This window comes from Dipodomys merriami, unplaced genomic scaffold, assembly GCF_024711535.1.
Source record: "Dipodomys merriami isolate MVZ:Mamm:240054 unplaced genomic scaffold, mDipMer1.0.p SCAF_33, whole genome shotgun sequence".
NCBI lineage: Eukaryota > Metazoa > Chordata > Mammalia > Rodentia > Heteromyidae > Dipodomys > Dipodomys merriami.
The window spans coordinates 3505137-3778231 of NW_027204826.1; the positions used below are offsets into that span (position 1 = coordinate 3505137).

A 273095-nucleotide genomic window follows, 5' to 3' on the forward strand; every position below is an offset into this window, starting at 1 on the left:
CCGGCTTGTCCTTGTTCTTTATCTGAGAAAGAAAGAAAGAGAAAAAAAGGAAGCAGAGAATTTACGTAACAAAATTCACCTCGCTAAAAGGTTTAATCCCCGCGGGTTTTCTCCGATTCACAATACCGTGGGCCACCCTAACCACCCACCCCCCTCAACCCCGATCTAATTCTAGAACATTCCTTCACCCAAGAGGAACCCCTCCCTTTCCCTTGTCCCCTCCACACACACCCCCACCCCGTCATTTTTATTTGTCTTTGTATGGTTTTGTTTGTTCTGGACACTTCAGATAAATGGAGTTGGGCAATAGATGACCTTTATTTATGTATTTTCCCCCCTCTCCCTTTGGTGCCGGTCCTGGGGCTTGAACTCACGGCCTGGGCGCTGTCTATGATCAGGCAGCCTGTCATTCCAGCTACTCGGGAGGCTGAGATCTGAGGATCGCAGTGCGAAGCCAACCCCAGGCAGGAACGTCCCTAAGACTTGACTCTCCAATCACCAGCAAAAAGCTAGACGGAGCCATGACTCAAGTGACAGAGCGCCAGCCTTGAGCATAGAGGCTCAGGGACAGTACCCAGGCCCTGAGTTCAAGCCCCAGGACTGGCCCCCCCAAAAAAAGGCTCAGAAAGTAGCTCTGATCCTGGCTTTCCAGACACCCTCTCAGTTCTGTTGATTGGAAGGGTGGAGCTTGGAGGCTGCTCCCCTCTTCTCTCCCTTTCTCCCCCCTCCTCCTCCTCCTCTTCCCGGGTGGGTGAAAGCCAAGCTTTGAAGACTTTCCCAGGCCTAGGTCAGGTGTGTGGGTTTAGGGGTGAGAGTCTAAGCACCCCCCCACCAGACCTGCCCAGACTGGTTTCTCCATGGCCTGGTTTCAGTAGTTTGTCATTTGTTCTTTGTCTCCTGGCCTCCCTGCAACCCCAACCCTGGGGGGGGGGTGTCTTCTGGGTAATGAGTGAACTTAGTAGGAAAGCAGCCAATGGGGAAACTGAGGCCCACGCAACCTGCAGATGGCAGCCAGAGAGGACAGAGGGGGGTGCATACTAGGCCATCTGGTCCCCACCACCGCCATTTTAATGCTTTTGTTAACCCAGAAGCTTCTACTCTCAAGGCCTAGCATGCTCTTTCCCAAGGCAACAGTAGGCCTCTTTTGGGGCAGCCATAACCCCATAAAGCAGCAAGAGTCCCCCCATCTTGGGAGGTTATAAAAGTCACCAGAAACTTCTTCTTACTCCTCTCTTGTGAGAAGAGGTCTTGCTCCTCCCCTGTACGGGCAAGAAACTTTTTTCAGTGTTCTTTGTCCCTGGATGTCTGCGTGGTTTTCTGGCACAGTCTAATACACGCTCACAGCCTTCCTAGGAAACGGGGGCACTTGACTCGATTTCCACGAACCCTTGCTGAGGTGTGGGTCATTCCCAGGGCTGGGAACAGGGATAGTGAATCTCCAGGAAATCCCTACCCCTGATGGTTGTATTCCAGTAAATCTCTACCCCTAGTTAACGATTAAGGAACCCTTATTGCTCCTAGCTTCTTTTGCTTCTAAAAGCAACAGGCTTCGCAAATCCCCCCCCGCAGCCCACGCGGTACCCGCCTTTATGATGTCCTTCTTTATGCCTTTATAAGCTTTATGCTAACATCAGTGGCACCCGCCTGCTGACTTCGATCACCTCCCCATTGCCTGCTTCCTAGAAGAGACTCCCAGTTCTACCTGTCCCAGTGTGGCTTTTCTCTGCCTCCCTGATCTGATCGAGTTCCCGGTATAACAAAGTCAGGAGAGCCGGGCATGGCTGCCCAGGCCTCCTTCTAGGGAACAGAAAATCAGGCCCAGAGATCAGAACCCCCCCCCCCAGCCCCAGCTTTTTTCTTTTTTTTTTTCCTCTCAAGGCAAGCGCTCTGCCACTGGAGCCACTTCCGCTTTTCTGATGGTTCATTGGAGATAAAAATCTCACCGACTTTCCTGCCTGGGCTGGCTTTGAACTGTGATCCATCCTCAGATCTCAGCCTCCTGAGTAGCTGGGATGGCAGGTGTGAGCCGCAGGCTCCCGGCCTGATTTTTATTTTTCCTCTAGCCAAGGTACAAGGAAAGGCCTGAGGGCTGGCCGTGGTGGTGGACGAGCTGAGGGTGGAATGGAGCTGGTTGGGGTCCATGGGGGGGCTGTGGGTCACAGCCCTGCTGGCCCATGAGGCCTGTGGCCTCTTCCTGTATCTCAGAACTCTCACTGCCCAGTGGATCCGTGCTGACCCCTAAGCCAAGCTTGAAAACCAGGCACCAGTGGCTCACGCCTGTCATCCCAGCTCCTCAGGAGGCTGAGAGCTGAGGATCGCAGTTCGAAGCCAGTCCAGGCAGGAAAGTCTAAGAGACCCTCATTTCCAGTTAACCACCACAACACCAGAAGTGGCGCTGTGGCTCAAAGTGGTAGAGCGCTCGCCTTGAACAAGGGGCTCTGAGACAGCACCCAGGCCCTGAGTCCAAGCCCCAGGACTGACTTAATTAATTAACTAACCAATTAATGGAAAAGTAAGGTCTCTCGAGGATTGGCGGGGGGGGGGGGGCGGTCTGGGTAGTGGAAGAGGAAGCTGGAGGGTGGGGACAGGAGTTCCCTTTCCTCTGCCCTCCCCTCCTTACCCCCTCCACCCGTGGCTGGGTGAGTCTCAAGCCACCCGGGCCCTCTTGCCCATTGACGGTGGTTCTGATTTTCCTCATCTCAAGAGCACAGCCCACTGGAGCTGATGCCTTCTGCAGTCTCTTCCCGGCCCACCCTTCCACCAAGCAGAGCCCTGAGTGCTGGGGAAAGTCCTGAGTAGACGGGTACCTTTGAAGCAAGCTGTTCCCCCCTCCCCGTTGAGAAGGCCATTTCCCCATCATGGAGTTGGGGAGGGGACGGGGGGGCCCTCTGAGGCCTGGCTTTTCCCAGGGGCTGCCCTGGTGCTGATGCCCCACAGTGCGGGGGGTGGGGGGGGAGATTTCGGTACTCCCAGGGGATCCTCAGGGCTGAAACTCCCTCACCACCACCCCCCTCCCCGGACAGCTCAGCGACCACAAACATCAGCTCCCCACTGCCCGGACATCAGGGCCCACCTGCTCTGGATTTTGGGGATTTGCTCTAGAGAAAGTTGGGGTGAGGGCGTACTCGGCGCTCTGACAGTCTGGAGGGGGAGGCCATTGAGGTGGAGCCGGGCACCAACGGCTCCTGTCTATAATCTATGTTTCTTGGGAGGCTAAGAATGGAAGGATCACAGTTAGAGGCCAAGCCAGGCAGAACATTTCTCAAGAAGGATCAAGGAGGGAATCAAGACCCCAGCTCAAAAACTACCCACGGCAAAACAAGACCGGAGGCCGGGCGCCGGTGGCTCACGCCTGTCATCCTAGCTACTCAGGAGGCTGAGATCTGAGGATCGTGGTTCAAAGCCAGCCCGGGTAGGAAAGTCCGTGAGCCCCAGATCTCAGCCTCCTGAGTAGCTGGGATGACAGGTGTGAGCCACTGGCGCCCGGAAGACCAACCTCCAGTTCTGAAGGAGGCCATGAGCTCTGAGTCCATGGGGTCCTGGCCTAAATGGTGGCCCTGTTGGGTGAGGAGAGCATCTCATCCCAACTTGCCAGTTTCTTTGGGGGCCCACATCCCCACTTCTGGGAGTGGGTCTCCCACAAGCTGCCCCGCAAGGCGCAGGGGTGTGGTACTGGATGGCAGCCCCGCCCTGCTGGTGGGAGATGGGCAACCCCCTCCGTACTGGGCCACGCAGGATTGGCAGGAACTAAGGGATGTCCCTGTGGGGGGTGTCCCTGTGAGGGAATACCACGCTGCCGTGAAGAAGGATGGGGTGCTGTCTAGGTATGAATGTGCGAAACAGCACTGGGATTTTTGTGAAGAAAAAAAGCAAAGTGAGTGCGAGTCAGGCTGGGATGGACAAAATCAGATTCTCTTCTGCGTGTGTGTGTGTGTGTGTGTGTGTGTGTGTGTGTGTGTGTGTGTGTGTGTGTGTGTGTTGGTGCTGGGGCTTCAACTCAGGGCCTTGGTCTCTTACTTGGCTTTTTATTTTTGGCTCAAGGCTAGCGCTGTTACCACTTGAGCCACAGCGCCACTTCTGGTGGTTCACTGGAGATAAGAGTCTCATGGACTTTCCTGCCTGGGCTGGCTTTGAACCATGATCCTCAGATCTCAGCCTCCTGCGTAGCTAGGATGACCAGGGTGAACCACCAGCACCCAGCTTCTCAATTGCTTTTGTTGAGAGGTCTTAGTCAAAGTATAGCCATTCTGGACCTAGACTCCATTGTGAAGGCCTGTACCCAGAGTGTCCATTGTGAAGACTTTTACCGAAAGTAAGAACTCAGGTTCCTGGAAAAACTGCAAAATGTCCCAATAGCGTTCTGCCCGTAACTCCCCTAGCAATAGCTATCAGCGGAAGACAGGAAGGTACATAAAGCTCCAGATGTTTCTCCAGATAGCATAGTTAACATAGTTTGCTGCTTACTGACTAGCCTGTGCACACTGGCCAATACGATTGTTACAAGATTCACTCACTACATGTCACCCAATCATGTAGCTGCCAAGCTAGGAACCCCCTTACCTCAACTCTATACCCTATAAAAACCCTGTTCACTGAAGGGCTTGGCCTCTCAACTCTGACCCGCTGCGTCGGTGACGGCTGTAAGTCCAGGCTCTCATGGTGATCTTTGGGAATCCTTTTCTCAGCACAAGATTGTCTGGGAGTGAGTTCTACGCCAGCTGCAAACAAGGAAGCAGATTTATAACCTGGTGCCCCGTTGTGACATTCTGGGGGAGGGACACACCCCACCTCACTATTGGGGTGGATACCCCCATATTGGAGTCCATGATCAAAGGAACGAGACTGAAACAAAGCGAAAGTCAGACAAAGCTATACTTCGTGCCAAGTATCTAGAAACAGCCTGACCGGTCACGGCCGCCTGGGCAGAGGCGAACCCCGCCCAGGCTCACTTTTTTAGGGAACAGGCCATGCAGTGTAGGCTGGGCACACGCAGGTGGCCAATAGCAACACTTGCACGAAATCGCACAGTTACGTCGGGCCACACGCAGGTGGCCAATGAGGTGACGTGACACCTTTTCCTTACGCAGTTGTTTAAACTAGCCTACCACTTTGGTCAGTTTTGGGGCGCAGGTTTGGCGGTTAAGGGGGGGATGTGGGGTGGGGTTTTGCATTGGTACTGACCTCTAGGCTCTGTTACCAGAGACTTGCAATCCACATTTTTTTCCTAAACTTGTAAACACAAGATGGATGTTTAACCCGGGTGGAGTCCTGTAGGTTTACGGGGTCCTAACATTAAGATTGGGTCCCAACACTCATCAACTCGGGAGTGGAGAACAGAGAGGTTAAGATGGAGCATAACAGTCACCCAGCAGGAAAACAGCAGAGCCACAGAAAGAATGTAGCCAGGCTGGCCCCAGTGCCATACCCAGGAGACCTTTATCTCCTGTAGCTTGCCTTGCTGAGGGGTGGGTGGTGGAGGATGGGGGTGGTGGGGGCTATTCTGAGATATCAGGGAGGGGCTGCAGGTGAGCTCACTGGTGGACTTCCCATCTGGCCTGCTCACATCTCCCAAGCTGTCATCATGTGCTTTGTCCACTGTGAGGCTTGAACTCAGGGCCTGGGCGCTGTCCCTCAGCTCTTCAGCTCAAGGCTAGCGCTCTACTACTTGAGCCACAGCACCACTTCCGGTTTTCTGGTGGTTCATTGGAGATAAGAGTCTCAAGGACTTTCCTGCCCAGGCTGGCTTTGAGCCATGATCCTCAGATCTCAGCCTCCTGAGTAGCTGGGATGACAGGCGTGAGCCATGGTATCTGGACTCCCAGTGAAGTCCTGGTCTTGATTTTGTGGAGGAAACTTAGAAGGTGTTAGTTACCTCGAGCTGGGATGAGCTGGGGAGGGGAGTGAGGAAGAGGAAGGAAGGGCCGGTTGCGTGGGAGAACTTGCTAGAAGGGCCTGGAGGACTTCCTGGAGGCGGCCCCTGCTCTGCAGGTGGCAGACCGAGACTTTGCGAATGCTGGATGGGAAAGGAGAGGATTTGTTTCTGTTGCAGGGAGAAGAAGACCAAGAGAAGCGAGATTGAGGGCTGAGGATCGCGGTTCACAGCCAGCCTGGGCAGGAAACTCTTATTTCCAAGTAACCATCAAAAAGCCAGAAGTGGGCTGGGAAGGTGGCTCCGTGGTAGAGCGCTTGCCTTGCATGCCTGAGGCCCTGGGTTCGAGTCCTCAGCACCACATAAGCAAAAAGAAAAAAGCCGGAAGTGGCTCTGTGGCTCAAGTGGTAGAGCGCTAGCCTTGAGCTGAAGAGCTGAGGGACAGCGCCCAGGCCCAGAGTTCAGGCCTTGTGTTCAAGGCCTGCTATTGACCATAAAGGAAAGGAGGAAGATTGGGAGGGGACGAGGGGGAGTGTGGAGCTGGGGGAGGTGATCAGAGCACAGGGGAGGGAGGCAGACGTTGGCTGGAGGATGGGGAAGGAAGGCTGGCTGGGAGGAGAGGCTGGGACATTTGGGTGTGACTAGCATGGTTCTCGATCCCCTGCTCTGGCCAGCCAGAGCCCCCCACTGTGGTCCCTGCCCCCTTCAGGGCCTGTCTATCTGTCCTGTCTGTCCTGTCTGTCTGCCTGGGTCTCCTCTCCGCCAGGTGTGGAGCGGATTTCCTCTGTGCACACCCAAAACCCCTCTGGTGATTTCAGAGAACTGACCTGTCCGTGTGTGTGTGTGTGTGTGTGTGTGTGTGTGTGTGTGTGTGTGTGTGTGTGTGTGTTTGCTCCCTGGGGCTGTGTGTGGAGGGGGGGGGCGGGGTGGATGTAGGGCTGGTATGGTAAGAGGCTGGGCCGTGGTGGTGACCACTCTGGTCACCAGGGGCTGGCCAGGCGCCGCCCCCCCCCCCAGCTTCCTCATGCTCAGTCTGAGCCTCTTCTTCTGGGGACAAAAACTCCAGTGCCCTGCGGGCAGTGGTCACATCCCCAGTTCTCTCCAGTCCCGATTCCTGAGGCTAAAAAATGGAAGTTATTCCAGGAAGTCACTTGGAACAGAGGAGGAAGGAGGAAGCAAATGATCTAGGAAATTGTCCTGGTCCAGGTGCTGCTGGTGGCTCACATCTGTCCTCCTGGCTACTCAGGAGGCTGAGGTTGGAGGATCGAGGTTTGAAGCCAGCCGGGGCAGAAAAGTCCATGAGACGCTGATCTCCAATGAACGAGCAAAAAACTGGCAATACAGCTGTGGCTCAAGTAGTACCGTGCTCGCCTTGAGTGAAAGAGCTAAGGGAGAACTCGAAGCCCTGAGTTCAAGCCCCAGGTCGTTAGAGGCGAGGTAAGTACTGGCCCGGGATGTTGGTACCAGGAATACAGCAGGACTTAGCTCTGCTCCCTCCAGCACCCACACACTCCTGAGTGCCAGCCACCGAGCCACAGACACCAAAGCCTGGAGCCAGGGGCGACACAGCCCGGGGCAGAAGAGAGGCCAGGAAACCAAGGATCTTGGTGACAAGGGTTTCTTGGAGGCCTAAGGAGACACAGGAGAGGGCTGTTTTGGAGGAAGAACCTTTTTTTTGTCAGTTGTGGGGCTTGAACTCTGGGCCTGGGCGCTGTCCCTCAGCTCTTCTGCTCAAGACGAGCGTTCTACCACTTGAGCCACAGCACCACTTCCGGTTTTCTGGTGGTTTATGGACAATAAGAGCCTCATGGACTTTCCTGCCTGGGCTGGCTTTGAACCTCAATCCTCAGATCGCAGCCTCCTGAGTAGCTAGGAGGTGTGACCACGGGTGCCCAGCTTCAGGCCTCTGTTTTTTGGGGGTCCCCGGAGCCCCCAGGGCTCTCTCCAGCATTGGCCCTGTCTTCCTGCCCAGCGTGACTCCTGCCCTCCTAGAGATGAGGTATTCTGGACAGGCCTGTGTGGATCCGCTTAGGGCCCGGCCCTCAACCCTGGCTTGGGTCTGTGGGCAGCAGACACTGACCCCCCCCACTCCCTGACCACATGCACCCGAAAGTGGGGCAGTACCTCAACCTGAGCCCGTGTTTCCTGCTCACTCAGCTGCCAGGCGGCTGCTGCCCGGGGCTCTGGGCCTCCCCAGCCTGGCACCGCTTCCTGATGGCTTGTGACAGGCGGGCACCAGCCCCCGCACCTGCCGCCCTGCGTCCCCGGGGGCTTCTCAGGCCTCTCGCCCTCTGCCTTGGCGACCAGCCCCGTGCATACCTCCTGCTGCCCACCCGGTGGGCACTGGGCGGGGGGGGAGTGGGCAGAGAGTCGACCCCTGATGCCAGGCGTAGGGAGGCCCCTGGCACCGCGGGGTGGTGACGGCTCTGCCCCCCGAATCTGGTCAGGAACACGCAGGGGACAGACCGCATGCCAGCCGCTGCCTGGGCTCCACTTGCTTTTTTTTGAGGGGGGGAGGGCCTTGAACTCTGGGCCTGGGCGCTGTCCCTCAGCTCTTCAGCTCAAGGCGAGCGCTCTACCACTTGAGCCACAGCGCCACTTCCGGTTTTCTGGTAGTTCATTGGAGATAAGAGTCTCATGGTCTTTCCTGCCCAGGCTGTCTGGCTTTGAACCTCGATCCCCAGATCTCAGCCTCCTGAGTAGCTAGGAGGTAAGCCACCAAGTGCCCAGCTCCTGCTTGCTTTTTTAAATCTTTTATGCCAGTCCTGGGTCTTGAACTCAGGGCCTGGAGCTTTTCTGCTCAAGGCTGGCTCTCTACCCTTTGAGCCACAGTTCCATTTCCAGCTTCTTTTTGGTAGTTTAGTAGAAAGTCTCACAGACTTTTCTGCCTGGGCTGGCCTCAAACCACGATCCTCAGCTCTCAGCCTCCTGAGTGGCTGGGATGACAGGCGTGAGCCACTGCCACCAACTCCAGGGTTCCTCTTGATTTTACCCCCGGGGCTGCCGTGCCCACCTCGGCCCAACCTCAGTCCCCACCAGAGACGTGGGCCTCAGTCACATCCTGTGCCCTGTCTGTCCCCCGGGAGCGGCCGGAGGATGTTGCCCCTCCTCTGGGAAGAGGTCAGGAAGCAGTGGAAGATCTGACCTCACACCTGCGTCCGGCTGGCGCCAGCTGGGACCCCAGATGTCCAGGGGGATGGGGACCCAGCAGGGAAGGGGCTGACAGAGGAGGGGCTGATCCTGACCCAGCCCCTCTCACAGGATGAAGCTTTTCTGGATTTAGGGTGTGTGTGTCTGTGTGCGTGTGTGTGTGTGTGTGTGTGTGTGTGTGTGTGTGTGTGTGTGTGTGTGTGTGTGCCAGTCCTGGGGCTTGAACTCAGGGCCTGGGCACTGTCCCTTAGCATTTTCACTCAAGGCTGGTGCTTAAGCCATAGCTCCACTTCGGGCTTTTTGCTAGTTATTGGAGTTAGAGTCTCACAAACTTTCCTGTCCAGGATTGGCTTTGAACCAAGATCCTTAGATCTCAGCTTCCAGAGTAGCTGGGATGATGGGCAGGAGCCACTGACCGGGAGCCACAGATACTTTGTATTTTGATGGAGGAACCTCAGGACTGGGCCTCAGTCCGCACAGCTGGTCTTCCCTGACCTGAGAAGGGTTGGGGTGGGGGGAGAAATAGGGGGTCCCAGGCCTGGAGGCTGTGGGAGGCCTTGGGATTTAGGAAGCAGGAAGGGTGGGCTCTGTGTCTGAGGCTCCGCCCCCTCTGCCTGAGATCCCTCTCCCCACCTGCCCGGCAGCCCCACCCACGGCCATGCTGCTGGAGCAAACGAGGTGATGTCGCCACACGGCTGAGAAGCAGAAAGGTGCGGTTATTATTAGCAGAAGTCATATTTGACTTGCTAATGGGTTCCCTAAAAATAGCCCCATTTATGAGAGCAAAACGGGGAGAACCCTAAGCGGGATCGTGGGAAGCGGGATCGTGGGCACAGGCCGGTGGTGGCAAGCCACGCTGTGTGACCTTGGGCTGGGTGCCAGGCCTCTCTGGGTGTCTGGTTTCTCTAGGAAGTTGACAGGGCTCCGAGTCACCAAGTCGGAGGGGCTGATGTCACTAAGCATCATCGTTTGATCTCGTCTTGATCTTGGGTGGTGGCCTGTCCCCCCCCACACACACACTGCCCCCACAAAGCCCAGCCTGCCATTAATTAGCAGGCTCTGAGGGCTGCAGGGGGCAGGGGTCTGAGGGCAGAGGGGGGGTGTAGGATGGGCCTAGACTGGGCAGGAGGAGAAGGCCCACTCTGGGGCACGGGCTCATCCGGTGATATTTATTGAACACCTACTGTGTGCCTGGCCCTCTGTGGCCTGGGACAGATGAGACAGGAGTCCCCTTCGCTGCCTTCTCTAAGCATGTGAGGTTTCAGAGGGGCGATGTGTCAATAAAGACCAACTGGGCAAAGTAGGGGAGTGGCAGGGAAATCCCAGGTGGGAAGGGGAAGAGCATAGGTGCAAAGGTCCTGTGGTGAGTCAGGTGACCGCAGGGGCTGCCGGCAGAGGGGTTGGCATGCAGTGTCCCGGAACTGACAAGATGGCGCCCGATCCCGAAGGGGTGGGAGTTTCTGGTGGTCCAGGACCTACCTGTGGCAGTTCAACCTGGGTGCTGGTGGGTGAGGGGTGGGGCGGGGAGATTCCGTGGTCAGGGTGAGCTGGCAGCAGGGGTGAGGCCCATCCTGTGAATCACCTGACCGGCCTCCCCCCCCCCTCCCCGTGTGCGTCTGGTTTCTGCTGGTTCTGGGAAGGAAATGCCCCCTTCTTTGAGTCATGGGAGTGACCCGAGGTTCTGTCAGGACGCTGTCTGCCCCCCTGCCACACGGGGCCAGCTCCATTTCCTTGTCCCTGTTGTCCCCAGGGATTCTGCTGTGATTTCCCGGCCCCGGGCTCTCCATCTGCTCCCTGGGCCATAGAACTGGAACTCAGGGCCCAGGAGCTATTGCTGAGCATTATTGCTCAGAAGCTCGGCGTCTAGTTTTGTTTTGTTGGTTCCTTGGAGATAAGAGTTTCACGGACTTTCCTGCCCAGGCCTGGCTTGCAACCGCAATGCTCAGGTCTCAGCCTCCTGAGTGGCTGGGATTACAGGCGTGAGCCACAGGCCTCTGGCTGAGTTCCTTGTGTTTGATAGTGAAGCCACAGGTGGCCAACCAGCCCTTCCTCCACTCGGGTATACACGCCAGTATACACATCACCGCCATACGCCACCCTCAGCCTCTGAGCTCCTTGAATCTCGGGGGGAAGGTGGGCTGTGGGGCGGGAGTCTTCAGGGCCTGGGGTTTTCAATGTCCTCATCTGCTTTGATCCTGCATGGCTGCGGTCCAAGGGCTGGCTCTCCAGAATCTGGTTTAGGTAAGGGGACCGTCTTAAAACCCCTAGAGAAGCCTGGCACCGGTGGCTCACACCTGCCATCCCAGCTACTCAGGAGGCTGAGATCCTAGTTCGAAGCCAGCCGGGGAGCAGGAAAGTCTGGGAGATTCTTCTCTCTAATTAATCACCGAAAAAGCAGGAAGTGGCGCTGTGGCTCCAAGTGGTGGAGCGCTAGCTTGGAGCACAAAGAAGCTCAGGGACAGCGCCCAGGCCCTGAGTTCAAGCCCCAGGCCCTGAAATCAATCCATCACTCACTCAATCAATCAAAATCATCTTGAGATCTCATTGAATTCCTCCTTTAGGAGAGCCTGGGAACTGACGTCCATTTCTGGGCAGCAGCGCCCCCTGCTGGCCACTCAAGAGAATGGGGGAGCAAAACCTTTTCATGGTTTCTGCTGGGGACAGAAAACCTGGTTCCTTGGTTTTCTCCAGGGCCTGACAGCTCCCCTGCCCGATCCTCCCACTGGCTGAGTGGCTTTGGGAATTTTTTGTTGTTCTTGTGCCTGTACTGGGACTTGAACTCAGGGCCTGGGCCCCTTCCCTGAGGATTTATCATTCGCCTTTTACCACTTGAGCCACAGTTCCACTTCTGGCTTTTTGGTGATTAACTGGACATCAGAGTCTCAAGGACTTTTCCTGCCCCGGCTGGCCTCGAACCCGCGATCCTCAGATCTCAAGCCTCCTGAGTGGCCGGGATGACAGGTGTGAGCCGCAGGTGGCCAGCTAGGCTCGTTGTTTGTTTATTTGTTTCTTCTCTGACCTCAATTTTTCCATCTGTCTGATGATCAGCCGGCTGACTCAAAGTTCCTCCCAGAGATGAAATATGGAGCCTGCCCGGCCTGCCTGGTGCCGGCCATTCCTGCCTCCGCCCTCCTGCCTCACAGCCCCTCCCTACACCTGCAATGGGACCAATCACGCCAGCACCCAGGCCTTGCTATCATGAAATAAATGGCCAGGGCTGGTGGCTCACGCCTGTCATCCCAGCGACTCAGGAGGCTGAGATCTGAGAATGGCTGTGCCAAACCAGCCCAGGCGGAAAAGTCTATGAGGCTCTTATCTCCAATGAAGCAGCAAAAAGCAGGAAGTAGAGCCGTGGCTCAAGTGGTAGAGGACCAGCTTTGAATGAAATCGTGAGGGGAGAGCCCCCAGGCCCTGAAGAGTAAGGGCCCTGGGACCCCCCCTCTTCTCAGTCTCCCCCACATACAAGTGCACTCACGGGGCCAGGCCCGCTCTCTCCCCCGGAAGCCAGGGGAGGCTGCCCAGGTCTCCCTTGCCGAGGTCTGGCTGTGGGGCGGAGGAGGCTTGGGGTGTCAGAAGACCTCTCTCCTGGCTCTGCCTGGTTGGCAGCAGTGTCGGTGGGAGTTAGGTGCCCCAGTGCACCCTGGGAGGGGTCAGTTCTCAGCCGCTGGGGGTCCCCTGCCACCATGGGGACCAGAAACCTCAGACTTGATGCTAAAAGGACTTCCCTCACATCAGGGGAAAGTTCTAGGTCTTAGTGGAGTGTGGGAGGTTTTGGTTTTTTTTTGTCAGTTGTGGGACTTGAACTCAGGGCCTGGATGCCACCTCTGAGCTCTTTTGCTCAAGGCTAAAGCTCTACCACTTTGCGCTCCAGCTCTACTTCTGGTGTTTTGAGTAGTTAATTGGAGATAAAAAGTCTCACAGGGACTTGTTTTTTTCTGCCCGGGCTGGCTTCAAACTGAGATCCTCAGATCTCAGCCTCCTGAATAACTAGGTAGGATTATAGGCGTGAGCCACCAGAGCCCGGCTTTTGTGTGGAAGGAGTGTTGAGAGCTGCTACTTATTATTCTTTCTAAAGCTTTTCCAGGAAGACCCAGAAAACAACTGCTGTATTATTATTATTAGTAGTAGAGCCAGTCCTGGGGCTTGGTCTCAGGGCCTGGGCACTGTCCCTGAGCTTTTTGCTCAAAGTTAGCGCTCTACCACTTGAGCCACAGCTCCACTTCCAGCCTTTGGGTGATTCACTGGAGGTAAGAGTCTCAAGGACTTTCCTGCCCGAGCTAGCTTCGAATTGGGATCCTCAGATCTCAGCCTCCTGAGGAGCTGGGGTGACAGGCGGGAGCCACTGGTGCCTGGCTTTCCAATAATGGTCACAACAGGATGCAGCTTAACTCAATGACATCTCCTAAGATGGCGGCTTGCGCTTACAGTGACAGTGCTCATGCTAAGCCAGCACCCCTGCTGGGATGGTTCTGTCTCCTACAGTGACTGGGGAGGGGGGGCCCGGGGCACCCCAGCGCTCTGAGACCACCGGCTGCCTGCGTGGACCAGGGCCCCAACTCGCTCCCCAGGCCTCAAGCCCAGTTCTAGGGTAGGGGCTTCACTGGCTTCCTCCTCAGCCCACGCCCATCCAAGGCAGATCTTGAACCCAGGATTTCCAAAGGGAACAGAAAGAAGATGGAGGCCCCCCCCCCCCCCCCCCCGTTGGCCGGGGCGGGGGTGGAGGGTGGGGCAGGGAGCTGGGGTTGGCAGGCTGGATCAGGAGCTGCTTCCCTTACTGGTGTAATTGGCATAACACTGGTAATTAGGAGGAGCAGCAACGTGTTATAGAAATGATGGTAATTACAGTCACACACCAGAGTTTTGGGGTTCACCCGGGAGAACAGGCTGGGGGGAGGGGAGGCTTTGTGGCAGAAAGTCTGTGGTGAGCCAAACGCCCAGGAGAAACATGAGCGCCACAAGGAGGCCTCTCTGACGTGTGTGTGTGTGTGTGTGTGTGTGTGTGTGTGTGTGTGTGTGTGTCTTGTGCACGTGTGCGCATGTGCCAGTTCTGGATCTTGAACTCAGGGCCTGGATGCTGTTTCTTGTTTGCTCAGGGCTGCTGCTCCACCTCTTGAATCACAGCTCTTCTAGCTTTTTGCTAACCCATGAAGAGAGGAGTCTTATGGCTTTTCTGGCCTGGGGGGCGGTGGGGGGCTGGCTTTCCACAGTGATCCTCAGATCTCAGCCTCCTGAGTTGCTGGGATGGCGGGCGGGAGCCACCAGTGCCTGGGCTCGACTTTTCAGTGTTGCCAGCTGGTTGTTCAACACAGCCATTGTTAATAAGCTAAATTGCATCCACTTGTAATTAAAAGCGTTTGTTTAAATACACACTGGGAACTCCTTCTGATTTGCATCTCTCTGGCAGGTTGTTTGTGTCTGGTGGTGGGGAGAAGCGGGAGGACGGTAAAACAGTAAGGTGTTGGGTGACGTGACATCAGAGCACCTATCCCACATGGCAGAAATATCCAATCCCAGGCCCTCCCTCACCCGAGAACCACAGGAACGTTCTTTTTTTAGCTTCTGTAGGTTTTTTTTTTTTTTTTTTGGTCCGGTCGTGGGGCCTGAACTCTGGGCCTGGGCGCTGTCCCTCAGCTCTTCAGCTCAAGGCTAGCGCTCTACCACTTGAGCCACAGCACCACTTCTGGCTTTTTCTGTGTATGTGGTACTGAGGAATCGAACCCAGGGCTTCATGCATGCTAGGCAAACGCTCTACCACTGAGCCACCTTCCCAGCCCCCCTCTCCCTCCTCCTCCCTCCCTTTCCCTCTCTCCCCCTCTCTGCTAACCTGTCCTCATCTGGGGTTCTCCTGATGACCCAGGTAAGGCCTAAAGCAGGAACCCACCCTGTGTGGTCTTTGGCCCCGGGGGGCCCCCAGAGAGCCAGGCAGGTGTGGGCGGCCTTGGCTAGGCTGCTGGAGAAAAGTGGGGGCCCACTGGAACCCTACGTCTTCCTCTCCCAAACGGTCTGGGCAGTGTGCCACCTTCCTTCCTGCAGCCGTCCCTGCTCGGACACAGTAGGAGGGGTGTGTGGAAAGGCCGCAGGGCTGGGCCAGCTTCAGAGAGGCCCCTGGAGGGTAAAGGTGGGGGACAGGCCCCCACAAGCATTACGGGGCCAAGATTGAGAAGCAGGGCCCAGCGGGAGGCCGCCCTGGGCCCTCAGTGCATGCGCAGCCCACCCTGCAGGGAAGGACCCCAGCCGCTCACCCTCTTACCGTATTCCAGGACCCACCTGGTTCAAGGCCCTCCAGCAGCAGGTCCCCTGTGCCTGAGCCTTGCAGCAAGCTCAGGAAAGGTTTATCAAATGAGATGGAATCCTCATTCCAGGGGGCTGGGCACCAGTGGCTCACGCCTGTCGTCCCAGCTCCTCAGGAGGCTGAGATCTGAGGATCCCAGTTCAAAGCCAGCCCTGGGGCAGGAAAGTCCTTGAGACTCCTCTCTTCAAGGGTTAGCAAAAAGCTGGAAGTAGAGCTGTGATTCAAGAGGTAGAGCACCAGCCCTGAGCAAACAAGAAACAGCATCCAGGGCAGGAAAGTCTTTGAGACTTTGGTTTTCAATGAATCAGCAAAAAAGCTAAAAGTGGAGCTGTGGCTCAAGGGGTAGAGTACCAGCCTTGAGGGGAAAAACACTAAGGGACATGGGCCAGGCCCTAAGTTCAAGCCCTTGTACAGGAACAAACAAAAACAAAACAAAAGCAGGAAGGGGGCTCAGGCCTGAACTCTCTCCAAGAGGTTTCTCTGAACAAATTCCACTACATCCTGCTACAGCTTGAACTCAAGGCCTGGGTGTTGTCCTTGAGGTTTTATTTTTTATTTTATTTTTTGGGGGGTAGTCCTGGGACTTGAACTCAGAGGCTGGGCACTGTCCCTGAGCTGCTTTTTTGTTTTTATTTTATTTTGTCGGTTGTGGGGCTTGAACTCTGGGCCTGGGTGCTGTCCCTTGGCTCTTCAGCTCTTCCACTTGAGCCACAGCACCACTTTCAGTTTTCTGAGTGGTTTAATGGAGATAGGAGTCTCACAGACTTTCCTGCCTGGGCTGGCTTTGAACCTCAATCCTCAGATCTCAGCCTCCTGAGTAGCTAGGATTACAGGCGTGAGCCACCAGCGCCCGGCTCCCTGAAATTCTTTTGCTCAAGTCTGGCACTCTACCACTTGAGCCACAGCACCACTTCTGGCTTTTTCTGTTTCTGTGGTGCTGAGGAATCGAACCCAGGGCTTCATGCAGGCAAGGCAAGCACTCTACCACTGAGCCACCTTCCCAGCCCTGTCGCTAAGATTTTCCACTCAAGGCTGGTGCTCTTATCACTTGAGCCATAGCTCCACTTCTGGCTCTTTTTTTTTTTTGCTGGTTACAAGTGCCTCCAACTTTCCTGCTTACACTGGCTTCAAACCATGATCCTCTGATCTCAACCCGCTAGGGAATTAGGATGTTAATTTTTTAAAAAATAAAATCACTTAGAAGGATCTAGAGAAATCAGCACCCATGAGCTATTCCCAGCACGTTCTGGCTCAGGTTTCTACTGCCCTCTAGTGGATCCCAGTGGTCATGTCCTGAAAAGATAGGGTGAAGTCATTTGTTCCTCAGGTTTCAATGAAAGTTGGTATTTAAGGAAAGCTTGGGGTGGGTTCTAATATAGGCTCAGACAACTAGATTCTTCTCTTTCTGTCTAAACAGAACTCATCTGTGGATGTCTTCTTGTTCTTGTTGTTTTGAAGACAGGGTCTCCCTGTGTAGCCCAGGCTGGCCTCCAACTTGGGATCTTCCTGCCTCAGCCTCCCGAGAGCTGGGGTTATAAGGTATAAATCACCACACCTGGTTTTATTCCTTGGTTTGTTTGAAGCACGTTCCACCATAGGGACAGGTAAGGAGGAGGCAAATTTTCTTCTTGACATTGTTTCTGTCTGTCTCTTTCCCCTCTTGTCCTATAATTTGATGTGAAAACTCGATGATGATGATAATGATTATGCCAATATCTTGTTTGTGTTGCTACCTGCATGCTTTAGACGTCTCTTTGTTGCTGTAACAATGTATTTGTGGTGTGTGTGTGTGCGCGTGTGCGTGCGCACTCCAGTCCTAGGGTTCGAACTGATCAGGACCTGGATACTGTCCCTGAACTTCTTTTGCTCAAGGTTGGCACTCTACCACTTGAACCACAGCTCCACTTCTAGCTTTTTGGTGGTTCACTGGAGATAAGAGTCTCGCGGAGCGGGCGCCGGTGGCTCACACCTGTCGTCCCAGCTACTCAGGAGGCTGAGATCTGAAGATCACAGTTCGAAGCCAGGCCTGGTAGGAAAGTCTGTGAGACTCTGATCTCCAATGAACCACCAGAAAACGGGAAGTGGCTCAGGAACAGCACCCAGGCCCGGAGTTCAAGCTCCACAACTGACCAAAAACAAGACAAACAAACAACTCTCACAGTCTTGAGTAGCTAGGATGACAGGGGTGAGCCACTGACGCCTGGTTTGATGTTCGCTTAAAGTGCCAGATAAACTCTGAAGCTCGACTCCGGCCTCAGGGTCCCCGGCCTCGGGGTGTCTGGCCTCGGGGTGCCCCGTCTCAGGGTCTCAGGGTCTCCCGCCCGGGTCTCCGCCACACCTGCCCGGGATCTCTGTCTTTTCATTCATTCTCTGCAACCTCTGGACTCTCAGCCCCGCCCCCAGGAGCCAGCCAATCAGAGAACCCTAGTAACCCTCACGTCCAATGAGGAAGCCTCCGAGCCCGGGCCCCGCCCCTCCAGCCCCGCCCACCCCGCCCGAGACCCCCGCGCCACGGCCCTGCGGCCCTCGGGGACCAGCAGGTGCGGGGTTGATCCCCGGCCCTCTGCTTCTGTGCCCCACCAGCGGGAGATGCGGCTGCGGGCCGGGCCCACGCGGGAGTCCACCCAGGGGTCCCGAGCCCCCCACCTCCTCCCAGGGCCTCGGGCTGGGGCCCACCCAGGGGTCCCGAGCCCCCCATCTGGCAAACAGGGCCTTGAGCACACAAGGATCGTGCTGCCATTCAGCCCCGACTGCGAGTTCAGCCCTGATCGGACAGATGAGTGTAACTCGGGCGGCGCTTCCGTCCTGTGTCCTTTCCGGGGCCCTCGCGTTGGGGCTCAGACTGCGCCCCGGGTTCGGAGCCCCCCAGCAAGCCGCAGCCGCCAGCCGAGCGGCGAGCGCGAAGGCGCGGGCTCTGGCGCCACCGCGTGGCCGGACGTTGAATGTCCGCGGCGCCCGGCACGGGAGGGGCGGCGGGGCGGGCCCGGGGAGGGCGGGGCGGGCCCGGGGAGGGCGGGCCTGGAGGGGACGGAGACCAGAGGGGGGGGGCGGAGGCCCTGGCAGGAGGGGTGCAGCCTTGGGGCACCCTGGAGAGGGGAATGCAACCACGGGACACAAAGGTCCCCGCCCCGGACCTGGCGGAAGACCGCCCGAGTCCTGGCCGGCCGCGTCCTCCCGGACTGTCCTCGTGCCCGGTCCAGAGTAAAGCAGAAGGCGGCGCCGCGGTCCCGCAGCTGCGCAGCTTCCCTGGGCCCCGCCCTCCCAGGGCTTCCGCGCACCATGGCCCCCCTTCCCCGAGGCCCCTCCCCGAGGCCCCGCCCTCCAAGGTTCCCGCCCACTCCGACCCCGCCCCTCCAGAGGCCCCGCCTCCCTAGGGTTTCCGCCTACCATGGCCCCGCCCTCCCCGAGGCCCTTCCCACTCTAGCCCCTCCCCTCCCAGAGGCCCCGCCCCATAGTGAGGCCCCGCCCACCCCAGGGTCCCGCCCACCATGGCCCCGCCCTCTCGCCAGCGAGAAGGCCATGCAGGCCGATGCGGTGTCCTCTCTGGACACTTGCGGCTCACATGGCCTGTTGTGGCTGGTCACTCCATAAGGAGGGACCTATGTGTGTGCTCGTGCGTGTGTGTGCACGTGTGTGTGCACGTATGCTCAATATGATCCAGTGAGCGGCCCACTGCAGACACCCTGGGTGAAAGGGATGGCTGGAGAAAAAATGGCCCGAAAATAAGAACAAGTACTGCACACAGGGGACTCGCACCTGTCATCCTAGCCAGCCCCGAGGATTGCTATGCAAAACCAGCCCAGGCTGGGAAGTGTGAGGCCTGCCTGCCTGCCTGCCTTCCTTCTTTCTTTCTTTCTTCTCTCTCTCTCTCTCTCTCTCTCTCTCTCTCTCTCTCTCTCTCCCCTTCCTCCTTCCTTCCTTCCTCCTCCTCCTCCTCCCCCCCTCCTCTTTCTTCTTTTGCAAGTCCTGTTGCTTAGCCTCTGGGCCAGGCTGCTGTCCTTGAGCTTCTTTTATTCAAGGCTACTGCTCTATTACTTGAGTCACAGCACCACTTCTGGCTTTTTTTTTTTTCTCTTCTTCTGAGTAGTTCATTGGAGATAAGAGTCTCACAGACTTTCCTGCCTGGATTGGCTTAGAACTGTGATCCTCGGATCTCAGCCACCTGAGTAACTAGGATAACAGGTGTGAGTCATCTGCACTTGGCTGGGAGACTATTATCTTCAATGAATCACTAAAATGTTAGAAGTGGAGCTGTGTGGCTCAGGTGTACTCAACCTTGAATAAAAAGACTGAGTGCAGCTCCCAGGTCCTGAGAGTTCAAGCCCCAGGACTAGCACAAAAATAAATTAATTCAATAAAATAAGAACACTGTCAAGTGGAAATCTAAATTCTTAATTCCAATGGTAGCACTAAACCAGCATGATTAATTGTTAAATTCATAAAACATTCACTACATTTGAAAGAACACGAGTACATTTTTCTCAATTTTTTTCCTTTCAATTTGTTCTTGTACTAGAGCTTGAAATCAGGGCCTCAAGTTCTCCCTTGTCTTTTTGACTCAAGGCTGGTGCTCTACCACTTGAGCCACAGCTTCACTTTTTTTTTGGCTGGTTAATTGGAGATTAGTGTCTCATGGACTTTCCTGCCTGGGTAGGTTTTGAACCTTGATCCTTAGATCTCAGCCTCCCAAGTAGCTAAGATTACAGGTGTGAGCCACCAGCACCCAGCACCCCCTCTTCCCCCCCAACTCCTTTCTCTTTGCTACCTGCAACCTGGAATAACATGATAGAATAAGGGAATTGAAGGAATGAGAACACAGAGTGAAGCAATCTGGGACCGGGATGGGGGGGAGGGTGTCAAGGCTCACAGGCTCTTGAACTCCAAGCCCCGAAAGCAAGCCTATTTATTTAGTTCACTACAGGGGAGAGTAATATGGGTAGGTGCAGAAAACAAGATATCCATCTATTTGTGTTTACAATATTTGCCATGAGATATAGTTTGTGTACACAGTCCCAGTGTCTCAGGTTTTATAGGGTCCACACAATTCTAACTCAAACATCATAAGGTCCAGTTAATAGTAACTTAGACATTTGTTTTGTCTGCTCTGTTCCCACCTTTCCAGGGTCCAGTTCTCAGCCTTGAGGGCGAATTCCAACCTCTTAACCCTTTCCTCACAGCTATGTTGTCTGTCTCCGTCTCCAGCTCTGTCTTTCTCTGTCTCTGTGCCTGTGTGTGCCTCTCTCATACCCGATTGCAAGTTTCAGGAGTTCTTCCCGGGTGAGTGATTTCAGGAGAAAGCTGCTGACTATCTTTTCAGAAGTGTTAGAGCAATCTTTTTGTATTTGGATGTTTGCATGGGTGGACAGGGTGGAGGGGAGATCTTCTAGGAGTCTAGGTGTCTGTGAAAGAAGGTGGCTGGGCAGGTGGGCTGCTGGGGTGGGGTGGGCCTGGGCGGCCAGGTGAGGGAGCAGTGATGGGGGAGGGAGGGGTGCTGTGCCCTCCCTGTGTGTGGGGAGGGAGAGGGAGGGTTTTGTGGGTCTCATTCACCTTTCAAGTTGGGCCACAGGTCTGGTGCTGGGTGGCTGTCCGGCTCAGGACAGCCTGGTCTATCTATGTAAGGGACAGTGCCCCAATACCAACACACCACACACACACACACACACACACACACACACACACACACAATGGGAGGCTGAGATGGTGAGGATTGGGTTTTAAGGCCAACTTGGACAGAGACCACCGTTCTGCATAGAGAGCTGGATGTAGAAGTGCATGCCTGTCATCCCAGCTTGGACAGAAAACTTCCAATAGGCAGCAGGTGAACCAGGCGTCCTCTGGGTAGGGGGGAGAGACAGCATCACCTCTTGTCGGGCTCTGGAGGCCCCATCAACGACAAGGTGACTAAGGCCCAGCCTATCAGGTGCATCGTCTGCTGTGACTGGATGAAGGAATTCGACATGTGACCCAAACTGACCAATCGGAGTCCCTCTTTGAGACCTCTCCTCCCTTCTCCTCCCCCCCCCCCACAACTGGAGAAGGTGGAGTTCAGCCAGGACTGGGGGGGGGGGGGCTTCCAGGCCCCTGGGCTTCCTTCCTGCTGTGGCCGTGGATCCTGAGCTGGCCCTCAGGAAAATGGGAGCAGAGAGAGGCGGGGAGCAGGCAGCCCCGGCTGGGCCCTCAGCTCCTGCCCTTGAACTTTCCAAGTGGATGCCAATGCCTGTGTGTTTACTTATCTTCATCTCCATCCACTTCAGCTGGATTTCTGCTACTCGTGACCTAAAGAATGCTGACTAACACGATTCTGTCATTAAACGTGTCCTAGACACGCAAGCTCTTTCTTCTTGGAAAGGAGGAAGGTTGTTGGACTGGTGGTGGTGGTGTGTGTGTATGTGTGTGTGTGTGTATCTTGGGACTTGAACTCCAGGCCCGGGCTTTTGTCATTCAAGGCTGGTGCTCTATTACTGGAGCCATAGCTCCACATCCAGCTTTTTGGTGGTTCATTGGAGATAAGAGTCTCACGGACTTTCCTGCCTGGGCTGGCTTTGAACTGTGATCCTCAGATCTCAGCCTCCTGAGTAGCTGGGATGATAGGTGTGAGCCACGGGGTGTGTGTGGGGGTGTCTGGCTGGGAAGGTGGTATGGGGAGGGTGTGGGGGGGGGTGGCCTGGGCCAGGAGGATGGGTCTGGTGGGGTTGGGTAAGAAGAGCTGGCACGCTGCATGTTGCGTGAGCAGGTTTGCCAAGGCCTTGGAGCGAGGCCAGCCTCGCCTGACCGCAGCCTCCACTCTGCTGGGAGGAATTTTGACCTTTCCTAGGACCAGAGCGGGGCAGGGAAAGTAGTGTCTCATCTGTCTAAGACTAAGGGGGAATACATATAATCTTCCTCCTTCTCCTCCTCCTCTTCCCCCTCCTTTTCCTCCTCCTTTCTCCTCTTCCTTCTTCCTCCTCCTCCCTCCTCCTCCTCCTCCCTACTCCTTTGTCTTCTTCCTTCTTCCTCCCTCCTCCTCCTCCTTCTTTTTCTTCATTTTCTCTTCCTTTCTCTCCTGACCTTGAGCCCCCTTTCTGGCACCAGAAGCTGATTTAGGAAGCCCTCAGGAATTTGGGGCTGGCCTTGCCCGGAGCAGGTCAGGGAAAAGGCCACCCCTGAGTCAGGCCCGCGTGGCTCTGGGAGGAAGGCGGGGCCTGGCCCCTATGGTCCCCCTGGGGGACTCAGGTAGGCCTGGGGCCTCCCAGCCTCAGTCTTCTCGTGTGTGTAATGGGCCCAATGGAACAGATGCTGCGCTCTCTTAGCCTGTGCTCATCAGAGACCACGGGAAAGATGCGAAAGCTGGGTGCTGTGCATTGGTGTCCCCCAACTTTGAATCTGTGCCCCCTTGATCCGGAGCCCTACTCTGCCAGAGTCCACTTATCGATCCACTTAGTGTTTGCCAGAAGAAAAACTTTCAGATAAGCATCTTGTATGTAAGGCAAACAGGCCCTCTAACACGCAATGCCTGTTATTTTTGTTTTGTTTTGGGTGATGCACTGGGGCTTGAACTCAGGGCCTGGGTTCTGTCCCTATTTTTCACTGCTCTACCACTGGAGCCACAGTGCCACTTCTAGCTTTTTGGTGGTTAGCTGGAGATAAGAGTCTCACAGACTTTGCTGCTTGGGCTGGCTTCGAACCATGATCCTCAGATGTCAGCCTTCTGAGTGGCTTAGATTACAGGTGTGAGCCACTAGGGCCTGGCCAGTTGTCTCCTCCCCCCCCTTCCCCTCCCCCCCCCCCCCCCCCCGGTTTTCTTCTCCTTCTAGCAAACAGCTGAGAACACAAATCACCTCATTCTCATTCTTTTCCAGTAATAAGGTGAAACCTTCTAGAATTCTTCCTGGGACAAAGACGGAGCTCATGGTCCCCCAGGCCTCACCTGGGACCTGGGACTGTGTTAGCTGTGTGGATCTTTCTAGCCCCGGCCCCCCATTTCTCATTATTTACCCCGAGGTCGACGCCTGCTCCCCAGAGGACGCTAAAGATGTCCTTGGATGTTTCTCCCCCGGCTGCTGAGCTTTCCATCTCCTTCCTCTGCCCTTCACGTCTTGTGGGGAGCGATGGCCAGACCTCACTGGGGGTCCCTGGCCTTCAGCCGGGGGTGTAAAGCCCCTGGTTTCATCCTGACCGTTGGCCAGGCTGCTCTGTGCTCTTCGGTTCTTGCTCATGGCCGCCCATCCTCATTCCTGTCCCCAGATCTCTGCTCAGCAGCCCGGCCGGGGGCCTGACAGCTCAGTACCACCTGGCCAGGCACCCAGGTGGTGGGTTCAAATCCCAGCTATGCTGCTATTCCCAAGTGGCAACCTTGAGGGTAAGAAGTCATCCATTGGGGCAGATCCTCAGCGTCCTCAGGTGGAGATCAGGGAAAGTTCTAGAACCCAGCTGGTGATACGGTGAGGAGGGGGGTGGGGGGAGACAGGGACTGCATGGAAAGCATCCTGCACAGGAGAACTATCTAGTACATTCCTTCGAGGAAGGCCAGGCCCTGCCTCCCCTCAGGGGAAGATTTCCTGAGCCCAGGCCCCCTGGGTGGGCTTTGCTTGCCGCGACTGCCATGTTGAACACAGGATAAAGGTCAGGGCTTCAGCTGTGGAGGTCAAGGGTCAGACAGGAATGCAGGGAGCCTGGAGGGACAAACTTCCGCAGGAAGGGCCGGGCTCCATCCTGCGCCCCAGGGTCTCAGGGTTCACTTTGTAGAGGCCGAGGTTGGGCCTGGGGGTCACGTGAGGGCGCGTCCTTCCTCTTCCTCTTCCTCACCCCAGCGTGTGGCTGCCAGGCAGGCCTGGTAGCATCCCTGAGCTTTTCTGCTCAAGATAGGTGCTCTACTCCTTGAGCCCCAGCTCAGAATCTTACAGATTTTTTTCCTCTTTCCCCTCCCCACCTCCGGGGCTGGCTTTAAACCTCGATCCTCAGATCTCAGCCTCTGGAGTCACCGGGATGACAGGCGTGAGCCACAGAGCCCGGCAGTCTGTCCCTTTGACATTATCTGCTCAAGCCTGAGCCCTGGCCCACACAGGGGTCAGCGGGTCATTCCCAGCCCAGGCAAACACCCAGGACAGGTGTGTTGGTGGTGGTGATGTGGGAGAGACGTAGTGTCTGGGTGTGGGAGGGGCCTGCGGGGGACGAGGCGGAGGGAGCGGCCTTGAGCTAGCCTTTATAAGCACAGCCCTGAGGCCCGAGGCCCGCTGCAGCCCACGTCATGTTTCCCAAAGGCTTTCCTGGGCGCTGGGTCCTGGGGAAAAGCTGCCAGCCCGCCCGGGGCACGCGCCGCCAGAGCCCCGGGCATCCCGGCCAGCCGGGCCGAGGCACGGCCACCCTGTCCACGCCCGGGCCGCGTCCCTTCCACGAGATCCCGTCCCCGGGGGACAATGGCTGGCTGAACCTATTCCACTTCTGGAGGGAGGGAGGCGCCCAGCGCATCCACCACCACCACGTGCGAAGCTTCCAGAAGTATGGCACCATCTACAGGTGAGCAGGGCCGCGGGGCTAGCGCTGTGCTCCTCTCCCCACAAGGATCTGCCCTGGGGTCCCCCCCCCCACTGCCTTCTGGTCTACAGAAGGAAAAGGCCTCTGGGTTTCAGACACTGAAGACCCAGACTCACCCTGCACCCCATGCTAGAGATGGGGTGCCCTCCCTCCCTCCCTCCCTCCCTCGTTCCCTCCCTCCTCCCCTCCCTCCTTCCCTCCTTCCCTCCCTCCCTTCCTTCCTTCCTTCCTTCCTTCCTTCCTTCCTTCCTTCCTTCCTTCCTTCCTTCCTTCCTTCCTTCCATCTGTCCTATACTGGGGCTGCAATTCAGGGTCTGGGCACTGTCCCTTAACTTTTTTACTCAAGGCTGGCCACTCTACCCCTTGAGCCACACCTCCACTCTGGCTTTTTGTTGGTAAACTGAGAGATAAGAGTCTCGTGGACTTTCCTTCCCTGAGCTGGTTTTTAAAAAAAATTTTTTTTTTTTCTGAGCTGGTTTTGATCCTCAGATCTCAGCCTCCTGAGTTTCTAGGATTCCAGGCGTGTGCCACCAGACCCGGCCAAGGACAATCTCTCTCTGTTTTTTTTTTTTTTTTTTTGTGGGTCATAGGGCTTGAACTCTGGGCCTGGGTGCTGTCCCTGAGCTCTTTTGCTCAAGGCTAGCGCTCTACCACTTTGAACCGCAGCACCACTTCCGGTTTTCTGGTGGTTCATTGGAGATAAGAATCTCATAGGACTTTCCTGCCTGGGCTAGCTTTGAACCGTGATCCTCAGATCTCAGCCTCCTGAGTTACTAGGATTGCAGGCATGAGTCACGAATCCTGGCTGAGGACACACTCTCTTAATACTTCTTCTGCACCATGGTCTTCAGAACAGCTGTAAATGAAGTTTGTGACATCCCACAGTCAGGGAGAAGACCCTGGCTCTGCTGCCTCTTCCCTTCTGCTGCCAGTTAGACTCCTCGGCCTGTGTGGTGGGGTGCTGGCTCCCCTTCCTTGCCCTAGTAGCTGCTTCTGCTCCTGTCTTTGCAGGGTCTGGAGCCTCTGCTGTGCAGCCTTAGGCTGTGAAGCCTCAGGGTCTATGGCTTGTTTCTGGTGTAGCAGGGTCTAAGGTCGGCCATCTTCAAGCTCTGTGTGTGTGTGTGTGTGTGTGCGCCAGTCCTGGGGCTAGAACTCAGGGCCTGGGCACTGTCCCTGAGCTTCTTTTGCTCAAGGCTGGGCACTCTACCTTTTGAGCCAGAGCACCACATCTGGCCTTTTCTGTGTATATGTCACTGAGGAATCGAACCCAGGGCTTCGTGCATGCTAGGCAAGCACTCTACCACTGAGCCTCCTTCCCAGGCCAGGGCGCCATGTTTGGAGTCTGTGCGTTCACAGAACAGTGTGGAGGTTCTGTTCGCAGGCCGGCAGGTTGCCTCCTCTCCACCATGAGGCCCGCTGGTCCCCAGAGCCTTGGGCTGTGGCCCAGATGCTGTGGCCCAGGGACTGGGGAGCTAGTTCTAATCTACTTGGTAGCTGGAAAAGCATGGAGAGAATTTTCTGGAAGGTTGTAGGCAAGCCGAGGACAAGACTAGGGGAGGCAGGTCCCGGGCTGCTGGGTGACACAGCGCAGTGACCGTGGAGAAAGAGCCGGGCGCCCGAGCTCACCCCTGTCATCCCGGCTCCTCAGAAGGCTGAGATCTGAGGATGGTGGTTCACATCCAGCGTGGGCAGGCCCCTTCCCTGGAGATGACACTCTCTCCTGCCCCTCCAGGGAGAAGCTTGGGAACATAGAGTCTGTTTATATCATGGACCCCGAGGATGTGGCGGTGCTGTTTAAGGGGGAAGGGCGTCACCCGGAGCGCTACCTCATCCCGCCCTGGGTGGCCTATCACCAGTGCTACCAGAGACCCACCGGCGTACTGCTCAAGTGAGTGCGGGGGGTCAGGGGGCCGAGAGCGGGGCTGAGACTCACTCTAGAGGAGGGGGGGACAGACGGGGTGCCTTGACTCCCTGGGTGAGCTGACGAGAAACTGTTCATGAATAATGTGTGCGTGGAAGACTCTATTTCCAAACCAACCAGGAAGAAGCTGGACTGGAGGCGTGGCTCAAGTGGCAGAGCCTCAGCTGAGCAAGGAAGCTGAGCGCGCACGGGGCCCTGAGTTCGAGCCTCAGTACAGCACACGTGCACACAGGCACACGCGTGCACGCGCACATGCACACACACTGCATTTCCCGCTTGCAGTGCGCACAGCACAGTCGGGAGGCAGTGTACTTGGGTTATTATTATTATTATTATTATTATTTTATTCTGTCTTTTTGGCCAGTCCTGGGGTTGAACTCAGGGCCTGGATGCTGAGCTCTTCAGCTCAAGACGAGCGCTCTACCACTCCAGCCACAGCTCCACGTCCAGTTTCCTAGTGGTTGATTGGAGATAAAGACTTGTCCCATGGACTTTCCTGCCCAGGCTGGCCTCGCACCGAGATCCTCAGATCTCAGCCTCCCCAGGAGCTGGGATGACAGGCGTGAGCCGCAGCATTCGGCTGTCTCCTCCCCCAGGCCTGGTGGAGCCCTTGCTCTCAGGAGGCCTGGCCCAGGCTGGGGTGAGGGGTGGGGGTCAGGCCCGGAGTCTCTGATTCTGGGGCCCTGGGGGTTGGGCTGTCCTGCTTCTTCAGGAAGTCGGAGGCCTGGAAGACAGACCGCATGGTCCTGAACCAGGAGGTGATGTCTCCGGAGGCCATCAAGAACTTCGTGCCCATGATGGAGGCCGTGTCTCAGGACTTTGTCAGACTCCTGAACAGACGCGTGAAGCAGCAGCGCTCCGGAACCTTCTCAGGGGACCTCAGTCATGACTTGTTCCGCTTTGCCTTCGAGTGTAAGGGGCTGGGGTGGGGAGGGGTGGGGTCCCCTCTCTCCTGGACCTCGCTCATCTTACCCTGAGTCCCAACTTGGTATAATTCAAATTCATTTCCTAGGTGAGAAAACCCCCAGGTGGTTTGTGCCTCATAGGTCCAGTCAGACTGAGTCTTGGATAATGGATCACCCAAGGATTTGGGTGGTTAGTCTCCCCTCTGACTTATGGCAGGAAGTGTGTAGCTAATGTAGTCAATCAAAAAGCACTCTCTAAGCTGGGTGCTGGTAGCTCATGCCTGAGATCTGAGGATTGCAGTTCTCAGCTGGCCCAGGCAGGAAAATCTGTGAGACACTTTTTTGTTTTGTTTTTTTTGTCTGTCGTGGGGCTTGAACTCTGGGCCTGGGTGCTGTCCCTCAGCTCTTCAGCTCAAGGCGAGTGCTCTACCACTTGAGCCTCAGCACCACTTCTGGTTTTCTGAGTGGTTTATTGGAGGTAAGAATCTTAAGGACTTTTCCCGCCCAGGCTGGCTTTGAACCAGGATCCTCAGATCTCAGTCTCCTGAGTAGCTAGGATGCAGGTGTGAGCCACTGTTGCCCAGAATCTGTGAGACTCTTTTTTTTTTTTGGGTCCAGTCGTGGGGCCTGAACTCTGGGCCTGGGCGCTGTCCCTCAGCTCTTCAGCTCAAGGCTAGCGCTCTACCACTTGAGCTACACCGCCACTTCTGGCTTTTTTCTTAATGATTACATGGTGCTGAGGAATGGAACCCAGGGCCTCAGGCATGCAAGGCAAGCGCTCTACCACTGAGCCACCTTCCCAGCCCTCTTTTTTTTTTGTTCTGTCGTGGGGCTTGAACAGGCCTGGGCGCTGTCCCTCAGCTCTTCAGCTGAAGGCAAGTGCTCTACCACTTGAGCCACAGCACCACTTCTGCTGTTCTGAGTGGTTTATTGGAGATAAGAATCACACCAACTTTTCTGGTTCAGGCTGGCTTTGAACTTTGAACCCCGATCTTTAGATCTCAGCCTCCTGAGTAGCTAGGATGACAGGCGTGAGCCACCGGCGCCCAGCATCTGTGAAGCTCTTACCTCCGATAAACTACCAAAAAGCCAGACGTGGAGCTGTGGCTCAAGTGGTAGAGCCTGAGCCTTGAATGAAAAATCTCCAGGGACAGCGCCCAGGCCCTGAGTTCGAGCGCCAGGCGCCGTGGGAGGGCTGCCGTGGAGGCTGGGGTAGAGGAGGCCAGGGGCTCCCCTCACCTCGGCCTCCGCCGTCCCTTCCCCGCAGCGATCACCTCCGTCATATTCGGGGAGCGGCTGGGCATGCTGGAGGAGATGGTCGACCCGGACAACCAGAGGTTCATCGACGCCATTGAGCACATGTTCCACAGCAGCGTGCCCATGCTGCACCTGCCGCCCGGCCTCTTCCGCCTCCTCCGCACCAAGATCTGGAAGGATCACAAGGATGCCTGGGACACGATTTTCAACAAAGGTGGGGGCTCGGCCTGCCCCCCTCCCTGGGACACACAGCGAGGCTGCGGGGAGGGGCCGGCCGGGGCCTGGAGGAATCTAAGGTCACTTGGGTCCCTCCTGCCCACGTGACCACGGCACCCATGTCCCCCTCCCCAAGATGCCATCAAGGCTGAAAAGAAGGGGTGATGGGGAGCCAGGTGCTCTTGGCCTCATGCCTGTCATCCGGGCTCCTCAGGAGGTTGAGATCTGAGGATTGAGGTGCAAAGCCAGCCCAGGTAGGAAAGTCCATGAGACTCTATCTTCAATGACCCATGAGAAAACCGAAAGTGGCGCTGTGGCTCAGAGTAGGAGAGTACTGGTCTTGAGCTGCAGAGCTCAGGGACAGCGCCTAGGCCCTGAGTTCAAGCCCCACAATGGGCAAAACATAAAGCAGGAGGGAACTCTCCTAGAAAGATCAAAGGACTGGCTCAGGTGGTAGAGCGCCTGCAAGGGGGAACGCAAGGAAGAGAATTAAACGATACCTACGAAGGCTCAGCACAAAGCAGCAGCTCAGTAAAACCGCCACCCCCGCCCCGGCCCTCCCCTGTCATCCGGCAGCCAGCAACTACACTCAGAACTTCTACCTGGACCTGAGACGGAGAAGGAAGGTGGACAGGTACCCAGGCGTGCTCTACAGCCTCCTGGACCAGAACAAGCTCCCGCAGGAGAACATCGAGGCCAATGTCACGGAGATGCTGGCGGGGGGCGTGGACACGGTGAGTCAGGCCCGGGAGCCACCGGGGCCTCCTGAGCCCAGGCGCCTCCCCTCCAGCCGTGGGCCCTGAATCTTCCACCAGATCCCCTCCAGCTGCCTCCCTCTCCTGGCTCCAATCTCCCTGAAGAGTGAGGCCCGAGGGTCTCAGGCTCATCAGCCATGTTATTTCCTGTATTGGGACCCCAGAGTGGACAGGGAGGTGCAGGCTCTGTGTGTGTGTGTGTGTGTGTGTGTGTGTGTGTGTGTGTGTGTGTGTGTCAGGGAGGTGCAGGCTCTGTGTGTGTATGTGTGTGTGTGTGTGTTTGTGTGTGTGTGTGTGTGTGCGTGTGTTTGTCCCTGTACTGAGACTTGAACTCAGGACCTGGACACTGTCCCTGAGCTTTTTCACTCAAGGCTGGCGCTCTACCACTTGAGCCACATCTTCATTTCCAGGTTTTTGCTTTTCCTCTGGAGTGAAGAGTCTCATGGGCTTTGCTGCCCCGGCTGGCTCTGAACTGGGATCCTCAGATCTCAGCCTCTTGAGGCATGTATACTAGGTGTGCATGGGAGTTCAGAAGGAGGGCCTAAGTTTCCCTCCAGAACATTCCAGCCTTTGGAAGATTTTTGGTTTTTGGTTTTGAAAGTCATGGGACTTGAACTTTGGGCCCACAGCTCTTCAGCTCAAGGCGAGTTGTCTACCGCTTGAGCCACAACACCACTTCCGGTTTTCCAGTGGTTTATTGGAGATAAGAGTCTCTCGGACTTTCCTGGCTGGGCTGGCTTTGAACCAGGATCCTCAGATCTCAGCCTCCTGAGTAGCTAGGATGACAGGCGTGAGCCACCGTGCCAGGCCTGGGAAGATTTTCTTTTTCCTTTTGCACATTTGCCTCTTGCACTGTAGGCTCTGCCGTTGCAGATGGTGGGAAGAAGTGAAAACGTGAGCCGGGGGCCGTGGCTCACGCCTGCCATCCCAGCTCCTTGGGAGGCTGAGATGGGAGGATCTGAATTTGAAGCCAGCCTGGGCAGGAAAGCTGTGAGACTCTGATCTGCAGCAGAACCCGCAGAAAGCCCCGAGTTCAAGCCCCAGGCTGGGCGTGTGTGTGCACACGCACACGCACACAGGCATGCGCACACCCCCCGTGTCTCCTGGCAGACCTCCATGACGCTGCAGTGGCATCTGTACGAGATGGGGCGCCACCCGAAGGTGCAGGAGCAGCTGCGGAGAGAGGTGCTGGCCGCGCGGCGCCAGGCCCGGGGCAACATGGCCGCCATGCTCCACCGGGTCCCGCTCCTCAAAGCCAGCATCAAGGAGACGCTGAGGTGAGCCCAGGGGCCCCCTCAGGCCCGGCCCTGGGCCTGGAAGGCATTTCCAAGCCCCAAGTTCAACACCAGCGCCAGCAGAGTCTGGGAAGGGGGAGGGAGACGCAGTCCTGCCTCTGTTTACCCAGGGGTCCTCCCCGGGGACGGAGGGCAGGAGCAGTCTGCGTCCAGGCTCTGTGTGTGTGTGGGGGTCTGTCAGTGTCTGGTGTCCTCTTCCTGCAGGCTGCACCCCATCTCGGTGACCGTGCAGAGATACCCGGAGAACGACTTAGTGCTCCAGAACTACAAGATCCCTGCCAAGGTCGGGGTGCTGGGAACTGGGGCACTGGGGGTCGGGGGTGGCTGGTGTGATTGGGGACAGATGGGGTGAGGGGGTGGTGGGTGACCCCAAACGTCATGGAAATCCAAGGAAAGGCCACACAGGCGGGGTGGGGAGGGAAGTCCTTCCTGTGATCTGCCCAGCTGCTTTGGGCCTTCCCCAAGGGCTGAGAAGGACAGGGCCTCGTGCAAGGTCACAGGGCCCCCTTCAAGGTCACGCAGTGGCCAGCGTGTCCTCCCTGGGTCTCGGGGGTGCCATCAGGGGAGGCCAGCCCCCCTGTGACCTGTGACCTCTGACCCTCTGGGTCCCCAGACGCTGGTGCAGGTGGCCAACTACGCCATGGGCCGGGATGCCAGCGTCTTCTCCAACCCCAGCAACTTCCAGCCCGCGCGCTGGCTGGAGAAAGACAAGGCGGCCACGCACTTCCGCTTCCTCAGCTTCGGCTGGGGCGTGCGCCAGTGCCTGGGCCGCAGGATCGCAGAGCTGGAGATGGCGGTGCTGCTCATGCACGTGAGTGTGCGCCAGGCCTGCGCTCCTCCTGCTCCTCCCGCTCCTCCTCCTCCTCCTCCTCCTACTCCTGCTCCTCCTCCTCCTGCTCCTCCTCCTCCTGCTCCTCCTCCTCCGGCTCCTCCCCCTCTTTCAGCTCCTCCCCCTTCAGCTCCTCCTCCCTCTCCTGTTCCAGCTCTTCCCTCTGGATCTCCTCCTCCATCTCCTCTTTCTCCATCTCCTCCTCCATCTTCCCCTCCTCCAGCTTCTCCTGTATCTCTTCTGCCTCCTCCCCCTCTATCTCCTCCTCCTCCATCTCTGCCTCCTCCATCTCCCCACCCCCTCCCCCTTCTCCAGCTACTCTTCCATCTCTTCCTCCTTCTTCTCCATCTCCTCCTCCTCATCTCACCTTCCTCCTCCTCCTCCATCTCCCCCTCCTTCTCCATCTCCTCCCCCTCTATCTCACCTTCCTCCTCCTCCTCCATCTCCTCTACCTCCATCTCTCTTCCTCCTCCTCCTCCATCTCCCCCTTCTCCAGTTCCTCCTCCATGTCCCCTCCTCCAGCGCTGCAGATGACGGTGCTCATTACTGTGTGGCCGGGCTGGGTCTGGCCCTGAGGACTCATCCAGCCATCTCCTACTTCATCCTCTCCTCTCTTCTATCTCCTCCCCCTCCCCTCCCCCTCCTGCTCCTCCTCCTCCTCCTCCGCCCCAGGAGAACAGGGCCAAGGGCATCTTATTTTTATTTTATTGTCTGGGTTGGTCATGGAGCTTGGACCGAGGGCCTGGGCAAAGTCCCTGAGCTCTTTCCCTCAAGGCCAGCGCTCCACTACTTGTGCCACAGCTCCACGTGTTTTCTGTGGTTCACTGCAGATAAGAGTCTCACAGACTTCACTGCCCAGGCTGGCTTTGAAGTGCTGTCCTCAGATCTTTGCCTCCTGAATAGCTTGGCATTCCAGGCATGAGCTCCTGGTGCTGTGTATGTGTGTGCATGTGTGTGTATCTGTGTATGTGTGTGGGGGCTGTCCACCCCTTCTGTGGGGATGGGCAGGGTTGAGGGTCGGGCAGGGTTGAGGGATGGGGGTCCAGGCTTAGGTTCAGCCGACCCAGCAGCCAGCAGCAATCCTCTGGGAGCCCGGGTGGGGGGCTGGTTTTGGGGTGGTGACCCGCTCTTTGGAGCTGGCCGCTGTCCGTGGCTGAGTGGGTGACTGGATCCCAGGAGAGACGCCCCTTCCCACTCAGCCCACGCTGCTCCCCCTCCGCCCCGCCCCTCGCCCCCAGGTGCTGGAGAACTTCCGCATCGAACTGCAGCAGCTCAGCGAGGTGGGGACCAAATTCAGCCTCATCCTGGTGCCTGACAAGCCCATCCTCCTCACCTTCCTGCCCCTCGCCCCGGACCCCGCCCCATCGGCACTGCCGATGGCCCAGGGGGACCCCTGAATCTCCAACCCCCCACCCCAAGCTCAGCGCCGCCTTCTGCCCTGCCCTCTGCCCTGACCCCAGGAAGCCATTAAACAGTAGACCTCCACTTGGGATGTTCATTTCCAGCACATTCTATCCTGGGACCCACAGAGGCTCAGCAAGCTGCAGGGCTGGCCCCCAGGCTCCCCCAGGGCTGGGGGTGAGGCTGGCCTCCATGTCACTGGCCAGGGCCGGCGCTGCCTCTTGGGTAGGACACCCCCCGTTCCGTGGAGTGAGGCCAGCTCTGGGCTCTGCTCCATCCTGGGGGTGCAGCCAGGACTGCGGTCCCTGGGGGTGAGGGGCTGGTGTGGAGTGATCTGCTCAGAAGAGCTGCAGGCTTCTCCGACCTGCCTGGCCTCCAGCCGGCCTGGCCTGGCCCCCCAGCCCCTCCCCCCCCCACGCCACCCTCTGTCTGTCTCTGTCTCTCTGTCCTCTCTCTCTCTGACAATACTGGGGCAGGAACTCAGAGCGTTGCACTCTTCCTTGGCGTTCTCACTCAAGGCTGGTGCTCTACCACTTGAGCCAGCCCTTCACTTCTAGCTTTTTGCTGGCTAATTGGAGAGAAGGGTTGGATTTTCCTCCCTAGGCTGGCTTTAAGTGTGATCCTCAGATCTCAGCTCCTGAGTAGCTAGGATGCCAGGCCAGAGCCCTCAGTGCCTGGCAGATGCTCTTTCCTCTCTCTCTCCTCTGGACCTGTTAGTTTTGATTCAGAAATGCCAGTTCTGGCAGGGCGCTGGTGGCTCACGCCTGTAATCCCAGCTACCCGGGAGGCTGAGATCTGGAGGATTTTAGTTGAAAGTCAGCCCAGTCAGGAAAGTCTGTGAGACTCTTATCTCCCATGAACCACCCAAAAACCAGACCTGGAGTTATGGCTCAAATGGTAGAATGCTAGCCTTGAGTGAAAGAACTCAGGGACAGTTCCCAGGCCCCAAGTTCAACACAGACACGCAGACAGACAGACAGACAGACAGACGCACAGACACACACACAGAGGCACACACGACCGTCCTGGGAAGAGCTCCTATCTAAGGCGTCCAGCTTTTCATGGAACAGACAAAAATCCTGACCTTGGGAAGAAGGCTTGACCTTGTCCCCAGGGTTGGCCAGCATTGGCCTTACAGGGCCCCGGCCTGACACCACGCCTGCATCTGCACACCTCGTTGTCCCTGATCAATGGAGTCCTGAGTGACGGCCACTGGACAATGTCAAGCCTGTCCCTTCCAGAGACACAGACAAACCAGGTCTGACAGACACGATCCAGTTAGGGCAGGTATTTAGCAGGTGGAAAATTCCAGACTCCCCCCTTTTGGTGGTTGTTCGTTTCTTGAGACAGGGTCTTGTTATAAAGCCAAGCCTGGTGTGGAACGCAATGAGTCCTCTTGTGTCCATGCCCTACGCCTGTTTGGCTCACAGCTGGCGCTCTACCACTTGAGCCACAATTCCATTCCTGGCTTTTTTTGGCGGTTGTGGGCCTTAACTCTGGGCCTGGGCACTGTCCCTCAGCTCTTCAGCTCAAGACTAGCGCTCACCCACTTGAGCCACAGCACCACTTCTGGCTTTTTCTGCTTATGTGGTGCTGAGGAATTGAACCCAGGGCCTCATGCATGCAAGGCAAGCACTCTACCACTGAGCCAACTTGCCAGCCCTGATTTCTGGCTTTTTGCTGGTTCACTGGAGATCAATATCTCACGGACTTTCCTACCTGGGCTGGTTTTGAACCGTGATCCTCCAGATCTCAGCCTCCTGAGTAGCTAGGATGTGAGGCCCTGGCACCGCCCCCTGTACCTCCATCCCCCCATCCCCTCCCTCCTATTTGCCATGCCCTGGGCCCCCTGCGGCCTCAGGCTTTTCAGAGCTGCCAGGACCACGCAGGAGGCGTTGGTGATGCGGTATGGTATTTAATAGAGTCATCCTGGGCCGACTCAGGCATGAGGCTCGCTCAGGTGTGGGGGGAGTCGGCCGCTTCCTTCGGGGAGGCAGCCGGCTTGCCCGGCTGCTGGGGTTCCAGCTTTGGGGGCTGCTGGGGGTCCGTGGAGGAGATGAAGACATTCTGCGGAATGCAAGGTGACTCAGGTGAGGATGGTGCCCCATGTCCAGGGACCCAACGATCCACAGCCCGAGGCCTCCTGACTTCTGACAGATTCCCAGGCTTGTGATGCCACAAGGCTGAGCAGGGTCCCCGGTGAGGCGTCTGGGGTGTGGAGGCGCCCAGGGTTGGGGTCAGACAGAGGAAGGGTTTGGGGTGGAAGTGGAGGACACACTGGGAGGGTGCTGAGCGCCGGCGCTCACGCCTGTCATCCCAGCCACTCAGGAGGCTGAGAGCTGAGGATCGCGGTTCCATGGCCGCCCGGGAAGGAAAGTCTATGAGACTCCTATGTCCAGGGAACCAGCCAAAAGCCTGACAAAGCAGAAGAGCTCAGGGACAGCATCCAGGCCCTGTGTTCAAGACCCAGCACCGGTACAGAAAATAATTAAAAAGAGTCCACAGTACTTTCTGGAACCCTCTATCATGAGCGAAGGATGGAAGGCCCTGGAGCAGGAGAATCCAGGACCGAGGCTGAGCGTGGCGGGGAGTGTGTGTGGCTTCCTGACGTGGTAGCTCAGCCCTGGGCTGCCTGGGCAACGTAGCCATGCTGTCACTGGGAACTGGCTCGAACTCAGAGCCTTGCGTGTTCATATGGCTGGTGCTCGACCATTTGAACCACAGCTCCACTTCTAGCCTTTTTGCTGGTTTATTGAAGAATCTCATGGATCTGTCTGCCTGGGCTGGCTTTGAACTTTGGTCCTCAGATCTCCACATGTGCGGAACTGGGATTACAGGTGTGAGCCCCAGGACCTGGCCACAGTCATCTTAAAGCAATACTTGGGGGAACGGGGAGGGGGGTACAGGGACAGAGCTCCCCCTCCAGGAGCTGCCCCCCCATGGTCCTCCAGGCCCCAGTTTCCTGAACCCCTGGCCTTCTCCTCTGGGCCTGACTCACAGCCGGGTCTGTGAGGACGAGGCTGGAGGCATGCCGGAAGCCGTGCTCCTGCTCCTGCAGCCGCGTGGCCAGGTCCTGCTTCTCCCGTCCCCAGCGCCGCGCCCAGTCCTCCAGCTGCACACAGCAGACAGGCGCTGCAGAGGCCCCGGCAGTGCGGCCCATGCACACAGGGCCGGGCCTGCGCCACCCCTGCGCCACCCCAGCACACCCAGGGAAGCCGGACAAGGGCCATTCAGCCAGGGCTCCAACACACAGACAGACCGACTCTACAGCCCACAGCATACTGAGCCCTCAGCCCAACTCTGATGACAGACTGAGCCTGGACAGGGCTCACACACTAAACCCTGATCCTGGTCACACACTGAGCCCTGATCCTGGTCACACACTGAGCCCTGATCCTGGTCACACACTGAGCCCTGATCCTGGTCACACACTGAGCTCTGATCCTGGTCACACACTAAGCCCTGATCCTGGTCACACACTAAGCCCTGATCCTCGTAACACAATGAGCCTTGATCCTGGTCACACACTGAACCCTGATCCTGGTCACACACTGAACCCTGATCCTGGTCACACACTGAGCCCTGATCCTGGTCACACACTAAGCCCTGATCCGGCTTACACACTGAGCTCTGATCCTGGTCACACACTGAGCTCTGATCCTGGTCACACACAGAGCCCTAATCCTGGTCGCACACTGAGCTCTGATCATGGTCACATACTGAGCCCTGATCCTGGTCACACACTGAGCTCTGATCCTGGTCACACACTGAGCCCTGATCCTGGTCACACACTGAGCTATGATCATGGTTACACACTGAGCCTTGATCCTGGTCACACACTGAGCCCTGATCCTGGTCACACACTGAGCCCTGATCCTGGTCACACACTGAGCTCTGATCATGGTCACACACTGAGCCCTGATCCTGGTCACACACTGAGCTCTGATCCTGGTCACACACTGAGCCCTGATCATGGTCACACACTGAGCTCTGATCCTGGTCACACACTGAGCTCTGATTCTGGTCACACACTGAGCTCTGATCCTGGTCACACACTGAGCCCTGATCCTGGTCACACACTGAGCTCTGATCATGGTCACACACTGAGCCCTGATCCTGGTCACACACTGAGCCCTGATCATGGTCACACACTGAGCCTTTATCCCGGTCACACACTGAGCTCTGATTGTGGTCACATACTGAGCCTTGATCAAGGTCATTCACTGACCCTGATCTTGGTCATTCACAGAGTTCTGATCCTGACTACATACTAAGCCTTGACCCTGGTCATACACAAAGCCTTGATAGTGCTCACACACTAAGCTTTGATCCGTGTCACACACTGTACCTTGATCCTGGTCACGCAGTGAGCCATGGTCCTGGGACACACAGAGTCCTGATCCTGACCACATACTGAGCCTTGATCCTGGTCACACACTGAGCCTTGACCCTGGTCACTGACAAGCCTGGATCCTAGTCACATACTAAGCCCTGGTCCTGGTCACCTACTCAGCCCTGACCCTACTTGTGTACTGAGCCTCCATCTTGGTGGCAGGCTGAGCAGTGAGCCAAGGCTCACCTCACCCACCAGGTTTTCCAGGGCCAAGATCCGGTTCTGAGCGCGCTCCAGCTTGGCCAGAAGGTTAAACTTGTCTGAAGAGCTGCTGCCCAGGAGATCCTGTGGACAACGCAGAAAGTCAGCTGTGCGGCCGCGGGGGGCGGCCAGGCCAGCTCCTGTGAGCTTGGCGGTGCTGAGACAGCCGGGTCTGAGTTCTAAACTCAGCCTTCCTCCACACAAGCACAGGTTCTGGCCCGCACCGAGATCCTCTCACAGATCAGAACCTTCCCAAGGTGTCGGCTGTTTTTGATGTGGTGCCAGTCCTCAGGGCCTGAGCATTCTCCCTTGGCTCTTTTCTGCTCCAGGCTGCGGCTCTACCCCTTGACCCACACTCCCGCCTCTGGCTTTTGGCTGCTTCTTGGAGAGAAGCGTCTCTTAGACCTTCCTGACTGGGCTCAGCTCTCAGCCCCGTGAGCAGCCTGGATGGCACGCGTGAGCCACGGGTGTCTGGCTGGCCTCTGACGTTGCACCCATGCATGTTTGCATGTAAACAACAGGTGTGAGGGAGCTTTCTTTCATGCACACAAGGGACTATGTGGAGAACGTTCTGGAAGATCCTGTGCAGAAGCCAAAACGCCGGTCCCTATGGGGCAGCTGGCTACGCATGTGGAAGTGTTTTCCAGGCAGTGAGCCCAGAGTGTCCCAGCGCTGGCTGTCATCCCGGGACCCGCCCTGAGCTTGCACGGAGCTCAGGCCTGGCCCTGGACCCACCTGTGTGCACAGCGTCTCTGGGCCATCCATCTCCCGCAGCCTGTCTGCGGCGTCTCCACCTGCTCCCAACTCCCCAGGGTCCACCTGGCATGGTGAGGAGGGGAAAGGGCTCTCCAAGGCTGTACAAATCCCAGGGAAGGTTCTAGAAGGGAGTTCTGGAGGCCTGGGTGGGGTCCAGGTAGAAGTTGGAGGAGGGTCAGGGGTCATGTGGGGCTGGCTTGGAACCTGGATGTTCCAGGCGAGTGGAGGAGGAGAGTTCGGATGCACACGGGTACCCCCTGGACCCTGGGAACAAAAGCAAGGTGTGCAGTTCACATCCCAGGGGACACCTAGAACCCCCTGATCCCAGGAGCCTAGCATGGATGTATTTCCCTCTGGTCCTGGGGCTTGAACTCAGGGCCCAGGTGCAATTCCTGAGTTTCTTTAGCTGAAGGCCAGCGCTCTACCACTTGAGCCACAGTGCCCCGGCAGCTTTTCTGAGTAGTTCATGGGAGATAAGACTCTCACGGACTTTTCTGCCCATGCTGGCTTCAAACCATGATCCTCAGATCTAAGCCTCCAGAGTAGCTAGGATGACAGGCTTGAGCTACAACCTCCTGGCTGCATTTTTCTTTTTGTCAGTCATGGGACTTGAACTCTAGGCCTGGGCACAGTTCCTCAGCTCTTCAACTCAAAGCAAGTGCTCTACCACTTGGGCCACAGCACTACTTCTGGTTTTCTGGTGGTTTACTGGAGATAGGAGTTTCACGGACTTTTCTGCCCAGGCTGGCTTTGAACTGTGATCCTCAGATTTCATCTTATTGAGTAGTAGGATGACAGCCATGAGCCACCTGTGCCCAGCTTTCGTTATTATTATTATTATTATTATTATTATTATTATTATTATTATTATTATTATTGTTGGTTGTGCGGTCTGGGCGCTGTCCCTCAGCTCTTCAGCTCAAGGTTAGCGCTCTACCACTTGAGCCACAGCGCCACTTCCTGCCACGCCCCCTCCAGCGGAGTCTGCTTGAGGGATCGCATTAGAGAAAGAGCTTCAAGGAAGCATGCCTGCAGGAAGGGGGTGTTGGTTCAAGACTTGCCACACACTTGGCTGCACCTTTATAGCCTCTACCTTTATTCTTACTATCTTCTTCTTGGCTGTACATTCATTGCCTTTATTCTCCTTTTGGCTATTTTTCTATTGATCAGAACAGAGCACCTTGTATCTTTCCAGTCCAATAGAGACGGCTTCTCTAAGTGATAAAGACTAAGACCAAAGATTAAATGTGGGCAATGCCACATTCCATCTATCATCTGATGTGACGCTGCCTCCAGAAACTCCTACAACTTCACAAGTGGTTTTGTGGCTCATGCATAGTAAATATAGAGACTTAAAATTTCCAGGTATGTCCATCAGACAAAATCAATGAATTAAACTAAGTTAGAAAGAGTTATCCCAGTAGTTCAGAGAGTTTTTTAAAAAAAAAAAGGGACCTCAGATTATAAAAGAAAAAGCAAGATTCTCCCAACAGTTATGATTCAGTTTAGTCCAACTTACGTTATAGGGAAGAGATGGTGGTTTCACACAAAATATAAAGTTAGTAACATCATATTTCCTGAAGCAACCGATGAACCATTTCCTTATACAGGAGCTTATAAAGATAAAAATCGTTGGATAAAAATAAAAATAAAAAGAGTACAATATAAGTACAGCCCTGTCTTAGGTGTGTTAATTATTAAACATGAAAAGGCTGAATAGATGACGCACTCTATTAAACAATGAGCTAGACTTGTTTCGCACCACTTAGCTTAAACCGTTGGTGGGATAATCATCAATTTTTATGGAATTCATCAATGCTTTGCCTTCTTAAGAAATTGATGACGTGCTTAAATAAACAAAGACTCTATGTCACAATCACACACTGTATAAAAATGTTAATTCTCCTCAATGAAGACACACTCAGACGCAACTCTGTGAAGTCTGTGTCCGTGTGTCACTTGGCCGACTCCTTGCCCACCTATCCCGAGATCCCTGTCCCGTCGGTCCCAGTGCTCCGGCCGAGCTGGTCCTTCGCAACTTCCAGCTCTTTCTACTGTCCGTGGTGCTGAGGAATCCAACCCAGGGCCTCATGCATGTGAGGCAAGCGCTTTACCGCTGAGCCATCTTCCCAGCCCTTATTATTAGTTTTAACGCCAGTACTGAAGATAGAACTCAGGGCCTAGATGCTGTTCCTTGGCTTTTCCACTCAGGCCTGGAGCTCTACCACTTGAGCCACAAGTGCCACTTGTGGCTTTTTGGTAGCTCTTTGGAGATAAGAAGTCTCCCCGCCACTCTGGACTGGCCTCCAACCATGATCCTCAGGTCTCAGCCTCCTGAGTGGCCGGGATGAAAGGTCCAAGCTGCGGATGCTCAGCTTGCACGTTAAGTTTGGCTGGTGCTCCTGGCCGTGGCTGGTACCTACGTAGGCCGGTCCAGGGCAGCCTTGCGGGAGGCTCTTACCGGCAGGGCCTGTTGCTGCAGGATCATGGGGGCCGACTGGTGGTGGTTCTTCTCCAGCTCTGCCCGCAGCCTGGTGTTTTCAGCCAGCAGCGGGGAGGAGAGGTGGGCAGGCAGGTTCTCGCCTGTGGGCAGCAGGTGATCACAGACGCGGGCTATGGAGGAGGCTGCCCACGTGGCCAGGGGTGTGTGGGCCTGGGCCTTCCTGCCTCCATGTCTCTGCCCTGCTCTGCCTTGAATGCGCTTCCATGGTGCTCCTCCTCGGCTCCACACCCTAGGCAAACACCCAGGACAGGTGTGTTGGTGGTGGTGATGTGGGAGAGACGTCGTGTCTGGGTGTGGGAGGGGCCTGCGGGGGACGAGGCGGAGGGAGCGGCCTTGAGCTAGCCTTTATAAGCACAGCCCTGAGGCCCGAGGCCCGCTGCAGCCCACGTCATGTTTCCCAAAGGCTTTCCTGGGCGCTGTTTCCTGGGGAAAAGCTGCCAGCCCGCCCGGGGCACGCGCCGCCAGAGCCCCGGGCATCCCGGCGAGCCGGGCCGAGGCACGGCCACCCTGTCCACGCCCGGGCCGCGTCCCTTCCACGAGATCCCGTCCCCGGGGGACAATGGCTGGCTGAACCTATTCCACTTCTGGAGGGAGGGAGGCGCCCAGCGCATCCACCACCACCACGTGCGAAGCTTCCAGAAGTATGGCACCATCTACAGGTGAGCAGGGCCGCGGGGCTAGCGCTGTGCTCTCTCCCCACAAGGATCTGCCCTGGGGTCCCCCCCCCCACTGCCTTCTGGTCTACAGAAGGAAAAGGCCTCTGGGTTTCAGATACTGAAGACCCAGCCTCACCCTGCACCCCATGCTAGAGATGGTGTGCCCTCCCTCCCTCCCTCCCTCCCTCCCTCTCTTCTTTCCATCCTCTCTGGGTGCGACGCCGCACCATGTACACCATCACCAAGGGCCCAGCAAGCTGGTGGCGCAGCGGTGCACGGGTCCCCGCAGCAGCAGGTGGGGAGCAGGCTGGGCGAGCTCCTGAAATGCCGACCGCAGGAGACGCAGGCCACGCCGCCCCCGCCGCCGCCCGGGCCCCGGCCGCCTGCGAGTCCAGGGCCAAGGTTGGTGTTCAAGCGTGTCATGGCCGGCGGCCCCTTGCCACTCCTCCATCCTTGGAGGTACGCCAGGAGACTTACACCTCAGCAGGCGAGGGGAATGTCCGCTTGGTGTCAGAAGCATGGCAGCAGGTGCAGCAACAGCTGGATGGCGGCCGGGCCGGTAAGGCTGGGCCAAGGCCTGTGCAGCATGCGGAAAGGACCCCTGACCCCCGGCGGCAGAACTCTGCGCCCTTTGACCTGGATGAATGTTGGGCGCAGCAGTTGCTGGCTAGAATCACCCGCTGTCCGTAGCCGCTGCCCTGGGCGGAATGCTGCCACCGCAGACCTTTGCCAGAAGAGGCCTACGGTGTCTGCCAGCCTGCGTCCTGACGCCACGCCAGCCACACCTGAAGTGCCAGCGTTGGGACTTTTGCACCTGTTGCTCCCTTGGCTCAGCTGTCTCTGTTGCCAAGGTCGGGGCTGACCCTGTTTGACCTCAATCCTCTCTGTGCTAGGGACCGGCCCTGGGCTAGCAGGGCGTACGCCAGACCAATAAAGTTGAGAAAGTGTCAAAAACAAAGAACAAAAACCAAAAATTAACCTATAGGCCTCACACATCACATATTATACACATCACCCTTATAATACACACAATACACACAATCCATATGACACACATGACGCATAACTTATAGGACTCATACAGCACACATATACATGTAGCAGATGTCACCTATAGAACACACAAAATACACACAACACACCTAATCCATATACAGCACACAGACTACACATAACCCATATAACCTTTATAGCACATAAACGATCTACCTCATACAACATATATACAGACAACAACACACATGAGACACAGAATACATTTAATACACATAGCCTGTAAAACATACAACAAAAGGACCCACAGAACAGGACGCGTATCACACCCATAATACAACACCCATATCATACACCACGAATAGTGCATGTAACACACGTCACACACACGATGCACAATAAACACAACCCATGGAACACACAACACATCAGTACAATACACACAACGCACCTGACACACAAGAAACATAACCTAGATAACGTGTGTCACACAGATAACCACACAACGCACACGCACACCTATCACATGTGTCACACGCACAATAGATGTAGTATGGCTTACACATGGAATACGCACAGTCCTCATTGCACACGTACCCCACACAACACATGCAGCGGGTGGAACCCCACAGGGCGCACAGCACGCAGCCGCCCCATACTCCTGCGCAGATTCGGCCTGAGGTGCGTGTACACGGGTGTCATGGAGTTCATCGAGGTAGAGGTTGGACTCTGTGTTCGCGGCGGAGGGCCTGGCTGGTTTAGAACCCAGGTCGTGGCCTGCTGTGACTCTAGGCATCCACTCTCAGCCGGGGGATTGGGGGCTGCTGGGTGACACAGCGCAGTGACCGTGGAGAAAGAGCTGGGCGCCCGAGCTCACCCCTGTCATCCCGGCTCCTCAGCAGGCTGAGATCTGAGGATGGTGGTTCACATCCAGCGTGGGCAGGCCCCTTCCCTGGAGATGACACTCTCTCCTGCCCCTCCAGGGAGAAGCTTGGGAACACAGAGTCTGTGTATATCATGGACCCCGAGGATGTGGCGGTGCTGTTTAAGGGGGAAGGGCGTCACCCGGAGCGCTACCTCATCCCGCCCTGGGTGGAATATCACCAGTGCTACCAGAGACCCACCGGCGTGCTGTTCAAGTGAGTGCGGGGGGTCAGGGGGCCGAGAGCGGGGCTGAGACTCACTCTAGAGGAGGGGGGGACAGACGGGGTGCCTTGACTCCCTGGGTGAGCTGACGAGAGACTGTTCATGAATAATGTGTGCGTGGAAGACTCTATTTCCAAACCAACCAGGAAGAAGCTGGACTGGAGGCGTGGCTCAAGTGGCAGAGCCTCAGCTGAGCAAGGAAGCTGAGCGCGCATGGGCCCTGAGTTCGAGCCTCAGTACAGCACACGTGCACACAGGCACACGCGTGCACGCGCACATGCACACACACTGCATTTCCCGCTTGCAGTGCGCACAGCACAGTCGGGAGGCAGTGAGCTTGGGTTATTATTATTATTATTATTATTTATTTTATTCTGTCTTTTTGGCCAGTCCTGGGGCTTGAACTCAGGGCCTGGATGCTGAGCTCTTCAGCTCAAGGCGAGCGCTCTACCACTCGAGCCACAGCTCCACGTCCACTTTCCTAGTGGTTGATTGGAGATAAAGACTTGTCCCATGGACTTTCCTGCCCAGGCTGGCCTCGCACCGCGATCCTCAGATCTCAGCCTCCCCAGGAGCTGGGATGACAGGCGTGAGCCACAGCGGTCGGCTGTCTCCTCCCCCAGGCCTGGTGGAGCCCTTGCTCTCAGGAGGCCTGGCCCAGGCTGGGGGTGAGGGGTGGGGGTCAGGCCCGGAGTCTCTGATTCTGGGGCCCTGGGGGTGGGGCTGTCCTGCTTCTTCAGGAAGTCGGAGGCCTGGAAGACAGACCGCATGGTCCTGAACCAGGAGGTGATGTCTCCGGAGGCCATCAAGAACTTCGTGCCCATGATGGAGGCCGTGTCTCAGGACTTTGTCAGACTCCTGAACAGACGCGTGAAGCAGCAGTGCTCCGGAACCTTCTCAGGGGACCTCAGTCACGACTTGTTCCGCTTTGCCTTCGAGTGTAAGGGGCTGGGGTGGGGAGGGGTGGGGTCCCCTCTCTCCCGGACCTCGCTCATCTTACCCTGAGTCCCTACTTGGTATAATTCAAATTCATTTCCTAGGTGAGAAAACCCCCAGGTGGTTTGGGCCTCATAGGTCCAGTCAGACTGAGTCTTGGATAATGGATCACCCAAGGATTTGGGTGGTTAGTCTCCCCTCTGACTTATGGCAGGAAGTGTGTAGCTAATGTAGTCAATCAAAAAGTACTCTCGAAGCTGGGTGCTGGTAGCTCATGCCTGAGATCTGAGGATTGCAGTTCTCAGCTGGCCCAGGCAGGAAAATCTGTGAGACACTTTTTTGTTTTGTTTTTTTTGTCTGTCGTGGGGCTTGAACTCTGGGCCTGGGTGCTGTCCCTCAGCTCTTCAGCTCAAGGCGAGTGCTCTACCACTTGAGCCTCAGCACCACTTCTGGTTTTCTGAGTGGTTTATTGGAGGTAAGAATCTTAAGGACTTTTCCCGCCCAGGCTGGCTTTGAACCAGGATCCTCAGATCTCAGTCTCCTGAGTAGCTAGGATGCAGGTGTGAGCCACTGTTGCCCAGCATCTGTGAGACTCTTTTTTTTTTTTTGGGTCCAGTCATGGGGCCTGAACTCTGGGCCTGGGCGCTGTCCCTCAGCTCTTCAGCTGAAGGCTAGCGCTCTACCACTTGAGCTACACCGCCACTTCTGGCTTTTTTCTTAATGATTACATGGTGCTGAGGAATGGAACCCAGGGCCTCAGGCATGCAAGGCAAGCGCTCTACCACTGAGCCACCTTCCCAGCCCTCTTTTTTTTTTGTTCTGTCGTGGGGCTTGAACAGGCCTGGGCGCTGTCCCTCAGCTCTTCAGCTGAAGGCAAGTGCTCTACCACTTGAGCCACAGCACCACTTCTGCTGTTGTGAGTGGTTTATTGGAGATAAGAATCACACCAACTTTTCTGGTTCAGGCTGGCTTTGAACTTTGAACCCCGATCTTTAGATCTCAGCCTCCTGAGTAGCTAGGATGACAGGCGTGAGCCACCGGCGCCCAGCATCTGTGAAGCTCTTACCTCCGATAAACTACCAAAAAGCCAGACGTGGAGCTGTGGCTCAAGTGGTAGAGCCTGAGCCTTGAATGAAAAATCTCCAGGGACAGCGCCCAGGCCCTGAGTTCGAGCGCCAGGCGCTGTGGGAGGGCTGCCGTGGAGGCTGGGGTAGAGGAGGCCAGGGGCTCCCCTCACCTCGGCCTCCGCCGTCCCTTCCACGCAGCGATCACCTCCGTCATATTCGGGGAGCGGCTGGGCATGCTGGAGGAGATGGTCGACCCGGACAACCAGAGGTTCATCGACGCCATTGAGCACATGTTCCACAGCAGCGTGCCCATGCTGCACCTGCCGCCCGGCCTCTTCCGCCTCCTCCGCACCAAGATCTGGAAGGATCACAAGGATGCCTGGGACACGATTTTCAACAAAGGTGGGGGCTCGGCCTGCCCCCCTCCCTGGGACACACAGCGAGGCTGCGGGGAGGGGCCGGCCGGGGCCTGGAGGAATCTAAGGTCACTTGGGTCCCTCCTGCCCACGTGACCACGGCACCCCTGTCCCCCCCTCCCAAGATGCCATCAAGGCTGAAAAGAAGGGGTGATGGGGAGCCAGGTGCTCTTGGCCTCATGCCTGTCATCCGGGCTCCTCAGGAGGTTGAGATCTGAGGATTGAGGTGCAAAGCCAGCCCAGGTAGGAAAGTCCATGAGACTCTATCTTCAATGACCCATGAGAAAACCGAAAGTGGCGCTGTGGCTCAGAGTAGGAGAGTACTGGTCTTGAGCTGCAGAGCTCAGGGACAGCGCCTAGGCCCTGAGTTCAAGCCCCACAATGGGCAAAACATAAAGCAGGAGGGAACTCTCCTAGAAAGATCAAAGGACTGGCTCAGCTGGTAGAGCGCCTGCAAGGGGGAACGCAAGGAAGAGAATTAAACGATACCTACCAAGGCTCAGCACAAAGCAGCAGCTCAGTAAAACCGCCACCCCCGCCCCGGCCCTCCCCTGTCATCCGGCAGCCAGCAACTACACTCAGAACTTCTACCTGGACCTGAGACGGAGAAGGAAGGTGGACAGGTACCCAGGCGTGCTCTACAGCCTCCTGGACCAGAACAAGCTCCCGCAGGAGAACATCGAGGCCAACGTCACGGAGATGCTGGCGGGGGGCGTGGACACGGTGAGTCAGGCCCGGGAGCCACCGGGGCCTCCTGAGCCCAGGCGCCTCCCCTCCAGCCATGGGCCCTGAATCTTCCACCAGATCCCCTCCAGCTGCCTCCCTCTCCTGGCTCCAATCTCCCTGATGAGTGAGGCCCGAGGGCCTGAGGCTCATCAGCCATCTTATTTCCGGTGTTGGGACCCCAGAGTGGACAGGGAGGAGCAGGCTCTGTGTGTGTGTGTGTGTGTGTGCGCGCGTGTGTGTGTGTTTGTGTGTGTGTGCGTGTGCGTGTGTGTGTGTGCGCGCGCGTGTGTGTGTTTGTGTGTGTGTGTGTGTGTGTGTGTGTGTGTGTGTGTGTGCGTGTGTTTGTCCCTGTACTGAGACTTGAACTCAGGACCTGGACACTGTCCCTGAGCTTTTTCACTGAAGGCTGGCGCTCTACCACTTGAGCCACATCTTCATTTCCAGCTTTTTGCTTTTCCTCTGTAGTGAAGAGTCTCATGGGCTTTGCTGCCCCGGCTGGCTCTGAACTGGGATCCTTATATCTCAGCCTCTTGAGGCATGTATACTAGGTGTGAATGGGAGTACAGAAGGAGGATCTAGGTTTCCCTCCAGAACATTCCAGCCTTTGGAAGATTTTTGGTTTTTGGTTTTGAAAGTCATGGGACTTGAACTTTGGGCCCACAGCTCTTCAGCTCAAGGCGAGTTCTCTACTGGTTGAGCCACAACACCACTTCCGGTTTTCCAGTGGTTTATTGGAGATAAGAGTCTCTCGGACTTTCCTGGCTGGGCTGGCTTTGAACCAGGATCCTCAGATCTCAGCCTCCTGAGTAGCTAGGATGACAGGCGTGAGCCACCATGCCCGGCCTGGGAAGATTTTCTTTTTCCTTTTGCACATTTGCCTCTGGCGCTGTAGGCTTTGCCGTTGCAGATGGTGGGAAGAAGTGAAAACGTGAGCCGGGGGCCGTGGCTCACGCCTGCCAGCCCAGCTCCTCGGGAGGCTGAGATGGGAGGATCTGAATTTGAAGCCAGCCTGGGCAGGAAAGCTGTGAGACTCTGATCTGCAGCAGAACCAGCAGAAAGCCCCGAGTTCAAGCCCCAGGCTGGGCGTGTGTGTGCACACGCACACGCACACACACGCATGCGCACACCCCCCGTGTCTCCTGGCAGACCTCCATGACGCTGCAGTGGCACCTGTACGAGATGGGGCGCCACCCGAAGGTGCAGGAGCAGCTGCGGAGAGAGGTGCTGGCCGCGCGGCGCCAGGCCCGGGGCAGCATGGCCGCCATGCTCCACCGGGTCCCGCTCCTCAAAGCCAGCATCAAGGAGACGCTGAGGTGAGCCCAGGGGCCCCCTCAGGCCCGGCCCTGGGCCTGGAAGGCATTTCCAAGCCCCAAGTTCAACACCAGCGCCAGCAGAGTCTGGGAAGGGGGAGGGAGACGCAGTCCTGCCTCTGTTTACCCAGGGGTCCTCCCCGGGGACGGAGGGCAGGAGCAGTCTGCGTCCAGGCTCTGTGTGTGTGTGGGGGTCTGTCAGTGTCTGGTGTCCTCTTCCTGCAGGCTGCACCCCATCTCTGTAACCGTGCAGAGATACCCGGAGAACGACTTAGTGCTCCAGAACTACAAGATCCCTGCCAAGGTCGGGGTGCTGGGAACTGGGGCACTGGGGGTCGGGGGTGGCTGGTGTGATTGGGGACAGATGGGGTGAGGGGGTGGTGGGTGACCCCAAACGTCATGGAAATCCAAGGAAAGGCCACACAGGCGGGGTAGGGTGGGAAGTCCTTCCTGTGATCTGCCCAGCTGCTTTGGGCCTTCCCCAAGGGCTGAGAAGGACAGGGCCTCGTGCAAGGTCACAGGGCCCCCTTCAAGGTCACGCAGTGGCCAGCGTGTCCTCCCTGGGTCTCGGGGGTGCCATCAGGGGAGGCCAGCCCCCCTGTGACCTGTGACCTCTGACCCTCTGGTTCCCCAGACGCTGGTGCAGGTGGCCAACTACGCCATGGGCCGGGATGCCAGCGTCTTCTCCAACCCCAGCAACTTCCAGCCCGCGCGCTGGCTGGAGAAAGACAAGGCGGCCACGCACTTCCGCTTCCTCAGCTTCGGCTGGGGCGTGCGCCAGTGCCTGGGCCGCAGGATCGCAGAGCTGGAGATGGCGGTGCTGCTCATGCACGTGAGTGTGCGCCAGGCCTGCGCTCCTCCTGCTCCTCCCGCTCCTCCTCCTCCTGCTCCTCCTCCTCCTGCTCCTCCTCCTCCCACTCCTCCTCCTGCTCCTCCTCCTCCGGCTCCTCCCCCTCTTTCAGCTCCTCCCTCTTCAGCTCCTCCTCCCTCTCCTGTTCCAGCTCTTCCCTCTGGATCTCCTCCTCCTCCATCTCCTCTTTCTCCATCTCCTCCTCCATCTTCCCCTCCTCCAGCTTCTCCTGTATCTCTTCTGCCTCCTCCCCCTCTATCTCCTCCTCCTCCATCTCTGCCTCCTCCATCTCCCCACCCCCTCCCCCTTCTCCAGCTACTCTTCCATCTCTTCCTCCTTCTTCTCCATCTCCTCCTCCTCATCTCACCTTCCTCCTCCTCCTCCATCTCCCCCTCCTTCTCCATCTCCTCCCCCTCTATCTCACCTTCCTCCTCCTCCTCCATCTCCTCTACCTCCATCTCTCTTCCTCCTCCTCCTCCATCTCCCCCTTCTCCAGTTCCTCCTCCATCTCCTCCTCCATCTCCCCTCCTCCAGCGCTGCAGATGACGGTGCTCATTACTGTGTGGCCGGGCTGGGCCTGGCCCTGAGGACTCATCCAGCCATCTCCTACTTCATCCTCTCCTCTCTTCTATCTCCTCCCCCTCCCCTCCCCCTCCTGCTCCTCCTCCTCCTCCTCCGCCCCAGGAGAACAGGGCCAAGGGCATCTTATTTTTATTTTATTGTCTGGGTTGGTCATGGAGCTTGGACCGAGGGCCTGGGCAAAGTCCCTGAGCTCTTTCCCTCAAGGCCAGCGCTCCACTACTTGTGCCACAGCTCCACGTGTTTTCTGTGGTTCACTGCAGATAAGAGTCTCACAGACTTCACTGCCCAGGCTGGCTTTGAAGTGCTGTCCTCAGATCTTTGCCTCCTGAATAGCTTGGCATTCCAGGCATGAGCTACTGGTGCTGTGTATGTGTGTGCATGTGTGTGTATCTGTGTATGTGTGTGGGGGCTGTCCACCCCTTCTGTGGGGATGTGCAGGGTTGAGGGTCGGGCAGGGTTGAGAGATGGGGGTCCAGGCTTAGGTTCAGCCGACCCAGCAGCCAGCAGCAATCCTCTGGGAGCCCGGGTGGGGGGCTGGTTTTGGGGTGGTGACCCGCTCTTTGGAGCTGGCCGCTGTCCGTGGCTGAGTGGGTGACTGGATCCCAGGAGAGACGCCCCTTCCCACCCAGCCCACGCTGCTCCCCCTCCGCCCCGCCCCTCGCCCCCAGGTGCTGGAGAACTTCCGCATCGAACTGCAGCAGCTCAGCGAGGTGGGGACCAAATTCAGCCTCATCCTGGTGCCTGACAAGCCCATCCTCCTCACCTTCCTGCCCCTCGCCCCGGACCCCGCCCCATCGGCACTGCCGATGGCCCAGGGGGACCCCTGAATCTCCAACCCCCCACCCCAAGCTCAGCGCCGCCTTCTGCCCTGCCCTCTGCCCTGACCCCAGGAAGCCATTAAACAGTAGACCTCCACTTGGGATGTTCATTTCCAGCACATTCTATCCTGGGACCCACAGTGGCTCAGGAAGCTGCAGGGCTGGCCCCCAGGCTCCCCCAGGGCTGGGGGTGAGGCTGGCCTCCATGTCACTGGCCAGGGCCGGCGCTGCCTCTTGGGTAGGACACCCCCCGTTCCGTGGATGAGGCCAGCTCTGGGCTCTGCTCCATCCTGGGGGTGCAGCCAGGACTGTGGTCCCTGGGGGCGAGGGGCTGGTGTGGGGTGATCTGCTCAGAAGAGCTGCAGGCTTCTCCGACCTGCCTGGCCTCCAGCCTGCCTGGCCTGGCCCCCCAGCCCCCCCCCCCCCACGCCACCCTCTGTCTGTCTCTGTCTCTCTGTCCTCTCTCTCTCTGATAGTACTGGGGCTGGAACTCAGAGCTTTGCACTCTTCCTTGGCGTTCTCTCTCAAGGCTGGTGCTCTACCACCTGAGCCACAGCGCCACTTCTGGCTTTTTCTGCTTATGTGGTGCTGAGGAATTGAACCCAGGGCCTCATGCATGCAAGGCAAGCGGCTCTACCACTGAGCCAACTTTGCAGCCCCGATTTCTGGCTTTTTGCTGGTTCACTGGAGATCAATATCTCACTGACTTTCCTACCTGGGCGGGTTTTGAACCGTGACCCTCCAGATCTCAGCCTCCTCAGTAGCTAGGATGTGAGCCCCTGGCACCCCGCCCTGTACCCCCATCTCCTCTTCCCCTCCCTCCCATTTGCCATGCCCTGGGCCCCCTGCGGCCTCAGGCTTTTCAGAGCTGCCAGGACCACGCAGGAGGCGTTGGTGATGTGCTATGGTATTTAATAGAGTCATCCTGGGCCTACTGAGGCATGAGGCTCGCTCAGGTGTGGGGGGAGTCGGCCGCTTCCTTCGGGGAGGCAGCCGGCTTGCCCGGCTGCTGGGGTTCCAGCTTTGGGGGCTGCTGGGGGTCCGTGGAGGAGATGAAGACATTCTGCGGAATGCAAGGTGACTCAGGTGAGGATGGTGCCCCGTGTCCAGGGACCCAACAACCCACAGCCGAGGCCTCCCGACTTCTGACAGATTCCCAGGCTTGTGATGCCACAAGGCTGAGCAGGGGCCCTGGTGAGGCGTCTGGGGTGTGGAGGCGCCCAGGGTTGGGGTCAGACAGAGGAAGGGTTTGGGGTGGAAGTGGAGGACACACTGGGAGGGTGCTGAGCGCCGGCGCTCACACCTGTCATCCCAGCCACTCAGGAGGCTGAGAGCTGAGGATCGCGGTTCCATGGCCGCCTGGGAAGGAAAGTCTATGAGACTCCTATGTCCAGGGAACCAGCCAAAAGCCAGACAAAGCAGAAGAGCTCAGGGACAGCATCCGGGCTCTGTGTTCAAGACCCAGCACCGGTACAGAAAATAATTAAAAAGAGTCCACAGTACTTTCTGGAACCCTCTATCATGAGCGAAGGATGGAAGGCCCTGGAGCAGGAGAATCCAGGACCGAGGCTGAGCGTGGGGGGGAGTGTGTGTGGCTCCTGACGTGGTAGCTCAGCCCTGGGCTGCCTGGGCAACGTAGCCATGCTGTCACTGGGAACTGGCTCGAACTCAGAGCCTTGCGTGTTCATATGGCTGGTGCTCAACCATTTGAACCACAGCTCCACTTCTAGCCTTTTTGCTGGTTCATTGAAGAATCTCATGGATCTGTCTGCCTGGGCTGGCTTTGAACTTTGGTCCTCAGATCTCCACCTGTGCGGAACTGGGATTACAGGTGTGAGCCCCAGGACCTGGCCACAGTCATCTTGAAGCAATACTTGGAGGAACGGGGAGGGGGGGGAACAGGGACAGAGCTCCCCCTGCAGGAGCTGCCCCCCCATGTTCCTCCAGGCCCCGGTCTCCTGAACCCCTGGCCTTCTCCTCTGGGCCTGACTCACAGCCGGGTCTGTGAGGACGAGGCTGGAGGCATGCCGGAAGCCGTGCTCCTGCTCCTGCAGCCGCGTGGCCAGGTCCTGCTTCTCCCGTCCCCAGCGCCGCGCCGAGTCCTCCAGCTGCACACACCAGACAGGCGCTGCAGAGGCCCCGGCAGTGCGGCCCATGCACACAGGGCCGGGCCTGCGCCACCCCTGCGCCACCCCAGCATACCCAGGGAAGCCGGACAAGGGCCATTCAGCCAGGGCTCCAACACACAGACAGACCGACTCTACAGCCCACAGCATACTGAGCCCTCAGCCCAACTCTGATCACAGACTGAGCCGGGACAGGGCTCACACACTGAGCTCTGATCCTGGTCACACACTGAGCCCTGATCCTGGTCACACACTGAGCCCTGATCCTGGTCACACACTGAGCCTTGATCCTGGTCACACACTAAGCCTTGATCCTGGTCACACACTGGGCCTTGATCCTGGTCACACACTGAGCTCTGATCATGGTCACACACTGAGCTCTGATCCTGGTCACACACTGAGCCGTGATCCTGGTCACACACTGAGCTCTGATCATGGTCACAAAGTGAGCCTTGATCAGGGTCATTCACTGAGCCTGATCTTAGTCATTCACAGAGTCCTGATCCTGACTACATACTAAGCCTTGACCCTGGTCATACACAAAGCCTTGAGAGTGCTCACACACTAAGCTTTGATCCGTGTCACACACTGTACCTTGATCCTGGTCACGCAGTGAGCCATGATCCTGGGACACACAGAGTCCTGATCCTGACCACGTACTGAGCCTTGATCCTGGTCACACACTGAGCCTTGACCCTGGTCACTGACAAGCCTGGATCCTAGTCACATACTAAGCCCTGGTCCTGGTCACCTACTCAGCCCTGACCCTACTTGTGTACTGAGCCTCCATCTTGGTGGCAGGCTGAGCAGTGAGCCAAGGCTCACCTCACCCACCAGGTTTTCCAGGGCCAAGATCCGGTTCTGAGCGCGCTCCAGCTTGGCCAGAAGGTTAAACTTGTCTGAAGAGCTGCTGCCCAGGAGATCCTGTGGACAACGCAGAAAGTCAGCTGTGCGGCCGCGGGGGGCGGCCAGGCCAGCTCCTGTGAGCTTGGCGGTGCTGAGACAGCCGGGTCTGAGTTCTAAACTCAGCTTCCTCCACACAAGCACAGGCTCTGGCCCGCACCGAGATCCTCTCACAGACTGGAACCTTCCCAAGGTGTCGGCTGTTTTTGATGTGGTGCCAGTCCTCAGGGCCTGAGCATTCTCCCTTGGCTCTTTTCTGCTCCAGGCTGCGGCTCTACCCCTTGACCCACACTCCCGCCTCTGGCTTTTGGCTGCTTCTTGGAGAGAATCGTCTCTTAGACCTTCTCGACTGGGCTCAGCTCTCAGCCCCGAGAGCAGCCTGGATGGCAGGCCTGAGCCACGGGTGTCTGGCTGGCCTCTGAAGTTGCACCCATGCATGTTTGCATGTAAACAACAGGGGTGAGGGAGCTTTCTTTCATGCACACAAGGGACTATGTGGAGAACGTTCTGGAAGATCCTGTGCAGAAGCCAAAACGCCGGTCCCTATGGGGCAGCTGGCTACGCATGTGGAAGTGTTTTCCAGGCATTGAGCCCAGAGTGTCCCAGCGCTGGCTGTCATCCCGGGACCCGCCCTGAGCTTGCCTGGAGCTGAGGCCTGGCCCTGGACCCACCTGTGTGCACAGCGTCTCTGGGCCATCCATCTCCCGCAGCCTGTCTGCGGCGTCTCCACCTGCTCCCAACTCCCCAGGGTCCACCTGGCATGGTGAGGAGGGGAAAGGGCTCTCCAAGGCTGTACCAATCCCAGGGAAGGTTCTAGAAGGGAGTTCTGGAGGCCTGGATGGGGTCCAGGTAGAAGTTGGAGGAGGGTCAGGGGTCATGTGGGGCTGGCTCTGAACCTGGATGTTCCAGGCGAGTGGAGGAGGAGAGTTCGGATGCACATGGGTACCCCCTGGACCCCGGGAACAAAAGCAAGGTGTGCAGTTCACATCCCAGGGGGCACCTAGAATCCCCTGATCCCAGGACCCTAGCATGGATGTTTTTCCCTCTGGTTCTGGGGCTTGAACTCAGGGCCCGGGTGCTATTCCTGAGTTTCTTTAGCTGAAGTCTAGCATTCTACCACTTGAGCCACAGTGCCATCGGCAGGTTTTCTGAGTAGTTCATGGGAGATAAGACTCTCATGGACTTTTCTGCCCATGCTGGCCTCAAACCATGATCCTCAGATCTAAGCCTCCGGAGTAGCTAGGATGAGAGGTGTGAGCCATGGGCACCTAGCCTTTGTTATTATTATTATTATTTTTGTTGGTCGTGGGGTCTGGGCGCTATCCCTCAGCTCCTCAGCTCAAGGCTCTGCCACTTGAACCACAGCACCACTTCCAGCTCTTTCTACTTTACGTGGTGTTGAGGAATCCAACCTAGGGCCTCATGCATGTGAGGCAAGCACTTTACCACTGAGCCATCTTCCCAGCCCTTATTATTAGTTTTAACGCCAATACTGAAGATAGAATCAGGGCCTAGACGCTGTTCCTTGGCTTTTCCTCTCAGGCCTGGAGCTCTACCACTTGAGCCACAAGTGGCACTTGTGGCTTTTTGGTGGCTCGTTGGAGAGAAGAAGTCTCCCCGCCACTCTGGACTGGCCTCCAATCATGATCCTCAGGTCTCAGCCTCCTGAGTGGCCGGGATGAAAGGTCCAAGCTGCGGATGCTCAGCTTGCATGTTAAGCTTGGCTGGTGCTCCTGGCCGTGGCTGGTACCTACGTAGGCCGGTCCAGGGCAGCCTTGCAGGAGGCTCTTACCGGCAGGGCCTGTTGCTGCAGGATAATGGGGGCTGACTGGTGGTGGTTCTTCTCCAGCTCTGCCCGCAGCCTGGTGTTTTCAGCCAGCAGCACGGAGTAGAGGTTGGCAGGCAGGTTCTCGCCTGTGGGCAGGCGGGGGATATGGAGGAGGCTGCCCACGTGGCCAGGGGTATGTGGGCCTGGGCCTTCCTGCCTCCATGTCTCTGCCCTGCTCTGCCTTGAATGCGCTTCCATTGTGCTCCTCCTCTGCTCCACAGCCACCAATGGGTGTGTGTGTGTGTGTGTGTGTGTGTGTGTGTGTGTGTGTGTGTGTCCTGAGTCTTGAACTCAGGACTGGAGCACTCTCCCTGAGCTTTGTCACTTAAGGCTGGTGCTCTACCAATTGAACCACACCTCCATTTCTGGATTTTTTTTTGCTGTTTCATTGGACAGAAAAGTCATATAGCCTTTCCTACCCTGGCTGGCTTGAAAACACAATCCTCAGCCCTCAGTCTCCTGAGTGTCTGGGATTTCAGGTATGAGCCCCTGGCCCCCGGCCGTGGCTTTCCATTGCTGGTGGCAATCTGTCTGTCCTGCTGGGCTATTTAGAATCTGACTCTGTTGTTTCTCTTGTATGGTCCACCCCATCTTTCCTATGTGTCACAGACAACTGAGCTCCTCTTCCTGGGTTCCTGTATAGCTGGGGTGTTGGGGCATCCAGAAGGCAGGGCAAAAGCTAGGGAGGGGCTGGACACCCGTCATCCTAGCTACTCGGGAGGCTGAGATCTGAGGATCACAGTTCAAACCCAGCTGGGGGAAGGAAAGTCCATGAGACTCTTATCTCCAAGAAACCACCAGAAAACCGGAAGTGGCGCTGTGGCTCAAGTGCTAGAGCGCTCACCTTAAGCTGAAGCGCTCAGGATCAGTGCCCAGGCCCAGAGTTCAAGCTGGGGCGGGGACAGGGGGGTCCATTCGTTCCTCTCTGCCTCAGGGGGTGGACCCACCTGCAGTGGGCTTTCCTGGTGGCCAGCTTGAAGGAGGCGGCTCGCTCCTCTCGCGGAGCCTGTCCTCCAGCACCCGCTCCATCTTCTCGATCACCTGGCAGCGGAGCACCAAGGCAGGCGGGAGCTGGCCTGGGGCCCCCCACGCCCTCACTCCCCAGCCCCCCCATTCCCCTGGCCTCCTCCCCCCAGCACCTGCCTTCTCCTGGTGTCGCACGGTGTCCTCCAGGCCCTTCACCTTCTGCATCTTGTCCTGGTAGTGTCTCAGCAGGGCGGCCTGCGGCAGCTGGGCCTGGCATAAGTGCAGCAGCTCCTTCTCCCGGTCGTTCTTCTGCAGGGGGGTGGGGGTGGGATAGAGGGGTCACCTTGGGCCTCCAGGGTGTCTGCTGCTTCCTGCAGGGCGGCTCCCCCTCCCCTCTCCACGTTCTGCCCCCAGCACCCCTCTCCTTGGGCCTTGCTCACCCGGATCAGCTCATTCTGTAAGTGCTGCACCTTATCCCTCAGTTTCCTCAGGTCCTGCTCGCTCAGGAGCAATTTCTGCTTCATGGAGGCTGCTGGGGTGGGTGAGGAGACTGAGGGGGGGAGGGCGCAGCTCCTGGGGCTGCAGGCGGGAGCCGCCCTGGCCCTGCGTCTCGGGTGCGCCTCGGCTCTGGGGAATGACGGCTGGGCGGGGACTGCGCATGCGTGCCTGTGCCCACACACGAGCGCGCGCATGCGTGCGTGCCTGTGTAGGCCCGTGCGCGCATGCGTGCGTGCCTGTGTAGGCCCGTGCGACGCGCGCGCATGCGTGCGTGCCTGTGTAGGCCCGTGCGCGCATGCGTGCGTGCCTGTGCCCGCACGTGCGCGCATGCGTGTGTGCCTGTGCAGGCACGTGCGACGCGCGCGCATGCGTGCGTGCCTGTGCCCTTGCGCGTGCATGCGCACGCGTGAGCTCCCGCCAGGCCCCGCCCCCGCCCCGCCGGGGCCGCGTCCTCACCCAGGGCCTCCTCGGCCTCCTCCGGGCTGGACTCCTCTTCGGCCTCCGGCGGGGCCACCTGACCCCTGAGCATGCGGTTCTCGCTCTGCAGGATGCCGACCTGCCTCCGCAGCGACAGGATGTCCTCCGCCATCTTCTGCATGGCCCGCCGGTAGTTGTTCATCTCCTGAGGGTCCAGAGCCCGGGGTTTGCTCCCCTCACCCCTGGGCAGCTCACCCCCCATCACCCCCCCGGTCAGCGGGTCACCCCCCCATCACCCCCCAGGTCAGCGGGTCACCCCCTCCCAGCTCACCCCCTAGATCAGCGGGTCACCCCCTCCCAGCTCACCCCCTAGATCAGCGGGTCACCCCCAGGGCCCAGGTGCCCCAGGAGCCCCAGCTGTGGCCCCTAAAATCCAGACCGGCGCCAGTGGCTCATGCCTGTCATCCTAGCTACTCAGGAGGCTGAGATCTGAGGATCGGGGGTTCGAGGCCAGCCCGGGCAGGAAAGTCCATGAGACTCTCATCTCCAATAAACCACTCAGAAAACCGGAAGTGGCGCTGTGGCTCAAGTGGTAGAGCACTCGCCTTGAGCTGAAGGACAGCGCCCAGGCCCAGAGTTCAAGCCCCACAACCGACCAAAACTAAGTAAAAAATAAATTTAAAAAAGCCAGCAAGAGCGTGAGACCCCGAGTTTAAGCTCCAGTACTGGCCATGTGCACACGGGCACACACACACACACACACACACACACACACACACACACACACACACACACACACACACACACACACACACACAGCCCAGACCCCATCTGTCCAGGCTGCGTTTGGCTTATCTAGACATATTCCCAGCATTCCTGTGAGCACCAGGGCTGTCCTTGCAGTATGATCCTCCGGATCCCTGCCTCCTGTGTGGCTGGGATTACAGGTATATGCCACCATGTCAGGCCTGAGACTTTTCTTAAGCCGTGTGATCCTGCCATGACTCTCCTCCCTCCCCCCCCCCATACAAAATGCAAACAGGACACAAAGAATGATTAATACCTGTGTGACCCAAGTTTGGCAAACATAATAGGTCTGCTTGTAAATGCACAGGGCGATGAATAAACTGTGTTCACAGGCTTTCTTTGGTGTGTGCGTACAGATCTCAGATGGGGTCCCAAGAAGAAGAGCTCAGTCCTCAGCATCCCCCTGGGCCCCTCCCGCTGGGTGGTTCAGCCTCTATGAGGAATTGACCTCTACAAGGGGCCACTGGCTTCTGAGGGAGGGAGTCCCACACACCAGGCTTGAATTCCCCAGCACCCACCCCAGCTTCACCAGACCTCAGATTTCAGCCTCCTGAGTAGCTGGGATTACAGGCATGTGCACCAGCACCCAGCTTCTCTGGGGGCCTTGATCTCAGCACTGACCCTGATGCCCATCTAGTATCCTCAGATCGCTAGTCCTGGGGCTTGAAGTCAGGGTCTGGGTGCTGTCTCTGGGCTTTTTGCTCCAAGCTAGTGCTCTGCCACTTGAGACACAGCTCCACTTCCGACCTTGTAGTTCACTGGAGATGAGACTCTCATACCCCTCATCCCCGGGGCAGGTAAAGAAAGCGAAGGCCCCACTGGAGGGTCTCTTTGGAGGGAGGGGACGGACAGCCTTTATCCCAGCCCCAATGTGGTTACCCTCTCTGAGGCTTTACGGGGGAGGGGGGAGGGGGTCCTTGGCCTCCATGTACCCCGCCCCCGCCCCCCTCCTGACCACCATCACCACAGAGCTGTGGCCTTGGCTGCACAGCTGGGCTGAGAGTGCTCAGACTACAGGCGGCAGCGGCTTCATGTTCAGGGTCGCGGTCTGCGTCACAGCTGAACCTTGAGGGCCAGGGGTGTGTGTGTGTACATGTGGTACAGCACACCATTCTCCTGGGGTCCCGCCCCCTCTACTGCCTGCCCCAGGGCCAGGAGGGACTGGCTGCTCTCAGAGATTTTTTTCCCCCCTCCATTCTGTCTTTCCTCTGCTCCAGAGCTAGCAATGGCTACCCCCCCCTTTTTTTTTCATTTTAAATTTAAACCAGTATGGTGGCTCCAACTCAGGGCCTGGACGCGGTCCCTGAGCTTATTTATTTATTGCTCCAGGCTGGTGCTCTACCACTTGAGCCACTGCTCCTACTTCTGGGTTTTTGCTGGCGATCAGGGTGGCTTGGAACCGTGATCCTCCAATCTCAGCCTCCTGAGTGGCTGGGATGACAGGTGTGAGCCACCAGGCACAGCCTTTCTGGAGACATTGGTCTCAGTGCGCAGGGCAGGGCCCGGGCAGCCTCCTCGCCCCATCGATACCCCTTCCCCCAGCGCCGTGGGGAGGGAGGGATCTGAGGTAGGGCCGGGCCTCAGGCACTGGCAGGAGCAATGTCCTTCTCTGCACGCCTGGCAGTGGGCATGTGGGCAGTGGGTATGGGGGGGGTGTGGAATCCTCTATGGTTCTCCAGTGTTAAGGGGGTAGACGCCCATTTCCATAAAGAAGTTGGGAGGAGGGGTCTCCCAAGAGCCTGGGATGAGTGTCCCACAGTGGAGTCTGGGCCAACATCTAAGTGGGGGCTTCTTGGTCCACTTGTGGCTACCCCCACTACAACACCCCTGCCTTTGTGTGCTGTGCCACTGGGGCGGGCACACTGCCACTCTGGGCCATAGGCATGGTTGAAGTCCCCCTCCCCCACACACACACCGTGGTCTCCTCTTGCCACTGGGGAGACAGGAGGAACAAACTGGGACAGGAGGGGGTGTGGCAGGAGGCAAAGGGCCCTGGAGATGGTGATTGCCCGATATGGTGGCTCACACCTGTCATCCTAGCTACTCAGGAGGCTGAGATCTGAGGATTGTGGTTCAAAGCCAGCCGGGGCAGGAAAGTCCGTGAGACTTTTTTTTTTTTTTGGTCGGTCGTGAGGCTTGAGCTCTGGGCCTGGGCACTGTCCCTCAGCTCTTTAGCTCAAGGCGAGCGCTCTATCACTTGAGCCACAGCGCCACTTCTGGTTTTCTGGTGGTTTATTGGAGATCAGAGTCTCCTGGACTTTCCTGCCCGGGCTGGCTTTGAACCATGATCCTCAGATCTCAGCCTCCTGAGTAGCTAGGATGAGAAGGTTGCCCAGCTTAATTCTGAGACTCTTCTCTTCAATTAACCAGCAGATTAAAACAAAACAAAACAGAAGTGGTGCTGTGGCTCAAGTGGTAGAGCGCTTTCCTTGAACTGAGGAGCTCAAGGGCAGCGTTCAGGCCCAGAGTTCAAGCCCTGCACCAGACCAAAAAAAAAAAGCTTTGGGACAACACTCAGGCCCTGAGTCCAAATCCCAGTACACAGACACACACACAGACACACACAGACACACACAGACACACACACACACACACACACACACACGGTGCCAATTGCCAGAAAGTGGGGAGGGAGGGAAGGGGGGTGAGGGGGGTAGGGGGTGAGATCAGAGCCTCTGTCCTCTCCTGCTCTACCCCCTCTGCCCCCTGTTGCTGCTAAACCTCCAGTTCCAGCCCCCAAAGTCCCTGGCTCCCAGGCCCAGGCCACTTGCATGTGATTTGTCATTACAGTCACCAGGGGGCAGCCTCGTCCCACAGACGCTTGGCTCCAGCCTGAGTCAGTGAGGACAGGAGGGAGGTGTGTTGGGGGGGGATGGGGTGAGGCAGTGTGTATGTATGTGTGTGTGTGTGCGTGCCTGTGTGTCCAGCCCTCAGCGCACACGTGTCACAGGCCTTCCCGCACCCCCTGGCCTGGAACTTCCATCTCAAAGGTTCTGATGGGCCCCCTGTGCCCGGAAGGTGTCACAGGGCAAGTCCTCAGTTGGCTCCCCGCTTCCTGGGCCTGTCCAGGGGAGGATGCAAGGCTGGGGAGGTGGGACTTGAGGGGACCCCCAACCCTTTCCACCTGTGCAGCTGTAGACACCTCAGGCTGAACCTCATGTAGACAGACAGTTGCAAGACAGACACACACACACACACACACGTGCACACTTCTCCGTTGCAGAAGGGAGAGGAAAAGGAGGAAGAGGAGGAAGAGGAGGAGGCGGCCGTGGCGGTGACTGCGTCAAATCAATGGTGGCTTTTCTAGTCTTAGATGACGTGCCAAGCCTCTTCCTGGTTGCCGTAGCTCACAGGACAGGACCAAGAGGCCATTTTACTCCCTCTTTCCTGGAAGGGGGCATCTCAGGGAGACCCCCAAGAGAAGCAGCTCTCTACCCACAATTCCTAACTATCTAGTTCCATGGATCGGTGCAGCCTCCTCCTTCAGACAGTCTTCCTAGCTTGCCATCTATCTCCCGTCTGGGCAGCTTTCCTCTTGGGAGCCAAGGTGAGTAGGAACCATAGAGAGGGTTCTAGAACCAGGGTCCGGCTCACCGCAGATTCTGTTTCCTGAAAAATTCCAGCTCTAGGCCAGGTGCCAGTGCCTTATACCTGTCATCCTAGCTACTCAGGAGGCTGAGATCTGAGGATCACAGTTCAAAGCCAGCCCAGGCAGGAAAGTCCAGGAGACTCTGATCTCCAATAAACCACCAAAAAAAAAACCCCAAAAGTGGCGCTGTGATTCCAAGTGGCAGAGCACTAGCCTTGAGGGAAAGAGCTCAGGGACAGCGCCCAGGGCCTGAGTTCAAGCCCCACGGCCGACAAAAGAAAGAAAAAGAAATTCCAGCTGCCGCTTCTCCTTTCACCATCTCGTTGGAGAATGATCGGCCGGGCTTCACAATCAGCACAAATCAGCACAAACCACCGACGGCCCACCGCTCTAACCAGGGTCCCGGCTTTATGGAGGCGGGCTTCATTGTTCAGCCCAAGGTTGCCAATGAAGAAACAAAAGGCGTGCATTTTCCCTTTCTCCGGCTCTTTCTTTCCCTCCCACCAGCAGCAGTGGAGAGAAACCTGGGTCTGGGAGCTTTTGTATTTGACTTTCCCAACCTCAGAGGGGCAGCGGCAGGGCCTTGGCCAGCTCCTGACCTCGCTCCTGTCTAATTGGCCCCTGCAGGAAGCCAGGCTGGCTAATTGGGCCTGGTGCGCACAATGGACAGGGGGCAGGGCCCCGGGCAGGCTTGGGGGCAGGGTTTCCAGGAGGATGTTGGCTTTTCTTCCTCATCCTCGGCTCCAAGGCCTCCCTGGGCCTTGTCCCCCACCTGGTCCCTTCTTCCTTCCTCCAGGAAGACCCCTGGGGTCACTCCCAAACCTTAGATATCCAATCACATGGCTCAGGGTCCTGCCCCTGCTGATAGCAACTTGGGGCTGGCACTTAAGAGGGCTGTGGAGGGGACAGAACCAGGGGCCAATGGCTCACTCCTGTAATCCCAGCTATGCAGGAGGCTGAGGTTGGAGGATCATGGTTTCCAGGCATTCTGTGAAGACTCAGCTTCAATTAAACATGCGCGCGCGCGCACACACACACACACACACACACAGAATCATCTTCCCTGTGAGCTGTCCCCACCCCAAGCTCAGATTGAGGGGGGAGGGTGATGCTGGGGGTCTAGAACCAAGCTGCCTGGGCCACAGCTGTCCCGGGGTGCGGGGTCCCTACCCCATCTGGAACCCCTCAACCAGCCCAATGTGCAGGACCCAAGCCTTCCCAGGCTAGCCCAGGCTGGAGTCTGGGGCTGCGTTTCTATGGGGAGGTATTTTCCAAGAGGCCCCGGCCAGCTCCCTCGTGGGTTGGGGTGGCGTGGGCCTGGGCTCGGCCTGTGGCCCTCCCCCACTCACCTCCCACTCAGTACCAACGCTGCAAGTGAGGCTGCCGTTGCCTAGCAACACAGCCCTAACACACCTGCCCAGCAGGTGAGCGCCACCAACCCATCCTCCAGAGCCAGCGAGCCAGCGGGCTGGGTCAGGAGACTTACAGAGGGGGACTTACAGTTCCACCCAGGGCAGCCTGGGGGGGCCTAGAGGGCGGGGCCCCAGGCTCCCCCATCCGTGCGTGGCCAGAGGTCCCTGTCCCCAAGCTGGGTCCCTGGAGACAGTTGCTACCACAACAAGTACCTGCCAGGCAACAGGCCCGGCCCCGTGTGGGGAGCAGGCAGGGGCTGTGGGCTGAGGCTTTTATGTTCCAGGGTGGGATGGTAAATCAGGGCCGGGGGAGGGGGTCCTGGATTTCTGGCAGACCCTCCCCCTTCCCTATGTCAGACACCCCCATCCCTCCGTCCCTCGCCAGACATCTCAGCCCACCCCCACTTATTTTGTGTATGTGTACCAGCACTGGGGTTTGAACTCAGGGCCTGGGGGCTGTCCCTGAGCTTTTTCACTCAAGGTTGACGCTTTACCCCCTTGAGCCACAACTCCACTTCTGGCCTTTTGCTGGTTCATTGGAGATAGGAGTCTCATAGACTTTCCTGCCCGGGCTGGCTTGGAACCGAGATCCTCAGGTCTCAGCCTCCTGAGTCGCTGGGATGACAGGCGTGAGCACCGGCGCTCAGCACCCCTCCTAATTTGTCCTCCACTTCCACCCCTCACCTCCTTCCTAGGTCTGAGACTCTCCCCGTGTGTGCTCCTCCAACCCCGCTCTCTGGGCTCCCCTGAGCCCCAGCTGCCCAATCTGGGACCCTGTAGCTTCACAGGGTGGGGTGTGCTCAGTGCACCCCGCCTGGCCCCCTGGGACCCAGCCCTGCTTTCCTAACATCTGGAATCATGCTTTCCTAACATCTGGAAAGATCTGGAAACAGCAGAGGTACTCGAGGTTTTCTAAAAACAAATCCAAACACACAACCCACAGCCTAGAGATGTCCTGGTTGGGGAGGCAGAGCCCGTGGCTCCTCTGCGTGGATTGGATGAGGGGGCCCAGAGGTGAGGGAGGGGTCTGTCCAGGGCTTGCCTGGCCCAGAGTCTTCCAGAAAGTCTACATTCAGGACCGGCATGATGTCTGCCCAGAGGCGGGGTGTCATACATATTTGGTCACTTGTCCCCGCTCCCCCCACCATTTTAAATTTATTTTTTGCCCATCTTAGGGCTTGAACTCAGGCCTGGGCTCTGGTCCCTGAGCTTCTTTTGCTCAAGGCGAGCGCTCTACCACTTTGAGCCACAGCGCCACTTCCGGTGTTCTGGTGGCTAATTGGAGATAAGAGTCTCACGGACTTTCCTGTCCGGGCTGGCTTTGAACTGCGATCCTCAGAGCTCAGCCTCCTAAGTAGCTAGGATGACAGGCGTGAGCCACCGGTGCCTCTTCTTTGAGCATTCTCCCCACGAGGAAGAGGGTTGGGGGGGCTGGGCAGGGCCCCCCTCACCCAGCTCTGGAGCTCACATTCAAGCTGGCCTGGTGCAGTCAACCGGGTGGGCTTTGCTGCTCAGTAACCTGTGCACCTTGGACCACTTGCTTCCAGTCTCTGAGCCTGGGCCTCCCACTCTGTAACCTGGGGCACATCCTTGTGCTCATCTTGTGGAGATGACATGGGGGAGTGGGAGTGTGAATCTGTTCCCCACCCCCCAACCCCAGAGATGGGCCCTCAGCCACCCCATCCTTCAGATTCTCCACTGGGGATGGGAGCTGCTGCCCCCTGCTATAGGATCCTCCCCTCCCCCAGACCCTGTCTGAGCCCCAGAAGGAGGCTCCCCCACCTGCCCAGCCTTCAGCCAGCCCTCTCTGCAAACCATCCAGACCTCCCTCGCCTACTCGGCCTCCAATCGATTGAATACGCTCCGGTCCTCGGGCAGGCCATGAATTTTTCATCAAAGGTCTGTAGACTTTGGGAAACGTACAATTAGAGGCAGCATCAATAATGCACCACGTGTTAGCATCTGAGGAGCACAGCAGGGGGGAGGCAGGCTGGGCACGCCACCAGCCTGTGTGCCCAGAGGCAGGGGGCACCCCAGTACCCTGCCCCAGTGCCCCCCCCGAGAGGTTCATCCTTGGACATCGGGTGAGTATGGAAGGCCAAGCAGGGTACGGGGCACCCTCCAGCTGCCTGAGCCTGTCTGTGGGCCCAGCCAGGTCTTGGGCAGTTCATCTGTGAAATGGGTGCTAAAGAGCCCTCTCCCAGCCTGGTGCTGGTGGCTCACGCCTGACACCCCAGCTACTCGGGAGGCTGAGATCTGAGGATCACGGTTTGAAGCCAGCGTGCACAGGAAAGTCCGTAAGACTCTTATCTCTAATTAACTAAGCAAAATGCTAGAAGTGGAGCTGTGGCTCAAGTGGTTGAGTGCCAGCCTGGAGGGATAAAGCTCAGGAACAGCGCCCAGGCCCTGAGTTCAAGTCCCAAGACAGACACCAAAAAAAAAAAAATCCCCAAAACCAAAGCACGGTGGATTTACAACACCAGAAAGCCGGGGTTCTGAGAAGAGGGCCGGGCGCCAGGCTGGGATGAGGGAGAGGAAAGGCACAGGGAGCCCAGGGACCGTCCATGCTGCTCAGGGTCTTCAACTGGCCTGGCTGGAGACTTCCCACCCTCGCAAGCCACGCCCCCACGCAGCCTCGCAGGGAGCCACGCCCCCAGTATCACAGGAAGCCACGCCCCTGCCTAATTAGTAGGCCACGCCTCCACTCAGCCTCGCAGGGAGCCACGCCCCTCCACCGCAGGGGAGCCACGCCCCCAGTATCACAGGGAGCCACGCCCCTGCCGAATTAGAAAGCCACGCCCCCACTCAGCCTTACTGGGAAGCCCCACCCCTACCTTATCAGTAAGCCCCACCCCTGCCTCATAGGGAAGTCCTGCCCTGACTCAGCCACCTCCAGTTCCTGGGAACTTCCGGTGCCCTCCCAGGCCCTACCTCTCCACCCAACACTGGGACAGCTCTTTCTCTTCCTTGCCATCTCTTCTGTAGCCTGAGCCAGCAGGTGACGCTGCCTCACGGTGGCCTGGGCATCATTCCCAATGGCTTTTGTCTGATTATTATTATTCTTATTATTATCAGGGCTTGAATTCCAGGCCTTGTGCTCTCAACGTAGCCTTTTCTGCTCATGGCTGCCACTCTACCACTTAAACCACTCCTCCAGGCCAGCAGTTTTGGGTGTTTTTTCTTTTTTCTTTTTGCTGATAATTGGAGATGAGTCTCTGAGAATCGGGGCACTGTGGGTCACACCTGCCATCCTAGCTACTCAGGGGGCTGGGATCTCAGGATCACTGTCCAAAGCCAGCCAGGGCAGGAAAATCCATGAGCTGCCTCTCCAATGAACCACCAGAAAACTGGAAGTGGTGCTGTGACTCAAAGTGGCAGAGCACCAGCCTTGAACAACAGAGCTCAGGGACAGTGCCCAGGCCCTGAATTCAAGCCCCACGACCACCACCAACAACAAAAGTCTCTGAGGTTTGTCTGCCCTGCCTGGCTTGGCACCAGGATCCTCAGATCTCAGCCTCCTAAGTAGCTGGGCGGAGGGGGTAGGGCAGAGGTTATGAGAGCCTTAGCCCATGTGTGGCTCACCAGGGTGAGGGGCTGCAGTGGGAAAGGAGATGAGCAAGACTGTCTTCAGAAGTCCTGGATGGAGGGAGGAGGCAGTGTCTGGCCTCCAGGAGGCCCAATCTGAGGTGAGGGGCAGTATGACCTTGTGGAAGGAGTAATATGACCTTGCCCTGGCATCTTTAATGGATACCCTGAGAGCGAGAGGACCCGTTCGCTCCTGTGAGGACACATGAAAAGAACAGATGGTAACAAGTGGGAATTAATTGAGCACGGCCTGTGTACACAGGCTGTGCGAGCAGGCGGGCTGACAGGCTGGGGGGGGGGGGACGGGAGGGGCGAAGCCATAACGAGCACTTATTGATGTCTCCTCGTCTGCAACCCCAAGCAGTTATCGACAGCGCCTGTCTATAAATCTCCTGCATTAGAAGGCCTCATTACCCTCTGCACCTCTAGTTGTGGGGGCCACCTTCCTGAGCCCCGGCTTATAGGGACACAGGGACATAATTTGGGGCAGGCAAAGACTCAACCTCCAGACTCAGCTTCTAGGCCAAGAGATCTCTGGCTTTTTGCCTTAGTTGTGCAAGTTACTGTGTGTGTGTGTGTGTGTGTAAAAGGAGGCTTGATCTCAGGGCCTTTAGGTTCAGGCCTCTGTTATAAGGGCCTGGGTCTGGGGAGCTGCAGAGGAAATTCTGGGGTCTTTCTTGAGGGAGGCTGGCATGCTGGCTTGTTTGGGGGTACTGTGCCCTTTTTAGATTGTCTCTTAGGAGTCATCATTGGCCCTGTACCCTTGCTGTCACCAGCCCCGATCACAGCTGCCCCACCCCCACCACCCCCAGTGTTGCTGGAAACTTCCATATCTGCCAAGTTCCACCTCACCCCATAGCTTCACAGAATACTTTTAGCTTTTGGCATCAAGAACTAAGCCAGCCCAGAAAGAAAAGTCTGTCTGAGATTCTTCTCTCTAATGAACCAGCCAAAACAACCCCCCCCAAACCAATAAAACCCAATAACCCACACACACACCAAAAGTGGAGGTGTGGCTCAAATGGTAGAGCACCAACGCTGAGTAAAAAAGGCAAAGGAAGAACTCAGGCTCTGAGTTCAAGCCCCAATACCGCCACACAAAAGAAAGAACAATGAAAAGATGGATGTGGTGAACTGCGATCTTTGAACCGTGAGCCGCTCTGGTGGGCTGGGTGTGAGTGGAAGGTTCTGGATTCTAGTGAGGGCTCTGGGTGAAGAATTCACAGGTCCCCAGAGGTTCAGCCACAGGTGGAAGAGCCACGGAAAGATACAGGGCAGGGCTGTCCATCTGTCCGTGTCAGTCTGGGCTCTGGCCATCCTGCACTCCCCCACCCCTCCACCCAGTCCCCGTGTCCTGGCGGGAAGCCAGTGCTGGTGGCTTACATCTGTCATCCTGGCTACTCAGGAGGTTGAGATCTAAAGATCGCAGTTTGAAGCCAGCTGGGGCAGAAAGGTCTGCCTCTTCTCTCCAATAAACTAGGCACAAAAAGCCGGAAGTGGCGCTGTGGCTCAAGTGGTAGAGCGCTAGCCTTGAGCACAAAGAGGCTCAGGGACAGTGCCCAGGCCTTGAGTTCAAGCCCCAGGACTGGTGTACACACACACACACACACACACACACACACACACACACACACACACACACACACACACGAGGTGGGGGGGGGTTCCTCACCCTCATTACCAGCAGAGCTGGGCTCAGAGCTGGGAAGGGGCTTCTCCACTCAGCCTGCGGAGGAAGTGTGAGATGGCTCCAGTCACCAGCCCCCCCCCCAACCCCTCCAAATGGGCCCTATGCCAAGTGTGGCCCACAGAACCCTCAGCCAGGATTCAGCCATCCTGTGCATTTGCATATCTGAAAAAAGAATTGTGCTCCAAGGCTGAGCATCCAGGCTGGGGACCCCTTTTGTCTGTTTGAGCAGGAGCTGGCTGAGGGCGAAGGATAATGAGTCCCCTGTGGACAGTGCGGAGCCCCCCTCCCCTCCTGGAAGATTTAAAGGCACAGCTCCCACACCCAGGATGGCCCAGACACCAGAGCCAGCAGCCGCCGCTCTGCGCAAAGGAGCCGCTCATCTGATTAAACGGGGGAGCGAGCGGGCAATTCTCTATTATCAGTGGCTTGATTGGATGTTTAGCACGTGTGTGTGTGTGTGTGTGTGTGTGTGTGTGTGTGTGTGTGTGTGTGTGTGTGTGTCTGCAGCCTGGGATCTTCTAATGTATGTCAGGAGGAAATTGGGTTGTCTTAAAAAGCATTTAATCTGAGTTGGGGGGTGGGGAGCACCCTCATAGACTCAGCAGAGCTGGGGGGGGAGGCTGGGCCGCCGGGCAATATGGTCTGTGACTCCCTCCCTCCTCCCTCCTCCCTCCTCCCCCGCACTCCAGGGCCCCTGCTCCGGGCTTCTTTTGTTAGTAGGTCTTCTTGTGCTGGTCTCCCAGGGATTGAGTCCTCTTTACTCATGGGGTGAAGAGAGGGGAGACCATGAGAAGGGGCTGGGGGTGGGGGACAGAGGCTCCCCAGAGCCTGTGCCCCTTCTAGAGAGATCCAGAGCGCCCCTCCTTCGCTGCTCTCGTGGGCTTGGACGTGCCCGTGCGAACCAACACCAGCCGCTCACGCTTGTCATCCCAAGCTGCTCAGAGGCTGAGATCGGAGGGTTCAAAGCCAGCCCGGGCAGGAAATTCCATGAACCAGCAAAAAAATAGTCATAAATGGAGCTGTGGCTCAAATGGTAGAGCCTTGGGTAAAAGCAGCTCAGGGACAGCACCCAAGCCTTAAGTTCAAGCCTCAGGACTAGCACAACAAACCAAGTCTCAGGGTGGGACTGAACTGAAGCCCAGGTGACTAGGAGAAGGGGGGGGGGTAGGGGAAGGAGAGGAAGGGGAGGGGGAAGGAGTGACCGGGAGGAGGGGTGGGGGAGAAGGATGCAGGAGGGGGGGGGGAGGAGGTCTGGGGAAGGAGGGGCAGGGTACAAAGCTACTTTCATATAACCAGGCTTAAATGTCCAACTGGAACCCCAGATCTGGGGTGGTCGAATTTGGGGGTTGGCTCCAAGGCCAGTGGAGCCCGTGGGTTCCCTCCCTAAGCTGGACAGTCCTGTTTTCCTTCCTAGGTTGATTGAAAAACTAAATGAGGCTGGCACAGTTGCTCACACCTGTAAGCCTGGCTTCTCTGGAGGCTGAGATCTGAGGATCACAGTTCAAAGCCAGCAGGGCTATAAGAATCCACGAGACTCCTCCTTCTCACGAACCAGCAAAAAGCTGGAAGTGGAGCTGAGGCTCAAGTGGTAGAGCGCTAGCCATGGACAGCACCCAGGCCCCGAATTTAGGCCCCAGGACTGGTGCACCCACCAGTACACATACACCTGTACATGCACATGTGCGTGCACGCACGCGCACACACACACGCGAGCTTCCTGGGTAGGGGAGCCAGCCCCCCCCTTCCCCCTCAGCTCCAGGGCTGTGGATGTGTGGGGTAGGGGAAGAGCTAGTTCAGCCCTGCGCCCCCTGCAGAGAAACAATAAATCGACAAACACTTAATCTCTCTGCAAATTGAAACCGAAGCCGTAAATATCCACCGCACCCCGCCGCTGAGTTATGAGTCTGGTTTATTAATCTCTTTAGTCTCAGGTGATGGATGGAGGAGGAGAATGGCCGCCTGGGAGGTGGGGGGGGGGTGAGGAGGAAGGGAGAGGAGGGGTCAGGGGTCAGAGGGAGGGGTCTCCTCCAAGGGCAGCAGCGAAGTGGATGGGATTGGCCACCCATCTCCCCAGGGGTCTTCCCTGTCACCTCAGGAGGGGGGTAGAGGACAGTATTCAGAGATGTGGAGTGATTTCTCCTGGGTCACACAGCTCCATGGTGTGTGTGTGTGTGTGTGTGTGTGTGTGTGTGTGTGAGAGAGAGAGAGAGAGAGAGAGAGAGAGAGAGAGAGAGAGAGAGAGAGAGAGAAGTTGGGGGGAGCCTTGAATTCAGGGCCTAGGCATTGTCCTTGAGCTTTTTCAATTAAGGCTAGCAAGCGCTCAACCATTTGAGCCACACCTCCACTCCTGTCTTTTTGCTGGTTCATTGGAGATCAGAGTCTCTGAGTTTTGTTTTCTCCCCCTGGGCTGGCTTTGAACCACCATCCTCAGCTCTCAGCCTCCTGAGGAGCTAGGATTACAGATGTGAGCACCGGTGGGTGGCCGGCCTCTCCCTGTCTCTTAATCTTGAGGGCATTAGCAACCATTCATTCTCTGGGGTTACTGATGGGAAAATGAAGGGACAGGGACATGGGTGAGTACAGGGAGGCACTTGGGTGGGGAGGCTGGCCTTCTGAGGCCTCATCTTCTACTTCCAAGTCTGTGTCTCCCAGAAGCCACAGCTCCTGGGTCTTTGTGCACACTCACAGGACTTAATGGGGTCAACACAGCACCCCGCCCCCCCCGCCAAGTTCCATGGCGCAGGGGAAGTTGGGGAACCTTAGAAGATCCACAGGGTCATGAAAGGAAAAGAAACAAAAGCGGCTGTAGGTGGGGTGGGGGATGTGAGGGGAAGGGGAGGGGGTGGGGGAGCTTTCAAAGAAAGAAGGAAAGAAATGAGTTATTTCAGCCACGCGGGCAGGGCAGGAAAACTCTGCTGAATCTTTAAACAACCCTTGTCAATTATTCATCTTCTGGTATGAGGGCCTGCTGGTCTGCCACACATCTCTGAACAAGACAGTGGGAGAGAGGGAAAAGGAGAGAGGGAGGAAGGAAGGGAGAGAGGGGGAGAGAGGAGAGGGGAAGAGAGAAGACTCACAAACTTCCCTGCCCTGGGCTGGCTTTGAATTAGGATCTTTCCAATTTCAGCCCCCTTGAGCAGCTAGGATTGCAGAAGTGAGACATCGGTGCCCGATATACATTGGTATTATTATTATTATTATTATTAGGGACTGGGGATTGAACCCCAATGTGGCACTTGCCAGACAATTGCCCCTGAGCTACATCCCGGCCCAACATTGTTTCCCTTCTGAAGAGAAAGTCAAGGCGAACTGACCCACACCCCACAGATCAGAACCTTATTTGAGAAACGTCTTAAAGAACTTTCCACCAGAGCTGCCCCATAAATAAAGCCCTTTACCCCCTCCCAGCCCCATTTCACCAGACAGGATGATCACACCAAATTCTCTCTGTGGTCCAGACCCTTAGACCCTGACCCTGGGTCCTTTGCCCAGCAGACTCTAAGCTAAGATACGTGACTGCCGTGCCCAGCTCCTGCAGCGGGGTGGCCCTTTCTCCCTCCTAAACACAGGGTCTGGGGTCCAGGTGGGCAGATGTGCAGCCCATCTGCTCCCAGAGCTCGGGTGGGGTACAAAGGAGTCCTCAGACCTCCTTGCCTTCCCCCCCCCAACCTTTTTTTTTTCTTTTGTCAGTCATGGTGTTTGAATTCAGGGCCTAGGCGCTGTCCCTGAGCTCTTTTTGCTCATAGTGCTCTACCACTTCAAGCCACAGCACCACTTCTGGTTTTCTGGTGGTTCATTGGAATAAGAGTCTCATGAAATGGGATCCTTAGATCTCAGCCTCCTGAGTAGCTAGGATGACAGTTGTGAGCCCCCGGCCCCCAGCTTCCTTGGCATTTTGAATAACCTCCTCCCTTTTCTCCTACACTATTCTGCTTCTAGGCACAAGAAGAGTTCCCAGGCCAGGCTGCAGAGGGCTGAGCAATCAATGGATTACTGCTATCAATTCCCAAAGTTCTCAGGATGTGTGTGTGTGTGTGTGTGTGTGTGTGTGTTGGTACTGGGACTCAAACTCAGGACCCGGGTGCTGGTATTCATGTCTGTACTCCTAGCTAGTCAGGAAGCTGAGATCTGAAAAATCATGGTTCAAAACCAGCCTGGGCAGGAAAATTCTTACAACCCTTACCTCCAATTAACCCTAAAGTGGGGGTGTGGCTCGAGTGGCAGAGCACCAGCCGTGAGTGGAAGAAGTTAAGGGACAGCACCCAAGCTCTGAGTTCAAGCCTTAGTACCAGCGCTCTACACACACACACACACACACACACACACACACACACACACACACACACATGCAAGTTGCCAAAGGGGTATGTTTCAAAAAGAAATCATGCAGGGTTCCATTCCAAAGATGAAGAAGCAGAGAAGAAAGAATCCAGACCAGCCATTGGTGGGTGGCCTTGGTGCCCCACCCCCTCAGGCATCTACTCACCGTGTCCTGGGGCAGCTCCAGCACCTGGGGCTCCTCTTCCAACTCCTGGATCGCGGATGGACTCGCTGCGTTGACTGACAGCTTGGACCAGGACTCACGGATGGAGCCCAGTTTCTCGTCGAGGATCTTCAGGTCTAGGATGGGTAGATTCTTGACGATGCCAGGTGTCAAGAAGTGTTCTGGCCTCTAGGAGAAGACACAGAGAGTCTCAAGACAAGGACTTTCTCTACCAGCCTCCGGTCCTCCTGGCTGTGGACCTTGGCCTTCCCTCCTGGGTCCTGGGCCTTAGCCATGCTGTTCTGCTGCTCCGATCATCCCAGCTCCTCCCTTGCTTCAAGGCCTTGACATCTTTCTCTGAGCCTCTGATGATGCCTTTCTCCTTCTCTGTCTCCTCCTCCTGCTCCTCCTCCTCTTCTTTCTCCTCCTGTGCCTCTTCAGTCCCTCGCTTCCATTCTCATCTCTGTGTGTCTAAATCCTCACTCCACTCCAGCCCCTCCCCCAGGAAACCCAGCCACCTAAGTCCACACTTGGTGACAATTTTTGTCAGCAAACCAATTTCTTTGTTTCCCCCCAGCCCAGCAGTTTGGCTGTCTGTCTGTGCTTTCTGATAAAACCTTAAGTTCCTTTGGCCTAGACATATGTCTGGGCTCCTGCTGAGGAGGAATCACTATAAAACTTTTTCTTTTAGCTGAGTGCTGGTGGCTCACGCCTGACATCCTAGCTACTCGGGAGGCTGAGATCTGAGGATCCTGGTTCAAAGCCAGCCTGGACAGGAAAGTCCGTGAGACTCTTGTCTCCAATAAACCACCAGAAAATTGGAAGTGGTGCTGTGGCTCAAGTGGTAGAGCACTCACCTTGAGTTGAAATGCTCAGGGACAGTGCCTAGGCCCAGAGTTCAAGCCCCTTGAAGGACAAAAAAAAAAAAACAAAAAAACAAAAACCAAACAACAAAACCTTTTTCTTTTATCCTGTGGTATTGGGTACTAGGGTCTTGAACTCAGGGCTCAGGGACCACAAACATCTGACTAAACTCTCTGTCTCTGGTTAGCTGCAGAAGGACTGATACTAAGTGCTATATTGGATGAATGGATGGATGGACTGATGGATGGATAGAAAGATGTATGGACCAATGGACAGACAATTGGACAGATGGATGAATGGATGGATGGACCAGTGGACAGATGGATGGAAAGATGGATAGAGGAGTGGATGGATAGGTGGAAGATGGATGGACAGACAGGCAGACCAACCAACAGATGGACAGATGGGTGGACCAATGGCTGGATAAATGGACAAATGGATTGAAGGATGGACAGATGGCAGATGGATGGAAGACTGGATGGACAGACAGATCAACAAAGAGCTTGGATAGATGGGTAAATGGACAAACAGATGGAAGGATGGATGAATGGACAGAGAGCCAACAGACAGATGGACAGGTGGACAGAGGAAAGCATGAAGGCAAAGGCCACCTTCCCCGTGTCCAGGTGTCTCCCGGGGCTTGGATGAGATGGTAATTCAAGGCACGTAATGACATTTCTCCTCATTTCCAGGCGGAAGGCCAGTCTTGATGCTCTGGATTTCATAGACTGCCGTCTAATCCAGTTAGGTGAGGAAGCACAGATAATGCAATCAGGGGAAGTGGCTGCCGCCAAGACCGCACGGCAAACTGTTACTGAGAACAACCCTCAGAGCAGGCCTCTGGTGGGCAGAGGTCTGCGTGGAGGAGGAGGGGAGGGGGAGGAAGAAGAAGGGGAGGGAGCAGGTGGCTGGGGTGGGGTGGGGCACGGACCCACCCCACGGGCCTGTTTGCTTTTCTAGTTGACTGCCAAATGGCCTTGTCCGTGGCTACAGCCCACCCTGCTTCATTAAGACCATCACTGGAGATGGATTTTGAACGCTCAAAGCTATGCACAGCCATGAACATGTTTAGACCGGGCAGGGCCTTTGTGCGGTGGCTGCTGTCCACGTGGATGCCCTCCCTTCCCCTCCCCTCCCTTCCCCTTCCCACCTTTTCCCTCTTTCTCCCCTGCTGACCCTCTGAGCTCCCAGCCCAGAGCTGGGGGTCTCTTTGGAGACTGATCAGGACCAATAGCGTTCCAAGCTTGTGGCTTTTCAGATCATCTGTTTCTTCCCTACCCACCCCCCACCTCTCCACATGCTCAGCCCCCCCCATCCCGCTGTAGCCTCTCATCATGTAAAATGCAACACCTCCCTCCAAAGCAAGCCTGCCCCAGCAATTACAGGCCAGCCAGGCCACTGCTGCCGCTGTCCTTGGTGCTGAAAAAGAAGTCCTGCCCGCCCTTCCCATCCCTCCCCAGCCTTCCAGCCCGGGTTCTTAATTCAATTAGCCGGCCCAGAGCCCTCCCCAGGGAGCCGAGAGCGGAAGCTGACAAATTCTGTTTAACAAAGACATTTGTCCCCCCCACACACACACCCCCTCCTCACCCCATCAGCTTTGGGCTCTGTTCCGTATCTCTCACTCATTAGGTATCTAACAAAGTGAGTCCCTGGATCTGCTTCCAATCGCTAGTAATTCAGGAGGCCTGACACAATTTTCTCCCTGATAAAGGGAGGTAATGAGGCCCTGGACAGCGGCTTCCTCGATTAGTCTCGGCTTTGTCATTTCCTGGGGCCTCCACCACCGCCCTTGTGGGTTCTTCTTATCGTTTTCTGCGGTAGGCGAGGCTCAGACAAACCCCCTCCCCTGCCCGCCCACCGCCCCAAGCCGCCTGGCTGGTGCTCTGCAGGCTGCTTTTTATAGCAGAAGCTAGGGAGGATTGGAGCCCTGTCTCCCAGCCCAAGGTCCCAGGGTCATTACTTGGTGAGGCCATACTTTCATTTCCTGGAATAGGGTGTCAAAAGCTTAATCCAAAAGCAACCTGTGGGGTCAGGGGAGGGGGAAAGGTGAAGTGTTGTTTTTGTCAGCCATGGGGCTGGAACTCAGGACCTGGGCGCTGTTCCTGAGTTCTTTTTACTCAAGGCTAGCGCTCTACCACTTTGAGCCAATACAACTCCATTTCTAGTTTTCTGGTGGTTCATTGGAGATCAGAGTCTCTCAGAATGTCCTGCTCCGGCTGGCTTTGAACCGTGATCCTCAGATCTCAGCCCTCTGAGTAGCTAGGATGACAGGCGTGAGCCACTGGCATCTTTATTTTTGTATTTCCTCCCCGACCCGGCCAGCTCTGGTCAAGACACAGTGGGCCTTTTCAACAGATCTGGCCTCCTGAGAGATTAATCACCTGTCTCCTTATTTCTCCATTGTCTGAAAAATCGCTGAGAGATCAAATGGGCTGCGGGTGACTTGGTTTCTCCGTGGCCCATGATGAGGTCTGGGGGCCTCCCTGGGGCGGATATGAAGCGTCAGAGCAGCTGTCGGGAGCAGAGAGCTCTGAGTGATGGATTAGGGGGCTCCACAGGAGCCCCAGAGCCTGTGCAGGGCCCTGGGGGGCACAGCATGCTTTGTCAGCAGCTAAGGTGAACCATATGAAGAACCTCCTGACTGACAGACCGCCGGTCCCCGCCACCTTCCTGGCTGGTGGGGATGTGAACCCCTTTTGTGGATGAAGAAATTGAGGGAAGGTCCAGGATGCAAACCCAAGTCTAGGGTCTCCTCAGAGGGGCCTCAGGGGCTGCTCGGCCCCTCCCTCCAGGAGGGTGGCATGGACTGAAAGTGGTCACTACTCCACCCTTAATCTCAGCCCCTCAATTTCACCTCCCTGGAGCAAACCCCAGGAGGGTGCTCGGTTTCTGGTTTTCCTGGGGGACTGGGGGTGTCAACCAGATCCAGGTGGAGCAGACTTTGGAGATGCTGGAGATGAAGCCGCTCTTGGGTGTTTATCCAATAGCTAACAAGTCAGCAGAGCTCATGGATGCATTGTTCATCGTGTCCAAGTCATGGCATCAGCCAGAGGCCTCTCAATGGACTAGTGGATCAAGAAAATGTGGAAGAAGCTGGGGCCAATGGCTCACGCCTGTCATCCTCGCTACTCAGGAGGCTGAGATATGAGGATCGCGGTTCAAAGCCAGCCTGGGCAGGAAAGCCTGTGAGACTCATCTCCAGTGAACCACCAGAAAACTAGATGTGGAGCTATGGCTCAAGTAGTAGAGCATCAACCTTGAGTAAAGAAAAGCTCAGAGACAGCACCCAGACCCTAAGTTTAGGCTCCAGGACCTGCTTCAAATAGAAAGAAAGAAAGAAAGAAAGAAAAGAAAGAAAGAAAGAAAGAAAGAAAGAAAGAAAGAAAGAAAGAAAGAAAGAAAGAAAGAAAGAAAGAAAGAAAGAAAGAGAGAAGGAAGGAAGGAAGGAAGGAAGGAAGGAAGGAAGGAAGGAAGGAAAGGAAGGAAGAAGGAAAGGAAGGAAGGAAAGGAAGGAAGGAAAGGAAGGAAGGAAAGGAAGGAAGGAAGGAAGGAAAGGAAGGAAAGGAAGGAAGGAAGGAAAGGAAGGAAGGAAGGAAAGGAAGGAAGGAAATGTGGAGTAGATACACAATGGAATTTTACTCCTCCATCAGGAAGAATAATCTTATGTCACTTTCAGGGAAATGGATGGACTGGGAAGAAATTCTATTAGGTGAAGTGAGTCAGGCTCTGAGAACAAAAGCACATGTGTCCTTTCCTAGGTGGAAATTAGATCTAATTTATACATGCATAGGTAAGCATGCAGAAAGTGACATGCACGCAGACTCCAACATATTGACTCCAGTATGTGTTCCAGGGCGGAGGAATTCAAAGGTGTAAGTCCTTTGAATGACTAACTTAGAGTCGAACAAAATGAACCCCAGGAAGCAGGAAACTGAGGTGTGTGTGTGTGTTTGTGTGTGTGTGTTGGGGGGGAGTTAAACAAATGGAGAGAGGAAGCGTGGTGAGCGCAGTTGTAATTTTCAGTGCACGTCTGTGTAAGTGGAGCCAGGAAAATTGCAGGGAGGGGCGGGGCTGGGGGAGACTCCAGGAGTCTGCTGGGAAGGGTGGCATTGATCAGAATGCGCTGCCCTGGTAAACTGACGTGTTGAATTGAAACCCCTTTGTACAACTAAAGATAATAAAATAAAAAATTAAAAATAAATATATACGATACACAGCAGAAGCTGGAGGGCACCCAGAATGCCAGATCATTAAGAGACAGGCTGCTGAGCCCCCCAGAGGACCAGACTCCTCCCTTCAAAGGGAAGAGGCTGAGATCAGAGGCACAAAGGAGACCGGAGGCCGGCCAGCCTTGCGCTCGGGTGGGCTACACGTGGCCTCAGGCTCCTGGATTCTCAGTGTGTAAAGATCTGTGAAGGCCAAACCTCCACTGGCTGCCAGGGAGAGAGATCTTTCTGTACCTGTGTAATTCTAGCTATTCATGAGGCTGAAATCTGAGGATCCTGGTTCAAAACCAACCCCGTGCAAGAAAGTCAGTGAGACTCTTTATCTTCAAATAAACCAGCAAAAGCAGAAAAGAAAAAGAAAGCCAGCTCTATTCAGGAGGCTGAGATCTGAGGACTGTGGTTCAAAGCCAGCCTGGGCAGGAAAGTCCATGAGACTCTTATCTCCCATGAACCACCAGAAAACTGGAAGTGGCGCTGTGGCTCAAGTGGTAGAGCGCTAGCCTTGAACTAAAGAGCTCAGCAACAGTGCCCAGGCCCAGAATTCAAGCCCCATGACTGACCAAACTAAAAAAAAAGCCAGAAGTAGAGCTGCGACTCAAGTGGTAGAGCGCCAACTTTGAGAGACATAGAAGCCCAGGCTCTGAGTTCAAACTCCTGCAGGAGCCGCATAAAACAAGACAAACAAACCAAAAAATCAGAATATCAACATAAGTCAACTCTCAGGCAGAATTCCCAAGCAACAGCTGAGTCACAAAGAGATCTGCATGTGCCAAGCGAAGTGTGAAGCCACCTGTCACTTTACAGGCTTTACATGCTTGGATGGCATGTACAGATGTGTGTGTGTGTGTGTGTGTGTGTGTGTGTGTGTGTGTGTGTGTGTGTGCCCGTGCGTGGATGATCAGCTAGTCCTCGTGTGGAATCTGCGTGTACAATGAATTCTTGGCTGTTGGTTTTGAATTTCCCCTAGTGCCATTTTCCTGGCACCCCCCCTCCCATGCCCTGCCCCCCAATCTTCATCTCTTGTTCTCTTTCTTGGAAATCCATGTTCTAAACGCCCTTCCCTGCCACTAGGGGAGGAGGCTGAGGAGAAGGAGGAGGCTCCAATCACCAGCCCCAGATCAAACCCCTCACTGGGGGAAATGAATTCAGGGGAGCGCTCCCGCATGACTCCCACAGATAATTTATTGCAGCCGCCAGCTGCAAAGGGAAAGAATTAATCCTGCACTTAGCACAGATCCGTGAATAATTCATCACAAGGCCCAGCGCCAAGCCCTGGGTGTGGGGAAGGGGTCTGCCTGCCCGCCTGTTGCCGGCCCGGCTCTCAGTCGGACCATCATTCGAGCCTTATGGAGGCCCAGGGAGGTAAGGAAGGGCCCGGAGAGGCCAGGGAGGCTGAGTCCTGATCTGGGAGATGTGGGGGAGATTCTTCTCGAAGGACCCACTTTTTTGGGAGCCTGTCTGCTTCTCTGGTGACTTTTTCCCAGGCAGGGAGTTCCTGTGTGGCTCCTGTTTTGGGCCTGTGGTAAAGAACCAACCAAGGCCCGGCACTCGGAGCTACTCAGGTGATCTGAGGATCATGGTTCAAAGCCAGCCGGGGCAGGAAAACCTATGACTCTTATCTCCAATGAACCACCAAAAAGCTGCAAGTGTCACATGGTTATACCTCCTCCAGCCCTTTTTTGGGGGGTTATATTTTCAGCGTCTTGGGCTTTTTGTTTTTGTTATGCCGTGCTCGTCTTCCCGAGTAGCTGAGATTACAGGCTTGCACCACCACACCTGGCTTGTTTGTTGAGATGGGGTAACCCCGCCTCACCTGAACAGAACCCAGGACAGTGGCCCAGGATGGAAGGCCCTAGTCTAGAAGATTCTCTGCCCTCAGCTCTCTCTCTCTCTCTCTCTCTCTCCCTAATCTCAGTGTCCTCTCTGCTGCCTGGAGCCTTCAATCACCTTCAGACATTTCCACCCAACGCAGCAGACTCCCCCCCACCCCCCGCCCACCCCCATCCCAACCCCTTTCTGGAGTCCTCTTGCCCCGACTCTGAAGGTGAAGGGCTGCGGTTGGCCTTGACCAAGCCCAGCCTGAAGCCTTACCTCGGAGGAGATCAGCTGCAGGGATAAATCCACCGTGGGGGCTTGGCCTGTGATGGTTTTCAAGCTGGTGTCCTGGGGGAGGAGGGGCTGTCAAGGCTCCACCCCTGCTCTGGGCCCTCCCCTCCCCCCCAAGGTGGAGAGGGAGGGAGGGAGGAGGGAGGAGCTCAACTTCCTCCCCTACTCCCCCCCTTCTCAACCCCACTCTACACCTGACCTCCAAGCTCATCAGCTGATGGCGCGGGAACTCTCCCGCTTTCCCCCCCCCCCCCCCCGCCATCTCTGTGTGAGTCCTGGGGTTTGAACTCAGGGCCTGCTCATCCCCAGACCATGACTCTAATGACACATCCTAGCCATGTTCTTCTCTTCTCTTCTCCTTCAGCCTCTTGACAGCCGGGACTACAGGTGTTTGTTGCCACACCCGGCCCATCTTAAAAATGACTGAACTCAGAGATATGCTGCGACGGGACCCCCTGGGAATTCTTTTTCCCTGTGCTTTGTTGTCATTATCTCCAGGGGCCATGGGAGCAGGGGTCTCTGGGTCTTTAACCCCAGGGGGCCAGACTGGTGTTTGGTATTGTGGCATTCCCTGACATATACAAGGGTCAGGACCAAGCCAGGGTCAGGACCATCTCCAATGGCCTCCAGGGGACAAGCACACGGGCAGCCCCCCCCCCCCCCGGGGACAAATCACTCCATCTCTGTGACCTGAGTCCTGACTTTGAAGACAGAAGTGCAGTGTCAGGGCCGGGCGTGGTTGGATCCACCTGTAGTCCTGGCCTTCAAGGATGAAGCAGTTAACCATGCTGTGTTCTCTGGGGTGTGTTGAGGTGGAGTGGGGGGGCAGGGCTGGGGGGGGGCTGACCCGTTGGGAAGTGGGGGGGACTCACACTGATGGGAAGCCGTTCCACATGCAGCCCACTCAGGCCTCTCCCCGTCAGCATCTTGCGGTACAGACGGTTGTTCAGCGGCAGCACCGAGACGCCCAGAGGGGGGCCCATGGCCCAGGGCTCGCCGCTTTTTGCTGAGGGAGAAGAGCCAGCTTGGGGGAGGGTCCCCACTTGATATGCCACCCACCCTGCTTCTCAACGCCAACCTCGGACTCCCTACCCTCCACCCCGGACCTACATCTTTGCATCTGGTTCTGGTCCCCACCAACTTACATCAAGCCCTGCCCCCCCACACCCCTCCCCGTCTTCAGGGCTTTGGGAACTCAAAGCCAACTCTGATTCTGGCCCAGTGTGGTAGCGCACGCCTTTCATCCCAGCGACTCAGCAGGCTGAGATCTGAGGATTGAGGTTCAAAGTCAGCCTGGGCAAGAAAATCTATGAGAGACTCTCTCTCCCATGATCCACTGGAAAAGGCAGAAGGGGTGCTGTGGCTCAAGTGGTCAAGCGCCAGCCTTGAGCAGAAAAGCTCAGGGACAGTGCCCAGGCCTTGAGACCAAGCCCCAGGACTGGACACAACAGATTATGTATCTGTGGGTGTTCCTGGACGGCCCTGTCTGTGTGGATTGGCTGGATTGTCCCCCGCCATCACTGCAGTTCACTCTGGGAGCTGTGAGGTCCCGCCCCCACCGCACTGTACCCTGGGAGGCCCTGACCCCACTGCAGTGCATCCTGGGAGCTGGGTGAATGAAGACCCCTGTGTTGGGCATGGGCCCACGGACAAGGAAGCCAGCCGGTTCTTCTTAACTCCTCTGCCTTCTGCCTGGCACCAGGGAGCCAATGAACCCAGCCCTGCAGGCAGGAGGCAGGGCGGGGCCCGCAGCCCCAGACACGTACTGGAGATGGCGCTGTAGAACTCCAGGACCAATGCCTTGTCCTCCGAGAAGCTGGTGGCTCCATCACGGCCTTGGAAGAGGAAGGACTGATTCCATTCGGGCTGCTCCAGAGAACTCCCAGGCCTGGACAGCTGCAAGGAGAGGGTGGAGGCCCGGCTATGGAGGCCCGGCTATGGAGGCCTGAATCAAGCCAGGAACAATCTCTCTCTAGCCAGGCGCTGGTGGCTGAGCCCTGTCTTCCTGGCTCCACAGCAGGCTGAAATCTGAGGACTGCGGCTCAAAGCCAGCCTGGACCGGAAAGCCCGTGAGACTCTTATCTCCAATGAACCAGCAAAAAGCTGGGAATGGAGGCATGGCTCAAAGTGGTAGGGGGCGTGGGGCGGGGAGGGGGTGTGTGACACTGCTAGAAATTCAGGGGTGGCCCCTGCCTAGGTTCTGTGGAGCTTGAGGGGGGAGCCCCCCAAGCCACACCCCTTCTCAGAGCCACCTCCTTCCCCTGGGTGCCAGAGGCCAGCTGTCTAGGCACCGGGGTGCTGGGGGAAGGCATGTGCCGGTCCTTCAGCAGGTCTAGCCTCCATCCTGGAAGATGGAGCTGGTGTAATGTGTGTTCCCCGCGTGTGCTCTGCGGGTGAGGGGCTGGGCCTGGGGAGGACAGGGGGGTCCCTGAGGGGCTTCTCAGAGCAGGTGTCCCCTCCCCCTCCCCCTGACAATGGAGGAATGGGCGGGGTCCCTGCCCTGGTGTGTGTGAGCTCACACTTGGAGGACCGAAGGTTAAACAGCCTGCAGCCCCCCTCCAGACGCCTGGTGGAAGGTTCTAGAAGCTGAAGTGGAGGCCAGGGGTGGGGTTGGGGTGCAGATGCTAAGGTTAGGAACTGTGGCAGGCCGCGGGATTAAGGAATCCGATTAACCTTTAACTGTGATCTTCAGAAAAGCCATTACCCTTGAGGGTCACTGAGGCACGGCGGCTTTCCCTGGGGACAGCCCCCCTCCCCCCCTCTCTTCTGGACTCCACACCCACCCCTACCATGCTGGGAGGAGTCAAGCCCTGCCTTGGGCTTGGCCCCCCCCCCCCACTTCTCATGGCTCAGTAGGGAAACTGTCTTATGCTCCACACCCTGAAAGCCCTCCCTGTCATGAGGCTGAAGGAAGGAGAATGGGCACGTTGCCATGTAAAGGGGGAGGGCTGGGCACTGGTGCTCACGCCTATAATCCCAGCTAGACTCCCTGAACCACCAGAAACACCAGAAGTGGTGCTATACGGTTCAACGTGGTAGAGCGCTCACCTTGAACTCAGGGACTGAGTCCAGGCCCTGAGTTCAAGCCCTACGACCGACCAAAACAAAAGAAAACAACAACAAAAACACAAGTGAAAGCATGGAGGCCCCAAGTTCAAGTCCTAGTTACCAGCAGCACCGAAAAGTGAAGTAAAGCCCCAGGCTGACGCACAGGGGGACAGGGCGTGTGTGTGTGTGTGTGTGTGTGTGTGTGTGTGTGTGTGTGTGTGTGTGTGCTCTGAGCCCAGTGCTAGGGGCGGGGGGGGGGGGAAGAAGGAGGGGGAGAAGGATTCCACCCCTCACACCCCACTCCTGCACTTCAGCCTCTACTTTTCCTGCTGGTTCTGGGCGCCAGCCAGCTCCCCTCCTCCCCACCCCTGCCCAGATGCCACAGTGTCCAGTGACACTGCCACACCTCCGGCCTGGAGTGTCCCGCATGGGGGAGGGGTGGGGGGCTGGGGTAGGGAGGGGCTGACAGGCAGGGAGCAGCCGCAAGGGAAGAAGAGGGAGGGGGAAGGGCTCCCTCATTAATACAGGCCATTTCCCCCCCCTCCCTAGGGACAGCCACTGATTGGTTTATAATTTCCTGGGCAAATGCAGAGCGGTGTGTGAGATGGCTCTGGGGAAATCAAGGCTGGGATTGGTTTGGGTTGGAAGCTTCTGTCCCAGGACGCCTTCACTCCTGTCTGTGTCTGAGCTTTCTTCAAGTGTCTTTGCCCTGAAATGAGAGGCTGGGGCTCCACAGGGGTGTCTTGTCCTAGTTTTTCCTTGTCAGACGTGCACCTTGGTGGACAGGCAACAAGAGGGACTTCCAAGATCAGCCTTGCGCAGGACAAGCTCACACCAAAGTGGGGGCCCTCCCCGGAGTGGGGGTGGGGACCAACCTCACCATACCTCTGGACCCTGGTCAGGATCTGTATACCCCTCCCCAACCCTTCTCCCCCCCCAGGCTCCCCAGCCCACCCTCCCAACTGGCTCTTCCCCAACTCACCCAGCCACAACCCCTCTGACTTAAAATGGTACCAGTGGCTCACACCTGTAATCCTAGCTACTTGGGAGGCTGAGATGTGAGGGCGTGGACGCTGTCCCTGAGTTTTATTTTGTTTTGTTTTCCCACTCATGGCTGGTGTTCTACCACTTAAAACACAGCGCCACTTCCAGATTTTTTTGGGGGGGGGGCAGGTTGGTTCATTGGAGATGAGAGTCTCATGGATTTTCCTGCCCAGGCTGGCTTTGAACCTGGATGCTCAGATCTCTGCCTCCTGAGTGGCTGGGATGTCGGGCATGAGCAGCAGCACTTGGTTGTGACTCAGTGATGTATGATCTGGGTGGGTGCTTGGTATTTCCATGCGTGGGGACCCCATCTTTACTGGGAGCTCCCCGTAAGCAGGTGAGCTGGGCCCGGCTGGGCCTCTGTGGTGGAGGGAGCTGCTGAGGGGTCGATGGGAGAGGGAAAGGGGGAGATGGGGGGCAGTTGTACCTGGGGGCACCCATTCGGGCTGGCCCGAGGGACGTCAAGATTCATCACGGAGGAGATGGGGAAGGAGAGGGAGGTGATGGGGAGACCTATGGAGCTGTGATCCTGGTTGGCCCGGCTGTTCCTGGAGGGGTGAAGAGACAGGGGTCGGCACAGGGGCCCCCATGAACCACCTGGAGCAGAGGGGAGAGGCTCAGGGGCCGCCTGGGCCAGGCCTGGGCTGGGGCGCGGCCGCTGTCCATGGTCCTGGCTGCCACAGCGACACAGCCCCCACACCTGGGGTCCTGGAGACCGCCCGGGCGCGTGCGTGTACACGCATGCACACATGTCGGTGTGTGCGCACACGTGTGCATGCACACATGCACATTCGACACACGTACAAGCATTGTGCAGTGCTGTGCATGCACGTGCACACCTGTGTGTGTGTGTGTCCATGTATGGGGGCATTGTGCGTGGGGCAAGCCCATGTGCACACACACGCGTGTACACACATGCATCAGATGGAGGACATGGGGGTGCAGGGTGCGGGAGGATGTGGGGGTTGGAGTCCCTGCTGCATCTTTTGGGGGCCCACACCCACTGGGGTCCCACATGGAGCGGGGGAGGGGGAGGGTTGAGGAGGCCCGGGGAGGGAAGGTTCCAGATCACCTGAAATCACAGCCCACTCACTTAAACTCATTGTAGTCAGGCACCACGCGTGCGACCACCATGATCGGGCTGGTGTTGTTGGCCAGGGGCTCGTTGATGCCCCGGAGAAAGACCTGGAAAAGAAACGATCTCATTGGTCACCTCCTGAGTCCTCCCTGATCTCCCCCTGCCCCCCGCCACGGCCGCCCCTTCTCCGCGGGACTCTGGGTGGCTTTGCTCCCATTCTCCATAGCCGCTCAGAAGGCAAGGCGCAGCGAGACACCCCCCACCCCAAAACACACACTTCCCCAAAGAACAAAGGCAAAAAAAAGGGACTCCAATTCCACCGCTACACACGGACTCGGCTGAGATCCACATTTACCATCTCCCTCGTTTGGCTCCAGTCTCTTTTCTCCCCTCAGTCTCTCATGCCTCAGGGCCTTTGCACATGCTGATCCCTCGATCTGGATTCTCCATCTTCCCCAACCCATCATGGAATCATGGCTGGTGCTTTGCCTCCAAGCCACCTTCTGTCTTTGTCACTATCTCAGCCCACCACTGTCTCTTCTCAGCACTTCTGCGTCTTCTACTTTCCTTCTTTTTCTTTTTGGTAGGTAATAGGGCTTGAACTCGGGGCCTGGGTGCTGTCCCTGAGTTTTGTGCTTGCTCAAGGCTAGTGCTCTACCACTTTGAGCCACTTCCTTCACTTATTTCTTGTTTCTTTTTAGTTTGGCTAGAAACCAAGCTCTGCTTTTTGTTCTGGTACTGGGGCTGGAACTCAGGGCTTGTGCACTACCTCTTAGCTTTTTGTTGTTGTTGTTCTAAGGTTGAAGCTTTATTTGAACCACACACAGCTCCATCTTGCAGCATTTATTTATTTATTTATTTATTCATTCATTCATTCATTTATTGCCGGTTAACTGGAGACGAGAGTCTTACAAATTTTCCTGCCTGGGCTGGATTTGAACCTCCATCCTCAGATCTCAGCCTTCCTGAGTAGCTGGGATTACAGGCATGAGCCACAGCACCCCACCTGATTTTTCCACTCTTGATCCTTTTCCCCCACACCCCACTGGCTCATGTTCACAGGTCAGCCAGAGGTGTATAAGGGTGTGTGTGTGGAGGAATCTGGGGTTTGTTCAAAGTTAGGCCCCTTCCCAGTCCATCTGTCCATCCCAGAGGTCCCCGGGGGTGGGGCAGCTACCTCCAGGGCGGTATGGTCACAGCCGATGTAGCGCGGAAGAAAGCTGCTTTTCCGAATGATGGTGGCGTAGAGTCGCGTCTTGTCAGCATCTTCATTGGGTTTCCCGGGCTGAGTGGGCTGCAGGTCAGGCCGGCGAAGAAGATACACAAGAAAGACAAGAGTCTCAGGGCCGAGCTTGGCCATAAATCCACTGATCATTGGGCATTGCTCCACCGGGGCTCACAGCTGATAATTAAGGCTCATGGTCCCCTCGAGCCCTTCCGAGATCAATAGAATAAATCTTTGCTTTTCCATTTGAATGTTTCATCGCCCTTAGAAGGACCCTGGCCGGGCGGAAGGAAACAGGGCCTTGGCTGATGCTGCCCATCTCCAGTGCCAGGGGGCAAGGCCGGAGTCAGGAACCCAGACAACCTCATCTCCTTGGTGTGTGTGTGTGTGTGTGTGTGTGTGTGTGTGTGTGTGTGTGTGTGTGTGTGTGTGTGCCAGTCCTGGACACTGTCCCTGGGCTTTTGTGCTCAAAGTCTGGAGCTCTACCACTTGAGCCACAGCTCCACTTTTGGGCTTTTCTGCTGGTTCATTGGAGATAAGAGTAAGTGTGTCATGGACTTTCCTGCCCAGGGTTGGCTTCGAGCCTCTCAGCCTCCTGAGTGGCTGGATGACAGGTGTGAGCCACCAGGGCCCGGCTGGCCTCATTGTCCCTTCTCCCAACCACTCTAGGGGAGAGGGAAGAGCAGACAATGGTGCTCATACGTGGCCCGATGCCTAACACTTAGCAGGTGCTTAATTAAAAACCTGAACAATGCCAGACGGGCCTAATGTCCAGCCATTAGCACCAGCGGGGGACAGGGAGCTGACCTGGTTGTTCAGGCCAGTGGCAGAGAGGCCCCAAAGCGTTTGTACATCAGGCCAGCGGTCAGCTGCATTCTGGGAAGGGTGTGTTCCCACAATGCCTTGCAGGTACATCTCCACAATGTTCCCCAAATGTCTTGCCTGCCACACCCCAACTCCCCTGGGCCTCCCTCCACCCATAAGCCATGCAGAGACAGCACAGAAAGATCCAGCCTGCAGACAGGCGTGACTGGATGCCCATTGGAGGATATTCATGTTTCCCATCAGATCTGCACACCTCACCAGAGGTTGGGGGCTGGGGCCTGCGGTCTGACTCACCTTCACCAGCTCAAAGTGGTAGGGGTGGAAGATGCATAAGTACTTGATGGGGATCTGGTAGGACACCAGCTCCTTCTTCTTCTTCGTGTCTATCACCTTGATGACCAGATCTAGAGGCAGCCAAGGAAGAGTACAAGGCCTGGCACTGGTGCTCACGCCTGTGATCCCAGCGACTCAAGAGGCTGAGGTCTGAGGGTCGCAGTTTGAGGACAGTCCTGGGCAGAGAAGTCCCTGATACTCTTATCTCCAATTAGCCAACAAAAGAAAGCCAGAAGTGGAGGTGTGGCTCAAATGGTAGAGCACCAGCTTTGAGTAGAAAAAACTCAGGGACGGCAGCCCAGGCCCCAAGATCAAGCCCCAAGACCTGCGCGCACACACACACACACACACACACACACACACACACACAACTTAATAAGCCTTCACCTTCCTTCTTCACCCCCCCCATCCAAATGACCCATCTGTATTCAAGTCACCAGGGAAGGGGGGCGCTGTCCACGGTGCTGAAATGTTCTTCCTCCCATTCAGCCCCATTATCTGTCATTCATTTCTCCTTGCCTCCATCTCCCTCAGCCCTTGTCCGCCCCTCCTTCACTTCCTCTCCTCCCTCCCTCTCCTCCAATCACAGACTTCCAAGAACAAGGGGGGAGGGGAGGTGGCCTCTCCTGACTGCTTCCCAGCTGTGCCGCGTTGACCTACTTAGGACTCTACCCTGCCCCCCAGTTCCCAGGCCCACCATCTAACCCCAGAACAAGGATTTGTTGCCATCAGAGATGAGTGGTTCCCATCCCTAGGCCTGGCAAGGAGCCGGTGGTCACTAAGTACATGCAGCACCGTTGCTTCCAGGATTATTCCCCCCTGCACGTGCATGCCAGTAGTGGGGAATCTTGAACTCAGGGCCTGGGTTTTGTTTAGTCAAGGCTGGTACTCTACCCCTTGCACCACAGCCCCACTTCTGGCTTTTTTTTTTCTGATTCATTGGAGACAAGAGTCTCACAGACGTTCCCGACCTGAAGAGATCTGAAGTCGGTGCATTTGGGGTTCCAGCAAAGACATGAACTCTGCTCTGTGTCCTTTGTGAGTCACTTAGCCTCTCTGAGCCTCACCTACCTCTGCAGAAGTGTTACTGCTTTAAACAAACAAATACCAGGTGCAGCTAAAAAGCCCTGCCTTACCCCTAGGATTGATCGGGCAAGAAGCCTGGGCTTCCAGCTAGAAAATTCTGTGCCAGGGGACTTGGCTGGACCTATGTTTCCCCTTGCTGACCACGAGACCCCTCCACTGGAGGAGCCCAGCCCTCTCAGCTTAGACTCCGGCCACTATGGAGGCTGCAGCTGCTCCCGCCCTCTCCCCATAGACCCAGAGTGCTCACATCCCAAGAGGATCTGAGGCCCTGTATCTCCTCCAGTTCCCTGCCTGGGGCAGGCAGCAGGGAGCTGTAATGAGGGGCCCCAGGAGTTCTGTGTGTATGTGTGTGTGTGGGGGTGTCCCTCCCTGCTGCTGTCGGCAGGCCACAAGCACGCTTCATCAGCTCCCAGTCTGGGCATTGTGCCCTTCCGGCCTCCCAGGGCTCCCTTTGTGTGTGGCCAACAAGCCATTTCTGCCGCCTGCCCTGCTCTGGCCCTGACCCAAGGCTGAAACACCCCTTTGCTTTTCATTAACACGTCCCCTTCCCACCTCCTGTCCCAGCCTTGCCTCCCCGCCCCCGTCCCCTCCCACACTGCACATCACCACAGCAACCGGTTCCAACTGGGTTCAACACCAGCCCTTCAATCCGGGCTTGCTCAGGCTGTCTCCTCAGCTGCCTGTCCCTCCCACGGTCAAGACCTACTTCCTGCCTGGCCTGCTGCCCGCCTGACCTGCTGCCCGCCTGCTGCATGGGGCCACCGACCCTGGAGCATCCTCTCTCTCGATCTAGGTGTGCCCAGCCCGCATGAGCCAGTGTGTAGGCATGCACAAGCGCACAAACACACATACACACACATGCCTGCATCCATTTTCCCTTTTCTTCGGCATCTTCTCAAGCCATTTTCATAATTTCATCTATTTAACCTCGATCTGGCCTCCGCCCTCTCCACCCCGTGTCCTCTCTCCCAACAAGGCTAATGCTCCTCATGGAAGTTCCAGAAGAGAAATAAGAGCTGGGCACCCGTGGTTCAGGCCTGTCATCCTAGCTACTCAGGAGGCTGAAATCTGAGGATCACAGTTCAAAGCCAGCTGAGGCAGGAAAGTCTGTGAGACTCTTATCTCCAACGAAACACAAAAAGCCCAAAGTGAGGGTGTGGCTCAAATGGTAGAGCACTAGCTTTGAGCAAAAAAAAAAAGCTAAAGGACAGAACCAAGGCCTCGGGTTCAGTATGGGCACCCCCCCCCCAACAAACAAACAACAGCAACAAAAACTCAGTGCTGGAGGCATGGCTCAGGGATAGAGCTCCTACCAAGCCAAGTTTGAGAGGCACTGAGTTCAAACTCTACTATTACAAATCAATCAAATCCCCAATACTCAAATGGAAGCAGCTAGAACCCTAGATTTCCAGTGAGCAGACGAATGGCGGAGTCCTGGACTATCTGATAGGTGATCAGAGCTTGGACTGAGCCTCAGTACTGGAGCCTGGACTGAGCCTCAGTACTGGAGCCTGGACTGAGCCTCAGTACCGGAGCTTGGACTGAGCCTCAGTACCGGAGCTTGGACTGAGCCTCAGTACCGGAGCCTGGACTGAGCCTCAGTACCGGAGCTTGGACTGAGCCTCAGTACCGGAGCTTGGACTGAGCCTCAGTACCGGAGCTTGGACTGAGCCTCAGTACTGGAGCTTGGACTGAGCCTCAGTACCAGAGCTAGGACTGAGCCTCAGTCTTCTCTCCCAAGCAGTGGGCAAGGCCTGGTTCCTCCCAGAAGGAGATTGTCTCAGCCATCAAATCAAATCAAGCTTCGCTATTTCGGTGAGAGACAGCGGTAATAACCCCCATGAAAATAGCAAGCACGGTCGTAAAAAAACATAAGCTAGCATTATGTGGAAGGTCCATTTATGTGGAACGATTCATTTTTCCAGCAGGCTGGGGACATGAGGCGTGAAGGTATTATGATTTTTTTTTGTTAAGTGCTTTTAGCGGAGTCTGGGGAGGCGATCAGGTGGCTTCCAGCTGTGCTGAAAGGGGGGGGTCGCCCCAGCCCTCACCCCATCTGCCTTGCCTGGCTGTCAGGGTCTGTGCCCACGGCTGCTCCCCCTCCCCCATTCGTCTCAGCCCCCTCCCCCCTCCTCCCTCCCGCCGCCCCCCCCCAGCCTCACCCTTCTGCCCTGCATCCTCTTCTGGGATTTCCACCTCCACAGTCTCCTCCCACATGGGGGTTCTGGTGGGTTCCGAGGCCACAGAGCTCATGACTTGGGGGCTCTGGCTGTCTGCTTCCTCTGGGGTGGTTTTTCTGGGAAGGGAGAGAGGGGTGGGGTGAGTGGCAGGGAAGTAGGGGGAAGGGACCCCATAAATCCCACCCCAGACTCCTCTGGGGAGGAAAGATGGACACAGCACCCCTGTTGTACCAGCCCTGATTCCCCCCCACCGCTCCTGTCTGGTCACCACTAGTCAGAAACAAAAAAATATATACAAAGAAGCCGGGGGTCCATGGCTAGTGGGTCACACTTGTCATCTTAGCTACTCAGGAGGCTGAGAGCTGAGGATCAGGGGTTGAGACCACACCTGGGCAGGAACGGCCGAAAGTCTGTAGACTCTTATCTCCCATGAACCATCAGAAAACCAGAAGCGGAGCTGCAGAGCTCACAGTGGTAGAGTGCTAGCCTTGAGCAAAAGAACTCAGGAATAGTGTCTAGGCTCTGAGTTCAAGTCCCATGACTGACAATAATAATAACAATAACAATAACAATATAGAGGGCAGGCTGACAGGACAAGGCCAAAGATTGACTAGCTCCAGGCCCAGAAAGAGTTAATCTCTGATCTCTGCAAGTCCTGCACCCCCACCCAGAGGTCAGGGCCAGGTGTGTGAAATGGGGGGGGAGGCCCTGGGGGAGGTGGAGGCTTTTAGCAGGTGGAGGGCGCCAGAGGGGGGTGGGGGCGGGTAATGGCTTTTCCTGGCACCGCTTGCCCCTCTGGGCCTTGATGTGATGTGGATCTAGAAACTGGAGAGGGAGGTTCAGATTCCGCACGGAACACCAGCCGGAGCTGGGGGTGGCGGCCAGGTCTCACTTCCTGTCCCCCCCCGCCCCCCCCCCCCGCCAGCCACAGGGAAGACACTTCACTTCCTGTCCCCCACCCCAGCCACAGGGAAGACAGTGCTGGAGTTGTCTTCACAGGTGGAAGTGAGCCACAGAAACGCACCCATGCATGCTCACACACACGCACACAGGTGTGCACATGCACACCTGCACACGCACAGACAGCCTCAGGGTCTTCTAGTCACAGCCGGGCCCACATCCCCTATGACCCCTGCTAGTTCTCCGGCCTCCTCTCCCTCCAGCAGCTAAGGGGCCCGGCCAGGACACCCGGAGGCCAATCCCAGGACAGCCACTGGCAGAGACAAGAGAAGAACCCCAAGTTCTGGTCTGTTCTGACTGCTGTGGTCCCAGCAGGCTCCCCTCAAGGCTGAGGAGGACCCTAGGGAGTTTCCCAGAAGCCCCTGGGAGGATGCAGACAGGTGGGTCTGAGGAGAACAGATAAAGGTGGACCTTCAGGTGGACGGGTTGAGGACTGTGACCTTTTGTCCTGGTCCCTCAGGGCCATCTGCTGGCCCTGGAAGCTGGGCAGAGAACAAGGTCACATGGCCGGGGGGGGGGGTCTGAATCAGTCTCCGTGGGTCTGTCCTGAAAAACCAAACAGTTTTCCTTGGTTTCTATCCACTATGCCAGCGTCCGAGCCTGAGGGAGAGCCAGACCCTCAAGCCATAGGCCCTCCTCTTTTCTGGAAGGTACTATGTCCAGTCTCATGTCCTGTCCCCGGTCCCCCCAGCAACAGGCAGCAGGAATGGGGGGGTGGTCTTTGTAGAGAGAGCTATTTGAATAGTGTGGACATGGACTTCATTGTTCTTTTGCTTCTGAGCCTTGCTGGTTCTGGAAGGTTCTGGAAGAGGTTGGGATCAGAGAGAAGAAGAAGGCCACTGTTCTTCCTGGGGAACTGGGAGAGGTGGTTGGGGAAGGGATGGGCTGGCAGATACAAGGTCAGCTTGTTGGGGTGCCTTGAATGAGTTCCCCTCTGGGCTCTGTTTTGTTTTCCAGTTCTATCTGAAGCCAGATGGGTGGGGAGCAGGTGGGAAGGGGGTTCCACGTCCCTGGCTTTGGCCAAGCCCCTCACCCACATTGGGAATGTGGGCAAGAACTTGTGCCCAGCGCCCTTCAAAGTGGAGGAGAACTCTTCTTGTCCCTCTCCTACTTTACCAGCTGCAGCCCTTGGGCCATGGCCCAGGCTGCCTCCTCCAGCCTAGAAAGCAGACAGACAGCCATTTCTGGGTTCCAAACTCTCCTCCTGCCACCCGGACCACGGCTTGAGCCGGCCGTTAGTCCTCACAAAGACACCGGCCCTCATCCTGGCTTTTATTTATTAATTGGAGTCTAATGAACCATGGCTAATTGCTGATGGTTTACCACACTCCAGGCGGTCTTCCAACCACACCATGGCTGCTGTCTGAAAAAGATGGTTGTGTGTGTGTGTGTGCATATGTGTGTGTGTGTGTGTGTGTGTGTGTGTGTGTGTGTGTGTGTGTGTGTGATCATGCGGGCCAATCCTGGGGCTGTATCTCAGGACCTTGAGCTTTTGTGCTGAAGGCTAATGCTCTACCACATCAACCATGGCTCCACTTCTGGTTTTCTAGTGGTTCACTGAAGTGATAAGAGTTTCATGGACTTTCCTGCCCAGGCTGGCCTTGAACCTCAATCCTCAAATCTCAGCCTCCTGAGTAGCAAGGATGACAGACCTGAGCCAGTGGTACCCAGCATCAGGAGTTTTTCTTTTTTCTCCCTCTCTCTTTTTTTCTTTCTCTTTCTCTCTTTCTTCTTTCTTTTCTTTCTTCCTTTCTTTCTGCCAGTCCTGGGGCTTGAACTCAGGGCCTGGCCACTGTTCCTGAGCTGCTTTTGCTCAAGGCTAGCACTCTACCACTGGAGCCACAGTACCACTTCTGACTTTTTCTGTGTAGTGGTACTGAGGAATCGAACCCAGGGCTTCATGCATGCTAGGCAAGCACTCTACCACTAGGCCACATTCCCAGCCTCCCTCTTTGCCAGGACCTTCAACAACTGTCCACTCAATACCTTCAACGAGCCAGCAGGCTCGGTGCATGGTCTGTGGCATAGAATCAAAACCTGAAGGGCTCTTGAGTCTGACTCTGATGGGTGCCTGGCCTGGGCCTCACTCTACCCATGAACCCGCAGGGCAGGGCCGGTGCCCTCCTCACCCCCACCCCACTGGCTCTCCCGCCTTGGGGCAGCAGGCAGCCAAAGAAGCAACTGCCAACACTGGCAGCCCTTCACCAGCCTTTGGCCAGGGATCAGAAGCACTGGGCCATCTCCTGGAGTGCCCCGCCCCACCCGTCCCGCCCACGGGGCCGGCCTCCACCTGTCATGACCACTGCCTTCCTGGGTCCCTGCTGGGTACTGACTGACAGATCTCTCCATGCCAGGCTGGGGGACAGGTGCTGGGTACTGGTCAAGCCCTAGGGCTTTAAGCCATGCCCAGAGCAATCAGGGGGAAAATGGAGAGCTGGGCACTGCCAGGGGACCTGGATATAGAATCCATTTCAGGCAGCAAGAGCGGACAATGTTTGCCAGGCCTCAGCCAATCCGCCAGGCCTGCACCAGCATGGAGGCTGAAGAGCACCATCAGAGAAAAATGGGCTCAGAGAGGGACAGGGATTGGGCTGTGGTCACACAGGCAATCGGGAACCGTGGGCTGGACTCTGAGTCTTCTGATTTCCATCCAGCTTCATTCTGCTGCCCTGGAAGTTCTTCCATTGGCTCTCACGTGCCCATGGGGCGTGGCTGAAGACTCCTCCACCTGTACTACCCACCAAGACCCACCAGCGTGGCCCACACTGGCTCTGAGCCCTCTGCCAGGTGCAACATGCAGTCACCAAGAGGTGAAGTGACATCGGGCTGGGTTCACTCGATCATTCAGTCATGCATGTATTCCTCCACAAATGCATGCCTCCATCCATTCACAAATGCATGCATGTATGTATCCACAAATTCATTCATTCATGCTTATATGCATACATCCACAAACCATTCACAAACTCATTCATGCATTCATCCACGAATTCATTCATTCATTTATAAACTCCATCATTCATTCATGCATGCATACCTCCACAAACCATTCATTCATTCTTCATTCACAAACACATGCATGTATGCATCCACAAATTCATTCATTCATTTACTAACTCCATCATTCATTCATGCATGATCCATAAATTCACTTTTCTTTTTCCTTCCTTCCTTCTCCCCCCACTCCTTTTCTGCGTGTTTTTGCTCACAGCTGATACTCTACCAGCCAACACCCCTACTTCTGGCTTTTAGCTGGTTCACTGGAGCTAAGGGTCTCACAGATTTCCTGTCAGAGCTGGCTTCAAACCCTGAACCTCAGATCTCAGCCTCAGATGACAGGTGTGAGCCATGCCACCCAGCTTGAAGACACACTTTAAGCCACGTGTGTGTTTTGTCCCTGTGTTTTCTACTTAGAAGTTGCAAGACCTCAGACATTGTTTCCCCACGGTCCTGAGGGTTCCCTCTGGGGAGGGGGGGGTCCTGTGTGGGGCTCCTGACCATCCCTGACAAGCACTTTTAGGCCCCGCTGGCTGGGCCTTGCTTCTCAGCAGCGCCGCCTCCTCCGTTGTTCATGGGCATCTCATTAACACCGCTCTGGGATCCGGGCCCTGCTCTGCTCTCAGACTGGCAAGGAGCGAAGACGCATGCGCTCTGGGATCCAGCGCCCCTCACACCTCCCTCCCCCCCCCCCCCCAGCCTGGACAGGAGTGAAGACGCCCGCGCATGCGCCCTCCCTTCCCTGTCCCCGCCAGCCGGTCGCCGGCAGGACGCAGGGGGACCGGGTGCTGGCCCAGCTCGGGTCTCTAAGGCCCACACCCAGCGTTTCCATGGCAACGGGGGGGGGAGCTCTCCCACCCCCGCCCTGCCACCTCCCAGGCTGGATTGGTGACAGGCGGGGCCTCCATCTCCCGAGATGATCGGCGATAATGGGTTTATGGAAATGGCTGGGGCCGGGGCTGCGCGGCCACCTGTGCCCCCGACCCCGGGCCTGGGCCTGGCGGCTCCAAGAGAGCTTCCTGGCGAGCCAGGCAAGCACTCCAGTGTGTGTGTGCGTGTGTGCATGTGTGTGTGCATGTGTGTGTGCATGTGTGTGTGCGCATGTGTGCATGTGTGCATGTGTATGCATGTATGCATTGTGTGTGCACGCATGTATGCACATGTGCCAGTCCTGGGGGCTTGAACTCAAGGCCAGGGTGGTGACTTTTTGGTGCTCTACTACTTGAGCCACAGCTCCCCTTTCTGGCTTTTTTTGGTGGGTCATTGGAGATCAGAGTCTCACAGACTTCCCTGCTCCTGGGCTGGCTTTGAACCTAGATCCTCAGATCTCAGCCTCTGGAGAAGCTGGGATGACAGGTGTGCACCGCTGGCGCTCTGGTCCCAAGTCACTTTCTAAGCCTCACTCCCACCGGAGTCCAGACTCTACAGACCAGGGTCCTGCCTGTGGGTTCATTGCCTCCCGCCCCCCCCCCCACCCCCGGATGGTTCCCACACCACAGAGCCCACAGCCCTTGGCAGGACTTCTCCGGGTATCACAGTTCTAGTCTTGAACCTTTAAGGGCTCATTTCCTAGATACCTACCCCGATCTGGGTGTCTGCTCAAAGCTCAGACCCCACACCAGCCCTCCCCTTCCCCCCCCCCCCAGCCTGCTCACCCCTGGCTACTTACACAATCACGAAAGGCCACGGCTCCGAGCCGTCTCTGCAGAGAGGAAGGTCAGCAGCTCCATGGAGAGTGACCGCCACAGTCTCCTTATTAGAAGGGGCCAGATGGAAGGGGTTCCAAGGTTCCTTAGGGCCCTCGGTGCCCTGTGGGAAGAGCCAAGGCTGAGTGACTCCTCTTCCTCCTCCTCTTCCTCCCCACCACCCCCACTTGCCACCCTATAACCCCTAGACCCCTCTACAGCTTCCCTGCACATGGCTGCCAACTTTGGGCTCCCCTACAACTTCCCTTCTGTGGCCTGTCACCAGTGAACGGCTCACACCTGTCATCCCAGCTACTAGGAGGCTGAGATCTGAGGATCGAGGGTGAAAGCCAGCCGGGGGAAGGGAAGTCGGTGAGACTCTTATCTCCAATGAATCGCCAGAAAATGGGAAGTGACGCTGTGGCTCAAACTGGTAGAGGGCTAGCCTTGAGCAAAAAGAGCTGAGGGTCAGCACCCAGGCTCTGAGTTCAAGCCCCGTGTGTACTCATTACATGATTTATGAAATGGTAACCCCTCTGTACAATACCTTAACGATAATAAAACTTTATATATATGTATATATTTAAAAGCTGGGTGTTTTCAGTTCTGCGTCTCCCTGGGTACTTGTGGAAAACAGAATAGTAGTCACACTGTTCCCTTTGGTTGACAACAGCTGCTCTGTCAACTGCCTGAGGCCGATCCTTGAGTCTTCCTCTCTAAACGGGGTCCAGTGATATTCCAGTGCTTCTATTTTTCCTGGAGCCCCATGCCTTGTGTGTGTGTGGGGGGTACTCTCGCTCCACATCCGGTCAGTTTGGCCGCACATATTTCTAGAACCCGACCCTTTCTTCACGTTTCTTCTGCTTCACCTCCAGATTTCTCTACAGGTCTCCCAATGGCTTAGGAACCTCCATGATGGCCTTCTAGCTGCTCCCTGCCACCCCCTCCCCCCGCCCCTGCACCCCGTCCTCGAACCTGGATTGCATCTCCAGGATAGTCTTGTCCCTCGGGCTAGCTCACTTGCTCAAAGCCAAACAAGATGTGTTATTAGCAGGTGACAATTTCAGCTACGGAGGGACCCTCTCCTTCTCCCCCTTCTTCCACTGAGACTCCCCCTCCCCTCCCCCAGGCCTCAGGGGGGCCCTTGTCACCATCTGCAGAGGTGTTGATGAATATCTCCAGGCCGAGGTGTGAAGAAGGGAGGGGAACCTCAGCCAGATGGAGGGGCGTGGCCAGCCGCTGGCCACGCCTTCCCACAAGCCCCGTCCCCAGCAGGTTTGCTGTTTTGGTTTAGAGGCTTAAGAGCAAAACCAGCAGCCTGGAAGTCAAGAGGCCTAGGTTATGGTGGGATACTGATGGCTCACACCTGTCACAACACAAGAGGCTGAGATCTGCAGATTGCAAGTTTGAAGCCAGCCCCCTGGCAGGAAAGACGGTGAGACTCTAATCTCCTATTAACCAGCAACATGCTGGAAGTGGAACGGTGGCGCAGAGTGGCAGAGAGCTGCCAGCCTGAAGCACAAAAGCTCAGAGACAGGGACTAGGCCCTGAGTTCAAACCCCAGGAAACACACACACACACACACACACACACACACACACACACAGGACTGTAGGCCTGTGCCCCTTGTGCAGGCTGGGCCCAGGGCCAGGACCTGGGACCAAGGGCAAAGGTTGCATAGGGCACTGGCAGGCCAGGACTGCCAACCTCTGCCTTCTCTTCTTTCCTTCCTACCTGGATGGAAATCCATTGACAGGTAGAACCTGCCTCAGGACTGGTGTCCCTGCCTGTGCTCTACCCCCAGCAGCCCCGCAGAGCTTATCAGGGAATTCAGAATACATGTGTTGGGCCCAAGTGTCATCCTAGCTACTCAGGAGGCTGAGAGCTGAGGACCGCTGTTCGAAGCCAGGCAGGACAGGAAAATCCCTAAGACTCTTATCTTCAATTAACCAGCAAGAAAGCTGGAAGTAGAGCTGTGGCTCAAATAATAAGAATGCTAGCCTTAAGAGAGAGAGAAAAAAAAGCTAAGGGACAATGTCTAAGCCCTGAGTTCAAGTCCCAGGAGCAGAAAAATACAAATAAAAATCTGTAACTGCCCTGAATCCATCAGAATTTTAAACAGTTGTCATTTACTGTAAGTTTTTTTTGTAAAAAAAGATTAATATCTTTAATATCCAAAGAACACTGAAATCTATCATTAATTTGAAAAGGGATCCAGGAAAGAAGACATATGGATACATAATGCTATACACACAGCATGGCCAGAAGTGGAGATGTGGCTCCAGTGGTAGAGTGCCAGTCTTAAGAAGAAAGAAGCTAGCCGGGCGCTGGTGGCTCACGCCTGTAATCCTAGTTACTCAGGAGGCTGAGATCTGAGGATTGAGGTTCAAAGCCAGCCTGGGCAGGAGAGACTGTGAGACTCCTATCTCCAATAAACCACCAGAAAACGGGAAGTGGTACTGTAGCTCAAGTGGTAGAGCACTAGCCTTGAGCTGAAGAGCTGAGGGACAGCACCCAGGCCCAGAGTTCAACCCCCACGACTGACCAAAAAAAAAAAAAAAAAAAGAGGAAAGAAGCTAAGCCAGGAGCATGAGGCCCTAAGTTCAAGTCCGAGTACTGGCATTACACACACACACACACACACACACACACACACACACACACACAACTAAGGCTGACCATCCCTTACAGAGGGTATTTCCCAGCTATGAAAATGTTCACATAAACCATCTTGGCTCCTCCCCAGCTTGGACCACCCAGCTTGGGAGAGCAGGTGGGAGCCAGCTGGCTGTTTTAGGTTCCTGGTTAGGCCAGCCTGTGCCTGGACCTGTTGTGTGACAGTCTACCAGCAAGCTTGAAGAGGAAGCTGGCACCCGGGCAAAGGCCAGGGCATAGGCACAAAATAGATTAAAAAAAAAAAAAAAAAAAGGCCAGGCGCCCGTGGCTTCTGCCTGTAATCCCAGCTACTCAGGAGGCTGAGATCTGAGGATCACAGTTCAAAGCCAGCCCAGGCAGGAAAGGCCATGAGACTCATCTCCACTGAACCACCAAAAAACTGGAAGTAGCGCTGTGGCTCAAAGTGGTGGAGCGCTAGCTCTGAGCAGAAAGAGCTCAGGGACAGCGTCCAGGCCCTGAGTTCAAGTCCCACAACTAACACTAAAGAAAAAAATACAACCCTCTCCTGGGGTTCAAACGCTTGTGTCCCTGCTGTCGGCCTGAGCAGGGAAGGTGGGAGGTGGGGAGGGTTGGGGATTGTGGGGTATCAGGGTTCTTGAAGGGAGGGAGGAATATTTTTGGGGGGGGGACAATCTGAGCTTGTGCCCCAGCAGCCAGAGGACAGAAGCAAACACTTAGCACTACCCTAGAGCAAGCACACTGTCTCCTTTTATTTGTGCCAGTCCTGGGACTCGAACTCATGACCTCATACTCTTGCTTGACTTTTTCACTCAAGGCTGGCGCTCCACTACTCTGGCCACACCTCCACTTCCAACCTTTTGCTGGTTAACTGGAGAGTTCAAACCCAAGCGCCCCTTGGCTTTATCTGCCTGGGCTGGCTTTGAACCGTGATCTCAGCCTCCTGAGTGGTTCAGATTCTATCCACGAGCCCCGGCCCCGGCCTACAGTGCCTTTCAACTCCCCAAAGAACAGAATATCTCACCCCGCAGATCCACGGTGAGCAATTCATCTTCCCATTTCACAGCTGGGAAAACTGAGACCCCCGAGAAGACTTAGGAACAAATCACACACAGAACCTTGGGCCTCAGCCCCAGGCTGCTCACCTTTGTCTGTTTCTGCCCCATCCTTAGGCACAGGCGGCAGGGCCTTGCTTAGCAGTCTCCGGCCGGGCCCCTGTACCTGGTCTGGGTAAGCGATCGCACATGGGAGGAGGTCGGGCTCCCCCTGCTTCTGAGACTTGGACTGGGGGAAGGGGGCGGTGGGCGGGAGGGACCCGGGTCTGGATCTTTCTCAGCGGTTTCTGATGGCACGGGTGCCAGCGGGGAGGTGGACCATGTCTAGTGGAGGGGAGGCTGGGAGGGGAGAATGGAGGATGCTTCCCCATGGGTCTGGGTCACCCGGGCAACGCTGTGTGACATCACAGGTCAGGGTGGAAGTCACCCAGGGGCTGGCAGTGGCATGGAAGCCGAAGCCCTCCCTTCTTCCTGGCATCTCTATCTCCAGCTCTGGCTGCCCAGTCAGGATCCCTCCATGCCTCTCGCTGGCTGACCCCCTTCCTGGAGCAAGGAACCCTGGGATCAGGGCTCCTGGGTTCCCCATCCTCTCCCCAGCTTTGATTCTGAGAGCCTTGGGATGACTGGGACTGACTCTTTTTTATTTTGGCCAATATTGGGGCTTGAACTCACGACCTGAGCGCTGCCCCTTAGCTTTTTCCACTCAAGGCTGGCGCTCTACCACTTGAGCCACCGCTCCACTCCTAGGGTGTGGTTCATGGCAGATGAATCTCTCAGACCTTCCTGCCTGGGTTGGCTCCAAACCCGGGATCCTCAGACCTCAGCTTCCGGAGTTGCCGGGATTACAGGCGTGAGCCACAGCACCTGAAGGCAGGCAGGGTCTGCATGGGCTGGGCAGGTGTGTGGCTTGATTGCTCTTGCTGAGCTGAGCTGTTGCTGGCTGTGTTTGGGAAGCTGAGCTCAGGGGGGAGGCAGCCGGGGTTCCACGGTCAATTCATAAATCACTTTGCTAAAGAAGTGGCCCGGCCGGGGGATTTACCTTTGCTTTTCAAAAATCAATAACTCGTTAACCAGGGGCTGAGGACAGAGCCGGGCATGATGCCTGCCAGCCCTGCCCCCCAGGAGGGAGCAGATGCAGCTGGAGAGGGCTGCACTGGCAGGGCAGAAAATGAGGCTCGGGTAGGGGGAGTTGCCTTCAACCCAACTGCCCACTCCATCCTAGCCTTCCCCCACAAGTCAAACCATCCTTCCTCTAGCTCTTGTATTTCTTTGGTCGGTTGTGAGACTTGAACTCAGGGCCTAGACTCTAGAACTGTCCCCTGAGCTCTTTCGTTAGTGCTCTACCACTTGAGCCACAGCACCACTTCCTGTTTTCTGGTGGTTCATTGGAGATAAAAGAGTCTCACAGACTTTCCTGCCAGGGCTGGATTTGAACCGTGATCCTCAGATCTCAGCCTCCTGAGTAGCTTAGATGACAGATGCTAGCCACAGACATCCAGCTTGCTTTCTCTGTTTTAACAAGCCATTTAGCAGGGCCTGCATCCTCAAGAGACACCCCCTATCCCCGACCAGGCCTCCAGATCTGTTTTCTCTAGGATCTGCATCTCATGTCTCTGACCCCTGCCTCACAGGAAACGGGTAGCTCCCCCTCAGTGAGCAGCAGATTCTCGGCTTTGGGGCTTTTATGTCTGCCATTCTGTATGCCTAGACTGCTTTCCAGCCAGCCAAGATAACCCATAATGCATCTTCAAGATTCAAATAAGGGGTGGGTTTGGTAGCACACGCCTGGAATCCTAGCTGGAGATCGAGAGGATCATAGTTCAAGACCAGACAGGACAAAAAGTCAACAAGATCCTTATCTCAACAAGCAAGCAATTGCCCAGCTGAGAGGCGTTTAAGTAGCCATGCTACTGTCATTTCCATTGTGTGTGTATGCACATGCATGTGCATGTGTGTGTGTGCATGTGTGTGTGTGTGCCAGAGTGCAGATCCTGGGGCTTGAACACAGGGCCGCATGCTCTTCCTTAGCTTTTCCACTCAAGGCTTGGCACTCTACCCCTTGAGCCACACACCTCTACTTCTGGCTTTTTGTTAGTCCAATGGAAATAAGAGCCTCAGACTCCCCCACCCCCACCCCCTCTGCCCCCAGGCTGGCTTTGAACCGCAATCCTCAGATGTCCACCTCTGAGTTGCTGGGATTACAGGTGTGAGCCATAGGTGGCCTGGCTCATTCAAAGATGAGAGGACCCAAGTAGAATCAGGAGCAGAAGAAGCCAGCTTTCAATGTAGAATGCTGAGCTGCTCTTTTTGTTGTTGGTGGTGGTGGTCGTGGGGCTTGAACTCTGGGCTTGGGCGCTGTCCCTGAGCTCTTCAGCTCAAGGTGAGCGCTTTACTGCTTGAGCCACAGCACCACTTCCGGTTTTCTGGTGGTTTATTGGAGGTAAAAGTCTCAGGGACTTTTCCTGCCCCAGGCTGGCATTGAACTTTGATCCTCAGATCTCTGCCTCCTGAGTAGCTAGGATGACAGGGGTGAGCCACCAGTGCCCAGCTTGGAATGCTCTTTTAAAGTAACACCCTTCCTCTCTGGAGTGTTGGGGTGCGGGGGCGGGTGCTAAGGTACGAGGTGGGTAGCCCTGAACCTTCCCTCATGCCAGAGCCTCTGGATGGGCTCTGTGGCCAGGATGAAGGAGCCAATCTAAGGGGCTCTGGTTACAGGAACCTGCTTACTCAGCCCCCCTGGGTCTGGGGGCCTCTGTCTCCCGGCCTCCGTACCCAGCGCCGGCCAGCCTGGACCCCGCCACCCGAGCAGAGAGCAGAGCCTCTGGCCCTAATCTTGTTTGAGGCCATGAAATCGCATTTGCAGAGTATTAATGCAGCCCCGTCGCCCCGCCTGTCTCCTGGAAGAGAGGAGAGAGCCTGGAAAGCAATCTCGCAGGAACACCAGCCGACAAAAAGCAATTATGCTTTTAGAGGGAGATTAAAATAATATCCAAACCCCGATAAAAATCCACTGCCGCTGGAGGGAAAGACTCAGCTCTGATTCATACACACACAAAAAAGAGACAGAGAGACTTGGGGGGCAAATTTCCTGCTGTGGGATGGAGGTGGGGGGTCTGCACGGCTGGGTCCTCACCGGGCCTAGGTTTACCATGTCCACTCGCTTACCAAAGAAGCCACATTTGCCAGGCCTCAGTGCTCACGCCTGTAATCCCAGCTACTCAGGACGCTGCGATCGATCTGAGGATCGCGATTCAAAGCCAGCCCCGGGGAAGGAAAGTCTGTGAGATTCTTACCTCCAATGAACCAGCAGAGAGACCGAAGTGGAGGTGTGGCTCAAGTGGTAGAGCACCAGCTTTGGCTCAGGGCAACTTCACCCCCCTATAGGGGGCAGCAGAGAGCTCAGAACGCCCAAGTACCAAAAATAGCACCTACCAGCCATTCCCTACAATGCTCTCACGTCCTGCTAGTCCCTAACACACCCACATCCCATCTCTTGACCTCGCTCCTCTGTCCATTCTCTGTCATCCTGGTGGATCCCACCTAACCTGAGGCAGGCTCGTCGGCCTCTCTGGCATTGGTGAAGTACTCTGGAACCTCCCACCCTCTTCCTCACCTGAGCCTGTCCCGTCAGTAGGCCCCACTCTGCCCACTGTACAGATAAAGCGGTGTGAGGCCCAGGGAGGTAAGGTACACCCACCCCCATGCAACTGGGGAACCAGGTCCTAAGCCAACGTTTCCCGATTCCTAGTCAGAGATGTTTTCCTACCCAGCTTGCCTACAGTCAGCTTAGAAAGCCATTGCACACAGCTTCTCCTATTTTCTTCCTCTGTCCACCTGGACAGCACCCCAAGGCCAGGTGCACAGCCACCTAGTTTACTGTTTGGGAGAATGAATGGATGGATGGATGAGAGCGTGAGTGGATGGATGCATGCATGAATGCATGGATGGCAGGTGGATGCATAGATCAATGGATGCATGCATGGATGCATGGATGGCAGGTGGATGCATAGATCAATGGATGCATGCATGGATGCATGGATGGATGGATGCATGGATGGCAGATGGATGCATAGATCAATGGATGCATGCATGGATGGATAGGCAGATACATGTACAGATGGGTGGGTGCAGGAATAGATAGGTAAATAGATAGATGGACAAATGGATGGGGTGGATGGATGAATGTATGTATGTATGTATGGATGGATGGATGGATGGTTGGATGGATGGATGGATGGATAGATACATGTACAGATGGATGGGTGCAGGAATAGATAAGTAAATGGATAGATGGACAAATGGATAGATGGATGGATGGATGGGTGGATGGATGGATGGGTGGATGGATGGATGGGTAGATGGATGAATGGATGGATGGATGGATGGGTGGGTGGGTGGGTGGATGGATAGATGGGTGGATGGGTGGATGGATGGATTCATGGATGGACAGATGGATGCATAGATAAATGGATGCATGCATGGATGAATGGGTAGATACATGGATGGATGGATGGGTGCAAGAATGGACAAGTAAATGGATGGATGGACAAATGGATGAATGGTTGGATGGATGGATGGATGAGTAGATGGATGAATGTATGTATGTATGGATGGGTAGATGGATGGGTGGATGAATGAATGGATGGATGGATGGAGTGTGGATGGATGGATGTGTGGATGGATGAATGGGTGAGTGGATGGATGGGTGGATGGTAGGTAGATGGGTGGATGGATGAATGGATAAAGGTCACGCTTTGCCAAGGGGGGTTGGACCATGGTAGCCCAGAGCTTGCTGCGGGGTGCAGATGGGAACGTGGCCTTTTCAGCAGGAAGCTGTTCCCAGCAGGTTTGGCCCAAACCCCGGGACCCTGTAGACCCAGCCCAGGCTGGGGGTGACTGGCTGACTCAGGGGACAGAACTGGGGCAGGTGACTGAGATTGTCACCCTGCCTGCCGAGCCCTGCCTGGTATTAAAGATGGTTTCACACGGTCTGCGCTGTCCCTGAGTGGAGATTTCACATTTCCACTCCTGGCTGGAGGTGGGGATGGGGGGGGGCACACCTCTCTGTCTGTGTCTGTGCCGTGCACACTCACGCTCCCGCACACACAGGCGGGATGAGTCAGTCGGGCCCGGCTGGGGTGGGGGAGGGGGGAGCTGGCCATCTGCTGTGTTCCCTTGTGACAATCTGCTAATGGAGCCACTTCGCATCCTCACACCCCACGGGCCCAGCGTGTAGCCCCGAGACAGTGGACTCTCAGTGTTCCCAGGGGACGCTCGGCAACGCGATTTTCTAAGGTGCAGGGCCTGAGCCCCAGGCCTTTTGTGCCACCCAGACTTTCTGAATAGAACAGCACCTGCGTTCATCACGCACTGGGTGGATGTCTTAATGTAACCTTCCCAGCTGGAGGAGGAGGAGGGCGCCAGCCCGGCACGGGGGGATCACGCCTGTCATCCCAGCCACCCAGGAGGCTGCGCTCTGAGGATCGTAGCTTGAGGCCAGCCCAGGTTGAAAAAGTCCATGAGACTCTTATCTCCAATGAACCAGCAAAAAAAAAAAAAAAAAAAAAAAAAAGCTAAATGTGGTGATGTGGCTCAAGTGGTAGAGCACCAGCTTCAAGCAAATAAAACCATCAAGGACAATGTCCAGGCCCTGAGTTCAAGTCCCAGGGCTGGCACATAGAAAGAGCCTCATCTGTTCTGGGATCCCTCATCCCTGTGCATTTGTGGAGCTCTCCCCTAAGCCGTCTGCACCCCCCAAGTCCCTTCCTGACACCGGCCTGAGAGAGTCCAAGGTAGGGGCACATCCAGGGCCCCTGGGCTGTCCTGGGGTGGGCAGGGGGCAGGAAGTACCCTCCCCACTCCACCTTCCCTGGGGCGGGTGAGTGCTGAGGCCCCACCCCTCTCCTGGAGAGCTTGGGGTGTGTGTGTGTGTGTGTGTGACAGCTTCTGAGAATACCCTGACAGCGCCTTTGTTCCCTAGAAATGAAAGAAAATGGAGCTACAAAGAGAGACCCAGGCGGGCGGTTAGTGGGGGCCCAGCTGCCTGGGGCAGAGTATGTTTAAACTAGAGGTACTTGTCACCAGAGCAGCACCCCCCCTCCGTGTCCCGCCCCCCTCTTCTCCGGGGGCGGGGGGGGCCCCTGTGTGATTGCTGTTACTCAGGGAAAGAAAAAAAGCTCTTTGAAATAGTGGGGGGGAAAATCAATGGGAATGGATAGAGAAACGTAGGGAAGCAATCTGCGGCCGTGTGTGCGCAGAGGTGCATGTGCATGCGCGTAATTGTGTGTGTGTGTGTGTGTGTGTGTGTGTGTGTGTGTAACAGAAGCCACCCCGTGTGCGGACCAAGCAGGCCAGCCCGGGCTCCTGGCTGTGAAGGTTGGGGGCTGGGCACTGTGGGCACGTGCCTGTGGAGGGGGCTGGGGCTGGGGGAGGGGGGGCGGCGGGGGGGGGGGATACAGACCTCCAGTTAAGAGAGAGATTAATATATTCAATCTGCTCGGGGTAATTGAGGGAACAATTGGAGTGTTTTTTTTCTAAAGCCCATAAAAGCTCCCCATTTAAGCAGGAGAAAGCCCTGCCTTGGGGGTCCTCTGGGTGTCCCATGGGGGGGGGGAACATGCCCTCATCTTCCTCCCCGGGCCTCTGAGGCCCGCCCCCAGCCTCCCCCCACCCCCTCCCTCAGCCTCCTCCACCCTTAGGCCGGGAGCCATCCAGGCTGGAGGGTTTGGTACGGAGGGGAAGGGGCAACGGCCAGTCAGGTGCCCAGCTCCCCCCGCCAGGCCAGTTGGGGTCCCCCCCCCTTGAGAATCCAAAGGGCAGTGGAGAGCGGGAGTTGATGAAGTCAGCCCTGTTGCGTGGCCCAGTCTCCTGGGCCATGGTGGGCCATGAACGTGCCTTCAATGTAAAAGCTTCACAGAGAAAGAGGGGGGAGCGGCTGGCCACCAAGCTGGGGGCGAGCCCCAGCTGGGATCCAGGACCCCGGGACAGACAGGAGGCTGGGGGGGGGGGACAGGGAGGAACAAAGGGACAGGAATCCAGCCACAGAAGCCCAAGGGACAGAGGGCAGAGGGGACATCAGGCCGGTGAGAAGCGCGCCATGGCGGCTCTCCATCCATTTCTCCTTCTGCAGCCTGTGGCTGCCAAAGCCACAAGCCACGGGCCGCCCGCCAGCTGCCAAGGCTTTGGTGATTGCTTTAATGCCTCTCTCTCTCTCTCTCTCTCTCTCTCTCTCTCTCTCTCTCTCTCTCTCTCTCTCTCTGCCTTTCTTCCTCCACCCCCCCCAGGGGCCAAAAAAATAAAAAGAGTATGTTTTAAATGGAAAAAATTAAAAAAAAAAATTGAAAGCGCCATTTAAAAGGCTCCTGGGACACAGAAACCATTTTCATGAAACAAAACTGTGATTGTCTGGAAAGAGGTAACTGGGGAGGATCCAGCCCTCTCCTCCTCCTGACTGTACCCCCCAAAAGCTGTGGGTGTTTGGGGGGAAGAAGCCAGGTGGGGAGCCCTCTTGTGGTGACTGTACCCCTACAGTGACCCCGAGACCTCCCAGCATGGCATTGCCAAGCCCAGGCTTCCGGAAACCAGCGACCCTCTCATGGTGGATCCCTCATGGCCCTCGAGGCTGCAGCGGCTCCAGGTGTCCCAACCCCCATCCCATTTGTCCTCATAGCGGCTCAGGCATCACCTAAACCTCAGGGACCACCACTGCCTTCACCTTGCATAAGGAAAAACAGAGCTGCCAGAGGGGGGATGGTGGACATCAGCAGGTGTGGGCTGAGGGCAGGGGAGTCTCCACAGTCTCTCCACAAGGGGCTCAGGGTCTGGGGGAACCGGAGCCCCAAGGTTAAGGGTCCTGCTGCTGTCTGAGCTGTGGGACCCTTTGTCTCCCTTTGTGGGGCAGGGACTTGGGGCTGACAGATGTGGGTGGCCAAGATCACCCATGCTGGAAGTGTTTGGGGGGTCAGTCTCCCCTTTACCCCTCCTCCCCAGCTCCCCCCATAAGAAGAACTCAAGAGTTGGAGCACTGGCGATAACCATTCAGAGTCACATTAGGGCTCAGCCATCCAGACCGGAAGTTCAAGTTCACACTGAGTCTTGGCTCCCAACAGTTCTTTCTTTACTTTGCTTTTTCTGCCAGTACTGGGGTTTGAACTTAAGGTTTCACACTTGCTCGGCAGGTGCTGTACCACTCGAGCCACACCTTCAGTCCTCCCTGTTCTGTGTGTGTGTGTGTGTGTGTGTGTGTGTGTGCGCGCGCGCGCGTGAGCGCGCATACCCATACTGGGACTTGAACTCGGCCTGGGCGCTTGTCCCTGAGCTTTTTCACTCACATCTATGGCACTCTACCACTTTGAGCCGCAGCTCCACTTCCAGCCTTTTGGTGATGAACTGGAGTCTCACAGATCTGCCCGCCCAGGCTGGCTTTGAACCAGCAATCCTCAGATCTCAGCCTACTGAGTAGCCAGGACGACAGGCGTGAGCCCTGACGGCCGGCTCCCTGCTCAATCTTGAGCATCCTGGCCATTGCGTCTCCAGTCTCCTGCCCCCCCACATCTGCCCCAGAAACCCCCATCTGGACCTGCATCAGTTCTGGTTATAAATAAGACCGCACAGTACCCAGATGGCAGAGAACAAGGCGTCCGCCTGCAGCGGGAGTCATCAATCACAGAGATAGAATTGATTCCACACCTGGGGTTGCCCGGCCTGAGCGATCTCTTGGAAAGGGTGAACCCCGTGCTTGGAAGGCTTCCTGGAGGAGGGGATCCTGAGCTGTCTGCATCCGGGGAACCCAGACATCCATTCCTGGACGTGAACCCCATAAAGCTGAAGTTGGAGTTCAGCTCAGGCAGATGGAGTTTCTGGTCTCCACCTCCCCTCCCCCACCCCTTCCAGATCTTTCTCCTCATCTGCAACCAAGACCCAAAGAGGGGAGGGGGGGATGGGTCCACAGGGGGAGGGCACTTTCGAGGGGAGGGGGGTCCCTGTATTCTCTAGGGAGCCCAAACACAGGCCACGGGGCCATGGGGCAGTGGGGTCGGCAGGGACTGATTCATTCTTTGCTCCTGCATTTCTGATGGGGCTGTGATTACAGGCACACACACACACACACACACACACACACACGTGCACACACATGCACACACACGCACACCCCCCTGGAGGGAACCGATTTTCCTCTCCCTCGAAAACCATTTTCTTGTCGCGGTGGAAGCAGACACCTGACACTTTCAGAGAGAGAGCGGCGCAGAGATGATGATTCTAAATAACAGAAATTAGAGCGGCCCGGGTCGCTGTGGCCACGATGCCCGCCCCTTCCCCCCCTCCCTTCCTTCCCACCCCCTCTTTCTCTCTCTCTCTTTCTGTCCTCTTTCTCTCCCAGACATTCCAGATTGCAGCTCAACGCATGTTGAAGAACGGGAGCGCTGGGAGAGCTGCCCCTCAGCTCTGTCCCTCTGCTGTCCTAGGAGCGGGTGGGTGGCGCTCCACAGCTGGCAGTCCCCAGACACCGACTGTCACCTAGGAGCCCAGGGACCAGTGATCTCACTCACTAGCTCAGGACAGGGAGGGGTGTTGGAAATGTGCGTGGGAGCCAGCCAGCTGCTCAGGAGGCTGAGCTGTTTGATGGATTCCAGTTCAAGTCAGTTCCAGGGCAAGAAAGTCTGTGAGATTCTTATCTCCAATGAGCCAGCAAAAAGCTAGAAGTAGAGGAGGTGTGGCTCAAGTGGTAGAGCGCCAACTTTGAATGGAAAAGCTCTAGGACAGCGCCCAGGCCCTGAGTTCAAATCCCAGTACAGGGACATACACACACACCACACATTCACACCCCGCTTCCTGCCATCTTGGAACCAGGCTTGTGTCTTGCATTTAATACTGACCTGGGTCAAGGGAGGTCCCCAGGAAATGTTCATGTTAAATAGAACTTAACATCCCCGAGCCTCAGTTTCTCCATCAATGAAATGGGTTGTTGCCCATGGCTGGGAGATGGACTGGATGCCCAGAGGAGGGAAATCATCTTTCAGCGTGGGTCAGGACTGGGTGCCTTCCTTACCTGGGCCTGGGGTGGCCAGGATCCTGGCTCAGGGCTGAGCCTCTGCTGGTCATGATGGGAGCTGGGCGGGGCCTGAGCTGGGCCCCGGCAGAAAGCCTCTACCTCGTGATCTGTTGGAGCTTTCCTCGAAACCTGGAGAGAATGGTGGTTCGATGGAGATCAGAGTCTCACAGCCTTTTACTTGCCCCTGGCTGGCTTAGAACTGCGATCCTCAGCTCTCAGCCTCCTGAGTAGCTGGGATGACAGGCGTGAGCGCCGGCGCTCGGCTCTTCTGCCCTCTACACTGGGGCTCCCAGGCTCCCCCTCACCCCTTCCACGCATGCCGTGGCTGTACCACTTAGCGAAGTGAGATGCAAGGGGCGAGCAGGGCCCCACCTGAGCCCTGGGGCTCCGGGGCTGGGCCTGAGGTGCCCTCTGCGCCCGGTGCTCGTGGAAGGCCACGCTGTAGGACAGCGCCCCACAGTGCCGCGCGCTGGGGTCCTGGCTGGACCGGAGCAGGGACAGGTTGCCGCGGTAACGGTAGAGGTCCTCGTGCTGCTGGGCGGCCGGGTTCATGCGGGGCTGGTCGGGGCGCGGGTAGATGGGGAAGATGGCCTCTCCTACTCTCCGGGGTGCCCCTCCCAAGCCCCCTCCGTCCAGCCGCAGGGCCTCGACACGCAGCCGTGCATCATGCTGGCCGTCATTTTTGCAGAACCCTGCGTGAGGAGATGGGGGTGTTAGTACAACACTTGGGGTTCCTTCCACCTAGGGGTGCCTTGGGGTGGTCAGGACCGGCTAGCTTTGTATGTCTATGATTGTGCTGGTCCTGGGGCTTGACTCAGGGCCTGGGTGCTGTCCGTTAGCTTTTTCCACTCACAGCCCCATGCCTGGCTTTTTTTGGGGAGGTTTTGGTGGTTTATTGGGGATAAGAGTCTCAGGGGATTTTCCTGGGTTGGCTTCCCACGGATCTCAGTCTCCCGGAGTGGCTGGGATTACAGGCGTGAGCACCGGCATTGGGCCACACCAGCCTTCCCTTTCCTCCTCACTCAGTTCTGGGTGACAGCATCCTGTGTTCACCCTGGAGGGAGCAGGACTGGGGCCTCCGGACCTTGGTTTGTGAGACTCACACAAGCAGAGCCACTCTGATTCTCCCAGATCACACCCCAAGGCCCATCAGGGGTCAGGGCTGAGGTCCCCAGGCTCCCCCGACGTCCCCCTTGTTTGGTATACCTTTGGGCAAAGTGAAGGTAAACTTGTTCCTGCTGAGGGCCAGGCTCTGTCCAGGATCCTGCTGCTCCAGGACCTCGGTGACCACTGAGCAGGCTGGGAGAGGGTCCCCGTCATTCACCTGCAGCCGCACCCCGGCCCCAGAGCAGGCCTGCAGGGGGTTCTCCGCGGAGAGCCGCAGGGCGTACCTGCCCTCCTCGTTAAAGCCCACGCTCAGGACCTCGAACTCCAGGTCCAAGGTCTTCTCCTCCACTTTTAGCCTCTGAGCTGCCAGCGATGCTGGGAGCCAGGGCTCCGGCCCGGTGAAGGTCATGGCCAAGGTCAAGGAGGGATTTCCCAGGCTGAGCACTGCCTCTCGGGGCCCATAGTCCCAGTTTGGGACTAAAGTCTGGGTGCTTGAGGCCACACCCTCACCATTCTCTGTTTGTTTGAGAAACCAAGTAACAAGGAAGTTGGACCTGGCTTAGGATACAAAGGCAGACGGCCAGGAATCCCTCCCACGGCCTTTTAGCATTTATTCCTATAATAAACATTTATTGAGCATCTACTGTGTGCTCAATTGTGTGTGTGTGTGTGTGTGTGTGTGTGTGTGTGTGTGTGTGTGTGTGTGTGTGTGTGTGTGTCTATACTAAGGCTTGACTCAGGGCCTGGGTGCTGTTCATGAGCTTTTGTGCTTAAGGTTGAGGCTCTACCACTTGAGCCACAGCTCCATGTTCATTTTTTTTTTTTTGGTAGTTTGGGGGAATAGGATTCTCAAGGACTTTCCTGCCCAGGCTGGCTTTGAACTGTGATCCTCAGATCCCAGCCTCCTGAATAGCTAAGATTACAGGCGTGAGCCACCAGTACCCGGCTCCGTGAGACTCTTATCTCCAATGAACCACCAGAAAACTGGAAGTGGCGCAGTGGCTCAGGTGGGAGAGCACTAGCCTTGAGCAAAAGAAGCTCAGGGACAGCGCCCAGGCCCTGAGTTCAAGCCCCAGGACTGATCAAAAATAAACCCAGAACAAGTAAACAAAAACTGTAACAGGCACCAGTATGGAAAGAAAGACTGATAGACAGACAGGCACGCAGAGGCCCAGGAGACGGACAGACAGACAGAATCTGAGGGGGCAGGCTGTACCCCGTCCTCATTAGGTGCTGGGCTGAAAGTTGTGGTCATGGGCTGCCTTCTTAGTTTTAGGGGCTCCCCAGCCCCAGCATAGAGCAGCGTTAGGACTCAAGGAAGGGGGGGTCGTGGGGGAAAAGGTGGGAGCAGAGTCCAGCGCTGTGTGTGTAGGAGGATGGGGTGCGTGACCCCGTCCAGTCACGGGACCTCTCTGACTGTGATGGAGGGCTGGTGCGGCAGGCCTCTCTGAGGCCTCCTCCCGGCTTCCGATCTGCTCTTAGCTCAGGCTCTGTCTCTGCAGCTAACTCACTGCTCTTTTTTTTGGTATGTAATTCGTGAGCTCTGCCTCAGAGCCCAAAATGGCTTCTCAAGACCAGCCGTTCGGACTGCATCTCAGTCAGCTGGAAAGGGCAAAGAAAACACTCACTTTTCTTTTTTTGTTTTGGATGGGAGGGAGGACAGTACCAGGTCTTGAACTCAAGGGCCTGGTGCTCGCAGGGATGATACTCTACTACTTGAGCCATACCTCCAGCCTTCCATTTTGCTGATAAATTAGAGGTGGAGCCTCACAGATGTTCCTAGCTAGCATTGAACCTCCATTCTCCAAAGTCTTAGTTTCTTGAATGGTTAGGATTTTACAAGTATAAGCCACTGGCATCAATGCCTGTTATTTATTAATTTTTTTTAGAATACATGTTCTTTTTTCCATCTTGCTGGTTAATATTTAATATTTAGTCTTGGGCTACTCACAGGCAATGTAAATTGTTGTTTTGGTGCCAACCTTGGGGCTTAAACTTAGGCCCTGGATGCTGTCTATTATTTAGCTTGTTTGCTCAAGGCTAGCACTCTACCGCTTGAGCCACAGCTTCGCTTCTGGCTTCTTCTTTTTTTTTCCGGGGGGGGGGGGAGATGTTTAATTGGAGATAAGAGAGTCTCACCTGAATCTCCAGCCTGGGCAGGAAAGTCCGCGAGACTCTTATCTCCAATTAAGCACCACCAAAAATAAAGCCAGAAATGGTACTGTGGCTCATGCGGTAGAGTATTAGCCTTGACCAAGCTCAGGGACAGAGGCTCAGGAGTTCAAGCTCAAGAAAAGAAAGAGAGAGAGGCAGACTGAGAGGGAAAGAGGAAGAAGAAAGAGAAGGAAGAGGAGGAGGAGGAAAAAGAGGAGGAGGAGGAAGAAGAAGAGGAGAAGGAGGAGGGGGAGGAGGAGGAGGAGGGGGAGGAGGAGGAGGAGGAGGGGGAGGAGGAGGAGGGGGGGGGAAGGCAGGAAGGTAGGAAGGCCGGCAGGCCTCTGTCTTTACTGTGAGGAGAGGAAGAGGCAGTCCTGGAGAGACCCTGGAATCTGGGCCTCAGGGAAGCCCCCCCCGCCCCCTCCCCCGCCCCCTCCCCCCGCCCCCTCCCCCCCCGGCCCCCTCCCCTTCCCCCCCTCCCCCCATCAGGACTCTTCAGCTGGTGTCCACAGGGTACCCAATGGGTTATTAAAAGCTGAGCTGGTGGCTGGATTGGGGACCATTCATCAGGCCCCAGGCCCCCCTGGGAGTGACGGATGGTGACAGATGAGAGGGGGGGGGTTCCCTGGGCCACACTATCCCCACCACAGCTGGGAAAGCCAGCCATCAAAGCTCACCGGCTTCCCTCCACCGAGGTGACTCAGAGGACCAAAGCGATCAAGTTTCTGGGGCAAATGGCCGCCCCTGTGGCTGTGAGGGGCCCAGCCCTGTGGGCTGGAGCTGCAGAGGAAGGGGAGGGGGTGGGCTGCTCCCCAGGCGGGGGGGGGGGGGGGGGGAGGGGGGCGGGGCCGAGCAGGGGGAGTGGAGCGAGCAGGAGCGCCTTTTAACGCAGGTGCTGGGCCATCTCTGGGCCTGAGATCCCAGCCCAGGCCCTTGCTCCACTTAGAGGAGGAAGCCCAGCTGTGGGGGAGTGCCCAGAGTGTCCCCCCCCTCCCCGTGTGGCCGGTAAAGGACAGGGAGGGGACAGCCTGGACAGGCATTGGGGAGGGTGGGCAGGTGGGGAAAGGCTGAGTGAACTACCCTAAAGCAGAGCTGCTGCCTGGAACAGCGATCCTCCGGATTACCAGGGAGGAATGGGAGCTCACAGGACAGGGTGGTGTAGGATCTCCTGGGAGCCTGGCCCCAGTGTTTGTGGGCAAGAGGGTGATGGAGAGCCCGGCTCCATGGCCCAAGTCTGGTCCGGCGCCATTTTGGGGCCACATGGGGCAAACATGCTGGCCGGGGAGTGTCCAGGCCTCCGACAGCCGGGCCGTCGCCATGGGCTTTGGGCCAGGACAATTCCCTGTTTTGTCTTTTCTTGTGCCCCTACTGAGGCTTGAACGTGGGGCCTGGGTGTTGTCCCCGAGATTCTTTTCACTCAAGGTCAGTGCCCTACCACTTGAACCATACCTCCGTTTTCTGGGGATTATTTTGCTGGTTCACTGTGGATAAGAGTCTCAAGAACGCTTCTGCTCAGACTGGCTTCAAACTTCAATCCTCAGATCTTGGCCTCCTGAGCAGCCCAGAGGTCAGGTGTGAGCCACCGGTGCCAGGCTGAGTTTGGTTTAAACAGCTGGGGGGCTGGAGGGGAGGAGGGAAGGGGGAGAGATTGAAGCTCTAGGAGTTCCTGGAATGGCTGATGTCCAAGGGAACGTTCCTGAAGCTTGGGGTACTGTCCTCCACCCTCATTCCTTCCTGTCTGCTCTTTGCGCCTTCTAAACCTAGCACTTTGCCCTTTGAAGATTTTGATAACTGCAGATGGGCGCTCAGGCCTCCGTCCCTGGACGCAAACATTCCTCAGGTTTAATCAGCTTGAACAAGAAAAACAGACAGAGGAAGGAAGCCCCGGCCACAAGCATTCCAGAGCCAGCTGGGGCCCAAAGAGAGGGCAGCGCCGGCCCTGGGGGGCCACGCGACCGAGGGCCTTCCCCCGGCCAGCGCCACAGGTGTCTGGGGACTCCATCTTCACCTCGTGGGCAGGGGCCTGGATGCCCTCAGGATCTTTGCATCACTCAGGGCCTGGACACTGTCTCTGAGTTTTTGTGCTCACGGCTCTACCACTTGAGCCACCGCTCCACTTCCAGTTTTCTGGTGGTTCCTCGGGGATCAGAGTCTCCTAGACTTTCCTGCCTGGGCTGGCTTTGAATCCAGAGCCTCCGATCTCAGATCTCCGGGAGTAGCTGGGATTACAGGCGTGGCCAACGGCACTCAGCTGATCTCCATCCTCTTAATGGTTCAGAAGCCGCCATAACCCTTCTCGGCTTCTCCATCTTCTACCTGGGCAGAGAGGAGGAGCTGGTGGCTTTGTATCTCTGCCTTGGTTGGCAACTGGTGCCCAGGGCAGGGTAGGGCAGGGCAGGGCAGGGCTGGTGATGGAAAGGCTGGGCTGTGGGAGGAAGGCAGCCAGCCTGTCTGAGCTTGGGCCCTGTGGCCTTGAGGGAGCTCTTTTTCTCTTTTCTGGATCCTGATTCCATCTCTGGGGCACTCAGCCCACAGATTCTTCTACTGTGGGTTCACCACCCAGGCCCTCACCCCCTCGCTTCAGTGACTTCATGGCTTGAGAATGTGGGGCCAACACCCCCAGACATTTATAGCTAGATCAAAGCCACAGAGCTTGGCTAGCCCCTAGCACCTTATCGGGAGGGATAAGAGGCAGACATGGCTGACTGTGGGTGCAGTCAGGGTACCCCCGAGGCTCCAGCCTGATACCAGGCCTCAGTGCTGAAGCCCGAAGCTAGGGACCAGAACAGCGCCAGGCTCCCACTTGCAGATGCATATGAGGAAGGCCAACTGGTCAGACCATAAGCTGGACTGGAGGCTTAACTAGGGAAATAAAGATGCCGAGATACCTCCTCAAGAATGGCACAGGGCCTGCGGAGTCTGGGCTTGCCTTTGGGGACTGAGTCATCCTTACCAGAAGAGGCGGAGGCCAGCCCAGCCCTCCCAGAATGGAGGCTGGAGAGTGGAGGCTCTTGGGAAAGAATAACATGAATGACATGCAAAGGTTCAGAGGAGCAAAAAGGAAACAGGGAACATTCAGCCTTCCTGGGGGGAAATGTGGGGGGAGAGGGGGGGGAAATCACACAGGGCCGGGGCCCAGTGAGGATCAGGAAGGAGGGAGGGAGGCATCTCTCCATCCGGGCACGCAGGAGGCTGAGTCTGGAGGATGGTAACTGCAAGGAAACTGGCTCAGGAAAGAAAGAAAAATAAGGAGCCGCGTGTCGGGGTGGCTCACGCCTGTCACCCTAGCTCCTCAGGAGGCTGAGATCTGAGGATCGCGGTTGGAAGCCAGGCCAGGCAGGAGAGTCTGTGAGACTCTGATCTCCAATAAAAAAAAGAAAAAGCGGAGGATGGAGCTGCGGCTCAAGTGGTAGAGCACGGAAGCTCAGAGACTGCTCCCGGGCTCTGAGTTCAAGCCCCAGGAACCAGCACAAAAACAAACAGAGAAATAAAAATAAAAGAAGATGGAGCTAGTATTGATGGCAAGGCCTTTGGGGTGCAATTCTAGGGAGGTGGAGGCTTTGGCCTGTGGTCCTCACCCACACCCAGGCAGGATGGGGTTCAGGCACCGCCAGGGGGGTCCCTCCTGTCTGGTATGAGCCGTGACCTCAGCGAAGCCAACTTTGTCCTTGTATTTTTTCCTCTCTGCCCTCCCCAGGGCTCCCAACTAGCTAGAGGTATGGCTGCTGGGTGGAGGGCTCTGAGTGGTGAAGGGCATGCTGGGATTTGTAGTCCAAGCCAAGCTCCCCCCACCCCATAGGCCCCTAGCTATAGGTACCCAGCAGTCTGTGTGACCTATGACCGGCACACAAGCAGGCAGTGGAGTTGCCAAACTCTGTATCTAGAGTCCCTGTGACTTCAGAGCCGCACACCGTGCCCCAGGGGAAGGAGGGAGGGAGGGAGGGAGGGGAGGAAGGACTGTTTGCCCCAGGGTGCCCACCCCAGGACTGTGGGAGCTGAGATCAGCTGAGATCAGCAGAGCAGAGCAGAGCAGAGCTTGACTTTGACTTCTCCCTCCGTGGGGCGGGGGGCGGGCAGCCGGGGTGAGACTCCTTGTGCAGTGCTCAGGGCTCGGGTGCTCTGCTTCCAGCCCTGTGGCCTCTAAGCTTTCACCCTGGCTGTTCCCCGCCTGGGAACAGGGCTTGCTCTGGCCCTGCCTGGCGGGTCTCTCCTCAAAGGTGATTTTCTTCTGGATTCCTCCTCCATCCCCCGTTCCCTGGGGCCCAATTCCGTGCTGTGGGATGGGTCAGGCCACCTGATCCTTTGGCTCTTCAGCTCTCAGAGGTAAGCGCTTCTGGGGGACCTCCCTCGGTCTCAGCCAGGGCCCAGAACTTAATAGTTTGTTCAGTAAGTTTCTGTTGAAAGAAAGAATTCTTGCCCTCCCTCCCTCCCTCCCTCCCTTCCCTTCTTTCTATTAATATGTAGGCGCTGGGATTTGACCTCAGGGACTCACCATCTCACAGAGTTGGCACTCTACCACTTGAGCCACACCTCCACTTCCAGGTTTTTGCCACTTAGTTGGAGATAAGAGTCCCATGTGTTCGGTGTCGTTTGGTTTTCTACCCAGGCTGGCTTCAAACTGCGATCCTCAGATCTCAGCCTCCAGAGTAGCTAGGAGGAGCCACCCGTGCCAGGTGATTGAATGCTTAAAGAACAAAAGCCCGGTTGGGGAGGGTCCTAGCGAGGTCTCCTGTGGAGTCTTGAGAGGGTGGAGACCCCCAGGGTCTGGGGGTGGGGTGGGGGTCGCAGACCCCAACCAGGGGTAATAGCTGAGAACTGTGGTCTGCAGTTGTCTGCCTCTGGCCCCTCCCCTCGGGCTGGGCCCAGGAGAGGTGGGGGGAGGCGGGGGGGGGGGTCCCGGGAATGGGGAGGAGACTGGAGGAACCCTCACCCCAGACCTGGGGCCAGCGGGCGGGCGGGCGGGCAGGCGGCTTGCCTGCGTGGGTCTGCTTTGTGCTTCCGCCTGTGGGGGTGAGTTATCTTGAGAAATCAAGTTGTGGGAACAAAAGTTTTTCACCAGCAAGAGAGACACGTGTGGCCTCCTGTGCGGACATCCTGGCAGACCCCCGGGGCCTGGCCGGGACTAACGAGGGGACTCAGGCGAGTTGTCTCTGAACTCTGCAGGTGTGTGGCCCTCCCCCTCCCCCCCCTGCTGGCTCAGGTATGGGGGGGGAGGAGGCCTCTGGGTGGGGTGCGGGTGCCAAACTGTCCCGCCAGATGCCAACCTCTCCGGGGAGGAACAAACCTCTCCAGAATTATTCTATCTTCGCATCACTGAGGCCCAAGAGGTTGGAGGGGGGAGGGGGAGGGGCACATGCTGGGGGGGGAGCTTGAGACAAGTGGGGAGGGGGGCCGGACCCCGAGAGAGGAGGGGTTGGGGGGCCCAGCTGGGAGGCCCTGGTGAGGGGCAGACGCCAGACAAGGATTGAGGGGCCAAGGATGAGAGGCGACTTTTGAGCAGGTCCCCCCCTTCAGCCCTCCCCCACTTGTAAGTTCAGCTGTCCCAGACTGGCTTTTCCCAGACAGCAAAACGGTAAGAAAGTAGCCTTCAAGATGAGGAAGAAATGTTTCTTTGTTTGGGTTCTCTCTCTCTCTCTCTCTCTCTCTCTTAAGCCTCTTTGCACGTTCACAGTGGCTTTCCCCCCCCCCCCCCCCCCGCCCCCTTGTCTGCAAGGAGAAGGATCAAACAATGGCGACCCAGGCCACTGCCCGGAACCAGACATGGCCCGGGAGCGCTGAAGATGACTCCGGCAGCTGGTACATCGATGAGCCCCAGGGGAATGAGGAGCTCCCGCCCCAGGGGTGAGTGTTACCCCTCGGCCCCCCCACCTCCAGCCAAGAAATGGGGTGTTGGCCAAGTTGCCAATGCGTGCCCAGCATGCCTTCTGTGTGCTGTGTGATCCCAGACCAAGCCGCAGCCTCTCTGATCCCTCAGAGCAGCAAACGTTGCCCTGGGGTCAAGAGGTTTCAGATGGGGGGATGTGTGTGTTGGGGGGGACGCCTAGGCTGATGGGGCGCAAACACCTGTGTGAAGTTGGGTAGATCTAGACCTGGGACATACAGGGGGAGGGGAGCCTGGCCTGGAGGTCAGATGGCGAACCAGGGGAGAGGCCTTGAGGCAGATGACCTGGGGGGGTGTTGCGGGTTTACAGAGGGGGTGCTTTACAAGAATAGTGGGGGGGGACTTAAGAGGAAAGAGAAGGGAAAAAGGAGGCACCCAGGAAACTTGCTGCCCATCCATTTTTCTCCCCGGAGTGAGTCCTGGAGTCAGTGGAAGGGAGGCCCGGGAAGGGAGGCCCAGGAGTCCCTGTTCCACGTAATAAGAGTGCCCAGGTCAGCTCAGGGTGGCTGAGATTTCTTGCTCCAAACTCTTATCTGTGATTAGTCCAGGCACCCTGGTGGAGAAACTAGAACTTTCTCGGTGCACAACCCCCACCCCCACCCCCACCCACGGCCGGCCATGGCGGCCAGCCTGTAGGGGACCCAGAGCTGGGGAATCTGCAGTTGTTCCTGCCCCCCCACCCCCCATCCTGTCTCCATCCCCAGCTCTGTTGAGGGTCGGGCTGGAAAGGTGAGGCTGGGGGAGGGCGCGTCCAGATGTGCCCACATCTGTTCTCTATTACCATCTGAAACCAGAGAAGAGAAAATGCTTGCGTGCCTCCCCGCGGGGTGGGGTCAGCGCAGCAGGGACTGAGGCCCCACCCAGGCCCGGGGGAGGGCCGTGGTTCGCAAGACTGGGGGTTCTGGAACAAACTCTGCTGTCCGTAAGGGTATACCCCCCCAACTGACCTTCTTTGAGGGAGCTGGATTTCCTGAGCCTCCAGATTGGGGCTGGGAGAAGGGCCAAGGGGACCAGGGAGGATCAAAATTCCAACCAAATGGCATTTTCTATTGAGGGGTCCTGGAGTCCTGGGGTCCCCGGTCAGGAAGGCACCCGCAGCCAGAATACAACAGGGGCCGGGCATGGTGGCTCACACCCGTAATCCCAGCCATGCAGGAGGCTGAGATCTGAGGATCGCCGTTCAGAGCCAGCCCAGGGCAGTAGAAGTCTGTGAGACTCATCACCAATGAACCCCCAAAAAGCCAGAGATGGAGCTGTGGTTCAAGTGGTAGAGAGGGTCAGCCTTGAGTGTCCAAACGAAGAGACAGCACCTAGGGACTAAGTTCAAGTTCAAGCCCCAGGACTAGGGTGGGGCAGGAGGTAGAGGGAAGGTACAGGGGGTGCAGAATTTGATTCATTTCTTCCCCCCAGATCACCCAGCTCTAAGGGTGCAGGGAACTTAGTTCTCTAGCAAAATGGACAGAAAAGAAAAATTCTCTCCAAACAGACATGCTTGCCCAATCCCCCTCCCGGGTGTGGGGGGGAGCTGGGTACCCCGGGGCTTCCCAGGGGGGTGAACTTGGGCTCACCTCTCCCCATGAGTCACGCCTCAAAGGCACCGCTGTGGTCAAAGTTATGCAGCTCTGCGGAAGGCTCCCTTGGGAAGTCTCGGGGTACCCTGGCATTGACAGCCACTGCTGGGGGAAGGGAGACTGGGGGGGCACTGGGGACAGGGACCAGGGTGGTCTCAACCACCAGGGGACAAAAGTCCCCTAAGCTGCAGGACACTGTCCTCACTTCCAAGATGTGTGTGTGTGTGTGTGTGTGTTTTGTTGTTGGTTTGGTTTTTTGTCGGTCGTGGGGCTTGAACTCAGGGCCTGGTCGCTGTCCCTGAGCTCTTTCTGCTTCAGGCGAGCGCTCTACCACTTGAGCCACAGCGCCACTTCCGGTTTTCTGGTGGTTCATTGGAGATAAGAGTCTCATGGCCTTTCCTACCCAGGCTGGGTTGGAACTGTGATCCTCAGCTCTCAGCCTCCTGAGTAGCTGGGATGACAGGCGTGAGCCATGGGTGCCCAGCTCGGCTTCCACTTCTGAGACTCACCTGGAGTCAGCCATGTTGCCTCCTTCCTGTGCTCTGCCTCTTCCCTTAAATCTTGGCCTAAGGGTATACCAGCCGTCTCTCAAACTCAAACGGTGTTTGGCTGGAAGTTTCTCTCCTTCTTCTCTACCTCCACCCCATCTTCCCTTTCCATGACACAAACATACCCAATGAGCACTAAGCAGGGTGTTAAGTGGGGAGCCCGTGGGGGGGTAATAAGGGCTGCCAGACAGGAGGGGAGCCCCAGGGCTGAGGAGGCCCCTGGCTTTGGGTTGGGGTATATGGGAAAGGTAACAAAGCCAGTCACAATGTACCAGAGGACATGGGAAGAGCATGGCCCAAGCTAAGACAGGGGGGGACCCCAACACCCCACATAGAACCCACTAGGCCCCCCCACCCCCCAAGCCCTGCTCTGCCTTCAGATGAGGCCAGCCACGTTTCAGGCTTTTTCAGTTCGCTAGTGGAAGATGAGGGTCTGGTGGACTTTTCTTCCTGGGCTGGCTTTGAACTGCCATCCTCTGGCCTCATCCTCCGAGTAGCTGGGATGACGGGCGGGAGCCACTGGTGCCTGGCTGTCCTCTGAGATTTCCAGAGAGAAAGCAAGCCACAGGGAGAAAGCCTGTCCATCAGAGTCCCGGGGCGCTGGGCTCACCCTGGACGGGGCCTTGTCTGGTCTTTTCTGAACAGCAGGCTTGCTGGGTGGAGAGAAAGTCACACACAGCTCCTCTGACTTCTCTGGTTTTGCTCTCACTGGAGCCCAGACTCAAGCCAGCGGGGGGCCCCCTTGAACTCCCCCTCAACTCCTGCCCCAAACTCAGTGGCTCCTTGGGCCAATTTCTTTGTCCCAGGACCCAGCTGGGAAAGTTAAGCCTTTCCTTATCAACACCAGTGGCTCATACTTGTCATCCTAACCACTCAGGAGGCTGAGATCTGAGGATCGAGGTTCAAAGCCAATCCTGCCAGGAAATTCTGGAGAGTCTGATCTCCAACAAAAAGCCACAAGTAGCCGGGTGCCAGTGGCTCACGCCTGTCATCCCAGCTCCTCAGGAGGCTGAGATCTGAGGATCTCGATTCAGAGACAGCCAGGCAGGAAAGTCCCTGAGACTCTTATCTCCAATAAACCACTAGAAAACCAAAGTGATGCGTCAGCTCAAGCGGTAGAGCGCTCACCTTGAACTGAAGAGCTCAGGGACAGCGCCCAGGCCCAGAGTTCAAGCCCCACAACCACCAACAACAAAAGAGTCACAGATGCAACTGTGGCTCAAGTGGTAGAGCACCAGCCTTAAGCAACAAAGCTCAGTCCCTGAGTTCAAACCCTAGGACCAACATGCATGTACAGGTGCGTGCGTGCGCGCACACACACACATACACACACTCACACACACACACACTGAGCCCCAACGCATGGCATGGGTCAGGCTGGCTGCAGGGGCTCAGGATGGGACATGAGAAGGTTGAGGGGACCCCGGGTCCAGCCATCCTGAGCCAGCCCTCACTCACCCCGTAGGGCGGAGCCCCCCTGCCAGCCCAGGACGCCCCCCGGCCTGCACCACGCCTGCCTGGCTTCACTGTCGGTGAGTGGGGCTTGGCCTGCATCTTGCTGCCAGCCTGGGGATCTGGGGGGGGCCAGGGGGACGGGGCAGAGAGTTTTCCAAGGTTGGGGGGTGGGGTCCCAAACAAAGCTCAGGACGAGCTTACAGTCTTTTAGAAATCGTCACCTGGTACGGAAGGGATGGGGGGCGGTGGCTAGGACTGACCAGGGCCAGACGCAGCCCCTTGGGGTGGGGGTGGGGGGCATAAGTTCCGCCCATCCCTCTTTTCTCCATTCTCCTTCCAGCTCCTCTCGCTGCTGCTGCTGGCTGCGTTGGTAAGGCGGCGCCGGCCCTGGCCAAGTTGTAGCCACCGGAGACCTGGCTTGCCCAGGTTGGTGCTGGGGCGGGGAGGGGGGGCTGGGTACCTCCCTGAGCCCCATGCTGATGTGTAGAGTCCCTCAAAGCCAGCTCATCACACCCCACCAGATCTGACCCCCCCAGAGAGGGAGAAAAGGGACATGGGGGCAGAGGGGGAGCGCTTCTGAGTCCTGTTGCCCAGGAAACAGGAGACAGGAGGTCTGGAAGACCAGGCGGAGTTGGCTGAACTCATCCAATGCCATCCTTGGCCCTTCGGTGTCACCTGGACCCTGGTCACCAGGTTCCCTTTTGCTGGCAATTTCTTTTTTTTTCTCCATCCGTCCTACCACCCTAGAGACTGGGGCAGGTGTGATCCTGAGCACCTGGCTGGGACGGAGGGAGGTGGCTGGTGGAGGTGGTTGTAGTTTAGATAGGGCGGTTCTGGCTTTGTGGCCAGCCAGCTTGTCATCAGTTACAGTGCCCGGAGCCGGGGACAGCAGGGTATGTGGGGGGGGGGTCGAGTGCCGCCCTCTCTCCTCCCTCCCCCCAAAGGGGCGATGCCTGGGACAGCGGTGACCTCCCTCTGCCCTCTCTTGGCCCGAGCCCCGGCCCCAGGGCGTTGGTCTTGCACAAGGATGTTATGACTCGCTGTGTTCTTTGAAGATCCGCCAAGGCCCCGACAGACAGATGCATCGGTGTGGGGGCGGCGGTTTCCTGAAGCTTCTAGAAGCTTCCAGGGTGGGTGGAGGGAACGGTGCTGGGCCCTGTTCCCACCCCTTGTGGGGTCCCGGTGCCCTAGGGCTCAGCTGCGATGGTGGTCCCCACACAGATGTGGATGGAAGGAATGATGCCCAGCCGCGAGGCCAGGGGTCTCGGGGTCCGGTCGGGGCGGCGGGGTGCATGGGGCAGCGTCTCCGGGCACCCCGGCACACAGGCGCTGAGTGATGCCCTCTTGTCTTCTTGTCGCTGCCAGTCCTGTGGACTTCTTGGCCAGGGATGGACCCCGGGCAGTGCCAGCCGCCATTTTCATGGTTCTCTTCAGCAACCTGTGTTTGATGCTCTCCAGCGATGACCCGCTGCCCTTCCTGACCCTCACCCCTGCCCGCAGCCCAGGTACCCAGGGCCCAGGCTAGAGCTCTGGGGTATGAAGCTGGGCTTGAAGAGCTGAGTAGACATGAATACCTGGAGGGGCACCAGGCGCCGGTGGCTCACGCCTGTCATCTAGCTACTCAGGAGGCTGAGATCTGAGGATCGCGGTTCAAAGCCAGCCTGGGCAGGAAAGTCCATGAGACTCTTATCTCCCATGAACCACCAGAAAACCAGAAGTGGTGCTGCGGCTCAAGTGGTAGAGCACGTGCCTTGAGCTGAAGAGCGCAGGGATAGTGCCCAGGCCCAGAGTTCGATCATTACAACTGACTAAAAACAAAACAAAAAAGAATAGCCCTCCCTAGAGCTCCCCAGGGCACGAACTCTAGATCTTCAGTCTCCCCAAAGCATGAGAGTGTGTGTGTGCGTGTGTGTGTGTGTGCGTGTGTGTGTGCACCAATGTTGAGATTTGAACTCAAGGCCCGAGCAACTGTCCCTTAGCTTTTTATTATTTTTATTTTCTCTTGGTGGGGCTTTAACTTGGGGCCTGGGTGTGCTTGCTCTTCCTGAGCTTTTTGGCTCAAGGCTAGCGCCCTACCACTTTTGAGCCACAGCTCCACTTCTGGCTTTTTGTGCTTCATTGGAGATGATATTCTCACAGTTTGCTTCTCTGGGCAGGCTTTGAACTGAGATCCTCAGATCTCAGCCTCCTGAGAAGCTAACAGGTGTGAGCCGCCAATGCCTGGCTCCCCTTAGCTTTTCACTCAAGGCTGGTGCTCTACCCCTTGGAGCTACAGCTCCACTTCCGGTGGAATCTCATGGACTTTCCTCCCGGGCTCCCTTCAAACTGAAATCTTCAGATCTCTGCCTCTGGAGTAGCTAGGATTATAGGCATGAGCCACTGGCACACGTCTTTCCAGAGAGTTTTAAAGAGGAGGATGCTAGGATCAGAAAAGCAGCCAATGAGGAGGGAGTACTTAGTACTCCTCAGGTGCTGTGCTAAGCATCATGTTTATCTCATCTTGTCCTTGCTGATAATATACCACGGTTGTTTCTACTTTGCAGATAAGGAAGCTGAGACTTGGAGGGGTAAGTTGTACAAGGTCTCAAGGTGGGTGGTGGTCAGACCCTACTCTTGAACTCAGGACTCTTACACCCACTGGACCAGCTGAGGGTGGCTTGGATGATGGAGATTGCAGCGAGGCCTGCGTGGGTGTGGCCTTCTCTAGGGACCTCTCCCTCAAAGGTCTATCTCCTGTTTTGTGCCCCAGGACCTTGGAATATGCTGGCGTTGCTCTATTATCCTGCCCTTTACTACCCTCTGGCTGCCTGTGCTGTGGCTGGGCACAGAGTCGCTCACATGCTGGGTACCGTGCTGTCCTGGGCCCATTTTGGCGTCCAGGTGTGGCAGAATGCGGAGTGTCCCCAGACTCGAAAGGTAAGCATGGATTCCCGGCATCCTTGGGCCAGGGGTCCCTAGAGATCTGCCTCAGCATGCATGGCTCGTGTGTGTGTGTGTGTGTGTGTGTGTGTGTGTGTGTGTGTGTCTGTGTGTGTGTCTGTGTGTGTGTGTGTGTGTGTGTGTGTGTGTGTGTCCATCCTAGGGTTGGAACTCAGGGCCTGCGCACTGTCCCTGAACTCCTTTGGCTTTAAGGCTGGTGTCCTACCATTTGAGCCACAGCTCCACTTCTGGCTTTTTGGTGGATCATTGGAGATCAGAGGCTCACAGACTTTCCTGCCTGGGCTGGCTTTGAACTATGATCCTCAGATCTCAGCCTCCTGAGTAGCTGGGATGACAGGCGGGAGCCGCCAGCTCACGTGACTCTTTTTACATCTGCTTGTCCGGCGGGTGTCTCTGTCTCTTTCCACCATCCTGCTTTCTCCCCTGACCACACAGGCTGACCCACCAGACCTGGGCCTTGTCATCCATGGCTCCTAGCTCAGCAGGGCCAGAACAACAGACTAGGAAGCCCGAAATCCTGGGTGCTGACTCCCTGGCCTTCCTTCAGGCCGGAAATGAAGGTTTCAGATTGGAGGCTGATCCCACTGGGCTGAAGGACAATGTGGGCCCTTCAGAAGCTGCTTCACTGGCTGCTAAACGACACTGCAAAGTTGCCTAGTCTAGAGCCAGAGGCCGTGCCAGGGGAGTCCAACATCATTCACTCATTCATTCGTTCATTCATTCACAACTTCACTCAATAAACATTCTCTACACCACAGACATTCCTGCTACCACCCCTCATCTCCCAGACACGAAAAAATAAGGAACCAAGCAGGCACGATTTTGAGGAAACAGTGTCACCTTTCTTTTTTCGTTTTGGTCAGTCATGGGGCTTGAACTCTGGGCCTGGGCGCTGTCCCTCAGCTCTCCAGCTCAAGGAGAGTGCTCTACCACTTGAGCCACAGCGCCACTTCCCAGTATCACTTTTCTAGGACTCGGTTTCCCTTCCTATCAGTGGAGCTGGCACTATCAATACCCCTAGGGAGAGGTGAAAATTAGGAGTCGAGCCAGGTGCCCGGGGCTCATGCCTGTTATCCCAGCTACACAGGAGGCTGAGATCTGAGGATGGTGATTTGAGGCCAGTCCAGGCAGGAAAGTCTGTGAGACTCTTTTCTTCTTCTTCTTCTTCTTCTTCTTCTTCTTCTTCTTCTTCTTCTTCTTCTTCTTCTTCTTCTTCTTCTTCTTCTTCTTCTTCTTCTTCTTCTTCTTCTTCTTCTTCTTCTCTTCCTCCTCCTCCTCCTCCTCCTCCTCCTCCTCCTCCTCCTCCTCCTCCTCCTCCTCCTCCTCCTCCTCCTCCTCTTCTTTCTTCTTCTTCTTCTTCTTCTTCTTCTTCTTCTTCTTCTTCTTCTTCTTCTTCTTCTTCTTCTTCTTCTTCTTCTTCTTCTTCTTCTTCTTCTTCTTCTTCTTCTTTTTTGCCAGTCCTGGGGCTTGAACCCAGGGCCTGGACACTGTTCCTGAGCTTCTTTTGCTCAAGGCTGGCACTCTCCCACTTAAGCCACAGCAGCACCACTTCCGGCTTTTTCTGTGTATGTGGTACTGAGGAATCAAACCCAGGCCTTCATGCATGCTAGGCAAGCACTCTACCACTGAGCCACCTTCCCAGCCCTGTGAGACTCTTCAATCCAATGAACCATCCAAAAGTTAGAAGTGGAGGTGCAGCTCCGATGGTAGAGCGTCAATAAAAAGCTAAAGGACAGCACCCACACCCTGAATTCAAGCTCCAGGATCTGCACATGAAAGAGGAAAGAAAAAGGAAGGGAGGGAAGGAGGAGGGCACCCTACTTCAGGCCTTAATGCAGCTCTTGGGGGGTGTCATGAGGTGCACTGGGGGGGATTGTCCAGGCCTTGCGGAACCCAGGGAGAGCACAGGGCGGTTTCACGCACCCACGCTGGTCCTGCAAAGGGGGATGGAGGGGCAGGAGGCCTCAGGGCCTGGTATGGGACCCAGTGCGTAGGGTGATGGGGATCTGTCTATGAGTGTCTGTTTGTCCACACAGATCTACAAGTACTACTCCTTACTGGCCTCCGCACCTCTCCTCCTGGGCCTTGGCTTCCTGAGTGTCTGGTATCCGTTGCAGCTGGGACGCAGCTTCCGCCCCGGGACAGGGGTGAGCTCCCGTAAAGCAGTTGCAAGGCCTGGGTGGGCGCTTGCTGGCATGCAGAACCCCAGAACCAACATGTCTGCAGTGCAAGTGTCCTGCATTAACCTGAAATGAGGCGCTGTTGGATGATGTCAGAAGCAGGGGCCATCTGGGAGGGCTTCCCAGAGGGGGCCAACTTTAGTGGAGGCCTGCAGGATGGGAGGGGCTGGGGAGAAAATAAGAACAGGGGGTAGAGGTCTCGGATAGAGCCTGGCTAAGGAGTGTAGGGACTGTTTTGTTCAGGTTCACCGTTGCAGCCCTGCTAGACACATACTCAGTGGTTCAGAATGTTTGCATGGCTGGATGGATGGACAGATGGCTTTTCTTTTCTTTTCTTTTTGGTCATGGGGCTTGACCTCTGGGCTTGGGCACTGTCCCTGAACTCCTCAGCTCAAAGCGTGTGCTCTACCACTTGAGCCACAGGACCACTTCTGGTTTTCTAGTGGCTCATTGGAGATAAAGGTCTCATGGATTTTCCTGCCCGGGCTGGCTTTGAACCACGATCCTCAAATTGCTCAGCCTCCTGAGTAGCTAGGATGACAGGGGTGAGCCACCGGCTCCTGGCTAGGATGGATGGCTTTATCGCAATGAGCATTGTCAGGCTGTGGGTCCTGGATTTCACCCCCCCCCCCCCGCCTCCTTGGCCTCCCGTTAATTTCTTGGTTTAGCTCCTGTGCCTGTTATTCTTGCCCTGCTGTTGTTCAGACTCCTCCCCCTACCCCCCTCTCCACCCCGGGTTCACTGCTGGCTCAGAAAAGGGGAGCTGCTCTCTCTCCTGACCCAGCTGCGCCTTGTCAGGGTGTCCCTGGCCTGGCTCTCTCCATGCCAAAGGCTTTGGACTTCGGTCGGAGACATTTAAGCCACAAAGGGCCCAGTCAAGCTTTGAGTTCATCTACTCCGGCCCTGGGTCTCTGGGGTAACCATGGCAACAGGTAGCCCTGGCCCCTCTCCTCCCAGAGATATACAGAACCGGTTTCCATGGGCCCCGGCCACCGCGCACGCAGGCGGCTTAAGGCATGTGGTTTAAGCAAATCCAGTCACCTGAGCAGCAGCAAGAAATGCCCCCAGGGAGCCCCTGGCTGGACCGAAGCCATCCTGTGTCTGCCTCAGCCGTATACCCAGGGGGTCCAGCTCCCCCCAGGCCCCAGTCTGAGCTAGGATTTTTCTCTCCCAACAAGAGACTCAAGTAAAGCCGGAGCCAGTCGGAGGTTGATCTTAAGGAAGAACTGCCCAGCCGTGCAGGCCGGGTTGATAGGATTGGAGAGACTGACTGCTCTTGTATTGGGGAAAGAGAACCAGGCCAGTTTTTCACCCTGGTGTGGCCTTTAGTCCTACAGCCTCCCTGCCTCCACCGCTGCTCATGGATTTCATGGAGGCCTGCTTACATGAGACACACTCAGTGCCCTAAGCCAGAGCCCCTTGTGGTCAGCTGGATTCGGGTGTCAGGGCTCTGTCCCTCTCTGCCCCCCCATCTCCTCTTTAGGGGCAGCAGGGCTATTACTCAGAGGAGTACCTGAGGCGCCTTCTTGGCCGGAAGAAGCCGGATGTCGGGTGAGCCCGTGGGGCAGTCATGTGTGGGAGGCCAGGGCATGACGGGTACAGGGAAGGAATAAGCAGGGGTCTGGCTGGGCCTTGGGCACCGCCTTGTCCTGGGCCTTGCTCAGAGGATCTGTCTCATGCAGTTCATGTCCTGCCTCAAAGCAAGGCCTACTGTCCTGGGCCTGGACCTGCTACCGGCACTCGATCTACACTCCCCAGCGAGGTACGGGGATGGGGGCAGAGGCCCATGGATGAGGGCAGTCTGGGTGGGACCAGGGGAAGCCCCTGGCCTGGGTTTATATAGCATGGGGTCCTGTGCACCCCAGCCTTTTCCTGCACCCCTTGTGAGGATGGGGAGGGGGCCCAAGCTTGGGTAGCATTGCTCACTGGCACTTCTCATGGGGACCACAGGATTCCGTTTACCCTTGAAGCTGGTGATCTCAGCCACGCTGACCGGGACAGCCATCTATCAGGTATATGCCCGGTCTCAAAGAGCTCAGTTAGTTGTGCACACGCTCCACCCACGACTCTGTTCCATTGCTCTGGCCTAAGCTGGAGAAAAGGGGATCACCCCTTTGGGGAGCTCACGAAGTGACAATGGATGAGGTTTTTGTTTTGTGTTGTTCAAGCCACTCCTGGGGCTTGAACTCTGGGACCTGCGCTCTTGCTTGGTTTACTTTCCCCCTCCAGGCTGGCGCGCTATCATTTGAGCCACAGCACCACTTCCGGTTTTTGAGGGGATAGTTGGAGCTAAGAGTCTCACAGGGACTTTTCTACCTGGGCTGGCTTTGAACCACAATTCTCAGACCTCAGCCTCCTGAGTAGCTAGGATGACAGGCGTGAGCCACCGGTGCCCACCCCCCCCCTTTTTTTTCTGATTGATTGGCGATAAGAATCTCACAGGCTTTTCTACACAGACTGGCTTCAAACTAGGATCCTCAAGTCACAGTCTCCTGGATGGCTGGGATGACAGGCGTGTGCTACTGGTACCCAGCTTGATGTCTCTCTTGTTTTATAGCTGGGGAATATTATGGAGGTTGGGAGACTGATCTGGCCAAGCTCTTTCAGCGAATCCTTCAAGGTAGCCATTTAATGCTGGTGGCTCCGATATGGGAAAGAGAAAAGAAGGAAGCTTTGTACCCTGAAGTTTAGAGAGTAGGAAGGCTCCGAGGACTGTCTGGTCTTCTGAAGGGCTCTGGTTCTGTGTGTAACCTGCTGTTGGTAGTGCACAAGGCCCCTCCCTATCTAAGGGGCAGGTGAGCTGATCCCCGCCGGCCCCGGGCATCCTGATCTCGGGGCTCCTCTAGGTGGCGCTGCTGCTGCTGGCGAGCGTGGTACCCACTATGCAGAAGGTGAGGGCCGGGCTCACCACCGATGTATCCTACCTGATGGCTGGCTTCGGGATTGTGCTCTCCGAGGACAGGCACGAGGTGGTGGAGCTGGTGAGGCATCACTTGTGGGCTCTGGAAGGTGAGAGGTCTGGGGTTCCCTAAAGTCATGGTGGGAGGACACCAGGAGACCCAAGCTGGTCCCCAGCTCAACTCAGACACATTGAATGCTCTTGGATAGGTCCTTTTTGTTTCTTTTTCACTTTTCGTCAGTCCTGAGGCTTGAACTCAGGGCCTGGGTGCTGTCCTTCAGCCTCTTTGTGTTCAAGGCTAGTGCTCTGCCTTTTTTTTTTTTTGTCAGTTGTGGGGCTTGAACTCTGGGCCTGGACACTGTCCCTCAGCTCTTCAGCTCAAGGCAAGGACTCTACCACTTGAGCCACAGCGCCACTTCCTGTTTTCTGGTGGTTTACTGGAGATTGGAGTCTCACGGACTTTCCTGCCTGGGCTGGCTTTGAACTGTGATCCTCAGATCTCAGCCTCCTGAGTAGTTAGGATGACAGGTGTGAGCCACCAGCACCCGGCTCACTCTGCCACTTTGAGCCACAGCACCACTTCTAGTTTTCTGGTGGTTCGTTGGAGATAAGAGTCCCACAGACTTTCCCGCCTGGGCTGGCTTCGAACCTTTCTCCTCAGATCTCAGCCTCCTGAGTAGCTAGAATGATGCGAGAGCCCTGGGTGCCTGGCTGCGAATATTCTTCATTTTTATTTTTTTGGTGGTTCCAGGGTTTGAACACGGGGCTTTGCACCCACTGAGCTGTGCCTTCAGCCCTTTATATTCTCATATGCATGCTCCTGGCATGCACATGGCTGGAGTGAGGGCAAGGAGGGAGGACAGGCAGCCCTGGCCCCTTCCCTAGTCCCTGCAGGCAGTGCTGTGGACTCACATCCTCTGTGCTCTGAACAAAGGTCGCAGACAAGGTCACCATCAAGGTGGTTCCAGAAGATGGGCAGCTTGGCTGGGCAGCCCATGATGTGCGCATGCGTGGAAGGGGGGGGGAGTGGAGGGAGTAGGGAGACCCCTCATGGTGTGCGCATGCGCAGGTGAGACTCCCAGGTGCCGGGGTAAGCTGGTGGTGTGAGACTCATGGTGTTCGCCTGCGCAGTGAGACAGTGTGCGCATGCGTAGGCTGAGAAGCTACCCATGCGCGTGGGGCAGCATTCAGTGTGCGCATGCGCGCAGGTGAAGCGAGCTGGGTTGGAAGGGGGTGCACGGGTAGTGCTGGTTTCTTTTAAAGGCCATGCGGTGGAGCTGTGGGCAGGTAGGGTGGAATCACAGCAATCCGTGAAGCAACAAAGGCAAAGCCAGCTGGGGCCCAGAGGTGGCTCCATCTGTCACAGGATGGAAAAGGATGTCAGCTTCTGCTGGATTTGAGAACTAGGGGATGGGCCTCCCCCCAGGGGGGGGTGGAGAGACAGCTCCCCCCCCCAGACCCCACCCCGGCAGTGGGCCTGAGGCTCCCCAAGCCCCCAGGTCTTGATTCCTACTATCCCCCCCTCCCTTAGTGTGCTACGTCTCTGCCTTGGTTTTGTCGTGTTCTCTTACCTTCCTGCTCCTGGCCCGCTCGCTGGTGACACACAGGTCAGTGGGGGGCTCCGACTCACCCCACCCAGAGGTGGATCAGGGGTCAGAGTCCTGGGAGAGTGGGGGGGGGTCTGGTGGCACAAAGGCACAGGAGAGACTGATCCAGGCATTGAATGTCGGTAAGAGTCTCAAGGACTTTCCTGCCTGGGCTGGCATGGAACCTTGATGCTCAGATCTCAGCCTCCTTGTGTAACAAGGATTACAGGCGTGAGCCATTAGTACCTTTGGCCATTTCTCTTTCTTTTTTCTTTTTTGGTTATTTGTGGAACTTGAACTCACGGGCTGGGCGCTCTCCCTGAGTTCTTCAGCTCAAGACTAGCTAGCACTCTACCACTTATGCCACAGCCTACGTCTGGTTTTCTGAAGATAAGTCTCATGGACTTTTCTGCCCGGGCTGGCATTGAACTGCGATCCTCAGATCTCAGCCTCCTGAGTAGCTAGGATCATAGGCGTGAACCACCAGTGCCCAGGCCAATTTCTTACTTTTTTGACTTGGCTTATGTTGAGCCTTCTGCCTGGATCTGTCTCCCTTGTTTACCCTTTAAGACTCTGCAGACATTGCCTCTTCAAGGAAGACCTTCTCCCCTCTCCTCTCCTTCCACCCCATTGAATTAGTGTTCTCTTCAGTACTTCTGGGCTGGTGGCTACAGGACACGTGGGGGGGGGCTATCTTGGAGCTTGGGCATTGCTCCCTAAGGGCTCTCCCTCCCCCTTCCCTTCCTTCCCACCTCAGGGCCAATCTTCAAGCTCTGCACCGTGGGGCTGCCCTGGAGATGGGCCCACCGCTCCAGAACACACATCCCTCCCGCCACGCCATCTTCTGCTGGATGAGCTTCAGCGCCTACCAGACGGCCTTCACCTGCCTTGGTGAGCCCGTAGCCCGCCCCTGCCCCTGTGGAGGAGGGAAGGGCACCCCGTAGTGCCTGGCTGCCCCTGAGAGTTTTTGCCCATGCTGGGAAGGCCCAGGGATAAGAGTCTCATCTGCCCTCTGGCGGGACCAGACTCTGGATGGGGAGCAGGACCCAGGAGAGGGGGCTAGCTCAGGGGAAATGGGAGTCCTTGAGGGGGTGGGGAGTTGCTAGCAGGGTTCTGCTGAGCACTGAGCATGGGGTCGAGACCGGACGATGCCTAAAATGTGGGCAGCTGGGTCAAGGCCCAGGGTCCCCCTTCACCTTCTGGTGGGGGGGAGGAAGATGTGGGGGAGAAGGAAGAGAACTAAAAGAACAGAACTGAAAGCTGTGATTTCTCATCTAGGGAGGCCTTACCCACCACCCACATATGTGTATGTGTGCATGCACACATACACACATACACACACATACACTCCCTTCTGTACACAGCGTATTCATGTACACAGTGTCCTGGCTATCTCCAGAGACAGCTAACTCTCCAGCACCCATCACCATGGGCCAGGCCCTGGCTTGTAGGAATGCAAAACACTCACAGGAAATCTTGTTCTCAAGAAGCAAGGGAAGCCAGGTGCTGGTGGCTCACACCTGTCATCCTAGCTACTCAGGAGGCTGAGATCTGAGGATCACGATTCAAAGCCAGCCCAGGCAGGAAAGTCCGTGAAACTCTAATCTCCAACAAACCACCAGAAAACTTGAAGTGGCGCTGTAGCTCAAGTGGTAGAGTGCCAGCCTTGAGCTGAAGAGCTGAGGGACAGCGTTCAGGCCCAGAGTTCAAGCCCCACAACCTGCAAAAAAAAAAAAAAAAGAAGCAAGGGGAAATAAGGGCAGCAGAGCCCTTGGTTGCTCAGATAACGATGCTGTTCACAGCAGAGATTCCTGTTGCCATATTACAGACAAAAGCAAACCAGGATCAGAGAGGTAAAACAATCTTCTCAAGGTGGCACAGTGATTAGAAACCAAGTCCTGGAAGGGAGGGTGTGGCTCAAGGGTAGAGTGCCAGCCTTGAGTGAAAAAGCCAAATGAGAGTTCAAGCCCAAGTATTGGCACTAAAAACAAAAACAAAAACCCAACAACAACAACAAAAAAGAGCCAGGTGTTGATAGCTCATACCTGTCATCCTAGCTACTCAGGAGGCTGAGATCTGAGGATCGAGGTTCAAAGCCAGCCCTCTTATCTCCAGTTAGCCACTCAAAAACTGGAAGTGGGGCTGTGGCTCAAATCAGTAGAGCACTAGCCTTAAGCTAAAAGAGCTCAGGGACAGTGCTCAGGCCCTGAGTTCAAGACCTCCCTCCCTCCCCCCCCCCCCCCCCCCCCGCCTTCGCCACTGAAAAATTCCTGGGCTCCTGGGAGTTCGGAACAGGCCAGCCTTATAACCTCCTGTCTTCTGTGCTGGGCCCACAGGACTCCTGGTCCAGCAGATCATCTTCTTCCTGGGGACCACGACGTTGACCTTCCTAGTGTTCATTCCAGTGCTCCACGGCAGGAACCTGGTGCTCCTCCGCTCCCTCCAGGCCTCCTGGTGGGTGGGGAAGGTGGTGGGTCTAGGGGGCGGGGGGGGGGGGGGGAGAGGAGGGGGGCGCTCTGGGACTCTTTCCCCCAGGGGCAGCTCACCAATCTTCCCACCCCACCCCCCAACCACAGGCCCTTCTGGCTGACTCTGGTGCTGGGGGTGGCTCTACAGAATGTCGCAGCCCACTGGGGCTTCCTGAAGCACCTCCATGGACCCCCAGAGTTGACCAACCGGTAAAGTGTCCCCAGAGTCTCTTAGAGGTGTGTGTGTGTGTGTGTGTGTGTGTGTGTGTGTGTGTGTGTGTGTGTGTGTGTGTGTGTGTGTGTGTGTGTGTGATACATGTGTGCTGGAAATGGAGCTTGAATTTAGGGGCTTACTCTCTTGCTTGGCTGTTTTTTTCCCTCTCTCTCTCTTTACCACTTGATCCACACCTCCACTTCCAGCATTTTGCTGGCTCATTGGAGATCAGAGTCTTGCAGACGTTGACTTCAAACCTCCATCCTCTGATCTCAGCCTCCTGATAGCTGGGATGACAGGCTGAGCCAATAGGACCTGGCCATTGAGTTCTTTTCTGGGCCTTTCTCCCTTCCCCAGCTTCCCTCCCACGCTCTAGCCCTGCAGGTACGTCCGTCCGATGGAGGCCAGCCTGCTCCAGAATTCTCTGTGTGACTATCCTGGGGCCGGAATCACTCCCTTGAGACTTGTTTTTGTTTGCCTGTGTTACTGTTTTGGAATGCTGGGGACTGAGCTAGGGCCTCACATGTGCTAGGCAAACTTCCTTCCTTGGAGATCGGGGCTGTACTCCCCCTGGTTTTGCAGGGACTTTGTTAATGGACAAGAGACCCCTAATGGGGCAGTGGGAGACCCCGGGGTTCACAGGTAGGACATGAACTTAAATCTCAACCCCCGCTCCCCCGAGGATCCAGACAGCCTTGGCTCCTGGCTTCTCTGGGCCTCAGTTTCCTTTCTGCACAAGGGGGCAAATAACCTGTCTTCCAGGGTTGGGTGGGGGGCGGTCAGGTCTAGAGAGGTACAGAAGATACGCAGTAAACAGCAGGCGCTCACTGTCAGCCTTGCTCCTCCCCTCCAGGCGTGCACTCGCAGCGGCCACCTTCCTACTCTTCCCCATCAACATGCTGGTAGGGGCAGTGGTGGGGCTCTGGCGCATGCTCCTCTCTGCCCTCTACAATGCAGTCCACCTTGGCCAGATGGAACTCAGCCTGCTGCCACCCAGAGCCACCAATCTGGACCCCGGTAAGGTCCCTGGGCAAGAACTGAGGGCTGAGAGGATGAGGCCTAGGGCAAGGGGTTAAGGACTAGAGTCTAGGAGTTGGGGGTTGGGGCCAAGGGCTGGAGTCTAGGTCTAGGTGTTGGGGACTGAGAGCCCTAGCTAGGGCTAGGAGTTGGGGAGGCGAAGGGCTGGGGCTAGGGGTTGGATATTGGGAGCTAGGGGTTGGGAGCTACAGAATAGGATCTAGGGCTGGGACTGGAGATCTAGGGCTAGGATCTGGGGGCTGGGGCCCTGAACTAAGGAGCTGGGGGCTAGGCTGGACCTAGGGGCTAAGATGGCTCAAGCAGGAAAGGTGTGACTGCCCAATTATCTGTGGCCCTGTGTGCGCTATGTGTGTGCTATGAGCTGTGTGTGCTCACTTAGAGCACATGCGCTCTATGCTCTCAGCTTTTGTGCACATATGCATGTACATGCACATGGGTGGGCATATGTGCACAGGTGTGTGTGCATGTGTGACTTGCATGTATGTAAATGTATGTGACCACGCGTGTGTGTGATTGTGTATCCCTGTCACATGGAGTGCATGTGACCCATGCCCAGTATGCCCAGTGTGTGGTCAAGCATGTTTGTGTCCGTGTGCACACGTGTGTGTCCACATTTGTGATTGCGCACACACACATGGTCGGGTGGAGGTATGTGTATGCACGGGCGTGCATGGCGTCAGGTGTGTGCACGTGTGATCGTGCTTGTGCTGTGCACACTTCATCCCGCTGGCCCTTCCTGACGCCGTGCCCCGCCCCTCCGCACCCCAGCGTATCAAACCTATCGAAACTTCCTGAAGATCGAGGCCAGCCAGTCACATCCAGCCGTGGCAGCTTTCTGCACCCTACTTCTACGAGCTCGGAGCCCCCAGCTCCGACCCCCAGGAAATCTCCCTGGAAGCCTCAGGCTGGGGGAGGAAGAGGAAGGTAGGCCCTGCCTCTGGGTGGACCGTGGGGGTCCTGAACCCTAGCAGCATGGCCCGGCCACGGCCTCCCACGGGGCCCAGCCACGCCCCCCACAGCCACGCCCCTCCCAGCACGGCCCAGCCACGCCCCCACAGCCACGCCCCTCCCAGCACGGCCCAGCCAAGCTCCTCCCACATTGCCTGGCCATGCCCCTCCCACAAGACATAGCCAAGCTCCTCCCAGCATGGCCCAGCTACGCCCCTCCCACAAGGCCCAGCCAAGCCCCTCCCACAAGGCCCAGCCAAGCCCCTCCCACACTGCTCAGCCAAGCTCCTCCCACAGGACCCAGCCAAGCACCGCCCACACTGCCCAGCCAAGCCCCTCCCACAAGGCCCAGCCAAGCCCCTCCCACAGGACCCAGCCAAGCACCGCCCACACTGCCCAGCCAAGCCCCTCCCACAAGGCCCAGCCAAGCCCCTCCCACACTGCTCAGCCAAGCCCCTCCCACAGGACCCAGCCAAGCACCGCCCACACTGCTCAGCCAAGCACCGCCCACACTGCCCAGCCAAGCCCGTCCCAGCACGGCCCAGCTACGCCCCTCCCAAGGACCCAGCAAAGCCCCTCCCAGCACGGCCAGCCAAGCCCCTCCCACAGGACCCAGCCAAGCCCCTCCCACACTGCCCAGCCATGCCCCTCCCACACTGCCAAGCCCCTCCCAGCACGGCCCAGCCACGCCCCTCCCATAAGGCCCAGCTAAGCCCCTCCCACACATCCAGCCACACCCTTCTCACATGACCTAGCCAAGCCCCTCCCAGCACAGTCCAGCCACGCCCCTCCCACAGGGCCCAGCCAAGCACCGCCCACACTGCCCGGCCATGCCCCTCCCAGCACGGCCCAGCTATGCCCCTCCCACAGGACCCAACCAAGCCCCTCCCAGCAGGGCCCAGCTAGGCCCCTCCCACAGGGCCCAGCCAAGCACCGCCCACACTGCCCAGCCACGCCCCTCCCACAGGGCCCAGCCAAGTCCCTCCCACACTGCCCGGCCACGCCCCTCCCACAGGGCCCAGCCAAGTCCCTCCCACACTGCCCGGCCACGCCCCTCCCACAGGGCCCAGCCAAGCCCCTCCCAGCAGGGCCCAGCCAAGCACCGCTCACAGGACCCAGCCAAGTCCCTCCCACACTGCCCAGCCAAGCCCCTCCCAGCACGGCCCAGCCACGCCCCTCCCACACTGCCCCGCCATGCCCCTCCCACAGGGCCCCGCCACGCCCCTCCCACACTGCCCGGCCACGCCCCTCCCACAGGGCCCCGCCACGCCCCTCCCACAGGGAATGTCCACCTCCGCTCTCCCTTGGCCGCCTGTGGGGCCCCTGGCTGTCCGTTCTCGGGGTGATTTTTTTCTGTACTGTGCATGTTCATGCACAGACCGCAGTGGTTGCTTCCTACGGGGTTCTGTCAACCGTCCAGGCTGCACCCCTCTGCTCTCCCTTCTTACCGCCCAGGGATGCGCAGGGGCCACTCACCGGTGCACCCCTGTGCTGGCCGGGCCCCCCCCCCCCCGGCTGCCCCTGCCTGGTGACATCTGAGCCTTCCCACCCTCTGCGGCCTCATCTCCTCCTCCCCACTCCCAGCTCACTCGTAGCTGGCTGCGAAGCCTCAAGCTCATCGCTCTTACCATGGCCAGCCTTCTCGGACTGGGCTTGGGTCCAGGGAGAGGGCTTGAGGGGTGACTCACTGAGGGACCCCTCTCCTCAGGGATGCAGCTGCTGCAGACAAAGGATCCTATAGCCAAGGGAGCCGGACCCCGAGTCTGCCGGAGCAGGGCCCGATGGGGTGTGGCGTATACATTGGTGCAGAACCCATCCCTGCAGGCCTTCCGGAAGATGGCCCTGGCAGGTGCCCGGGCCAATGGTGTCCAGCCCTGAGGGCGAGGAAGATTGAGCTCACCCCAGTCAGGGCCAAGGCGGAGATCGGTCTCTACTGTGAGCTGGGGAGAGCCCTGCTCTCTGCCCTGCACACGGGGTTCCCAGGGAGGGCTGGGGGAGGAGGGATTGATGGGCTGGGAGGGGCCTAGGAGATGGTGGAGGCGGAGGGCCAGACACATCCGGGCCTTTTCTCCCCTCCCTTGGCTCAGGCCTTGCCCAGGGGGCCTCCCAGAGGCCTTTCCAGTAATTCAGGGCCTGGACAGGCTAGAGTTCCACCTCAGGCCTGGCACTGCCCCAGGGCGGGTCTTGGCTTTCTCTGCCTCCCTCTCCTGCCCTAGATAGACTGGAAGATTTCCAGGGCCCATGAGGAAAGGGCAGGGGGGCCCCCACCCCAGTGAGGGGCTGGGCGGGCACACACTGGGCTGATTGGCCCTTCATTCTCGCAATGTACCTAGGGATCATGAAAAAGATTGATGCGCCCTGGAGAATAAACAGGAACTCTGTCCATCACCAGTAAGCCCGCACTGCTTCTGGGGTTTGGGTGGGCTGGGGGTATTCCAGCTGCGTGGTGGCTTGGGATGGGTGGGGGGCCGGGAGAATCCATCACTATGCCATTTTGGATGGTGAAGATTGAAATCCTAATGTCACCAGATGTTGCACCTCTGGATTTTAAAGACTGGACTGCACCCAGCACCGGTGGCTCATGCCTGTCATATTAGCTACTCAGGCTGAGATCTGAGGACTGTGAGTCAAATCAGGGCAGGAAAGACTCTTTTTTTGTCGGTTGTGGGGTTTGAACTCAGGGTCTGGTGCTGTCCATGAGCTCTTCGGCTGAAGGTGAGCGCTCTACCACTTGAGCCACAGCGCCACTTCTGGTTTTTCTGGTGGTTCATTGGAGATAAAAGTCTCATGGACTTTCCCACCTGGGCTGGCTCAAACCATGATTTTCAGATCTCAGCCTCCTGAGTAGCTCAGCACCCGGCTCCAGGAGACTCTTATCTCCAATGAACCACCAGAAAGCTGGAAGTGTCACTGTGGCTCAAGTGGTAGAGCGCTTGCCTTGAGCAAAAGAGCTCAGGGACAGTGCCCAGGCCCAGAATTCAAGCCCCACAACTGATTTGAAGAAAGAAAAAGAATGGGCCGTGATGGGAGGTGGGGAAAGTTTGGGAATGAGGGGAGAGGCGGCATGGCTGAAGGCAGAGACTTAGCTGCAATCACAGTGTGTGTGGAGGGGTTGGGGAGGGGTGTGAAATGGGGAGATGGTCTCAGTATGACCCATCCTGAGGTTGGGGGGTGCAGGGACAGTGCCCCCCCACATCAAGGTTAAGGCCCTCGAGAAATGTCTAAACAAGATGGCCACCCTGCCTGTACTGATGGGGCCTCATGTGCACACAAAGCCAGGGAGCCCAAGCTAGGCACAGTGGCTCACGCCTATAATCCCAGCTCCTCAGGAGGCTGAGATCTGCAGATGGTGGTTCAAGGCCAGCCCAGGCTGGGAAAGTCTGTGAGACCCTTTCCTTCCGTTAACCACCAGAACGCCAGAAGTAGAGGTGTAGTTCAAATGGTAGAGCACTAGCCTTGAGCAAAAGAAGCTCAGGGACAGAGCTTAGGCTTTGAGTTCAAGCCCCAGGACCTGCAGCAAAAAAAAAAAAGAGCTCAAACCCACCTTCCAAGCTGTCCAAGGAGGCAGAGGGCCCCTCCACGCCTGCCACAGCCCACTGAAAAATACCTGCCTGATCTGGTGAAAGCAACGTGAAGGGTCACAGGGAAGACAGGGAAGAGGGTCCAGATTCCGCCTGTGCCCTTCCCACGGAGAGACAGAGACCCACAGGGGTGTGGTCAGGCCGGGCCTGGCATGCCCTGAGCTGTGCAGGGCAGCAGGTCCACACTGTGAGAGAAGGAAGTGGGCATCCGGGAAGGCTTCCTGGAGGAGGCGATGTGGGAGGCGCGTCTCAGACCTACTTAGTCAAATGCAGACGGGGGCGAGGTGGTCCACAGAGGAACTTACAGGAGACTGCCACCAGGGAGACACTGGTCCACTCAGGACACAACTCGTGTGCTGCACTGACTCCATCCTGTTCTGCTTTTATGCTGGAGGGCGGGGGGGGGGGGGGGAGAAGGAACTGGTGGAGGGGGGGGAGGGGGTGTGTAGCCCAGAGGGTCGGGCCGGGCTGGCCAGCCGCCAGGGCTCACAGCTGCTGGCCCGGGCTCTGGGCGGGGTGCCCCTCCCTCCTCGCTGAGCTCAGCAGTCCTGGGCCCCATGCAGACATGCTGAGCCTCACCTCTGGATGCTGCCCTCCCTCTGTGAATACGCATGATTTCGGGGCTGCCCCTGGCTCTGCACAGGTTCTGTACCCCATCTGAGACGCTGCAGGCGGGGGGCTGGCTGTCCCCCACAACCGATCTGCATCAGAGCCCCGGGATGCGGGGGGGGGGGATTCTCCCAGGCATCTGCAGTCCTATCCTAGACACACTCTCTCTCTCTCCCCCCCCCAACATGGTCCCTCCCCCCTCCTTCCTTCCCGCCTCTCCTGCCCTCAGCCTCTCCCCTGCTTGTGTCTCCTGGCCTTCCTTCCTCCGTCCCTCCATTCCTTCACTCTCCTAGCGTTACAGCAGCAGACCAGGGCCGGGGGTGGGGGGCTCTCCTGGTCTCACTCCATTCCCATGCACCACCCCCCAAGGCCAGCACGGCCACAGAGCACCGCCCCGCATCACCAGGGACCCTCATGGAAGACTCTGGAATGTGGACAGCCTCCCTTCCCCTGGGCCCTGTGGGCTGGTTTTGGAGAAGGGAAATGTCTGCCACTCGGCGCATGCGTGGAGGCCCAGCCCCACGGCTGACCCACCCTCCCCCTCCACCTGAAGAGGCTTCCTGTGTCCCCCCCCACGACCTGGCCAGGCATGGGCACAGCTGTCCTGTGCGGCCATTCCCGGCTATCCTCAATAAGGACAGAAAACCAACAGAGTGAGCCGGGAGCTGGTGGCTCACGCCTGTCATCCCAGCTACTCAGGAGGCTGAGATCTGAGGATCGAGGTCCAAAGCCAGCCTGGGCAGGAAAGGCCATGAGACTCTTCTCTCTAATGAAGCACTAGAAAACCGGAAGTGGTGCTGCATCTCAAAGTGAACATTGAGGTGGGGAGCTCAGGGACTGTGCCCAGGCCCAGAGTTCAAGCTCCTTGACTGACAAAAAAAAAAAAAAAAAAACTGTGAGTGGAGCTGTGGCTCCAGGGGTAGAGCACCAGCCTTGGGCAAAAATGTTAAACAATAGCAGAGCCCTGAGTTCAAGCCCCAGGGCTGGCACATGCATGCCCTCATGTACACACGCGTGTGCGTGCACACACATGCCAACAGACATGGGTGGATAACCTTAGAAATGTTTATTTCTCTGCCACCAACAGGCTGATGGGAACAGAGGGACCGGCTACAGATGCGTGTGTATTTGTAGAGAAAAGAAGGGCAGGTGTCCAGGGTGGAGGGCAAAGGCTGGGGGAGCTAGGGTGGCCGGAGAAGGAGGCCCGGCCTTCCAGGAGCCCCAAGTCTTGGTCAGAAATCACCAGCCAGGGATCAGCCTTGCGGACCCTCTTGTCCCCACCGCCTTCGCCCTCTTCTCCTTCCTGTGTTCCCTGCATCCTTCCCTCCTGGCCACACCCCTGCAGGCCCCAGACATCCAGCCTTCCATCAAGTTAGGACATCACCCTTGTTAGCATGCTGCCCAGTGAGAGGCGGGGCCCTGGGTTATGCTGGCGGCAGTGGCAACAACAGCAGCAGCAGCGAATTTGCACCCTGACACAGTCACTAGCTCTGAGCGGGTGCACGGGTTGGGGTGTGTGTTCCAGAAGAGTTCGGAAGGGGAGGTAGGAGAATGCAGAGCCCACTCCAGCCCTAGTGGCCCTTACTAGAGTGCGGGAGGCCTGCCTGGGGGGAGGGGGCGGGGCTAGAAGCAGGTGCAGGTGAGGAAGAGGAGGAGCAGGCTTTGGGCCAGCCAGAGCAGGCCGGGGAGCCGTTGCTCAGGGCCCCCCGCTTTGACCACAGCAGCCTCGGGGGTCCCGGCCCTGCTGAGGTAGATGATGACTACGTTGTCCTCAGGCCCGGACGGCTGAACCTCATTATCCACGGTGTAGCAGCCCTTGCCTTCCACCGCTTTGCCATTAAACCTGCGCCCCAAAGCGTCCTCACCCCCCTCGCCCGGGGTGGCCAGGGCCACGTTCACCGAGCTCTCGGCGCTGCCCAGCTCGTTGGTGGCCAAGCAGCTATAGGTACCCTCCTCCAGCTTGCCGAAGTCAGGGATGAGCAGGCTGCCGTTGGCAAAGGCCTGGAAGCGGGGCTGGCCGTCGGCCGCCAGGGCGCTGGGCAGGACACGTCCATCGGCGTCCACGTTGGGGCTGGCGATCTCCACGGAGCCCCGCGGGGTCTGGATGTGCCATCGGAGCTGAGGGGCCGGCTGACCATCCACGTCACAGTGCAGGGCCAGCACAAAGCCCGGCCGCAGCTCGGCCCCGTCCTGGCTGGGCTGGTAGCTGAGCTGGACGGACGGGGCGGAGCAGGGCAGGGGGGGCAGGCGGCCCAGCGGGGTGCCCTTGAGCACGTGCGGGGAGCTGCAGGCGATGTTGTCGCGTTCGGGGATGGACACGGCCGTGGCCAGCGCCCAGGCCTTAAACCACAGGATGCCACAGGTGCAGTCAAAGGGGTTGTCGTTGATCTGCAGGTGGGAGAGCGCGGCCAGGGGCGCGAAGGTGCCCTCGGCCAGCGTGTGCAGACGGTTGTGGTTGAGCTGCAGCGAGCGCAGGGCGCCCAGGCTGCGGAAGGCATCGCGGGGGATGAAGTCCAGCTCGTTGCTGTCCATCTTGAGCAGCTGCAGAGCGTGCAGAGCGTGCAGGTCGGCCCACGCGAAGTCCGAGATGAGGTTGTGGCTGAGATCCAGGCTCTTCAGGTGACCCAGGGGGGCCAGGGCGCCGGCGGCCACCACGCGGATCTGGTTGTGGGCCAGCCACAGGGACTGCAGCAGCGGCGCCTCCCGGAACGCGCCCCCCGGCAGCGCGGGCAGCCGATTGGCCGACAGGCTCAGGGTGGTCACGTTGGCTGGGAAGCCCGGCGGCACGGCCTCCAGATCTCGGTAGGCGCAGTCGGCGATCTGGAAGCCATATTTCTCTCCACAGTCGCAGGCCTCTGGACAGGCCTGTGCCAGGCCCAGGAGGAGCGCCCAACAGACGAGACAAAGCTCAGGCATGGTACCTTCCAGAAGGATGAACAGACCACCGAGATCAACTGGAGGATCCACAGCTACTGAAGGCTCGTGTCTCTCCCAGGACCCCCCCCACACACACACCCCCAAACTCTGGTGCTCAACAATTAGCTCTGCTCCCTCATGACCCCCACATCACCCAGGCCCCCCATCTCCACCCTGCAGAAGGGGAAACTGATGTCTGTCATCCTAGCTACTCAAGACACTGAGATCTGAGGATCACGGTTCAAAGCCAGCGCAGGCAGGAAAGTCCGTGAGACTCTGATCTCCAATAAATAAACCACTAGAAAACCGGAAGTGGCGCTGTGGCTCCAGCGGTAGAGTGCCAACCTTGAGCAAGAGAGCTCAGGGACAGCGCCCAGGTCCTGAGTTCAAGCCCCATGACCAGCACAAAATAAAAGGAGGGGGAGGGGAGAAACTGAGGCCCAGAGGAGGAGCCTAAACTTGCCAGGCAGGGTGAAGACAGGATGGCAGAAGATCCAGCTTCTCCTCTGGGGGGGGCTGCTCTCCCCACCCCCCCCCCGACTTTACAACTGGCCATCTGTATTCCAGCCGCCCCCTCCCCCAGTGCTCCCTGTCCCTCTCTCCTGCCCTCCCCCAGGCCCCTAGGGGTTGGCTCTGCCCTGTCCTGCCCACACAGGGCCCCTTGTACCACCTCCGCCCCCTCCACTCCCCGGCCTTGACCGCAGCAGACACCAGGCCCTTTCTGAAGCATGGCAGCCTGGCTGATGCTGGTCAAGCAGCTGCCTAAATCAACCCTCCAGGGCCTCTCAGCTGACTGGGGGAGCCAGAGAGGAACCCTAATAAAGCTGGGGTGTTAGCAGGCTGGCCAACCCAGACAGCTGCTGCCCCAAGTGTCCCAAAGGCCCAGGTTTGACCCACCACCCTTCTCCATGGCCTCCGCCACCGGGCCTCCACCCCCCCAGCCCTGGCCTCCGCTGCCTCCCTTCCTTACCTCCAAAATGCTCTTCTTCCTCAGCCAAAGAAGCCACAAGGAATCAGATTGCCCAGAAAGTTCGCAAGGCCCCGGGAGGCCAAGGCAGGGTGAGGTGGGGGTGGACGGGGCAGCCTGGTGCCCACCCTGTCCAGACAGGGGGGGCCGTGGGGGGGAAGCCAGATGGCGGGCCGCTGCCTTCTAGAAAAAAAGGGGGAAAATGGAGCTGTTCTGTAAAAGCTGTGGCCCGTGTTTCATAAGGGACACCAGCAAACTTGGAAGGGGGAAGAGGCCAAAGTTTTCTTAGGTTGTGTTCTCTCTCTCTCTCTCTCTCTCTCTCTCTCTCTCTCTCTCTCTCTCTCTCTCTCTCTCTCTCTCTCCTCCTCCTCTCCTCTCTCCTCTCCAGCGTCAACTTCCTTAAAGACACAGCAACAGTCTGGACAAGACCCAAGAGGAGATGAGGCCAGAGGGGGCGGTGGGGGAGGGGGAGAAACTGGATCTCCTGCAAAGTGAGAAACTTCTAGTCTCCCTCCAGCCAGGAGAGCTGGGCGAGGGTGAGGTCTGGCTCCCCACCCCGCCGAGGGGCGCTCGGGCAGGGTTTGGGGGGGGCTTTGTGAGCGTTAGGCAGCTGTGGGTAGGAGACCCTGCTTGCATTTGGGGGGGGCAGCCGGCGTGTCTGTCTGTCTGTCTGTCTGTGGGTGTGGGGGGAGTGGCGGGGTGTCTCCGGGAAAATCTGAGAAGGCCCCAAGTCTGCGAACCGCTGGCTCTAACCCCGCGGTGGGAGCCAAAATGTTCCCTGTGCGCCTTAAGCAAACACATTCTGCTTCCTGAGCTGAGCCCTGCAGCAGTCCAGGGAGCCCCCGCCCCACACTGGGGGGGGCAAGGAGGCCGGGGACGGGCAGGGAGGGAGGCAGGGGAAGAGCGGGGAGGGAGGCAGGGGAGGAGCAGGGAGGGAGGCAGGGGAGGAGCAGGGAGGGAGGCAGGGGAGGAGCAGGGAGGGAGGCAGGGGAGGAGCAGGGAGGGAGGCAGGGGAGGAGCAGGGAGGGAGGCAGGGGAGGAGCAGGGGAGGAGCAGGGGGAGGAGCAGGGAGGGAGGCAGGGGAAGAGCGGGGAGGGAGGCAGGGGAGGAGCAGGGAGGGAGGCAGGGGAGGAGCAGGGAGGGAGGCAGGGGAAGAGCGGGGAGGGAGGCAGGGGAGGAGCAGGGAGGGAGGCAGGGGAGGAGCAGGGAGGGAGGCAGGGGAAGAGCGGGGAGGGAGGCAGGGGAGGAGCAGGGAGGGAGGCCGGGGAGGAGCAGGGAGGGAGGCAGGGGAGGAGCAGGGAGGGAGGCAGGGGAGGAGCAGGGAGGGAGGCAGGGGAAGAGCGGGGAGGGAGGCAGGGGAGGAGCAGGGAGGGAGGCAGGGGAGGAGCAGGGAGGGGGACAGGGGAGGAGCAGGGGGAGGAGCAGGGAGGGAGGCAGGGGAGGAGCAGGGAGGGAGGCAGGGGAGGAGCAGGGAGGGAGGCAGGGGAGGAGCAGGGAGGGAGGCAGGGGAGGAGCAGGGGGAGGAGCAGGGAGGGAGGCAGGGGAGGAGCAGGGAGGGGGGCAGGGGGAGGAGCAGGGAGGGAGGGGGAGGAGCAGGGAGGGAGGCAGGGGAGGAGCAGGGGGAGGACTAGGGAAGGAGGCAGGGGAGGAGCAGGGAGGGAGGCAGGGGGAGGAGCAGGAAGGGAGGGAGGGGGAGGAGCAGGGGGAGGATTAGGGAGGGAGGCAGGGGAGGGGGAGGAGCAGGGAGGGGGACAGGGGAGGAGCAGGGGAGGAGCAGGGGGAGGAGCAGGGAGGGAGGCAGGGGAGGAGCAGGGAGGGGGGCAGGGGAGGAGCAGGGAGGGAGGGGGAGGAGCAGGGAGGGAGGGGGAGGAGCAGGGAGGGGAACAGGGGAGGAGCAGGGAGGGAGGGGGAGGAGCGGGGAGGGGGACAGGGGAGGAGCAGGGAGGGGGACAGGGGAGGAGCAGGGAGGGAGGCAGGGGAGGAGCAGGGAGGGGGGCAGGGGAGGAGCAGGGAGGGGGCAGGGGAGGAGCAGGGAGGGGGGGCAGGGGGAGGAGCAGGGAGGGGGGGCAGGGGGAGGAGCAGGGAGGGAGGGGGAGGAGCAGGGAAGGAGGCAGGGGAGGAGCAGGGAGGGAGGCAGGGGGAGGAGCAGGGAGGGGGGCAGGGGAGGAGCAGGGAGGGAGGCAGGGGAGGAGCAGGGAGGGGGGCAGGGGAGGAGCAGGGAGGGGGGCAGGGGAGGAGCAGGGAGGGAGGCAGGGGAGGAGCAGGGAGGGGGGCAGGGGAGGAGCAGGGAGGGAGGGGGACAGGGGAGGAGCAGGGAGGGGGCAGGGGAGGAGCAGGGAGGGGGGCAGGGGAGGAGCAGGGAGGGGAGGCAGGGGAGGAGCAGGGAGGGAGGCAGGGGAGGAGCAGGGAGGGGGGCAGGGGAGGAGCAGGGAGGGAGGGGGACAGGGGAGGAGCAGGGAGGGGGCAGAGGAGGAGCAGGGAGGGGGCAGAGGAGGAGCAGGGAGGGAGGGAGGGGGAGGAACAGGGAGGGAGGCGAGGAGCAGGGAGGGAGGGGAGGAGCAGGGAGGGAGGCAGGGGAGGAGCAGGGGGAGGACTAGGGAAGGAGGCAGGGGAGGAGCAGGGAGGGAGGGAGGGGGAGGAAGCAGGGGAGGAGCAGGGAGGGAGGGAGGGGGAGGAGCAGGGCGGGGGGGGGGCAGGGGGAGGAGCAGGGGGGATGGGGAGGACTGGGGAGGGAGGCAGGGGGAGGACCAAGGGGAGGATCAGGGAGGGAGGCTGGAGGAGGAGCAGGGAGGGGGCAGGGGAGGAGCAGGGAGGAGGGGGAGGAGCAGGGAGGGAGGCAGGGGGAGGAGCAGGGGGGAGGGGGAGGAGCAGGGAGGGAGGCAGGGGGAGGAGCAGGGGGGAGGGGGAGGAGCAGGGAGGGAGGCAGGGGGAGGAGCAGGGGGGAGGGGGAGGACTAAGGAGGGAGGCAGGGGGAGGAGCAGGGAGGGAGGGGGAGGAGCAGGGGGGAGGGGGAGGACTAAGGAGGGAGGCAGGGGAAGGAGCAGGGAGGGAGGGGGAGGAGCAGGGAGGCAGGGGGAGGACTGGGGGTGGGAGCAGGGCAGCTGGCATCTCACTGCCATATCAGCTTTTCCTGGAAGGAAATTACAATGATGGGGGTGAGGAGGAGGAGCTGGAGAGAAGGGCAGCGGAGGGAGGATGGACGAGGCCCAGCACCCTGGAGAAGGAGGGCAAAAGCGGGGTCAAGGGCAGCCAGGAAGAGCAAACCCACAGAGGGCCCAGCCGGAGTGGGACCACGGACACACGGGCAGCGGGCCTGCAGCGGCCGCGTGAGTGTGTTTGCACACGTGAGTGACAGAGAGACATCAGAGGATCTGCAGACCAGCAAGTGATGAGATTTTTCCAGTTTCCTTTTGGGGGGGGAAGGGGGGAGGTGGGTCGGTGCTGGGGCTCGAACCCAGAGCCTGGGTGCTATTCCTCAGCGTTTGCACTCCAGGCCAGCGCTCTACCACTTGAACCACAGCTCCACTTTGGCTTTGGCTTTTGTGGTTCATTGAAAATAAGTCTCAAACACGTTCCTGCCCAGATTGGCTCTGAACCATGATCCTCAGGTCTTAGCTCCCCGAACAGCTAGGATTACAGTCGTGAACCTCTGGCGCCGGCCTGTGGGTTCCATTTTAGCTGTAAATAGTCCATCTTCCTTCCTGCTGGGTACAGTGGAGATACGATCTAATGAAATCCCTCTTCTAAAGAGGAGAAACTTAATCCTTTTTCCCTCCTCCTCCTCCTCCTCCTCCTCTCTTCCTCCTCTCTCCTCCTCCTTCTTTTTTCGCTTCTCTGCTTGACAACTTCAATCTTTCATAGTCTAACTTTTATATTTTCAAAGATGATACTATGTGTATATGGTCCTGGAAGTCATCATCATTTGGATGATGGCGTGTTATGCATGGATTGCCTCTAAAAGTTAAAGGGCATCAATAAAAAAATGTGGGTGAGCTCCATTCCCTACCCCGGCTGAGCCAAAGCATATGCAAAGGTTTTTATTTCTTTCCCTCCAGATCTAGGCCTGAGAGACAGAAGCATTGCCTAGCCTCAAGGTCGAAGGCATTGGGGTTTTTGTATTTACTATTTCTTGCCCAGGGGTGTGCCACGTATCATTGGCTTTATAGATGTGTCATGGCTTTTTTTTTTTTTGTATAGCTTTTGATTTTCCTGGAGCTCGTAATTGCTTTCTTTATTCTCATTGTCAAACATATAATGTGTCTCCGTGAAGATTAAAAAATAACCGGGCTTTGTGTACAAATCCTCGCGCAGGTGGCTGCCAAAAAAGCACCCACTTTCCTTAATTACTCACTGGATAGACCCATCAGTGGCTTCTTTCTTTCTTTTTATCCAGCAACCCTGAGGCCTTTAAAAACTCCCAAAGCTCTCACTTGTAGGACCCAAAATGAGGCTGGAGTTCAGAGTCTATGTGAAGCTTCCAAGTCCTTCCTGCTGGGAGGCTGAGATCGGAGGATTGCGATTAGAGGCCAGCAGAGGCAGGAAAGTCCATGAGACCCTTCCTCTCCCATGAACCACCAAAAAGCTGCAAGTAGAGCTGTGGCTCAAATGGTAGAGCACCAGCCCTGGTGTAAATAAAGCTAAGGAACAAAACCCAGGCCTGGAGTTCAAACCCCAAGGCCGGCACGAAACAAACAAGCCCCCCCAAAACCAAAAGAGGCCTTGGCACAGGAGTTCTTTCCCTCACATCTTTTTTTTTCTTTCTTTCCCCCTTTTGAAACAACACTTAACAAGAGAATTTTCGGGTTCTGGGGTGAGCCTGGGGGAGGGGAGAGAAGCAGGTAGTGATCCCCAAGATGCTGGTTGCTCAGCTAGAGCCTCCTGTTTATCCAGAATGTTCCCCATGTCACTCCTGTCCCCTGGGGGGCCTTTTAACACCTGTCCCCCCTTCTTTGATTTCATGGCAGGAATTCTTTCGTGCCTCGTTTCCTTTTGTCTCCGGGCCTCGGGGAGCAGTTGTGGCTGTCCATCAAAACAGCTCCCCAGGAATTGCTTTTCCAAGCGTTTTTAATTTTTTTTAATTTATTTTAGGAGCTCATCTTCGTGGGACAAAGGAGGAAGAGGTTCACAGTGACATTTGCATTCATACAAGGCACCCCCTCACACCCCCTCACCCTTCCCTTCTCTCCCCGCCTCCCCCCTGCCCGGCCAAGAAACCACCGCAACAGGTTGTTATTTGCACACATGCCAAACAAAAAGAAGAAGAAAAGCCACCATATTTGGCATCTCTTCCTCCTGAGCCCTCCCTCCCCATCACCCCCGGCCAGCCCTCCCTCCAAGGCGGGTGCCCCCCCTCCAACTGAGCCTGTCTACTTCCCTGACATCCCTTTGTGTGGGTGTTAATTTGCACGAAGGTTATTGCACATGCGCATCTATTATATTTTAGTCCCCCCACCCCCAACGACGCTCTCCCTTGCTCTCCTCTTTCCCCATCCCCCAACCCTCTATTATTTAACGGCTCTCACCGGACTTTCTTTCTTTCTTTCTTCTTTCTTCCTTCTGTTGGTGGTGGGGCTTGAACTCAGGGCCTGAGTGCTGTCCCTGAGCTCTTTGCCACTCAAGGCTAGCTCTCTACCACGTTGAGCCACAGCACCACTTCCAGTTTTTCTGGGTGGTTAATAGGAGCTAAGAGTCTCTCAGATTTTCTTGCCCAGGCTGGCTTTGAACTGCGATCCTTAGATCTCAGCCTCCTGAGTAGCTAGGATAATGGGTACGAGCCACTGGCACTGTGCTTCGCTAGGTTATCTTACACCATCTTCTTCTTCTTTGGGGGGAGGGGTGACAGTCTTGAGCCTTGAACTCAGGGCCTGGGCGCTATCCCTGAGCTCTTGTGCTCAAGGCTTGTGCTTTACCACTTGAGCCACAGCACCACTTCCAGTTTTTTGCTGGTTCATTGGACTTAAAAGTCTCAAGGACTTTCCTGCCTGGGCTGGCTTCAGACCTCGATCCTCAGATTTCAGCCTCCTGAGTAGCTGGGATTGCAGACATGAGCCACCATAGCCCCTCCAGCACTTTCAGGGAAAAGTTTCCAGACTCCTTAGCCACTGGTGATAAACCCATGTCAATGGGAACATTGCCTGTAGCCAAATCCTAACCAGAGCGGGGTGGGATGAGGGGACTGGGCCTTGGTCCTGGCATCTTGATTTTTTTATATAGATATTATAGACTTTTTTTCTTTTGGTAGGTCGTGGGGCTTGAACTCTGGGCCTGGATGCTGTTCCTCAGTGAGCGCTCTACCACTTGAGCCACAGCGCCACTTCCGGTTTTCTGGTGGTTCATTGGAGATAAGAGTCTCATGGACTTTCTTGCCTGGGCTGGCTTTGAACTGTGATCCTCAGATCGCAGCCTCCTGAGTAGCTAGGATGACAGGCGTGAGCCACCTGTACCGAGCTAGAAGCAGATCTTAATAATTTCTTAATGAGAGTAAAAAAGAAAATCAGACCATAAGAATACCTCAAGAAGCCAGGCGTTGGGGCTCACGCCTGTCATCCTAGCTATGCAGGAGGCTGAGATCTGAGGATCTCAGTTCAAAGCCAGCCCAGGCAGGAAAGTTCGTGAGACCCTTATCTCCAATTAATCACTAGAAAACTGGAAGTGGCACTATGGCTCAAGTGATAGAGTGCTAGCCTTGAGCTGAAGAGCGCAGGGACAGCACCCAGACCCTGAATTTAAGCCACAGGACTGGGAAAGAAAGAAAGAAAGAAAGAAAGAAAGAAAGAAAGAAAGAAAGAAAGAAAGAAAGAAAGAAAGAAAGAAAGAAAGAAAGAAAGAAAGAAAGAAAGGAAGGAAGGAAGGAAGGAAGGAACAAAGGAAGAAGGAAGGAACAAAGGAAGAAGGAAGGAAGAAGAAAGGAAGGAAAGAAAGAAAGTCTATAAATGTCTCAGAATCAAGAGGAACAAGGTTCAGTTGTCTAGGGTGAAGGACAGGATGAACAGACATGGGGAAATCTGGAGGGAGGCTGGGCAGCCAGGAAAAGGACACTTGGGGCCTGGCAGGAAATTGCTGGCTGTGGTCAGCCATTCCCAGAAACTGATAAGGGGTCACATTCCACATTCCCCTTGTGCTTGCTCAGGGCTTGCTGGCCTAAGAGTTCCAGAGCGTGAAGGAGAGGGAGAAGCCTGCCCAAAGTCTGAGACAAAGCAAAGCAGGCAGGCACCAGTGGCTCAGGCCTGCAATCCCAGCTACTCAGGAGGCTGAAATCAGAGGATGGCATTTCGAAGCCAGCCGGGGAAGGAAATTCTGTGAGCCTTATCTCCAATGAACCACCAAAAATCTGGAAGTAGAGCTGTGGTTCAAGTGGTAGAGTTCTAGTCTGGAGTGAAGAAAGCTAAGTGAGCATTGAAGGCCCTGAGTTCAAGTCCTAGTCCTGGCGGGGGGGGGGGGGCAGGGGAGGAGTAAAAAAGAAACAGGAGTCTGTGGACAGCAGGTGCACCCCACAAACGATGCTGTGGATGAATGATGAGTGGTTACTGACTACAGCCATCGTTTCCACCCGCACCAACAGACAGACCTGCGGGCCGGGGCTCCCTCCCGCCGAGACTCTGATTGCTTTTCTATTTCCTACTTCTCTTCTGATGGGTAAAATGCAGCCCAATTCAACCTGAAGCCCGTCCCACTGCCAGAGAAAAATGAGGAAACAGAATTGATGCATCTCTTTGTCTCTTGAAGAACAAAGGCCAGAAAATGGGGATTTATTTTTTCATATATATATATATATATGAAAAAAATATATATATATTTATATATTTATAACAGGGCTGGGACTGCGGCTCAGTGGTAGCGTGCTTGCCTAGTATGCATGAAGCCCTGGGTTCGATTCCTCAGTACAGAAAAAGCTGGAAGTGGTGCTGTGGCTCAAGTGGTAGAGTGCTAGCCTTGAGCAAAAGAAGCTCCGTGCTCAGGCCCTGAGTTCAAGACCCAGGACTGGCCAAAAAAAAAAAAGTTATACCATCACTGCCACACGTGGTCTTGGGCAGAAAACTTTATTCGAGGTATCCGAACTACTGGCCCACACGAAGTGTATCTATAGCCACCAACACCTGGAGAGGCTGGGGTCATGGAAGGAGAGGGTGGGAAGGAGATGAGGAGGATGTGAACTCAGAACCTGAAGAAGGAGGCCTGACTGGACTGGTCCAGGAAGTGACCTCAGTGGATGAGGAAGTGACCTCAGAGCCTGGGAGTCTCCCCGAGTCCAAAGGAGGCGTGACCAGGGCAGTCTAGGAAGTGACCTCACAGGAAGGGAAAGTGACTCCCAAGCCTGAGGACCCGCCCACTGCCCACTGGGTTAGCAGCTGCTGGATGGAGACTTCTAGGAAAGGACCGGTGCAGTCCCACATGGAAAACAAAGTGGGAGGGGGAGGCATTTTCCCAGGCGGACCTGACCTGACATCAGAAGAGCAGGGCCTAGCTGATAAAAGAAAAAGAAGGTGAGAGAAAGTCTGGAGCAGCGGCTCACACCTGTAATCCCAGCTGAGACCTGAGAATGGTGATTCAAAGCCAGACCTAGGCAGAAAAGTCTGTGAGACCGGGAATCACACACACACACACACACACACACACACACACACACACACACACACACACACACACACCAATGTAAAAGCATGTGTTTACATAATTCAGGAGATTCCCCAGGGAGAGGAAAAGCGTCTGGAGTAACTGGGTCCCGTCTGTCAGCGCCCACCCATCCCCTGGCTGCCTCTCATTGAGCCCCTGGTTCCCTTCCCCTTTCCTTCCGAGGCCTTTCCTTCTCCATTGGAAGTGCAGGGCCGTCTGAGCTAACTTTGTGCTACACGGTCGCAAGAAACAGCTTGAAATTCCCTGAGTCCTTGTGGCCTTGGCCTACGTAGCTCATGCTGGTGGCTCACGCCTGTCATCCTAGCTACTCAGGAGGCTGAGATCTGAGGATCACAGTTCAAAGCCAGTCCAGGCAGGAAAGTCCATGAGACTCTTCTCTCCAGTAAACCACCAGAAAACCAGAAGTGGTGTCACTCAAGTGGTAGAATGCTCGCCTTGAGCTGAAGAGCTGAGGAACAGCCCCCAGGCCCAGAGTTCAAGTCCCATGACTGACCAAAAAAAAAAAAAAACCTAGTGAAATAATACACAAAAAGTCCATAATCTGTGCTGGGAATATGATAAGAATTCAATATAAATGCTAGCTATTATTGTTTAGATTAACATGCAGCAGCAATTGTGGGATTATTTAGTCTATAGTTAATAGGCTACTTTTACTAAAATGCATTTAGCCATTAATTCTCATTTATTTTTGTGATGGTTCTGGGGCTTGAACTCAGGGCCTGGACACTGTTCCTGAGCTTCTTTTTTTTGCTCAAGGCTGGTGCTCTACCCCTTGACTTACAGCTCCATTTCCACCTTGGGGAAGGGGTAATTGGAGATAAATGTCTCTCAGCTTTTTACTTTGAACTGGCTAGCTTCAAATAGCAATCCTCAGATCTCAGTCTCCTGAGTAGCTAGGATTACAGGTGTGAGCCCAGCTTGGCCCTTACTTCTTCAATTCCATTATTTCCCCATTTCAACACAGATCGATTCTTATAAAGTTCCTCCTCGCTAATTCCTGTGATCATGGCAGTTTTCCCCTCTCAAATGTTTAGATGCCTCGAATGGCTTTTATTTTAGATTCAATTTAAAGACCAGTTAGCCTGTTGCTAAGAGAAAATACATCTAATTTGACAAAACCAAATTAACTCCTAATCCACAAGGGGCTTTGTCTAAGCCATAAACAGTTGATAAAAAATACAAGCACTTTCATTCTCCTTATTCCATGAGGACTTAAATTCAGTTATCCAATTTATACACACACAGCCAAACAAGTCATACACTATTAGCACCATCTGTATGTATGTGTGTGTGTGTGTGTGTGTGTGTGTGTGTGTGTGTGTGTGTGATATGCGCACACATGTGTATGTCAGCACTGGACCTTGAACTCAGGACCTGGGCACTGTCCTTGAGGGTTTTGTTTTTTGGTCCAAGACTGACACTCTTCCACTTGAGTCACAACTCCACTTCTGGTTTTTTTCACACCCCGCCCCCCTCCAGATGAGTCTCATGGACTTTCCTACCTAGGCTGGCTTTGAACCTTGATCCTCAGATCTCAGTGTCCTGAACAGCTAGGAGTATACATGCGAGTCTTATTAGGAATACTGGCTGTATTTTGAACCAAACGCTAATGTGGCGAGACACGTGATTAGTCAATCTGTTCCATGTGCTCCTCCGTGGCAGATCTTTCCTTTTCCACATATAACCTCTTGAGCCTTAAGGTGGAGTTAAAAAAACAACACAACACCAAACTATCTTGATGTTGAACGTAGAGTAGGGGGTGGGGGGATGTTTCAAAGTCAATCAATGAATTGACACATTCGCACTGCAGTGGCCCTGCCTGCTCCATTACCGGTTTTCTGTCAGAATTTGTCTTGTTGGTACCTTCAGGTTGTAGACAGATAGGATAGAAGTCTTTGTTGGGTGAGACTTGGTTGTTTAAGGGCTTGGCGCCAAGCCTGGGCATGGAGTCTTGCTATGTGGGCTTGGTCTGCCCTCCAGGATGCACCTATGCTCCCCACCCCAGGTTCCCCTGCCCAGCACATCCATGGCTGAGGTTTTATTCTTCAGGCCACGCATCCTGTGCAGACAGCAGCTCCTCTTTGTCTGGAGGGCTCTGGTGCTAGCCCCTCAAGAGCAAAGTAATCTCAGCTCCATCCCCCACATTATCCCCCCAAAGCATCTCCCCACCTGTGAGCTGGGGAGGAAATTCCACTGTGTGCCACTATCACGGAGTAACAGTTTGAACATCTAACTGCTTCCACTCATTTCAGAGACATTAGCATCCAGCAGGTGTTGGTGGTTCATGCCTGTAATCCCAGCCATGCAGGAGGCTGAGAACTGGAGGGGCAAAGTTTGACGCCCAGCCTGGGAAAAATTCCATCTCCAGTTCTCTTGGCTCAAGTGGTAGAGCGCCAGACATGAGCAAGGAAGCTAAGCAAATGAGAAGCCCTGAGGTTCAAGATCCAATAGGAAAGGAGGGAAGGGAGGAAGGGAAGGAGGGAAGGAGGGAGGGAGAGAGCAGCCAGGTGCCATGGTTCATGGCTATAATCCTAGCTACTCAGGAGGCTGAGATCTGAGGATGGAGGTTAGAAACCAGACCAGGCAGGAACGTCCATGAAACTCTCATCTCCAATTAAGCACTAAAAAAACTGGAAGTGGAGCTGTGGCTCAAATGGCAGAGTGTCAGCCTTGAATTAAAAAGCTCAGGGACAGTGCCAAGGCCCTAACTTCAAGCCCCAGGACTGGCATTTAAAAAAGAAAAAGAAAGGAAAGGAAGAAAGGAGAGAGAGAGAGAGAGAGAGAGAGAGAGAGAGAGAGAGAGAGAGAGAGAGAGAGAGAGAGAGAGAGAGAGAGAGAGCTCCAACAAGCTAGGAGTTGATAGCTAACCCCTGCTACACAGGAGGCTGAGATCTGAGGATCACAGTTCCAAGTCAGGCCGAAGCAGGAAAGTCTATGAGGCTCTTATCTCCAATTAACCATGAAAAAGCCGGAGTGGATCTGTCACTTAAGTGGTAGAACACCAGCCTTGAAGGAAAAAAAGCTGAGACAGAACGCAAGCCCTAAGTTCAATTCCTAGTACCAGTGTGTACACATGTGCGCGTGCACACACTCGTGATCATTCTCATCCCAACTGACGTTAGAGAACATCTGTGTGTGCAGAGCCCTCTCCACACTGGGCTTTCTAGTAGAATTCAAGGCCACGGCCAGGCATCTGGTTTCTGTAGCTCAGAGAATCTGCTCCTGACCCCATGCTCCCAGTCCAAGGCACATGCAGTCACATTTTCTGACCATGTCCTCAATGAGAGCATGTGCACACACACACACACACACACACACACACACACACACACACACACACACACACAGAATAGAGGGCTGGGAAGGTGGCTCAGTGGTAGAGTGCTTGTCTAGCATGCATGAAGCCCTGGGTTCGATTCCTCAGTGACACATACACAGAAAAGCCAGGGCTAGCGCTGTGGCTCAAGTGGTAGGGTGCCAGCCTTGAGCAAAAGAAGCTCAGAGACAGTGCCCAGGCCTGAGTTCAAGCCCCAGGACTGACCACAAAAGGGATTGGAGGGGGGGAGAGAAGGAATGGAGGGAGGGAGGGTGGGTATTGACCTCCTTAGGTGGATCGCCCAGCTATCATCCTGCCTGGATTCCTGAACCAGTTCTAGAAACTGAGTCAGAGCTGAGCACAGAGCCCGCATCTAGGCCGAAGCAGGACTGGCCAGTGGAACAAAGCCCCATCTTCCTGAATGGCTGGATTTCCAGGATGGAGGAGCTGGGGTGGGGGGGCTACAGGGGGGAATCTCTCTCCCAAATAGTGCTGCTGTCCTGGCAAAGGACTCCTTACAACCCTCATCGGGACCTGGGGGAAGAAGAGGATTCTGGGCCTCTTAATGGGGCCCGGAGGGAAGAGATATGATTTTGTGCTAATTCAAAGTCTGGGCTCCATATTCCTTAGTGGGTTTTGTTGTTTTTTATTTCTTGCTCAAGGCTGGTGCTCTACCACTTGCGCCACACCCCCCGCTTCCGGCTTTTTTGGTGGTTCATTGGAGATAGGAGTCTCACTGGCTTTTCCGTCCTGGGTTGGCTTTGAACTGTAGTCCTCAGATCTCAGCCACCCTGAGTGGCTGGGATGGCAGGCGTGAGTCACCGGTGCTGGCTTAAGGGTGGAATTTTGAGCTGAATCCCAGGCCCCCTCCTTCTGGTTCACCTGTTCTCTATTTCTGGGTCTATTAAATCAGCGTGCTTCCTTTCAGACTCCACAGCACACCCCCGCAGCACATGCGTCCCCACCCCCGCCCCGCCCCCATGCAACACAGACACCTGATCTCAGGGAAGTGTGCCAGCTCCCTTTTCCTCCACAGCTAAAGCTACAGCAGTCTTGTCCTTGTGAACCCAGTCCCTGTCCCAGGGGTTCAGGGGTCCATGGACAGTACTCACATGATCACGGACAGATGTGACATGTGTGACATGGCTAGAGGAGTGTTCAGGGTCTGCAGATGCTAACCCCTCCCTCCCTGCCTGCCCAACCTCCCCTGCAGCCTCCTCCTGACCTCACCCCTAAGCAGCACCAGTGGCTCACGCCTGTAATCCCAGCAACTCAGGAGGTGGAGATCTGAGGATCTAGGTTCAAAGCCAGCCCTAGAGAGGAAAATCTGTGAGACTCTTACCTCCCATGCACCACTAGAAGAAAACCAGAAGTGGCGCTGTGGCTCACAGTGGTAGAGCACTAGCCGTGAGCAAAAAGAGCTCAGGGACAGTACCCAAGCCCCAAGTTCAAGCCCCAGGACTGACAACAAACAAACAGAAACAAATCCCACAAAGGACCCTTCAGTGAGGGGCCAGGCCCTTTCTCTTCTTCGTTTTCCTCCTTTGTCCCTTTGCGCCCCCCCCTGCCCCTCCACAAAGAACCCCCGGGGTCAGCAGGCCTAGATCAAAACCATGGTTTATTCACTGTCCACATACAGAAGCCTAGAAAAGAACGCGGTCTCCGCCAGCCAGCCGCGCTTGTGCTGCTCAGCCCGGAGGTCAGCCATCCACCCCTCCGCTGGGAAGAAGAGAAAACCGACCCTAAGGACCCCCTGTCCCTCCCTCTCCCCCCTCCCTCCTTCTCCCCTCCCCCCCCCCACGACCACACAGCACACTGACAGGGACTCCTACGGACCAGAACCACGCGGGGCTAGGCAAAGGGGCACTGCCTGGGGGCGGGGGGGGGGTTCCCAGGGGACACTCAGCTTGCCTCCTGCACCCCTGAAACCAGTATCATGTGGACACCAGATCTCTTGGGCACCGCAATTCAGGGGCAGTAGCAATCATCCAGGGCCGGGCCTCCCCGGGAAGGGGAAGGAGAAGAGGAAGGGGAAGAGGAGGAAGGGGTCCCTCTCCCCCTGTGACCACACCTACACCGCGTTCTAGAAGTGGGGAGGAGGGGTTATAGCACCAGACCCAAAATGTCGCTGTCTTTTGAAAACAACGAAGATCAGAAAATCAGAGCTTGGAGCTGCCAAGCATCCAGAGCGCTGAGTTCGGTTCCTGAACAGAAGTGGGGGCGCAGGGGGAGGAATTAGGGGGCCATTGGAATTTGCTTCCCCATCAGGAAGGGGTTTGGAATGGCCAGCATATGGACAGGTGAGTTGGGGGGTCTCTGGGCTGGCACCCCTGGTGGCCAGGGGAATGAGTGTCGGATGGCCAGAGCCATCACACAAAGGAGGGGGGGCGGGGACTCAGCCCGGCCAGGGGACCAGGGCCATGGCTGGCCAGGGAACAGGTGACCTGGGCCCAGTTCCTGCTGGATGGCTCTACTAGGCCAAGCTGGGCAAGATGAGAAAGGGAGGTGCTAGAGCCCCCGCTGGGGCTCACGCCCCGTCATCCCAGCTGCCGTCAGGAGACTGAGATCTGAGGATCACAGTGTAAGGCCAGCCCAGGCAGCACAGTCCAAGAGACTTTTTATCTCCAATTAACCACTTAAAAAACAAAAAGCCAGATGTGGAGCTGTGGCTCAAGTGGTAGAGCGGTGCTAGCCTTGAGCACAAAAGCTCGGGCCCTCAGTTCAAACCCCAGGACCAGCAGTAAAAAAAAAAAAAAGATTGAGTTAGGTGAGGGGGGGGAGGAAGATGGAGGAGGGAGATGGGAAGGAGGAAGATGGAGGAGGGAGATGGGAAGGAGGAGTAAGGGGAGGTGGGGAGGAGGGTTAGGGGAGATGGAGGAGGGGGATAAGGGGGATGGAGATTAGGGGAGATGGGGAGAGGTTTAGGGGAAGTGGAGGGGGAGATGAGGGGAGGGGGAGGAGGGGGACTGGGGAGGGGTTTAGGGGAGATGGAGAAGAGGGAGGAGGGGAGGTGGAGGAGAGGGATGAGGGGAGGGGGAGGAGAGGGATGAGGGGAGGGGGAGGAGGGGGGCTGGGGAGGGGGAGGGGGGATGAGGGGAGGTGGAGGAGAGGGATGAGGGGAGGGGGAGAGAGGGATGAGGGGAGGGGGAGAAGAGGGATGAGGGGAGGTGGAGGAGAGGGATGAGGGGAGGGGGAGAAGAGGGATGAGGGGAGGGGGGCTGGGGAGGGGGATAAGGATGGAGGGGGAGGGGAGTGAAGCCAGCCCCGGCCTCTTCCTCCGGGACGCGGAGGGCGCCCGTCGGGGCGGGCGGGCCGGCCGGCCGGGGCTCAGCCCGCCGTGTGCCGGTAGTTGCCGTTGATCTCCGGGGTGAGGCTGACGGCCTCGGCGCCCAGGGGCAGCCGGTCGCTGTACTCGGAGCCCGCCTCGAACTCCTCGGCGGCGGCGGCGGCGGCGGGGGCCTTGGACGGCGACCCGTCGGGCGAGCAGGCGGCCAGGCTCGGGGCGGCCGGCGGGGCGGCGCGGGGGTCGCCGTCGTCTCCCTCGGGGGGCTCGTCGTCGGGGGGCTCGCCGCCCGCGCCGCGGGCCCCCGGGTAGCTCCGCTCCGACTCCAGGTAGGAGGCGCGCGGGTCGAAGTCGGCGGCGATGCGCTTCTGCATGGGGTCGGGGGGCTGCGGGCGCAGGATGAGGCGGTAGGGCTTGGCGGGGTGCTTGGCCAGCAGGTGGCAGCAGGCGGCGCCCAGCAGGGGCACCGTGGCCAGCGCCAGCAGGAAGGCGCTGACCGTCACGATGACCAGCAGCGAGGGCAGCTCCTTCTTGGTGGCGAACACCACGCGCACGTGGCACGGCTCGCCCGCCAGCGCCAGGCACACCGAGTAGTTGGTGCCGGGCCGCAGGCCGCGGAACCAGTAGGCGTTGACGCCGTCCTCCACGCGCGACCACTGCACGGCGGCGCCGCCGCCCGCGGGGCACAGGTAGAGGAGGCGCGGGGCGCGGCGCCCGGGGGTCCCGCCGGTCCCGCCCGGGCCCCAGCGCGCCGCCAGCGGCGTCAGCTGCACGCGGGCCTCGCGCTCCGCCACGTCCAGCGCGATGACGCCCAGCTCGAACGCGTGCGGCTTCAGCTCCGCGCTCTGGTTGAACGCGTGGTTGGACACGTAGCGCGTGGGGTCGCCGCGGCCGCAGTGCTGCTCCCGCGCGCCGGCGGCGGGGACCCGCCCTTCCCGCTCCTCCCCCGCGCCCGCCTCTTCCTCCCCTTCCCCTTCCTCCTCCTCCTCCTCCCGCAGCTCCGCGTCCGCCTCCCCGCCGCCGCCGCCCGCCGCCCCGGCCTGGCCCTGGCCTTTGCTGCCTTTGCCCTCGGGTTTGGCGGGCAGCACGCTGTTGTCCCGGCCTTTGGCGGTGGATTTGCGCTCGGGGGTCGGGGCCTGGCCGCCCGCGGGTCCCCCCTCGCCGGGAGCGTGTTTGGGGGGCCCGGCCGCCGCCACGGCCACGCGCACGGCCGTGGAGTTGGAGCCGAGCTCATTGCGCGCCCGGCAGGTGTAGACGCCGGCCTCCTTGGCGCTCAGGGTCGGCACCCACAGGGAACCGTTGGCGAGGGCCACGAAGCGCGGCGCGGCGGGGGGCGCGGGCCAGACCGGGGCGGGCGTGGGGCGCGGGGGCTCCGTCTGCGTGGGCTCGCCCCCCTCCTCTCCCTCCTCCCCGATCTGCTGGTGGGCCGGGTCCCCGTCGCCCTCCCCACTCGGGCCCGGCGCCTCTAAGGTCACGCTGCCCCCCGGGATCTGGAGCTGCCACTGCAGGCGGGGCGCGGGGTGGCCCTCGGCCGCGCAGTGCAGCAGCAGGGCGGTGCCGGGGGGCAGCGGGGATCCGGGGGCCCCCGGCGGCGGCGGCGAGGGCTCGGCGCTCAGGCGCACGCTGGGCGGCGCGCAGGCCAGCGCCGGCAGGCGGTGCACCGGCACGCCGTGCAATTCCGGGGGCGAGGCGCACGCGATGGAATCCAGCTCTGGCAGCGAGACGCGCGTGCTGGCGGCCCAGGCCTGCAGCCACACGAGGCCGCAGCCGCAGTGGAAGGGGTTGTGGTAAAGCTGCAGGTGCGACAGGGCGCTCAGGGCGTCGAAGGTGCCGGGCTCCAGCGTGCGCAGCCGGTTGTTGTTGATGCGCAGGGAGCGCAGGTCCGGCAGCGTCCCGAGCGCGTCCCGGGGCAGCGAGCCCAGCCGGTTGTGGTTCATTTTGAGCAGCTGCAGCGCGCTCAGATTGCGCAGATCGCTCCAAGGGAAATTAGAGATGAGGTTGTGGCTCAGGTCGAGATTCTTGAGCTGGCTCAACACGGCCAGAGCCCCCGGTTCCACCGTGCGCACCTCGCTGTGCGCCAGCCACAGCGACGTGACCTGGGTGACGTTGGCGAAGGCCCCTCGCCGCAGCACCGCGATCTTGTTGGCCGACAGGCTGAGCGTGGTCACGTTGGCTGGCAAACCTTCGGGCACCTCGCGCAGATCCTTGTACGCGCAGTCCACGAACTGATGGGCGTACTTGTCCACGCAGGCGCACGGCTCCGGGCACGCGCCGGCCACTCCTAACAGTGCCCACGCCAGCCACAGGCCGCGCACGGGCGCCATCGCAGCTCCTGCAAATGGAAGCCGAGAGAAGGGGCGGGGGTGGGGGGAGGTGACCGAGGGCCCCTTCTATAGAGCTTTGCGCTCCCCCCACCCCCCACACACACCTTGGATGCCTGCAATAATACCCTCTGTGCCCAGGGACCTCTTCCGATCATCAGTGGGGCTTAATAAAGGTCGTAGAAATGCAAAGGGACAGCCAGGCTCATCCCCGCCATCCTAGCTACTCTGGAGGCTGAGATCTGAGGATCACCGTTCAAAGCCAGCCTGGGCAGGAAAAGTCCATGAGATACTCATCTCCAATTAATCACAGAAAAAGCTGGAAGTGGCGCTGTGGCTCAAGTGGTAGAGGACTAGCCCTGAGCACAAAGAGGTTCAGGGACAGTGCCCAGGCCCCCGGGTTCAAGCTCCAGGACCCGCAAAAGAAAGAAGAAAAGAAAGAGGGAGGAAAGAAATGCAATGGGCTTTTTTGGGGGAGGGTGTCCTGAATTCCTTTTCCAGAATGTATGAACCATGCTCTCCCCCCCCAACCCCTTCACCATAGACTTGCCCCACCCCCAGGTTCCCTCCCTCCACCACTCTCCTTTCTTTTTTCTCCTCCCTCCCTCCTTCCTGCCCTCCCTCCCTCTCTCCCTCTCTTTCTTTTCTTTCTTTCTCCTGCTGGTCCTAGGGCTTGAACTCAAGGCCTGGGCGCTGTCCCTGAGCTTTTGTGCTCAAGGCTAGCGCTCTACCACTTCAGCCACCGCGGCACTTCTAGCTTTTTGCCAGGTCGTTGGAGAGAAGAGTCTCACGGACTTTCCTCCCCTGGCTGGCTTTGAACTGTGGTCCTCAGATCTCAGCCTCCTGACTAAGTTAGGATGACAGGCGTGAGCTACAGCACCTCACTTCCCAGACTCTGTCCCTCAGTTTTCCTTGGCCCAGGTGGGATGAAGGGGTGGCCCAGAGGGGATCTCCTGGTCCCTGCCGCCCTGTCGGGGATGCTTTTGTGCCACGTGCATTGCTGGTGCACACGCCCCGCACAGACACACAAAGATACAAACAGAAGCGAACGTGGCCACGCAGCTGGCGGGCTCTGTATTATCCGGAGGTTCGTAAGGCAGTGGCTAGACACAACACGTAAGCGCCCAGACACCCACGCCACACACCCCGGAGACTTCATTGTTCTCTCCGTGACACGCAGCCTTCGCCTAGCATTCTCCACCACCACGCGCAAGTGCGTTCTGGTTCATTTGTGCGACTCGCCAGACAGACACAAGGACACACGTCCTCACACGAACTCACACCCACATTCGGACACAGGCGCACACAACCACCTTGAGCAGCGGGGCGATCCCGGAGAACTGGGAGCTGGGGACATGGGGTCTAGGGGAGCCCCCCTTCCTCTAGCATAGCATTCTCCAGACTGTGAAGTTGTGGGTCCCCAGCCTGCAGCCCCTCACCCCCAACCCCAGGCAGGACAGCTCCAGGGTGACCTCGTGGAAAACGAAAAGCGTCTCCCCTTCTCCACCCCCCCCCCCATGCCTGGACCAGGGATGCGACTACAAAGCTGGATCTGCACACAAATCTCAAACCGCTCCTGGGAAAGGAGGGGTCCCTGGCCAACAGGTTTGGGGGCCACTAGTGAAATGCAAGCGCTTTCCATGGCTCCATAATGCCTGGAGCAGCACCCCCCTCCATACACGCCCCATAAAACTTCACCCCTAGCCCCACAAACATTTAGAGACTCCCCGCCCCCTACTTGGGGTGCCCGGTCAGGTTTGGCAGCGCCCCTGTCAAACCCCATCTTTGAGATCTCGAGTCCCCTCCTCGGCCTTGGTCCTGGGGACCCCACCCTTCCTAGGCTCCCAGTTTTTCTTAGTGTGTGTGTGGAGGGGGCCTAGGGGTGTCGATGTGCCAGGCCAGATCTACCCTGCCTGGGCTGAGGTTTGAGGGGCGCCGCCTCCCGCATAGCTTACCTGCCGCTCGCCGGCTCTCAGGACGCGCAGCCTGTGGGGCGCACCCCTTTCCGCGTCCCGGAGTTGTGTCGCCAATGTCGGGTCCGAGAGAGCCGCGCCCGCATGGGTTGTCGAGGCTGCGATGGGAAGCGGGAGAGGGGACACGGGCTAAGTTTGAGGTTCCCCACCCACCCCAAGTCTTACTCCACTTCTCCTCCTTTCAGATCGGTGCCCCCCCCCTCCCGCCTAGTCCTCGCGGGCGGGCGGGCGAGGACGGCGAGACCCCGCGCGTGCGTGCGCCCGGGCGCCGCGGGAGCGCGCGCAGCCTCTCCCACCCTCCTGCGGCTTCCGCATTTGTGGAAAGCCTCAGCGATCCTCCCCCCCGGGGTGGGGGGGAGCGCCCCTGCCCACCTCCGTCCCCCCCACCTCCTCCTCACAACGCAATCGCAGACCTGTCCCCATCCCCACTGGCACCGAGACGCACTCTCCACGCCATCCCCCTCTGCGGGGCCGGGATCGGGGCGCCGTGGGGGGTCCCCCCGCTTCTCGCTACCCGGCCCCCGCATGGTCCCCCTCACACCTTCGCCCTGACACTCGCGCGGGTCTCGATCTCGCACGCGCGCGCATCCACGCTCACCCCACGCGCCCGGCCCGCCGGCGCCCGGAGCTGCGCTGCTGCCGGGGTTTTGTGGTTGTTGTTGTTGTTGTTGGGTTTTTTCTTTTCTTCTTTTTACGGCCTGCAACACGTGAGACAAACCATCTTGGAGGCATTTAGGGGGAAAGAAGGGCGGTGCACAAAGGGGGCGTGTCCTCGCCCTTACACACGCACACACGCGCGCACACACTCATTTTCCGCTCTCAGTGTTTTCTCCCCCCCCCCCTTTCCTTTTATACATGCAAAAGGCAGTGGCGCAGAAAAGATCTCCGGCGGGACCGGCCGAGCCGGAGCGCGCGGCACCGCCCGCCCGCCCGCACCCTCCCATGCATAATTGATGGTGCGGGCCCAGCGCCCCCCCCCCCGCCTCCCCGCCCCGCCCCCCCGCCCCCGGCCCGCCGTCGGTCCGGCCCCGCGTGCCGCCGCCCCGACTCTGGCCGCCGTCTGGGGTCTTTTGTGACGGCGGGGAGGTCGGGGTGTGGGGTGTGGGGAGGAGGGAGGGCTAGCCTGGGCTCCGCGCTGGACCCGCAGGCTGGCTCTCCCGGTGAATGGGGGGGCATGGAGCTGAGTGGGGTGCTGCGGCCGGGGCAGAGGTGGTAACACAATGTCAGCCTCCACCCCTCACCGCCCTCAGCCTCCTCTCCCTCCCTCTCTCTCCCTCTCTCCCCCCTCCCCCGCCCTAACCTGTCCCCCAGGCTCACACAACAGCTGGTCGCGTTGCGGACTCGCTCAGTTCCCGCACTGCTGCGAAACCCTGACATTTCCCTCCGCGCGAAGGAGGGGGGCGGAGGCGCGAGCACGCGGAGACATTTGGCTGAACCGGCTCCTTCCTCCTCCCCCTCCTCCCCCTCCTCCTCCCCTCCCCCTCCTCCCCCTCCTCCCCCTCCTCCCCCTCCCCCTCCTCCCCCTCCTCCCCCTCCTCCCCCTCCTCCTCCTCCCCCTCCCCCTCCTCCCCCTCCCCCCCAGCACGCGGGGGGGGACCAGGCTCTGAGAGGCACACAGAGCCCCCCTCCCCCACCCCACCCCCGTCCCGTAAACCCCGCGATCTCGGGGCGCGCGTGGCTCCCACCGCAGCCCTCGCCTTCCTCGGCGGGTCGATGGCGGGGTGCGGGGCCTCCGCGCCGCGCAGATCGATACCCCGATTTGCGTGTTAAAGCATTTTAATGAGCGCGGGGGAGATGGGTGCGGGGGGGGGGAGGAGGGCGATCGGCGGGGACGGGGCGTCCGGAGAGACACCCCACCGCACCCCACCGCACCCCACCCTCCCCACCCCACGCCCGGGTTCTGTAAATCAAACACGAAGAGTGTGGAGCCCGCTGGGGGCGCAGGGAGGGGTCCCCCTCTCCCTCTCCTTCACTCCGGCCGCAGCCCGCGCGTTCCTCTCAGCCAAGATTCGAACCCAGAACTTCAGGCCTGGGGGTGGGGTCCCCACGGCTGATTGGGGGGCGCCCCAGATGGCACAGCCAGCGACCGGGATGGCAGCCCTGCAGTGTTCCCGATGGGGGGGCTCCTTTCGTCCCCCCACGAGCCTGGGCCTGGTTCCCATCCCGACCCGGGCGCAGTGGCTCGCAGCGCGGACTTCTTTGTCCGGGGGCGCGAGGGGCTCAGGGCGCTGCTCGAGGGGATGGGCCGGGACCCCCCTACCCCCCCGGAAGATCGGAGCGAGTGTGGGGAGCCCCAGAGGCCAAGCTGGAGGCTTTATGGGGGGGCCCTTGCCAAGAGACCCTCCTGCCGGGCTCTAGTTCTTGGAGAGGAGGCCAGAAGGACCAGGTGGAAGGAAAGCGAGGCCCAAGACGAGTTGGAGGCTCGGCTCGGGGAGACCCCCCCACCCCCTCTTTTTCCTTCCCCTTCCTGCCAAGGACGCAGACGGCGCGTGGAGAGCCCCCCCCCCCCCCGGGCCGCGCGCCCTGGAGAGCGGGTGCGGGTCCGGCTGGGGCGGGGTGCGGCGCTGCCGCCCGTTCTCCACCATCGCTTCTGTTCCCCCCCACGATCCTGCACTTCGGGCGGGGAGCAGACACCCCCCCATCCCCTGCCCCCCCCCAGTGAGGGCCTGGGCTGGGCTGCGCGCCGGGGTCCGGCTGATGCTCGCCGGCCCGACGCCAAGCGCCCTCGGTGCGCCCGGCGCTGGTAACGTGCATAGCGGGGAGGCCCGAGGGCCCCGGCGCGAAGAGCCCCCCCGTACCCCCTTCCCCCTGTGTGGATTAACCACAGCGGCGCGGAGGGGTCCCGAGTGCGGCAGGGCGGGACTGGAGTCCCCCGGATCGCGCCCCGCTTCCCGGCAGGCGCTGGGCTCAGCCTCGGCCCGTGCGCGCCTCCTGCTGGACGGGGCGCCGCCCGGTGCTGTGCGGTTCCACCAGGCGCCCCGGCTTCGGAGCACGCTTTCCCGGCGCACCCCAGGAACCCGCAAGACGTATCCCCAGGTCCAGTATGCAACTAGCCTCCCCGTCCCCCAAAGAATTCTCCTTGGGCCGCTAGGCCTTGGCCCAAGCCGACGAGCCAGGAACCCGAATCCCATCGGGAAGAAGCGCGCAGCCCGGCCCGTCTCTGAGTCTCAAGATTTTTCTTTAAATCAGGGGTGTTCTAGCAAATGGGGGGCGGAGGGGGACAGGTGAGAACACGGCAGACTGTGAAGACGCCATGGGCGTTTGTCTAACAGGTTAACGCTGTGCCAACAGGTCGGGGCGGCAGCTGCGCTCTTAATATGGCACCGGTGATTGAACGCTCTCTCGCCCTGAGGACAGGGAACGGGGCCTCTGAGGATAGGAAAGCCAGGCCCCAGGTGCTCTCCAGCGCTGCCGGCAGTCAGCTCCCCAGGCCTCCCCTGCCCCCCGGCCAGAAGCCCCCCCCAATTCACTGCCCCCCACCTTACAGCCTCTGTGACTGAAGACCTTGTACAGTTCCCTCCCACCTTCTCTTTCTCTACTCCCCCCTTTCCTTTCTAGATTCCATTATTTAAAAAAAATAATAATCCCTCTCCAGAAAAGCCAGGCCCTGTTTCTCCCAGAGCCTTCCCCTTTTCTATTCTCCATCATGAACTCTGGCTCAAGGAAACAGTATAAATAAATTAAAAAAAAAAAAAAAAAAAGGCATGGCCAGGTACCAGTGGCTCACACCTGTCATCCTAGCTACTCAGGAGGCTGAGATCTGAGGATCACAGTTCACATCCAGCCAGGGCAGGAAAGTCTATGAGACTTAATCTCCACTAAACTATCCAAAAAGCTGGAAATGGAGCTGTGGCTCAAATGGTAGAGTGCTAGCCCTGAGCAAAAGGAACTCAGGGACAGTGCCCAGACTCTGAGTTCAAGCCCCAGAACCAATACCAATAAATAAGCAAATAAATAAACAGAAAAGAAAGTGAAGCTGGCGATGTGGCTCAGGTGACTCAGCCTAGTAGGCCTGAGACACTGAGTTCAAATCCCACTAACACCCAGAGAAAAGATCATGGGCTGGGTACTGGTGGTTCACGCCTGTCATCCTAGCTACTCAGGAGGCTGAGAGCTGAGGATCATGGTTCAAAGCCAGCCCGGGCAGGAAAGTCAATGAGAGTCTGTTCTCCAATGAACCACCAGAAAACCAGAAGTGGTGCATGGCTCAAAGTGGTAGAGAGCAAAAGAGTTCAAGGACAGCACGCAGGCCCTGAGTTCAAGCCCCACCATCACCACCAACCAACAAATAAAATGGTGTGATTCATAATATGTGAATAGAGGAATCGCTGCAGACTTGCCAGAGGAAGGTTTGCCATGAATTTATGGGGTTCTGTGACTTTAATTATTTTCCAGGGGGGAACAATTTAAAACAAACATTCACATTTCTCTGGGAAGACCTGATCTCAGAAGAAAGTTTAGCCCGTGGCCTCGGGCTGGAGGCGAACAAACACGGCTCAGTGGAAGCTGGATCGCGTGGATAAGCCAGGCCCCAGCCATGGCCTTCCTTCCTGTGTGTCTATGAAACTCATTTTCCCGTGCTTGCTATGCAAGATCAGAATAACACCAGCTCTTCCGGCCGCTCTTGTGACGCCTGGACTCTGAGCTCTGCCTCCGTGATTTCTGGGAACTTCTTGGCCTGGAAGAGGCAGGACTTGTGCATGAGAGAGGGAGGGTGCTTGGCTGCTCACCCTGGCTCTCCCCCCCCCCCCCCCCCCAGCCAGGGCCTCTGTTCAAGACTTAGTGATGCAGACCAAGGGGGAATGCACCACCAGCAGGGGGCGCTAGTGCAAAGTAAAACACCCACCTCTAAGGGTGGGGCCTGGAAATGCTGCCACCTCCCAAAGCGGGGAGCCAAGGGCTGACTTCAGTGATTCCGTCATCCCAGACCCCTTCCAGGCTTGCACTGCCATTTTGAACAGGACTCTGACACCTGGGTCTTGGGACTTGAACTCAGGGCCTGGGCGTTGTCCCTGAGCTCTTTTGCTCAAGGCAAGTGCTCTACCACTTTGAGCCACAGCATCACTTCTGAGTTTCTGGTGGTTCATTGAGGAGTAGAGTCTCATGGGCTTTCCTGCCAGGGCTGGCTTCGAACAGTGATCCTCAGATCTCAGCCTCCTGAGTAGCTGGGATGACAGGCGTGAGCCACCAGCACCAGGCTCAGGGGACTCTATTTTTGGGGGTACACAAAGCCAGAGGATCATCTACTTTCACAGAATTCTTGAAAGGCGAAGCCTCTGTTCTTGGAAATGCCTGTGCCGGGATCCAAAGCTATTTCGGGAGCTGTGGAAACTTCCATCCCTACTTGGATGGTTCTGAGCAGGATGTGTTTATGCGCTCAAAACTGTCCCTGCGTCACTTCGCACGTGAGCATGTCACCAGTTGGCGACAGAGAAGAGAGGTACCACATGGTCAGGTGCTGACAAGGGCAAGAATACCCCCACATCTGAAAGATTTCCACCCTCCTCCTCCTCCTCCTCCTCCTCCTCCAGCCTGAACTTGGCCTGGGTGCCGGCCCTCAGCTCTTCAGCTCAAGGCTAGCCCTCTACCACTTGGGCCACAGCGCCACTTCCAGTTTTTTCTGCTTATGTGGTGCTGAGGAATCGAACCCAGGGCCTCATGCTTGCAAGGCAAGCGCTCTACCACTGAGTCACCTTCTAGCCCTACCCAGAGGTTCATTTGTTTTGGGAAATGATTTCCCAGAAGCAGAGATGAGATAGACTTTTGCACACAAGTGAATGACTAAGGAACCATCCTGGCAGAAACTAGGAAGGGAAAAAAAGAGAGAGAAGCAGGAGGGGAAAGAAAAAAAGGAAGAAAGCAAGCAAGGAAGGAACTTCGGGTAGATCTGCAGCCTCTGCCAGATCTCAGGAACTCAGAAATGAAACCTTCTTCTCACTGGACACCAGTGGCTCATGCATCTCAGCTACTCAGGAGGCTGAGATCTGAGGATCACTGATTGAAGCCAGCCCGGGCAGGAAAGTCCATGAGACTCTTTTCTCCAATAAACTACTCAGAAAAAGAGCTGGAAGTGGCGCTGTGGCTCAAGTGGTAGAGCGCTAGCCTTGAGCACAAAGAGGTTCAGGGACAGGCCCAGGCCCTGAGTTCAAGCCTCAGGACTGGCAAACACACACACACACACACACACACACACACACACACACACACACACACACACACACACACACACTCCTGGAGAGTGAGCTGTGCCTCAAGTAGTAAAATAAACAAATAGATGAATGAATAAGTAAATAAATGCCCAACTTCTCCAAGTTCCTCCTGATTTGTGGGAGTCAGGGTAAGGCTGATTCCCACAGAACCACAGCATTAGATATTGGGGCACTGGGGGCTCTAGCTCACAGTGTCCCCCTTTAAATCACCTCCCACAGGCCCCCGGCGGGGAAGGGGCTGGGCTCGGGGACCCTCGGTGGCGTCTTTGATGAACGCCAGCCTCTTCTGCTCCCGGCTCTTATCTCCTGGCGCAGCTGCGCACTTGATGTATTTATTTGCTCCTCCCCAGCTCCATTTGCCCAACCAAGTCTGCTGGGGCCTGGGTGCTTGGGGAGAATGACCTTCATGCAGAGCCTTGTCTCCCTCCTGCTCCGTGGGAGGAGGGGATGGGCTGCTATAAATCCCTCACCCAGGGGTGACCTGGGGGATAGATGGACGTGTGGAGGGGTGTAGACCAAGCCACCAAGATGGAATGGAATCAGGAGAGAGCAGAAGAGGGGAGGGGAGGGTTGGGGAGGGGAGGAAAGGAAAGAAGCAATTCTGAGACAGTCTGTGTCTTCTGTAGGGAGTCGGAGTTTGTTAATTGTTTGATTGGTGCCTGTACTTGAACTTAGGGTTTGAGTGCTGTCCTTGGACGCAGGGCCTGGATGCTGTCTCTGAGCTCCTTTGCTCAAGGCGAGTGCTCTACCACTTTGAGCCACAGCTCCACTTCCAGTTTGCTGGTGGTTCTTGGAGAGAAGAGTCTCATGGACTTTCCTGCCCTGGCTGGCTTTGAACTGTGAGCTTCAGATCTCAGCCTCCTGAGTAGCTAGGATGCCAGGCGTGAGCTATAGTGCTCAGCTCAGCCCATTGTAGATTTTCCTCCCAGACCCTCAGTGCTTGGCCTGTGGCCTCGATTCTGTTTTCAGACAATTAGGAAAACAACTGGATTTCCTAAGGTCTCAGGGCAGTGTGTCTCTCTGTCTGTCTGTCTGGCTTGTTGGAAAAATCCTGTGGTTTGCTAGCTAGCTTTTCTAATCTGCTTGGCTGGCAAGTTGAAAGACATTTATAAGGTTTAGCATAATCCAAGCAGCTGGTGTCCTGGAGAATTCTTTGGGGCTGAGTTGGAGGAAGTTTCTGGAGCCAAGAATGAAGGGATTTTTTCCCTCAACACATGACAACATAAGAACTGGATAAGGGCGGATAGAGAATTCCAAACTTCCTGTTACTGTCTTGTTTCATTATTTCTGTATATGAGAGGGAAGCGGGGGGGGGGGGGGGTAGAAAGTTGATGAAAATTCTAGAACTTTCTCTCAGAGACATCTATTTCCTTCAGGGTTAAGGGGTCTGGAGAGGAAACCTACAAAAACAAATGATGTGGCTCCAGCCCAGCTCAGGGTCTGGCCTGGTTCCAAGCCCCAAGACCAAGGCTAGAGCAGGGGACTGCGTGGTTCCCCAGGGAGCTGGCCCACATTCTTCCTACCTCTCTCCAGATGTCCCCACCCGTCCCCACCCACAGAGAGAGGTCAGGGCCTCCAAGAACACTTGTTTAAAGCGTCATAACTGGAGATTAACTCTTGTCAGTCAGAAACCTGTCCCCCCTCCAACTTGGGCCCTGTGGCTCCCACCTGTAATCCCAGCTATTCAAAAGCTAGAGATCTGGGGATCATGGTTTGAAGCCAACCTGGGCAAGAAAGCCTATGTGATTCTTATCTCCAATAACCAGGCAAAAGCTAGAAGCAGAAGTGTGGTTCAAGTGGTAGAGCACCAGTGTTGAGTGCAAAAAAAAAAAATCAGGGGCTGAGAAGGTGGCTCAGTGGTAGAGCGCTTGCCTTGCATGCTCGAGGCCCTGGGTTTGATTCCTCAGCACCACATAAGCAAAAAGAAAAAAAAAGCCGGAAGTGGCGCTGTGGCTCAAGTGGTAGAGCGCTAGCCTTGAGCTGAAGAGCTGAGGGACAGCGCCCAGGCCCAGAGTTCAGGCCCCACGACCGGACCAAAAAAAAAAAAAAAAAATCAGAGACAATGGCCAGGTTCTGAGTTCAAACCCCAGGACCAGCACCAGAAAACCAGAAGTGGTGCTGTGGCTCAAGTGGTAGAGCGCTCGCTTTGAGCTGAAGAGCTGAGGGACAATGCCCAGGCCCAGAGTTCAAGCCCCACCTTTTAAAACCATTCTCCATGGGGCTGGGAAGGTAGTTCAGTGGTAGAGCGCTTGCCTTGCATACATGAGGCCCTGGGTTCAATTCCTCAGCACCACATAAGCAAAAAGAAAAAAGCTGGAAGTGGAGCTGTGGCTCAAGTGGTAGAGCGCTAGCTTTGAGCTGAAGAGCTGAGGGACAGTGCCCAGGCCCAGAGTTCAAGCCCCACCTTTTAAAACCATTCTCCAAAGGTTTACTAGTTTGTAAGTGTAAAAGATTTAACATTTAGAAACTGTCGCCCAAGAGTCTGTCCCTGCCAGCGGCCCAGCGCCCCCATGTGGCCGGCCTGGCGGCTCGCATGCATCAAACCACTGGGCTGCGGCGCCCTCTGCTGGCCGCGTCTGGGAGCAGCCCCGGACCAGGACTCCATTATATGCTGTTTCATGAATGGTCGTGAGTGAAGCCAGGTGAGGAAGGCGGGGCATGGGGTGCAGGCAAGGCTGTCAGAGGAGGGTCCAGGAGCTGGGCGAAAGCTGGGATGGGATTGTACAGGATGCAGGGTTAGAGAAGGGCTGGGCTGGGGCTAAGGTACTGTGTGGGTCCTGGGACTGGAACTCAGGGCCTGGGCGCTGTCCCTCAGCTTTTTGTCAGTCATGGGGCTTGAACTCATGGCCTGGGCGCTGTCCCTCAGCTTTTTGTCAGTCATGGGGCTTGAACTCATGGCCTGGGCGCTGTCCCTCAGCTTTTTGTCAGTCATGGGGCTTGAACTCTGGGCCTGGTCGCTGTCCCTCAGCTCTTCAGCTCAAGGCCAGTGTTCTGCCACTTGAGCCACAGCACCACTTCCGGTTCTCTAAGTGGTTAATTGGAGATAAAAGTCTCATGGAGTTTCCTGCCCGGGCTGGCTTTGAGCCGTGATCCTCAGATCTCAGCCTCCTGAGCAGCTAGGATGACAGGCGTGGGTCACTGACGCCCAGCTCCCTCAGCTTTCTTGCTCCAGGCTGTCACTCTACCACTTGATCCTCACCTCTACTTTGGGCTTTGTGTTGGTTAATTGGAGCTAAGTCTTACTGCACTTTCCTGCCTGGGCTGCCTCTGAACTGGGATCCTCAGATCTCGGCCTCCTGAGTAGCTAGGATGACAGGCGGGAAACACCAGCACCTGGGTGTTCTTGGTTTTTATCAAGGCCTTGTTCTGTAGTTCAGGCTGGCTTCAAGCGATCCTGCCTGTCCCTGCCATGTGCTGGGATGCCAGGCTCTGCCTCCACACTGGTTTCACTGGAGGGGTTTCACCGTTTGTGTGTGTCTCTCTCTCTGCAGGTGGCTTCCTGTTTAAAGAAACCCACAGGAAAACCAACTCTGGGTTTCCCTACTTGAAACAGGGGTTGATTCTTGAGGCTCTTACCGAGCATTAACAGGATTCTCAGCCCCAGACACCTTCTCCCGCGCGCAGCTGCGCCAGACGCCTGCTCACTCACGGCCTTAGGCAAGAAGCGTCTCGGTGACTCTTCAGTGGTTTGTGATGAAAGGCCTTTATTAAAGGCTGTGATGGTGGTGACAGGTGGGCCACCCCTTACTATAAAAACAAAAATCACCCATCACCTGCATTGGACGCCTGTTCCCAGCTCAGGAATGGGCTGAAGACAAGATAGGGGAAGGAGCCCCAGGACCACCTTGCTGGGGTCCCCCCCCCACATCTGAGACAGTCCTTTCACATGCAGCTGACGATTTCTTTTTTGTACCACTTCTGGGGCTTGAACTCAGGACCTAGGCGCTGTCTCTCTGAGCTTTTTTTCACTCTCAGGCTCTACCACTTTGAGCCACAGCTCCACTTTTGGTTGTTTCCATGATTCCTCGGCGATGAGTCTCACAGTCTTTTCTACCCAAACCTCGCTGCTCTGCTCGGATCTCAGCCTCCTGGGTGGCTAGGATTACAGGTGTGAGCGCCCAGCTTGCCGATCTCATGTTAAAGGCACCCGGGGTTCACTGTCAGCGCCCGGCGCTCGGAAATGAGTTCCGGTGGAGTGGTGAGCGGGTCTCCAGGCACGCGGGAAGGAGCAGAGGGGGTTTGTGGGTGCACACCTCACGCTGGGGTGAAACCTGAGGCTTGGGCTCTCTGGGAAGCACCCCGGGGGGGAGGAATGGGACAGAAAGGAAGCCAGGCGGGGGACGTCTATCCTGCTAGCCAGAGCGGACGGTCCTGAGCCCCTTCTGTCTTGCTGCTGGTCCCAGGTCAAAGGACCAAAGGCCTCATGGGAAAATTTATCACTGCGTATGGGCCTGAAGCCTGGCCTGGCAGAGACAGACAGGATCCCTGAGCCACTGAGCTCCAGGAGAGGCTCCATCCCTGTCACACTGAATGCGCGTGCTCAGGGACTGGGGGGGGTGGGCACTAACTTCACTGTTTCTCTTTTCCCATTTCCTCCCCTTGTTGGTGGCCAGTCCTGGGGCTTGAACTCAGAGCACTGTCCCTGAGTTTCTTTTGCTCAAGGCTAGCACTGGAGCCACAGCACCACTTCCAGCCTTTTCTGTGTCTATGGTGCTGAGGAATGGAAGCCAGGGCTTCATGCATGCTAGGCAAGCACTCCACCATGAAGCCACCTTCCCAGCCCATTGCTGCCTCCCCTTGGAGTGGTGCACTTACAGCTGCAGGCCCTAGACCCAAGCAGTAACCCGTATTACCTATAGAAGTGGGTAGAACCCTGCTTGGCCCTGATGGGGTCTGGTGGCCATGGGCGGGGGGGGGGGGGGGGGGGAGGGAACCAAGGAGCAAAGCCAGGATGATGGGAAAGAATTCTCCTGGCTCAGAAACCAGACAGCTGGGGGGCCTGGAGAAGGGGGAGGGGCCGGCCGGTGTCTGGGCGGGGCGGGCTGGGTTGAAGGCACTTCAGTACCCATGGTACTGCTGGAGTGGTCGGGTCTCCTTCGAGGCTGGCAGTCAATCACTGGAGGACAGTGACAGGGGGCTGGGGACGTCCCTCGGAGGGCCCCAAGTCTGGGTGGTACTCTGGGGGGTGCAGAGGGTAGGATGGCTTTTGGTGTGGGATTTTTTTTTCTCCACTTTGTTGTATCAGTCATGGGGCTCGAACTCTGGGCCTGGGCGCTGTCCCTCAGCTCTTCAGCGCAAGGCGAGCGCTCTACCACTTGAGCCACAGCGCCACTTCTGGTGGGTTTTTTTTGGAGATAAGAGTCTCACAAACTTTTCTGTCCGGGCTGGCTTTGAACTGAGATCCTCAGATCTCAGCCTCCTGAGTAGCTAGGATGACAGGTGTGAGCCACCGGTGCCCGGCTGCTGTGGGCTATTTTAAAGAAGGTCCGCTGGATCCCAGAGAAAAGGAACTAATTTGGAATCAAAAGACAACTGAGTATGGGGGGTGGGGGGAAGCAGGACCCAATGCTGGGATAGTTAGGGGCTTGGCTCAGTGACCCCCATTCTCCCCTTGGACCACCAGACACCCTAAGCCAGCGTGTCTTCCTCTCAACTCCATTGGGAGACATTGAGAGGCGCAGAGATACCCTCTTCCGGTGCCAGGGCTGCCCGCTCCGCCAGGCCGTCCAGATAAAGGTTGAGCGCGTGCAGGGAGGGAGAAGGTGGGTCGGGGGAGGCCGGGGAGGCCTGGGGGTTCAGGTAGCGGCCGTACCTCTTCAGGCCCCCCTTGGGATTGTAACGGTGGGCAATCAGCAGCTCCTGGAAGCTGACGTTGGAGAGGGCCAGGAGCCGGGCGTCGGCCGCGGGCAGGACCCCCGCGTGCAGCAGGGGCTGCAGGGAGGCGAAGCACTGCAGGTTACTGAAGGGGTAGACGTGAGGGATCAGCTGCGGGCCGGGCGCGATTTCCAGCAGGCGGCACAGGTCTCGCATGGCCAGCACGGCAGCCAGGGCGCTGCGATCGCTCAAGTTCCTGGCCAGGTAGGTCTTGGCTAGTTTCTTGAGCTTGAAGCTGCCGGCGCCGGGCACGCGTTCCTCGATGAGGGGCAAGATGGCCAGGAAGCCGGAGATGGCCTGCTGGAACTCCCACAGCTGGCTCATGTCCTCCAGGGCCTGGAAGAAGCAGGGCAGGGCAGGCCCCCACAGTGTGTAGCAGGCCAAGATGGGGCGCTGCATGGAGCAGAGGAAGTGGAGGAAGTGGAGGAGGCCGGCCTCCAAAGACACGGCCTTCGTGTGCACGCTGAACACGCCCTCCGGCTGGATGAGCACCCGGAACTTGGTGTCCTGGTTCACTGCGGCCAGCTGGCTAATCTTCTGGGCTGGGCAGGAGAGAAAGATGGGGTGAGCTTCCTGCCCCCCTCCCCTCCCAGCCTGGAGGAAGGAGATCTCTGGGTTCTCCCATAGGAGGGGAGGTGCTGTTGGCCGGAACTAAGCATCAGCCTCCAACACACAGCTCTGATAGGACAGGAGTCAGCCCGGAGGTCAGCCTCAGGTGCTGGTGGCTCACGCCTGTCATCCTAGCTACTCAGGAGGCTGAGATGTGAGGATCCACGGTTCAAGGCCAGCCTGGACAGGAAAGTCTGTGAGACTTGTATCTCCTATGAGCCATCCCCAAACCGGAAGTGGAGCTGTGGTTCAAGTGGTAGAGTGCTAGCCTTGAGCAAAAGATCTCAGGGACAGTGCCCAGGCCCTGAGTTCAAACTCTGTGATTGACCTTCCCCTCTTTACTCCCCCCAAAAAAGAAGGGGGGAGGGTCAGACTGTCCTTTAAATACCTCATTTGCCTGCTGGAGGGGCCCTTCCTGCCATCTTGCCAAACCCTCAAAACTCAGCTTTTTTTTTTTTTTTTTGGTCAGTCATGGGGCTTGAACTCGGCCTGGGCGCTGTCCCTCAGCTCGAGGAATCGAACCCAGGGCCTCATGCATGCGAGGCAAGCGCTCTACCACTGAGCCACCTTCCCAGCCCTCCTGCCTGTCTTCTATCAACCTCCTCCACCCACGGCGGGGACCCCAATGCCTTCCTGACTCCCCCACTCGGCACCTGCTACTTGCAGCCTATGGATCACCAAGCTAACACTCAGAGGGGTGTAGACAGACGCACACTGGCTCCAGGCTCCTTCCGCTGAGGTCCTGACCAACGACTGGGCCTGACACCAAGTGCAGGCTGAGGGGGTGAGGCGGGGGTGGGGGGTGGGGGTGGGGGTGGGCGGGGTCTCGGGCTTCTGGCCAAGCAGAGGGGGATGGGGACCACAGCCCTCCCCCTCACGTCCAGACCCTGCTCTGGTTGCCCACCCCACCCCCAGCCTCACAGGTGACCCAACCTGGGCTTTTTTGGGGGGACTCAAGAGATTCTGTTAGCACGAGGCCGAGGGAACACGCACTTTTGTCGTCAATCTTCAGGTCAAAGAAAATCAGGGGCCTGTCTTCCACCTGGGGCTCTGTGTGGAGGCTGTCCAGGGTGTGGATGGTGCTGGGCCCCTCCAGCTGGGCCTCGCCAGCCTCGCTGCTGCCATCTAGCTCGTGGGAGGACTGCAATACAGAAAGCGACAGGCCCCGCGTCAGAGGCCCAGGACGTGGAGCAGCAAGGGAGCCGCTCCGGGGGGCGGGCAGGGGTGGACGGGGCGTGGCACCTGCCACGGGTGAAGCGGAAGGGCATGTGGGTGCAGGTGCCAAAGTGAACCTGGGTGCCCAGGACACGTGTAAGGATGAGGGTGTGAATCTGCACACTTGTGTTGACACAAGCGTGTGAGGAGTTGGGGGAAGGGGTCAAGATGTACGTCTGTGGAGGCTCGGGGCAGAGGCTGGTGGTTCTGGGGCAGAAGAAACATATCCTGGGAACAGGAGGAAGATGCCTTATCTGTAATCCCGATGTGATCTGTGTGTGGTGTGTGTGTACACGCCTATGTGCCGGTCCTGGGGTTTGAACTCGGGGCCTGGGCTCTGTCACTGAGCTCTTTGGCTCAAGGCTAGTGCTCTACCACTTGAGCCACAGTTCCACTTCTGGTTTTCTCGTGGTTTACTGGAGTCTTGGGCACTTAGCTGCCCAGGTTGGCCTCAAACCACAATCCTCAGTTCTTGGCCGCCTGAGTAGTTGGGATGGCAGGCGTGAGCTACCGTACCAGGCATAAACACACACCAGTGCTGCAGCCCCTCCTCTGCTGATTACCACTGCTGTGTCTGTCCTGGGCTCCCCTCGGCTGGGCCCCCTGGTGATTCCACCGGGCCCTGATCATCTATCACAAAAGTGGGTGAGCACCCCTCTTCTGCTGTGGATCTTCACACAGCAGCTGCTTGGAGGAGTCACTCAGGCCTCCCCCCTTCTGCTGGCCTCTTAGCACAATCCTCATGCCAGGGAGATCCTCAGCAACCCTCAGCCTCCACCTCACACCTGTGGCCTCAACTCCCCCCCCCCCCCCCCCCCCGCCGCTTCTCACAGGTGAGAAGGCTTCTGGAACTATTTCCTTGTTCAATCTCTGGCCAAGCCCCAGTGCGCTCTGGTGACACAGCAGAACCTCACGCCAAGGTCCTTCCCTGGCCTGGAAATGGTATGTCAGCCAACAAGCTCCATCTAAGCCCCACTCTCCACAATGTACACACAGCTATAGGTGGGCAGGGAGGGCTGCCTGGGCACTGGTGGCTCACGCCGGTCACCCCAGCTACTCAGGAGGCTGAGATCTGAGGATCTTGGTTGGAGATCAGCCTGGGCAGGATAAAGTTCCTGAGACTCTTATCTCCAATGAGCCAGCAAAAAAAAAGAAAAGAAGCCCAAAGTGGAAGTGTGGCTCAAGTAAAATCACCCAGGCCTTGAGTTCAAGCTCCAGGACTGACAGAGAAGAATCTAGGAGGTATATATTCACGCCAGTGTTCCACGGCAGAGGAGTCTGGGAGCGGAGGCCACCCAAGAGCTGGATTTTAAAACCAGCAGATGGTGGGGTTCGAGCATCCAGAAGATGGGGAGGGTTTGGATCTTCTCACACATGGAGGAGGGCATGTGGTACTCCAAGGGAGACCCAGTTCCAGTGTAGGAAGGAGGCAAAAGCACCCAGAAAAGAAAGACCCCCAGCCAGGGTGGGGGGTGGTATCTGAGGACCATAGAATGAGGGCCGCAAGGGTGATCACTCACTCAACAAGTTTATTATGTAGGCAGCCGTATCGGCCAGGGGTTGGGGGGTGGCGGTGCCTGCGTTCAGGGACTTGGTGGGGAGACTCTGATCTCCAAATAAAGCTGGAAGCGGAGCTGAGACTCAAATAGTAGAGTACCAGCCTTGTGGGAAAGTGCTAAGGGAGAGGACCCGGCCCTGAGTACAGGGACTCATACCAGGCCTCACAGAACGTAGTAAACATAAGAGAGTTCATGTAGGCCTGCTGTGAGCCATCTTTGGGGATGGGGGCTGGAGTGGGTGGGTGGGTGATGGCACCGGGGGGTTCAGGAGCCTGTGTGAAGAGAGACCCCACGCTGGGCTGGTGGGGGAGATGAGGCTGGAGAGCGGGGAGGGGGCGGTGGATTGGGGGATTCTCCTTGGGGGTTCCGTGTGAAGCCCCAGGAGGAACTCTTATGGAGAGTCAGGGATGAACCCCTGGGGGAGATGCATTCAAGTGGGAACTCAGATTAAAGAAGTTGCTGAGCCATTGTTTTAACTGTGGGGAGGCCCTGAGGGAGGCCAGGGTCCTGTGCACCTGGCAAGGTAGACGGAGGACCGTCTGCTGGCCGCCAGGATATCTGGAAGGCCCTGTGGTGGCCAGGGTGGCGGCCTGAGCCCTGGGGCGAGAGCAAGGTGGCCGGGGTGCACAGTACCACTGTCTGGGCAGGCTGAGGACGTGGTGCAGGCCAGCGGCTCTCGGTGCCCTATGGGAGCGGGCGCTGGAGCTCCCTTGGAGGGTGGTGGCATGTTCCTGGCGATCGGCAGGCTGGCCGGGCGGCTCAGGACTGGGGACCGCAGCTGGCTCAGCGGGATGGCAGGGATGCCAAGCTGGAGGGCAGCAGGTGCCTTGGGGCAGCTGGGAAGCCCAGCAGGCGTGGGAGGCTCCCTGTGGGGCAGCGGTTTCTGGTGGCTCCAGGCACTTTCCAATACAGAGCCTCAGACTGAGGGCTGGAAAGGACCACAGGCCGCCCCGTCCATTCAGCTGTCCCTTCCCCTGCCCAGCCGCTAGGAACACATTCCCAGGGCAGAAGCTCCCCAGCCGTGAGCTCTCAACTGTGGGTGGCTGTAAGGTTCTTCCTTTCATGGAGTCTGGCCCTCATGGGAAGCTGCCCTGATGCCACCGCCTCCCCCACCCCCCACTGGCTGCCATTAGCTGGGAAAGGACTCTTGTCAGAGGTTTGAGGACTGGAAGCGAGGAAGCCAGAGAGGAAGACCTTGCACAGACCAGAGCAAAGCAGAACTCGCTTTGGGAAGGAAGCAGTCCACCACATCACTTCAGAGACGCCTATGACAGCCTGGCAGGGTGGCTCACGCCTGTCATCCTAGCTACTCAGGAGGCTGAGACCTGAGGATCGTGGGTTCAAAGCCAGCCTGGGCAGGAAAGTCTGTGAGACTCTGATCCCCAATGAACCACCAGAAAACCGGGCGTGGAGGGGTGGCTCAGAGTGGTAGGGCTCTAGCCTTGCGTGAAAGGGCTCAGGACGGTAACCGGGCCCTGGGTTCAAGCCCAGGACACACAGACACACGGACACACCGCATCACGACCAGGGAAGGCTCGTGGCCGGGCCCGGCGTGGGACGGCCTGGGCTCTCCCCGCCTCTAGGGAAGGTTCTCCGGGCAGGAGGGGGGAAGGGGCAGGCTTGGGCGGGACTTCCGGGAGGAATACCGAGGAATGACGGGGGGAGGCGTTTTGGGCGGGACTTCCGGCCCGAGTGCGGGAGCCCGGGGCGGGACTTCCGGGCCACTCACCAGGTTCTCAGGCTCAGAGTCGTCCGAGCTGCTGATGACCACGACAGGCTCCCCTGCAACGGAGACGAGAGCGCATGGGGCCTGCCCGGACGGCTCCGCCGGGGCCTGGCGCGGCGACTGTGCTCTGCGACTTGGGATGTCTGCCATTGCTGGCTGGGGCTCAGGAGTCGGGGCCCAGGCGCTGCCCGGGCTCGGTGGGGCCCAGGCAGCGGCCCCGGGGCTCGGTGGGGCCCAGGCAGCGCCCCCGGGCTGCCCGTGTGCAGCGTTCATATACATATCAATACACGTGCGCGCACACAGATCGCGCCGGTACTGGGGCTTGAACTCGAGGCCTGGACGCTGCCCCTTAGCTTTTTCCTTCAAGGACGGTGCCCTACCATCTGAGCCGCATCTCCATGCTGGCTTTTTGGTGGTTAACTGGAGATAAGAGTCTCAAGGACTTTTCCTGCCAGGGTTGGCTTTGAACGGAGATCCCCAGACCTCAGCTTCCTGAGTAGTGGGATTAAGGGGTGAGCACCAGCATCCAGCTACCTTTTGCAATTCCAGTGGAGCTTACTGGTTCGTTCTAACCAGTGACTGCCACAGGGCTGTCACAGGTCAGTGTGTATGCAGGCTCTGGGTTCCAGAAGGACTCTGGGCCCGGCAGATGGAGGGAAAGCTCTCGTTCCCCAAGTCTGGTTTATTTTAACTCCTAGCCAAGTACTCAAAGTCTCTCTATGTGGTGGAGTCAGGAAAATATAGCTCATGCTGAGCGCTGATGCTCACACCTGTAATCCTAGCTACTCAGGGGGCTGAGTGGAAAGGATGGAGGTCCAAGGCCAGCCCTGGCAGAAGCCATCTCAACAGAAGCAGCTGAAAAGCATGAAAAGCATAAAAAGGAGGATCAAAGTCCAGGCCAGCCTGGGCATGAAAACAACCCATGCAAAAGGGGACTGGTGGGATGGCTCAAGTAGTAGAGCACCCGCTTAGCAGGAGGCCTGGAGTTCAAATCCCAATACTGCTTCCCTCTCAAAGATATTGCAGGAGAACGAACAAGATACTCAGGCTTTTGCAGAAGAGGTTGGGGAAGCAATGGGTGTGGACATTCCTAAATTGGGAGTGTGCTGGGAGGGCGGGGGGCATGTGGGGGCCATGGCAAGAGTGCCCGGGGAAAGGACTTCAAGCGTGGCACTGCCCTGCCGCCTCCCTCCCTACCTGACTCTGGATCGTCGCTGGTCACATGATTGCTTTGGGGCAGAAGGATCTCTTGTCCTAGGCGAGGCCTCTCCGGGCTGGGGGGGCCGTCCACACCTAGGTGGGGATGTGGCACTGCTCTGGAGGTGCTGGGTATGGGGTATTCTGGGGAGCTCGCGGACAGCCTTGCCTCCTTCTCGTCCTCGGATTCCATCTTGATGATTTTGGGGCACTGGGTATAGCAGGACTTCCTCTTCTTGGGGGGGTTTATTCCGGAACCTTCCTGCATGAGGAGCCCCAAAGCCAGGTCAGGGTGGGTGAGCAGAGGCCCGGGCTTGGCTCCTTCCATCCTGTCTTGCCACAGACCATGCCTCTTCCTGCAGGAAGCCCTCCCAGGCCACCAGAAACGCCCAACACTGGTCCTGGCTGCACGGCCCTGAGTGGCTCAACACCCAGCTGGGCTGGGAAGCTTCTAGAAGGTCCAGCCCAGGGCGAGGGAGAGCTCAGAGCTCCTTGACAGGTGATGAAAGCCCAGATTCTCATCCTGACTCCACGTCTGGCTAGAGTCTGGGCCTCTGGTGAGGCAGGGCCGGGAGAGGCTCACCTCCCTGAAGGATGGGCCTGTCATGCAGAAGTTGTATCTGGGTACTGGGGGAGCGCTGGGCTCTGACTGCTCCATAGCCACAAGTTGGGTCTCAGCCTGGCTGAGGGACTGGGTTTCTGTCCTCTGCTCCTCTCTGGGCTGCAAAGTTGGGAAACAAGAGTCACAAATGACCAGGGCTGGGAACGTGGCTCAGTGAGAGAGTGCTTGCCTTGCGTAAATGAAGCTCTGGGTTTGATTCCTCAGCACCATGGAAACAGAAAAAGCCGGAAGTGGTGCTGTGCCTCAAGTGGTAGGCAGTGACCAGGCAGCAGGCCAGAGATCTGAGGCCTCCGGTTAGGCCTCCAGATCCCTGCCTCAGAGCTCGCTGGGGATAAACAGCCCTCTCCAAGCCACCAGGATGTCACCTCCCTTGGACCCAGGTATACAGTTAACATTTCTGGGTGTGTGTGTGTGTGTTGTGTAGTGTGTGTGTGTGTGTGGTTTCTTGCTCTGTTTTTGGTGTTGGTATTGGAGCACTTAAGGCTGGTGCTCTATCTCTGGAGTCAAAGCTCTACTTCCAACTTTTGGCTAGTTAATGGGAGATAAGGGTCTCACAAATGTCCCTGCCCAGGCTGGCTTCAAACCTCAATCTTCAGATCTCAGCCTCCTGAGTAGATGGGATGACAGGTGTGAGCTACTGGTCCCCAGTTCCACTTCAGTTCTTGTATGTCCAGTCAGGGCAAGGAGACAGCTCATGGACCACATGGCCAACTCCCCAAGACCTGTCGGACACCTGGCGTGGCACACATCCCTCCAGGAACCATATGGTCACTGTCCAGGACAGCAGCTCCTTGGACTACTTCGAAGTTGCAGTATAGTTCCTGCTGGGTGCTGTGTCTCATGCCTGTAAGCTCAGCTACTGAGGAGGCTGAGATCTGAGCAATGCAGTTGGAAGCTAGCTTGAGCAAGAAAACCCATGGGACTCTTATCTCCAGCTAACTAGCCCAAAGTCAGAAGTGGAGGTGGGGCTTGAATGGTTAGAGCACGAGCCTTGAGTGAACAAAGTCAGGCAAGAGAGTGAGGCCCTGAGTTCAGGCACCCACACAAGCTATGCTGGCATTCAGGAGTCCAGTGCCAGCCCCACTCCAATGCCTTCAAGTCCACCTGCTGGCCCTCTCTCCCTACAGATCCAAGAACTCAGGGCTCCCAGCCTGCACCCTGCCCCCCTCCACACCCCAACCCCTCACCAGCTCCACATCCAGAGAATTCTGAGGCATGCTGGAGGCCTCTGGGCTGGCTTCCCTGGTCAGCACAGCATCTGAGCAGAGAAGAGAAGACACCGGTGAGGATATACCAGCCTAGGCAGGGGCTCCCGGACATCCTCCTCTGGGTATCTCCAGGGAGAAACTGGATGCTGGAAGGAAGCTTCTGGAATTGCATCAGGCTTCAATCCAGGTAGAGAAGGGGTTGGGGCATTAGAGAATCACTTCTTTGGCCCCAAACCCCAAATGCATCCCTCTCTACTCCCGGCCAGCAGCAAGGCCAACTGGGGCCAAACCTTAAAGTCATTCTTGATCAACAACTTTGTGGGGCTGGGAAGATGGCTTTGTGGGTAGAGTACTTGCTTTACTTGCATGAAATCCTGGGTTTGATTCCTCAGTACCACATACACCGAAAAAGCCAGAAGTGGCACTGTGGCTCAAGTGCTAGCCTTGAGCAAAAGAAGCTTATGGGCAACACCCAGGCCCCAGAGTTTAAGCCACAGGACTGGCAAAAAAGAAAAGAGAAAACAAAACTGTGTGTGTGCTGGTACTAGAACTTGAACTCAGAGCCTGGGTGCTGTCCCTTAGCTTATTTGCTCAAGGCTAGTGCTCTATCATTCAAGCCCCACCTCCACTTCTGGCTTTTTGCTAGTTAAATGGAAATAAAGAATCTCATGGGTTTTTCTGTCCTGGCTGCTTTGAACCTTGATCCTCAGACCTCATCCTCTTGAATAGCTGGGATTACAGTAGAGAGTACCAGCGCCTGGCAGCATGTGTCTCAGAAATCAGCAAAACTGGGCTGGGAAGGTGGCTTAGTGACAGAGTGCTTGCCTCGCATGTATGAAGCCCTGGGTTCAATTCCCCAGTACCACATACACAGGAAAAGCCAGAAATGGTGCTGTGGCTCAAGTGGTAGAGTGCTAGCCTTGAGCATAGAGAGGCTCAGGAACAGTGCCCAGGCCTTGAGTTCAAGCCCCAGGATTGACCAAAAAAAAAAAAACCAAACTCAGCAAAACTAACATTTGGGTGCTTTTAACCCCATATCACCCCTCTCCCTTATTCTGTACCATGGAACTTAAAACATAAAAGAACCTAAAAGATTTACTAAAAATCCTGTTTTGTTTTCTTTTTGGCAGTACTGGGGCCTGAACTCCGGGGCCTCCTGCTTACCATATGAGCAGCGGGCCTGTAGCCCTTTCCACTTTTGTCATTTTTCAATAGGTATTGATTGCATTTCTTGGCTGAGGGAAGCCTGGGCCTCATCCTGTGTTGGTAGGGATGGCAGGCATGTGTCACCATGCCCGGCTTTCCCGGTTTAGATGGGGTCTGCTCACTTTTTGCCCCAGCTGGCCTCGAATGGGGAATCCTGATTTCTGCCTCCTGCTTATCTAAGATCAATCATAAGCCAGCCCACGGAAGTGTGCCCGGGTACTTACTAGTGATGCACGAGACGAGATCCTGCAGCTGCACCTCGATCTCTGCAAAGCTGCGGGGCTCCCCCGGGTCCCGCGGCGCCCCGGGGCCTTCTGGCTCCTCCTGGCGCAGGCGGTCGAGCGCGCCCTGCAGGAAGCCGTGCATGTCCAGCACCTCCTGGTCCGAGGCGTACAGCTCCAGGCGCTGCACCAGCGCGCCGCCCGTGCGCATGCGCTGCAGCACAGTGTCCAGGCGCTGCAGCTGGTCTGCCAGTTTTGTGCGCTCCAGCTGGAAGCGCGCCTCCAGGGCCTCGAGCAGCGCATGCTCCCGCGCCTGCACGCGCGCCACAGCCTGGCGCACGCTTGCGCGGATCAGCTCCTCGGTGTCGGCGCGTGCGCAGCCCAGCTGGCTCAGCGCCGCGCGCACCTGCGCATGCGCGTCAGCGAAGGTGTGCTCCCGCTCCTGCAGCGCCTGCGCCGTGGCTCGCAGCTCCTCCTGGCGCTGCCGGACTTCGGCGCCCAGGTCGCACTTGAGGTCGCTGTGGCCGGCGTCCAGGAGCGCGCACGAGCAGCACAGCGGCTTGCTGCAGCCCCGGCAGTAGATGCTGCATTTTAAAAATTGCATTGTTAGGGCTAAGAAGGTGGCCTAGTGGCAGAGCGCTTGCCTGGCATGCATGAAGCCCCGGGTTCGATTCCTCAGTACCGCCTACACAGAAAAAACTGGAAGTGGCGCCGTGGCCAAGTGGTAGAGCTTTAGCCTTGAGCTGAAGAGCTCAAGGACAGTGTCCAGGCCCAGAGTTCAAGCCCCATGACTGACCAAAAAAGAAAATTGCATTATTAAATTAATAATTTGCATTATTAAAAATCCCCTCCCCAGGCTGGGCGCCGCTGCTCATGCCTGTATTCCCGTCTACTCGGGAGGCTGCGATCTGGAGGATCAAAGTTTTGAGTCCAGCCTGGTTAAACTCACTAAACTCTATGGGCAATTCACCTCCCAAAAGGCAAGACTGGAGGCATGGCTGAAATGGTAGAGCCCCGGCCTAGCAACAAGGGCCCCAGTAGCTGCCCAATACAGGAAATGAGATTGTACAGGTTATTCAGTTAATTTTGAGTCATGGTCTCAAACCGTGACTAGGCTGGCCTCAAACTCATGACTCTTCTGCCTTTTTAGTGGGCCAGGAAACAATCGTGGTGACATCCTGAGTACATGTGAGACGTGATTAACAGGACTGCATGGGGACACAGCTGCGCAGATGGTGGCAGTAAGAGGCCCCAGGGGACTGTGTGTGTGTGTGTGTGTGTGTGTGTGTGTGTGTGTGTGTGTGTGTGTGTGTGTGTGTGTGTGTGTGTGTGTGTGTGTGTGTGTGTGTGTGTGTGTGTGTGTGTGCGCGCGCTTGCACAGTGTGTGGGCCCTAGCACTTGAACTGTCTCACGGACTTTCCTGCCTGGCTGGCTTTGATCCTTGATCCTCAGATCTTAGCCTCCTCAGTAGCAGGGACTACAGTGACTCACTCTAACACCTCTTTTGCATATTCACTCTAGTTTCTTTGGGTGGCGCGGTAAAACACAGACTAATGAACTGTGTTCCTCTGGATGACTGGCCTTTCGTTCGTCTAATTCACGAGGTTCCGGCTAAGGAGGAAAGTCCTCATCTACATGAAGGAAAGAATCCTCTCAAATCCCACACCTCCTTGGATCCTGTATTGTGGCAACGCTTCCACTAACTAGCGATGGCCACCTGTGACCATGGGCCTAGGTCTCAGTGCATCAGGAGGATCTAGGTTCGTGAGAAATTCCTGAGACACTAATTAACCATAAAAGCTGGAAATGGAGGTGTTGCTCAAGCACCTATTTTCCAGTTAAAAACCACCACCACCAAGTAATTGCAACAAGAAGATTGTTAATAAATCACAAATTAGGAGCTGGGAAGGTGGCTCAGTGGTAGAGCACTTGCCTTGCACGCATGAGGCCCTGGGTTCTATTCCTCAGCACCACATAAACAGAAAAAGCCAGGAGTGGTGCTGTGGCTCAAGTGGTAGCCTTGAGCTGAAGAGCTGAGGGACAGCGCCCAGGCCCAGAGTTCAGGCTCCACAACCAGCCAAAAACAACAACAAAAATCCCCACATATTAAAAGAAAAAGAAACCAACTTTCTTCACAAGAAGACATAAGAAGCTGTCTGGCTGAGCAGAGGCAAAGTGCACTACTGTGTAATATTCTATGCCATCCACACAATGAAACAAAGCTATAAAAAGGAGTCACATAGAAGCACCAGAGAGAAACACCTCCTACTTTTCAGATCATTGTTTACCCAGAAAACCCAAACTAATCAACTAGAAAGCACTAGAACTAAGTATCGAGTTCTGGAAGACAGTTGAATATCATTAATCAACATAGATTAAAAACGTTAGTGAAAGCTAATGATAACCATTACAGAAATTATAGTAGGGGTCTGGGAAGGTGGCTCAGTGGTAGAGTGCTTGCCTTGCATGCATGAGGCCCTGGGTTCGATTCCTCAGTACCACATAAGCAGAAAAAGCCGGAAGTGGCGCTGGGCTCAAGTGATATAGTGCTAACCTTGAGCTAAAGAGCTGAGGGACAGCGCCCAGGACCAGAGTTCAAGCCTACAACCGACAAAAAAAAAAAGAAAAGAAAAAGAAAAAGAAAGATAAAGAAAAGAAATTATAATATGGCTGGGAATGTGGCCTAGTGGTAAATGCTTGCATTCATATAGCCCTGGATTTGATTCCTCAGTACCACATAAACAGAAAAAGCCAGAAGTGGTGCTGTGACTCTTGCTAGACTTGAGCAACAGAAGCTCAGGGACAGTGCCCAGGCCCAGAGTTTAAGCCCCACAACCAACCAAAAAAAGAAAGAAATCGGGGGCTGGGAAGGTGGCTCAGTGGTAGAGTGCTTGCCTTGAATGCTTGAGGCCCTGGGTTCGATTCCTCAGCACCACATAAGCAAAAAGAAAAAAGCTGGAAGTGGCGCTGTGGCTCAAGTGGTAGAGCGCTAGCCTTGAGCTGAAGAGCTGAGGGACAGTGCCCAGGCCCAGAGTTCAGGCTCCACAACCGGACCCCCCCCCCAAAAAAAGAAAGAAAGGTAGAAAGGCAGAAAGACAGACAGACAGACAAACAGAAAGAAAGAAAAGAAAGTGTAAGAGAGAAAGAAAGAAAGAGAAAGGAGAAGAAGAAAAGGGAGGGAGGAAGGGAGGAAGGAAAGAAAGAGGGGAAGGAAAGAAAGAAGGAGAAAGGAAGGAAGAAAAAGAGGAGAAATTAATTATAATGGAATGTGGGCATGGTGGCTCACACCTATCATGCCAGCTACTCGGGAGGCTGAGATGTGAAGATCCTGGGTCAAAGCTAAAGGAGGGAGCCCAGGTCTAGATGATGCCACCCGGGTGCCTAGCTGGGTGACAGGGGCTTTCCACCCAGCTTCAAAGGCCTAAAAGTGAGAAAAGCCATCCTTTTAATTTCCAGCTCAGTAGAGCAAGGAGGGCTTTTTTTAAGAGTACATGCAAATGCATCATGTTATCTAGACTCAAAAAGAGAAAAGCCCTGCTCCTGGTACTTTTAGGTTGGGGCTTTGTCCCCACCGAAACATGTGGTTTTTGTCCTTAAAAGTTTAGTGCAGAATTTGCGGGGGAGGGGTGGAGGGCTGCAGGTAAAAAAAGCCCACCACTCAGATGCCGGCTTTCTAATACTCATCTCAAAATGGGGCTGCTCTTACTTTCTCGAGACTGGATTTGCATCGGAGCTTTACCGTGCAACACAGCCAGCCTGGGGGAGGGCGGGAGGGAAAGTCCCATGAGACTCTTATCTCCAAAGAACCAGCACCCCCCCCCAAAAAATGCTGGAAGTGGAGCTGTGGCCCAAGTGGTAGAGTGCCAGCCTTGAGCAAAAAGACTTAGGGGCCTGAGTGCAAGCCCCAGGACGGATGGACGGACAGACAGACAGACACACACTATGATGGTGATAACACCTTTGCTCTCCCGTCCCAGCCCCGCTCTGTGCTGCCCGGCGCTCACCTGGTCAGCGCTGGGGTGCGGTGGTTGGGGTTGGAACAGAAGATGTTGTTGGTCTTGCGGGTGCCGTCTAGGAACTCGCGGGCTGTCTGGTCGCGGAGTTCCGTCAGGGGCCGGGCCTCGTGCTTTAGAAACCACTGGTGGGCCTCGAAACACTTGGTGCAGAGCAGCTGTTCGCACTCGAAGCACCAGAAGACGGCCGGCTCTTTGCAGCGTGTGCAAAGGGCCTGTGCTTCCACGATCTGCTGGTACAGGCTCAGGCGCCGCTGCAGACTCTCGAAGAACACGTTATCCAGGGCCTCCTCCTTCGGGTCCGGGGGTTGGGACTCCTGGCAGGTGGGACACTGCAGACCGTGGGCGTCCAGGCAGCCGGAACACAGCGTGTGCAAACAAGTCAACAGCTTGGGGCACTTGGCTAGGGTGTGGCAGCCCTGGCAGAGCAGGAACCGGAACTCCTCCTCCATGGTTGGCTGGAGGATGGAAGGGGGGGAGATCTGAACAACGTGCGCCCCTGAGTGCCCACCCATCTGGCCCCTAAGGCTGGGGTGGGACCTCAAATTCTAACCTTTTTCATTTTGCCAGTTCTGGGGCTTGAACTCTGGGCCTGGACACTGAGCCTCTCTGTGTTCAAGGCTAGTGCTCTACCACTTGAGCCACAGTGCCACTTCCGGCTTTTTCTATTTATGTGGTAGTGAGGAATCGAACCCAGGGCTTCATGCGTGCTAGGCATGCATTCAACCACTAAGCCACCTTCCCAGCCCCTCGGACCTCAAATTCTAGCCCAGTGGGCATTGGATGCTGCAAAATCCTGGCTCCCCAGCGCCCCATTTACTCAGGCAGCCAATTCCCATCAGACACAGTATTCAGAATGAGAATGGAACCAGGTGCTGTAGCACACGCTTATAATCCCAGCTACTCAAAAGGCTGAGACCTGAGGATTCCTGCCAACCCAGGCAGGAAAGTCCATGAGACTTTTATCTCCAATAAACCAGCAAAAAAAAAAAAAAAAAAAAATCTCAGAAGCAAAACTGTGGTTCAAGTGATAGAGCTTTGGCCTTGAGTGACAGAGCTCAGAGACAGCACCCAGGACCCGAGTTCAAGCCCCAGGATTGGCACCAAAAAAACAAAATGAAACCCACCTAGAGGATACACTCTGACTTCCAGGAACTCAGGAAGGTAGACACACTAAGAACCAACCTCTTAAAAATGACTAGCTCAGGATTTTTTTGCTATTGTTCTTGTTAAGGAGAGCTACTTACAGAAACTACCATAGATAACACCTGTTGTCACTGTATTTGATTCTGGTACCCTGTATCTTGTATATACATTTTTCTAATTTGGGGAGGGGAAGGGAAATAACAAAATGCTGAAACAACGATACAGGTTGACCCATTGTAACCATGAGATGTACAAGACACTATGTTGAAAAGGAACTTTACAACTTGGGGGAGTGGGGAGGTGGGGAGGGAAGGGATGGTAAGGGAAAACAAAGGAGGGAGTAACAATGTTCCATAACAAATATACTCATTACTTTACTCATGTAACTGTAACCCCTCTGTACAGTATCTTTACAATTAAAAATTTTTTAAAGAAAAAAAGAAACTACCATAGTACCCAACAATTCTAACTCCTTGACATACACCCCCCCCAAACAAAACTTGTGCCCGAATATACATAGCAGTATTAGTCACAATGCCAACATAACCCAAATGCCCATTAACGAACAGTATATTCCCTATAAGGGAATATTAGTTAGCCAACAAAAGGAACAGGAATCATTGAGCGCTGGTGGCTCACACACCTGTATTCCTTGTTAGTCTGGCGGCTGAGATCTGAGGATCACAGTTCAAAGCCAGCCAGGACAGGTAAATCTGTGACTCATCTCCAATTAACCACCAGAAAATAAGAAGTAGAGTTGTGATTTAAAGTGGTGGAGTGGTACAAAAGAGCTACGGGACAGCATTAGACCCTTCAGTTCAAGCCCCACAACTGACAAAAAAAAAAAAAGGAAAGAAAGGAAGAAAAGAAGAAAAAAGAAAGAGAAAGAGAAAGAGAGAGAGAGAGAGAGAGAAGGGAACAGAAAGGGAAGGGAGGGGATGGGTAGGGAAGGGAAGGGAAGGGAAGGAAAGGAAAGGGAAGGAAAGGAACAGGAGCCCCTGACATAGGTAAGAAGACAGAGAAAAGTGGGAAGACAATTCAGGTCAGTGAAATAAGGCAGATGCAAAAGGAGAAATACTGTGCGACTCCACTTTTTGGAAATAGCTAGCCAATTTTACACAGACAGAAAGATTATGACTGGGAGAAGAGCTATTCCTTTCGTTCTTTTTCAGTCCTGGGACTTGAACTCAAGGCATAGGCACTGTCCCTGAGCCCCTAGCTCAAGGCTAGTGCTCTACCACTTGAGCCACAGCACCACTTCTGGCGCTGTGTATGTGGTACTGAGGAATGGAACCCGGGGCTTCATGCATGCTAGGCAAGCACTCTAACACTGAGCCATATTCTCAGCCCCAAGAGAAGAGCTATTTCTTACAAGCAATAGTTTCTAGAGGCATCGGGACGAGTTCTAAAGAAACAGACGGTGGTGATGATGACACCCCATATGAATCTTCTTCCTGTGCCAGTACTGGGTCTTGAACTCAGGGCCTGGGCGCTGTCCCTGAGCTTTTCCCACTGGAAGCTGGTGCTCTACCACTTGAGCCACAGCTCCACTTCTGCTGGCTGGTTCTCACCGACTTTCCTTCCCAGACTGATCTCAGCCCCCCCGGAGCAGCTGGGACCACAGGCGTGTGCCCCTGCGCGGTGCCGGGCCTGGTTCTCTAGGATCCCTCTCCTCTCCCCCATGCGTACCTCCGCGGGGCTGGGGCTGGGCTGGGGGCCTCCGGGCGAGGCCCCGGGGTGAGGCCTGGCGGGCGGCTCGGGCTGGGGCCCGGGCTCCGGCTCCCGGTCCGGGGACCAGGCGGGTGGCGGCGACTTGAGCATGGCTCCGCGCAGTTTCGATTCCCGGATCCGAGTGGAGAGCGGGAACGGAGTCTGGGCCCTGGGTGTCAATCAAGGGCAGATGGGGGCGGGGACTTCCGGAAGCCCCGCCTCCAATCGGAAGCGAACCGGGGCGGAGCGGGCCTGAGCGGGGCCTCGGCGTGGGGGGCGGCCTCCGCCAGGCCCAGCGCAGTTTCGATTCCCCATTGAGGGTGGAGAGCGGGAGCCGAATCCGGATCCCGGGTGCCCGGCCAGGGCGGAGGGGGCGGGGACTTCCGGAGGCCCCGCCTCCAATAGGAGCCTGGGGGCGGGGCCTACGCGCCGCCGGGGGCGGGGCGGGGCCGAGCGGCCCGCAGAGCCGCCCAAGCGCGGTAGTACTGTAAACCCAGCACCCTGGAAGCGGAGGCCCGAGGAGTGCAGCTACACTGTCATTAGAAAAAAGAAGGAAGGGGAGCTGTGGCTCAGGTGTCAGAGCACTAGCCTTGAGCGGGAGAGCTCAGGGACGGCGCCCAGGCCTGAGTTCAAAAGGAGGAGGCGGCTGCCAGCTGCGGCCAGCTGCAGGGGCAGTCCCCGGGGCCCACTGTGGGTCATCCAGGCCACGTGCACAGCCTGGTGCCCACCCCAGCTGGAAACCTGGACACAGAGGGGAACCACGTGCACGCCTGCTTTTCAGGGACCCTCAGATCCCCCCACTCCCTCCGGGGAGACCCGCGCCCAGCGCGGGCCTGGGCGGAACGGGCCCTCTGCTCGGTGGATACATCACACACGCGTGTGATGCGTGTGTGGACGGATGTGTGCGCAGTCCCCGGCGTGGGCACTGTCCCGGAGCGTTCCCACTCAAAGCTGGCACTCTCCCACTCAAGTCACACCGCCACTTCCAGCTTTTTGCTGGTTCACGGGGGAATAAGAATCTCACGGACTTTCCTGCTCGGCCGGCTTCAAACCACGATCCTCTGATCTTTGCTTTCGAGGATGCCAGGCGTGAGCCCTGGGCACGGGGCGGGTCCGGAGTGTGAGGAGAGACCCGGCCAGCAGGTGAGAGGACAGGAGTTGGGCCCCAGCAAACGCTGGGCGTGAGTACTCACGCCCGTCACCCTAGCTGTTCAGGAGGCTGAGATCGGAAGATCGCGGTTCAAAGCCAGCCCGGGCAGGAAAAGTCCAACTAACCAGCAAAACTTCGCGGACCACCTTGCCCTTTGTGGCAGGAGATCGGCCCCCACGGGCCCGGCTTGCTGGGCAGGACCACTCACCAGGCCCTACAGAAACCGCGAGTGCAGACGCAGCTCACGCATCGCCCGGTGAGGGCCGATGACGGAGAGCCTTCCGCCCCTGACCTTCCCGGCCCCTTCTCACGGAACGCCCCCGCCAGGCTGCAGTGCGGTCCTCCAGCCGCGATCGGCGCTGTGGAGCCGCGCACGCGCGGACGCCGGCGGTCCTCGCGCTCGGCACCCGACCCGCGGGTGAACCGGAAGCGGCGGCGGGGGCGGGGCCCTCCGCGGGGGCGGGGCCTGGCGGGGCGGGGCCGGCGCAGGCGCGGGGCGGGCCCCGGTCCGGAGCGATGCTGGGCCGGGCCGGGTACCGGGCGCTGCCCCTCGGGGACTTTGACCGCTTCCCGCAATCCAGCTTCGGCTTTCTGGGCTCGCAGAAGGGCTGCCTGGACCCCGAGCGGGGCGGCGCGGGCCCGGGGGCCGGTGAGTGGCCGCCCGAAGGGGCGGACCCCGGGGGGGCGGGTCGGAGCCCCGGGCGGAGCCGCGGCCCCGGGGACCGGGGTGCGGGGAGGGGCGGGGCGCCCCAGGTCCGCCCTCCCGGGCCCGGCGGCGGCTCTCCCGGGTTCCCGTTCCCCGGTGCACGTGCCGAGCCGAGGCCCCGGCCCCTCCCCGGGGTGGACGCCGGGCCACGCGGCTCCGTCCGCGGGGAGACCCGCTACTCCCGGGCTGAGGTCCGAGTCCGAGGATCGCGGTTCCAAGCCAGCCAGGGCGAGACAGTCTGTGAGACTCTCATCTCCAGTGAACCAGCTCAAAGCCGGACGTGGGGCTGTGGTTCAAGTGGTGAAGCGCCAGCACTGAGGGGGAAAAGCTCAGGCGGGGACAGCGCCCAGGCCCTGCGTTCAAGCCCCAGGACACACACACACACACGCCTTCTCTACCATCACCACCACGCCCCAACAACAGAAGACATTGCTTTGAGCTGCTCCGGGAGTCTGCCCTGCAAGTTCAAGGCTCTGCATTCACCCCGGCCCCCAGGCCCCCAGGCCCCCAGCTAGTGACGGCCATCCCTGTCCGGCCATCTGAGGCCGCGCCCTCAGGGGGTTCAGACCAGGCTGGGAGTGGAGGCTAGGGGCCCCAGGGTATAGAAAGCCAAAGCAGCCTGGGCCTCAGGGAGGACAGGACGGAGGGTGTTTTGGCTGCTTTCTGGCCAGGGTTAAGATGAGAGCAGGGAAATTCAGCCCAGATTCTAGGCTGCTTCTGCCCTCCCTGCACCTCCCCCCCTCCCCCCAATCTTGGCCTCTTCCAGGCATCTGGATCTTCCACTGGGATGAGTTTAATCTTCCCAGCCCAATGTCGCCCCAGCTTGTAAAAATGAAATACAGATGTGGTTCTGATTTTTTTCCTCTGGGTTTTGAACTCACAGCCTGGGTGCTGTCCCTGAGCTTTTTTGCTCAAGGCTAGTGCTCTACCACTTGAGTCATAGCTCCACTTCTGGCTTTTTGGTAATTAACTGAAGAGTTTCACAGACTTTCCTGTCTTGGCTGGCTTTGAACTTCAGTCCTCAGATCTCAGCCTCCTAAGTAACTAAGTTGCTAGGATTACAGGTGTCAGCCACCAGCAACCAGTACTCTATGTTTCTGAAGCTGAGTCTTGCTATGTAGTCCAGATTGGTCTTGAACTCAAGCTTCTTCCTGCCCCAGCCTTCTAAGCGCTGGGATTAGTCATATGCCACTATACCAGGCTTGAAAGTTTATATTTTTGATAGTTCTTTCGGTGGGGAATATATTTCGGTGGGGAATATATTAAAGCTCCTCTGTGGCTCCCATTAGTGAGCAATTAACGCTCTTTCACAGGCTGGGACATAAGGACTGCTGGGATGCACACTTCTGGGGGGCTTGGGAGATAAGGAATGGGTTGTGCAGGCAGCATTCAGTTCAGGGCAGCATGCATGCTCTGTGCCAGGCAGGAGCTGACCCCCACTGAGTTCAAGGAGCGCTTGGCTTTTCAGGTGCAATGGCCGTGCCCTGTGATTCTCTCCGTTCTCTTGACTCCCCCAGACTCCCCCCAAAGCTGGTCTTCCTGCCTCTGCCATGGCATCATCAGTTTCCTGGGCTTTCTGCTTCTTTTGATCACCTTCCCTATTTCCGGCTGGTTTGCCCTGAAGGTAAGGCTGGCACTACTCACCCTGGAGAAATAGGACCACAGTGAGGACTTTGAGGAATGAATTGCCTCAGGCTCTACCTCCTCCTGCCCTTGAATATTCTCACACCCCTTAAACATGGACAAGGGAAGGGTTGCTCATACCCATTTTTCAGATGAGCAAACTGAGGCCCTGACTTGTCCCATGTTGTCCTGGGGAGCTAGTAAGGAGAAATGAGTCTTTCAAACACCTGGGATCTGGACTCTGATTTCACTGCCATTTCATTCTCCCTTTGGGTTAGACCAAATTAGAAATTAAAAACAAAGTAACACCCAGCTTGCTTAGAATTCCGGCCTTGTTTTCAGCAGGAGGCGGTGCAGAGGAGCTGCTGGGGGCCAAGGCCCAAGGCCTCCCTCAGCTTCTGTAGGAAACCTCTGGGTGCCTGTGTCTGGAGGGGGAGTCCTTAAGTGCCCCCGAGAGTTTAGTTCTCAAATGCCACCGAAACCAATGCTGTGTGACCCAGGCCCAGTCACGATGCCTCTCTGCGCCTTCATCACTCAATTTGGACAAAATGGCTTCATAAAGGGCTCCGGGGAGTAGAAATTGGCAGGGCCCTTTGCTCAGGTGCAGTCAGAGCAGCCCAGCCTCTCCTCTGACAATGCAGGAGCAGACGGCGGCATCCTGGCACGCGTCCTGCCCTAGCTTCAGGCCACAGAGATGAAGCGATGGAGACACAGGCTCTTGGGAGGTGTCCAGAACCACAGTCAAATCCTGATTTGCATAGATGCAGTGTGACTTGAGTCCCTCTCTGAGCCTTTCTCATCTAAAAACAGGCTAGGGTTCCTGACTGTGTCCCAGGGGACTAGGCCAGGGGGTGAAAGGGCGGGACTTGGCAGAGGGCATTGGCCAGCCTGAGCCACACAACCTGCAGCTTGGTCTCTTTTGCTGCCGCGGGGCAGGTTGTACCCACCTACGAGCGCATGGTGGTGTTCCGTCTGGGCCGGATCCGCCCCCCACAGGGGCCTGGCATGGTTTTACTGCTGCCCTTCATCGACTGCTCTCAGAGGGTGGATCTGAGGACCCGAGCCTTCAACGTCCCTCCTTGCAAGGTGAGGGGTACCTGGTGCTGTGGGGGGGGGGAGGGTAGAGCTTATGTCCAGTGAGCACAGGTGCCAGCACCTTGGCCTGCCAGCAGCCATCTTGGCAGGGTGGGCGGGGAGAAGAGAAAGCAGTTGCGGATGAAGGCTCCACACACCAGACCCCAGCTAATACTTAGACACTAGTTTTGTTGTCGTTTAGCCAGTCCTGAGGGTTTTGGGGGTTTTTGCCCAAGGCTGGTGCTCTACCACCTGAGCCACACAGTCCACTTGTAGCTTTTTTTTTCGGTGGTTCATTGGAGACTGGAGTCTCACAGACTTACCTGCCCCTGTCTCACGGAGATGCTCAGCGCTCAGCCTCCCGCGGGGCTGGGATGACAGGCCTGAGTCCCCACGCCCGGCTCCTCCTTTGCGTTGGGGGAGGCGGGCGGGCAGTGGGGGGCCCGGGCCCGTCCTCCCGGCCTCCTGCCCCCCAACAGCTGACCTCCAAGGACGGGGCCGTGCTGTCCGTGGGGGCCGACGTCCAGTTCCGCATCTGGGACCCGGTGCTGTCGGTGCTGGCCGTGAAGGACCTGAACGCGGCCACCCGCATGACGGCCCAGAACGCCATGACCAAGGCTCTTCTCCGGCGGCCTCTGCCCGAGATCCAGATGGAGAGACTCAAGATCAGCGACCAGCTCCTGGTAGGCGGGCAGCCCCGCTCCGGGCTTTCCAGGCTCTCGACTCTGGGTCTCGGCACGTGCGGGCGCCATGCCTGGTACCCCGACGACCACTTCCCGCGTCTCGGGTCTGCGCATGCTCCCAGGGGCCTCGCCTACGCCGGATCTCCATCCGCGCATGCTCCCAGGGGCCTCTCCTACGCCGGATCTCCATCTGCGCATGCTCCCGGGGGGGGGGCCCCCTCGCCTACGCCGGATCTCCATCTGCGCATGCTCCGAGTCCCTAGCACGCCTGTCTCCGGTCTGCGCATGCTCCCAGGGGCCTTGCCTACGCTCCTGTCTCTAGTCCGCGCATGCTCCCGGCTTCGGCTCTCCATCTCGGGCTGTACTGACCTAATCCATGCCCCCCCCTCCCATCCCGCTGTCCCCTCCCCCGTGTCTTCTCCAGCTGGAGATCAACGACGTGACCCGGGCCTGGGGACTGGAGGTGGACCGGGTGGAGCTGGTGGTGGAGGCCGTGCTGCAGCCGCCCCAGGACGGCCCGGCCGGGCCCGGCCTTGACAGCACCCTCCAGCAGCTGGCTCTCCACTTGCTGGGCGGAGCCTTGAGCCCGGGGGCGGCAGGTGCCCCGCAGCCCCGGCCAGGTGAGCAGCCCGGAGGAGGAGGCAGTGGACCTCGATCCCACGATCATCCAGCCACATCCCGGCCTGGTCAGGCAGCCTTGTGCAGTCCGCATGGCTGTGCAGTGTCCAGACCCTTGGCGGCCTCGGGGTGGGCAGCCGTCCCAGGCTGGAGCTGCAGGGACACACGGCTGGAAACTTGGAGGGGAGGGTCCCTGTCCTAGCATAGGAAGAAGCTTGAGTATGAGGCCTGAAAGGAAAACCTGAGGAAACGGCCACCAGAGGCCTAGAGGCCTCTGCCATCAGGACCTCAGCCCTGAGCTCTGGCCTCCCTGCCTCCCTGCAGCCACCCCCGACACCTTGGAGATGCTGAGCGAAGTGGAAGCACCGGCCCCTTGCAGTGGTGCCGGGCCCGGCCCTGAGCAGCCCGTGGCGGAGGGGCTGCTGACCGCCCTGCAGCCCCTCCTGTCCGAGGCCCTGGTCAGCCAGGTTGGGGCCTGCTACCAATTCAACGTCATCCTGCCAGGCGGTAACCAGAGCGCCTACTTCCTGGACCTCACCACAGGTGCGCCTCCCCTCCCCCCCCCCCAGGTTTATTAGAGATAAAGAGGCTCACGGACTTTCCTGCCCCGGCTGGCTTCGAACTGCGATCCTCAGATCTCAAGTCTCCTGAGTAGCTGGGACGGCAGGCGTGAGCCACCGGAGCCCAGATTTTATCGTTGTTTTCTTTCCCCTCACAGGGCGAGGCAGGGTGGGACGTGGGGCGCCCGATGGTGTCCCTGACGTGGTGGTGGAGATGGCGGAGGCGGACCTGTGGGCGCTGTTGAGCAGGGAGCTGCGGCCCCTGGGGGCCTACATGAATGGGCGGCTGAAGGTGAAGGGCGACCTGGCTGTGGTCATGAAGCTGGAGGCTGTCCTCAGGGCGCTCAAGTAGCTGCCTTTGCTGTCACCAGGACGATCCAGCCAGATACCTTGTGTCAAGCCAGTGGGGCTTCTTGGAGGAGGTGTTGGTTTGCACTGGGGCGGGCTGAGGCTCGATGAAGTTTGGAGGCCCAGCCAGGAGGCCATGGATGGAGGCCGGGAGACGCTGGAGGCTGTTCTGTACTTGGTATTGCGCCCAGTGGGTCTCTGGGTAGGCCTTTGCCTGTGTCCAGCTCACAGTCCCTGAGCTGGCCACCCAGCGTGGAGACGTTGACGAGAACCAGGTCACAGAAACCGCGCTGGCCAAGCCTGTGTGATTGTACAAAGCCGAGGCCTGGGCTCTAAGCCCCAGGGTGGATGGAGTGCGCATGTGTCAGGCTGGCCTGGCGGGGCAGGGCGGGGCACAGCCGGCCTGCCGGGCCCCACAGCCAGGCCCCAGCTCGTCCCGCATGCCTGACGAGCTGGGTCTCGAGTCTCGCTGTCCACGCTTCTCTCCGGAGGGGCAAATAAATGTGAAGTTGGTTTACACTGGAACTGAGCGCAGAGACCTGGGTTGGGGGCACTGGGTAGACCGGACGGGGTTGGGGGGTAGGAGGTGACAACCCCCCCTTTCCCTGCCAAGGCCTACCCTGGGCTGGTGCAGAGCTCCCAAGATACGTGAAGTGAGCAGTGAGGGTGGAGTTGGGGTACAGTTTACCAGCCAGAGCGGGGCCGACCACCATCAGCTAAGTGACAGGCAGGGGTGTCCACTGTGGTGACGGCAAACCAGCCAGTCCCGGCTGGTCCCTCCTATAGGCCTCCCCCTGGGTTGGAGCCCCTTCTTCAGGTCTGTGGGGTCACTCTGGAGGGTGTGACCACCTACTGGGCCCTGCCCTGTTCCAAGACTTCCTTTCCTGTCCCCACACACCCCCAGCCTGGGTCTTACACACGGTATTCACTCACTCAGGCCGTCAACAAGGCTGCCACTGCGCCTGGGTGGGGAGATTGCATCACAACTCGGGGGATTCTGAACCTGCTCATTTTGTCTGAGGTTTTGTGGGGCCTTTGGGGAACAGGGTTGGGAATCAACCTCATTTCCTGGTAAACAGACATATCTGGGTGTTGGTGTGGCTGGAGGCTAGGCTTGTGGCCAGCCTGGCCAGTACTTTAGCCTCTGCCCTGCAGGGAGGGCCATCCTCAGGTGAGGTGGCCCAGATCTCAGAGGTGGAGCCCTCTCCTCTGCTCAAGGGCTCAACCCTCAGCGGAGGGAGCATCACCCAGGGAGGGCTTCCCTGAGGAGGTGAGGGCCCTTGCAATGGGTGGGCTGGGAGAAGGGGAGGAATACTTTGCCTAAAAATCCACAGGCCTAGGGGCTGGTGACTCATGCCTATAATCCTAGATACTCAGGAGACTGAGATCTGAGGATCACAATTCAAAGCCAGCCATAGTAGAAACATCCGTGAGATTCTTACCTCTAACGAACCACCAGAAAACTGAAAGTGGCGCTGTGGCTCAAGTGGTAGAGTGCTTGCCTTGAGCTGAAGAGCTGAGGGATAGCACCCAGACCCAGGGTTCAAGACCCATGACTGACAAAAAACAACAACAAAACCCCACAATGGACAATGATAATAGACTATGCTAGTTGATGTTTATGTTCATTATTAATACAGAATTAATCCATTCACCAGTTAATTTTTTTTTAATAGTTATAAAGGCAAAGTGCAGGCACTGGTGGCTCAGACCTATAATCGTAGCTGTGTAGGAGGCTAAGATCTGAGGATGGAGATTTGAAGTCAGCCAGGCAGACAAATCCTACAGACTTTTTATCTCCAGTTAACCTCCAGTGAAAAGCTGGAAATGGAGCAGTAGCTGGAGTGAGAGAGGGTTGGCCTTGGGTTAAAAAAAAAAATCCAGATAAGAGCATCGAGCTGTGAGTTCAAGCCCCAGTACTGGGTATGCATGTGCGTGTGCATGAGCGCACACATACTCTGGCTGGATGCTGGTGGAGGTTCAAGGTTGGAGGCCAGCCTGGGCAGAAAAGTCCTTGACTCCACAGCACGGGGGCATGGCTCTGCCCTGTGGCCCAGACAAGAGCCTAGCCCTGAGGAGAACCAGCTTGCTGTGTGTGCGTATATGTGTGTGCGTGCTTGTGTGTGTTACTAAGTCTTGATCTTGGGGTCTCACACCCTCGCTTAAGCTTTTTCGCTCATGTCTGGTGCTCTACCACTTGAGCCACATATCCACTTCCAGCCTTTTGGTGGTTCATTTGAGATAAGAGTCTCAGGGCTAGGAAATGGTGCTGTGGCTCAAGTGGTAGAGCGCTCGCCTTGAGCTGAAGAGCTGAGGGACAGCGCCCAGGCCCAGAGTTCAAGCCCATGACTGACCAAAAAAAAAAAAAAAGTCTCAGGGCTAGACTGGCTTGAACAGTAATCCTCAGATCTCAGCCTCCTGAGTTGCTGGGATTACAGGCGTGAGCCACTGGTGCCTGGCACCTTGTATCCTTGTATCTCGCATTGTCCAGGAACAGGAGGAGGTGCCCAGTAGGAGGCCTCTCAGCAACACAGGGGCTTACAGTGACAGCCTGTGGCCAGCAGGGGACGCTGTGGTGCCAGGAGAGACGGATGAAGCAGGGGCGGACCTGCGCTCTGGGGTTTCACTCGGGAGGCTTTGTCTTTGTGGAATTTGTGCTTCTCTCTGCAGACCTGGTGGGCCTGGCCCAGTGGACTAGGAGTTCCTTTAGGAGTCTGAGAATTCCTTCCTAAGGACCAGCCCTGTCACACCTTCGTGATCAGAGGCCTGCGTGCCACAAGCCCCACAGGGAGCTCTGGCGTGGTGACGCAGGACGGGCCATACTGGATGGGCGGGGGTGGGGGGCTCCACAGCCTGGTACCTCATGGGCATCTGGGACACTGCACAGAGGAGGCCGAGCTACGGTGCAGACCACTTCAGTCAGGGCTGGATCCTCTCTCGGGCCACTTTGCCAGCCCACCTGTCTGCCCAGGATACCCAGTACCCCGTGTCCTTCAGGGACCCCCAGACCCTGCCTGGGAGGCCCATGCCCTCACCTTGGGCCTCTATGTTGGCCTCCACTCAGCTGGGTGACAGCCCAGTTCCCCTAAGCCATCTGCAGCCCCAATAGTGTGCCTGATGGCTCAGAGATGGGGTTTTCCTTCCCATTTCCTTCTCTTTCCATCTCTATCCTTTTCCCTGCCAGACAAAGCACAGCTCTGGGGCCCGGCCAGGATCTGGGCAACACTGGGCCTCTGCTCCCCCATTTCCTTCCTGACAGCCAGCCACAGAATGAGACCTGGGGGAGGTGGCCAAGCCTCTGGTTGCCCCCCTGCCCCCCGCCCCCTTGCAGCCAGCTCAGCTCTGGGCAGGCAGAGCCGCGTGTTAGAAAAACTTGGTTTTATTCAGTCCAGACCTGGGCATTCTTGCTGTGTGGGATGGCCAAATATATATACATATATATATATAAAATTATAAAATCCAACAACCACTCCGACGGTGCTGTAAAAGGCACAGAAGGCCTGCCACCAGAACTGCTGTGGCCTTGGTCCCCGAGTCGCTCCCTGAGGCCGGCAGGGAGGCGGGAGTCCGTTGCTCCTGGGGTAGGTTGGGCGAGGGGGGGGGGCTGGGCACTTTGGTGGGGACTGCTTCGGAAAAAAGACACTGGCTGTCTTCCCTGTACACTTCAGGATCTAGAGAGAGAAAGAGAGATGGTCAAGGTGAGCTACAGGCTGGACCGCCATGCCCAGCCTGTGGGAGGGAGGGCTAGGTAGAAGCCCCTCCCCCACACACACCCCAGAGGCCTGTGCCCCTGCCCTACATTCCAGGCCCGTTTCCTAGCCATTAGTGAGGTGCTTGGGTTCGCAAAGAATCTGTATTTTTCTTTTTCTTCAGAAACTGGTTGGAAAGCCACAGGCATCAGTTCTCGGCCTTTCTGGGAACGCTCCGTTCCTCCATCCCTCTTCCTGTGCGTGCCTGCGGCCAGGTCAGGGCGACGCGCTAATAACACAAGTCCTGGCAAGCACTTATGTACAGAGCAATGGGAAGGAAGGGAGGGAAGAGGAAGGAGGCAGGCTTTGAACTTAGATCCTCAGACTTCAGCCTTCTGAGTAGCTGGGGTGAGGGGGAGAACCTTGGGACTGCGGCTGGCTGGTTCCAAGCTGGATGACTGGTAATGGGGGACTGTGGGGCCGGATTGCGTGCTAGGCGGCCTTGGGGCCTCAGCTGCCAAGGCCTCATTCTTGCCTGAGGCAGGTACCTGGTTATCATTAAGAAAAGCTGCTCAAGCCAGGCTCTGTGGCTCCAGGCTGTCATCCTAGCTGCTCAGGAGGCTGAGGATGGAGGTTCAAAGCCAGCTCAGGCCAGGAAAGTCCATGAGACTCTCATCTCCCATGAACCACCAGCAAACCAGAAGTGGGTGCTGTGGTTCAAAGTGGTAAGAGTTCTAGCCTTGAACAAAAGAGCTCAAGGGGCAGTGCCCAGGCCTGGAGTTCGAGCCCCAGTACTGACATCAAGCATACACGCACGTGCACACGAACACACAGCATAGGATTGCGGAGCCCATCACTGGAAACATCTCAGAGACCGGCAGCACCGGGTCCCAGATCTACGCTAGCCCCGGGGCCCTGCCACCAGCCTCCGACGTGGGGTTGGCTGACCAGGCTGGTCCCGCGGAGCCCCGCCCTAGCTACTCGCGGCCATCAGTGTGGCCCCAAGTGTCGGTGCCGGGCATTTCCAGCGGTGCTGCCCGTGACCCAGGCCCAGTCTGAGCTGCCACTTACTGCACGATTTTACAGTTCGTCGTGGAAACATAGCGGCCTGTGTAGTGGATGTTACACCTCACCACATTGTTGGTGAAGTCAGACTCCAAAACAATGTACTTGGGGTTCACGTGCACCTGGAGGAGAGAGACAAGAGACAGGGAGCATTATCAGGGATGGGGGCGTCGCTCCCCCAAGTCACCTGGAAGAAGGTGGTGAGAAGAGACAGACACAGAGAGGAGAGAGGAGAGACCGCAGGAGGAGTCCACAAAGGCGTGGCCTCGGTTCACGCCTGTAATCCTGGCTACTCTTGAGGCTGAGATGTGAGGATTGAGTTTTGAGGCCAGCCTAGGCAGACATATCCCAGAGACCTCTCTTCTCCAATTAACCAGCAGAAAAGCAGGAAGAGGCGTGGCTCAAGTGATAGAGTGACGGCTTTAAGTAAAACAGCCCAGTCATGGAGCCAAGGTTAGCTGTGCCCAGGGCAGGCTGTGGCCACGTGGCCTGGTGCCACCCACACCAAAATGCTAGGCTGGCTGTGTGGAGGGTTTTTTTTTCCATTTCTTTCCATTTCTTTTCCTTTCTTCCTTTCTCCGTGTTTTTCTCAGTTCCTCCTCCTCTCTTTTTCTTTCCTTTTCTGGTTGGTCCTGGGGCTTGAACTCAGGGCCTGGGCACTGTCCCTCAGCTCTTCCACTCAAGGTTGGTGCTCTACCACTCTGAGCCACAGCGCCCCTTCCGGTTTTCTGGTGGTTCACTGGAGATAAGAATCTCATGGACTTTGCTCATGGACATGAGCTGAGGATCATGGCTCCCAGGTGGGCTTTGAACCGCGATCCTCAGCTCTCAGCCTCATCAGTAACCAGGATGACAGGTGTGAGCCACTGACGCCTGCCCTTTTCCTTTTCTTTCCTTTTTCATTTCTCCTTTTTTTTTGGTTGGATTTAAAACTCAGGACCTTAGTCTTGCACTTGCTGGATGGGTGTTCTACCACTGAACTCACCCCTCCAGACTATTTTTTCCCTAGTAGGATTTTAAGTGTTTTGCCTGGGGGCTGCCCTCAAACAATGATCCTCCTACCTTCACCTCGCCATAGCTGGGGCCACAGATGTGCACTGCCATGCTTGGCTTGTTAATGAAGGTGGGGTCTGGATGGCCTCTTGGCCTAGGCTGGCCTCAAACCACAGTCCTCCCTAAGTTACTTAGGGGATCTTGGCCTCCAGAATAGCTGGGATTGCAGGCAGGAGCCACTGCTCCCAGGGGGCTTTGGCGTGAACCCCTGTGATGGTGGGGCGCACCAGGCTGGGGACCAGGACCCACCTTGAGGATGTAGTTGCCTGGCTGCACGTCGGTGATATCAATCCACTGGCAGTCGATGTCCGCGTTGTAGGTGTCATAGCAGCCCGGGCTCAGGCCCTGGCAACAGAGACAAGAGGCCAGTCACCCCCCTCCCTGACACCTGCCCCCCCCCCGTCATTCTGGGGCCTCCTGCCCCACCTCCCATGCGTCCTCCTCCACCTCAGGCCCTTCCTGAGGCTGCGGGTGGAACAGGGGGAAGTGGAAGCCAGAGGGGGGGATGAGGGAGAGATGCCAGGTAGCGATGATCCTGGGTGGAAAGGCTGGGCATGGTAGCGCACACCTGTAACCCCTGGCTACTGGGGAGGCAAAGGCAGGGGGATGGGAACTCAATGCCAGGACAGGAAATGTGATCTTGAAAACAAGAATGAAAGGGCTGTGTGTGTGTGTCTCAAGCTCATGTCCTTGAATTTACTGTCCAGTAGAGCAGGAGAGAGGGAGAGAGAGACAGAGACAGAGATGGAACAGAAACACAGAGGGAGAGAGATGGGATGAAAGGCAGGATAGAGAGTGGTGGCTCATGTCTGTAACCTTGGCTACTTAGGAGGTGGAAATCAGGAGGATTGAGGGTTGAGGCCAGCTCAGAAGACCTCTACCTCAAGTCAGACACGGCAGTGTGCAACCTGTGATCCCAGGTATGTGGAAAAGATAATGGAAGGATCATAGTGTGAGGCCAATCCCCCCACCCCAGACAAATAAGAATAAAAGCAAAAAGGGCTGGGATGTGGCCCAAGTGGTAAAGCACCTGCCCAGCAAGTGCAAAGCCCTGAGTTCAATCCTTTATACTCCAAACAACCAAGAAGAGACAAGTACCAAGTGCCAGTGGCTCACGCCTGTCATCCTAGCTGAGATCTGAGGATGAAGATTCAAAGCCAGCCCTGAACAGGAAAAGTCCACAAGACTCTCATGTCCAATGAACCACCCAGAAAACCGCAAGCGGAAGTGTAGCTTTAACATGGCAGAGCCCTGGCTTTGAATAAAAGAGCTCAGGACAGCGCCCAGGCCCTGCGTTCAAGCTCCAAGATCAGCACCAAAAAAAGACAAAGTGGCTGCGTGGACAGACTGAAGGACAAGCGGACAGACAGCTTCCGGGCCTGGTGGTGGCCCTGATCGTGCTGGGGCTGAGTGGTCAGCGTCCCCGTGCCCATGGAGCCCGGCGGTGCCCACCTGCGTGTGTGACGTGCATGCGTAGCGCTTGAGGTTCCCGAAGTCGCAGGTGCTGTCCTCCAGGCAGAAGCTGGCCTTGTGCCCCTCTGCCACCTTCATGCCCGTGGCTGCATCCAGGAGGTCGTAGTGGCTGAACTCGTCCATGCTGTGGTAATGTCTGCGGGGAGGGGAGGGGAGGGGAGGGGAGGCGAGGCCTGGCTCTCCTGGCCTCTCAGCCTGTTCCCCTCCTGCACTGGCCCCGCCCCGCCCTGCCCCAGGCCCCGCCCCCCGCCCCAGGCCCCGCCCCGCCCCAGGCTGCGGCCCTGGCTGGCCTCCACTCACTGGTGGCAGCTGTGCCACTCCCAGGTGTGGCGTGGGCGGTGGGGCAGGAAGTCAGCCGAGCCCTGGTTCTTCACCCGCTGGGGGAAGCGCAGGAGCACCCGCAGGTCGTAGTCGGTGGCCTCCGGGGCATAGGCGGTGCTGTGGGGTGACCCAGGAGACTCAGCACAGCTGTATCATGTCCTGCCCGGGCAGGGGCCCCCCCCATTCCCTCAGGACCCTGTGCTGTGTGACTCTCCAGCGGCCTGATGATGTGCCACCTCCTCCAGGCAGTCCGCCTAGATTGCTCCACTGAGACCCCGAGACACGTGCCCCTCCCACCCACCCCCCGACTTTCCTGTGGCGCGTGGCCCTCCCTACTCCCAGGTGATCGGGCCAGCTCTCCCTGATGACATGGCTTCCAGGCCAGCAATCTACCTGCTCCTTCCAGGAGCCTAGGGTCTCCTGCCGATTACCTGCCCACCATTCACCCATGTCTCCCGTGATCCAACAGAGGCAGGCCTTACAGGAAGGAGAGAGGAGGATAGAGGGAGAGGAGACACAGGCCGGAGGCCTGGCGGAGGCCCCGTTCCCTCGGCAGTGGGTGGCAGCTGCCCTGGCTGGCCTCATTCAGGTCTGGGCCGTGAGGCCGCAGCAGACACAAGGGATTAGATTTCTCTGAGTATGTCTGGACAGCAGGCGGTTCAGACGTCTGTCTGCCAGGATGTTAGGCCTCGTCTGGGGGCGGGCGTGCGGGGGGAGGCCTGACCTCTGTCTGCGTCTGATCCTCCTTTCCTCCAATTAACTCCTGCCCTGCCCTCGTGGGAAATGGTGAGATTCCCACTGCAGGCTGTGTGCGTGGCCCCAGCTCACAGGGAGATCGGGAGCAGATGCCAGCCCCACTGGGCCCCTGGGCCTGCAGTACTCAACTCTGGCTGGCTGTGGTGTGTGACTTGTGTGGCTCCAGCCGGGCCTGGGACCCGCGCTTGAGAAAATCCTTGTGGCCCCTCTCATGGTTGGGCTCCAGCTTGACAGGGCTTCCTGCATCTCAAGCCCCACGCCCAGTCTCCAGATGCCTGGGCCCTGCAGACCCCTCCCGCCTTGACCTCACTCAGCCCCGGCGCGGGAGCCATGTATCCTGGCTCTTCCCCATCCTGCTTGCTTGGTTTGGCCACTGGGGTCTGGATGAGGAGCCGCTCCTTCTGGCTCTAGCAGGTGGTTCTGATCTAGGAAAGGGGGGCAGGAGGCCTCCTCCTCACCGGCCTGGGACTCAGGGTGCTCTGGAAAGAAGGGCTTTGAGCCAGGCACCCTGGCTCATGCCTGTCATCCTAGCTGCTCAGGAGGCTGAGATTTGAGGATCACGGTTCAAAGCCAGCCCGGGCAGGAAAGTCCGTGAGACCCTTATCTCCAATGAACCACCAGAAAACAGAAAGTGGTGCTGTGGCTCAAGTGGTAGAGCACTAGCCTTGAGGCAGGAGGGCTCAGGGACAGCACCCAAGCCCTGTATTCAAGCCCCAGGGCTGGCCAAAAAAAAGGTGAAAGTAAAGAGATTTGAAACTTTTTTTTTTTTTTTTTTGGTCATGGGGCTTGAACCTGGGCCTGGGCACTGTCCCTCAGCTCTTCAGCTCGAGGCTAGCACTCTACCACTTGAGCCACAGTGCCACTTCCGGCTTTTTCTGCTAATGTGGTGCTAAGGAATTGAACCAGGGCCTCATGCATGCAAGGCAAGTGCTCTACCATTTAGACACCTTTCCAGCCCTCAATTTTTTTTTTTAAGTAGGCAATTAAGGAAAAAAAAATTACTTTCAGCCAGGTATTAGTGGCTCACAACTGTAATCCTAACTACTCAAGAGGCTGAGATCTGGAGGACTGTGGTCTCAGGCCAGCCAGGGCAGGAAAGTTCATTAGAATCCAGCTCCAAAACTCATCAATAAAAAAGCTGGGTTGAGCCAGGCACCAGTGGCTCACGCCTGTCATCCTAACTACTCAGAAGGCTGCGATCTGAGGATCACAGTTCAAAGCCAGCCCGGGCAGGAAACTCAGTGAGACTCTTCCAATAAATCACTAGAAAACTGGAAGTGGTGCTGTGGCTCAAGCGGTAGAGCACTTGCCTTGAGCTGAAGAATGCAGGGAAAAATACCCAGGCCCAAAGTTCAAGCCCCATGACCGACAAAAACAAAAAAAAGCTGGGCTAGAGGTGTGGTTTAAATGGTAGAGCACTTGCCTAGCAAGTGCAAGGTCTTGAGTTCAATTCCCAATAATTCACTGCGCCTCCCCCCCCCCCCCCAAATAAGATTCTTTCAACCTGGACATCAGCAGAGCTGCAGACTGTGGCTTCAAGTCCTCTGCGTGGCGGGGAGGAGGGAGGGGAGATTGGCGGGGAAGGAGACAGCACACGCCACTCGTGTTATCAGGGAGAGGCAGGGCTCACAGATGAGGACGACTTGAGCGGTGAACTGGGGGGTCAGGCAGGGTGCAGGCCGTGCAGCTGGCACAGGCGCTGTTTCTGGGGGTCCCCTGGTGGCGCCCCTGGATCCTTACCTGGCCAGACACTTCTCTTCGGCGGCGCAGCGCAGGGAGTACAGGTGGGCCCTCTGCACGTAGGTGGACGCTTGCACATAGTTGGGGTCCGGGACTAAGTCAGGGAGCCCTGTGCGGAGGAACAAAACAGCAATGGCACCGAGGGAGTTGGGCCAGGCTGGGTGGACACCCCACCCCTTCCCCACCCCGGCTGGGCTCCCAGATGGGGGGCCCCAGGCTCGGGACCACTCTGTGGGGTGGAGGCCATAGTGACCTTTTGGCAGAGCTGGGACGTGAGCAAATTCTGGCAGACAGGGCAGAGTCTGGAGTTAGAAAGGCAAGACCAGGACAGCCCCAGGCCTTGGCCTGGTATGGGCCAGGTGGGTGTCGGTTGGAAGGAAGGTGTGGCAGGAGCTGGGGTCCTCCCGCCCCTGCCCAGCCACACAGGAGTCAGGACGACCAAAAGTATCTGCAGGTGTTCGACGCCCACCCACAGTGGGGTGAAGAATACTGGTCAGGAGTGGAGGCCGTGGGCACCCCATATTCCCTTCTCAGCCTGACTTAGGAAGCCGGGCACCGGCGGCCAGGCCTGTCATCCCAGCTACTTAGGAAGAGGCTGAGATCTTCCGATCAGGGTTTGAAGCCAGCCCAGGGCAGGAAAAATCTGTGAGATTCTTATCCCCTATCAACCTCCAAAAAAAGCTGGGAATGGAGCCCATGGCTCAAGTGGTAGAGCACTAGCCTTGAGAAAAAAAAGCTCAGGGACAGCACCCAGGCCTCTGAGTTCAAACCCCAGGACTGGCACAAAAGAAAGACAGAGGGCTTAGTGGTAGAGTGCTTGCCTAGCATGCAGGAAGCCCTGGGTTTGATCCCTCTGAACCACATACACAGAAAAAACCACAAGTGGCACTGTGGCTCAAGTGGTAGAGCCACTTGAGTAAAAGAAGTTCAGGGGCAGTGCCCAGGCCCTGAGTTCAAGCCCCAGGACTGGCAAAAAATAAAAACAAATAAAATTAAAAAAACAACAACAACAAAGGAAGGAAGGAAAAAGAAAGAAAAGTGAGCTGGGTCTCTAAATCCCTTTCTGTCAGACAATGAAGTGAGCTTCTAAGGTTTTTCCACTTCTTTGAAGCCCTCTGCTCTTGGGGCGGGGCAGGGGGGACTGGGAATGGGGGGAATGGAAAGGGTTTCCCCCTGTAGTCAAACCCCTGACTCCTTGACCTCAGTTTAAAGCGCCAGACAAGGAGGCAGAGGAAGGGAGGTCTGGCCTCCAGATCTTCGAACCCACACATTCCCTGGGGTGCCCAGAGACTGCTCTGCTCTCTCTGGGGCCAGGCCTTCTCCTGGGGCGCTAGGCGAGTGGGGGGCAGGGAAATCCGCTTCCTGGGGAGCCTGGGCCAGGCAGCAGGGTTATTCCTCCCCTATCTGGAACCCCGAGGAAGCTTGGAGCAGAGGGTGGGGGTGAGGATGAGGTGGCCCTTTCTTGGCCAGCCCAGAGCTATTACTTGAGCCCCCAGGAATGTCTGCTCTCATTTCCCCAGGCACCCAGGTCCTCAAGCCAGCTGGGAGCCGGTCCCCCCTGCCTCTGGCTCCCTGAGACCCCTTGGAGGAGGGGTCTTCACCATAGGAAGGGGTGGGGTTAATCTCATGGGACGCAGTGGTCAGCAGCAGACAGTCTACTCCCCTCGACCCCCAGGCTGCGCAGCTGGCTCTGCTGGCCCCGATGTCTCCTCTCCAGGCCAGTTCCTAAGCTGAAGCCACAAGCCAGGAGGTTGGAAGAGCCAGAGGCCAGGGGCACTGAAGGCCAGTGGTGATGTACTTAGGCTCAGTCCTGACCTACAGCCCTGATCCCAATCACACACTGAGCCCTCATCCCGGTCACATACTGAGCCTTGACCTCGGTGATACACTAGGCCCTGATCTCAGTGACATAATGAGCCCTGATCCTGGTCACACACACGGAGCCCTGACCCCAGTGACACACTGTGAGTTCTGATCACACAAAAAGCCCTGACCCCAGTGACACACTGGGCCCTGATCCCAGTCATACACAGAGTCCTGATCCTGGTCACACACCGAGCCCTGATCTGTCAGACTCTGAGCTCTAATCCTAGTCACACACAAGAGTCCTGACCCTGGTGACACACTAGGCCCTGATCCCAGTCACACACACGAGTCCTGACCTGGCACACACATAACCCTCACCCTGGTCTCACCCTGTGCCTTGACCCTGGTCATACGCTGAGTGCTGGGGGCCCTGGCCTGGTCTCTAAGGCCATGGATGCTTCTCCTTTCGTGCCCCCTCCACCCCACCCCACACGTCCCCTCCCCCAGACAGTGCTAGTGCACTGTGGAGACACTGGAGATTAGTCATGCTGTTTCTAGTACTTCCATGAACTCATTCTTACCATTATTCAATAATTATTTGTTGCTGCTGGTCCACATTCTATCCACTATGGGGGCTTCCTGACCCTTCTTTAAAAAAATAAACAAAAACAAACCTCTGCCTGGCCCTGGGGTTCAGGCAGGGGGAGGACACCCCCAGGACCCCCTGCTGAGGTCCCTGGGATTGCGGACACCCCCTCCCACCCCCTCCCTCAGCTGGTATGTTTTTCCAGGAAAGAACTCAGCCTCCTTCTCTGGGCTGTGTTCCCAGGGGGACGTTCAGTCAGTAGCCAGGCCTGCAGGCCTGGGGCGGAGGAGCCCTGAGCAGGGGCTGGGGCTGCCGCAGGCACTGGCTTATGAGGTCGGTTCACACTAGTCGGGGGTCCGTTCAGAGCAGCCTGCCACAGCCCATCCCAACAAGTGTGCGCTGCCAGGGAGGCTCCTGCCTGGGTCTTGGTGGAATCCACGGGCCGGGGGCCATCGTCACCCAGGGGCAGCGGGGGGTTGGAACTAGAGGCACACACATGGGTTCTAGCCTGGTGCTGCTAGCACATGCCTGGAATCCCAGCTACTCAGGAGGCTGAGCTCTAAGGATTGAGGTTCAAAGCCAGCCAAAGCAGGAAAGTCCATGAGAGGCTCTCATCTCCAGTTAACCAGCAAAATGACGGAAGTAGAGATGTGGGTGGATCAAGTGGTAGAACGCCAGCCTTGAGTGGAAAACCTAAGGGCCAGCAACCAGGCTCTAAGTTCAAGCCCCAGTGTGTACACACACACACACACACACACACACACACACACACACACACACACACACACATACACACACACGGTACAGGGAGAACTTCTAGACACACACACACACACACACACACACACACACACACACACACACACACACACACACACACACACACACACACACGGTACAGGGAGAACTTCTAGACACTCCAGCTTTTATAAATGCATACAACTGAATTCAGCTCAATTCCCAGTTCAGCACAAGACTGAGCATTACCCTAAGTCTGTCTTCCTGCTGCCCCTGACCCCTGGCTTTTTGCTGATTGATTGGGAGTCCAGTGCCTCATGGATTTTCCCTGTCTGGCTTTGAACCTCGATCCTCAGATCTCAGCCTTCTGAGTAGCTTACAAGGCAGGCGTGAGCCCCCAGCGCCCGGCTTTTGCCTTCCCCTTTCTGAAACTCAGGTTCCCCGTCAGCATAAGGAGCTTGGAGTGGTAGCTGGTGTGTGAGCCCAGGTGGAATGGATCCCTAAACACTTGGCTATGAAAACATTCCCTGCATTTCCGATCCTTGGCCAAGAGCCTGCGACCTTTCCTGACCTCGCCAGCTCCACATTTCAGCAATCAGGAAATGCTCCCACGGTCTGACCCAAGTCCTTCCTGCTTCATTAGCAATCTGTTCCCTCCTGGCCAGGGGAGGGGGCCGTGTCCACATTCCTGTGGCTGCCTGCCCCTCACCTGTCACCCCTGCGCTTCCTCTCTCCTGGTGGGTCCAATCAACCCCTGCTGTCTGTCTTCCAGCTCCATGGGACAAGGAATGTGGAGCCCCAGTCTCTCAAGCCAGGGGCTGGGGCATAAACAGAGCCTGGCAGGAAGCCATCTGTCCTTTGTCAGCTATGTGCTGAGAATGAGGTTTTGGCAATGCCAAACTTCTTCCACCAGACTCCCCCCCTCCACTCCAGCAGCCCCCTAGGTGGGGGTGGGGAGCCGGGAAACACAGCACCTCCAAGGCTCAAACCCCATGAAAGGATCACCTAATAATCAGAAGATTAAGTTGTCAGCATGGCTCAGGAGTGTCACAGCTGCAGGAAGCCTGCAGAATCTACCAGCTCAGGAAAGTGGGTGGTGATGGCTGTAAGCGGCAGGCCTAGAACCTTCTCTGACTCCCCGCTACTGACAGGGGTGAACCCAGACCTTCAGTGGTTTGTCTCAGTGGGACCACAGAAGCTGGGTAAGATGAGGAGTGTGGACCCGGAAGCTGGGTGCTTGCTGAAACCTCCCCTCCATGGAGATGGGTTAGGGATGCCTTTCAACTTCCGGCCCCCGCCTCGGGCCCCCGCACCTGTGTGTCCTCAGCGGGCAGGTGAGGACGGCCGTGGGATCTGTCTGCAAAAGCCACCTTTCATTTCCAGGCATTTGACATTCTCAAAGCCACCCCCGCCACACACCCATTTGGCTTTTTGTTTTACTCTGGGTGGGCGCTGGTCCTGGGGCTTGAACTCAGGGCCCCGGTGCAATCCCTGAGCTTTTGTGCTCAAGGCTGGTGCTCTACCACTTGAGCCACGGCTCCACTTCCAGCCTTTTGGTGGTTCACTGGAGATAAGAGTCTCAGACTTTCCTGCCTGGGCTGGCTTTGAACGTCAATCCTCAAATCTCAGCCTCCTAAGTAGCTAGGATGACACGTGTGAGCCCTTTCTTTGGAAAGGCAACTCACTTTGGGTCTGGCAAGCCCATGGCTCCAGGCATCCTTGGAACAGGGGACCAGTGGGCCATCCCCCAAGGTTTGATCACCACCCAGTCTGCATTCCCTTTTGCTCTAGCATCTTGGACTCCAGGACTAAGTGATGGTAAAATACCTGATTTCTGGGGGACCCATCTGCAAAGGAGGGGACCAGGCCCAACCCTCTGTCACAGAACCACATAGAAAGGCCTCTTGGTCCAGCAGCTGGGGCAGGCGGCAGGCCAGGGCCAGGGGGAGGGGACCCAGCCTGAGCCCCTTCCCGCCCCCACCCAGGCTGCGGCTGGGCTCTGCTGGGCAGGAATGCTGGGCCCAGGAATTGGAAGCAGGTGTGGGTCAGCTGCTGGAAGGGACCTCCGCCTCCTCCTTGCCTCCAAAGGATCCAAGCCTTTGCCTTGGGGTCTCTCTCTCTCTCTCTCTCTCTCTCTCTCTCTCTCTCTCTCTCTCTCTCTCTCTCTCTCTCTCTCTCTCTCTCTGTGTACATGCATGTACCAATCCTGGGGCTGGAACTCAGAGCCTGGCTGCTGTCCCTTTGCTTTTCCACTCAAAGCTGGTGTTCTACCACTTCAGCCACACCTCTACCACTTCGTGGACTTTTCTGCCTGGGCTGGCTTCGAACCGTGATCCTCAGATCTCAGCCTCCTGAGTAGCTGGGATGGCAGGCATGAGCACTGGCAGCGAGCAAAGTTGAAGTTCTTAGGCCACTTGGGTGCTCAGCAAATGGCTTAGGCTGCTACTCTGCCTCTTTGGGGCTGTAGGCAGCTACCCCAAGCCCTGTGCAAAAGAGAAAGTGACCCCAAGGGCCTGGCAACCTGGCTGCAGGTAGAGGTGAGCTAGACAGTACCCCAATAGTGCCCAGGCTGCTCTCAGGCTGGTCCCCTTAGATGTGGATAAGGGGACAGGATCGGTTAGCTGAGGAGTGCTACAGTCCCCATGGAGACCTAGGAGTTCTAGGCTGACGTGGAGCTCTTGTCTTCAAGGCCCTGGGAACCAAGGAAGCTTTCAGTGCGGGGGTGGGGGTGGAATCTGCTTAGGGCTACATGGGTTGATCTGCCTATTGTGGAGAATGGAGGGAGCACCAGGTAAAGGGAGCAGGCTGCGCTCTCCTGGCCTGTTTCCCCCCACCCCCCAGGACAGGGATGGCTGACACAAGCCAGGCAAGGCTGGCTCAACCGCAGGGAAGGATGGCCAGGACGGCTGCTCCAAGGTCCTTTCTTACACTCACCAGTCATGAGTCAGGCTTGGGGTAGAAGAGAGAGAGCCTGGGAGGAAAGCTGTGGTCTTCTGGGACCCTCCTCCCCAGCTCAGGGAAGGTGAGGGGGCTGCAGGGAGAGGAGGACCTGGTGGCAGTATTGGAAGGGGGTCACATGAGAGCTGGCTCAGACCTGGGGGCCGGCCACTCCTGGGAACTATCTGGAAAGATCTATTGTAAGAGCTGGACGCAGGATGCTGCCCCTTTTCTGGGAGTCTGTGCCCAGCTCCCTGATAGTACTACAGGCAGCTCTGGGTGGTCCCGGACTCATAGGGAAGAAGAAGAGAGAAGACACCAAGAGGGAGTGGGGGCTCGGGACAGGCACGCAGGGACCAGTGGGTGGTGCTCACATGTGTTCAGTGTTGCCAGGACATACCCACGCCTACACAGAGCAGCGGGCTGCCAGCACCGGCCTCAGACCCCGGGGTGTGCGGCAGCGAGGAGTGAGGTCAGACTCTGAGAATCCATCCCCAGCTCCCACACCAGGCCTGGGGGCCCTGGACTTCCCCAAGCTGGGATTTTTCCATGACCCCAACTGAACAGGAACCAACGCTCCCTGTCTGGGCTCTCTGTGAGCCCCCAGACCAAGGCCACCCCTACCTCTTATCCATTCCCTTCACAACTGGGGACACACAGAGAGGATGCACAACTCTTGAGGCTGGACTTGGACACCTCCTCCTCCAGGGAGTCCTCCCTGGGACCAGCCTCTGATTGGGAAGGACCCTGCTCTAGCCTAAGAGCATCTAGGTACTTCCTACCCCATTGGTGGGGCAGAGCCTGGATGAATCTGTTGAGTTCTGCCTTCAGGAAATATGTGTATGTGTGTAATACTACATATATATTAAATACATACTAGATACGTGTCTGTATCTATTATACATAGCCTCAGATTCACTCTAGCCCAGGCTGGCCTCAAACTTGAGCTCCTCCTGCCTCCATGTCCCAAGTGTTGGGATGACCGGCATGTATTCACCACCACACCCAATTAGAGAAACATCTCTGACCCAAAATGAACTGTAACGTTCTGGGGCCACAGCCAGAGTCTGTACTGACCGAGCACCAAGCACCCCCTTGCAGACACAGCCTCGAGTCGCTCCAGCCTCCTGAGCCAACCCGTCTGCCTTGAGAACTCACAGGCCACAAGAGGGGCCCTGAAAACCCGCTGGCAGGGCGCCCAGACACACAGTCCCAGGCCAGGCTTTGCCAGCACTGTGGCATTTGAGGCTTTGGTTTTCTCCTCTGCCCAGGGTGGGGCCCTGCTGGCTGAGCCCCACACTGAGGTCTCGCATTCTAAGAAAATCCGCCACAAGTGGAGGACTCCACAGGGAAAACATCCTCTCTCTCTTTCCCTCCCTCCCTCCCTCTCACCACCCCTTCTCTCTAGTTCTACCACGGGAGCTTCAACTTAGGGCCTGGCTTGTTCACTCACGATAAGCACTTTGCCACTTGGTTCACAGCTCTGCTTCCAGTGTTTTTGGGTGGTTAACTGGAGATAAAGAGCGGGGAGTGAGCATGGGGGGCAGAGGGCAGCAGCAGCAGTCTGAATGGGGTGGCGGAGCTCACAGTAGGGAGAGTGCAGGGATGCAGGGAGTGGGATTCTGGGGCAGAGAGGACAGGCTTCTAGCGTGCAGCCCTGGATAGACCCACAGCCAGCCACTGTGGTGTTGAAGGCTCATGAGGAAGCCTTATCACAGACGAAGCCCCCCACCCCCACCCCCCAGGCCTCCTGTGCCTTCCCAAAGCAGGTCACAACTATACTCCCTGAGAGGCTGCAGGTAGGCCAGGACTCAGTGAGGCCAGCTCAGAGGGGCTGGGGGCTGGGGGGAGGGGGGGGAGAAAAACTCAGGAATCAGAATGAGTAATATTTAAGGTAACATTTCTAAAAATCAATGCAAACACAAAAACAAAACCTAGGATGGACAAAAGTTCCAGTATTCAACCTTCAAATGAAGAAAGGGATTATATGAATGCTGGATGTTGCTGGCTCCCTCTTGTAATCCTAGCTACTTAGAAGGCTGAGATACGAGGATCCCAAGTTCAAAGCCAGTCTGAGCAGGAAGGTCTGTGAGAGGCTTACTTCCAAGTAAGCAACAAAGAGCTGGAAGGAGAGTTGTGGCTTGAGTGTTAGAACACTAGCTGTGAGCGAGAAAGCCAAGGGACAGCACCCAGACTCTGAGCTCAAGTCCTAGTAGGGACACACACACACACATACAAAAGAAAGGAAAGAGAGAGGAAGGGAAGGGAAAGGGAAGGAAAAAGGGAAGGGGGGAGGAAAAGGAAGGGAGGGAGGCAGGAAGGAAAAGAGAAGGGGAGAGAGGAAAAGACAAAGGGAGAAAGGAAAAGAGAAAAGGAGAGAAGAAAAGAGAAAGGAAAAGAGAAAAGGAGAGAAGAAAAGAGAAAGGGAGAGAGATAGAGAAGGAAGGACAGGGGAATGGAGAGACTACACTGATTTTTTTTCCCCAATTTACCTGTGGTCTGACTATGTGAGATGTAGATAGAGTGAAGATCTTCTTTGGCATTTTAGGTTTGTTTGCTTGTTTTTTTAATGCCTAGAGACATTCTCTCCCTGGTTTTTTCTGCACTTTCTCCCCTCATACTTTGTGGCTAGGCCATGGTACCAGGGTCTCAGGGTCTCCAGGCCCAGCCGGGGGGGGGGGTGTTTATGGGGGGAGGGGGAAACTGCCCTAGGATGACATCATCCTCCAGCCCGGTGCTCACCTGTGCCAGGTGAGGGGGACGCCCCCCCACGCCCTCCGGGCCCCCCAGCCCTGGGAATGATCATCATTAAGGGGGTGAAGGCTGCCTTCCTTCTCCAACCTGGCCGGTTCTTCCCGCCTCTATCCCGCAGCTCGGGGTGGGGGGGTGGGGGGTCGGGACTCACCTCGACCCCCGTTCGGGGCGGGGCGGTAGACGCTCCCCACGCTGAGGCGGCCGCGGTCGGCGTCGGGGGCGCTGCGCACCGGCAGGTACGGGGGCTCGGGCGCGCGGGCCGGGGGCGGCTCGGCGTAGGCCTCGGGGGCCGCGGGGACGAAGGGCGGGAACCAGCCGAGCCGGGGGTCGCCAACGCCGCCGCCGCCGCCGGCATCCGGGGAGCCCGGGTCCGGGAAGGCCGCGTCGGGGAAGGCCGCGTCGGGGAAGGCCGCGTCCGCGCCCACCGCGCGCTCGCTGTACAGGCTGTGCGCGAACCGGCGGTCCAGGCCGTCCGACGGCGCCGGCGCGTAGGGCCGCTCGGGGCCCGGGCGGAACTCGGGCTGCTCCTCCCCGCCGAAGTCCTCGTAACGCGGCCGCGGCGGCCCCGGGTAGACGACGCCCGCCGAGGCCGAGGCCACGGCCGCCGCGCCCGCGCCGCCGCCGCCGCCGCCCGCGCCGCGGTAGTAGACGAAGCCGCGCTCGTAGGCCCGCGCCGCGGGGTCGTAGTGCTCGTAGTGGCCGACGTAGGGCGCGCGCTGGTAGGGGGCGGCCTGCGGCGCGTAGGGCGGCGCCGGGCGGAGGAAGGTGGAGGCGAAGGCCGAGGCCGCCGAGGAGGACGGGGAGACGGCGGTGCGCGCGCGGGCCAGCCCCGAGCCGTCCCCGACGGCCACCTCGCGCCAGTTCTCCGGCACCTGGCCGAAGCCGAACGGGTGCCGCGCCTGGCCGCGCACGGTGTCGGAGCCCGCGCGGCCCGGCAGGGGCAGAGCCGGGGCCTGGCGTCGGCGGGGGCCGCCGGGGCTGCGGCGCGGCGGGGTCGGGGCGGGGGCCGGGGCGGCCAGCAGCACCCGCGGGCTGGCCCCGGCCGGCACGTACTCGGCGCCCGAGTTGAGCAGGCTGTACACCCGCCCGTTGTTCTCCCAGCGGATCAGCTGCCGCCAGCGCCCGGGGTCGGGGTCGGGAACCGGGGCCTCGGGGCCCGGCCGCGCCCGCGCCAGGGCGCACAGGCAGACGCCGCACACCAGGGCCCGCAGCGCCATGGCGGCCGCTGCGCGCGGCCCCGCGCCTCGGCCCCCGCCGCTCCGCGCTGCTCCTCCCGCGGCCTCGAGCACGGGACGGCTGCCTGGCCTGCCCCGGCTCTAGCTCTGTCCATGCTGGCCTCGACCCGACGGCTCCGCGGATGACAGCATCGCCGGGCCGGAGGGGGCAGGGCAGGGCAGGGGCGGCGCCCGGGGCCCGAGGGGCGGGGGACGGGGGGGGGGGGAGACCTCCCAGGGCCAGCCCCGAACCCCCAGCCCGGGACGAAGGAACGAATGAACGGAGCTCTGCGGGCTGCACAGTCCTCAGGGCCCCCCGGGCCGGCTGCCGGGCCGGCTGCCTCCGCGGGGCCCTACGGCCCGTCGGGTTTCAGCTATGCGCCCCGGCCCGTTCCCCCTCCCCACCCCACCCCCAGCCATCTGCCCAGCCAGGGACAGGGCGCAGCGGGGAAACCAAGGCCTGGTCAGGAGAGGGAGGGGGGAATCTCCGAACTGCAGCCCCCCATTGGGGTTGGGCACCACCCTGGGGGTGGGGAGGGGCCTGTCTGACTTGGACACAAGCATCTCCAGATGATCCATCACTTACTGGCTTCCTCTATCTCTCCCCCCACCCCACACACACACTGATTTTCAAAAGCCAGTGCTAAGAGACTCTAATCCTGAGTCTCAGGTGCACCCCGACTCTTAGGCCTGAAGATAAAAGATCCTGAGGGTCAGCCTTGCACCCCCCTCCTCCACCCTCAGCACACCTCTGGACCTTCCTCTCTGTCTGTAGGATGTGTTGTGTCCCTGATCTGAGCAGACTCTGTGACCCACCTGGCACATTGTGTGTGTGTGTGTGTGTGTGTGTGTGTGTGTGTGTGTGTGTGTGTGTGTGTGTGTGTGTGTGTGTGTGTGTGTGTGTGTGTGTATTCCTACCTGCTGTCTCTTCCATCTGGATCACTGGGGAATAATCTGAGTATACAGGTAGATGAAAAGAAACCCTAGCCCTGACTTTGATGTGACCTGGGGCCATCATAAAGCAGAGGCTTATCTACATAAGATCAGCAGAAGGTAGACTCAGGCTTCTGTTTCGGGTTGCTACATCTGATCTGTTGAGGATTAATTAGCCTATATGATCCCTTCAAGAAAGATTGGCTCTTCTTTCTGAGGGTGGCAGGGGGTGGGAAGAAGTTCTTGAAGTTCAGGTTCTTTCTTTGGTGTCTAGGAAATCCACAATCCACACTGAATGCTGGTATCTCCTGGGTTACCTTTCCCATCTTTGTTCCTGGGTGATCTGGAGACCAGAAATCCACATCCCTTCTTTCTCCTCCCCTTCCTCCCCTCCTCCCTTTCCCTCTCCCTCCCTTGAATTCACACTTTCACTGACTTTCCACAAGGCTGGTGCTCTATCACTTGAGCCACAGCTCCACTTCTAATCTTTTGCTGGTTCATTGGAGATAAGAGTCACATGAACTTTCCTGCTTGAGCTGTCTTCAAACTGATCCTCAGATCTCAGCCTCTTGAGTAGCTAGGATTACAGGCCTGAGTTAGGCAGAAATTTCCTCCTTCTTTAGCCAATAAACAGAGTAAAAAGAACCGGTCCCAGCCAGGCACCCATAGCTCACACCTATAATCCTAGCTACTCAGGAGGCTGAGATCTAAGGATCTCGGTTTGATGCCACAGAAAGTCCATGGGACTCTTATGTCCAACTAAATACCAGAAAACTGGAAGTGGTGCTGTGGCTCAAAGTGGTAGAGCACTAACCTTGAGCAAAAGAGCTCAGGGACAGCATCCAGATCATGAATTCAAGCCCCTCAACCGAAAAATACAAAAACAAAAACCTGTCTTTTGCTTGGTCTCTCATGGGTTCTCCTTGGGTTTCGGGAGCTCCTGGAGGCCACCTGGGAGCAGGTAACTATAGGAACACTCCTGGGGGAGGGGGGAAATGGAGGCATACCCCCTTCCCGCCGGCCAGCCTGGCTAGGCTGCTTTTATTTGCCTCTGCCCCTGTTTGTCAAGACTTTAGGCTTTATTCAGGACATGAAGCATTTGATTCTCATAATCCAGCCAGGGATGTGGGGGAGACTGGGGGTTCTTACACCGTCCTGGCACCTTCGCTCCCAGGGTGGGGTCTGATCTCAGTCTCTCACAAGGAGTGACTGATTTGGCCCAGGACACTGTACCAGATGCCCGGGCTTGGCTCCTGGAGCCCCGCTGGGAAGTGAGCACTGGAACCCCCACAGGGTGAAGTCTGGCTTCTCTTCCGCCTGCCCCCTGCACAGTTGGCCTCAGCTGCTCAGCATCCCTGGGGTCCTGTAGGGCCCCTTTGCCAGCCACATGGGTAACAGAGGAGTGGAAACAGGCCTGGGGGCCCCCTGGGTATGGAGGAGGAGGAAAAGGAGGAGAAAGAAGGCCAGGATGGCCGTGAGGACTGAGTCTCCTCCAGCTCCACCACTGTTTCAGGATTTGGGGGTGGGGGGAGATCAGGGCACCAGCAACCCCCCCCCCACTCTCTGCTGCTCTGCTCTGAGCCAGCTCTTGGCGTGAAACCCTACCCGGAGCTGGCTCTGGCTCCTTTTTTTCTTTTTCTTAATAAGGTCGAATCCGAGTGAGTCAAAAGAGTCGTTTCCTGTTAGACTCTGAATAAACTCTGAACAGAGTCCCCCGGCCTCTCCCACAGTGGGGCGGGGGGGGGGGGGCAAGTCTTCCTGACCAAGCCAGAGCTCTGGGGTCCACAAGATGGCTTAAGCCAGGGGGCACTCCCCAAGAGAGCTGTATTGCCCCTGGAAACTTGAGGGTCCAGTCTCTGAAGTGGGGGGTGGGAAGTACTCCCTTTCTTGTGGCCGATTCTGGGGAAATGAAGCCAGGGGATTATGAAGCTTCCAGAATGGCGCCAGACATGTGGTCACTGTTTTCTTCCTTGCCTCTTGATTTGAGAGAAAGGAGGGGGTTTAATCTCTTTGAAGGGTATGCCTCTCACCCTGTTGTTGTTTTTTTCTCCTGTTCCTTCTTGCTGTTGTGTGAGTGGTAGTGAGATTTGAACTTGGAGTCTTATGCTTGTGAGGTAGTCATTACCACTTGAGCCATGTCCCCATCCAGTTTTCCCATTGTGTGTGTGTGTGTGTGTGTGTGTGCGCGCGCGCGCGTGCTACTGGAATTTGAACTCAGGGCTTCACACTCACTTGCCTTTTTCTTTTGCTCAAAGCTGGCACTCTACCACTTGGGCCACAGCCCCACTTACAACTTTTTGCTAGTTCACTGGCAATAAGAATCTCATGGGTGCTGGTGGCTCACGCCTGTCATCCTAACTACTCAGGAGGCTGAGATCTGAGGATCACTGTTCAAAGCCAGCCTGGGCAGGAAAGTCCATGAGACTCTTAACTCTAATGAACCACCAGAAAACTTGAAGTGGTGCTGTGGCTCAAGTGGTAGAGCCCTTGCCTTGAGCTGAAGAGCTCAGAGACGGCACCCAGGACCAGCGATCAAGCCCATGACTAACAACAACAAAAAAGAATCTCAGGATCTTTCCTGCCTAGGCTGGTTTTGAACCTCAGTCCTCAGATCTCAGCCTCCTGAGTAGCTGGGATGATAAGCCTGAGCCATCAGCACCCGCCTCCTTTTCTGTTTTTGTCTTTATTTTCTCCATCTTTTCCTGTCTTTTGCCTTCTTCTCCCCTCCTCTCTCCTGGGGACCCAGCTGTGGCTTCCAGCAACTCTGAGAGCCCATGAGGGCTGCTTGCCTCGGCCCCTCCACGTTCAGAGGGGACCTTGCCCGCCAGGAGCTACCCTGCCACTCCTAGATGGGACCTGAGCAGGCAGTGGAGGGTACAGAGCGTGGGTCAAATGAGGGCTTGGGCTCCCCGGGCTCCTTTCCAGCTCTTTCTACAGACTGGGACTCCCTTCCACATTTTTCAGACTTAAGCATGTGGTTCAGGCTTGTTGCCAGTTCCTGGCGGGAGGACCTAATCTCAGGGGACCCTTGCAGCGCTGGTGACACAGGCAGACCAGTTTGGTTACAAGAGTCCTCTGTGTGTGTGTGTGTGTGTGTGTGCATGTGTGTGTCTATGTATGTCTGTGTGTGTCTGTGTGCCAGTGTGTCCAGTCCTAGCTCTTGGACTCAGGGCCTGGATGCTGTCTCTGAACTGTTTATGTTAGTGCTGTACCACTTGAGCCACGTCTCCACTTCCGGCGTTTGGAACTAAGAGTCGCTTAGATTTTTGTCTTCCCAGTCTGGCCTTGAACCATGATCCTCGGATCTCAGCCTCCTCCTGAGTGGCTAGGATGACAGGCCTGAGCCACTGGTGCCTGGCTTAGTATAGGGCTCTGTTGAAAGTCCCTACTGTGTGCTGGCTCTGTGGTCTCCCGTGGAGCAGCCAGCCAGCCTCCTGTGACTCTGTGGAAACTTGGAATTCTGGGAAACCCGTGGGAGTTGCGGGCACTAGACAGCATCTGTGGGATGCCCTCTGCTTCATCAAGGATCAGAAAGCCAATCGTGGGTCAGGACTTCCCAAAGCTCCGTGGAAGGGACACAGGAAGACCTCCCCACCTCCAGCTCCTCTGCCCTCTGTCTTCCAGGCCCAGCCACGCTGGGTGTCCTGCTGCTGAGACAGGTCTGGGCCACCTGGGCGGGGCAGCTGAGGATGGACCGCCATGGGAATTAATGCTGACTTGGGCTTGGAATGAATGCGGCCTCTGGGAAGGAGGCGGGAGGCAGGGCTGAGGAGGAGGCCGGCGGGTGGACTGGCACGGAAAGCGCTGGCTGGACAAGAAGAGGACCACTGAGTGACCACTGCCAGCTGGGCCCCACGCCCGCCCCTCCCGCAGCCACATCCGGCACCGTGGTGGGGGGAGGGGCAGGCGGCCATGGAGCACCCCCCTTCCTCTCCCCACAGGCCCTTTGATCTGGAAGGGTCTCCTGTCAGGGCTGGAGGCTGGGAATGGAGAGAGGAGGTAAAGACCCCCACACCCATCCAGGACCTAGGGGAAGCTGATGGCTCTGGTTACCTCCTCCCCCTACCCCCTCCATCTTTCTTCCCAGGTCTCCCAAGACTGGCCCCCTGTGCAAAGGAGTGGGGAGTGTACCCCATGGGGGCAGGGAGGCCTCTGGGCCTCCACCTGGCAGCGACTCCCCTCTGACTTTCTCCTTTAGCTGGGGGCCTGTGGGGACCATCCTGGCCCAGAGCCTGTAGACCTGCTGCCCGCCCACCTGCTGCCTGTGAGCTGGGGACTGTGGTGGAGGGGGGGACAGGAATGGAGGTAACAGTGATCTCTCCCACCCCAGAGAGCGATCAGCCCCGCAGAACCGAGCAGCAGGGCCTGGGCCCCATCCCCGGAGCTTTTTCACTCAAGGCTGGCGCTCTACCACTTGAGATAAGACTCTCATGGGTCTTCCTGCCTGGGCTAGCATGGAACTATGAGCTTCAGATCTCAGCCTTTTAAGTAGCTGGGATTACAGGCATGAGCCACCAGCACCTGACTTCTTTCAGTTAAAAAAAAAAAAAAACTCATTTCAGATTGCAAAAGAAATGATTAATGATAAGAAATTGGCAATACAGAATAAGAGAGAGAGAGAAACCTAACAATTCATTCTGTAAGCTAAAGTATACCACTATTCTGAGTCCTTTCCTATGCTTACTTAAAAAGCAATCAGTGGACCATATAAGATGATGCAAAGTGAAATGAACCCCAAGATAGGGACACAAGAGGTTTTTTAAATCATTGTCCCTGTTGTTGTTTTTAATGGAGTATGTGATTTTTTTTTTTTTTTGTCGGTTGTGGATCTTGAACTCTGGGCCTGGGCGCTGTCCCTGAGATCTTTAGCTCAAGGCGAGTACTCTACCACTTGAGCCACAGAGCTGTTTATGTGGTGCTCAGGAATCGAACCCAGGGCCTCATGCGTTCAAGGCAAGCGCTCTACCACTGAGCCACCTTCCCAGCCCATATGTGATTTTTTTTTTGTGTCTTTTGTATGTTCTTCCCCCATGGTATAACCCCTGTTGTTTACTGTATTTGATTCCAGTGCCCTGCATCTTGTATATACATTTTTCTAATTTGGAGAGGGGAAGGGAAATAACAAAATGCTGAAACAAGGATACAGGTTAACCCGTTGTGACACTGCTTTGAAAAAGAACTTTACAACTTGGGGTGGGAGGAGTTGGGGAGGTGGGGAAGGGAAGGGATGATAGGGAAAAAACAAAGGAGGGGGTAACAATGCTCATGAAACTGTAACCCCTCTTACAGTATCTTTACAATAAAAAATATATATAGTTTAAAAGCAATCAGTGGAAGTGGAGCTATGGCTCCAGTGGTAGGACCTCAGCCTTGAGTGGAAAAAGCCAAGACACAGCATGAGGCCCTGAGTTCAAACCCCTAAGCTGGGAAGTACACGTGCGCGCACACACACACACACACACACACACACACACACATACAGGGTCCTGTGGCATGTGTTGTTTTATGGCTTGTGTAATAATCACTGGAGGACACTTCCGGTGGCATCTGGATTGCCTTGATCCACTTCCTCCAGACAAAGGGGAGACCAAGCCCTCTTGGGGGTGTCCTTTGAGAACCTTGATCACCACACACACCCCAGCCTGAATCAGATGTCCTGCTGTGCTCAGGCCTGCAGAAATGGACCTGTGGCGGGGGCGGACCTTCGCGTGGTGGACAGCTTTGCTGCACAGCGTTTCTTTCCTGCGCCCTCACGAGGACATTTGCAGACCTTGAAAGGGTGGAAGCAAAGTCCTCGTGGAGTGGGGTGAGCCCGTCCCTGGGCTCTGTGGCTAAATAAGAGTCAGTGGGACTGGGCCCTGAGCCCTTACACCTGCTCAGCCCAATTCCTCTGGGGCCCTAAGGAAAGCACACCTGGTAAGAAAAAATAGAATTGGCCTGGTGCTGTTGGCTCACACCTGTTATCCTAGCTACTCAGGAGGCTGAGATCTGAAGATCGAGGTTCAAATCCAGCCCAGGCAGGAGAGTCCATGAGACTCTTATCTCCAATAAATCATCAGAAAGCTGGAAGTAGTACTTTGGCTCAAAGTGGTAGAGCACTAGCCTTGAACAAAAGAGCTCAGGGACAGTGCCTTAGCCCTGTGTTCAAGCCCCACAATTGCCAAAAGAAAATACATACATACATACATACATACATACATACATACATAAAATCACACAGACTTTCCTTCCTGGGCTGGCTTTGAACCACGATCCTCAGATCTCAGCCTCTTGAGTAGCTAGCATGACAGGTGTGAGCCGCCGGCACCTAGCTCAGTTCTTGTTTTATCCCACAGGTGAACGTGTGTGCTTGGTCTAGCCATGGTGTCTGCAATGGCACTGAAGGAACCTTCTGGATGCCACTCCCAAGCCAGCCTTCCCCTTGTGGTTGATTTGGAGATGAGGTATAAAGGCTGGCTCTCTGTCTGCCCGGCCTGCTTCTGCTCTCCCCCTCACTCTTGCCACTGCTCTGAATGAAACCAGCTACCCTCTTGTCAAACTCCCTGTGGCAAAAATGCAAAAGCTCTAGTGGCCTCCTACCAATATCCCACGAGGGCCTGAGCCCCCAGCCCTCAACCAGGGAACGGGAAGCCTGCACCGGTAGCCCAAAGAACCCCCTTCCCCTCTCCACAGCTTAGCACGCTCCCTTCCTAGGCAACACTAGGCTCATGTAGGTAAAGCAGTAAATCATCAGCCGCCAGCACCCTTACCTGGGGATGGCACTTCTCTGGGGCAGCTACCACCATATAAGGCAACAGGAGCCCCTTAGAGTGACCTTCAGCTCTGGGCAGCTGCAGGACCCTTATCTACTACTTGGGCAGCAGCCATCAATCCTAGTCCACCATGATGAAGCCCCTGGCCCACACATCCACACCAGGGTCTCCGCCTCCTAGCCCCTTCTAGCCCCTCCTAGACCTCCTAGGTCATATAGGTCACCTCAGACAATAGCCGGTGCTTCTTCTCACTTCTCCCTTTGTGAGAAGGGGTCTTGCCAGCCCCTTTCCCAGCAATAAACCTTTCTTTGTTCTCTGTACCTGGATGTCTGCATGGTTCTCTGGCAAAGTCCAAATAATGTAACAACAACCCTGCAGCGAAGACTGGAGGCCATTTCGCCCCAGGAGGGCCTCAGACAATAACAATACACCTCAGTCCTGGCCACATCTGCGTCTGAGACACAGTCCCACCGCCCTGGACATCCCCCTCACTGGAGCTGTGGTGGTAAACCACTGAGTTGGGGCGGGGTGGAGGGGGAGACTTGTTACACAGCGGTAGATAACTTCTACAGCCCTGGATTCCACCATGTTCTCTAGCAAGTTCCTGGGAAAGGGGGGAGCTGTGAGCTTTCCTGTGGTTGTTTTCTAATGGTGAGTGGGTGTGTGTGTGTGTGTGGTGTGTGGATTGTTCTGTTTTGTTTTAAACTGAGTCCTTTACTTCTATTGCGTCGTACTTGTCTTAGCTTCTCTGGGAGCTCAGTCCTGAGGATGCAGAGGGCAAATAAAGCCAGCTTCTCCTTCTGTACGTCCCCAACCTAAATGGGGGGAGGGGTTCTGCGCATGTCAAACAAGAGATCCATTGTGCAGTGGACACCAGTTGGCTCGGTCACTCAGAACAGACGCTCCATCATGATGGCTCTGGACAGGATGGGCCTTGCTCTCCTCCCTTCATCCCCTCTCTCTCTCTCACACACACACACACACACACACACACAGAGAGCTGCAGGCAGAAGTATGGTCAGCAGAGGGCACCAAAGCTCACCATACACCCAGGCCCCCTGCCTGAAAGAGAGCTGAGAGTCTATAGGGCAGGGCCCAGGCCACTCATGCTGGCCCACCCAACCTCTACTCCTCCATTGCTTGGGCCTCCTTCAGTAAAGGGGACTGTGCACCTGTACCCAAAGCCAGCAAATATGCCCGAGCCTTGTGTGTATGTGTGTGTGTGTGTGTGAGAGAGAGAGAGAGAGAGAGAGAGCGAGCGAGCGAGAGAGAGAGAGAGAGAGAGAGAGAGAGAGAGAGAGAGAGAGAGAGAGAGACCTGGTTCCCTCAAGAAGCATTTCTGAGCCCACACCCATGGCTCACACCTGTAATCCCAACTACTCAGGAGGCTGAGAACTGAGGATTCTTGTTTGCAACCAGGCTGGTCAGGAAAGTGAGTGAGCCTTTTTTTTTTTTTTTTTTTTGCCAATACTGGGGCTTGAATTCAGGGCCTGGGCACTATCCCTGGTGCTCTACCTCTTGAGTCACACCTCCAGTACCAGCTTTTTGGGGATTCATTGGAGATAAGAGTCTCACAGCCTTTCTTGTTCAAGCTGGCTTTGAATCCTGACTGTCAGACCCAGCCTCCATTAGTAAGGATTACAGGTGTGGGCCCTAGGGCTGGGCCCTGAGAAACTTCCTGATTGACTAAACCAAGCCAGAGTCCATCCAGAGCAAGCTTTGATGCCCTCGTGAGGAAAACGGAAGAGGGGAAACGGAGGCCAGGAAGTCTGAGGCTCCACCTAGCCCCGAATTTCCCCGAGGATGGATCTGCAAATCTTCGGGGTCCTCACTGTTTCAGTGGATACTTAGAACAACCCCAAGCTTAGAACGACCCATAGCCCGAAGAGACCCCAGGCCTGGAAGAGACACCTTGGTGGCAGCATCCTGGACACAAAATCAGGCTTTTCCTTCACCAAAACACCCGCAGAGACCCAGCGTTCCCCCCCACGGCCTCCACCTCGCATCTCCCTGTATCTATGTATATATCTATGTGTGTCTTTCTCTCTGCCTGTGTGTGTGTATATGTGTGTCTGTCTGTCTCCCTCCCTCCCTCCCTCTCTCTCTCTCTCTCACACACACCCAGTTAAGCAGCCCACAGCAAAGAGCTAAATTTAGTTCCCCATTCTTCACTCCTAGAAATCAGCCATGTATTGTCCATCAACATTCATTTCTCAGCCCAGCCCTGAGCAGCTGCTGTTCCTCGATCACTCTGGGTGCCTCTCAAGTTCATGCTTGGTAGGGTTTTGTTTTCAGATAGGGTTTTGTGCACGCACGCACACACACACACACACACACACACACATGCCTTGGACTAAGATCCTCCTTCCAAGGAGCTGGGATTACAGGCATGCTTCACCACACCTGTCACCCTGAGGAGGGTCAGGCTTTCAGCCTGACGTTACTTGAACACAGGATTGGGAAAAGATGTGTCAATGGGTTATACGTTTTTTCAGCCAGGTCAAGGACCCCTGGTGAACACTGCATGGTATTATCAGTGACTTCGGTGGTGCGGGAGAGGGGGGGCAGTGTCTGCGGGAGAAAGGAACAGAAACCAGCGGGGTCCCAGTCACAGAGAAAACGAGGGAGAAAATAGAGACTAGAGGATCGTGGAAAAGGATGGAAGCTTGCAGGGGCCCAGAAAATGGTGGCATTGTCCAAGCCAGGGAAAGCACACAGAGGGGGTGGGCCTGCAGGGGGGACAGTGTGTCACTGCCACACTTGGATCGATGGTGTGGGGGGGGGGGGGCTGGCACTCCAGCTTTCACTGATTCAGAATGAGCATAGCAGGCCGCCATCTTGCTCTTCTGTCCACCTGTTTGGGAGCCGCAGATCTGCTTGGTGCCATCATATTCTGCAAGGCTTCGATTGATTGATTGATTGATTGGAGGCAGAGAAGGACCCTGCTTTTCCAAAAGAGTAGACCCCAAGCTTGACATCATGGGGGGGGGCAGAAAAAAAAAACAAGAAGACCTAGCTGCATGGGGAGGGGGAGATAAGAGCGGATGGCGGCGGACAGATGCTTACAGCGGGGGAGGGGGGGGAGGGCGGGGGGGGGGGCGGGCCCAGGGGATGTGCCACAAGAGAGACAAGCCGTTCTGCTTGGAGCAGCATGGATCTGAAAGGTGACGTCACTGAGGGGATGGGCTAGTGGCTCACGCCTGTCATCCCAGCTACTCAGGAGGCTGAGATCTGAGGATCGCGGTTCAAAGCCAGCCTGGGCAGGGAAGTCCATGAGACTCTTATCTCCAATGAACCAGCAAAAGGCCAGCAGCAGAGGTGTGGCTCAAGGGAAGAATGAAAAAGCTAAGGGATAGTACTCAGATCCCATGTTCAAATACCAGAACAGGCGCGCACGCACACACACACACACACACACGCACACACACACACACACACACACACACACACACACACACACACAGAGATTATTTAAATAATTTTGGCCTCATTAAGTCTTTTCTTCCGTGCTCATTCTGTGGCTTGAGCTCAGGGCCAGGGCAGTCTTTGTAGCACTCTACCCCTTGGGCCACACTTCCACTTCTGGCTTTTTAGTGGTTAACTGGGGATTAAGAGTCTCACAGACTTTCCTGCCCAAGCTGGTTTCCAACAACCATCCTCAGACCTCAGCCAGGTCCTAAGTAGCTGGGATTACAGGCATGAGCCACTGGTGCCTGACTCATAAAGCCTTTCTAGTGGCAGGACTGGGTGTCCACTGAGGACAAGGAGACCTGGCCCAGAGGCCCGTGGAGGGGAGGGGAGGGATTGTGGCAGCTTTGTGGGACACACACACACACACACACACACACACACACGCAGTTGTTGGATGGAACTGCCTTGAACCTAAGGCAGTTCTAGGGGAGGGAGTCAGGTTCCAGACAGCCTTGGACTGTGATCCTCTGACCTACAACCTCTTAGCTGAAACTACAGACATAGACTACCCTGGCCAGCTTATCAGTTGAGATTGGGTCTCTATTTTTTTTTCCCCAAGCTGGCCTTGAACCAGCCTAGGTCTTCATTTGTTTTAGACTATGGGCCTCTTCTCTATGTTGCCTCTCTTTGGGCTGTTTTCCCCTGAGCTCCAGGATAGGTGGTGTGTGCACAAGGCCCAAGGACCCTGCTGCTATAATCTGGGGGGGGGGGCAGGGTGTGTCTGTGATTCTCAAGTTTGCCTTGTCTCCTTTGAACACCGTTCCTCAGCCCTGGGAATTGCTGAGTGCTAGGCTTTTTCCCACTCTAGGCAGGCAGAGGGGAATCTTTCCCCCACCCGGATTCCTGGACCGCCAATCCCAAAGCCCTTTACCAGCTTCGCCTTGCAGATGACTTGCCCAGAGGCCCCATGCTAGACCCAGTCTGTCCCTGAGGCCAACCACAGGAAGTGGCAGAATGAGATTCCCTCCTCCTCCTCCCACCCTTTTCTTCCCAACCTAAGTGCTTGCTGCCCACGCCAAGACCAGCATGCCACACATCCTGCCCTTCCCAGGCCCAGATGTGTGTGTGTGTGTGTGTGTGTGTGTGTGTGTGTGTGTGTGTGTGTGTGTGCGTGCATGCACGCATGTGCAGGCTGGCCCATGTGTGTTACTGGAAGAAGCTGAGCATGGTCCTTAGTGCCCATGAGAGCTGGAGGCTGCAAGAGACGCGTCCCCCATGCCTTCACTGCCCATTTACCCCCCACCCCGCAGTTACCTTTACAGAAAATCTGCATCCAGAGGGTGGATTCCTTCTCATTCCATCCAGAGCAATTTTGACCCAGGCAGCCCAGCCAGACCTCCTTGCTGGTGGAGGAGGCCCAGCACCCCCTGCAGGCTGCCATGTGCAAGTGCAGCCAATTATTCTAAGGATGCTTTTTCCTTTTCTTTTCCCTCCCTCCCTGTGGTCCCTGAACATTTCTGCTTAAGGCTAGCACTTTACCGTTTGAACCACAACTTTCAGCTTTTTGCTGGTAAGTGTCTCACAAACTTTCCTCTTCCAGACTGGCTTCAAACCATGATCCTCAGATCTCAGCCTCCTGAGCAGCTGGGATTACAGGCCTGGGCCACCATGCCCTGCTTCTCCAAGGGTGCATTTCATGACTGCATGTCACACAACTGCCACAGGTCCCAGGAGAAATCCTCTGCTATTGCTTCTTTCTTTCTTCTTTCTTTCTTTCTTTCTTTCTTTCTTTCTTTCTTTCTTTCTTTCTTTCTTTCTTTCTTTCTTTCTTTCCTTCCTTCCTTTCTTTTTTTGCCAGTCGTGGGGCTTGAACTCAGGGCCCGAGCACTGTCCCTGAGCCTCTTTGTACTCAAGGCTAGCGCTCTAGCACTTGAGCCACAGCGCCACTCCGGCCTTTTTGAGTAGTTTATTGGAGATAAGAGTCTCATGGGGACTTTTCTGTGCAGGCCTGGCTTCGACCCATGATCCTCAGATCTCAGCCTCCTGAATAGCTAGGATTACAGGCATAAGCCACCGATGCCTGGCTCTGCTCCTGTTTCTTAGCTTCAAGAACAAATCATAATGGTATACCTGACTCCTTTGGTATTTTCTAGCTGTGATGGCTACATTTGGTGATTGGCTTGATGGCAGTGGGAATGCAGAGGCACATTTTTAGTGTTTGTGCAGTTGTTTCCAGGTATGTAAGGTTGTTTTCAGGACATGAGCGTGTATGTGTCCAAGTGAGGTGTGTGGAGAAGATTGGCCATCAATACAGATAGGTGGATGCCACCTAATTACGCTCAGAAGTGACAAACCCAGAGGTATCCATTGGTCTCTCTTCCAAAAGCTGGATTCTTTCTGATGGGTATCTCAACTCCAGGGAGCTGGGAGCATTCTACCGCCTGTGGATGGGCCAGCCATGGGACTTAGCTACGAATCTTTCTAGTAAATCCCATTTTATACAAATGCTGTATTGGTTCTGTCTCTGGAGAATCCTGAACTAGTAATACTCTGGCGCCATTCCTCTCCTCATCAAGACTCTAACCACCCCTACTCTCCTTACAGCCTTGATCATTGCCCCTGCTAGACCAGCACCTCCCCATGCCCACCACCATCCACAGCTAGGGACCAAGCATTGAACCTGCAACTTGGAGCAGGAGCCCAGTCACAGAATAGGACGCTGATTGGCTGGCAGACATGTGCACCCAGATGAAGGCTCAGCTCTCAGGTCAAGAGGAGGGGCTGTGCAGACATCCTGCTAGGAGAAATTTGGGTGGGCTAGTCTTCTGATGGGTGTTATTCAACCCACCCTGTCGGCAAGGCTGGTTTCTAAAGAGACAGCTGTCTGGTTGAAGGATGGAAGCCATTAATCCAGGGCTGTTCTCGTTTGCATAATGCTCACATACATTTGCGTCTCATTAGCTCCCAGCCTCTGAATACGGCACTGTGGGTGTTTGGTCACCATTTGCATATCACTGCAGGTGAAGGTTAGGCGTTTGAGATTTGGGTTCTTATTAATTTCCTAAAGAGAGTCTCCTTTGCTAGCTTGCTTGCTTCCTTCCTTCCCCTTTCATCCTTCCTTCCTTCCTTTTTTTTCTTTTTGATGCTGGTACTGAGGCTTGAACTCAGGGCCAACATTTCCACTTCCAGCTTCTTTTTTTTTTTTCTGGTTAATTAGAGATAAGAATCTCCCAGGCTTTCTTGTCCAGGCTGGCTTTGAACTGCAAATCTCCTATCTCAGCCTCCTGAGTAGCTAGGATGACAGGCGTGAGTCACCAGCTCCAGGCTGGTAGTTTTGCAATAGATACTTGGCAATTATATCTCAACCACAATTTACGGACCCCGCTAATGTTACCTGGCCAAAAGAACCCTAAGAACAAATGCTCATGGGATCATTCTCTCAGCTCTTCTCTTCCCAAGGCCAGAGGAAGCTCAGCAAAATGCCTTACAACACAGATTTGTTCTTGGAGAACAGTCATTTTCTCTTCAGGAGCCCTGATTTCAATGCACCGCATTGGGACATAAAATCAAAGGAGACCTTGCATTTACCCACAAGTCTTTGCGGCCTAGCAAATACTAGGTCCTTAGCCACCCAGAGATGACGCTGTATGGGCTTGGGAACTGTTCCCCAGTGCCCATATTCCAGGGGCCAGGCATGGATGGGAGATTGTCACCCTAGAGGGGGACACAAACTGGAGACACTGCCTTTGGAGGGAATAACAGGACGGGAGTGGGAGAGGGTGATTGGTTGGAGAATGGTGGAGTGGGTGGACCCCCAAGAATCAGGGTGTTGCCATTCTTTCTGGCTCCCCCAGAGGGCTCCCCACAGAGCCTGGGGCAGGCAGGGGCAGAGGCCTGGGGCTGGGCATGGCCTGGGGGCGGGAGAGGCTGTCTGTCTGGACAAGGGCAGAGGGAGGGCCAGCTCAACCCCATGTGACTATAGTGTTGGAAATAAGAGGGGGCCTAGGGATGGAGATAAAGGCCAGGGCAGCCTCCCCTCCCACCTGAGTCCCAGGGATCCACCAATGACCAGTAGGCAAGTCTGGAAGGTTCTGCAAGTCAGTCCTACCCATAGCCATTGACTCGTGGGGGCCCAGATCCCCCCACAAAGCGGCACTCCACAACGGGTACTACTGCTCTGTATTTCACCTTCACCCCAGTGTCCCATCAGACCCTGTAGCCAGAACCTTCTTCATCCTGTCCACTGCATTGTCCTGGTTCTCAGAGAAAGAAATCCTTTAATACCTGAGGTACCTGGGGAAAAGCAGAGTGTGAGGAGCGATCAGACCCTTGGAAGGACAATGGGAATGCGGGGGGGGGGGGGGAGGATTGGGGAGGGGGAGGAGGGGGAGGAGAAGGAAGAGGAAGGGAAGGACAGGGGGAGGGACGGGGGAGGGAGGACAGATCATTGGGCAGCTCACTTCCTTTTGGAAAAGCTCAGCATAAACCACACAGGCGTCGGAGATCAGCTGGTCGGCATCCAGGTCAATGAGTCTGTTGCAGGCCTGCGAGGAAGACAGAGATGCACACGAACACACGTGCACACACAGGTGCCGAAGTGTTCGCATGTGCGCAGAGCACGTGTGCACGTGCATGCGCGTGCACCGATGCCTGTGCAAGCACACACGCTCACGTGCGATCGCGTGTACATGAACACACACGCATGCCTCCGTGTGTACGCGTGTGCGTGTGTATGCACCAATGGTGTGTGTACACCACCCGCCCTCCATGCCCCTGAGACGGGAGCTGGGGCTGAGGTATCAGGCCCAGAGGACCCAAGGGGCGTGGCCCGTGCTCTGGGGGCGTGACCGGCGGCCTTTATGGGCGTGGTCAATGGTCTATGGGGGCGTGGTCAATGGTCTCTGGGGGCGTGGCCTGTGGCGGGGGTGTGATCTGTGATATGCATGGGCGTGGTCGGTAGCCTTTGCGGGCGTGGCCAATGGTCTCTGGGGGCGTGGCTTGTAGGCTTCACGGGGCCGTGGTCTCTGGGGGCGTGGCCTGCGTCCGTCGGGGCGTGGCTTGCGGCGGGGGCGTGGCGCTCACCAGGAGGATGGCATCGCCGCTCATGCTCTCCAGCAGCGCCTGCTGCCGCACCATCTGCAGCAAGCTGTAAGCCACCAGCACCTGGAAGTTTCTGCACGGCTTCCCGGTCAGCAGGACCTGTGGACAGGTGGTCCTCAGCCAGGATCCTGTGATCTCAGATTGTCCTCGGGATGACTAGCCTCCCTCCAACCCTAGGCCCAGGTGCTGACCCCATTCATTCATTCATTCATTCGCTTATGAAAGTGCTCATAGGGTACCCGTGGCGTTGGTGCTGGAAACAGTGGGCTTGGGAGATAAAAGGCCTTAGGGGAAGCTGGGTGCTGATGCTCACGCCTGTAATCCCAACTACTTGGCAGGCTGAGATCTGAGGGTCATGAGCCAGCCCAGGTAGGAAAATCCAGGAGATTCTTATCTCCAGTTAACTGGAGAACTTGAAGTCGCACTGTGGCTCAAAGTGGTAGAGCACTAATCTTGAACAAAAAGTCCCAGAGACTGCGCCCAGGCCCTGAGTTCAAGCCCCACAACCACCACCACCAACAAAGAATTGGATCTCCAGTGAATCAGAAATAAAAACCAGAAGTGAAACTCAGATTCAACGGTAGAGCTCTAGCCTTGAGCTTTTTTAAGCTAATGGACAGTGCCCAGGACTTGACTTCATTTCAGTACCGAAACCAAACCAAACCAGAAAGCAAGCAAACTAGGTATGGTGATACACACTTGTGGTCCCAGCTACATCATAGGCAGAGGTAGGAGAATTGTGGCCCCAGGTCAACCTGGGCCCAAAATGTGAAACCCTAGCTACAAAACTAAACTACAAACTAAAGGACGCCGGGAAGGCTGGAGTCAGCAGACCTCCAGGCAGAGCCAGGCTCTGAGTTCCAATCTCCAGGAACATTCATACAAAAAGAAGAAAAGGCCAGGCACTGGTGGCTCACGCCTGTCATCCTAGCTACTCAGGAGGCTGAGATCTGAGGATCACAGTTCAAAGCCAGCCCAGGTAGGAAAGGATGGGAGACTCTTATCTCCAATGAACCACTAGAAAACTGGAAGTGGTAGCTCAAGTGGTAGAGTGCTTGCCTTGAGCTGAAGAGCTGAGGGACAGCGCCCAGGTCCAGAGTTCAAGCCCCACAAGTGACAAAGGAAGAAGAAAGAATCAGAAGAAGAAGAAGAATCAGAAGAAGAAGAATCAGAAGAAGAAGAATCAGAAGAAGAATCAGAAGAAGAAGAAGAAGAAGAAGAAGAAGAAGAAGAAGAAGAAGAAGAAGAAGAATCAGAAGAAGAAGAAGAAGAATCAGAAGAAGAAGAAGAAGAATCAGAAGGAGAAGAAGAAGAATCAGAAGAAGAATCAGAAGAAGAAGAATCAGAAGAAGAAGAAGAAGAAGAAGAAGAAGAAGAAGAAGAAGAAGAAGAAGAAGAAGAAGAATCAGAAACAAGAAGAAGAAGAAGAAGAAGAAGAATCAGAAGAAGAAGAAGAATCAGAAGAAGAAGAAGAATCAGAAACAAGAAGAAGAAGAAGAAGAAGAAGAAGAAGAAGAAGAAGAAGAAGAAGAAGAAGAAGAAGAAGAAGAAGAATCAGAAGAAGAAGAATCAGAAGAAGAAGAAGAAGAAGAAGAAGAAGAAGAAGAAGAAGAAGAAGAAGAAGAAGAAGAAGAAGAATCAGAAACAAGAAGAAGAAGAAGAAGAAGAAGAAGAAGAAGAAGAAGAAGAAGAAGAAGAAGAAGAAGAAGAAGAAGAAGAAGAAAAGGGGGGAGAGAGAAAAGAAGGGAGGGGAGGGGAGGGCAGGAAAGGAAAAGGAAGGAAGGAAGGAAGGAAGGAAGGAAGTCATTGAATTCTGTGCAAAGCCAGGAACAGAAGAAGAGACAAAGAGCTTCCGCTGGCCAGGGGCATAGCCTTGTCCTCTTTGGGCCTAGGCCTGGGCCGTGCTCAGCTGGGGCCTCACCTCCCAGAGTCTCCAGACATCTTCGAAGGACTTGAAGGCGCTCTGGAAGTAGAAGCAGAACCACGGGAAGAGCGACTGCACGGTGCCTGCGCCCTTGCCCTCTGTGGGAGAGAGGCAGTGCCAGGCTGGCATCGGCAGGACAGAGGCCCGGCCCAGCATGTACCCTGGAGCCCGGGATGCACAGGATGTGGGAAAGCCACGGCTGCCCCTGACCACCTGCCCAGCCGGACCTGGACGGACATTCACAGTGCCCAGCCAGTGGCCCCCATGCCCCGGCGGGGCCCAGTGACTCCCATTCCCTGGTGCTGCACCTGCAGCCCCCTGGGGTGGGGTCACTCACTGAGGTGCTCGGCGAACAGGGGGTCCAGGAAGCTGATGAGGCGATTGAGCATGTCCAGGTTTTTGCCCACCCCGATGTTGATGACGCAGCTGTGTTCCTGCATGGGACAGGGAGGGAAACTGAGGCCTGTGTACCCAGTCCTAATTCTCCCAGCCCCAACTCTGGAGGGCTCTGTGTCTCTGCATGAGCACAGGTCTCTGTGTGTTTGTGAGTGTGAGTGTGTGTGTGTTGGTGCTAGGATTTGAACTCAGGGTCTCATTTTCTTTTCTTTTGCCAGTCCTTGGGGCTTGAACTCAGAGCCTGGGCACTGTCCCTGAGCTTCTTTGGCTCAAGGCTAGCACTCTACCACTTGACCCATGGTGCCACGTCCAGCTTTTTCTGTGTATGTGGGACTGAGGAATCGAACCCAGGGCTTCATGCATGCTAGGCAAGCACTCTACCACTGAGCCACCTTCCCAGCCACAGGGCCTCCCTTTCTTTCTTGGCTTTTTTACTCAACGCTGGCACTCTACCACTTGAGCCACAGCTCCCCCTCCAGCTTTTTCTATGAAAAAGGACTGTCCTGCCCTGGCTGGCTTTGAACTATGATCCTCAGATCTCAGCCACCTGAGTAGCTAGGATGATAGGCGTGAGTCACCAGCGCCCCAAAAGCTATTAGATTTGACTCTGGAGGCCTTGGGAGCAATAGAGGAATGACAAAAGGTCGGGGGGTGGGTAAGTGGGGGTATGGAGAGGGGACAGCAGGGAGGGTTTGGGTTGGGGACACCTTCTTACCCCTCATCCCTTCTAGACCCCTCCCCCTTACCAGCCATCTCCCCCACTTGACCCAGAGACTGGGTGCTGGAGGAGGTGGGTGGGCCTGGCTGGTTGATGGGGGAATGGGGAATGGGGGTGAGGGGTCCACCCAGCTTGGCCGGTCCTCACTGTTTTCTGCAAGAAGAACTGGAAGAGCCAGAAGATCTCGTGGTCATGTTCCACCATCAGCTGGAAGAGCAGCACCATTTCGTGGAAGCCATGCTGGTACTCTGTGTTAGGAGGGAGGAGAGGGAGGGGGAGGGGGAGAGGAGAGAGGGGGCGGTCAGAGGAAGGGGAGGTGGGGGAGGGGAGGGCCTAGGTGTTGGGGGTGGGGGAGATAGACACTGCAGGCTCCTCCCAGCCCGCATCTCACCAGCCTGAGTGTTACACACGTAGCTCAGGAGCAGGATCTTCTCCAGTTTCTTCTTGTTGATGACAACGTTGCCCATTGGGTCTTTGTCGTACAGTTTCTGGATGTCATAGGCTAGGGTGGGGGCAAGGACAGGTATGGGGGGGCTGTACCTCCTCTGGCAGAGGGTCTGGGTCGGAGCTGATCGCCGCCCAACAGCCCCACAGCTCCAGCTATTGGGGATTTCTCCCACCTTCCTTCACTGGCTCCCCCCCCCCCCATCATGGGGATTGAACTCTGGGCCTGGGCGCTGTCCCTCAGCTCTTCTGCTCAAAGAGAGCGCTCTACCACTTGAGCCACAGCGCCACTTCTGGTTTTCTGGTGGTTCATTGGAGATAAGAGTCTCATGGACTTTCCTGCCTGGGCTAACTTTGATCCATGATCCTCAGATCTCAGCCTCCTGAGTGGCTAGGATGACAGGCGTGAGTCAACAGCGCCCCACACTGGCTCCATCTTTTTCTTTTCCTTTTCTTTTTCTGGGCCATTCCTAAGGCTTGAACTCAGGGCCTGGGCGCTAGTCTTGAGCTTTTCCACTCAAGGCTGGCACTCTACCGCTTTGAGCCACAGCTCCATGTGAGGTTTTCTGGTGCTTCGCTGGAGATGAGTCTCACAGACTTTCCTGCCCAGGCTGGCTTTGAAGCAGGATCCTCAGATCTCAGCCTCCTGAGGAGCTAGGATGACAGGTGTGAGCCATGGGTACCTCTGGCTTTAACCTTCCTTTTACCCAGGTGACAGTCCCCGGCCTGTCCACATCCAAGCCTGTTCAAAGCCAGAGGAAGACAGGGCGAGGGCAAGGGTGCGTGGTATTTGCGAATGTGACACTGAATGAACACAAGTAGGGTACGTTAGGCTGGGAAAATTCCAGGCCCAAATCAAGATGGTCAGCCATGCCTGGAAATGGCAGAAGAGGGGGCGATGGGGCAGGGAAGGGGGGTGGCATCCGTCCTCCCCTCTGCCGGCCGCCCCCCCCCCCATCTCACCAATGTTGTTCTGAGTCTCAGTGAAGTTTCGGTGCATATTCTCCAGCAGCGGCTGGATCTTCTTGTACATATGGCACAAGCCTTCGTAATTCTTCCTGTGAACACATTGCGGCGCTGAGCGGCGCCGGGCAACCAGCCCGGGGTTCAAGATGGAGCAAATTCCCTCATCTCAGCCTCAGCTGGCAATCAGGTGAAACCCCCCACCCCCACTCAGCTCTGCACCCCAATCCTGGCTCCGTAGATGACTGCAGCTACAGCCTCAGTTTCCTCATCCTCACCTGTCAAATAAGGGCCACGCTGGCCCGTGCCTGCTGGGCTTTTTCCCCCTTCCAGGCTGATGCTCTATTACTTGTGCCGCAGCTCCACTTCCTGAATTACTTGCCCAGGCTGGCCTCAAACCCCGAACCTCAGATCTCAGCCTCCTGAGGTCAACACTAGGGCGGGGTGGGGAAGGGGGCTGAGAAGTTGGGGTGTCTGATGCGCAGCTGGTGCAGCTGAATGTTCAAGGAAGAGAAGATGAGCTATTGACACAAAATCACCAGCTCCATACTGGCCCTGGGTGAAAATGGAGGCTGGACGGGGGGGAGGAAGAGGCCTAGAGGCCCGAAGCCCTGGGGGAACAGGGCAAGGGGCTAGGAGAGAAGAGAACTTTCCAGAGCTGGTCAGTGGAGCTGGGGTGAGGAGGATACACGCCTACACCTGGCTGCACCCGCTGAGTGCAGGCTTGGGGTCTAGAATGTTCTACCTCCTCTTGCTGTCCACTATGAGCCGTTCGTCCTGGGAGCTCTGCCAGGAGTAGTAGCCAGTGAGGAACTTCCAGGCTTCTGTCCTCACATAGGGGTGCAGGCCCTGGGGATGGAGATTGATGGGGATCCTGCTCCTCAGGGTGCCAGGCTTGGGGGGCCCCACCCCCCAGTGCCCCAGCCCCCGTCCCAGGGCAAGGCTGGAGGGGTCTGGAACACACCCTTTCCAGGATGTTGATACAGATGAAGTCCCGCGACTTGGCCAAGTGACCATTCTCATCGAAGAAGCTGTCCCACTCTGTCTTGTCAATAGGGGGCTTTCTCTTCTCCTGCAACACAGTCCATTCCAACCCTTCTAGAAGCATCTGGCTTTTATTGGAATTCAGGGTGTATTTTTGTTGTTGTTGTTGTTTGGGCTGGAACTAGGGCTTGAACTCCGGGCCTGGGCACTATTCTTGAGCTTTTTCATTCAAGGCTGGTGCTCTACCACTTGAGCCACAGCTCCACCTTCCAAGATTTTTTTTTTTTTGGTAATTAATTGCAGGTAAGATGCTCATGGACTTTGCAGCCCAGGCTGGCTTCAAACCTGGATCCTCAGATCTCATCCTCCCTGAGTAGCTAGGATTACAGGTGGGATTAATATTAGCATCTTAATCATTATAATTAGTCATTATGATTTGGGGGGGGGACACCCCACAAATGCTATGTGGGAAGTTTTTCTGAGACCATAACCATCTGACTAACTGAAGCGTTACTGCCACCTAGTGGCTGCAGGCTGAAATTGTTGGCAAAAGCACCAAAGAAAATCCATCAGTAGCTGTGGGGCATGAATGTGGAAAACTCAGACCCAACCAAGCTGGAAGGACACAGTCACACCAGCTTCCAGGGTCACCAGAAGGGAAGATGGCATCCTCCACCCTGTTCCCACGCCCATCGTAAGGCCAAGATACCCAGCTATCACCCACCCTGCCCCTCCTTGTATGTCCACTCAGGGGTCTAGCCTGCCCACCCAGCCCTGAGCAAACCAGGCACTGGAGATGGAGGTGGTCAGAAGTGGAGGAGGAGGAGGAGGGGGGGGGAGAGGGAGGGGAGGGGGAGGAGGAGGAGGGGGAAAAAAGAAGAAAGGAGGAGGAAGGAGGTAGAGGAGGAGGAGAAGAAAGAGAAGGAGAAGGGGAAGAGGAGGAGGAGGAAGGAGGAAGACAGACGAGAAGAAGGAGGAGGAGGAGGAGGAGGAGCAGGAGGAGGAGGAGGAGGAGGAGGAGGAGGAGGAGACCCAACAGCCCGGATGTAGTAGTGCAGACCTGTAATCCCCGCACTTGGGAGGCTGATGTAGGAGGATCTAGACCAAGCACCTAGCAAGACCTTATCTTAAGCACACACCAAGATGAAGGAGGCGGAGCGCCGGGCGGAGAGGCTGTTCTCAGGAGAGAGGGTGGTCATGGTCTCCACTTGCTCCCCGCGGGGCCGTGACCTTCCTGTGGGCTGAGCTGCAGTCCCCAGAGGAACTGGGCCTCTCCCGGAGGCCGTGGCTTGGAGACAGCCAGGCAGCGTGTCACATGCCCCCTGGGGCCCTCGTCACAATGGCCTTGGAACATGGGAGTCCTTGCCCCCAGAGATGAGGACACAGGCGGGAGGCAGCCAGGGCCTCCGGTCACCCAGGAGCTGTGTGTGCAGATAGGATTGGGCAAATCAAGGTGGACTTCCCGGAGCAGGCGGCCATGATGCCCTGTCCTGTATATCTCTGAGATGGACATTTTCAGACACTGCTGGCTCACGCCTGTTATCCCAGCTACTCAGGAGGCTGTGGTTCCAAGCCAGCCCAGGCAGGAAAGTCTGTGATACTCTTCTGTCTAAGGAACTAGCAAAAAAAGCCAGAAGTGGAGCTGTGGCTCAAGAGGTAGAGCACCAGCCTTGAGTGGTAAAGCTGTGGGACAGTGCCCAGGCCCACTTTCAAAGTCTGGGACTGGCCTGTCTAGGCTGGAGGCCGGGGAAGTTTCTTTCCTTGGGGGTGGAAATGGGGTTTGAATTGAAGGCCTCGCACTCACAAGGCTGGTGCTCAACCACTCTAGCCACACCTCTGGCCATGTTTTTTTTTTGCTTATTACTTTTTGAGATAGAGTCATAGTTCCTGTCAGGATGCGTGCCTGGGTGTATATACTTGAGTCTTTATCCACTTACTGTGAGCTTCGAATCATGGCAGAGATTATAGGCACTACCCCACTCACCTTCTCTCCATAGAGATGGGGTCTCGTGGGCTTTTCCTGCCCAGGCTGGAACCTCGGTCCTTCTAAACCTCCCCCATCAGTTTGAGCTGACCTCAGTGCTCTGCTTAACCCAGCTATGAACTGAGAAGGCGGGTGGTAGAGTTGTTTGGTTTTTTTTTCCTTTTTGGCTTGAGTTGGCCTCAAATCTCAATCCTCCTGATCTTAGCCTCCCAAGTAGCTAGGATTTTACCAGTGTCTGGCTGGGGATTATCATGTTGCTAAGTCTCTTTCATTGATTCCAATGGAGCATTTGAATGGTGGCTTCTGGGGCTAGAGACTGCTTTATGTACCTTTATCCCACAACACGTGTGTGTGTGTGTGTGTGTGTGTGTGTGTGTGTGTGTGTGTGTGTGTGTGTGTGTGTGTGTGTGTGTGTGTGTGTGTGTGTGCAGGACAGGACTGAGGCTTGAACTCAGGCCTGGGCACTTTCTCTGAGCTTTTGTGCTCAAGGCTAGTGCTCTACCATTTAAGCCACAGCTCTTCTTCTGGCTTTTCGCTGGTTCATTGGAGATAAGAGTCACATGGACTTTTCTGGTCAGGCTGACTTCAAACCCCAATCCTCAGATCTCAGCCTCCTGAGTAGATGGGGTGACAGGCGTGAGCCACAGCGCTCCACCTGCTCCTCCAGGTTTTATTCCCACAGCGGGGTGTGGTGGTGACAGGGGAGGGGAACAGAACAAAGATGGAAGCGGGGAAATGGAGAGGAAAAGGAACAAGACATTCCAGCAAACTCCAGGGACCGTTAATGGCGGGGAATAACGTGGCTAATTGCATCTCTGAAGGCTGCACATTCCAGAATGAATTGTTAATGGAAAAATAATGCACTTCCCTTGCAACCTGGAAGGGACAGAGATCGGCAGAGGCTCCTGGTACAGAGCCCAGGGGGCCTGCCACTTCCCCAGGGAGGCCACACACTGACTCCTATGGAAATCATGGGGCTCAAGAATAGCAGGTGCTGGCTGAGCACTGTGGCTCACGCCTGTAATCCCAGCTACTCAAGAGGCAGAGATCTGCCCGTGCTGGGGCTTAAACTCAGGGCCTGGGGTGCAATTCTTGAGGTTTTTCTTCTTCTTCTTCTTCTTTTCACCCCAGGCTGGCACTTTACCACTTGAGCCACAGCTCCACTTTTGGCTTTCTTTGATAGTGAACTGGAGATAAAAATCTGGCTTCCTGCAATGCCCAAACATCCTCTCCAGGGCCCAAGGGCAGAAGGTTCTAGAACATTTGTACAGATAAGATTGTATAGCTAAGCCAGAAAAAACAAAACAAAACCAAAACAAAACACCAGTGGCCAGCACCAGCGGCTCACGCCTGTCATCCTGGCTACGTAGGAGGTTGAGATCTTAAGGCTTGTGGTTCAAAGCCAGCCCAGGCAGGAAAGTCCGGGAGGCTCTGATCTGCAGGGTAGTTTTGACCACAGATTTTTCAACTAAGCTCTGAAAACCTAGGAATCCTACTTCATTCAGAAGAAAGGATGCTACAGGGAAGGACAGTGCGTTTGTTCAAGGTCACACAGCCAATCAAAGGCAGACAGCCTCCGGCCTCCCAGCCCCGACTCTAGATCTCCGCAAAAGGTGATGTTTTACAGTCAGACTTCAAGGAAGAGAGACGGAAAGAGACCTGGGGAGGCTCGGCGTTTGCTTTATCTTGGAGGGCAAGCCAAATGTGGAGGAACCTGGACATTGCCTGCTCTGCTCTGGTCTTTCCTGGACTATAGCAGTGTGGGGCACAGCTGGGCTGAGATGGAGATGAAGCTGGATCTTTGTGCAGACTCATCACGGTAGATGAAAAGCTTTGCTGGAAATGGTTTCAATGATGAGTGTCAGCCTTGACAGAGAGAGAGAAAGAAAAATCCAGGGGCTCGTACTTGGGGCCTCATATTCTCAATAGGCGCTGTCCCTCAGCTCTTCAGCTCAAGGACAGCGCTCTACCACGTGAACCATAACACCACTTCCGGTTTTCTAGTGGTTTATTAGAGATAAGAGTCTCACAGACTTTCCTGCCCGGGCTGGCTTTGAACCCTGATCCTCAGATCTCAGCCTCCTGAGTAGCTAGGATGACAGGCGTGAGTCACCAGCGCCCGGCTTCAGCTTCTTGAGTAGCTAGGATTGCAGGCGTGAGATATTTAAGTACCTTAGGAAAATCAGACCTCTCTAATGTTTCAGCATAGCTGAAACTGTGGAAGCAAATTGAACTAACTTGTAAACGGTACTTATTGTGGCAAGGAGTTTACTTTTTATTTCCCAGTTTGAATTAATCAAACTTTCATTGAAGAAAAAAAGGAAGCCTTGTTCTTATTTCATTGCATTTACAAATTGAAGTACAAAATGGGAATGTGAAACTTATTTCTTTTAAAAACAAACAGGGAGGGGGCTGGGAAGGTGGCTCAGTGGTAGAGTGCTTGCCTTGCATGCCTGAGGCCCTGGGTTCAATTCCTCAGCACCACATAAGCAAAAAAAGCCGGAAGTGGCGCTGTGGCTCAAGTGGTAGAGCACTAGTCTTGAGCTGAAGAGCTGAGGGACAGCGCCCAGGCCCAGAGTTCAAACCCCACAACAAACAAAAAACAGGGAGCCGGGCTCACACCTGTCATCCTGTGACCCTAACCCCACAGACTCCCCAGAACCACCTCACAGCGGCCCCTCCGTTGCTCTCAGCGAACCCCACGAGTGAGAAGCCATCTTTCTTCCCACCCGTCCTTCTGCACCTGCAGAAGACACACACTTTGGAAGGCAAGCTGGGGAGCTCTTGCATTCCACCGAACCCCCGTTTTTCTACCCATAAAACACAGAAGACAAAGAACCTGTTTGAATAAGTTTGTTGTGTTGTTACTGTTGGTGTGTGTGTGTGTGTGTGTGTGTGTGTGTGTGTTGATACTGGAACTCGAACTCAGCACCTCACATTCTTGCTTGGCTTTTTTTTTTTTAACACAATGCTGGTACTCTACCCCTTGAACCACAGCTCTGCTTCTGGCTTTTTGTTGCCTCATTGGAAATAAACATCCCATGGCCTTTTCTGTCTGGGCTGGCTTTGAACGATGATCCTCAGATCTCAGCCATCTGAGTGACTAGGATGACAGGTGTGAGCCAAAGCACCTGGCTTCAAATTGGCATTGTAAGAGATCACAGAGGACAGGCAGACACAGAGAATGGAGACCAAGAGGTGAGAAGAATAGACATTCTTCCTATTCCTATGAATACATGTTCTTCATATGTATTCATCTTCAGAGAGGAAATCCTAGAGTGCTGATAGAGAAAAAGAGAGACAGAAAAGGACAGAGAAAGACAAGGGAGAAGAAAGAGGGAAGAGAAAAATAGCAGAGAGAGAGAGAGGAGAAAGGGAGGGAGGAAGGGGAGGAAGGGGAGGAGAAGACATGCAGCCTGCCCAGGGCCCAGCGCATGGAAGCAGAGCTCAGCATTCTCTGAGGACAATGCCAGCCAGTCTAGGTTGTCAGAAAGCCCCAGCTGGCACAATCGCGCACCAGTGCGTGCTCTGAGCCCCAGGTTCCTTGTGCCCCATCCATGAGTGGGTGCTGAGGAAAAGAGGGGACTTTGATCTGCAAAAGAGGTCAGGGCCTCTCAGAAGAAGAGAGAGAGGAGAGAGGACAGAGCAAGGGTGGAGTGTGTGTGTGTGTGTGTGTGTGTGTGTGTTTCTGTATGCCAGTCCTGAGTCTTGAACTCAAGGCCAGGGTACCGTCTCTGAGCTTTTGTGCTCAAAGTTGGTGCTCTACCACTTGAGCCACAGCTCCACTGTTGGCTTTTGGTAGCTTATTTTTTTAATTGGAGATGAGAGTCTCACAGACTTTCCTGCTCAGGCTGGCTTAGAACTGCAATCCTCAGATCTCAGCCTCTTGAGTTGCTAGAATGACAGGTGTGAGCACCAGTGCCCGGCTTGGACACTGTGTTTGAGGAAGGGACTTGTGCTGTGTTTTAGGGACAATGGATCATTCCCACAGGGCCAGGACTTGGGAGATGGCCCCGTAGGCTCGGCTGGAAGCCAAGGCCTTAGCTTGGCTTTTCTATGCAGCCTTTACTCAAGACTCATCTTTAGAGCCAGGCGCCGGTGGCTCACACCTGTAATCCTAGCTTCTCAGGAGGCTGAGATCTGAGGATCATGGTTCAAAGCCAGCCCAGGCAGGAAAGTCTGTGAGACACTTATCTCCAATAAACCACTAGAAAACCAGAAGTGGCACTGTGGCTCAAGTGGTAGAGCACTCGCCTTGAGCTGAAGAGCTGAGGGACAGCGCCCAGGCCCAGCGTTCAAACCCCTAGCACCAAAAAATAAAAAACAAAAACAAAAACAAAAAAACTAACCTTTAGCCAGGTGCAGGTGGCTCACACCTGTCATCCTAGCTACTCAGGAGGCTGCTGAGAGGTGAGGATCGCAATTGGAAGCCAGCCCAGGCAGGAAGAGACTGTGCCACACTTATTTCCAGTTAACTATCAAAAAACCTGGAAGGAGCTGTGGTTCAAATGGTAGAGCTCTAGCCTCTGGGTAGAAAAGCTTAGGGACAGCACCTAGGCTCTGAGATCAAGCTCCAGGACTGATGTGCATGCGTGTATGTGCACACACACACACACACACACACACACACACACACACACACACACACACACACACACCCTGATGTTTATGAAGGGGGAAGGGCGCTGGCAGGCAGAACTACCTAATGAAGGCCTCAGATAAATTCCACTGGAGCCCCAAAGCCAGGCTGGGGCCAAAGGTGAGCTGGGTCTTCAGAACTGTCAGGAAGAGAGAAGGAAGTGGGCATTTTATTTGACTGTTAGACTTTTTTTTTTGTTAGTCATGGGTTTTGAACTCAGGGCCGAGGTGCTATCCCTGAGCCTCAAGGTTTGATGCTCTACCACTCAGCCACAGCACCACTTCCGGTTTTCTAGTGGCTCATTGGAGATAAGAGTCTCACAGACTTTCCTGCCTGGGCTAACGTTAAACCACAATCCTTAGATCTCAGCTTCCTGATTAGCTGGGATGACAGGTGCCCAACCTAGCTGGGCATTTTGGTCCCCTGACCCTGAGGAGTGGATGAGGGTAGAGGGCTGAGGCTACATCCTTCCACTGACACCATCTCAGATCAGAATAAGTCTTCCAGTCCCCAATGGGGCCATTGTGGAGGGATAGCCTGGCACTCGTGACAAACTGTCCCATGAGGCCAGCCGATGACCTGGCTGGGTTTAATGAGGGCCACTGGAGAGACTTCCAGAAACAATACAGACCATGGATGGGTGTGGGGGCGGCGGATGTGTGTCACGGGTCTGACAGAGTAGAGTTCTAGAAAGTGGCTTGGTGTCTAACTATGCCCCCTCTGCTTCTGGTGTCCACGATGGGAGGTGGAAAGAGGTGAAAGGCAAGTTAAATCCTGGAAGGAAAATTGGTAGAGTAGATCAGACTTTGCCAGAAAACCGCACAGACATCCGGGTACAAAGAACAAAGAAAAGGTGTATTGCCTGGAAAGGGACCAGCAAGACCCCTTCTCACAGGGGAGAAGTGAGAAGAAGCACCGGCTATTGTCTGGGGTGACCTATATAACCTAGGAGGTCTAGGAGGGGCTAGAAGGGGCTAGGAGTCAGAGACCCCGGTGTGGACGTGTGGGCCAGGGGCTTCATCATGGCAGACTAGGATGGCTGGCTGCTGCCCAAGTAGTAACCCTGCAGCTGCTCAGACCTGAAGATCACTCTAAGGTTGGCTCAAAGCCAGCCAGGGCAGGAAAGTCTGTTTGTTTGTTTTTTTTGGGTCCGGTCATGGGGCCTGAACTCTTGAGCTCTTCAGCTCAAGGCTGAGCACTTATTGCTTTAACTACATGGTCCTAGTGTTGCCTAGGGAAGGGAGCATGCTAAGCTGGGGAAAGGAGAAGGAGCATGCCAAGAGCTCATTGGGCTAACAAAAATTAAATCTGAATGACAGTCATTCCCCTTCCTTCCCCCCCCCCACACCAGCTAATTTGTCCTCCAGAAAGACTCCCACCCCACTCCCACCCACCCCACACCCCCAGCCAGTGTGGAGCTGCTCTGGGCAGGAGAAAGAGAGAAAGGAGACGAGGTGAGCAGAAGGCAGCCCACCCTGTCTGGAGGGATTTTGAGTTCTGTCTGGGGCTGCAGCTGTAAGTGTCGGGGCAGGTGGAAGGAAGCATTCAGTGGCTTGCTTCTCGGTCAGGCTGGCCAGAGCTCAGGGAGCATTCATTCAGGAGAAGGTAGAAAGGGAAGGATGCAAAGGATTGAGAGCCTCAGAATGGAAGACACAGAATGGGGAGCCATGGATCTGAACTCAAAGCATCCCTTCCCTGTCTCGAACTCTTGTGGACAGGGGCAGATCACACTCACGGCTCATCCATCTCTCCATTGAGAGGTGATCTATCCAGCCAGGTGCTAGTGACTCACCCCTGTCATCCCAGCTACTTGGGAGGCTGAGGTCTGAGGATCGAGGTTCAAAGCCAGCCAGGGTAGGAAAGTCTCTGAGACTCATATCTCCACTGAACGACGGGAAAACCGGAAGTGGAGATTCAGCACCAGGGACAGCTCCGGAGGGGGCAGAGAGGGACGGCAGATGTGAGCCACCAGCACCCAGCCCTACTTTTCTTTCCTGTCTCCTCTGGCTCCTGTGGGCTGAGCTGTGGCGTGATTTCTGCTGACCCCGGTGGAGAACGCATCTGTGTGTCTGCATTTTCTTTTGCCTTGTCCCTGGGAGAAACTGCTGGCCATTGCATAGCTTGGCCTAAATCCATGCCAAGGGTCAAGACTCAGAGCTTTGGCCTTTTATCCAAGCCAGGACAAAGCTTTCTCCTGGAGGGCTCTAACGCTGCCAGGAGCCTCCAAACTCAATCTAATCATTAATTTCAGGCCAGGCTATGATGGCTCACACCTGTCATCCCAGCTACTCAAGAGGCTGAGGTCTGAGGATCGTGGTTTGGAACCAGCCCGGGTAGGAAAGTCTATGAGACTTTTAACTCCATTTAACCACCAACAGAGCTAGAAGTGGAGCTGTGGCTCAAGTGGTAATGCATTTGCCTTGAGCAGAAGAGCTCAAGGACAGTGCCCAGGCCGTGAGTTCAAGCCTCATGACCAGCAAAAAAAAAAAGATGCAGGGCTATGAATCATATTGATCTTTAATCTCAAGCATCTTCTGTAAAGGCTTTTTCCTGTAAACCACTTCAAAGTGTGTGTGTGTGTGTGTGTGTGTGTGTTGTGTGTGTGTGTGTGTACACACGTGCTAGTACTGAGGCTTAAATTCAGTACCTCATACTCTTGCTTAGCTTTTGTGATCACGGCCAAAGCTCTACCACGTGAGCCTTACCACCATTTCCAGCTTTTTGCTGGCTAATCAGAGATTAGGTGGATTACAGATGGGTATCACCATGTTCAGCTTGTTGGTTGAGATGGGGGAAGGGTTGGTCATTTTCTGCCTGGGCTGGCTTGGAATCAGGGTCCTATCCATCTCTGCCTAGGATTACAAGTGTGTCTCCACCGCATTCAGCCTTAATCTTCCTCAACTCATGAAGGTTGGCTCCCATCAAGGGCCTCACCCTGAGTAGATGCTCAATAAACAAAAACCAAGTGGCTGCCAGGGCATGGAGTCTGAGCCTCAGCTGCTTTCCTGACAACCTGGGAGCTCGCCAAACACAAAGAATCGACATCCTCTTACTGCCCCAGCGCCCGGCAGAGAGCTGGCTCAGAACACAGCGGGAACGAGGGCCAGTAAAGCCGGCCAGTTCATTCATCATGACGGAACTACATGGGTTCTCATGGCGCCTGGCTGAGTGAACCTGCCCAGATGTTGGAACTGAGCTCGCTCATCCTTGCAGGAATCTCACTTGAATCTCAGCCATGAGGGTCCAGAGATACTGTGGCCAGGAGCTCCGGGTTTCCCTCAGATGGTCCTGGGCCCTGGGCCAGGCAGCCTGGCTGCTTCCTTAACTCTGCTCCAGACTAAAGTGGCAGGACTGGAGATGTCCCTCGGAGATGTCCTCCTGGGCCAGAAGGCTGGTTATTGGGAGATAAGAATCTCTTGGATTTGTCTGTCCCCAGGTAGCCTTGAACCATGGACCCTCAGAGCTCAGCCTCCTGAGTAGCCGGGATTATAAGCATGAGCACCAGTGCCAGGCTGGACATGCTGTTTATCCTCCCAGATCTCAGATGGGTTGAGTTGCCCAGGCCTCTCCAGGAGAGACCTAAGCATCTTTGGTAAAAAGGATATGGCGTCATACTCATGGCAGCATTAAACTCACCTCATCTCCAGGAAGTTCATCCTTGCATCTGATGTAAATCTCAGTGAGGCCAGGCCCCAATTTGCTCATACTCTTCCACACGCTTCCTGTCTTCAGGTTCATTTCCTTGTTTCCTCTTTGCTGGTTATGTGGCCAAGGACAGAGTTATCCTGTGGCCTTGCCTGAAATACCAGGGCCTGGGGAATGGCTTTTATTAAAACTGCCATTTGGTTCTGTCTGTCTTAATTACAATCTGTAATGCTTTGTATTTCCTTCCATGGCTGAGCGTGCTCACCAGAGTCGTGGGGGTAGTTCCCACCCTCCCAGCTTGTTCATTGGCTCCTGGTGCCTTCACTCAGGACTGGCAAATTGCTGGCCCCTGCAAGGGGTGGGGGAGGCCCTCAGTGCAGAGCGGGCTAAATAGACCACTATTCCCATTCTTTACCCCAACCAAACTACCCGGGCTGTAGCCCAAGTTCCTGATCGGGGACAGCCCTGCTGCCAGCTTCTCTGTCTGCCTGCCCAATGGGTGCCCCAGGGAGATCTGGGGCTTGTTTCCAAAACACAGGGGGAAGCTGGGAATTCACCAGGCTGCCTCGTGCTGGGCACCTGCGCTGCTGGCCTCTGTCCTGGCTCTGTCCTGACCCATCGCAAGTTGCCCAAAGATTGTCCCTACTCCCCCAGGGAAGAGGAGAGGAGGAGGGGAGGGAGGGACGAAGCCACTGGGAGAGGCAACGAGAAGACCCCCACATCCAATGCAGACTAAAGAGCACAGAGAAAAAGGAATCCACCAGGAGCCCAGTTACTCAGGAGGCTGAGATCTGAGGATCGAGGTTCAAAGCCAGCCCGGGCAGGAAAATCCGTGAGACTCTTATCTGCAATGAACCACCAAAAAGCCGGAAGTAGAGGTGCAGTAGAGTGCCAGCCTTGAGCAAAACAAAGTGAAGGGACAGTGTCCAGGCCCTAAGTTCAAGCCTCAGGATCAAAGTGCACACACACACACACACATACACACACAAAGCTACCAGGAAGTGGGACCAGCGGTGTGCTTCAAGTGGTAGAGCACCAGCAAGAGCCAAGTGAGCTGAGAAAGTAGAAAACCCTCAGATCAAAACCTTGCTACTGGAAAAAAAAAAAGAAACAAAAACAAAAACATCCCTTATTAAAAACAAACAAACAAAAAAACCACCGGGCGTCAGTGGCTCACGCCTGTAACCCTAGCTACTCAGGAGGCTGAGATCTGAGGATCATGGTTCAAAGCCAGCCCAGGCAGGAAAGTCCATGAGACTCTTATTTCCAATGAACCACCAGAAAACCGGAAGTGGCACTGTGGCTCAAGCGGTAGAGCACTGGCCTTGAACTGAAGAGCTGAGGGACAGCGCCCAGACACAGAGTTCAAGCCCCAGGATGGACAAAAATCAATCAATCAATCAATCAATCCACCTTTCAGCAAGCCCTAGAGCACTAGAGACATTTGAGGGCCCTGCCTGGCTCCCCTTCACCGCTCTTTCCCATCCCCCACAGCACAGGCTGCTCTCTGGGGACCCTGAGCATCCCGGTGGCCTCTGACTCTCTACAGTTCCAGCCCAGGTACAGCCTTCCCGCCCCTCTAGTTGCACCCCGCCCCCAACCTCCACCTCTGGGTGTCTTTTCCCTATCACATCACCATGAGTGCCTCGGAGGAAAATCGGCAAAATTAATTGGAAGTTAAAGTCACCAAATGAGCACTGAATTAAGAAGCCATTAACTCCAAATGACTGCTGGAAGGGAAGGGAAGTTAATTACCAAGGCTGCCTCGGTTACTCCGTGTCTGAGAGCCTGATTGGCTGAGTCTGCTCCACCTTTGACGGGGCTTGAGTGAGTGGCCCATGGCCTCCCCAGGGCCCGGGGCTGGGGAAGGAGAGGGGTGTTTCTTGCATGCAGCTTACCTGGTCCATGGTGACACCCGCCCACAGCTGCCCCGCCTCCCCTGGCCACTGCCCCTTTGCCCAGAACCCCCCTGCCAGCTGCATCCCAGGGGAGTTTTTGCCCACACATTACCATTGCATAACGGGTATCGCTGTCTACCTCATTAAGCTCTGCTGGGGATAAAATGGAAGAAAATCATGGCTTATTAGCCAAGGAGGTGGAGGAGATATGGGGGAAGGGCTAGGGACGGGGGAGATGGGGAGGGGGAAGGATCTTTGCCCACCAAGAGTATCTTACAGCAGACCTCAGCCAGTGTTTCTGTTTCCACAAAGCCAGGCACCTGTCATCCCAGCTACTCAGGAGCTAGAGACCTGAGGATCCTGGTTCAAAGCCAGCCCGGCCAGGAAAAGTCTGTGAGACTCTTATCTCCAGTGAATCACTGGAGAACCAGAAGTGGAGCTGTGGCTCCAAGTGGTAGAGTGCTAGCCTTGAGCAAAAAGAGCTCAGGGGCAGAGCCCGGGCCCTGAGTTCAAGCCCCACAACTGACGAAAAAGGTAGACATTGATGAAGACAAGACTAGGGTGTAATTGCTCCAGCAATCAGGTCCCTCAGGGCCCCAGGCTAATCTCTGCTGCCTCTGTTCTCCTGTCTGGGGAGACTGGGACCCTAGAAATCCAGGAGCAACATACTCCACAGCTGGGGCTCTCTAATACACAAAGGGGCAGATGTTCTAGTAGTTTCTTTCAGGACACCCAGAGATGGACATGTATGGTCTCTGCTTTGGAGCGTCTTACAGAAATGATCGCATTCCCCAGTGGGGTTCTTCATTAACCCCCAGAGGGGGCAGCGGTCAGTCAGGGAGGCGTCTGACCAGGCAGAAGGGAAGACATTGGGCTAAAGAGCAGGGTCCCAAGCCAGGAGCAGACAGTTCTGGAATCTTCGACCTTCTCAGTTGGGCTGAGAACTCGCTCTCACCAGGAACAGACACAAGCAATGTTAGCCTGTTCCACACTACGTACACACACATGTGTGTGCACAAGTGTGCACAAGACCAAAAAAGAAGTCCTACTTTTGAGATAAAGTCACGTTAGAGGTTGTTTTCTTTGTTTAATTTTCATGTTCTGCCCGTGGTCTCTGGAAGCCAGGCTGAGTGAGGAAGGTAGAAAACCAGCAGGGCTCATTTTTCTTTTTTTTTTTTCTTTTATCAGTTCTCTCTTCTTTCCTTTTCCTCTTCTCTTCTCTTTCCGTTTGTCAGTCATGAAGCTCTAACTCAGGGCCTGAGACTGTCCTTGAGCTTTTTTTTCTCAAGGTTAGCACTCTGCTTTTCTGGTGGTTTATTGGAAATGAGAGTCTCACGGACTTTCCTGCCTGGGCTGGTTTCAAACCCAGATCCTCAGATCTCAGCCTCCTGAGTAGCTGGGATGACAGGCGTGAGCCACTGGTAGCCGGCTCCCCCAGCCTTTTAATTCACACGAAAGCTTCAAATGCATGCACACACAGGCAGGCTCATGCAACACGCATGTGCAAACCACCCCTCACCTGATGAGCCCAGACACTTAGGGTACAGCTGGTAGGGAGGGCCAGGAGAGAGGGAGATGGGGCACCCTGGTGGGCCAAAAGGCTGTCTTGACCTCTGAGCAGATGGGGAGAATGGGTTAATAGTTGGTGGAGGGCAGAATAGAAGCTAGTGGTTAGAGCCTGGCTCAGGGGCTCAAGCCTGTAATCCTGGATATGCAATGGGCAGGGATGGGGAGATGGGGAAATAGAGAATTGTTGGTTTGGGTTTGGGTGCTGGTCCTGAGGCTTGAACTCAGGGCCTGGGCGCTGTCCCTGAACTTTTCCACTTAGGGCTAGCACTCTACCACTTGAACCACAGCTCTACTTTGAACTTTTTGGCGGTTGTATTGGTGACAAGAGTCTAATGGACTTTTCTGCCTGGACAGGCTTCAAACCTCCATCCTCAGATCAAAGCCTCCTGAGTAGCTAGGTTTACAGGCATGTGCCACTGGCACTTGATCATTTCTTTCTTTCTTGGTCTCAGTGCAGGGCCGCGTCTCTGGTCCATTGTGGGTCAGGTTTGGATCCCCAACTTCCATCCATAGATTTTTTTTTTTTTTTTTAGCCAGTCCTGGGGCTTGAACTCAGGGCCTGGGCACTGTCCCTGAGCTTCTTTTGCTCAAGGCTAGCACTCTACCACTTGAGCCACAGTGCCACTTCCGACTTTTTGTGTTTATGTGGTGCTGGGGAATTGAACCCAGGACCTCATGCATACTAAGCAAGCACTCTACCACTGAGCCACATTCCCAGCCCCCATCCATAGATTCTTTACTTTCCAAGTCCTCGCTGGTGGCTTCCAAGCAGGGACAATCTCCTCTAAGTTGTCACAGCTCTGCCCCTGAGCCTTCAGGTCTCTTAGAGATGCAGCTTATTCCTGTACACATGTGTGCACACACCGGTGCATATATGCATGCAACATGTGCATTGATATGTGGGGTACGTACATGTTCATGTGTACAGACACATGGGTATGTATTCAGTGTGTGCATGGTACATTTATATGTGTGTGAATATGTACTCTTGCACATGGTAGCACACACATGTGGATATATGCATGAACATGTATGTATACATATGTGCATTATGAGTATGTGTCTTGTTTTTTTTGGGGGGGGGTCCGGTCGTGGGGCTTGAACTCTGGGCCTGGGCGCTGTCCCTCAGCTCTGCAGCTCAAGGCTAGCGCTCTACCACTTGAGCCACAGCGCCACTTCCGGCTTTTTTCTTTTTGCTTATGTGGTGCTGGGGAATCGAACCCAGGGCCTCAGGCATGCGAGGCAAGCGCTCTACCACTGAGCCACCTTCCCAGTCCGAGTATGTGTCTTGTATACATGCACATGTGTGCATCTGTGGGCATGCACGGGTATGTGTGTACATACATTCAGGTGCACGTGTGTGTTTGTATGTACACATAGGGATGCATATCTGTGCACATGTGGACATGCATGAGTGTGTGCATGGGTGCACACATAAATGTGTGCATGTGCAATGTTTGTGTACAGGTGCTCTTGCACGTGTGCATTGCACATGTGTGTATATGTGTGTGCATGCACATGCGTGTGAGCCAGATGAACCCCTGGGCGCTGAGCAGAGTCTCGCATGGGGCTGATTGTCTGAACCTCGGTGAGGCACTGGTTCATTTCCCCAGGGAAGTTTCTTTGTTGGGTGCTGGGGGGACCCAGGACCCCAGGGAGAAGGAAATTGCCAGAACATGCACACCCGGCCTGGCTGTGATTACTTTTTGTTGTTGGTCGTGGAGCCGGGGCCTGCTCCTCATAGCTGCATCAAGCCGGCCTCAGCGCTGCTCGTCACGGGACACCGCCCTGTCCTCCACCAGGCGGCGGTGGCGGGGTTGGTGGCATACATTAGCGGAAGGCAGAGTGTAAAAATATGATTTCTGTGAATAAACAAAAGCCTCCAGTTATGGGGACGGCACTGAGCCGCTCGCCACCCAGTCAGCTTGGTTTCTAAGCAATTAAAAGGCAGAGGGAGAAGAGTTGGAAGGGGAGGGAGGCCCTACTGCCCACCTTTGAGACTCCCTTGGAGGACCAGAAACCTGGCCAGCTCACTCTGGTCCCAAGCTTTGGGGGATGGGAAGGGGGACTCAAAAGGGGATAGTTTATCATTAAAATGAGCTTAAGTCTAGGTAATCTTAGCTGCTCAGGAGGCTGAGATGTGGAGGATTAAGGTTGAAGGCCAGCCTGGGCAGGAAAGTCCATCTCCAAAATAACTAGCAGAAAGCTGGGCTTGAGGCGTGGCTCAGGTGGTAGAACACCCACCAAGCAAGGAACCGGAACAAGTGCTACACCCCAAGTTCAAAACCTGGTACCTATAATTTTTTTTTCTTTTTAATCAGTGTAATAACTCCTGGTAGCTTTTCCATAAATCTGTCCTAAGGATCAGACAAATAAACGTGGAGAAAGGGCATGAGGTAGGGCAGAGCTATGTGATGGGCTGGGTCTTGTGTCAAAGTTGAGAGGCTGCCCAAAGGGTGTGTCCCAATAAGGCCTCCCTTCCTGCTCCAAATCTCCCCCCACCACCACCCCGTGCCCATTCTGCAGATATCAAACGTGAAGCTTAAACCCAACATGGTAGCTCATGCCTGTAATCCCAGCTACCTGGGATGTTGAGATCTGAGACTTGCACTTCAAAGCCAGCTCAGGAAGGAAAGTCCAGGAGACTCTTCTCTCCATTGTATCACCAAAAAAGCTGGAAGTGGAGCTGTGGCTCCACATGGTAGAGCACTAGCCTTGAGCAAAAGAGCTCAGGGACAGCACCCAGGCTCTGAGTTGAAACCCCACAACCACCCACCCCAATAAAAAAGTGAGGCTCAAGGAGACTCAGAACGACTCAGCTGGGGCCCCGCCCCGCGTGGAGTCAGGTGGGGTTTGGTAATCCCATTCTACTGCACGGAGGCTGAGCCGGTAGACACATGCTTGCCTGGCCAGGCCGGGGATGGGTTTGACCTGAAGACCAGAGACTGGCTGCTGACAGCCCAGCAGCAGCCCAGAACCCCAGCAGCTCTCAGCCGGCCTGTCCTGGAGTCCAAGGAGGGGCACCCCAACCCCAAGACCTAGCTTTCATGCAGCCCTGACCTCCAAAGGCGGCCGCCAGTGAGACCAGACCATCTCCATACTGGCTCTCCTGTCCAACATGGCGGACCTGGGAATCCAGACCCACTCCGGAGCCCGCCTGGGCTGTGCACCAACTTGGTCGCCCTGTGGCACCAGCCCAGCTGGCTCTGGGGAGCCTCAGCTCTGTGCCAAGGCAGATGGCAGGGGACAAAACAGGCCTCTTGCCCTCATGGAGGGCACCCAGCGAGATGCAGGGCGGATGTTCTATGGTGGGAAAAGCTATGGAGAAGAACTCAGGAAAGGAGGTGTGTGTGTGTGTGTGTGTGTGTGTGTGTGTGTGTGTGTGTGTGTGTGTGTGTGTGTGTGTGTGTGTTCGCATGTGTGCATGTGTGTGCATGCACACTGGCATGCCAGTCCTCAGGCTTGAACTAAGGGCCTCATGCACTTGTTTGGCTTTTTTGCTCAAGGCTAGCATTCTACCACTTGAGCCACACCTCCATTTTCCTGGGTTTTTGTTTTTGTTTTTGTTTTTGTTTTGCTGGTTAATTGGAGATCAGAGTCTCTTGGATTTGTCAGGGCTGGCTTTGAACCATGATCCGCAGATCTCAGTCTTCTGACTGAGTAGCCTGGATGATAGACATGAGCCACCAGGGCCTAGCTGGGGTCGAATTTTAGATTAAGAATAGTTATTGTCAAGCCAGATACTGGTGGCTCACACCTGTAATCCTATTTAGGAGGCTGAGATCTGAGGATCACAGTTCAAAACCAGCCGGGGCAGGAAAGTCCATGAGACTCTTATCTCCAGTTAATATCAGAAAACCGGAAGTGGTGCTGTGGCTCAAGTGGTAGAGCGCTTGCCTTGAGGTGAAGAGCTGAGGGACAGCGCCCAGGCCCAGAGTTCAAGCCCCACAACTGATAGAAGAGAAGGAGGAGGAGGAGGAGGAGGAGGAGGAGGAGGAGGAGGAGGAGGAGGAGGAGGAGGAGGAGGAGGAGGAGGAGGAAGAGGAGGAGGAGTTGTTATTGCTGGGTGCCAGTGGCTCACACTGTCATCCTTGCTACTCAAGAGGCTGAGATCGGAGGATTGAAATTCAAAGCCAGCTCCCCCCCCCCCCCGCCTCCCACCGCAGAAAGTCCATGAGACTCTGATCTACAATAAACTACTCAGAAAACTGGAAGTGGCGCTGTGGCTCAAGCGGTAGAACGCTAGCCTTGAGTACAAAAAGGCTCAGGGACAGCACCCAAGCCCAGGCCCTCTGAGTTCAAGCCCCAGGACTGGAAAAAATAAAAGTTTTTAATAAAATAAGAGATTAACATTTTATTAATAATTATTATGACTATTCATAAAATTAGACTATTGAGACATGGACTATTAATACAGGTTAATCATTGCCTCATTTTATATGAAAAGCTTTTCAGGAAGGTCAAGCAACACACTGGAAGTTATACCAGGAGAAAAGGGAGGAGCTGGCGTTTGAACCCCAGTGTTCTGATGGGGGGCCCTCCGGTCTACCCATCACTCCAAAGGAACCTGCGGGAGACAGCACTCATTGCTAACTGCGTTCCTGCGGGAGGAGCAAGCTGACAGAAGAGTTCCAACTAGCCTGGAAAATCGGGAGGGCTTCCTGCAGGAGGAGGCAGTACTGAGTACTGGCGGTGGAGAAGGCCACTGGGCCTGCTTGCTCGTGTTGATATCTCCTGGCCACAGCCCCACTGCCTGAGGGGCAGGTGGCATCCTCTCTGCAAAGTTGGGCCTTCTGGAACCAACTTGCCTGGTAAATCACTGCCAAGGGTTTTGTGCATGTGTGTGTGTGCGTGTGTGTGCACACGCAGGTGTGCGCCAGTATTGAGACTAGAACTTAAGGCCTGAACACTTGAGCTTTTTCGCTCAAGACTAGTGCTCTACCACCTGAGCCACACCTCCACTTCTGGCTTTTTTTTGTTGGTTGTGGGGCTTGAACTCCGGGCCTGGGCGCTGTCCCTCAGCTCTTCAGCTCAAGGTTACTGCTCTACCACTTGAGCCACAGCGCCACTTCCGGCTCTTTCTGTGTATGTGGTACAGAGGAATCGAACCCAGGGCTTCATGCATACGAGGCAAGCACTCTACCACTCTACCAAGCCACCTTCACAGCCCATCTGGCTTTCTGTGGTTCATTGGAGACAAGAGTCTCATAGACTTTCCTTCCCGGAGCCGGCTTTGAATCACAATCTTCAGATCTCAGCCTCCTGAGTAGCCGGGATTACAGGAGTGAGCCACCCAGCACCTTGCCAGTCCCGAGGTTTGAACTGTAGCCCTTTGGCCAACCAAAAAGGCTCTGGAGGAGTAGGGAGAGGGGGGAGAGGGAGGGGGTTTGGAGGGAGAAGTCTGGCTGAGAAACAACCTGGAGTGAAAGAATTGATTTTTCCCTCCCTGTAAGCCACACAGTCATACACTAAATTGGGAGCTCCAGCTCTTCCTTTATGCCAGTTTATGGAGGGAACATGTCTTTCTTTGTCTTTCTTCCATGGTGGGGGGGAGGGGAGGGGTTGATTTTCTTTCCAAAACACTTGGCAGCCTGAGAGTACTTCATTCCGGTACTAAATACTCAAGCCAAAGGGTAAAGGCGGGAGAGGGAGGTCTGGGCTTTATGAAGCAGGGGCCCCACTGGGCTAGGGGATCGGGGGAAGGTTCCTTGTTCCCACCCCATGCACCCCCAGCCCCCTCCACAATGACACACAGGAAAAACAAAATCCAGAAAGGCGGCACTTTTCCAGGTGTGTCTGGGCCGAGAAAACATGCAAAGAGCAGTTGGCATTTCTCACTCCCGGGTTGGATCACAGCTCAACCTGAGCCTCGGCCATCCTCCATTCCAGAGCAGGCAAACAGGCCATCTGAAGATCCAGGGTGAGATAGAGAGTCTCGGAGCCTTGAACTGCCAGCCTCCAAACTCAGCCTCCTCCTGAGTAGCTGGGATGACAGGTGTGAGCCACAGCGCTGGCCCTGGCGGGGAGCAGGTGGGCTCTGTGACACTAGCTATGTGGCCATCGTGAGCCTGAAGCCCCCAGGGTGGCAGTACTGGGTGCTGGGGGGGCTCCCAATGGACCCCTGGCTCCCTTGGAATAAGGGGGAAATCTGGTTTCTGCCGGAAGCCCATAGCATCTCACAGCTGGCAGATCAAAGTGAATGAGTCATAGAGTCCTTCATACAAGCAAGTGGGGAAGAGGGGGAGAGGGGGGAAGATGGGGAAAGGCGGGGCAGAGGAGAAGAGGAGGAAAAACTCCACAGACACACTGGGAGGGAGAGGGGGAGGAGAGGGTAGGCGTGCATACGGCACAGACGAGAGAATGAAGAGCCAGCGTGCACGAAGGCCAGTTCCACACCAACGCCTGGCCTTAGTTCTGCTCTCTGGGCTTTGGGCTTTGGGCTTGGTGACAGGACACCACTGACCGAAGGACACACAGGGTTTGCCCCAGGGCAGGCAGGAGCTGATGGGAAGCACCCCTTCCATCCCTGGAGTCCCCCCACCTCCCCACTACAGACTGCTTCGTTGGACAGGGTGGGACCCCAGGCCTCTGTACCTTCCTATCTGCAGACCTGCCTAGTGATGGACAAGTTAGGGGTCTGCCAGAGGGGCTGGTTCAGGAAGGGCCCTGGAGCAAGTGACCCCAAAGGCCTTTCTGACAGACAGTTCCCTTTCTGAGAGCCCTTGGCAACTAGAATGGGGCCAGCTATGGTCACTGCCGGCGAACCCTGTTGAATGAAGACTGAGTGAATGAGTGCATGGTGAGTGGAATGAACCTGTGAATGAACAAGCGATCGGTGAATGGATAAATCCATGAATGAGTAAGATGAGTCAATGAGCGAATCAATGACCTGACAAGTGAGCAAATGAATGAGTGAACGAATGAGTGGATGAATGAGTGGATGGATTCGTGAGCGAATGAATGAGTGAATGAACAAATGAATCAATGAGTGAATGAGCAAATGAATCAATGAGTGAATGAGCAAATGAATCAATGAGTGAATTGAGCAAATGAATCAGTGAATGAAGAAAGAGTGAGGGAATCAGTGGGTGGGTGGGCTGTAGAAGGCTGGGTGGTGAAACTCTGAAACTACTGCAAGACAGAGTAGGAGAGACATTAGAACTTACACATACAGGCAGGAACTTCCTATATAGAATCCCAGGGGCACAGCAGATAGGAGAGAGACTTGACAAGTGGGACTACACTAAAATAAAACGTTTCTGCACAGCTAAGGATATAGTTACTAAACTAGAAAGACAGCCAAGCAATTGGGAAAAGATCTTTGTTGGCAACTCATCAGACCAAAACCTAATATCCAATATATACAGGGAACTCAAGAAACTAATCCCTCTCAAATGTAATACACCAGCTACTGGAAGAAGAGGTAAAAAGGACAAAGAAGCACATGAGGAAATACTCATTATCTCTGGCCATAAAGGAAATGCAAACCGTAACAGCTCTGAGAAACCATCTCACCCCAGTTAGATTGGCCAACATTGTGAATTTGAACTACAACAAATGCTGACAGGGATATGAGGAAAAAGGAACCCTACTGCACTGCTGTTGGGAATGTAAACTAATACAACTACTCTGGAGAGCAACCTGGAGGGCCCTCAAAAAAACGAAACATATAGAGCTTCCCTACGACCCAGCCATAACCACTCCTGGGCCTCTACCCTGAGCAGCATGAGCCAGGATATGATAAAGCCAACAGCACACCCATGTTCATTGCTGCACGATTCACACTAGCCAAGATATGGAAACAGCCCAGATGCTCCACAATAGATGAGCGGGTCCAAAAAGTGTGGCACCTATACACAATGGAATTTTACACAGCCATTAGAAAGAATAAAATAATGTTATTTACAGGGAAATGGATGAAACTAGAACAAATTGTGTTAAGTGAGGTAAGCCAACAAGTAAGACAAACAGTGCGTGTTCTCCCTGATATGCGGAAGTTAGATCTAAAATGCACTGGGATAGGACAAGTTACACAGGATTCTAGATACTCACATACAGTGAGACCAAAAGAAGATAATCTTAGGAGAGAATCACAAAGGTGCAATACCCAAGCGCCTCTTCATATGCATATAAAATAATACACATATTGAAATGAACTCCAAAGATATGGAAATAAAGGACTTTTCTTAATTTGTTTTTTTTCTTTTTCTGATGATTCTGTAATTCTTTACCTTATATATGAAGTATTCATGCCCACATCTGTGGGAGGGTGAGGAAGGGCACAGAATCTGGGGGAACCCACTGGACATTGATGAAAGTGAGCCATGAAACTTGTGAGTGGAGACCAGAAGGAGGGAATGAGAGGGGAGGGAGGGAATGAGATAAAATGAGGGAACAGATGACACTAGGATTTCTTTTTTTTTTTTTTGGTCTGGTCATGGGGCCTGAACTCTGGGCCTGGACGCTGTCCCTCAGCTCTTCAGCTCAAGGCTAGCGCTCTACCACTTGAGCCACGGCGCCACTTCCGGTTTTTTTTTTTGCTTATGTGGTGCTGAGGAATCGAACCCAGGGCCTCGTGCATGCAAGGCAAGCGCTCTACCACTGAGCCACCTTCCCAGCCCCAGATGACACTAGGAAAGGAAATGTAATTATTACCTGCTGTATGTGAATGTAACCCCGCTGTATATCACCTCTAAATAACAATAACGTAAAATTTTTAAATGTTTTAAAGAAGCTCTCCATTCTACTGAAGTTCAACTTAATAGCAAAGGAAAGAAAGAAAGAAAGAAAGAAAGGAAGGAAGGAAGGAAGGAAAGAAAGAAAGGAAAGAAAGAAAGAAAGAAAGAAAGAAAGAAAGAAAGAAAGAAAGAAAGAAAGAAAGAAAGAAAGAAAGAAAGAAAGAAAGAAAGGGAAAGGAAGGAAGGAAAGAAGGAAGGAAGGAAAAAAAAGAAAGAAAAAAAGAACAAAGGAAGGAAGGAAGGAAGGAAGGAAGGAAGGAAGGAAGGCAAGCAAGCAAGCAAGCAGGCAGGCTGGGTATGATGTCTGAATGGTCTAGCAGGGGAGACCCAGGGGCTGGAGACCAAAGGGGCTGGCATGGATGGCTCCCTTCTCCAGTGGCCTGGAGACTCCACCTGTCCCCCCCAGGAAGCCTCAGGACAACATCGCCCTCCACAGAACCATGGTGTGGAGGTGACCATTTGTCACCAGGCACCAGTGGCTCACACCTGTGATCCTAGCTACTCAGGAGGCTGAGATCTGAGAATCGTGGTTCAAAGCCAGCCTGGGCAGAAAAGTCCTTGAGACTCTTATTTTCCAGTGAAGCAGCAAAAAGCTGGAAGTGGAGTTGTAGCCAGCCATGAATGAGAAGCCAAGCAAGAACATGAGGCCCTGCATTCAAGGCCCAGCTCTGGCATGTGCATGCATGCACATGCGCGTGCGCGCACACACACACACACACACACACACACACACACACACACACACACACACACACACACACACACGCACACACACACACGTGGCTAATGGCTCCCAACTAGAATTCCCAACTCCTGTCAGAGCCCTGAGAACTGTCCATCTCTGAAGCCAGAAGTACTGCCCTGGGAGCCAGAATTCTTAATAACCCCCCCCCCCCCCCGCCCCCGCTCTGGGCACCGGAAGTCCCACCCTCCTCGGCTCTGGAGCAGGAAGTCCTATTCCCCCAGGCCTTCATGACCAGGACAGTTACAGCCTACTTCTAGTTGTGTCCATTCTGAGTCCCTCACTGGGCGGGCCCACACCTCCTGAGATTCACTCTGGCCTCCATTTCAGCAGTTCCTGCAGTGACATTTCTGGGTCCTATGCAGGTAAGGGCTGTCCTTGGCCAGGGATTGTTCTGCTTCATCCCTCCCCAGAGAGTAGACCCAAGTTCAGGCCTCTAGGCACCCAAAGGCAGGCCCTGAGGCCCTAGGGGGTCACTGGCCAGGCCCCCTCCAGCCCTCCTCTGCTGGCTCAGTACCAGGTCTGTCCCCAGCAGCTCCAACTGGGTCATACCCCACCCCCACGCTCCCACCTCATACCTCCTGCAATTACGAATTTCAGGTTGCAATTAAAAATTAATTGGAAAGCGTGGGTTGTTTATGTCTCTCTGACCTCTGTAAGGGTGGGCAAGGGGGGGGGCAGGAGAGGAGGAAGGGGGCAGGGGAGGAGGAGGAGGGGGGCGGGTAGGACAGGGGGAGAAGGTGGCTTTTCAGAGTGATTGGCAAGGGGCGGGGGGACACTGAACTGGCTCAGGCTACGTCAGCGTGATTCAACACCCCTAGTCAGCTAGGAAAGAGCCTTGAATGCCCATAGTCCTCTAAGTTGTTTGAGAAAGCTCCAGAATATGGAGAGTTGGGGGGGTGGGAGAGTTGGGGTCTGCTGGCAGAGTCTGGTCTGAGCACAGAGTTGGGGTGTGGGGCTCACCCCGGTTTCTCTTTTTGTTTTTCTATGCCAATATTCAGGGCCTGGGCACCATCCCTGAGCTTTTTCACTCAAGGCTAATACTCTACCACTTGAGCCACAGCTCCACTTCCAGCTTTTTGGTAGTTCCTTGGAGATAAGAGTCTCATGGATTTTTCTGCCCAGGCTGGTTTTGAACCTGGATCCTCAGATCTCAGCCGCTGGAGGAGCTAGGATTACAGGAATGAGTAAACTAGCATTTGGTAATCCTTTTGTTTTGAAGTGAGTTTTCTTGCTCAGAACTCTCAGGACACAGAGACCAAAGCTCTTTCAGACATCTTTGCCTCTTCCTCTCCTGGAGACTGAGCACCAGAGCTGGCCTTGTGGACCAGGCCTCTCCTCTCCTCCATGAAATGAATTCCTATATACGTTTTCTCCTTCAGATGCTGGTCCTTCTCAGACCTAGATATGATCTCTTCCATGCTGGCAATGTCTGTCTGCTTGTGAGTTTAATTTCCCTGCGGAATTGGGAAGGGGGAGAAGATGATCCTGGAGTTCTTTTTCTGAAACATGATGCAGAAATTTGCATTTTCAGCACTGAAAGCAAAAGATCTGTCGATGAATCAGATTCTCTAGTTACTATGACTCACACCTGTCATCCTGGCTACTCAGGAGGCTGAGATCTGAGGATTGAAGTTGAAAGCCAACCCGGGGAGAGACAAATCCAAGAGACCTATCTCTAATTAATCAGCAAAAAAACAAAATAAAAACAAACTAGAAGTATAAAGTATACCTTAAGTGGTAGTCACCAGCCTTAAATGAAAAAGCTAAGGGACAGTACCCAGGCCTTGAGTTCAAACCCCAGTATCTCACACACACACACACACACACACACACACACACACACACACACACACACACACACACACACACACACACACACACACACACACACACACACACACACACACACACACACACACACACACACACATCAGATTTTCCATTCCAGGTCATAAGTTTGCTTGAGGTTCCAAAGCATGGAGCCATCATGTCTAAACCTTCAGACAAAGGCGATGGTAGTCTCTCCCACTGATGATCAGGAATCTGGTTTCCATCCACGTTTTGAAACGTGGACAGTGGGTCTAAGTGCGCCATCTTGGCATCTTGGTGGATGATGGGGACTTTCCAACAACTCTAAAGATGGCATTTTACTTCCCCACCCCCACCCCTGAGTGATGGGCACCTGAACTCCTAGAGGCTGATGAGACGAGGTCTTGGACAATAGGTTCTTGTGCCATGAACTCTCCAGACTCTTTGAACCCTGTAGACCCCTGTGACCCTGTCCCCCCACCCCCATGACCCTATTTAGGCCCCTTGACCTCTGCTGCCATTGCACCATGCCTCTCCTCAGGTCATCAAGACATCCCTCTTGACCTTTCCATTAGAGTTGATCCGGTCTGTAGAGGTTGCTTTCCACTCTTTCTTCATTACCCTTGTGGCTCCGTTTCCTAACAGTAGTAAGTGCATTGGAGGCTGCAAGTGTTTTGGAGGGGACACGAGTCTACTCACCAGTTGAACCTCTTAAAATCTCCCAATCTGAGTCCCATATAACAATTTCACCCCTCACCCATAGCATGTAACTTTCATTCTCCACGACCCAAAGTGGCTGCTTAAGCTCCAACCATCATGGTGGCGTTTGAGGCAGGAAGCAGAAATAAGAAGGGAAGTAAAACGAGTAACAAGTCATATGCCTTCCTTCGACGTACAGGATATTCCTTCCTTAGGGGAAACTTGCTCCTTAAAGCATCTGCATAAAAACCTACCCAACAGGTTGCAAGTTCAAGGCCAGCCTGGACTACATAGTGAGAACTTGTCTCTCTCAAAGGAAAACCAACTAATCCAACAATACCAGTGACTGACCTCTCGCTGCAAAGAAACCTGGGAAATGTAGTCTTTTTAACTGGGCCTTTTACAACCTGAAAGAAAACTGTTACTAAGGAAAAAGTGGAGAGAGTGGATATAGGGAATGTGGAAACTGAGTTTCTTGAAGGACTACCTCTCCCCCTCCCCAGCCACCACCTCCCAGCCCACACCAGAGGCCAAATTCTCTTCTAATGAAACACCTTTATTGGCCTCTAACTCCTGCCAGGAGAGGCAAAGGAGACTGCCCAGAGCCTGCCACCCACCCTGCTGTTTCAATTAGGACAGACGGGTCTTCTGAGAATGTCCACAGCGAAGCTAGCAATTAGCCCACTCACCGCCTGCTTGTTCCAAACTACCTTGGACATCTTGGGAAGGGCCTCCTGATTGGTTCCTCCTGAGTTCCTCTTAAACAGCACTTGAAGGCTCCTTCACCAAGCTCTTAGGATAAGGCATCTAGCACAGATGCGTAGGAAGAAAGCACCCCCCCACACACACACACACTCCAGATAAGTCATGCGATCCGTATTGTCAAGCAGAGAGCAGGGTCACAAGGAGGAGCCACTAAATTGGCCAGTTGACCATTTAGAAAGCCAGATGCCAATGGCTCGTGTCTATAAACCTAGTTACTCAGGAGGCTGAGATCTGAGGATCGCAGTTCAAAGCCAGCCAGGGCGGGAAGGTCTGTGAGCCTCTTCAATGAACCAGAAGTGGAAGTCTTGGGCAAATGGTAGAGTGAAAGGGTTAAAGGACCACACCCAAGTCCCAAGCTCAAGCCCCAGTACTGTCACACAAAAGTCAATGAGAAAGATGGAAGGGGAGAGGAAACCCCAGCCTCGCTCCTGTACATCCAAGGCCAGGGTTCAACAGGGCTCAGCCTCAGAGGGCAGCAACAGAAGTTATCGTCAGTGAACCAGGGCTTACGGAGCACCCGTCCTGTGTCCAGCTTGGTTCCAGGCTGCAGTGAGCATAGCTAAGCCCTGTCCTTACGAGGTGTTCAATCTGCTGGTTGAGCTGGATGGTAAAAGAAAGAGCAACAAAAGCCAAGCATTGTGGGAAAACACAGCCAGCTAAGGAAATAAGAGGCGACTAGGGTGGAACAAGGGGCTGGCTGGCCAGGAGAGCTGCTAATGGGAATGACGGAGGAGGGAATGTGGAGTCTTGAGGCTTGTGCAAGTTTAAGGGCTGTGCTGAGCAGAAGAGCAGCAAGCGCAGAGGTCAAGGTGAAGCCAGCAAGGTCAAGGTGAGCAGGACAGAACAATAGGAGAGGAATGGGAGGGTGGAGAGAGAGCGATGCTCCTCAGGGAACCAATCAGACGCAGCATGAAAGGCTCAGGGTATCAGGCAGAGGCTGGGCCTGCTCCCGCGTGCAGAGCGGCTGAAGGCGCAGGTGGGCAGAGTAGGGTGCTCAGCAGGGCGCACGCTGCAGTCATCACCGCAGGGTGGAAATGTTGTGGGGAGAGCAGTCAGGTGCATTTGATTAAGGAAGAACAACAACCCACAGGATCTCAGAATGCAAAAGGAAAAATAAACCCACAAGGCATATCATCCGGGTAGAGTGGAACTGAGCGCTCCACTGAGGACATCAGGAACCCACATGCCTTTGTCTGTGCCACCCTCCCCTTCTAGGGGCAAATGGCCCCCAGTCTACCGTCTACCAGCTCAGCCATTGGGGGTGGAGGGGAGCTCCTCTTTCCCAATGGTTGCAGCCAGAGTTCCAGAGCAGCTTCTCATTGGCTGGGGTTGAAACGTGTGACTTAGCACCACAACTCTGATTGGCTCAGCCTGGGTGCTGAGTCCATTCATGGAAATACCAAGTTCCAGAGCAGCCTCTCATTGGCTGGGGTTGAAACATGTGACTTGCCAGCACAACTCTGATCAGCTCAGCCTGGGTGATGCGTCCATTCATGTGAATATCAATCAAATTCTGATTGGCTCAGCCTGAGTATTGTGCCCATTCATGTGAATGCCACCACAACTCTGATTTGGCCTGGATGATGTGTCTGCTCTTGGTGCCCAGATGGTCAACACTACCCAGATCTCATGTGGTGTGAGGGAGGGTAATTTCACAAAAGGGAAAGGAAAGTTCCAGAAAGAGGGAGAACTGATGCCAGAAGGGCGGGGGGAGGGGAGAAAAACTGGGCTCCAAATAGCTCACACCTATAGTCCTAGCTACTCAGGAGGTTGAGATGTGAAGATCACAATTTAAAGTCAGTCCAGGCAGAAAAGTCCATGAGATTCTAATCTCCACTTAACCACCAGAAAAGCAGAAGTGGAGCTGTGGCTTGAAGTAGTAGAGCACTAGTCTTGAGCAAAAGAGTTCATGGGCAGGGGCTGGGAAGGTGGCTCAGTGGTAGAGTGCTTGTCTCGCATGCATGAGGCCCTGGGTTTGATTCCTCAGCACCACATAAGCAGAAAAAGCCACAAGTGGCGCTGTGGCTCAAGTGGTAGAGCGCTAGCCTTGAGCTGAAGAGCTGAGGGACAGCACCCAGGCCCAGAGTTCAAGCTCCATGACCAGAAAAAAAAAAAGAGTTCATGGGCAGTGCTGGAGCTCCAAGTTCAAGCCCCATGACTGACAAACAACAACAACAACAACAAAAACACAGCTACATTTTATGTAGAAGAGAAACAGGCTGGGTGTACAGCCATTATGAGATGAAGGAAAGGGAAAGAAAAAAAGAAGAAGGAAGGAAGGAGGAAGACCTAGATTTAAGAAAACTTGTTCCAGGGAGAGATTAAAGAGAAAAAGAGTGAGTGAGGGCTCCCTGGAAGAGTAGGTCATGAAGCAGAGGCATACAGGCAGACAAGAGACAGACAGACTGTCATTCTGGCTGCTGTAGAGCAGGTTACCTGAGCAAGAGGTAGGCTGACATCTGATGATCTGGGTTCCAAACAGCCTGAGCAGAAAAGTCTGTGAGATTCTGGTCGTGGAGCTTGAACTGGGTCTGGGCGCTGTTCCTCAGCTCTTCAGCTCAAGGCGAGTGCTCTACCACTTGAGCCACAGCGCCACTTCCAGTTTTCTGGTGGTTTATTGGAGATAAGAGTCTCACAGACTTTCTTGCCCAGGCTGGGTCTGAACCGCGATCCTTAGATCTCAGCCTTCTGAGTAGCTAGGATGACAGGTGTGAGCCACCAGCACCTAAGTCTATGATATTCTTATCTCCAATTCACCACCAAAAACTAGAAGTGGAGCTGTGGCTCAAGTGGTAGATAATGCACTAAGACTTAAGTGAAAAAGGCAAGTGAGAGTTTGAGGTCCTGAGTTTGGGCTCCAGTACTAGCACCCCAGTCAATCAATCAATCAATCAATTAATCAATAACAGTGGGTAGCTCAAGTCCCTATCCTGTGCCCTTGGATTCTGCCCATCCACTCCCGCCCTGGCTACCTTTCTATTTGTAGAACTGTTCTCACACCCATGTTAGACACAGCTGCTGTTCCAAATGGATTAGCACAAATGATTTAATACCACATTAGTACTGGCAGGAGCTGGGCCACAATTTACCTGGGCTGCTAGTCCATGACAAGATTTTCCAAAGCGCTGAGCCTGCCTCCAGCAGGGCACAAAAGGAACCCTTGGAGAAAGCAGCAGAATTCCTCCTTGTGTTTGATTCATATCATCACGGGAACACATGCATATAATTTACAAATGAACTCATATTGATATCTCTCTATATAAATAAGTGTGTGTGTGTATGTAGGGGAGGGTGCTTACATTTTCTCTTATGGGTAGAAGGAAAGAGCTGTCAAAATACTTAGAGTCTCTGCTGTACATGAGAGATCCTAAACATTGCCAACACCAGTGACTCAAACCTGTAAATCCTAGCTGCTTAAAGAAGCTGAGATCCAGAGAATAGCAGTTTGAGACCAGCCTGAACAGTGGCACAGAGCTTGTATCACAAGCTACAAAGGAGGTTGAACCAGGGAGGAGCAGGTCTGCCAGGCCAGTTTAACCAGAAAAGTCCAAGAGACAGTCTCCACAGAGGGACACTGGACAGGGTGGCATGCACCTGTCCCTTTGTCATCCAGCAAAAAGGAAACCTACAAGTAGAGGGAATCCAGACTCAGGATAGGCCTGGGCAGGAAAGGAGGTCCTATCTTAAAGAAATGAACCAGCAGAAAAAACAGGGCTGGAGGTGTGGCTCAGGAGTCGAGTGCCCACTAAATGGCCTGATCCTGGTCCCATACTGTGAGCCCTCACCCTGGCTTAACACGGAGCCCTGATGACGTCTACATTCAGAATAAAAGACAACCCACCCTCGGTTCAGCAAACAGTGCAGCTGGCCTCCTCTTCAATGGGAAGTTTCTACCAAAGCTGAGGCTGAATTTAGCTGCCTCTTCTGGCAGCCAGGCTGGGGGCTGGGGCTCCCCAGGCAGGTATCAGCAGGCAGGACGGCTAGGTCGAAGCAGAGAGGCTAAGAATCAGATACTGTGTGGTAGTCATGGCTGGTACAACAAGGCCGGGGCAGGGAAAGCGAGTTAACCTGCCCAGTTAACTGGCCAGCCTTGCTGACTGGCAACCCCCCGGGATGGGGGGAGTGGAGGAGCTGCCCCCTCAACGGGCAGGGCTGGCAAGGACAGTGGTCTGTTCCCCTCTAGGCCAACTCAGGTCCATTTTGCAGGCTGGGAGTCAGCCTGGGCCTTTCTGGAGAAAATGTAATTGCTTTCCTCTTAGATCCTTCCAGGAGCTCCAGGCAGGGATGGGGGCAAAGACAGTTTATAGAGGAAGGGTCTTGGGTCCAAGGAGGAAAAGAAGCCCATCATGGTGCTACCACTGACGTGAGGATGCTGGGTCTAACCAGCCACCATCTTGGCCAGGTGGTAGATAGGGAATTGGGTTTAAGTGGCGCCGTCTTGTCTTCCTGTTGGAGGAAGGGGAAGTCCCGCCTCCCACTTCCTCCAGGAAGCCTTCCTGGCATGGCGTGGAGGATTTGGGGCTC

At 56.3% G+C, this 273095-nt stretch overlaps 12 protein-coding genes and 1 pseudogene across 35 annotated transcripts; 5 read left to right on the plus strand and 8 right to left on the minus strand.

The window, feature by feature from the left end:
- The first annotated feature begins 20493 nt into the window (after positions 1-20493).
- On the plus strand, positions 20494-33487 carry LOC138841807 (cholesterol side-chain cleavage enzyme, mitochondrial-like). Of its 2 annotated transcripts, none has more exons than XM_070042698.1 (9): positions 20494-20588; positions 26557-26712; positions 27458-27657; positions 28918-29121; positions 29700-29857; positions 30989-31155; positions 31378-31456; positions 31787-31984; positions 33241-33487. In XM_070042698.1, the coding sequence occupies exons 2-9, from the start codon at positions 26591-26593 to the stop codon at positions 33397-33399; spliced, it is 1287 nt and encodes a 428-aa protein (XP_069898799.1). In that variant the 5' UTR covers positions 20494-20588; positions 26557-26590; the 3' UTR covers positions 33400-33487. The 2 variants fall into 2 exon arrangements, with proteins under 2 accessions (XP_069898799.1, XP_069898800.1); XM_070042699.1 differs by lacking the exon at positions 20494-20588 and adding an exon at positions 24724-24806.
- Positions 33488-35302: 1815 nt separating this feature from the next.
- Positions 35303-38811, minus strand: LOC138841808 (coiled-coil domain-containing protein 33-like). The gene is made up of 4 exons (XM_070042700.1): positions 38733-38811; positions 37992-38081; positions 36402-36515; positions 35303-35470 (listed from the first exon to the last, which is right to left on the minus strand). The coding sequence occupies exons 1-4, from the start codon at positions 38760-38762 to the stop codon at positions 35360-35362; spliced, it is 345 nt and encodes a 114-aa protein (XP_069898801.1). The 5' UTR covers positions 38763-38811; the 3' UTR covers positions 35303-35359.
- A 2835-nt stretch (positions 38812-41646) lies between these two features.
- Cyp11a1 (cytochrome P450 family 11 subfamily A member 1) lies at positions 41647-50853 on the plus strand. The gene is made up of 9 exons (XM_070042701.1): positions 41647-41915; positions 43889-44044; positions 44792-44991; positions 46253-46456; positions 47036-47193; positions 48343-48509; positions 48732-48810; positions 49141-49338; positions 50607-50853. The coding sequence occupies exons 1-9, from the start codon at positions 41647-41649 to the stop codon at positions 50763-50765; spliced, it is 1590 nt and encodes a 529-aa protein (XP_069898802.1). The 3' UTR covers positions 50766-50853.
- On the plus strand, positions 42141-42793 carry LOC138841809 (MAPK regulated corepressor interacting protein 2 pseudogene; annotated as a pseudogene).
- A 798-nt stretch (positions 50854-51651) lies between the features above and the next one.
- Ccdc33 (coiled-coil domain containing 33) lies at positions 51652-100765 on the minus strand. 15 transcript variants are annotated; one of them, XM_070042706.1, is made up of 20 exons: positions 100497-100765; positions 96702-96841; positions 91058-91191; positions 87771-87880; positions 86604-86720; positions 85442-85533; positions 84776-84896; positions 82023-82152; positions 81129-81262; positions 80242-80313; positions 73064-73249; positions 57534-57699; positions 57020-57108; positions 56757-56888; positions 56561-56654; positions 55578-55699; positions 54457-54540; positions 53708-53806; positions 52751-52864; positions 51652-51819 (listed from the first exon to the last, which is right to left on the minus strand). In XM_070042706.1, the coding sequence occupies exons 1-20, from the start codon at positions 100515-100517 to the stop codon at positions 51709-51711; spliced, it is 2268 nt and encodes a 755-aa protein (XP_069898807.1). In that variant the 5' UTR covers positions 100518-100765; the 3' UTR covers positions 51652-51708. The 15 variants fall into 15 exon arrangements, 12 of the variants coding, with proteins under 12 accessions (XP_069898807.1, XP_069898813.1, XP_069898805.1 ...); XM_070042712.1 differs by having other exon boundaries at positions 53717-53806; positions 57020-57111; XM_070042704.1 differs by having other exon boundaries at positions 57020-57111.
- A 7332-nt stretch (positions 100766-108097) lies between these two features.
- On the minus strand, positions 108098-111973 carry LOC138842140 (coiled-coil domain-containing protein 33-like). The gene is made up of 4 exons (XM_070043377.1): positions 111664-111973; positions 110830-111149; positions 110455-110586; positions 108098-108226 (listed from the first exon to the last, which is right to left on the minus strand). The coding sequence occupies exons 1-4, from the start codon at positions 111971-111973 to the stop codon at positions 108098-108100; spliced, it is 891 nt and encodes a 296-aa protein (XP_069899478.1).
- A 6029-nt stretch (positions 111974-118002) lies between these two features.
- Positions 118003-139424, plus strand: Stra6 (signaling receptor and transporter of retinol STRA6). Of its 3 annotated transcripts, none has more exons than XM_070042904.1 (21): positions 118003-118041; positions 118325-118391; positions 118778-118881; positions 119432-119559; positions 123184-123250; positions 123514-123599; positions 124539-124678; positions 125717-125740; positions 125923-126089; positions 128150-128260; positions 129777-129844; positions 129976-130055; positions 130244-130305; positions 131140-131302; positions 132724-132799; positions 133536-133669; positions 135115-135232; positions 135355-135456; positions 136314-136477; positions 137267-137422; positions 139155-139424. In XM_070042904.1, the coding sequence occupies exons 4-21, from the start codon at positions 119447-119449 to the stop codon at positions 139322-139324; spliced, it is 2001 nt and encodes a 666-aa protein (XP_069899005.1). In that variant the 5' UTR covers positions 118003-118041; positions 118325-118391; positions 118778-118881; positions 119432-119446; the 3' UTR covers positions 139325-139424. The 3 variants fall into 3 exon arrangements, with proteins under 3 accessions (XP_069899005.1, XP_069899007.1, XP_069899006.1); XM_070042906.1 differs by having other exon boundaries at positions 119435-119559; XM_070042905.1 differs by lacking the exon at positions 118003-118041 and having other exon boundaries at positions 118377-118391; positions 118767-118881.
- Positions 139425-142683: 3259 nt separating this feature from the next.
- Positions 142684-145849, minus strand: Islr (immunoglobulin superfamily containing leucine rich repeat). Its single transcript, XM_070042908.1, has 2 exons — positions 145523-145849; positions 142684-144557 (listed from the first exon to the last, which is right to left on the minus strand). Exon 2 carries the CDS (start codon positions 144550-144552, stop codon positions 143260-143262), a length of 1293 nt encoding a protein of 430 aa, XP_069899009.1. The 5' UTR covers positions 144553-144557; positions 145523-145849; the 3' UTR covers positions 142684-143259.
- Positions 145850-159247: 13398 nt separating this feature from the next.
- On the minus strand, positions 159248-166482 carry Islr2 (immunoglobulin superfamily containing leucine rich repeat 2). Of its 3 annotated transcripts, none has more exons than XM_070042910.1 (4): positions 166364-166482; positions 165588-165744; positions 165029-165144; positions 159248-163084 (listed from the first exon to the last, which is right to left on the minus strand). In XM_070042910.1, exons 2-4 carry the CDS (start codon positions 165632-165634, stop codon positions 160797-160799), a joined length of 2451 nt encoding a protein of 816 aa, XP_069899011.1. In that variant the 5' UTR covers positions 165635-165744; positions 166364-166482; the 3' UTR covers positions 159248-160796. The 3 variants fall into 3 exon arrangements, with proteins under 3 accessions (XP_069899011.1, XP_069899012.1, XP_069899010.1); XM_070042911.1 differs by having other exon boundaries at positions 166347-166482; XM_070042909.1 differs by lacking the exon at positions 166364-166482 and having other exon boundaries at positions 165645-165869.
- Positions 166483-174939: 8457 nt separating this feature from the next.
- Pml (PML nuclear body scaffold) lies at positions 174940-193920 on the minus strand. 3 transcript variants are annotated; one of them, XM_070042912.1, is made up of 9 exons: positions 193541-193920; positions 190697-191163; positions 186696-187276; positions 185245-185315; positions 184019-184156; positions 183436-183697; positions 182242-182294; positions 178732-178879; positions 174940-177671 (listed from the first exon to the last, which is right to left on the minus strand). In XM_070042912.1, exons 1-9 carry the CDS (start codon positions 193670-193672, stop codon positions 176905-176907), a joined length of 2619 nt encoding a protein of 872 aa, XP_069899013.1. In that variant the 5' UTR covers positions 193673-193920; the 3' UTR covers positions 174940-176904. The 3 variants fall into 3 exon arrangements, with proteins under 3 accessions (XP_069899013.1, XP_069899015.1, XP_069899014.1); XM_070042914.1 differs by lacking the exons at positions 174940-177671; positions 178732-178879 and adding an exon at positions 180463-181378; XM_070042913.1 differs by lacking the exons at positions 174940-177671; positions 178732-178879; positions 182242-182294 and adding an exon at positions 180463-181440.
- Positions 193921-195218: 1298 nt separating this feature from the next.
- Stoml1 (stomatin like 1) lies at positions 195219-200840 on the plus strand. 2 transcript variants are annotated; one of them, XM_070042915.1, is made up of 7 exons: positions 195219-195360; positions 196935-197041; positions 197977-198126; positions 198594-198797; positions 199222-199417; positions 199740-199958; positions 200134-200840. In XM_070042915.1, the coding sequence occupies exons 1-7, from the start codon at positions 195228-195230 to the stop codon at positions 200325-200327; spliced, it is 1203 nt and encodes a 400-aa protein (XP_069899016.1). In that variant the 5' UTR covers positions 195219-195227; the 3' UTR covers positions 200328-200840. The 2 variants fall into 2 exon arrangements, with proteins under 2 accessions (XP_069899016.1, XP_069899017.1); XM_070042916.1 differs by lacking the exon at positions 195219-195360 and having other exon boundaries at positions 196979-197041; positions 197949-198126.
- Positions 200841-201922: 1082 nt separating this feature from the next.
- Loxl1 (lysyl oxidase like 1) lies at positions 201923-220637 on the minus strand. 2 transcript variants are annotated; one of them, XM_070042918.1, is made up of 7 exons: positions 219393-220635; positions 210421-210529; positions 207904-208041; positions 207583-207739; positions 206380-206475; positions 205084-205199; positions 201923-203994 (listed from the first exon to the last, which is right to left on the minus strand). In XM_070042918.1, exons 1-7 carry the CDS (start codon positions 220456-220458, stop codon positions 203988-203990), a joined length of 1689 nt encoding a protein of 562 aa, XP_069899019.1. In that variant the 5' UTR covers positions 220459-220635; the 3' UTR covers positions 201923-203987. The 2 variants fall into 2 exon arrangements, with proteins under 2 accessions (XP_069899019.1, XP_069899020.1); XM_070042919.1 differs by lacking the exon at positions 201923-203994 and having other exon boundaries at positions 205080-205199; positions 219393-220637.
- A 15082-nt stretch (positions 220638-235719) lies between these two features.
- Tbc1d21 (TBC1 domain family member 21) lies at positions 235720-243355 on the minus strand. The gene is made up of 11 exons (XM_070042715.1): positions 243220-243355; positions 242061-242168; positions 241842-241945; positions 241097-241191; positions 240081-240191; positions 239837-239937; positions 238913-239009; positions 238573-238673; positions 236634-236750; positions 236012-236095; positions 235720-235844 (listed from the first exon to the last, which is right to left on the minus strand). Exons 1-11 carry the CDS (start codon positions 243277-243279, stop codon positions 235812-235814), a joined length of 1011 nt encoding a protein of 336 aa, XP_069898816.1. The 5' UTR covers positions 243280-243355; the 3' UTR covers positions 235720-235811.
- Between the last annotated feature and the right edge of the window lie 29740 nt (positions 243356-273095).

Bases quoted from the DNA above. Each gene is read 5' to 3' on its own strand.
- LOC138841808 (XM_070042700.1), bottom strand. From the start codon at position 38,762: ATGGATGGCCCAGAGACGCTGTGCACACAG. The intron at 38,082-38,732 runs GTGGGTCCAGGG...CGTTGTCCACAG, and splicing joins CAGAGACGCTGTGCACACAG to GATCTCCTGGGCAGCAGCTC. The intron at 36,516-37,991 runs GTGGGTGAGGTG...TGCTGTGTGCAG, and splicing joins TCTTGGCCCTGGAAAACCTG to CTGGAGGACTGGGCGCGGCG.
- LOC138842140 (XM_070043377.1), bottom strand. From the start codon at position 111,973: ATGACCTTCACCGGGCCGGAGCCCTGGCTCCCAGCATCGCTGGCAGCT. The intron at 111,150-111,663 runs GTATACCAAACA...CTCCTCACGCAG, and splicing joins TACCTTCACTTTGCCCAAAG to GGTTCTGCAAAAATGACGGC. The intron at 110,587-110,829 runs GTGGGGCCCTGC...CATTCTCTCCAG, and splicing joins CCCGGAGCCCCAGGGCTCAG to GTTTCGAGGAAAGCTCCAAC.
- Pml (XM_070042912.1), bottom strand. From the start codon at position 193,672: ATGCTCAAGTCGCCGCCACCCGCCTGGTCCCCGGACCGGGAGCCGGAG. The intron at 184,157-185,244 runs GTGAGGGGTTGG...CCAACTTTGCAG, and splicing joins ATTCTCTGGATGTGGAGCTG to CCCAGAGAGGAGCAGAGGAC. The intron at 183,698-184,018 runs GTGAGCCTCTCC...CTCCTCATGCAG, and splicing joins CAGGCCCATCCTTCAGGGAG to GAAGGTTCCGGAATAAACCC.
- Stoml1 (XM_070042915.1), top strand. From the start codon at position 195,228: ATGCTGGGCCGGGCCGGGTACCGGGCGCTGCCCCTCGGGGACTTTGAC. The intron at 197,042-197,976 runs GTAAGGCTGGCA...GCCGCGGGGCAG, and splicing joins CCGGCTGGTTTGCCCTGAAG to GTTGTACCCACCTACGAGCG. The intron at 198,798-199,221 runs GTAGGCGGGCAG...TGTCTTCTCCAG, and splicing joins AGATCAGCGACCAGCTCCTG to CTGGAGATCAACGACGTGAC.
- Tbc1d21 (XM_070042715.1), bottom strand. From the start codon at position 243,279: ATGACCACCCTCTCTCCTGAGAACAGCCTCTCCGCCCGGCGCTCCGCC. The intron at 241,946-242,060 runs GTGTGTTCCAGA...CTCCATCCCCAG, and splicing joins GTATCAACATCCTGGAAAGG to GGCCTGCACCCCTATGTGAG. The intron at 241,192-241,841 runs GTAGAACATTCT...ATGTGTTCACAG, and splicing joins ATAGTGGACAGCAAGAGGAG to GAAGAATTACGAAGGCTTGT.
- Islr (XM_070042908.1), bottom strand. From the start codon at position 144,552: ATGCCTGAGCTTTGTCTCGTCTGTTGGGCGCTCCTCCTGGGCCTGGCA.
- Stra6 (XM_070042904.1), top strand. From the start codon at position 119,447: ATGGCGACCCAGGCCACTGCCCGGAACCAGACATGGCCCGGGAGCGCT. The intron at 119,560-123,183 runs GTGAGTGTTACC...CTCACCCCGTAG, and splicing joins GAGGAGCTCCCGCCCCAGGG to GGCGGAGCCCCCCTGCCAGC. The intron at 126,090-128,149 runs GTAAGCATGGAT...TTGTCCACACAG, and splicing joins AGTGTCCCCAGACTCGAAAG to ATCTACAAGTACTACTCCTT.
- Cyp11a1 (XM_070042701.1), top strand. From the start codon at position 41,647: ATGTTTCCCAAAGGCTTTCCTGGGCGCTGTTTCCTGGGGAAAAGCTGC. The intron at 46,457-47,035 runs GTGGGGGCTCGG...GTCATCCGGCAG, and splicing joins GGACACGATTTTCAACAAAG to CCAGCAACTACACTCAGAAC. The intron at 49,339-50,606 runs GTGAGTGTGCGC...CCTCGCCCCCAG, and splicing joins TGGCGGTGCTGCTCATGCAC to GTGCTGGAGAACTTCCGCAT.
- Ccdc33 (XM_070042702.1), bottom strand. From the start codon at position 100,517: ATGGGGCAGAAACAGACAAAG. The intron at 96,842-100,496 runs GTGAGCAGCCTG...CTCTTCCCACAG, and splicing joins TGGGGCAGAAACAGACAAAG to GGCACCGAGGGCCCTAAGGA. The intron at 52,865-53,707 runs GTGAGCCTTGGC...TGGTGTGTGCAG, and splicing joins TGGAAAACCTGGTGGGTGAG to CTGGAGGACTCGGCGCGGCG.
- Loxl1 (XM_070042918.1), bottom strand. From the start codon at position 220,458: ATGGCGCTGCGGGCCCTGGTGTGCGGCGTCTGCCTGTGCGCCCTGGCG. The intron at 207,740-207,903 runs GTGAGTGGAGGC...CCCTCCCCGCAG, and splicing joins GAGTGGCACAGCTGCCACCA to ACATTACCACAGCATGGACG. The intron at 205,200-206,379 runs GTGGGTCCTGGT...TCTCTCCTCCAG, and splicing joins CAGGCAACTACATCCTCAAG to GTGCACGTGAACCCCAAGTA.
- Islr2 (XM_070042909.1), bottom strand. From the start codon at position 165,778: ATGCCTCCAAGATGGTTTGTCTCACGTGTTGCAGGCCGTAAAAAGAAG. The intron at 165,145-165,644 runs GTGAGCGTGGAT...TTCCCATCGCAG, and splicing joins CGGCGGGCCGGGCGCGTGGG to CCTCGACAACCCATGCGGGC. The intron at 163,085-165,028 runs GTAAGCTATGCG...TTCCATTTGCAG, and splicing joins TGAGAGCCGGCGAGCGGCAG to GAGCTGCGATGGCGCCCGTG.
- LOC138841807 (XM_070042698.1), top strand. From the start codon at position 26,591: ATGGACCCCGAGGATGTGGCGGTGCTGTTTAAGGGGGAAGGGCGTCAC. The intron at 26,713-27,457 runs GTGAGTGCGGGG...CTGCTTCTTCAG, and splicing joins CCCACCGGCGTACTGCTCAA to GAAGTCGGAGGCCTGGAAGA. The intron at 31,156-31,377 runs GTGAGCCCAGGG...CTCTTCCTGCAG, and splicing joins AGCATCAAGGAGACGCTGAG to GCTGCACCCCATCTCGGTGA.